The sequence below is a fragment of the Ciconia boyciana genome, chromosome 23, assembly GCF_034638445.1.
Source record: "Ciconia boyciana chromosome 23, ASM3463844v1, whole genome shotgun sequence".
Classification (NCBI taxonomy): domain Eukaryota; kingdom Metazoa; phylum Chordata; class Aves; order Ciconiiformes; family Ciconiidae; genus Ciconia; species Ciconia boyciana.
In genome coordinates, this window is record NC_132956.1 from 468624 (window position 1) to 750114 (window position 281491).

Here is a 281491-nt window from a genome sequence, read left to right on the forward strand (position 1 = left end):
GGCTCGCACAAGCCCTGTCTCCCTTCCACCCTCTCTGCCGGCCGGGAGTCCCGGGTCACTGCAGGGGGGTGGTGGGTCTTTAAACATATTTGCATTTTCAGTTGCGGAGCATACACAGGTTCCTCTGGAGCTCTTCTCCAATATTGGCTTCCAAGCTGATTGCATTATTGTGTGATTTCTTTCATCCATCAGCAATGCATGGTTTGGCAAAGAGAAGAATCTTGTCATAACAATTTATATTTATTCTCCAAAACTGTCCTTTAATTTCTAATTATGGAATGCTACTCGCAGGTAGGGAAATCACAAAAAAAAAAAAAAAAAAAAAAAGCCAGTGAGGAAGAAAACAACAGGGATTTTATAGGGTTTTAAGAAATAAGTAAACATGCTCTGTAATTATCTTAGGAAAAAAAACCCTAAGAAATAAATTTAAACTCAGTACTGATGTTGAATGGGCGTGCATGTCACAGCTGCCATATTAAGGTTGGCTACGTGTCCCCGGCCTTCTACAGCTGTGGAGCACTTATTCTGTAGGAAGTTTTTGTGCAAATTCGAACAAGACTCACAAACTCCACATGGATGCCAGGAGCCAGAGGGAGGGGCCGGCAGGCTGGGCTATGTGGGCTCTGGATCACAAATCACTTAACTCCGCGCAGCCTCACTGAAGCCATGAGGATGCCGGCGCCGGCAGACCGGGCAGGCGCAGGGGCACACGGGATATTCAGTATTCCTGGATCACTCGGCGGTCGCCTCCGACGGTGCCAGCAGCAGCCGCTCCAAGGGTGCCTCAGTGGCCACAGACACGGGTTCTGGGCACGTGGGCGACTGGAGCTGACCTGTGCCCGCCGTGGGCCCCGTGGAAACTCCCTAGCAGGAGCAGCTTTGTGTGCTTCGTTTTAAATTTTATTCTATTTCTTTCAAAACCTTTTATCTACATGTAACTCTTGAGTAGCCTAGAAGGAGTATGTAATCACATATACTCAATCCCATACACATGCCAATCCTGCTTCAGTCTTTAGTCCAAGTGTCTTCAGTCCAGATAGATACTTTTGTCTTCGCTTATGAGGTGATAAATTAGACAGCAAATTATAGCTCATTTGAGAAAAGTACAGCCCTGTTCCTTGAGATCCTTATCTCAGGTCTCTATTTGTTTTTCATTTTTTCTACTTTTGTTATTTGCCCTCTTAATCATCTCTCTAATCTAGCAGTCCTAGACTTCTCAGTCTCATTTTGCTAGAGGTTTCACAGAGTCACAGCTCCTAGATGCACAAACCCGATTGCTTTGCCCTCTTTGGTCTCTGCTTGCACAGCTGCAGCCGGGGCGTACGGGCTGGGGTGCACGGCCTGGGCAGCAGCCGTCCCACACCGGCTCCAGCGGGCACAGGTCCGGTGACCTCCAGCACACCGTGCCCAGGAAACCTGGGTTATGTCAGCTTCCGCGTGGCGGGGACCCCACGGAGGGCAGGCTGTCGGGCGATGTCTCTCCGCTTTGCAGGAGCAGCACCAGTCGCTGTCGAGCTGCCCGTTGCTCACCTGCCCTCCGGGAGGGCACGGTCCCGAGACACTTCGTCTTGGACCAAAGATCTCATGGTGAATGTGAATACGCTCAGCACTTAGGTACTACAAACAGACAGGGAAGAGGTGTTTTTTCCTGTCATGCTGGTGTTTTGGGTTTTTTTAAATGTCTCCACAGCAAAAAAAATCTACTCTTCGTTTTGCAAAAAAGGTAACACAGCCTGCTTTTTTTGTCAGGGTGAGCATCACCCCAAAATCAGGGTTGTCAAGAGGCCAGCGCTGCAGGTGAGCCTGGGAGAAGTGGAGTTCGCTCTTCTTTGCAGATGCATGGGCTTAGAAAATCTGGATCTTAGCCCAAGTGCCAGAGCATCCCGGTAGCTCTGCTTGGCTTACGAACCTTTGCAGTCAGCCTTCAGTGGCAGTGCTATTTGAATGTTCAAGAAATTTTTTTTTTTCCCCAGAACTTTTCTCAGAGATAATATGTAATTATATTTTACAGCTTTATATATATATATTTTTTAAGACAGTGCATCAGTCATGCAAATATAATCATGTATCTTATGTTTCCATGTCATTCATAATTAAAAACATGGAATTTAAAGCACATATATTTCAAAAATCCATTGTAGGCTTATCTTAAAAATGCGGTTCATTAAAGCTGATGAAGTACCGCAGAATGGGTCAAGGCAAATCCAGAGCATGTTCCATTGCCGTGGGAACAGCCGGCACCAAAGCCAAGTGCAGACACGGTAACCTGCAGCATCAGAAATAACAGGCAAAAGTATGGTTAGAAGAGAAAGCCCCCACAAACCCGGAGCAGCAGTTTCCCATCTCCTCCCCGTCTGCAGGTCCAGGCACACCGAGATCCCCGCCGTCCTTCCCGGGGCTGGAGGAGCTGTCGGACCCCAGCCCTGCCGTGGGCTCGGGGCAGGGTGGGGGTTTCGGTGCTGTGCCCCGGCAGAGGCGACCTGTGGGGACAGGGTGCGTGGCAGCCAGGAGGGCTGCGGGCGCGGGGCAGTGGCCGTTTGCTGGGGCAGCGGCGCCGGAGGCACTGCCGGACCCCGGGCAGGCGGAGAAACGTCCCATAGCAAAGTGGTGACCGGGAAGTGTGACCCAGCCATCAAATTCACATATGTACATACTTTCTGGATTGTTAATTGCTTCCAAAGTGGACGACTTTCTCCTAATCTGCCGTTAGCAACTGCACAGCCCTCTGCATTTCAAATTGCCTTAGAAGATGAGGGTTTCTTCGCTGCCATGAGGGACAGAGCAGAAGAGCAGTAATTTTTTAATTAAGTCTGTTTGCTGGTGTTACTCTTGGATAGCTTACATGGATGAAGGAGGATTTTGCTCGTTGCGCTGCTGATTTCCTCCTGATGCCCATGACCACCCTGCCTCCCCCCCCAAACTCTCCCCCTGCCAGCTCCGGCAGCCTTGCTCTCCGCGCCAGCCCGCTGGGGGCTTTGGTCCCACAGGACGGGTTCCGTGCCACAGGACCGCCGGCTGGCTCGGCACGGCACAGTGGTGCACGTTGAAACCGCCTTGAGCACGTCTGCTCCGAAGGCTGCTGTACCAGGCACAGCAATCCAGTGCTGGCTGTTGGGTACGGCCCCCGCCCGCTGGAGATGAATCAATGCAGTTTTTCTAGGACATCATAGTTACAGAAACCAGGAGGACCTTTCTGCCTGTTGCGTTAACCTCGGCTTTATCTAGTGAACCTCAAATTGCTGCATGCTGTGCGTGTTCTGCAGGGCTCCTGAGCCGCTCTGCCTGTCCCCCGCTGACGGAGCTGACCCCTCCGCAGGGATGTGCCACCCCGGCCCTTGTGCCGTGAGCCAAGAGGGAATTTTCCCCTCCTTCCCCGTGCCAGCACGGACCCGCACCAGGGCCGAGCGGGAGGGAGCACGCTGCAGCCCCGGGGCGGCGGAGGCAGAGGCCTCTCCTCCTCAGGCGCCCGTGGCGCGGGGCTGCAGGGCTGGGGCACCTGCGGTGCCTCGGGAGCAGCCGAGCGCCGAGCTGGGAGCGGGGACCCAGCTGCGTTAGGCTCCTGTGTGCAGACGCAGTTGCTTCCTAGCTCAACGCCAGCCGCCCAAAGCCTCAGCGTGCTTCACGAACCCCTCGGGGGATGAGCCAGCAGAAATGGCACGTCTCTGCAGACTCGTACGCGAAACGGGTTTGTGCATTCCCGCTGTGCCCTGCCTGGACCCAGCGGGAGGGCAGCACGTCTCCTTCCTGCAGTCTCAACAGGAAAAACCACCAAGCCCCATTGTGCAAAGGGGAGCTGAGGTTGGTTGTTTTCCAGATAAATGGGCTGGGGCTGCTGCGGGAGAGCGTCCTTCCAAGCTCATCCCTCCAAGGCGATGCCACCAGCAAGGGCCGTGCCGCCCCTGGGGTTCTTGGGCGCTGCTGCACTAAGGGAGCGTCTAACGTCATGCTGCCGAGCTGGGTATTCAAAAGTCTTCACAGCAACATCTCCTGCCCTGCAGTGCTCGCGGCAAGTCACGAAACACGAAACACCTCAGAGCCGTCCCACAGCGACCGCTGGCCACCGCCGCGGGACACCAGTTGTGCTGGATGGAGCAGCGGTTCCAGCAGTTTCTTTGGATTCCTTGCTCCACAACAAGGGATGGCTGAAAATGTTCATGATGCGGGACGAGCTATCTCTGGCTTGCTGTGGAGGGTGATGGTGTGAGGGCTGTGAGGAGGCCAGGCTGGCACCGCCGGCCCTGCACACCCCGACCCACCAAGGGGGCAAACTGCTCCTTGGCCGAGCCCCATGCCAGATTTCTTCCCATGAACAAGCAAAGATGTCAAAAATGCCAAAGGATGTCTTCATTATTTTCTGTCATAAATCCACAGTACTTAAAAATCAAGCTCCTTTCTGAAACCTGGAATTTGTCTGGTGTGTGCAAATGATCAGAAAAAAATAAGATGTTTTCCACAGCAAAGACAGTCCCAGCAGCAATAGGTATCTGTGCTGCCAGAAGCAGGATTGTCCGATATGTCAGCAACAAACATCCTTCAGGGCAAATCACGGTTGGCTAGAGATTGGATTTAATACGGATTTCTTTAGCCAGAGGAAGAATTAAAATGTGAGACTTAAAAATCTGGAACAGCCTCCTCCCCACCCTGAACAATGTCTCCTCTGCCCAGAGAAGGTGCAGGGACGAGTGCTCCGGGCAGAAAAGCCCAGGACAGCAGTGAGGACATCTTGGCTGCACCTCTGCCCCATGGCAAACGCAGGGGTGCTGGGGGTGGCTGCAGCGCCCGAGCCGGGCAGGGGCCACCACGCACCCCGGGAGGGCTTGCCTTTGGGTCCAGGTCCGATTCCAAAGGCCCCGGCAGATTTGATTTGTTTGGCCCAAAGCGAGAGTTCCCAGCGGCAGGAACGGAGTTGATGATGCAATGAAAATAATTATTTCCTAAAATTGCATGTTCCCCTAAGCCTATGAGAGTGGCTCTTGCAATGAAGGGAAAAAGGGAAGCGCCAGCAATGCAAATCAGTGGCACAGAACTGCCTGATTTGCCTGCATACAGCTGGACATCACAAGGGGACCCTGCACAGTCAATACACGGCATGGGGACACTGCACCCCAGCTGTGCAAAATTTCATCGGATTTATTGGTAGTGATGTCTCTTGATTAAATTATATTTCTTTCTTCATTTATTCTATAACAAGCTGAACATTTCAATTTCTGAGGCAATCTTGGATCAGGAATGGAAGGAAGCAGGAGATGGCAGATGACACTGACATCGGAGGTGGCTCAGTGGGGGAAAACTGCTTTTCATTTAAAACCCTGCTTTCCTGAAAAACTGCAGTCAAGGAAGAATTGACAATTTAGAACAAAGCTGTGAGGAGCAATCTTCTGCAGGAGCCAGTTACAAAGCACAGCTCTGGTCTGTGGCCTGCGTGTTTGGCTGTTAAGAGTCCCCCAGCTCGCAAGGCTTGAAGCAATCTTGGGTTAAAAGGGAATGAAAACTAAAAGACGAGAAGGACTGTAAAAGTCATGGGCTGGACCCTAACGCTTGGCAAGGAGCAGCTACCTGGAGGTCAGGGACTGCATTTCCATTGCAAATTAATTGACGGATTAACATTTATTTCTTTGGTCTCATTTTCCCCTTAGTAGCGTGTCTAATTACGTACTAAAAATCTTGCTTTCCCATTCGGAGTTCGCCTGTCTGCCCCACCGCTGCTGCCCCGTCCCCGCGGGACCCCCGCCCGGTCCACGGCTGGCTACTGGGCCCCTGCTGCCCGTCGCCGCCGCCTGTCCCGCTGCGGCCGAGGAGGTGCCCCTGCCCTGACGCTCCTCGGTGCCTCCCCGACCCCCGGGCGCGGGCTCTCCCCCGCAGCAGCTTCATCCCTGCTCGCTCATAGCCCTGGCCCTCCTCTGCCAGCCCGGGGCTGGCTAATCCGAAAAGCGCCGTTGCTCTACATCAACGCTAGAACGACTCTGCAGCCACGGCACGTTTATAGCTTGAATTAAGAGCTATGAAGCCTCTGAGTGCTGTTTCTGGGCAAGGGACAAAGAACAAAGCACGCTGCTTTGGGGGGCTGGCGGATCAGCGGGAAGAGCCAGTGCCCTCTGGGAGCAGAGACATGCTCCAGGCACGCGCGTGTCCGTGGGCTCTTGCAGGTGGGCCTGGGGAAGGACCCTGCCGCGGCACGGCACCGCCGGCACCAGCGGGAAGGGCTGCACCGCGCACCCACCCGCGCTGCTGCGGACGCCCTGGTGCAACACCTCAGCTCAAAATCAGCCCCTGTAGCACGATGGGCCGGCTGCCCCTCAGCTCGCTGCACCTCTACGCCAGACATCTGGTCTCCTCGGACAGACGCTCCTCCAGTGGCTTTGCCTCGTGGATTTAATCAGACTTTTCATTTTTCTTGCCTGAGCAATTCCACGGAAGTGCTCATCTTTGCATCATTTTCGTTTACAAGGTTAGCAGGTAATTTTGGAGAAATCTCTTTAACTGAGCAATTAGTGAGTCAATAATGCACTTCTGTATTTTATTAGAAACAGAACAATTGGTAATTTCTGTTTGTTTTGACCCTACCTCCGTAGTAATGGCAGCAATTTTCCATAATAATCACAGTTACCATGGTTATATCTCCTTCCACGTTGCCAGACACCTGCAGCAGAAAGGCACGGTCTCTGCATGAGCACGGCCAGGGGTGCTGCACTGTGGGGGCGGCTGCTCCGGCCCCCCACGGGGCCCTGTGTCCTCCTGCCGCCCCAGCGCCGGGGCAGCCGTGGGTGCTGGCTGTGCCGGGAGTGCCCGGGGCAGAGCAGGGCACCTGCCAACGCCTGCACCGCCCGTCCTGCCCCAGCCGGCCGACGGGAAGGCGAGGGGGGCTGGGGACCCCAAACTCGGTGTTTCACTGAGCCTCAGCCGGGGGTGAGGGGAGTTGGAGGCAAACAGACAAAACTTCATCTCAGCTGGCCCACGATCCCCAGGCTGCAGCCAGTGCTGGGGCACAGCACTGGGGAGGGAAACTCAAGCCCTCCATTGCACAGGGAGAATCACTGCATCCCTCAGCATTTTTGCCTCAGGAGGATGCACTGAGTAGAAAATTCGGATCTATTCCAGAAAGGCTCTGGGGAGCTGATTTTCAGAGAGGAAAGAAATTAAAGAGCTGCTTAGCTGAATAGCTGAGCTAGTATTTTTCTGTCCTCAGGAAACATCTTTCATAATAATAGCATTAGTAATAATAACACCCCAAAGAAAATCCTAGTGCAATCATGTAGGCTACTGGATGCGTGAAATCCCTGGGATGGCGTGAGCTGCCTGCGCGGGTCTTCCTCGTGTCAGTGACATCCTTGTTGGCTGGAGACAGATAAATTACAACAAATGGGAGCAATGCATGGAGAGTAATCCACCTTGATCAAAGTACTGAAATAACTGCAAATTCTGTTAGTAAATGAAACTGTCCAGAAAATAATGAAACTTCATGTGTGCCACAAACCACAGCTCCTCTGACAGGGTTGTGAGCTCCGAATTCAAAGACTTTATATTTAGTCTTCCTGTCAAGAGGAAAGGAAGGAGCGGACACCCCAGCACCGGGAAGGATGAAAGGGGCCTGGGGACCTCCAGCACCCAGGCTGGCTGGGCCAGGTGGGAAGCCAGCTCTGCAGGGACTCCGTAATTCTGCAGAATCCACCGTTTAAAAAGGAATTTCAGTTTCTGTCCCTTCCTTTGAGCTGCAGCACACCTCCACCAACACAGCACATGCGACGATGAGAGTGCAGAGGGGGTGCGAGTGTCGGGGTGGGTTTGAGGGGCTGGTGGTGGGAGGCACAAGGGACAAGGGGCAGCTCCGTGCCGCAGAGGGTACGGCAGGAGCCAGGTTTGGTGTTTGAGGAGGAAAAGCGGGGCTGGGGGAGGTAGGGGCAAGCTGAACACAGCCGAACACAGCTGTGGCCCCATGTGCTCACCCTCAAGTCTATCATCATCATCATCATCTCCCCCAGGCAGAAGTGGCCATGGACGAGAGGACCCCCAGGGACGCTCCCCCCGCCAGGCTGAGCACCCCTGGCTGGACCAGCCAGTGCAGGGCTTTGCAGCACAGCAGGCGAGGGTCATCCCTGCGGATGGACAAGCATCCCAGGAAAGCCTCCCCCTGCGCCTCGTGGTTCCTGTCCCTGCAGACCCCCCCACTGCGCCCACACTCCGGGGCCCTCCTGTCCCCAAAGCCATAGAACTGCCTCGTAGATCCCCGAGCTCACTGACAATGGGAAAATCAGAAATAGCACAGGGCTGTGATTAAGCACACATTTTGAAATCCCTGTTATTAATCGGAAGATTCCACTTTCAGAGGAAGGAGACGATCTCCGTTTCAGAAGGCAGCGGCCGGCTGACCCCAGTCTCAACGCATCTGGCCGGGTGCGGCAGTGCTCAGAAGAGGTGGATTTAGCTCCAGCCCAGCCCACGCTGACTTGAAGCCACAGGCCTGAGCTCTCCCTCTCCGCAACAAAGCTCAAGCAAACATTTCTGGTGAATTTGGTTTTGCTTATTCTCTATTTTCATTAGAAAGGGCAAAGGACCGTAAGCAAGCTGCTGCCATTGTGTGTCCCTCTTAGCACTTCTGAGATCACCCCAAGCTCCAGTGTCCTCCCACTTCTGCTGCAAAGTCCTGGATGGAGTGCTTTGTTGTGCATTTGTTGCCTCCCAATCCACATGTGATGAGTTAGACCCCAACCAGATGTTACGTGGGCAGAAATACTTATTTGAAGTTAAAAGCCTGTGATTATACTTGCCAACCAGCCATTAAGAAAGTATTAAATGGAGAAATTATCCCCCCCTTCTTGTTTCGATACACTAGCATCTTTATAATACACTTGTTTAAGTTGCCTACTTTTAATCTTAGTTCCTTTGTTTCTAATACTACATGCAGAACCATTTCACTTTATCAATAGCTCCTGTGAGCTGGAAAAGTCAGGGAGGAAAAAAAGCCAATATCCTTGAGAATTAGACAAAGGGGAAAAAATTAGCCCGAAGATCGTGCTTCATCTTTCCTACTGTTAGCGCACTTCTCAATTTACTTTATCAGACTGCCTTCCGAAGAGAAGTATTTTTCAAGAGGAGCAGAGATGAAAGGGGCTATTACTTACAGAGACTCTTCTTCAAAGAGGTACAATATTTGGCAGTGAAGTACACGGAGCTGCAGACGCTCAAGGAAAGCGGTGACTTCGCGGGAGCGGTCCCATCAGCCTACTTCCCACTAACGCCTCCTCTCGGAGAGCGGTGACGCCGCTGCCCGCCCGCAGCAGCCCCGGGCCGGGGCGCGGGGCCCCGACCCACCCCGTGCCGCGGCCCGCAGGCAGCCGCGCCCCGCGCCGGGCGGGGGGACCCGGGCAGGGCCGGCCCTGCCCCGGAGCCGCCTCCGGCGGGCGGCGGAGCGGGACCGCGCGCCCGGAGGCGGGGGTTTGCAGCGGCCTCCGGCGGGGGAGAGGGCCGGCTGTCCGGGCCGGCTGCGGGTCACCGCCCGCGGGCACGCCGGAGCACGGTGGAGCCTCTGCCACGGGTGACCCCGCAGTCAAGGCTGAATTCTCCCGACAACCCCTTGTTCGGAGGGAGCGGCTGGGAGGGCAGGGGCCCGGGCAGCGCCGGGGCTGGGGCGGCCCAGAGCCACCGGGAGCAGCCGCAGGAGCAGCAGAGCCCCTTTCCCCGGGGCAGCGGGGCCCGACGCAGCGCCGCCGGGGTCCCTGCCTGCGGCTGGGGGGGAGCCGGGCCCCTCCCGCGGGCAGGGCGGGGGTCCCGCCCCCAGCGGGTCCCTCCCGCGGGCAGGGCCAGGGTCCCGCTCCCACCGGGTCCCGCCCCCAGCGGGCCCCTCCCGCGGGCAGGGCCAGGGTCCCGCTCCCACCGGGTCCCGCTCCCAGCGGGCCCCTCCCGCGGCGGAGGCGCGGCTCTGGCGCAGGTGCAGCCCCGGGCGGGGCAGCGGGGGGGGGCAGCGCCCTTTAGGGCGCCCGCGGCCCTGACAACCCCACCCGCCGTGGCACAGCCTTTGCTTTCTCCTAATGGGGCTGATAAAGAAGAAGGGAAGAAACCAATAAACCCTGCAAGAGCAGGAGGTGACCTCTCGCGTTCGCAAGTAGCGAAGCCTGCGTGGTGCCTGGCGGCGGTGGCCGGGGGGATCGGGAGAGCCCGCAGCAGACGGGGGAGTGGGTGCGTGTTTCCATCCCACAGGAAAGACGCACACCTGTCCCTGAATTTCTGCTGCTTTTTTCTTTCGTGAAGAACCCTCTCTTCTGTGGGTTATTAGGCAGGAGAGCCGCTCAGATAGGCTTCCTCTGAGGTCTCTCGCTCCGCACAGCCGTCTCTTAAGCCGGATGATGGCAGAGGCTCATCTCCAGCGGGACGAGAAGGTGCCGAGCAGGGCCGACCTCATCCTGGGAGGTAGCGCGGGGACGAGCCGTGAGCACGACAAGCGTTCACGGTCCTGCTACCCGCACCCGGCCTGCGATCTCCTCCCCAGCGAGGGCGGCTGCCGTGCGGGCACCGGGGCCTGGCTGGGGATTGCTTGGCCCCACAGGCACCCGCCGGCCACGCGGGACCACGGCGAGGGAGCTGCCGCTCTTCGCCCAAGCTGCCTTCAGCCAGCTTGGAGTGGAACCACTTTTAATGATCGACCGTGTGATTTTTGTCTAAGTGTTTGTCAGCAAATGAAGATAATGCTGTTCTGCTTTATGGGAGTTATTCCAAGGATTAATTAGTTGATGTTTCTTGAAGTACTTTGAAGATGTGGAGTGCTAGATAAGTGCTGTGCTTTATAAGCCGATCAGGCACTGCAGTTATTTTTCCATTTTGCTTCTCATTCCCGAAGTGTTTGTACAAAACAAATTCCACATGAGCGTGTGGTTACTGTAGGCGCTTGTCACGTTGGGGCTTTGCGGGGCAGCAGCAGATGCCCCTGCCCGCCCTCATACCTGCGATTTCCCGCGCTAGTGAACGTGCCCCAAAGGAGAGAAGCTGGACGCTCCTGGCGCTCGCGGGGGGCCCCGCCGCGCCCCCGCTTCCCGCCCTGTGGCACCCCGGTCCACGGGACATGTCCCCGCCGGCACAGGCAGCAGCGGTCACCCAGAGCAGGCGGCAGCATTTGGGGGTGCAGCAAGAGACCCCCTCGTGGCTGCTGGCGGGGACGTGAGCCAGGGCCGACCCTGAGCCGGAGGGGGCTCTGCCTCTTGGGCAGCCGTGTAGAGAGGAATCTGTTTTCCTCCTGCTTCACGGGCAGTTTTGTGGCAGCGAGTAAAGCGCAGGGTCTCGGCTCTCGTAGAAGGGACGCGCGTGTCCTTGTGGACGGGCTGACCTTTGCGTCTGCTCCCGGCTGTTCCCAGTGGCTGGGGCTCCCGAGGGGACCCTGAGCAGCGCAGGCCAGCCGCCCAGCTGCGTGGGCTTCGTGCCCCTCCTGCCGCGGCAAGACAAAGCCTAATGAGCAAGGTTTTCTAAAGAGATTAAAATACTTGATGAACACGTGATGCTCAGCACAAGCAGGACTCTGGCGACTGCTGCCCACGGCTGTACCCCCGTCCCGCTCACGCCAAGGCGAGCGCTGGTGTCTCAGGGGAGCAAGTGTCAGATTTTGCAGGACTTGTTTCAGGTTAGAAGATGGTTTCTGGTGCAGAATCGTTACTGCCCCATCAATTTTAATTCAAGCTAGAGAAATCATTGGCATAATTATTTACAACTGTGCAATTTCTGAAAATTATATTTCTGTTACTGTAGTTATTGATCTTGAAAAGGGCTATAAATTAACTTGACAGTTCACATAGCCCTTCACACTTGGATAATTTCTCTGCTTGACTTGCGCTCTGTGTTGAACTTTCAGCACCATCCAATTACAGTCATTCAAAGTGTGTATTTAAACATTTTTCTTATGCAACCAAAAGGTATTTTAATTATAATACAGAAGAATTTGAAGCAAATATCAAGTCACCTCCACATTGCAAGGACAGCTTGCCTCGAGGTGGTGCGGGGGGATGCCGAAGGCCCGGCTGTATGGCAACGTGGGGGTGGCGTGGCTGCGCCGCGGCGCCTGGAGGGCGGGTGGCCCGGGAGACCCCAGGTGCTTGGCAGCGGTGCTACCCACCGGGCTGGCACCTCCCCGGGCGCCCGGGCAGCTCCGTGGCCTCTCGCCCCGGAGGGGGGCCCGGTGCCGGCACGGGCAGGATGCGACCCTCGCCTGGCCAGACTGGCTCACGGCTTCACATGTTCAGTGTTTGTCCCCAGAATTGATCTCTGATGGGAAAAAGGGGTGCTTAATGACACATAGGCATCTCGTAATTCATCCTCTGTGTTCTCAGGACACTGTGACAGGAACAAATCACAGCAAATCCAGGTTTCTGGGGGGCCTGTGGCATCTCTGGCCAGAAATGGGCCAAATCCCGCACCCTTCAGGGGTGCAATGCAAGCGGCAGCGTGTGGGGCAGTCGCCACTGGGTGACGCAGCGAGGACTGGAAGGATGTGGTGCGGTGGCCACGCGGGGCTGTGCCCGTGCCCAGGAGGTGCCTGCTGCGGCCCCAGCCCGGGCCTCAGGGACGGGGGTCTTGAGCCCTGGCTGTGCTGGAGCTGCCATCCCGAGGGGCTCCCTGCACCAGCCCTGTCCTGCCCCATCTCCTCGGGGGCACTGCCGCTGTGGGGCCGTGCGGGGACTTGGCGCCGGTGGGACAGGGACGGGAAGGGGCTCAGGAGACCCAGGGCCTTATCTAAGGTGTTTGTGGCAATCCTGTGGCTGCAAGGGGAAGATGACTGTGCTTCATTAGAAGTGAACTTGGAAAATCAGCAACATCTGGTGCCTGCTGGCTAGGACGCCTCCCCAGCATGCGAGGAAAATCTCCAGTTGTCCTCTCAGATTAAGGGATTTTGCTGTTTGCTCACAGTTTTGTACATGCAAAACGGGCTGGCCCTGGCCAGACTCAGAGGTCCCCTTGCTGTAGCAGAAGCCTGCCCAAAGCCCCAGCGTAAATCCCTGCCCGAAGCCCCTGCCCAAAGCTCCTGCCCAAAGCCCCAGCCTGGGGACCCGTCTGTGCTCGTTGCCCTGGCCAGCCCTGCACGGATACCCCACCCTTGGGAAGTGTCTTTTGGGGTGACTCTGGGGCAATGTGGAGCTCATGGCTCTGGCAGCCTGGCCCCAGCGCCCCACGCTCCCCCCAAGCAGGTCGCTGCAGCTCGCTGCATAGTATTTATTCATTATATCACTGAGAAGAAAATCTCATTAAATTAGTCCAGGTTTCTGCAGGGTGGTCCTGGGCAGGGACACCTGGTGCCAGTGGGTGGAGGGTGGCCGGGGGTCCAGCATTTCATCATTTCACAGTGATGGGAGACGGGGCAGAGATGCCGTCCCATGCCGGGGCTGGCTGTGCCCCATGGGGAGAGATGGGCAGAGCCACGCTTGCCCGGGCGGGGTGGCCGGATGTGCAGGGACGCCCTGCCGTGACCCCTCAGACCTCCAGCTTCTTCTTCATCTCCATGCGGTAGATGATCTGGTAGCCGTCGTCCCAGGCGTAGATCTGTCTCTCCCGGGGGCTGTACTTCATGCTCGAGTGGGAGCCGTAGCGCTTGGGGAAGTAGACGAGGGAGGCGTCCTCGGGGGCCAGCGTGCCGCTGACGTCGAAGACGCACTGCACGCGGGAGCGGCTGGGCAGGCGGGTGTTGTAGACCACGTGCAGTGCCCCGCACACCACGAAGGCAGCCTCGGCGTTCTCCCGTGGGCACGGTGTGTCCCACATCTGCTCGATGTCCAGCGAGGTGGGGTCCAGCTTGGCCAGGCATATGTTCTTCTCGTCCTCCTTGGTGGCGTAGATGGCCCAGAGCCCCTCCTCGTCTGCCGCCACCTCGATGTAGGTGAAAGGGGAGAGCCCAAAGACGGGGATCTGCTCCTCGGCTGGGAACACCGAGCTGTCCACCACCGTCTTGTTGGCCAGGTTGAACTTGATCACCTGGAAGGAGCCCTGCTGGCGGATGTAGTAGAGGTACCCATCGTAGACAAGGTGCCCAGTGCCCACCCAGGGGTAGGGCAGCTTGATGCGGGCAGCCTTGCGGGTGGCAGAGAAGAGGGTGAACTCCCGCATGCGGGGGAAGACGTACACCGTGTCGTTGGCAGTGCCATCGAAGACGTAGATCTTCTCGGAGTTCCCTGCAGCATCCTTGGTCCAGAGCCCCGAGGTGCTGCCAAAACGCTTCAGGATCTTCATGGCTCTGACGCTCGCGATGGTGTCGCTGCAGTCTGCAAGAGCGGGGCAGCTGTGAAAGCCTGGAAGCCACCCAGCCCTGCAGCAGGGACTGCTCCCACCCCGTGCCAGAGTCACACAGGTCCCGCTGCGTCCCACCCCAGCCCTCAGGCAGCTGCCTTGCAAACTCGCTGCAGAGGTTGCAGTGCTGTCCCTGGTGGCATCGAGAAGTCCCCTTGTGCACCCGTGCCGCGGGCAGCAGAGGCCACCCCCACCCCAGCCCTGCCCCAAGGGCTTTGGAGAAGCCCCAAGGCTCTGGCCTGGGGCTTGGATGCGGCTCCCAGGCAGCGGCAGGGTTGTGGGGTTTTGTGCCAGAGACACCTGAGAGATGCCCTGGTGGGACGTAATGCCACAGCACGCGGCCGGGGGAGACTTGGACCTGGGTGGGCTGGGGAGGCTCAGGGTAACCCCGCACCTGGGACCGTCTCCCCAGGGAGCCACGGCAGCCCCTCACCTGTCAGTTTGGTGTACTTCTCGTTCTTCCTCTGCTTGGCTGTGGCCACCTGCTTCTCCATCAGCGTCTCATCCACCTCCACACAGGGTGGCGCGGGGTTCTGCGTCTCCAGGTAGTCCACCTCACGCTCCAGGCGGTCCACGCGCACGGCTGCGCTCTCTGCCTCCGTCCGCATCGCCTCCCGCTCCTTCTCTGCTGTCTCAAGCATCCCCAGCACCTGGTTCTTGAAGTCCCGCAGCTCCGTGGAGTAGCGGCTGCTCTGGTCGTGCCACTGTGAGATCCTCTCCTGGGGCAGCCAAGAAGACACTGAGGTCTCTGCACTTCACAGCCCGTCCGCGGCAGCCATCCCACTGCTTGCGTGTGGCTGTGGGAGCCCCCGGGGCCATATGGCACTGCAACCCTGATGCTTGTGTCTCTGGGACCCATCCTGCCACGCTCCTGCACCTGCGATGCTCCCGGACCCGCGATGCTCCTGCTCCCGCGGTGCTCCCAGACCCCCAGTGCTCCCAGACCCGCGATGCCCCCGCTCCCGCGATCCGCCTGTCCCACGGTGCTCCCATTCCCATCACGCGCCCGTGCTCGCGATGCTCGTGCTGGGCTGCGCGGGGCCCTGGCGATGCGGGGGCCGGGGCACCCCGCGCCAACCCCGCTCTGCCGCCATCCCAGCTCCTCCTCGCCCCAGGCCTGCTCCCAGCCCTGCCGGCCGCCAGAGAGGAAGGGCCTGGGAGCCCCACGGCAGGACGAAGTGGGGCGAAGTGGGGTGTGGGGCTGGCGCGGGACCTTACCTCCAGGAGAGTGAGGCGCCGCTCCACGTACTCCATGAACTGCTGCTGCTGGGCGCGGAGGGCCGCGGCAAGGAGCGGCAGAAGGAGCAGGCAGCGCCAGGGCCCCATGGCTTCAGAGAGTGCAGCCTCCACCTCAGTGCTCAGGAATGCTCCGGCCTCTCACAGCCTTGATTGAATCCAGATGTGAAGAGGGGAGGAGAGGCTGCTCCTTCCTCGCAGACCAGCCCCGGGCGCCTTAACCCCTTCGCGCCCCGGTGGGCGCCCACGCCGGCCCCGCATGGTGCCGGCGAGCCGTGGGGCCGGGGCAGGAGCCTGGGGACGTGCTGCTGCTGGCGCGCGTGGGGCGCAGGGCGTGGGGAGCGGGGAGGCTGCAGCAGCCCCACGCCGCAAGGGAAGGGCGCGTCCTCTGGTGCTGGGGACGGCATGAGTCGCGGTGTGGGGACAGCCCGTGGGACAGTATGGGGCCAAGCTGGGCATGGTGCGAAGCCACGGGCACAGCCGCAGCCCTGGCTCCCAGCGCGCCGATCTGCAGAGATGGCTGAGGCAGATGGCCAACCTGAGCTTGCCTCGGCCACGTGCCGGGTCTGGTGGAGTCAAAGCTGGGCCAGCACCGCGGCCACCAGCCCCCCGAGCCTGTGGCAGCCCTTGTCCTGGCTGCTGAGCCGGGAGCTCCTGCCTGCCCCTGCCTCGCGCTGGGGTCCTGCGGGCTCCCCCCGAGCGGAGCCGTTCTGGCCCAGCAGCTCAGCCGACCCCCAGCAGTCAGCCAGGGGCTGCCCGGCCGGGCGCGCCCGCACGCCGCCATTTGGGGCTCTTTGCTCAGCGCCTGCTCCCGAGGCTGCCCGAGTGCTGGTGCGGAGCCGCACAGCAGCTCCTGCACCCCCGTACCGGCCGAGGGACGGGGCAGGGCCCAGGTGCAGCACGACGGACGGAGGCTGCGGCTCTGTGCCCAGGATGCAGCCAGGCCTGCGGCCGTGCCTGCGACCCACCCAGGCCTGGCGGCGCTGCCGGCACAGGCTGGGGCACCGGTGGGTTTCCCGGGCTCTGCCGCTGCAGATCCGCATGGTGCCGAGGGTTGGCCGCATCCATGCACAGGACTGCGGTGCTGCGCGCGGGGCGAGTCTGCCATCTAGTGCTCCCGCATCCCGCCAGACTGCGCAGCGCAGGCCGCGCAGCGCAGGCCGCGCAGGGCCCCAGACGAAGCTGCCGCGGTGGCAGGGTTCGGGCTCGGCCCCAGCACCTCTCTGCTGGGTTTCACACTAGGCCATCGCTCACAGGGGGACAACCGGGGTGCCGGCAAAACGCAGCTCACCTGCGGGCCGGGGCACTTCTCCGCCCGCCTGGGTTAGCGACGCTGAGCACAGCAGCGCTCGGCCCTTCGGTGCTCTTGGGGCGGTTGACTGAGCCCGTCCCGGGTGCCGAGTGTCACTGGAGAGCTCAGCCCACGCCGGCGCTGGAGCGGTTTCAGGCTGACACCGGTCTCTTGCGCCTCCTGCCCCGCTCCCGCCAGACTCGCCTTGCAGACTGTGTTGGATGCAGCCCAGACACCCCTCTGGGCAAATGCAGGGACCCTTGGTCCAGCGCGCGCAGGCTGCTGGGTCCAGGGAGGGCCTGGGGGGTGCAGGGTGCCCCCGGGACCCAGGCACTCGCACCAGGCAGGGGGCTTTGGCAGCCGTTTCCTACCACGACTGCCCCTGCGAGGACACGACATCTGAGAAGAGCCCTTCTTCACTGGCCGTCTTCCCCATCATCCCGCCCAGAGGCTTTCAAAGTGCTCCCTGGGGAAGCCCAAACAGCAAACGCAGCCTTCCTCTGCGCTCCCCGCCCCACCACTGCCCAGGCTCGGCCGGCGTGGCACCGGTGTTTCGGGAGGGCGAGGGACTCTGTCCTCGCCTCCCGCTGAGGTCTTCCTGGGCATCCAAGTGTCTAGGAAGATCAGAAGAGAGAGATTATTTTCGGCACCTCTGAGCAGCATCTAACCCAAGCGGGGTCCAGAGCAGAATGGGCGGCGGTACAGCAGTACAGCCACCTTCAGCGGCCCTCAGAGCACCTAAGCCAGATGTGCAAAGTCAAACACATTTATGAACGTGAACCAAGGTGATGGGAAAGCTTTTTTCACTTGAGAGACTCCTGATCCCGGTTTCCCCCCATGAGCACCGCTGGCAGCCGCAGAGCCCGGGGACCCCCGAGCCGTGGCACAGCAGCTGCCCAGCCGGCACAGCTCGCCGGCGGCCGGTCCTGCCTCGGCTGCTCGAGCCGGGGCCTGGCTCCGCTGCCCCGCACGGTGCGACACGCGCTGCCTTTGCTCCGAAACGAGCTTGCCGAGGATCTCGCATCGCACACTGCCCCTGAATGTACAGTTGCACCACGCTGTCAGCAGCAAACGATTAAGTTAGTGCTCATATTTCATCCCGAATATGCCAAAACCCCTTTTCCATCCCCTTTAATAGATCAAGTGACCAAATGAATAGAGTACAGAAAATTAACCCTTTTTATTGATGCATTGCAATTGTTCTACATTTTTACCATATTATGTAGAAAATACTTAAAATACAAGCTACTTTGTAAAACCAAAGACAAACATTGAATCCAAAGATAAACTATGTTTTCACAATGGACCCTTTTCCCATATAGTTAGTATTAAATTTTTAAATATCTATTTCTTTTGTTAAAATGATTTTTACATACCCCCTAAGTACATCAGCAATACAAACATAGATCAGTAATTGTCAGAAACTACCTGTATCTAGCGTCTTGTAAAAAGGAAGAGCACAACCATAAAAGAAAGTTAAATTTTACACAGTAACTAGCATATCAAATACATTTAATAAAGTAGGAATTCCATTGCAATATCAAGGATTCAAGCAGAAATACTAACATTACATATAATGTACTGCTACATGTAGTGAGATAGATATATTTCAAGCTGAATCTGAAATCACACATTATATAAAGTTTAGCAACAAACAACCATGTGGACATGCGGCACCATTCAGAAGTTTAAATAAAAAGAAAGCAGGGCTGTGCCAATCCTGTCATTTAGAAGCAATTTAGTTTCATATACTAAAAGAAATTGCTGAGTCAGAGGTAATTACTGCATCCCATCAACTAGGTGCTAAGCAGGAAAGCCTCAGAAGTTGCCTCTGCAGTGGCTATCACAGCTGCGAATACAGGTCAGGTAATAGGAACAACCGATTTAGCAGTTCAAGAATCACACAGACGAGTCTAGGTGGGACCACGGTTATCAAATATTCAAAAGGTGAATCCCAAACTAGTTTTAAAAAAATTAAAGAGGACTCCAATTTCTATCCAGAGATAGCACATTTCTTTCCAAAGTTTGTGTAGCGGCTCTGACAATGAGGAGAGTCAATTCTTTAACCTAATTTGAAGGCTGGGCGTGCATGGGAAGAAGGGATGTATCTCCTTAGAGCAGACTACGATACACTTAAATTGGGCAACACATACTGGGGCTGGACTGGGATCCGCCACGCTTGTGAGGCCAGCGCCAAGATGCCAATCTGGCCAGGCTCGGATGGGCTTTTTTGTTTGCTTGGTTTATGCTGCGTATCACAGAGCAATTCCACGGTAATCGACAACTTGTTGTAAATGGAAGCTTGTTTGTTGTAAGCCAGCTCACTGTTGTAAACAGCTGTTGTAAGCCAGCTCACTGTTGTAAACAGCTGTTGTAAGCCAGCTCACTGTTGTAAACGTTTCATTTTACCTATGTCATTTCCATCTTGTCCTCCTAGTTCCAATACTTTTGGAAGCTTGGACAGTGGAAGAGATGACACCGTGCTTTGTGAATACATTTGATTGGGTTTAATTACATGATAAGGACTCTAAAGATCATTTTAATCTGCTTTTTTGGGGGGGGAAGTGGGCAAGCTCTTCTCAAAATTATTAGCAGATCTTGCTAGAGGTCTTTTTTTCCTGTTAGGACTTCAGGGAAAACACTTTACTATTTGTGAAACAGGGAATAACATTTTCCTGAAACAGGAATTGGAGCTTGTTTTGCCTTTTGATGGAAAGGCACAACTCTGTACCCAAGAGGTATCTCAAGGCAAGTACTGAACACAAGCAATGCAATATGGAAAAAAGTAAGAAAGTGCCTACAGCAACAAACAGCATCGTTTACACCAATGATGTGGAATAGCAAGATCGGCTGGTTATCCGCACACTTACAGAAGTGCTCTGACTAAAACCACACTGAACAGCAACATCGCTAATGCTACCATCCAGTTCCAAGGTCTTTGACCCCTCTGTCGAAAGAGATGCCAAACCTTGAACAGTTCACCAATTTCAGGTCAGTCCAGACCTTCTTCTATCAATAACGTGGAATTTCAGAAATGACTTTTGCACTTCTTGTCACATACCGGTCAGAGAACTGGCCTCTTTTCCACTGGGACGGCACATAAACTGGGATTCAAGGTTACCAAAACCTCTTATTGCTGCAGTAATACGACCGCTCAAGCCAGTTTATCATCCATTTGGACAAGATACTTAATCTACGTACTGAAGATGAGAAATAATTCCTAGTACAAGGGACCCAGGAAAACAAAGTGTAGTTTAAAAACTGCACTGACTATCCAAAATGAGTATTTCCTCTGAACACTAACTAGGGCTACAGCTGACAAACCTTCCCAACAACTCCACATTAGCAGTAGCATTATAAAACTTTTTAATGGTATTATGTGCTTTACAGCAGGCTCTCTTTGGTATAAATATTCTATCACCAAGCTAGCAATATTTTACAAGAAATGTCTGCTATTAACGTGGGGGAAGGTAACGCCATACTAATCTAATAAAAAGTGATTGCACATATTTAATCACTTCTGCAATATTAGACTAAACATTCCAATGCATTCCCAGCACTACCTTATTCGAAATGCACTGACAGACATCTAACAGTACATGTGCCATTTGAAGGAAAAGCTTTAAGGAAACATCGCTTCACTCCGAACAAAAATGTAGCTTTTTATGATAGCATTAAAACTGAGAACAATGCACCTATGCAACATACTGCTGTTCTTGCTGTGATAAGCTTAGTGAATTGCTTCAATTCGACGGGGGCTTGCTGGTCCCTCATAAGGCAAGCTCACTGTAAACTCTAGTCACACTACATCATCATTTAAGGCACTACAATAAGGGGACACACCAAACAACTCTTCATCACACATACCTGTGCAAAACAAATCAGAAGGTATCCTTTCCTCTCACGAAGCTCTACTCCTCTCTCAGTGCTACAGTGATGAGCTCTAACCATTGCATTATATCACATACATTCCAACATGAATCAATTCATTTTGGTTTAAATACAAAGGATACATCAATTCCATCCCCAGGAACGTTTAAGAAGACAAACACTAAGTACAGAGTTCAAGTATAATCACTACACATTTTGATTACAAAGACAACATTTGGGGTTAGCAGGAAGTTTTGCTTGTTATATTTTTCTAATCAATATGTACATATTTCATTTTATGTAAAATATTAAAACACCACCAATACAAAACTTCTAAAATAGTTTTAAATTCAGTAATAAACTTTAAAATCTGGATTTTTTTTTCCTTTTTTTCTTTCTCTTTTTTTTGCGATTCCTACATGCATGTACTGTATACAAGTCTTATTAAGAGCGCTTTAAAGTAGCTGTTGACATATCCAGGAGGATACGCTCACAGGAGTATAAAAAGCTGTACACATCAATACAGTGATGTTTCATTGTATTTCAAATTTGACTCCCTCCTAAATGAATCATGTGAGGAAAAATATTAAGAAAAACAGAACAAAGAAAAGCCCTGTGCTTCTGTGAAGGAATCCAGCTCCGTTATAGGGCCAGCATCTAATAAGTTGCAGAAACCAAATTTTAGAGCAATGCTGCACTATTCATTCTCAACCGAAGACTACAGCATCCTGACAAAGCTGCTGAGTTCTGTTACACAGTGAGATCTTGAATACAGTTTGAAAAACTTAGAAGAATTCTGCAATGAATGCAATAAAAATTCAGCTGTGTTATGGAGACACAGAATTTCAAGAAATTTCAAGAATTTCAAGAAAAGAAAACAGATTTCAGGGTTTACATGGACTCCTGAATATATAATGTTGCTAGTACAAGGCAGCTGCCTCTACCAGTCCTTAAACAAAGCAGAGAAGTAAACAAAAAACTTTGACAGTAACATATACGGAGATGTAATGGCTTTTGCAGAACCAGCAATTTGTTAGAGACAAAGTGAATTAGAGAACAAATGGTAAAATATTAAACTTGATTTTAAAACTGCCCCAGCAACATAATGAGATAAACGTGCATTACATTTTTAGTGGCAACATGGATCTGTGCAAGCTGCTAAAATATAATCTGCTAGTCTTTTTGTTTAAGTTATACAAGTTAAAAAAGTCATCAGGATCTGTCTTCCAAGACACTGATTTTCTTTCCCCTTTTGATTAGCACAACAGAACAATTTTAAATAAATGTGACCATGAACTTTTTAAAAGCATCTATAAAAAGTAAGTAGAATTTTAAAAACTTAATTAGTGACCCTCGTACTGGTAACAAAGCATGCTGCTCAGTTAGTGACTGAACTCACTAGAGACATTTTTGAACAACATACAACCAGCTCAGGGAGAAACAAAAACCAGGCAGTCATTACCAGGTAAAGGTTCACCTGAAATCCTTCTCCAATCTCTCAGGCCTATTGCAGGACAGTGCTTTACTAGGAACTACAAGTATGAGTACTGGTTGATCTTTGTAGGGCTCAGCGGGTATCCAGTGTAAATAGCAGATCCTCTGGAAGCACCAATATAGGACTGGGGAGCAAACTGGTGTTGGTACTGGGCAGGTGGAACATTTGCAGAAGTCAGCAGACTTGGACCAACACTCACAGGGACCTGGTGGACAAGTGTGCTAGGGTGGGCAGCGTAGGTGTGCCGCGAAGAGCCCTGAGGGGAGAAGAGGTGGGCGATGGAGGTGGTGGAGCCCAGTGTTGCAGCAGTGGTTGGAGCGTAAGTGTACATATGTGGCTGGCTGGGCAGGTGTGCATTCGCCGTTGCTGCTGCCAGGTGGGGATGCACTGGGCTGCTGTGCTGAAACGTGTAGGGAGCCTGAGAAATAGTTGACGTGAGGGGTGCCACATAAGCTTGCTGCCTACGTGGGACAGCATTTCCACTTCTCTCCTGTGAGGCCAGCACTGTTGTTTGCTGGTTCTGCAAGGAGAAGAAGTAAATAAGGTTAGTGGCTACCCTCAGGGAAAAGTGCAGTGGACAGGAGGCAAGCAAGGAAGGGTCACAGCAAGAGCCTCCCCATCAACACCTCCGCTCTAGCTGCAGGGCTGACACTTCTGCAGATCCTCCCCTCCCAGCTCTGTGAAACCCTCACATAAATTTGAGAAGGGTTACTGCAGTTCCACTGAGACAAAGGTTACACTTTTCCTCTACAACGGGATCAAACTGCCACACCTGGGGTACCACAATACACAGCTGTACAAGTGCAGGCAGGTCCTAAGACTGGCCCAGCCCTTGAACTCCTCACACATCTCTTCTTCTGTACCTCAGTGAGAGTGGCAGCAGGGCTGCCCTGTTTTAGCACAACAAAGTCCGTCTTGTCCCCATGCCAGAAACAAACTGGAGGTGTAACACTTCCTCTCTTCTGAAAGGCTACTGCAGCTTGACTCAAACATCAAGAGTAGTGACACAAATTGAAGTGAAACCAATCTCTAAAAGTTTCAAGGGAAGTCAGGTGCTAATTGTTAGTTTGAGAGACAAGGTCCAGCCTTAATCTCCTGGTTGGGCCTTTGTGGGACCTAGAGAAGGAAGGTAAAGCACAAAAAAATCTCCTCACACTTCTGAGTGCCTTCAAGGCTACTCTAATTCAACAGCTGGATCCTGGTGTGGCTCTCCCACTCGAGTGGCAGGAATGACTCACTGCAAGGCAGGTGTGACTCAAGAGCACAAAGAAAGAATATGGACGTAACCATGCTTCCTTCTCCTGCCCTCTGGTACAGTAACAAATTCTTTGCCTTGAGAAGCTTCACCTATACTCCCTGCAGGGTTTACCCTACCCTGCATAGCCACAGGACAGAATCAGCTTCAAAGACTTAATAAGGTAGCAGCTATTGATCTTCTTGCAAGCAAGTCATTCTCCCTGCCATACAGCAGGTAGTGTTTCCAAAGCAATTCTAAAGCATCACATTCAAGGGTCAGCAAAAGTCCCTCAGTGCTTACCTGGCTGAGATTGAGAGGCTGCACACCATTTGTTACCACGCGATGTGAGCGGTACCCAGTAGGTGTTATACAGCATCCTGACGACTGCCCACTCACAGAGGCCACTGGCTTGGTCTTACTGGTGCTGCTCAGGATGCCTGAAAGATTTCAAAACTTTAGTCCATTCTTCCCTTTCACATGCCATGCACTGTGATAACCAGCTTAGGTAACCAAAGAATGCACGGGGACTATTTCCATATCCGAGCCTTTTCTGCAATTACGATTTAAAATCTGATCACACTAGAAATCACTGGGAATTTTTACAGATCTTTCTAAATGCAGCCAAACATATATGAAAGGTAAATCTACCAATGAAACTGAAAACAGACCAAGGCTTGCACTCTCAGAACAGCAGCTGTGAAACCTAAAGCTGCTGAAGACCCAATGCAGATAGTCCAAAACTGTGAGGACAAAGCTGTCAGGGATAAGACAGCATCTGAGCCTTGGCAAAAACTCCTGAGCACAGTAACCTAAGACAGCATGCCTACCTGAAGCTTGGGTAGCTACAATGCAGTCATTGAGCTGTGTTTTCAGTGGTGGCACGATGATAGTCCGAGAGCTGGAGCTGTCAGCTGCTCCTCTACTTGGCAGCTCCAGGGCACCACCTGCACTCCTGAGAGAGGAAAGTGGGTCTGTGGCGTAGGGGCTGTTCAGGGAGGAGTCGGAATCAGGGGAGTCATTAACAGTAACGTAGCTGATGACATTGGATCTCTGCTTCATACCCAAACTGCAGAGGGAAAACAAAAAAACCAACAAACAGGAAACATTCTAGTTTTTACCACAAGATACAGGAGATCTCCCTCTGGGATCTCATACCCTCCCTCCTTGTCAGATGAATTCTGATTAACTAGAGACACAAACAGCAGAGCAAACATGATGCAGAATTTTCTGTCTTATGCAGTGCTTCTTAGCCTAGCCAGGGCTTTGCACGTAGTGTTCTCTACTCTCCTTGATGTTTGGGCTGAGCTCAGGACAAATCAGTACTGGCTGCCTAAATGAACTTCCTACCTGGCAGGTTTGTATTTGCTGTCCTCTTCCTCATCAGTGTCGCTGCGAATGGTGATGACACTGACGGGTGGGCTTGGAGTGTCTGGGATCACAATGGGCTGGTGCTGCTCCTGCACTGGGACGAGCACGTTGGAAGAGGAGGAGGTGGAGCGCAGAGGACTGCTCCCAATGAGCGAGTAAACTTGGGAGGGCACAGTCTCTAGAGTTGAGCTGGGCCTGAAGGAAAACCAAATTAGTATTCAGCTATGTGTCAGCAGGCTGGGACAAACCAGCACCAGCATGAAGAACAGCCAGGCTCCAGCAGGCTGGAGCACACATACAACAAGAAATGTCTTGAAATACACAAAGAGAACATCAGTGCAGAAGTCATACAGGAGCGCGCCATAGAACACATCCCAGAAGGCACCAATGCACTCAGTGATGCTCTGAACAGGACCGATTAATCTGAACACTGCCAGAAATCTGCTACCCCTTGTTAGACAGATGTCAATTCTGTCACTTGTATTGCTATGGCACCAACACACCCTGAATGTGTAAAATCCCCCCCCCCTTTGACCAGTACAGTAAAACACTTGGTCAACCATGTTCCTTGCACTCTCACTGAAATTAATATAACTTATATCAGTGACTATGGTACAGAAACTTTTTCCAAGACATCTTTAAAAGCAACCGTAGCACGTTAAAAAGTTATGCAGACAATGCCTCTGTGATCAGAAGACCAGTTTTTCACACCATAAAGGCAACCTCCACAAACACACCCACAGTCTTTCTATGGCTGGGAAAGGAAGCCTTACTTGGCTGTGCTTGGTGCTGGCTGCTTGTTCTTCTTTGCTGGAACATTGCTGCTTTGCTGCTGCCGAACAACATGAGCAACTCCAACATTCAGAGGCTGCGCTGTAGCTAATGTCACGTGGTTGGTCAGTAGTGATGGCTGTTGCATGAGAGTGCTATACTGATTTCCATGGGAATGTGCATTCCTGGGGCAGGAAAAAAAAAAAAAGGAAAAGACCCAAATCCCATGACTACACTGCAGGCACCACAAGCTGCATCGAGCCTCTGTGTGATTTTGAAGGGAAGGGAGAAATTCTGTGCACTGCAGGCAGTACTGCGACAGCACGTATTTCCGTTCGGCATGGAGTTGGACCCTGTGCAATCCCTACCTCCAGTCAGCTAATTGCTGGCTGCCGCCGATCGTCTCCGGAATCACAGCCGCTGGCTGAACAGAGTTGTGCAAAGCAACCCCTGGGAGCTGCTGCCAGGTGGAAGGAAGCAGTATCTGCTGGGTTCCCCCAGGCCAGGCCTGCTGCAAAACAACAAACAGATACACAGGTTCACTAGATTTCAGTTCCTACCGGTGGAGAGAGATATTTGTCCAAGCAATAAATGCACTGGCGTAGATTGTTAGCTTGCAGAGATAACGGCACATCATTGTACTTTCTCAAAAGGTCTCAGTACATTAAAAGAACAAGAAAACCAGAGAAACAAGCTTCCCCTGACACTTTGCTAACCTTTTGTATCACAGGTGTCACCTGGGGAAAAGAGTGTTAATATTGTACTGCAGAATGCAGCCAGATATTGTACTGCCAGATGCAGCATGAGCGTTCAGGACTGTTTCTACATTTAAGTTTATGCACACTGCTCTGCTGAAGGATTCCAAAATATGAAGCCAATTTGGTCCTTTCTGTTTTTCAGCCTTACAGGGCTCACACTGAGAGAGCTGAGACAGTGTTATTGCTGTGGAAATTCACCCCACCATAAATACTTTTTTCATAAAAGTATTTATGAAAAGCCACACTGAGAGAACCATTTAGTTACAAGGGACATATGTGAAGATATTTTCAATTCATTAATATTATTAATGTTCCTGTCCAAATTGACAAAATGCATTTTTTTCGGGGAAAAAAACAAACAAAAACCAAAATAAATTTGGCAGTACAATATTTCTATGATTTTGAAAATATATGGCTCTCTTTATTGCAGTTTAAACTGCAAAACCATAAAAACCTGCTGTTTTAAATACAATATTTCTGCAAGTAACAGATCCACTTATTACAAATACCGGTTCCAAACAAGAAGCCTTCAAAGCAGAGAACTGCTAAAACCTCTGCCAACATAAGCGGAATAATAATAATATTAAAAAAAAAAAAAAGAGAAATATGTTAAAAGTCACACCATGCGTCTTTCCAAAAGCCAACACCTGCACAAGACAAAGCAGAGAGTTTAATACAGCAAGATATAAATTCCCAATGAGAGGCAGAAATCGGGCCTTCCAAGCGACGAACTGTTTTGACAGAGGAAGGACAAAAATATGCAAAGCTTAGCGAATGGCTAATGCAAACTCAGGGGAAGCAGCAAGGGAGAAGTGTCGGAAGCACTAAAGGTGAGCAAATTCACGCCAAAGGCTCCCAGAATCCAAACAGAAATAGTAAGTCCTCCAGAGAAACTCAGAATCCAGGCTCATAGTCTGGAGACAGCTGGCTCCGATCTCCACTGCTGTACAGGGGAGTTGAATGTCAAGTCCACTGCACACACATAGGAGAATAGAATTTGCCTGTTGAATCAAAAGCCCAAATACACTTTTGAAAACATCACTAACAACTCACTTGTGTCCCAAGCTCTGCTACAACCACCCCTTGCTGTTTTCAGAGCCTAGATTGCAGCCTTTCAACAATCAAAATTCAAGAGGAGGAAAGGAGCGACATCCCTGGGTCTGTTTAGCTCAGAGCTGTGACCCAGGAGAACCCCACTCTCCTGCCTTCCCGTCCTCAGAAATAGGGAACAGTTAACTTGGTTCAGAAGAACTCAAATAGAGCGGGTTTTAATTTCAGTACAGGTATGACTTGAGCAAATTCCACTTCAGCAGAGGTCTCCCTCTTGGAAGAAAATGACACTCAAACTACCACTTTAAAGCCACAAGAAACAACATGGTTCACATAATGGAATGTGCTTTGAAAGACATGTGAGAATACCAGCACTTAAGTGCACTGCAATGTTTTCATAAGCTTCACTGATCTGATTCTGGAGTTTTACAATGACTTTTGTGGCACTTGCAAAGTTGTTCTGATGCAGGTGCCAAATGAATACAGAAGAGGACAATTTTGAAAACATATGCTTCTTAAAGGCGTGTTTATTCCCTTCCCCCATCCTTTTTAAAAATTGTTCCAATAGCCTAAAATCTAGCTATTGCCATTTTGGATACTAGAGCTCACCTTTAATTTCAACCAAGAAATAAATATGAATTGAAAGTATCTGTGAAGAACGGTATCTTTATCTGGATGAAGCAAGCTACCTGCGATTGGCTATAAATAACAAAAGGCCAGAAAATTATTGTCAATGTTCGACAGAGGTTAAGAGGAATCGACTGCTAAAGCAATACATTAAATAATTTGCTATCATTAGAGATTTTAGCCTGTGCTTAATGACCTGAAACATTTCTACATGCAAAGCAGCTTTACGCGTGTGGAAAACAAAATATATAGCTATCTTGCCAAGTAGTTCAAATTCTGGCCATCCAGGTACCTGTAGCAGAGTCAAGCTAAAGACCGATTCCTTTGTATTCAACAATCAAAAGGCAAAGATAGGATAGCAAGCGAAGAACAAGAACAATTATAACTCTTCTATAGTATAGCTTAGAAGAGCTTTATAATACTAGGCTAGTAAAAAGTAATGGTCAATGGATCTGGATTCTTTACAGAGCCACACTAAACGTCAGAGTCAGACAGTGCTTTAGCAATGTTGGGGAGGAAAACAACAAGACATTAAGATGTAGCAAGAACACAGCCACAAGATGGCACATGCTTCCATGCCCTCTGCAAGTCTAAGTTAAAACAAAAACTCAGTTAGTGAACACAATCAAGGGAGGCAATTACCAGTACTGCAGCCGTCTGTTCTACTAGCGCTGGCCGGCCGGCTGCGCAGTTCAGAGTAAAGGGGACCGCATACTGCGGCGTGATGGTGGCTACTTGAGGATGAAGAGTTGCTACCATTAGTGGTGTACAGCTTCCCTGAAATGTAGATCAGGCAGTGAGTGAAACACACGTACTGAGGCAGGATAAGTGGGTTCAGCAATAGGGCCAGAAAAGGTTTCACCTCACTGGCATTCTATGGTGCTTGAGCAGACTCCAGAATTGTAATGGATGCAGTGAAACCAACACCCAGACCCTCTGGGCATGTTCCTCTAAGCAGTTCCCTGAGGGGAACACAAGGAACAGGGAACTAGGGAACAGGATCTCTCCGATGACACAGTTAAAAAGTAAAAATGAGATAGTGTTCAGCGACTGATACTTTACTGGGTCCCAGAGAGCAAGTTACACTACATACACCGCACTAAGCCATAACACAAACTGCACCCCTAGCAGGACACAGCATTTACTATCGTACCTCCAAATTAACATACAGTACTCTTGGAAAAAGATAAACTAAGGGATTTCATAGAAGGCACAGTAGGTCTTTTGTGTCATGAAAAAGCAAAGTTATCTGTGATGAAACTACCAAGACACATATTAGTCCATCAAATGTCTAATTAAAACTAGATTCTTAGTGTACAATTTTCACTCTCAGGAAAGCAGGGTTTGGATTCAGGTGGGCCTCCTTCAAGTGTATTCTGCTTTTTGGATACCGTTACCCGTATAATTCTGCTAAACAAACCAGAGATCACAGAATCCCACCAAAATTATTTGGACTGAACAATCTAAAAATTACTCCTCTACAAGTAGGTCAGTAAGTATCATATACTGCCTGGAGAGTAAAACTAATAAAGTATGTGTTAGTGTCAGCAGAAAATAAAACTATGCAAATAAATAAAAGTGCACTTAATTATAAAGGCAATTACAATTTTTCAGTGAATAAAACCTGTGAATCACTGGGCACTCGCTATATATTAAAGCATTACTTTTTGGAAATAAAAATTGTTTCAACTTATGACACATCACTAATGTTTAAAATATAATTTTTTAGAATTACTTGTGAATTTTGCTATATTCATATCGCATATTGTTTAAACTGCAAACAACAGAACTAGGTATGTCATCGCTACACATCAATTCACACTAACAACGTAACTAACTGAGAAGGATTCAGAAATAATTTTGTTGATTTCAAGATGAAATTTTAACATGAGTAATCTGTGTTGCCACTTCTGTTTACTGGGATCTCGCTTCTCACAGAAATTATTTCTTCTAAAATTTGCTGCCACGTTTTTAAAGTGTAGGCAAAAACGTACACCACTACCTATAAGGCAGTGTACACCCGTGAAAAAATACAGCCTGTTTTTAGCAGCTGAAAACTACATATTTATTCCCATTATTAAATCAAACTCCTAAAACCAGGGAGGCATATGACACAAAATAGTTTAGACTTAAAATATTCCAGAAAAACAAAACAAAACAAGAAAACACTGTCTTAGACGTGATCTGCATTTAACCTTTCAGAGTGTTCTCAGAACCCTCTGCATTCACCCCAGCACCAGAGGGGCAGTCAGGTTCTCCTGGGCAGTGGTAGGAATTGCAGTTAACTCTAGGAGGGGTTTTTTTTGTTTTTGTTTTTGGTTTTTTTGTTTGTTTGGGTGGTTTTTTTTGTTTTGGTTTTTTTTTTTGTTTTTTTGTTTGTTTGTTTGTTTGGTTTTTTTTGTTTACCTGTGTGAGAACTCCAGACTGGATCTGCAGTGGCTGTGCTGCAGGTGCTTGTGGTACAATTGGGACAGCATTCTCCATCCTTACTGGGAACCCAGAATGCTTTGTAGTTGCCTGAAGTCCGGCTGTGGAGGACAAAAATACATCACTGCTAAGCTGCTTTTATTCCTTCTTTTTTTTAGTTTCTTTCCAAAATCAAATTCCTACCAGGTAAGGGCAGAAGACAGGGTGAGATGAAGAGAAAGAAAAGCTGTTCTCTTTGACAAAAGCATACTAATAGAACAGCTGAAGTAAATACTTCTGCAGTCCTGGTATGCCGAAGGGCAACGATGGACAACCAGTCCTCAAAAGCTTGGCTCTGTGGAAGTCCAGCCTTATTTTCAGAAACACAGATAACACAGACATCTAATTCTATGTTGCTTGAGACGAAGTTCAAAGTTCAAACCTTACACTATCAGTTCCCATTTCATATATAACCCTCCATACTAACACAATCCAGATATAAGCATAAATAGAGAACTTTCAGGATTAATAGAGCTATGCTTGTGCCAAGCTCACTTATTTGCAATCTGTGACAATTTGTTGCTAGCAAACTACACAGCTGCATCAGTGCTTGTGAGCTGAGACTCAAAGACCAGATATTCACTCCTGACATACAGAACACAGCACAACGCTTTCTTATTTTCAGATAGGTCTGGCTCCTCTGTTCACTGCTTTCTGTGGAATGCTGTTGTGTTCAGTTTGGGGGTAAAAACTGGTTGAGCAACCAGATGAAGACTGCAACCTAGGCAGGCAAGATACTGTCACCTGTTCAAGCATGACCTGGAAGAGAACCAAGTTGTCTACACACGTCTGACCTGATTCTGCACTTACATCTGATGCAAGAGTACTGTGTGACATGCACAGAGTGGTCTTCTGTATTTTCTCAATTTAGTGCAAATTACAACTTCTCATTTGTACCTAACTGAAACCATGGTACCATACAAAAGGTTTTTCCGCTTACTCTGAAAAGCAGGGGGACAAACAATGAACGTTTGCTGGAATGGGTCAGTCTGCGTGCAGATCTGGGTGGTTCCAGGTTGCAAGGAAACACTCTGCTGTGCCACTCCTGCAACTGGTGCTGCAGATGATGGATACAGAGCAGACTGATAGTTTAGCAGTGAGACGTCCGAGTTTGCCAGGGAAAGAGTAGCAGCAGCAGTAGAATTGGAAGCCAATACACTGGCCTGGGGGGGTTGGGAAAAAAAAAAAATCAGATTTATCACTCATAGTTGTTATAAAACAAACAACAGGAACCATCAGTATTATACTATGAAGGAAGCACCAGGAAAAGGTTTTGGGTAAAGGGCATAAGACAACACAGGAGAAAAAACATTAATTGCACCGACCGTACTTACGTTGCTGAACTGACAGGCAAATATGATTACGTGAAGTAAACAGACTGCCTTGGCCTGAGTTTTGGAAAATTAAATTTCAAGACAAGACTACAAATTCTGGAGAGCAATTTAAATATAGTATTTTGCAGAACAGGATTTGGCCTGAAGGCACAAAGTTAGACTACTCCATTTCTTTGCTTAGTATAAAACAACTAAAAGATGCTATACCTGATTGTGTACTGTATTGAGCTGGTTGTTAAAGCTCATTGTCAGATTTGTGCTTGTATTAGGAGCAACATGAGTCGTGAATGGGCTCTTAATCTGATTCACTGTATCATACATATTAACTCTTCGCTTGCAGATCTCCATGTTCTGAAAGCAAGATTTCACACTGAAACAGAATGACAGAAGGAAAACGTCAGATATGTAAAAACAGTACAATAGAGACATGACAGATTCCCAACTTTATGCACGTGCTTTAGGTTTAGGTTCTTTTTTTTTTTAAACCAACAAAGAATGTCCTAAAACATGAAAAGGAAGCTTATGAACATTCCATTCCTTATACATGCCATTGTTATTTTCAGATCGGCCAGAAACTGCAGAAAACAGCATTAACAGAAAGCAGAAAAGTGCTATTCTGTGTTTCCAATAAGTCCTCCTGAAACAAAACAAGAAATCTAAGGAAGCCTACTGATTACTGTGTGGGAAATCCAGTAGATGTGTCATTGTCACAAATGGATGGTTCAAAGTCTTCAGTGGAGTAATTCTCTTATCTGCATCAATTGTCAACATTTTCTTCAACAAATCAATATATTCCCTTCGGTCAGCCTTCTCTGCCAACATGTCAGTCCCTTCTAAGTCTGTAGACATATTCACCTGCAAAATAAAATGAGAGTAGTTCATACAAACATCAAATTAATTGCTACCTAACAATTCAGGAATTTCACATCACGCAGAAATATTTATTAAGCATTTCTGTCTCTTAGCCAGCTTAATTCTAGGTACTACAGTGCTAACACACAACCTTTCCCTTGCTCATTCTACAAAAGGAAGTCAAACTTACACATGGAATTCTCATCTCAACATGAAGTTGGCCAGTTCAATAGGTATCAACCAGGCTTCATTCTCCACTGCCTGGCAATATGCCCTCATTTTTTGTGTGGGGCTATAAGGGGCTAGCAAATCAGAATGGCAAGATTCTACATTCTCTGCACAGATGTAAAGTGATGGTAACAGCTACAAAAGCAATAGAAAATTGAGACCAAAATATTTAAGGCCTCATAATATTAAAAACATTGAGATATTCCTTCATTTTACCTCTAAAAATAGAATGAAAAAATAGAATGATCTGTAGTTCCTGTCAACATTTCCAAAGTTCAATAAGAGGCCTAATCCTATAAACACATCTGGAGGTGCTTAGCTTTCCTGCTGCTTGACTACTTCTAGCGATAAACAGGCTAAGCACATTTGTTGCATCTACCAGATCAAGGCCTAAGAAAAAACAAGAAATTTCTAACAGCTTCATAATTAACATTTTAGTAATCTTTAATACAGTGATTTCTGATGCAAATTGGCACCATGGCAAACCTAAGTCAGGGTTCTCAACAGCATGTGGAAGAGGGCTGCTCCGGCACAGGAGCCTCATTTTTAGAGATGCCAATAATGTATGTAATTAATGTGATAGTTATCTGTGTGTTACAAGATCTCCACGCACCTGCGCCATATCATCCAAACAGTTGAATATATATTTCCGAGCTTCTTTTGATTTTATTCCTGTCTCCAACTCATGTTCTTCTGGAGCCTATAAAAGAAACCATTTGTTAATATAAACTGAGATATCGCATATCGATAAAGAAAAAGCAGCAAGAGAAGAGCTGAGCCAGGTGATCTTTTGCCTGCTTTAAGACAAATCACATGCCAGTAGGCCAGCCATGGGTTCTCATTTCCTCAACTGGAAAGATCATCCATTGCAAAGCTGAATTAACAACAGGATGACTTCATTTCAAGGCTTCATTAGGTAGTGCGCTAATGCCAGAAGAACTGAAGATTTCTGATTTAGGAAGAGAAGCAGCTATAAATATTTTAAATCCCTCTTTTGCAAAGAAGAAAGGCAAAATCCCCTTCCTTTTGCTGCTCAGCTTTAAAGGCAAATGAAGTGTACATCTGATGCTTTCCTGTCCTCTGCCAATACACAAATAGATTTCTGTTAAACTAACAAACACCATCATGAAATACTCCCTATTTTACTCTTTGTGTTGTCAGGAGATGACAACAAGATGACATACTTCACCAAGACTGAGCAGGCCATAATAAGTAACCATTATCTCAATTACTTTAACACCCACTCTTTGCTGGTACTATCATGCACAGCTGCTATTGTTAGATGAGTACCAGGACGTATGCACAGTTTCTGAAATGAAATACACAAATCAGCTATATTTGAATGGCATTTCAAATCCAGTCTTCACTCAGAATGTTTTCACAGCACACTAAAACTAAGAGTGAATTTATTTCAAGTCCTCAACAAACAAAACAGAATTGGGAACTAAAAAGACAGACAAACCTTTAGCCTCCACAGTGGGTATCCCAAATTTGGATCTCTGTTAAAAAACCTGCTTGTTTTCGTTCCTGCACTGAGAAGATACTCCGCTGGAAGGCCTTGAGTTTGTGAAATATAACGAATCTAGGAAAGAAAATTAAAAGAATGAGGACTCCCAGTATAAAGAACTCATAGCTAATAGCATAATTATCAGCCAGGTTTGTTCATAGCAAATACAAAATAACCTGTAAATAAAGAATGCCCAGATAACTGAAACTGCAAAATTAAAGGGACTATCTAAGTACTTATAAGGACACTTAACTTTTTCAATCATATTATCTGCAGAAATTTTAGGTTTTAAATACAACTTTCTTATTTTATGGAAATATTTTTTGCCCAAGTATATGTGAGCAGACTGTAAGCTTTTGAGACGTGGATGAAGTAACACCAATAGTCTTTAATATCAGCAATGCAAGAAGTACACATTTTGAGAGAAAAATACCACAGAAGTTACCATGTATGTATATATAATTAAAGGCATAAGTACGCAAGAAACATTGCTGTAACTGGTTACATATACTCTAGGCACACAATTTGAGAATAATGTCATGGCAAAGCCCTCACTGATCAAGAAAGCAAGACCAAACCTCTAGTACAATCAGATTCTTACATCCTCAAAAACATTTAATATACTTTACATGTAACAAAAAAAATAGCTCAGAATTTTGGAAAATGCACCTGAATAGTTGTGACGGTATCAGTAAGACACTGGTAAAGAACTAACAAATAAAAAGGTATGCTCAAAAGGAAAGAAAATAGCAAGTTATGAAAAACCACAATAATAAGCTTTTTAGAATATTCCAAACGTTGCCCAATTGCTAATGCTATTTGCTCTCAAGATGTACAGTGAGAAATGTGACATCGCGTTTGTCATGACTCTCCCTTCAAAGGAGTCTATTTAAAAGTTTAAGAGAAAAACCCTGACAAGTCTGATTTATAAAATGTGGACTGGAAACACAGTGTTAAGGTAACTAGGCTTTGTTCGAATTACCAGTTATAGGTCCTTTAGCATGTCTCACTTGTTATTTGCAAAACTGCTATTCCACTGTGCCAACAACAGCTGAACACTGCAGGGCACTTAACTCACTGTTATAGCTTGTGATCCATACAACTTTATTGACTCACTTTTCATTTATGCCAGTGTGGCTCTCAAGTGTCTGCAGGTGAGTATTTTTTGTATCTACACAATAGTTCAGCTCAGAGTTCTGCCATTTTCATGAGACATAACTCTTGCTTTACAGCCAAAGGCTGTTTAAAAAACAATTGTAAATCCCATCCCAACCCATGAACTCATTCCTGGAGAAGTCCTCTCACAAGTTCTGCCTGAGCTTTGACTTGCTGCTGCAGAATCTCAGAAAACATGAAAGCAAGTCATCCCTATTTTTCAAGGACAATTCAGATATCAAAATCACACCTCATGCTGCCCCACAAAGGACTGCAAAATCCTGTCTATTAAGCAATGGAAAAAGCACCTCCTCCCCACCCACTTACATGACTAGATAAGGTTCTCAGAATTGCACAAAACTCAGCGTGCAAGGAAACCACCATGCTGTAGCTCAGTTATTTTCTAACTCATTCTGCTCATTAAGGTACCACTGTGCTTCCTTTGGAAATTTACAGTGCTGGGAAGATAATACAAGTAAATTTTCAAACTTAGTAAGTTTTCATGTATGTTATCACATAAGGAAAACTATACCAAGCATTGTAACAAGACACCACCATAAAAACCACAGTGGAAAAGTTACCCTCAAAACCCCTCTCATATAGACTTTTTGTCCTTTTATAGGCAACTGACTAGCCCAGGTAATAATGCTAAGTATCCACGGAAAGAACTAATTAGTTCAAGGTGCCTTTTCAGACTCTTGCCCTTGTATTTCAGAGACAGCGTGGGGCCCACACTTTGCATTACAAATGAGGGCTGCTGTAGGTATTAACAGGACAGGAATGATAGGCTTGCTCTGTCTCCACATGGAAAAACTGCCCTCATGGTAAAATTACAGAGGGCGTTTCAAGTCAGGACACACACCTCACTTCTGTTTTGACAGGAAGGTATTTCAACAGCTTTTGGGTTTGGAAGCCAGGGGGTTAACTGTAAATTGACTCTATATATTGGATGACTACAGAGAAAATGAACTTAAGATGACAGACAACAGCAATTTATACCAGATGAAATTTGACGTAGGATACATTGGGTTCAGAGGGTCCGGACACAGATCACTGTGATTTCATTTGAACATCCCCACATCCGCCACGCGCTCTCACCTGATCATACTCAGATGCTCCTGGATACAGAGGCCAGCCTAGAAACAGCTCAGCTATCACACAGCCCAGTGACCACATGTCAATAGCTTCACAGAACGGTAAACCCAGTATGATTTCAGGAGCTCTGTTAAAAAAAAAAAAAAAAAGTAAAATCTTCGACTCTGAAAGCATGCAGTTCTTTCCTATAAATTGCTCTGGATAACGCCCCTCTTTCTCTCCTCCAAGCACAAGTAAATCTGTGTGAAACTAAGTGGTTCACTTTAAAGCAGATGATGTTTCCTCAAGTAGCCTAACAGATCCAAACCTTTTTATCACTTAGAGGCACGGCTGGATTCGTTTTATTGCCGTGGCACCCTCCAACTCCTTGGTGGCCTTTATGCAACTGCGATACGAAGTTACTCCTTCAGTAATCAGTTTAATTACACCTGACAGTATGTATGGTGTGAAGCATCCCTGAGACAGCGCACAACCTACCCTAACAGAATTGGGAAGAAAAGTTATGGCAAACGGTGCTCAGACTTTTCTCAGCAGAAGGACTCAGGATCTCAGGTAACCATCTGCAGAAGGCTGCCTGTTTTCATGTGGAAAAGAACAGCATCTGCAGGGCCAGAAAAAGGAGCTCTTCAGAGAGCTGCTCAGTTTCTATCAGTGGGTTTTCATACAGGGTTTATTTGGAGAGTTTCGAGTTTAAAATGGATGGAGACACACAGCTGGAGATCGTGACTGCTTTGCAAGGTTGTGTTACAGGTTTCTGTGTACTGAACCACACCTAATGCAAAATTTACCTGTCTGGCCTAGCCTTTACGAGAAGGTGATGAAAAAAACTCAAACTCCAAGCAGGGTTTGCTTCTGCAAGAGGTTGGAATTTCAGGGAGATTTCTGTCTGGAACTGACTCATAACACAAAAGGATGTTTTAGTACAACTCTTCACCTACACACAGTTCTGAAACAAACTGACGCCGTTCTGCCAGGCTAAATTCTGGTCACACATTTGCATACAGCATAAAACCCAAGTGCTGCAAAAACCATGTGAGTTGGTGTGGGAATTTACTCTGGAAAGTACAGGAAACACAAAAACCCTGATCTTCTTCACGCATAACTAACACAAGCGCAAAGGAAGACAGAAAAGTCTTAAACTCCAGGCTATCTATTTTCTGGTCGTGACTCGGGTAGCATGCCCCAGGGCTTGCATGACATTTCTTGTGTTATGGTGTGAATATTTCTGTTGTTAAAAAAGGCTCTGAAACCAGTTCTGATTTTCTACAGAATTCTAAAAAACAGGGCTTGCATAATGTACAGGTGTCAACAGATCTGACACTCGCCTTCCTCAACTGTTCAACCTGAATGTACCTCCCAACTCTTTGCACATGGCAAGAAGTGACTCTCCAATTAATCACCCTTTGTGTTGTGGTGACGCAGATATAGCTTTGTTTTAGGTGACTACACAATTACCATTAGCCAGTCTCCAAAACAAATGCCCTCATCCCAGTTGCCCAGGCACATTGCCCCTGAGAAAGCACAAGATCTATCAAAAAAGACAGCTGAACCAGCTGTTTGCTGCAGTGAGGTCATACCTATTCTCTATCATTCAGCTTTAAAGCAAGGAGGCTCTTCTATTGTGTCTGAGCCCCGCAAAACCAGAGCCACGACATACCTTTAGTAATGAGAATAATAGATTATTTAAGCTGAGACATTCTGACACTCACTCTACTTGATCTGTTTCTGATCTGTTTCTACCTTCTTGTTTGTCTATCCCTGGCAGTAGTCGACTTTGGAATGGTTTCACATATGTGAAAATATAAAATGATTATGCAAATATTATAAGTTTCTGATATTTGAATGCTGAATGTCCTGCTAAACATTTATATTTTAAAGAACCATGCTAGAATAGATCCATCTTGCTATAGGCTAACAGGTGCAAACAAGAGGAATCCATTTCTGTAGCACTTCGGTTTTCACAAGCAGAGTGAGCATGGTGCAGTCATTCACACGGGACTTTCAGAACCCCACGTGCCATTAGTCTACTAGTCATCATCGAGAAACCGTATTGATCCTCTTGGTTATTCTACTTACGCAGGAATTTCCAATTCAGACAGGACCCAAACCTGTCATATAAGGAGCACTGCGTGCATGCATAAGTTTCCTTGGTTTGGACTGGCAAACAAACTAAAGTATAAGTGGCTGGTGGAATAAGCAGAGTGTGCTAATCCTTCACAAGTGCACTAAAAAAATCCCACCGATTCCAATGGAAAGAGAGATTACTGGCAACAACGGCTGGATGTGATAGTTTGTTAGTCTTTAACTACACACTGGAATAGACTTCGGTATTCCGAAACCTCAATACCAAAATGACAGTAAGTTGAACTCTATGCATTTTATTCCCTGAAACTAAGTAAATGAACTTCTCACAAGCCACCTGATTTCATTTTGATTGCAGGACAGAGCTGGTAAATCAGAATCTTTCTCGTCTCCCTTTACACCGCTATAATTAGCGGCCTTACGAGATGTGAGTTGAAACAGGACAACAGGCAGAAGTCCCTTTCATAGCTGGTCTGTCAGAGATTAAAGTGATTTTACAATCTTAAGCTCTCTGAAATAGAAATCAACAACATTCGTTCTTTGTATACACGCTTGCCAAACCCTGACTTCCAAAGTTGGCAAATATACTCAGGCACTCTCAGAAGAGAGAGGATTCACAGCAGTAGCGGAAAAATCTGAGACTTACTTTTAGCATTTCAAAACACACCATGTTTACACATGGGTCTTCAGCCCTCCCCCTTGTGAAGAATGACAGTAATATGAAGCTTGTACAACTGCAACGAGCAATGCAGTGAATAGCACGATGACCACTCAGAGCTGGATTAGCAAGCAGAAAGTTAGATTTGGCAGCATGCGCTGCTGCTTCCCAGGCCAACATGACTGGGACAGAAGTAGGTCATGTAGCCCAAAGCAGAGGTAAGAAGCAGATACTACTGCACTCTGCAAGCTCCCTCAATGCTCAGTGTCACCTTCTCACGGCCCAAATTGTGCAGTCCTTCAGCTTCGTACCTGCAATTTGCTAGGCGCCTCTACACTGACCCACAGGAAACATCAGGAGGCAGGGATCTGAGTAAGACTCACACGATGGCTGTACTTACATGTAACATGGGACATGAGTAAACCTCACTCTCTGAAGAGCAGGGAGATCAGTCTTCCCAGGGATTTTTCACTTCTGCAAGCTGTCTGCTTCCTTCTATTGTTTATCCTCCCCAGGGAGAACAAAAGCATCCATACCTTTCCACACCTGATGTAACAAGCATATACTCTGGTTTTCAGGTCAGGAATTACTGCTTATAGATCTCAGGACTGCCACAGAAACTAGTCACCACACAGACGCATGACTGACAGAGTTGGTCTACTCCTAGTCCACGCCTGGCTTCAGAGCCAAAGAATTCCTCATGGGCACTTCTACTCACACTTTAAGTCAACCACGCCATGGCAGTAAAACTGCCCTTCTTGACTGGGGTTACACTGCAGAGGCAGCAGTAACACCTGTGGAGAGAGGGAACCTGCCTCAGCCTTAACACGCTTGCCCTGACAAACCCAATACTACATCCCACCTGGATGTACGCTCCAGCAGCGTCACTGAGACCGATGCAAGTTGTCCAACTGCCAGAAGTACAATCAGAACCTGGAGTGAGCAGGGCTGTTGGACAAGATGACCTCCAGCAGCACTGAGCATAATTAATAAAGGAAGGGTTTTTTCCTTCAGGGTATATGTATCAGAAAATTCACCTCACAGTACCCGAGTTTGGCTGGTTTAGATGTCTCTACAGGAGACAGAGGTTACATAAGTGCCAGTAACAGGTATTAAAAACAAAAAAGTGAACACAGAACGAGAAGTTTATTTTTAATAGCTGACAGAGAACCAAATGAAGAATTGGTCTATACTGTTTTACTAAACACGGTATTGAAAAAAATTCCAACTTGGAACTCATCTGAACACTAATTTAATGTGAATATGGTTAAAGTAATCCAGTTCTCCAACAATAAGCTGGTTTCTACACCATGTCCATAAGTTCCTAGATTATGGATTTTAGTAATCATCACCATTAAACTAATTACATATCATTAAATACTAATTTCCACATCACAGTGTTCTTAACTTCAGTCAAGCAGACAGTCTTAAACACCATCTAATCTCAGGTTATTTGCCTTTCTGGCAGTGTCAGTCACCCTGCGTCAGGGAGGCGGAAGTGGCTTGGAGTTCAGTGCCGCACACAAAGATGAAGCAGACAGCTTCCTCCCTGGTAGCCCCTTTAAGATACTGATCATCCCTTGCTGCTTCTGTCTCAGCCAAATCTGTTTTTTGCGATATCAGAAACTGGAAAGCACTATATGCCTCCCCAAACTGCTTTGCTCACATGTGTTGCAAGTCAGATAGAGCAGATCCTTGATCAGCGGTCACCTCTTTCAATGCGACAACAACAAAATTAATAATGCATTTTAGACAGCAAGCATTTTAACAGAGCTATGGTGCATACAAGACAACTGCATTACAAAAAATAATAATCAATAGTTTAGAATTGGAAAGATTGGTGCCAACAAGCTGAGTGAAGATCACGAGGAACGGATTAAGAAAAGTCTATATCGCATGAAAGAAACAGCACGAAAAGCTGGTACTCAGTGTTGGGGGGTGGGGAGGTGGGGGGGGGCGGGGAACAACCAAGGGGGCAAGGATACAGGGATTATGAGGAATGAACAGAACAAGCCTACAAGCCAGGGCTTTAAACTGAAGCTAGGACAGGAAAGACATCAAACAGGGCAGAGACGCAGGGTGGGGTGGAGTGTCTCGAATCCTCTGTCTTGTCCCAGCTGGAAGGACTAGATACTAGTTAAGTTTTGCGTCAAGTGAGCTCACATTCCACTGAAAGCAACCCTGACACACAGCACAGACTTTTTCATGTCCCTTTGATGCCAGAAGTTCTTTCTGCATCCATTTATTGAAGTCTACTGCTACTTATATTGAAATACACACTATTAACAGAACCAAGGTGGAAGAATAATTGAGAGAAAAAGCACAGCTTGCTTTACCTAGAAAGTTTCTGAGTTTTAACATTTCTGCACACAGTTTATTTTTAATTCTTCGACAGGAGTAGGGTAGAAGCCATTCCTACATTTTGCTAAGGGAAGGAGAGATCTAGCTCATCCCTGTTTTAACAGAGCTACAGGTCTCACAAAAGCTTGACTTACCAAGGGTTGATACAGGAAGTCATGTGCTCATGAAGTGGGTTCAGACAAAGATGGAAGCAGAAGAAACAGGATAAAAAGAAATTGGCATCCCTTTGACTTCTCTCCCTTCTAAATGACCGTGGTTAATGGACTAGCTTCAGATCATGGCAAATAATCCAGAATGCACTACTTATTAGTAGCATACCACTTCCCCGGTTTGCTACTTCACACATCGTCACAAACTAGCGACAGGGTGAAATCAACTTACTGCACTAATGTGGGGTAAAAGGAAGGTATTGGACTGCACATTATGTCACGCTTGCAAAGCAGAAGTTGTATTAATTTACATACAAATTTCAGAAGCAATCTCCAGGAAACATGCAGAACAGTGGATAGGCTGATCATTTCCTCCTCCCCCCTCAACCGCGATTAGAGATGATGGCAGAAGAGTTTGTAGAAGCAGACCCCTCGCACCCCACCAGGATCGGCTTTTCTTTGCTCGCGCAGCGTATGAAAGTGAGCATTGTGTCCGTACTTACCTGTAATAGCGCGACTGCAAATAAGTGGAGCACACTGCTTTAGACACATGGCTGGCTGAACCGAAGTCTATGACCTTCACTCTGTAGGGCTGGCGCGCAGGATCCACCAGCATGATGTTTTCTGGTTTCAAATCAGCATGTATCAGACCCAAGCTCTTTAACTTCATCAAAGCAGTAGCCACTTGCTGCAGAATTGGCCGGATGTATTTCAGGGGCAACGGACTGAACTTATTTTGCTTTAAGAAATCATATAAGTTCTGTTCTAGCATCTCAAATACAAGGCATGTATGATTCTTGTGTTGAAAGCACTCATAGGAGCGAACAAAGTTATATTCGTCAGCATTCTCACTGCTCAAGCGAGAGAGAATGCTCACCTCTATCTGGCCCTGCCTAGCATAAGAAGGATGGTTCTTCAGGATTTTGATGGCTACAATCTCCTTCGTGCTACGTTTCCAGCATTTTGCCACCTGCCCAAACGTCCCTCGGCCCAGGAATTCCAAGACCTCGTAGCTGTTTGTCATAGAGCACAGGATCTCATGCTGGACCAGCTGATAATCCCCTTCACCACTGGAACTGCTGCTTTTAGTGGTTACCGTGGTGGTTGTGGCCGCAGCACCCACCGCAGGTCTGTTTTGCAGCATGAGAGGTGGATGTTCCTCAATTATCTGCACACTACCGTTGCTGTCGACCTCTTCACTTTTCCTTTTTAATCCACATTTTTGGTATGGTTCCAGTAAAGAAACGTTGCTCCTATGCGTTAGGGTTTGGCTGTTCTGGAAGGACGCTGTTGCACTGCTGCCTGTGCTGTCGGCTGCTGTAACCACAATGTGCTCAACTGAAGGAGCAGGGAGAAGGAGGTTCTGATCGTAAGCAGGGATGCTGAAATTGGCTACCTGATGAGAGGAGCTTGCTTGCCCTTGAGCTGCTGGGAGGTTTTTGCTGTGGGTATAATACTTGTCACTACTGCTCTGTCCTGAAACATCCCAGACAGAGGGCTCCACTTTCAGTTTCTTGGCACTGCAGAAGGCACTCGAGGATACTGACGGAGGGGAGAACACCTGCAGCTGTGAGGCCATACCTGAAAAGGGAGAGGAGAACTCATTAGGACTGCTTAGTGGCAGCAGGTTGCAATGGAACAAGATCCTCCATCTGCCCAAGAAACAGAATGACGAGTGCTTTTCTAAGCACGATATGGTGCCTGCCACCTAGGAAGGCAACATTTGAACTGCTGATCCTAAGGGGACCCTCAGAGCGAGGCTCTCCAGTGCATTTACCTCACTACCTACAGCACAAGCAGCAACTACTGCATTTTACCTCACTGCCTACAGCACAAGCAGCAGAGAGCTCTTTATCCAGCTTTCTATAGGCTAAAGAAATCCCAGCTCAAGATAGGAAAACCGTGCTGAGGAACGGAAGGCAGCACGGAGGCAGGAAGAGGCTGAGAGAAGTAAGACCACTTTCCTCCCGCCCCCCGGCCTGCTCCCCCTTAACTGCAAAAGCAGAGTCAACGGCACATCTCCGCCAGACAAGTCAGGCTTCCAACCGGACGCCGCTTCGGCGGAGCACACCCCCGGGGCAGCGCCTGACGCACGCCCTGAAACGCCACGACCCGCGGAGACGGCCACGACCCGCGGAGACGGCCAGGAACGCGCCGCCCGCCCGGCCCGGCGCCGGGGCGAGGGCCAGGGCCAGGCCCCGCCGCGGGCGCACAGCCGCCGCCGGCCCGGGCCCTGCCCTCCCCGCCCCGCCGGCCCGGACCCCCCCGCGCCCCGGCGCGGAGGAAGCCCGCAGCGCCGCCCCGCCGCGTCCCGCTCGGAGCGGGGGGCGGGCCTCCGCCGCGCGGGCGCCGAGGCTTCCCGAGCCCGCCGGGCCGCGCCGGCCCTCCCCACGCCCCGCCGCCGCCGGCGGGGCCCGCCCGCCCGCACTCACCGCCGGTGGGGGGTTCTCAGCCGCGGGCCGGACCTGCCTGGGGGACACACGGGGGTGCGGAGCCCCGCAGCGGGCGCATCATAGCCCCGCCACGGCCGCCGGCCCGGCCCGCTCGGCCCGCGCACGCCGGGGGGAGCCCCCAGGCCGCTCCGCCGCCGCCAGGCTCCGCCGCGCCCTCACGGCCCGGCCGGGCTCCCCCCGCCCCGCGCCGCCGCCGCCCGGGCCCGAGCGCCCCCTCCGCGCTCCCGCCGCGCCGCTCCGGGCCCCTCGGCCGCTCGCGCCAGACTGAGCCAGCCGAGCCCCGAGCCGGCCAGGCGGGCCGAGCGCCGAGCCCGCCCACGTGACCGCGCGCGCCGCCGCCGCGACGCGTGCGTGGCGGAAGGGGGCGGGCGCCGTCGCCGCCGAGGCGGAAGCGCCGGGCCCGGGCCCGGGCGGCGGCGGGGGAAGCTCGGCCGGGCCGGGCCGGGCTCTGCCCGGGCGGCACGAAGCCCTGCGGGCTCGGGGCCGCTGTCCCGCCCCGGGGCCCGGCGCCTCCCTTGCCCCGGCACGGGCCCGGGCTGGGCAGGCCGGCCGTCGGAGCTGTGGTGAAGCGGCTACGCAAGGGCCAAGGGTCGTTTCCGTCCCGGTACCCGGAACGGCTGCGCCGCCGCCCAGCAGCTGCTCCAGCAACCCGCACCCCATCGGAGCGGCTGCGTGGGCTCCGGGCCCTCGCCCCCCCCCCGGGCAGCCTCGCGGCTTCCCAGCAGCCGGCGTCCGTTAAACGAGCACGGGGGAGGCCGCGGCTGCCGGAGCCCTCTTGTGTGCGTAAGGGAGAGGCTGGGAAAGAAGGCGGCCAGACCGCCTTCTCGGAGGTCGAACGCTTCTGGAGGGGACGAGGCGAGTCAGGTCAGCGTCGCCCACTCAGGAGCTCCATCTCTAAGGGGTCTCTAACTCGGCCTCCTCCAGAGTCAACACAATGCTAGAGGTGTCTCGCTTTTCTTTCAAAAGCTTACAGAACTTTAAAACGTTTACAAATACTCTCACCGATACCTCAGAAACTTTCACAGCTGCATATTTACTCTTACACGAACAGCAGCGCAGCAAGCATGAACTTGCGCCTTTCAACAAGCATAAAGAATCAAGGCGAGTGGTGTACATCCAGATGGAGATGAAGATTAGCAGAAAAAAAGAACATGCAATGAAAAAAATCAAAATACCTTGATCTCACAACCCACAGTTTGCTACAGGGAACCAAGTTAGATCGTTGTAGGCAAAGACAGCAATAAGGTGATGATATCCCTATAACCAATGATTCCAGGTGAAAGGTGGAGACTACACCAGCCCGGCAAAAGCCACCGCACGTCGTCATCTCAGGCTTCCCGAGGCTGTGGGAAACCCAGTCCTGTCACTCCGGAGCGTTCGTTAACAGGTCACAGCGATCCAAGGCTGGTGCAGCGGTGCTGAGTTGGGAAGAACATGCCTACGCATCCCTGAATGTCAGAGCACATTTAATCGCATAACTTCGCTGAGGCTGTGACGGGTCTTGGTCCCCAGACAGCAAGTGCCGAGTTCTAGCACTAAGCAAAGAGTGCATTGATCAGGGGTGGTCGTAGGTTCATCTTTAGAAAGTACCAAGTAATGTCTGCTACACATAAAAACATAAGGACAGAAGTACTGCTCTACTGATCCTTCCGAAATGCAGAAGGAAATTGGCCCCCTGAGACCGCTGAAAGCAACATAAGCCCCAGGAAAGAAAGCGCTCCCACGGACCCCCGCAGCATCCCCTCCACCCCTCTGCCGCGAGGGCCGGACTCTCCCTGCAGAGGCACGTCCGTCCTGACAGTCCTGGCTTCTCCAGCTGAGGCCTCCCCCAGCCAGCACAGTGCTCCACCTCAGATGGGTGGGAGAGTTCACGCAGACACACGCTAAAATTCAGATCCGGGAATGCAGACTGACAGCCTTCATCTCGGTGTGTACTATTACACAAGTGCCTTTCTAAACCATCTTCAGGGCTGCTGTCAGATCCCCCAGGGAGGGAGAAAGCTTGGGGTGCATCGAGGAGGTTTTCTGCTCTACAGAAACTTAGGTGCAACTTTTTTCTATGAGAGCGCACTGGGCAACTCTAACTGCAGCCATGATTTGGGGCACTAAATAACATTGCAATGGACAGTGAGACGACAAGCTGCCAGCAGAGAAGTGTGAATGGGACAGCATCGCTCTTTTGTGTAAAATCCTACAAGTAATGTGTGTGTGCTTAAGATTCAAGAAATCACATTTTCTGCTTTCTTCCTCTAGCAAAATACCATTCAGAAGCTCACCGCTCTGTACTGTCTGCTAAAGGAAGGTCTTGGTCCTGCATGGAGGACTTGGGGGCTGCATTTCTCTTGGCCTGATTTTTCTTCAGGTTTACACTGAACTCCAAAGCAAGAAAGTATGGAACACGCTTCAGCAAGGGCTTGGCCCAGAGCCCTTGAAACCCAAGGGAGCCTGACATGGTCTGTGCTCTGGGCTCACTGTGGAACTTCTCCTCTATGAGAAGGGAGGAACTCGCCTCCCCAGGCTCTCCCTCCTCCTCCATGCGATTCTGCAGCTCCTGCCTGTTGGGGTGAGGAGGATGGCTTCCCAGATGGCCCGAGTCCTACGCTCCACCATTTACTAGTAGCAATGCCTGGAATGCAAGCACAGGATCAGCCCCCTGTGGTGCTCCGTGCTGCACGTCTGTCATGAGTGGAGCACACACACAAAATTAAAATATTCTCATCTTCCTGGGCTTCTGCTCACAAAGTCCCAGACTCCCAGAGCCAGGGCCAAGAGGCTTGCTGTCAAGTAAGGTCCATCCCAAACAATTTACTGCGCTGTCACGGCCGCTTGTGCCGAGGCTGGCATTTGGCCAAGTACAATGTGACAGCAAAGAAAATTTAGGCCCTGTAGCAACCTTAGCAAAAGAGCCCAAATTTAGCAGAAGGAACGCAAATGCACACAGAATACCCATAGCCAGACAGCAGCTCATTTGAAGAAGGCACCTCACGTGATGATCAGGGTGACTCTACCTTTTCTACATGTTCTACTACTTTTTCAGAGGGGTCCATAAAAGAGCACAAAGCCAGAGATTTTAAGCTTGAGGTTAATCTGGAATAAGCCCAAAGCTACAGCACACCACACAGGAAATTAGGTAAACTCGCTGAATTAGTTTTCTTGGTGAAGAAGAAAAGATTTCCCTGTTACACATGTCTTCTTATCTAGAAAATAACAATAAGAAGAACCTGCACTGCAGAAATGGGACAGCAGCTCTGCAGCAGAGAAGAGAGAAGTTGTCGTAAGCGCTTTTAGCCTTGTAGTACAGGAAGCAGAGTTAGAAACGGTACTGAGCAGAGTGCTCTACGGTGTCCCCTACAGAGTTACATTATGCACTTGTTTGCTGTGGAGCACACCAGCACACATGCTAGTTAAGTTTTACCTCAGTCTCTTGGTAGCAACCTAAACTTAAAAAGTACATGTCCTTCTCTCCATAGCATAGGCAGGGTACCCCTTCATTATTTTCTACTCTGTTTTAGAGAAGCTAGAGCCAAATAAACTGTTTCATAGTATAGTGATTGGACTTTCACAGGCAACTGTGTGGAAGGAGCTCAGCAGGCAGCCCTGCTCCCAGAACCATAAGCCTGCCCTGCCCTCATAACACACCAGCATTTGATCACAGCCTGTTAAAACAGTGCTGAAAACTTGCCAAAGGAAACTCAGCCTGTTCCTAGCTCCTCTGTAGGCTCTGTAAGGCCTGGGGTGAGTTATTTCATCCCACGGGGGCTCGGTTCCCAACTGTGGAACAGAGATAAGCAGCTCAAGTGTGCTCTGCATGTATAGATTTGGGAGGGCTTTGGTCTGAGCACCACGGTTTTTTTTCCTGCCGGGATAACTGTAAGTTTCCAAGCATGTGGCCCTTAGAGACCCCCCAGTCAAGCTAATACTTGGCTACAGCTTCTCATTGTCACCATGGTGAGCAAATCACACCTGTGGTAGCAGTGTTGACAGAGCCCTGTGCAGCTGAGCTGGAAGCAGCATGTTCAGACCCTGGTGTACATGACGCTCCAGCTCTTGGCTGCACCAACACTCCCCTGTGAGCTAGGCTGGTGCTAGGAAAAGAGGGAAATTTTGGAGGCAAGCATGAGGGAGAACAAGGCCTGTAAGAGGCCAGCTATTCACTGCCAGGAGACTTCAAGGGAAGCTGAAGGATTCTCAGAAACCTCAGAGCTCAGCAATACTATACTGCCAGTTTTCCCCACAAGGCCATGTTTTGTTTTCCAGGATTTTAGGGTAACACACAAAAGTAGTATTTTAATGCCTAAGAGAGGGAGGAAACATGGCACTAAAATGCCTCATGCACCTGCTGTGCTGAGGCAAGGATCTCCAACATGCTGACTGTTGGTCAAGTCTCTCCTGCTTCTATTGCCTTTTAAAACCATGGAGATTTTAGGTTTCCTTGGCTCTATATAATTTGGATAATTTCTTCCTGAAGTGTCAGGTATTACCTTTTAAGGTCTAGTAACAGAAGCCAGCATTTCTTCTGCAGTTTTAACTAACTGTTCAGAAATGGGGTGCAGATCCCCAGCTTCTGAAGTCTCTGCAATTTTCACTTCTTTGTGTGATCAGAGTTGCCTCTGTAAAGAATTAACATTTACAACTCCATTTTGCCCAGAGGTTCACCAGGAGGTTCTCTACTTCATTTACTTGAATAAATGATTGATAAGAATGGTTGATAAGAATAAAGGAGGAAAGGCTGGATGCCACAAAACATCAGCAGTGAAATGCATCAGATCTCCAAGGTCATTTGCAACATACCTAAATGGAGCAGTGACTCACAAGGCAAGCATTCCTTCTGAGCAATGGAAAGGCTGCACGCGGGACGTGGAATCTGGGATTTCAGGCAGTGCTTCACTCACCTGCCTGTCAAATGAATCACTTAAATTTCAACAATATTAAAATAACAGCCTGCATCTCCAAGGCAGCCAGCAGCAGACAAAACACTACAAGCATAGCACAATTATTTCCCTGGCAGTCTCAGATGTCACAAAAGATGCAGGTGTCTCCACTCACACTGACCTGATGGGGCTCTGCAGCTGAGTTTTGACTGGCAAATAATCCATACAGAAACCTCCAGGAAACAGGACCATACAGACCACAGCAAGAAGCTTGAGCTGCCCTTGCTACCCCTTTTGAAATGTATTTCACAGAACACTGCCCCGTCACTTCCAACGTCCCCTTAGCAGCTGGCAGGCACAGTCAAGAGGCAGTCCCAGTGAGAAGCACTGCTTACGTTATAGTGATAAACGTTGCAGCGCCTGGGAATGCACAGGGTTGGGAGTTAGGACTCCTGTTTGCCAAACAGCTTTCCAAACATACCCACTCTGGCTGTCATCATGATTACTGTTCAGGACAGCCTTGTTTTTAAACAGGTGTGGCTGCTGCATCTACAGGCATCTTTGCTTTCCACAAGCCCTAGCTTTACTTAAGGAGCAAAGGTGTGCTTTTCTGGCTTGATTCAGGGAAATCAATCCATCTAGGTACAGGTTGTGGAGAGACCTTGCAGGACACTACATTCCGAAGAGACTCTGATCCTCATCAAGACCATGTGAAACACTTTGTGTTGGAAGTAACGAAAAAGAGGATAGAAAAAGCTGAATAACAAGCTGGTTTGTTGCTCCAGGAAAGTGCCTAGTGACCATTTCCACTCTAGCCTTGTCTTCCAAGTCTAGCCTTGACCCCACAGGGAGCCAATCTGTAATGTGGCTAGTGCAGTTTGGCATGGATAACTACAGTGTTTCCAGGCTCCACAGTGGGTACCCGCTGGCTAGTCACACCACTGACACTTCCTGACTGTGCCAGCCAGGCTGTGGCGCTCTGCAGATGATCTGGAGCAGGAAAGTGCCTGACCTTTAACTAACAGAGCCATTTTTGCTGTTCAGCCACAGCAATGTTCCTTCCAAACAATGCTGCTAAGACTGAGCACTTTACACTACTAAGCAGACAGTTCATTATCTTTCATCCCATTTGCCATTGCGCGATAAGAACAGACAGTGGATGGGAAGGCAGTGGGCCTAGCAGAACGCTGGCAGTTACCAGAAGTGCTTTGCAGTCAAGCAGAATTCAGACTGGAGTGCAGAGACTGCAGGGGATGTAGTAACCCATTCCGGAAAGTCCAGAACTCAAGGACCCAGACAATTCCTATTTTTTCCAGCCAGTAACCTGAAAAAGCATTGACAGTTAACATTAAGACGGTGCTTTCAGGAGAGCAGAACTGCATCCAGCTGCAGTTGGCTGGATACAAAAGTAGTGCTGTCTGGAGGTATTAGTAGATTAACAGATAGAAAATAGACTAATAGACGTAGAGGCACTTCATTTTCTAGATTTCTTTAAGCACCATTTTTAAAATGTACCTTAATACATAATATTTGTAATGCATCTTGGAATGAACCGCTCATTGTCAATGAGGCATTACAGACATACAGAAAGAGGAACCTTTGGGCCTCTCAGATTCCCCCTTCTTGCTTCTTTCATCACATCCATCCCCACTAATTACTTCAAGCTGCAGGCAGCTCATGCCCTCTGCAGCTCAACTTGAATCGACCTGGCAGTATCTTTTGTCACAAGAGACAGGTAAGTCACTGCAAAAAGTAGATACAAGGCACACACGCAGTGGGACCGCACTGCCCGAGTGTAGTGTGGAGACCCAACAGATGTAGACAGAGATATAAAAATAAATAAATTAAAAAATCTAACGCCTACAAACTGGTTCTAGTTTCCTCCTTGTCCTCTAATAAGAGGTAAAGAAAGTAGAGCCCCATAGCTGAGCTCTGTTCTGATGGGAAACTTGAGCAGAGAGAATGAGATGCAGTACTAAGACCTCTAGAATCACTGCTATCAACTGCATTGGCACTGGCAAGCGTCACACAATTTTTCAGGACACTTCTCCCCTCCTAAAGAAATCTTCTACCAGCTTGTCAAATTTCTGTGAGGAATTCTGCTTTAGGACATTTAAAGGAGTGAGTAAATACTGCTCTGCAAATCCACTTGGAAAGTGCTCATTGGAAACAGGTGCCTGGCTAACGGCACTAGCTGCTCTTGCTTCTCCTGGCTGTTCTCCCCTCAGCTCTTCCTTCCCTTTCTCCTTGCCTGTGTGACAATAAGTGCAATCTTCTTCCGAGCAGAAAGCTGACTCACAGTAGTTCTGCTGAAGAACCTTAACACCCGTGAACTCTTCAGATTTCTCAGTATGTTTCTCTGGGGACTCATAAACAACTCCTCGGGGCACAGAATGCCGGGCAGCTCTTTTGAAGAGACGCACGGGTTCCCGTCCCTTCCTTTTGCTTTGCTGCTGTACAGGCTCTTGCACAGGCTTTGGGATTTTGAGGTCAGGAAGTGCCTGGGGGGCAGAACTTAGGTATTTCTGAAAGTAAGCCTGGCACATGCTGCCCCTCACGATTGGAATGACCGAGCAAGGTTTCAGCCACTTCACAAACTCGCACAGCTCCGAAAAGGATGAGTGATCCGAGTACGGAATGGGGTGGATGTTGGGGTGGGTGACCTTCACGGGCCTGCCGGTAGGGAGGATGGCAATGGTGGGGCGCAGCATGTTCCAGCCGACAAGGGTATCCCAGCGGATCTCAGTGACATCCACAGCACGGATCCAGCCGGCCCCCTCCTCGGTGGTGAACACATCAGGCAGCTCCAGCAGCCGCATCTGCTCCAGGCGCCAGGGGCTCACCACAACCCAGGTGCTGAATTCCAGTGCCAGGTCCACCAGCAGCGTCTCCTTCCCCAGGCTGTACACACCTGCGGGGAGAGCCGTGAGCAGCGCACCAGGGACGGGGCAGGGGAGCACGAGACCCTGCCGAGGGGAGGGTGCCGAGGTGCCACGCCAACGGGAGGGGAAGGCGAGGGCACCGCAATGCGAGGCGGCACTCACCGATGACGACCTGGTGCTGCGGGTGCGTGCGGATGACGTGGGCGGCCTGGCGCGTGGCGCGTTGCCGCGAGGGCAGGGGCCGCTGCGGGTGGCAGTGGGTGTTGTCCAGGTAGAGGCGGTCGATGTGGCGGCCCCTCAGCGCCGGCTCACCCAGCATGCTGCTCGTGTAGCGGAAGTCCCCTGCAAGGACGGGGCCGTCAGGGCAGGGCGGGGACCGCGGCGGGGGCCGCGGGGACCTGCCCCGTACCTGTGTAGAGGATGGTGCCGAAGGCGCCCTCGAAGAGGAACATGACGGAGCCGGGGCAGTGGTTGGAGTCGAGCAGCGTCACCGTCACCTCCTCGCCCACCGCGTGGCTCTGCCCCACCTCCAGCGGCCGGATCCAGCGCGTCGGCACCTGCGGGGGCCGGGCGGTGAGGGCGGGCCGGGCGGGGCGGGGCGGCGGGGGCGGCCGGGCGCACCTACCTGGAGGCGGCGGTGCAGGAGGCGGGCGGTGAGCGGCGAGCAGTACAGCGGGCGGCTCCAGGTGCTGGAGAGCCCCACCGTGTGGTCCGAGTGCATGTGCGACAGGAAGAAGAGGCGGGCGCCGCCCGCCCTCCGCACGCTCCAGAAGTCCACGGCGATGGGCGTACCGGGGATCACCGTCCCGCTCATGGCGGCCGCCGCCGGGGGCAGCGGCGCTGACCCGACGCTTCCCGCCGAATTCGGCGGGCGGCGCCGCGCAGGCGCAGGCGCAGGCGGCGCGGAGCGGGGCGGGGCCGAGTCGCACCTCAGGGGAGGGGCGGGGCTGAGGCGCGTGCGCAGAGGGTGGTGTGGCGGCGGGGCCGGCGGCTGCGGGCGGAGCGGAGGGGGCCGGGCCGGGCCGGGCCGGGCCGAGCCGAGCCGAGCCGAGCCGAGCCGAGCCGAGGCCATGCCGTACCTGGGCGGCGAGGAGGCGCTGCGGGAGCTCCGCCGGGCCCTGGCCAACCCGCACGTGCAGGCGGATCGGCTGCGGTACCGCGCCGCCGTCCTGCGCGTCATCCGGTAGGACGGGCGGGCGGGGTGCGCGGGCCGGGGACCGGGCCGGGCCGGGGGCCGGGCCGGGCCGCGCTGAGCGGTGTCTCCGCCGCAGGCACATGGCGCAGGGCGCGGACGTGTCGGGGCTGTTCCCGGAGATGGTGAAGGCCAGCGCGGCGGCCGACGTGGTGCAGAAGAAGCTGGTGTCGCTGTACGTGCGGGCGCAGGCCCCGCGGCAGCCGCAGCTGGCGCTGCTGGCCGTCAACACGCTGCGCAAGGACTGCGCCCACCCCAGCCCCGCCGTGCGGGGGCTCGCCCTCCGCAGCATGTGCGGCCTCAGGTGGGCCGGGGCGGCGGGAGGGGGGCCGGGGCGGCGGGAGGGGGGCCGGGGCGGCGGGAGGGGGGCCGGGGCGGCGCGGCCCGGGCGGCGGGAGGGGGGCCGGGGCGGCGCGGCCGGGGCGGCGGGAGGGGGCCCGGGGCGGCGGCCCGCTGACGCCCGCCCGCCCGCAGGATGCCCGGCATCCAGGAGTACCTCCAGCAGCCCCTCCTCAGCGGCCTGCGGGACAAGGCCTCCTACGTGCGGAGAGCGGCCGTGCTGGGCTGCGCCAAGATGCTGAAGCTGCAGGGGGACTGCGAAGTGGGTGAGCACCGGCCTGGCGCGGGGCCCCCCGCCGCGGCGCAGCGGGTGGGGGGCACGGGCGGGGCGGCGGCTTGGCCCGGGCTCCCGCGCTGCCTCTGGCGCGGCTGCGAGACGGAAAGAGGGAGAGAGGGGAAGAGAGGCGGGCTCCCGCTGTGCATCGAATCGTTAACGAAACAGCAGGCGTGGCCGGGGTCCCCGTCGGAGTGCCCCTTCCGCAGCGGCACCTGCTTTGCAGGGCCTCCCGCAAGGCCTGGCCGTTTCCGCGGTCTCCGGTCGGCCGGTGCCGTTCTCGCGTCCGCAGCCCTTCAGGGAGAAGTTGTGCCGAGGGCGGGTGTCACTGTAGAGCTGGAAGTTTCGTTGGCTGCTTCTCCCCGTTCAAGCTCTATATTTCGTTCATGATAAGTGCTTACAGACAGCGATTAAAGAGACAGAATTTGATATAGAGACCTCTGCTTCTTTGCAGATGGCGCATTGGTGAATGAGCTATACAGTTTGCTTCGTGATCGGGATCCTATTGTAGTCGTGAATTGTCTGAGGGCCTTGGAAGAGATCTTGAAGAAGGAGGGAGGAGTTGTCATCAACAAACCCATTGCCCATCATCTCCTCAACAGGTTTGTTTCCTTCGATATTAAGGTGGTACTGGAAGCTTCATTCTTGTTCTTGCGTTTTGCATGCTAGCAAAGCAGGTATTTCTGGGCTTCTGTCAGTACTTGAAGGGAAGAGTCAGGCACCCAAAGATGGCAGTGCCCATCCTAAGAGAAACAAAATTACTTCTGTGCTAAGGTCTTAAGAGAAATCTGAGATGCCCTGCTTTTCCAGGGAGTCTTTGCTTCAGCTGGTGGTTTGTTTTGGAATTCTAAGTTAATGTGATTGGGTTAGGGTTTTTTTGGTGACATTATACATTTGTGGGACAGGTATGTTCTAGTATGTCTCTCCCAGTCCATGGAAAGATATATAACTTATGCATTGCTTGAAGAAATTAAGTTTTCTGCAGATAATTCTATATGATCTGGCAAAAGAGGGGTATTGCTCTGCCCAGGGTTCTTGTCTACGTTGCTGCCTGGCATAGAGCACCAGCAAAAGTGCCCATAACTGATACTGGGTTAAGCCCATGTGCATAAACTGGTCAAGTATTTTGAGGGGAATTGTGGTATCTACTTTTGAAGCATAGCATTTGGTTTGGAACAGAGGCAGTAAGAAACTCAGAGGCTAAGGCCTCTACCCTGTGCAGGGCAGATCTTCGTGCGCTTCTTGACTCCTGCAAACTCTGTTTATTCTCTTGGCAGGATGGCTGATCTGGATCAGTGGGGGAAAAGCGAGGTGCTTACCTTCCTCCTGCGTTACAGACCCCGCAGCGAGGAGGAGCTCTTCGACATACTCAATTTGCTAGATGGCTATCTCAAAAGCAGCAGCCCCAGCGTTGTGATGGCAGCCACCAAGCTTTTCCTGGTGCTGGCCAAGGAGTACCCACATGTGCAGGCAGATGTTTTGGTGAGAGTGAAGGGACCGCTGCTGTCTGCCTGCACTTCTGAGAGCAGGGAGCTCTGCTTCACTGCGCTGTGCCATGTGCGTCAGATCCTTGGTAGCCTTCCTGGCCATTTTAGCAGCCACTACAAAAAGTTCTTCTGTTCGTATTCAGAGCCCCACTACATCAAATGTCAGAAGATGGAGGTGTTGTGTGAGCTGGTGAACGATGAAAACGTACAGCAAGTGCTGGAGGAGCTGAAGGGCTATTGCACTGATGTATCGGTAGAGCTTGCCCAAGGGGCGATCTTTGCCATAGGTAAGAGCTGTGTCTTGCCTTGGGAGCAGCTGCAGCCCTAGACCTTTAAGGTGGGCCTTTCTCTGCTGAAGTATATCTGGGCAAATGCCAAATAACTGATCTGTGCTGAAGCAGTACAGCCCTCTGTAGACCAGCCTCCCCAGGAACATTTTGTGTGAGTGTGTTTCTAAACCACAATTGTGCCAGTTCTTTCAGAAGTCCTGATATGGAACTGCTTCAAGGCTGTGCATAATGTCCTTGGATCTCGTTCAGATGGCTGTGCTCTGATGAGATGCTCTAAAGAAATTGTGTCATTTCATCTTGTTAATGAGTCTTATAGTGTTGAATGAAACTGTGTAGTGGGTGGAGGAGCTGCTCTAATACCTGCCTTGTCTTTGAGTCGTGATGGGGGCAGTTAAGGTGATTGGGGGCGCTTTAGTTTTGTTTTTGTAAGCTTTAAAGTAGGTGAGTTTCTGTAGTATTCATAAGGAGAAAGCCAGGGATGCTAAAATGCCTTTCTTACATGTTACGCTTAAGAGAAGTTCAGACTTCTTCCTACGCCTGGCTTCAGAGAAAGGAACGTATCCCTTCTGTGGGGAACAAGCTCATTTGACTACACCTTCAGAAATTGTAGTCAAAAAGGAAAAGAGACTGTTCCTTTAAAGTGAGTTTGTGATTAATAGTTGGGCTCATGGTTCCTATTTCACTCTGCTAAAAGGTTGACTTTTGTGTCCTTTGGTGTCTCTGCAGGCAACATTGCTAGGACATACACAGAACAGTGTGTGGGGCTTCTGACGGAGCTCCTGGGGCTTCAGCAGGAACACATCACTTCAGGTAATCATTCGCAGGCTGTTTGCCCGGCTTGTGCTTTCAGGAAGTGGCCTTGCTGGGGCTTGTGATCCCAAACTCGAGGCTCTGAAAGGCACTTGGCTTTTCATTTAATGGGCATCTTCAGGTGGAAGTCTTCCTGGTGCAGTGGGGGTATATAGTGTGGCCAGGCATTGTAGTTTTTCCTTCCTTAGGAACTACTCTTTGTGGTGAAGGTGGAGATGGCCATAGCTGCATTCACGGTCCGATGCAGAGGCTCCTTTCTGGCTGCCACCTGCTGACTTAGGGAGTGAGGGACTCGGCAGAGACATTTTAGTGACTGTTTGAGGGCCAAGATGACTAACAGATCTTTTAAATCTGTGTGATTTCTGTTCCTCATATAGTAGTCTGATTCAGTTGTACCCAGGCGTCTGTCTCTCTTCTGCTGCCCTCAGGTCTAACTTCATAGCGTTGCTGTTTCTGCCCTCTCTTTTAAATGATCTTGCTTTCAGTTTTGAAAATCACACGCTTGCCCTCAGCTGTTGAATTAAGTCTTAGAAGCTGCTGGTGTTTCTGTAAGTGGGCAGCAGAGCCTTTAACATTTTGACCTAAAGTTCACGAGACTCGTTTTGAATTGGCGTTGGTTTTAATTCATCATTCTAACCTTGTGCGTCTGAAGCATCATGAGTCAGTGTCTTTTTAAAGCCTGGGGAATGTCCAGAAGAGAGATTACTTTCCAGCAGCCAGAGGAACAATCTGAAGTTTCAGTGCTTTATTTTAGACTTGGTGCAACTTTGCTCTGACAAACGCAGCGTCATGGCACTTTGAAGAAGGGTGCCTCAAATCGTAGTCACAAGCAAGGCACTGACCTCTCCAGTTAAGATTTGCAAGGTCTCTTGAGGGGGGTTTTTGGGATTCCCCCCCCAGTGGTTTTATAACTCTTGGGGAATGCTCAGCATTTTGTTTCATTGCAGCGGTAGTACAGGCTTTTCGGGACCTGGTTTGGCTATGTCCCCAGTGCACGGATGCAGTGTGTCGGGCACTGCCTGGCTGTGAGGACGCCATCCAGGACAGCGAGGTACGGTGGCTTTGTGCCTTGGGTTGGCGGCTGTTGAGGGTGGGTGGACAGTGACCATTTGGCTTTCCTTTGGCTCGCAATTGGCGGGCAAAGATCAGAAATCTTCAGAAGACTTGTTCTCTTCTGTCTGTTTATTTCACGTCAGCACTGTCTTTCTGGTAAACGGTGCCTATTTGCTATTTTTTCTGTGGTTCCTTCAGGGCAAGCAAGCGTTGATCTGGCTCCTGGGCGCACACGGTGAGAAAGTACCGAATGCTCCCTATGTTTTAGAGGACTTTGTGGAGAACGTGAAATCGGAGATGTTCCAAGCAGTGAAGATGGAGCTGCTGACAGCGTTGGTGCGACTTTTCCTGTCTCGTCCTGCCGAGTGTCAGGACATGCTAGGGAGGCTGCTCCATTACTGCATAGGTGGGTTCCCTTCATTCTGTTTCACTGAAGCTGTAGTACAGGCTTTTTGGGACCTGGTTTGGCTGTGTCCCCAGTGCATGGGTGCCGTGTGTGAGCATCCTAGCTGTGAGGAGACCATGCAGGATGGCAAGGTAAGGTGGCTTTATGCCTTAGGCTGCTACGTGGCCCCTAGCTGTCTGGTTGGTGAGTGTAACAGGCTTACACTGTATCCCTGGGAATCTGTTTTTAGTAATTAAAGGTTAGTACTTTGGGAAAATCTGGATGATAGAATTCTCCATAAATTATGTCCCTCTAATTCCCAGAGGAGGAGATGGATATGGCAGTACGAGACCGTGGATTGTTCTACTATCGCCTTTTGCAGTCTGGTGTAGAAGTAGTGAAACGGGTCCTGTGTAGCCCCAAGTCTGACCCCTCTCTGGGGCTCCTGGAAGACCAAACTGAGCGACCTGTGAATACATGGGCTTCAGAGTTTAACACTCTTGCACCGGTTTATGGCAGAGAACGCTGGGCACTCATCACTGCTCACCAGCCAGTAGAACCCTCTTACGCTTGTTCTCCTTGTACTGACTCCAGGAACAGAGACACAGGTAACTCGCCTCACCTTCATCTGGGATCCGTTTTCCCCTTGTCAGTAGATGTTCTCATGTGGGTTTCTTTGGAAGAAGATCGCAGTGCTTTGAGAATGCTGTCTTAGTGTTCTGACTGTCTTGTGCAATGCATGGCTGATCACTGCTGAGGGGACTGATTCCAGCTCTCTATCTGATGGCTTCATAAGATGTTCTTTGTGAAACTGGGAGCTGCACGTTATATGCTGCATCTCACGTGTTCATGGTTTCATTTCAGAGTCACTGATTTCTGAAGGGAATAAAGAAGTCCTCAAGGTTCATCCCGATACAGGCAGCCTGACCTTAATTCCTGATGTTTACCTGACTGCAGAACAGTTTGAGAAGACCTGGCTGAGCCTGGACATGAGCTGCCACCTCTCTCTGCCCTGGTGCGGGACTGTTCATCCGGATACCATACAGACAGCTCTTCACGTTGTCCACATCCAGACTATTGCTATGAGCAAAGCTGGCGTCCAGCCGTGGAAAGCTTATCTCAGTGCTCAGGATGACACAGGCTGCCTCTTCCTAACAGAGCTCTTGCTTGAGGCAGCAGATCCAGAGATGCAGGTTTCTGTGAAGCAGAGTGAGGCAAAGCCGGAGGCACTGCAAGCCTTTATTTCAGTGTTAAGGACGGTCATGGGGGCAGCTGCCGGACTGGGGTCCTGATTGTTCCCTGCTCCCAGTAGGATGCTTGCTCAGGGCACAGGAAAAGCTGCCTTCTCTGGCTTCATTTGCCATACCTGATGCTGGTTTTGTACTTTTAAAGTGTGGGAGTGTTAGCAGCCCTTTCCTGGAGCAGAGCTGGGCCTCGCCAGCACATGTGGTGTGGGGGTAGCTGCAGCTGGTGGGTACGGGATTGCTGCGGATGGGGCAGGGTGAACGGTCCGTCCTCCCTCTGGGCTGGGGAAAGGACAAGGTAATGCATTCGGGAGCCCGCTGCTTCTGGCGTGAGTCACAGAAGTGGTGGCATCTGTGGTGATTGTCACAAGACACTAACGTCACTGATGGAACCAGAAATGAGCAAAATTCAGGGATGTGTTTTGGAGAGGTTTTTTCATGAGAATTGTAAATAATTCAAAAAACAGTTCAGAGACTCCAGGACCCTGCTACTTATCTCATATTAAGAGGAACAGTGCGGTGGAGAGAGAAGTATTTGGTTCTTGGCTCCCTTTACATGTGATTTAGTTTTCTGTCTGATGGACGGATTTCGATAGTAGCCTCGCTTACAGGTGAACGGAGCTCTGCTGTGTCAGAGATGGGTGGACAGGGTACATCGTGCTCACTAGAAACGGTATGTTTCTTTTTCAAGAGAAAGAAGTGTATTTTCTAGTTGAAATGTGGTACCGTAATCATGAATTGCTCTCTCTGAAATTCTCCCGTCAGGGCTACTGTAAGAAAACGCAGGAGTGTGCAGGTTGTGTACGATGTGTGTGCCTGAGTTAACATGGTGTGAGTTTTGTAGCCTCCGTGACTTCGGCCATGTCAGTGAGCTGTCAGTCCTTGGTACTCACACCAATAATGGAAGAATTGCTGTTTAGGTAATTAACCTGTATGGAATATTAAATTTTTGCTGATACAAATTTTTACCATTTGTTACTTTGTAACTAGAATGGGTATTTAAAGGTTTGTTTTCTGTGTAGTACTTATTTCTGTGCAGTACTGTCATCCTGTCCTCGCAATACAGTACACAAGATGGTGCAGTGCTACGTGACTAGATTTTTACGGTTTTTAAAGTTATACTCTGGCCAGCCTCAGGACTTGTTTTTGAAGAGCACGTCGACAGCACTCCGTCTGCTCTATGAAAAGTTACGGAGAGTTGGACTCTGCACAGTGCCATGAAGTGTCCTTGTCACAGCCATGTTTTACACAGCGGCAAAACCCTGAAGAAGGCTCCTTGGCTTAAGGTTGAGGTACCTGGGTTACTGTAACAGGGCTTTATGGCGCTCTGTAAGGAGTGGCTTCGTTAACCCTATTCTGTAAGATTTCTTGTAATGACTGTATTGTACCTTTAAATTGTAATATGCCTTCCATGCGCTTCACTGAAATACTGCTGTCACTGTTAAACAACAGGTTTTAGATTTTACTGCTGGTTTTCCTAATAAAAATGTGGCTGTTTTCTGGAGTACTTGTTTGTTCAACTCTGAAGACTGCGGGATGGAGTCATCCGATCACTACCGCGGATCCAGAGAGAACTGCAGTCTAGCTCCTGCCTCTGCGTCAGACAAGGCTTTTCTCTCTCAACTTCCTTGAAGCAAGGCTTTAAGGAACAATTGTGCAACAATTTATTTCAGTCTCCTGTGCCAAATTACTGTAGCAAGTGAGCTACCTACGGGTGAATTCAAAGGTAGAGAAGTCAGCTGTAGTGGGGCTCCTATTAACAGTTTCCAGTGTCTTTATGCATATGTTGTATACCTGTCCTTATGGAGAGCTGCATTGGAGCATTGGCATTATGCAGTTTTCAGAAAAAAAATAGTTGATAGCTTGCTTGCAAGCTATCATTTACTGTGCTGTGGCTAGACCAAGTCTAGTCTTCATCTGGGATGGGACTTGGAGCTTCTAGCCTTTTATCCAGACACCTTTCTCGATGAATGAACAGGTCAACAGCCTTTGATAACCTGTAAATATTTATTTCAGTTGATCTTAACAGAAGTTACTTATGTTGAAACTAAGCCACACCCATAGCTTGAATTACAACAGTTAAGAGAGCAAATATTGGCTGTTGTGCTGTTCTGGGTTGCAGTCTGGGGTCATACTCTTCCCAGAAGGAAGAACCTGGGCACTTCTGGGAAAAGGAAGCCAAAATCCAGGGGCGAAGCTCACCTGCAAAGACGAGCAGCTGCAGTGGTGTCCCTGCCCGCTCTGCAGTGGGGACGCACGCTGAAATGGCAACCTTCGAGGAGCAGACGGAGTGCATTGTGGAAGCCTTGTTCTCTGACCTCCTAGGTGAAGATGGGAGCGACTGCCGGAGCCTGGAGACAGACTCGGGAGGTAGGGCCTGTGCGGGAGGAAAAAATGGTTTGTTTGCTGCAGGTGACGGAGGAGCGTTTTGACCGAACGCTTAAAGGAAGGAGGCTGTAGCCTGGGGTCGTTGGGTTTCCTAAAACGCAGGCTGGTGATGACTTCCAAGCTCTCTCTGTTTTGGGGGAAAAGTTAGAGCAAGGTGAAGTTGTTTGAATCCCGGGCAGCCCACAGCTGCAGTCTGCCTTGGCAGGTCGGGCGATGGGGGCTGTGAAGGACGGGCACCCCGCCTTCCCCTCCCCGGGGCTGCGGGTGCTGGTGGCGGGCGGTGCTGGCAGGGAGGGTGCTGCCGGCTGCTGTGCCCCGCGCGGGTCTGCAAGTCCCGAGTAACTTGCTCCGAACCAACGGGCTGGGACAAGTTTTAACTGTTGTTATCAAAAAGAAAGTTCATACTGCTTTTTGGATGAAAACAGTTGCTTTTACATGTAAGACAGAATGCAGTTTTTGCTTCACAAAGCTCCTAGACATCATTTGGGCTACTTTGGTTTGCTGGGCAATGCTGCTAGAAACCCAGAATTTCACCTGTGTTCATACTGCTTTTCCCATTATTTTCTCGGCAACAAACCGGTTAAAATGACCCAAGAGACGCTGGGATCTTGCTGACACAGATAGCAGGCCAAGTCCATTTCTCAAAAGCTCCATGGCAGTTTGTCCTTTTGCCTAAAGAAAAAGTCTCCGTGAGCGTATTGCTTGTTTCCTCTCCTGGATTGTGCCTCTGCCTCCGCTGTCCTGCGCGCTGTGAAACTGCCCCAGACCCCCGGGAGCCGCAGGCTTCTGCCCAGGGCTGCAGGCGCCCAGAGCCGGCGCCAGCCGGAGGAGCTAAACCGCAATCAGCGGCTGGATGAGGGAGGGGGGTGGGCCAGGAGCGATGCCCCCGGATCGAGCTGGCCACCACTTTATGTTGAAAGATCCTGCTTTCCATTCTTTATGACTTTGCCAAACGTGGAAATGGTTTTGCTGAAACTTTCGGTGTCAGGTAGCTCCTCCTGGCTGAACCTTGTTTTGGTAATATTCAGAAAAAGTAAATAATAGTCTACTGTTGTTTTTTTCCCCCTCAGGATGCTTTAAGGGACAAACGCTTTAACTGAGGCGCTCCCCCCCCCCCCCCCCCTTTTAAGTAGTTTAGCTGAGAAGTTCTAATGGTTTTATATACTTGAAATTTGTGAAGTATGCCTTTTGCTCCTTTGCGAAAACCTTCCCAAATTTGGGTCACTGTGAGACTTCGAAACGTTGCAATTTGCACTTGCTCAGAAGAGACCTTGAGTATAATATCTAAATTCTCCAAAGACGGCACGCGATGATCTGCAGCCTCGGAGTGCTGGGGGAATGCAGGCAGGACTTTGCCGTCCGATCGATGCTGCTGTGTCATCGCAGTCAGAAGAGAGAGATGAGATGTTTTCTGAGTCCTCTGACCTTCCTTGCTTGCTTCTGGCAGCCTGGGAGGAAGGGGCTGCCGGCACCCGGAGCGGTAGAGAGAGGCCTCAGGGATGCCCTTGGAGGAACGGGAGTGGGGATGAACTGAGACTGGGGCATGAAGCAGCTGAGGTGGGAGGAAAGAGACCTGGACAAACCCATGGTACAGAGCCCCTCGGTCCCTGTAAATCAATGAATACTTGAATGGCTGTATGATATTTCTTTTAGGGACTTTGGTTTTACATTTCCCAGGATGTCTTGTCAGAGGTCTACCCTGCGTTATCCTCCTGAGCGCTTGAGGCAGTAACGCCCGCTGAAGGCAGCGTTTTGGACGCAGTAGGCAGCTAAAGAGGCTGGGCTGCCAGCTGTGTGCCCTTTCTCCACCTTTAACGCGCTATGCTGAAACCCCTCGCCCTGCTCTCTCCGCTCTAGAGTGTGTGCCGTCTGCCGGAGAGCCTCCAGCCGGGTTTGACCCAGTCGTGGTCGCCAGTCGCCTGCGGCGGATGGGGGACCAGTGCAACGTGGATTTTGAACGGGTTTCCTCAGAGGCGCTTGCTGAAGTGCTCAGGGGAAAGGTAAAGCTCACCTTGTCCTGCCTGGCCTGGCCGGCTCCTTGGCTGTAGGCCAGCCTCGCGTCGGAGAATAGCGGAAGCCTGGGGAGCAGCACAGCCTGCGCTGCGGGAGCCGGGGGGGTCTGAGGGGAAGGGGCGTGATACCCCGCAGCCTCCCGTCATTTCTGTGTCCCGGCAGCGTGCGAGCCGCCAGGACAGAAGCCGGACGAGGCACTGCGGGAGCTGCCTTTTCTCCTCCTCTCTTCCAAAGGAGCTGCTTTTTATCACCTGGGAAGCCCTGGAGCTGCCTGGGCCGGCCTGCCGTTGCAGGAGACGCTCCGCAGTCTGGAGCTGGTGGGGGCAGCTGCTGCGTGGAGGGGGAAAGGAGGAAGACGGTGGTGAGCGGGGCAGAGCGGTGCTCCAGCCCGCCCTGCAGCGAGAGCTCTCGTGCCAGCGCGCTGCTGGTGCGAGCGCTGCGGGCAGTTCTAGCTGCAGGTCCGTTGCAGCTCTGGGGAGACGGCCGGCTGCCTCCCCGGTCCTTCAGCCACGCTCCCCGCTGCTGCAGCTTGTACAAGCCGCAGTAAAGGAGAGCCCTGCCTTGAACGTGCTACGCTGTGCGGGTACCACCAGGAAGCTCTAGTCATGGGTAGAAGAAGCAAATGCAGGAATTTGACTGAATGTTGGATTTTGAGCCAAGACTTACACTGTCATTTAAAAAGAAGCTCAAACCGCCCTCTCGATGCTTGCAGATGGAGAAGTTTGGGGCTGCCGTGGAATCTCTCAGCAGGAGCTGGATTAACCAGAACCCCGAGCTGGTCTACGGGAGAGTTTTTCTCTCTGTTTCTGTGAAATTGCTAATGTATCTTGCTAAGAAAGTCTCAGATAAGGTGAATCACAAACAACTCAGTGAAGTGATTAATGGAAATTCTCAAGTGAGAAGCTACATTGAGGACTGCGGCGGATGGGTAAGGATGTAAAGGCGGCGGTGATGTTTGCCTGGACGTTTGTGGCCCTTCCCTTGTGTCTCTCGCCTCTCCCACCTGCCTCGCTTGGCTCGTCACTGATGCCCAGCGCGTCCCCCCAGACATGCACACCAGCTAACTCAGCGTATAGCCGTGGGAGCACGGCTTTTCTAAACACCTTGGTGAAGTCTTACTGAAGCCAGCATCAAACTTCCCATCTGCTTCTCTGTCTCGGGGTTTAATTCCTTATCTCAGTGTCTTGGGAGCGCAGCTTGCTCCCTTAGATGAGAATCAAAATAATGAAGGATGGGTCATACAAAAAGCACCGTCCTGCTCAGGCCGCTTTACAGACCCCGCTTGGTGCGTTTCACCAGGGGAAGGGATGAAATGGGTCCGGGAGCGGGTCACAGCGGGAGGCGGATGGCCCGTCCCTCCATCCCACGTCCTTCTCTTCCCGCTGGTTCCTTTAAACCTGCCTTGAATTCTTTCTCTAAAACACATACACATGGGGGTTTTTGTCTGTTTTCAGGGGAACGTGGACAATTGAGAGGAAGGCCTGTACTACTTTCCAGAAGGTGAAGCTGGACTTTTCATTGATTCAACTGGGAGAAATGCTGTTGTATTTCTTCAGCAGACTGCAAGCAGAACTCAACACATAAGCAACGTGTAAAAAACATTCTGTATCACTAAAAACAAAAGTTAATACGTGTTTGTTGTTATTAATTTGTTTTTCTCCTTGTGTTTCTCTTAAATTTAGCCATAAATTTAGCCATAAAAGCTTCACTCTTATTCAAGGTTTCTAGGTTAGTGATTAGTGCTGCACTGTTAATTTTCAGGCTCATCAAGTGAATATTTGTTTTAAAACATGTTTCCATTCATTATTCTAAAGATCTCTCTGTTCCTCTCAGGTGATTCAAAGGCTTATTTTTGCAAAATTAAAACTTGACATTATTTTAAACTAAGAGTGATGGCTCTTTCGGAGTGATCAGCAGTCCTTTGCCTTTTAGCAGCTGGATGCAGAAATCTTGTAGCTATTCTGTACCCCGTCTGCCAGAAAACACAGCAGGGGAATAGATTTAATGGCTACAGTGACAACTGGAAAGAGAAACAGACTTGGTACAGCCAGTCTGAAGTCTTTGTGCAAAATGTAAGATATTGGAAAGATCAAGGTTGTGACTCCCATACCTTTTTTGGTTTTTGGGGGGTGGTTGGTTTTGGTTTAGTTTCGTTTAGTTTAGTTTTCCCCACTTCTGCAAGTAGAGAAAATGGATGGCCTTCGAGAACTTGGCTCTCTGCATCTCCTTCCCACTTCAGAATGACCTCCACTTTGTCCTGTGGGTTTTCTAGAGTACCGGTGAGTGCTACTGCGAGTGAGTGAGGTGAATTAGGCTGACATAATTAATTGGATTTCTATAGTGTACTGGAGTCACATTTGACCCTCTCTTCTAGCCCAGGCTACCAGACGTGGGGAATTGTGGCTGGAAGAGTTGACCTGAAGCATGTTGATAGGTTTTCTCTGTTCAGAAGTGGTCGTGCAGTTCAGGGGAGTAACACGTGCAAGCCAGGTTCAGGTGCTCAGCATCTGCCTGAAATGTTCTTTCAAAATATTTTGTAGTTAATGCGGAAAACAGGGAAAGTTGTAAGTCTGAAGGGTAACCGTGGATTTTGCATGGTGTTTCAGGGCCTCTTCTAGCCACGGCATATTCGACTCTGAAGCCTTCCCCCCGGCCGCCCGGCAGCGAAGCGCAGCCGCCCGCGGGCACGCATGCTCAGCTGCCGCCCGCCGCGCTCGCCGCTCTGGAGCGTGGCCCGGCAGGGCCCTGCTGCTGGTGACGGCTGGACACGGTGCTTAAAGAAGTCAGATGTCGGGGTGCTTGGCTCTGGTCTCCAACATCTGACCATCTTCGTGGCACCGTGGACGCGGAAACGGCTGGGCACGCTGGAGCACGCCATGGCCGAGGGACCGGGAGCAGCTCTGCTCCTGCCCCGCTCAGCGCTGCCAACCCTCGTGCGGGGCGCGCGAAGTGCATGTGGTTTTAAAAGGAGGCGCTAGGGCCCGGGTTGTGTTTTGTTTTATTTGACCACGATATCTGTTACGTACTAATTTCCTTTAAGACTTGTGATGAAGTCAGTAAACCACAGCCTGCCGCGAGTGCTCTCCGGGCTGCTGTTTTCCACTGCGGCACGCACTTGACATGTCCGTTCCCAGGTTCAGCAGGCCAGTCGCGCTCCGTCTCCGGCAACATGGACCAAAGGGAGATTCTGCTGCAAAACCTGGAAAGGGCCCAAGGCAAGAAGCTCAATCGAGAAGAGTTTGTAGACGAGTTTTTGGTAAGTTTGCTTAAGGCACGCCTCTGTGTTTCAGTTGATTTTAAAGGAGAACCGCTCAGTCCCTTCTCTTCAAACGGGGATGTGAGTTGCATGTGACAATAAGATTTTCTATGATTTCACAGCAGAAAGAGACGCAGGAGTTAACTGGGGTAAAGGGAACGTAAAGACAGACAAGTAATTTAATAGTTTGCATTCAAAGTAAAACTGTTTGCTTTTTAAATAATTACCCGAGTGCTTCCTGTTTTCTACTTTGCGAATGCACTTGTCAAGACGCAGTTTCACTTCGCCTGGTAACACAACTGGGGGGATAGCGAGGAATATGGAGCCACTGCCCCTTCTCCCCCTCGCAGTCTGTTATATCTGTGATACACGTGTTCCTGCCGGGGATCGCCGGCTGCTACTCGACATAGCTTTTCCTTTTTTCATTTCAATAGACACCCCCCACCCTGCCCCTGTACCACCTGCAGAGCAGAGAGCGGGTGTTCAGATAAATGCCCTGTGGACCCGAGACTGTTCCACCTCTCATCGGCACTGGGCACCTTGGCCAGCGCGTGAGGAGACGGCGATCTGAGCAGCTGGCGGGGCCACTTCTCCAGCCCTGCGCTGGGTTACGTGGAAGGGCTCGTGCATCCGTTCGCAATGCGCGCGTGTGCTCTATCTCCAGCAAAGCAAATGCATTTGCTTTGTTCCCTAAAGGCAAAACTAGCAAAAAACGCTGATGGCTCTCGCCTTCCCCAGCATTCTGCAGTGTCTAGCCGGTTGAGGTCTGCGCAGTGCCCCGATCTGTGAGCTCTCCGACATCTTTTTATTTGTTTGGGTGGCAGGGGTGAGTCTTAGATGGCCATGTACTGTCTCAGAGTTAAAGCTGATGGCTGCTGGCGGCTGCCGATCTATCAGCCAGAGGAAGGCTGTTCTGGCAGGCTGTCTGGGCTGCTCTGAGAAGCAAAGGCATTGCCCAGCTTTAGCAGACATAGGGAAGGGTAAAACTGGGACATCTGTAAGATCTGAGATGTCTCAAACACCAGAATAACCACTGGCCCTGAGCTACCCCTCCGGATAGGGGTTGCATCAGGCAGTGGTCTCTGGGGAAGGTGCAGGGGTTACTTAGGAGTCCCCACAAGATCCAGCCCTGCTTTCTCATACCAGTGAAGGCTGGCACTTCAAACGCTTGGGAAGAGCTTAGTGCTTGGTTTCCAGGTGTCTGGGTTGGGGGGAAGTGATTAATCTGAGCCTGCAGTGACAGTCTGTTGTTCCATGGAACAAAGTGCTGTCGCAGGCTGCTCAATTTCCTCCTCTTGCTGCCCTGCTGGGGTTGTACGGAGCCGTGCGAGGCAGCGGGGCTGCAGAGCCTCGGTGCATGTGCTAGTTCTCGCAGCCAAACGTACAGTTAATTTTCTGGCCAAACAGCAGGTAGAAGTGGTCAGGGCTGTGTTTCCTCTTCTGTGCTGGGAAGAAATCTTCCCAGGATGGCCTGAGTTGTTGGCCACTTTTGCAAGTGCAGAAGCCTTAACAGGCAATTGTGATGGCTTGCATTTCCAAACTTGGTAGAAAAGTTTGATGCTATTTCTCCATCCTAATGTCTCTCTTTGTGTGAACAAGCATTTGTACATGCCGATTGTGGTGCTGTTACTGTAAATTACAGGGTTTTTTGTCTGAGTCCCCTTTTTCTGTTTGTGCAGTCTCACAGCAAGGGTTTGATCCTTACTGCTCTCGCTTGCTTTCTCATATGTAGCCGTTTCCCAAGCAGTTTTATGTCAGTTTACGCAGGGACAGAAAAGTAAGGTGATTCAGAGTCTCAGCTATGAGAAGACTGGCTTCAGTATTAAGTGAAGCCCCTTCCATGGAAGCTGACCCTGGAGGCTGGGGTTGCACTGGAAGGAGGCAGGGGGAGGATGCGACCAACACCAGAAGAGCTCAGGAGGTTACAGGGATGTGTAGTCTACAAAAACCATCCTGTTCCCACAATTTCTATCACACTGTGCCTGCCCCCATGTTCTTGATTAATAGAGACTGGACACGTGGGCTGTCCTGGGCCTCCTGTACCTTCTTCCTGACCCATCCAGGTCAGTGAGATGTGACTCCTGTGGCTGGAGAGCAGCAGAATTTAGGGTTTAAAAATTGCAGTTTAATGTTCAAAAACAGCAACTCTGACATGGATCTGAATCTGAATATCTGTGCACAGAAATACTGCGGAGATGAGATACACGTTGCTGTATATACCTTTTATCTGTGGAATTGCTAAGGGGCTGCTTGGCTTGGTCAAATATGTACGAGCTACAAAGCCCTCCAGCTCCTGATGTGGCCTTTTGGCAAGTATCATCGCTCTGCAGCTTAATGCAAGAGGCCCTGACGGGTGTCGTGTCCTAGCGGGTGCTCGTCTAGAGCAGGCTGGAGTCAAGGGGAGTTTTGCAGCTCTCCCGCAGCTGCTAATACGTCAGGTCTGCAGCGAGGAGGGACAGGGGACGGGGTTCTCAAAACTGGATGAGAGCTTGTGGGAGAGCTGAAAGGCAGACGCTTATGAGCTCCCGCGGGAAGGTCACTGGTGAGCTGACTCTCAAAGCGATTTATGGTGAGCACCCAAAAATCAGGGCCCTGAACCCCTCAGGACTCCCGCGGTTCCTGCTCATGTGCTGTTGTGCCCCGAGCCCTGGCGCACGCCGGGGGCTTTGCCGGTTCCAGCAGGAGGGTCTGCCGCCTCCTCAGCTCTAGCCCCTCTGACCACGGCGCTATTTTGGCTCGGTGACCCCGGCACCGGCGGGCTGTTTTTCCCCGCGCCGTGAGCGGCTGAGCCACCGTTCCCGCTTCCTCTTAGCAGCTCCGAGGGGTCACCGTGAGGCGTGCACGAGGCACGAGAAACCCTCTCACTTCGCAGCTCAGGGGTGCCCGTGGTGCCTTCCCTTTGCTTTTCGCCCCTGCACACCTTGCTTTCATAAAGCACACGATGCTGAGGGTTCTCCTGTGTCAGCCCGATTCTCTGGAGCCCAGCAGTGATGTCCAGGAGAAGGGCTGTGAAGGTATGGCTCCAGGGTGGTGGGAAAGGGAGCCTTGCCCTTCGGAATGTCAAACTGGAGAGACGCTGATTAGAGAAATGGCCTTTTGTTTTAAACCAAAAGCACCCCTTGGTGGCAAGAAAAGTGGTTAGGTAGACAAAACATTATGAAAGAAAAAATACAGCAGGAATGGTGCTTTCGAAGTTGATGGTAACGAACACTGTGTGTCACTTCACAGCTGATGTCAGTGAAATAAAATTCTGTGCTCTGGCAGGAAAAAGATGCTTGAACTCTCCAGGAGTGCTGCAGCTTAATCCTGGAAATGAAAGAGATGAGAGATTCATACCCCTAAGGGTCTATCCTAGGACTCCTTTCTCTTTCATCAGTGCATGTTGCTACTTTGCTCCAATTGCTGTGCTCCTTTAGTGGCCCGAGCATAGCTGTCTGCAGCCACAGATGGGAGCATCTTTACCAAAGTGAGACAAATCACCTGATTTATCTAGCTTTTCTGATATCATTTGTTAAAGGTGGTTTAACGTTGTTACTCCTCTTATCTGGGTGCCGTTTATACTGAGAATGATTCCCCTGCGTCTCACTTGGGCGATGCTTTATGTGCTGTATAAATGCATCATTTCACTTCAGAAGCCTATGTGCCCAAGCCTCGTGTGGGCACTGCCTCAGCACACACTTTCCGTTCTCCAGAAGCCTGTGCTGGGGCTCTCAGGTGGCTTCTGTCTCTATTCTTGCTCTGAGTACCTTGAGAAAAGCCACCCAGGAAAGAATTAATGGTGCAGACCTTGCTTTGTGGTAGTGAACCTGACCCCTAGAGACCTTCACATGCACTCTCTAGTAGTGTGTTGTATGTAGCACATCTGCTGTAATTTGTTCCATTCTTTTATCACAGAAGCTGAAAAGGCAGTCAACAAAGTACAGATCGGATAAAATCTACCCTACAGCAGCATCTGAGCAACCAGAGAACATCAAGAAGAACAGATACAAGGACATCTTACCCTGTAGGTTGGAAATGGCAAATGTTCCTATTCAGACTTTGTTTTGCTACTTCGTCTGTTCTCTTCCTCCGGTACTTACCTGCACAGTTGCTTGCATGTGAGCATGTCACTGGCTGTCAGTTGGCCTTGAATTCTGCTGCTCAGATTTAAGGCTTTATCTTCGGCTGTTGCAGTGCATGGTCTGGAAGACTTTGGCATGTATTTTCTACAGACAGAAACACAGCCTCTAATGATTGTCCTTGCAAGCTTTCTAGGTAGCATTGCAACCACTTGTTTTCCAAGGCCTTGCAGAGAACGGCTTTGGGCAAAGATGTCTCCATGACTACAGTTAAAAACTGCTGCGGCTTGTCCTGGCTTGGTGCAGTAGTCTCCAAAGAAGAGTCTGTCCTAGGACCAGAGCAGACTGTCCCTTTCATCCATTCTAGCTTGAAAAAAATAATCTAAACCCACAGACCTCATTTGAGCCTGTAAGATGGCATGCAGGGTGATTCTAGGCTTGGCTTTCTCCATGGTCAGGGCAGGAGATCGGCGTTGCACTGGGGTACTGGCAGCATCTGCAGCTCTCGCCTAAGCCCTCAGCACCGCTCTGAGAGAGAGCTTGCCTTCCTGCTGCCTGCGCAGGCAATGGCAGTTCTGGGCAGGGCTATCGGTAGGTGCAGGAGGAGGCATTAGGGGCTGGCACAGCCACTCACCCGCTCTGGGATGAGCTCTCTGATGTATGGGCTCCTCCAAAGCGCCGGTGCTGCAGTCTGAGGAGCTCAACCCCCGTGAAAGGCAAACAGTAACTGCTGCTCCTTCTGCTTTTGTGCCTGCAGTTGACCACAGCAGAGTGGAGTTGTCCCTGATCACATCAGACGCAGATTCTCATTACATCAATGCCAACTTCATCAAGGTATTGCTTGTTTTGCCCTGCAAAGGTGGTTGTAGCAGCTGTAGTGGTTGAGTTGTGCCAGGAGGAGCAGGTCCTGTAGCTGTGGTGAGTGAAAGGACTATGCATAGATGCTGGGCTGTGCTCAAGGATATTCGATGTAAAGAAGACGTGTACAATCAGTGATTCCTTCAAAAACGCCCCTTGCAGCACAGAGGCACCAGGCTACGGGGAAAGGGACACGTTCTCATGTCGGGGGGGGTGGTGGAACAATTTGTGGCTCACAGCCCCGACTTCCTCATCGGTGTTACTGCCTTTGGTGGGTGACAGTGGTGCAAAGTTGCCTGTGGCCAGAATCGCCTTGCCTGAAACCAGTGCAGAGGCAGGAAGCCTTGCACTGCAGCACAGATCAGACCCACTGCAGCGGTGAGCAACAGGGCAGGTCAAGGCGGGCTGGTTCTCCCTCAGGAGCTCCATGTGTTTCGGGACTCTCCTGTGCTCACGACCCTTCTCTGATAGATAGATAGATAGATAGAAGGTTTCCTTCATTCTCCACCACGGTGACTGAGGGCTCTGTGTAGCCCGTCTGCAGAAGAACAGACCTTCACAAGGGGATCACAGTTCGTTCTTTGGCAACAGCCGCAGATGTGCCAAGCTGCACGCTGGAGAGCTGGATCAGCTGTTGTAGCATCACTCCCAGGCTCCCAAATGCACTGCAAGAACTGGTGCTCTCTGGGAGCAGATCTCACCTCAAGCCCAGCTCCCTGGCTTGGGTCTTCCTTTGGGAGGTTTGCACACCTGGTTGCTTAATTTAATTTGGGCACCTAAATTTTAACTATATAAAAGCCCTTCTAAGTCCTTAATGGGCTCATTGGATAGAAGTAAGATTCAGAAAGAGGAATGACTTTGTTTCTGCTAGTGAACTATACAAATATGTCTCCATGTCTGACCTGAATGCCGTTTTAGGGTGTCTATGGGCCAAGAGCATACATTGCAACACAGGGTCCTCTCCCCACTACTGTCGTTGACTTTTGGAGGATGATTTGGGAGTATGAAGTCCTGGTAAGGTGTAGATTTATATGCCTTTCTTTTTTTTTTTTTTTAAAAAAAGAAAAGTTGTCCGTATGGCCAGCCAGAAGTCCTTTCTGACTAAGCAGACAGTGGGAGTGTCGGGGTTTTGCTCCAGATGTGGCGTGTGCCCCACATCCTTCCCGTGAGCCCCCTCCACACTCGCGCTGAGACAGGAGACTGCTCGTGGCTGTCTCTGCATTCGGGCTCGCAGTGGGAAAGGTCCTTGTGGCCGGGCTGTGGATGATGTCCCGACTTTGATTTGCCCAGCAGTCTGGGATGCTGGGGAAGGCAGCCCGCAGACCTTGCTCATTGCTGATAAGTACCCGCAAGCGATGAGTTTGATTTTGCGGCCTGGATAAGAAACTTGTGTTCAGACTTTTCTAATGAACCTTCTTTCTGCAGATCGTGGTCATGGCTTGTATGGAGTTTGAAATGGGAAAGGTGAGTAATGTGTCGGGGATGGCCTCTGCCGTGACAGTGCCAGGGCAGGGCGGAGGGATGCAGATTTTTATTAAATCTCATCAGTGACAGCGAGTTTCTGTTTGATACGAGCTGTTTCCTGAGTCTCCAGCTGCAGATTCTTAAACCGCCTCCAGTAGTGTAGCTAGCCTCTCTGAAGGGAAAAACCAGCAACGACGGCTCAGGGAAGGGGAGGCTGGAGCTGGCCAGTGGCAAGAGCCGGGCCTCCTCCCAGCACAAGTTTTGTCGGGCAGAGTGAGACAGGAGGAGGTGTGGGTGGGCCGGTGGCGAATAACCCAACGTGTCCTGCTTCTCACAACAGAAGAAATGCGAGCGGTACTGGGCAGAGGTGGGCGGCTCGCCCCTGCAGTGCGGTCCTTTCTCCATCGCCTGTGTGAGTACAGCTGCCGCGAGCACCGCGTCACATCACGTGCGCTGGAAACTCGCGTCATCCGCAGAAAATGTGACTCTAACTTCTTGTTCTGCAGGAAGCTGAAGAGAAGAAAAATGAGTATGTGATTAGGACTTTAAAGGTGACCCTGAATGAGGTAAGTAGGAAAGGTCAAGGCAGGAAATGCATCTTGGCGAGCTTTATTATATAAGTATTAAAATATGGCACACTTTGTGCAGAAAATTTTACACTGCTCAGCCTGCTATTTTAGATTTGACAGTACGAAGAAAGTGAAAAATTAATTTAACTCAAACCTCAATTTCTGAAGCTGTTTGTCAGTTGTGGCAAATCGGACCCTGGGTAAGTGAGGCCAACAGGTAACATCAAGAATGTCGTAGAACGGCAATGCTTCTTTTGTAGCAAGAACAGCTGCAAACTGCACCTCTAACCTTTGCCTGCCAATGCAGATGGGAACTGGAGATGTCTGCAGCGCACCGGCTTCCCCTTGCCGTGCCGACGTCCCCGTCTGTGCCCGCGAGAGCTGCGGCGGCATCCCCTCGGTGGCGCGGGCCGGCCCCGGACCCTGCCAGCGCTCTTCTCCTCTTGCAGGAAATCCGCACTGTCCACCAGTTCCACTATAAAAACTGGCCAGACCACGACGTCCCCTCATCCATCGACCCCATCCTGGAGCTCATTGGCGAGATTCGCCGCTACCAGCCGGACGACAGCGTCCCCATCTGCATCCACTGCAGGTGGGTGAGCCGGTCACCGGCGGGGAAGGGCTGCTGGCCCCCCGGCCCCCACGCTCTCGCTTCCCGAGCGGCCGCAGGGGCGGTGGCAGCCGGCGCAAGCCTGCAGCCAAGCTCCTCTCGTAGGAAGTCCTAAGGCAAAAGCGTCCCCTGAGGACAGCTATCATGGCCGGGTGGCAGAAAGGGGGACAGGCAGCAGCAGGCCAGCAATAGCACGTGTAGTTAAGAGACCACCAACACTGGGCCACGTCCACACGTGGGCTGGTCGCCACAGGAGGACTGAGAACTGCTCGCGGGAGCACGAGATGTGCCTTCAGCCTGCAGCAGAGCTGCGGGCAGGTGGAGCCCTGTGTGGGGTGGGTGAAGCTGCAGCAGGGCCGTCGTGTGGGTCTGCACCCTCCGCGGTGTGGGACGGGAGGGTCACAGGAGGCTGTGGATCTTTTTCAAATATCCTTGTCAGAAATTACAGCGTGCCCATCCTCTGACCTCTGCTAGCAACCCTGCTGTGACTGTCATTGCAGTGCTGGCTGTGGGAGGACAGGAGTCATCTGTGCCATCGACTACACCCAGAAGCTGCTGAAGGACGGAGTGAGTGTCAGCCCGGTCTGCATCTTGGCACGGCACCTGCGTGCAGCGCCGCTGCATCTCTGTCTCTCCCTCGCCTTCTCTCTCCCCTTACTCTCCCTTTCACCCCTCTCTAACTGCATGCAGACGCATTTCAGATGACAGCCATCAATGGGAATTCCCCGCAGCCTGACTGGAGAACAGCGGCGGCCAAACCGCTGATACCCCCTTCCCAGCTTGTGCTGCTCCTCTCTCTTTAGGCTCTGCATCATCCATGCGCTGTCCGTTGCCATTGCTGCCCTCCCCATCCCAATGCGAATTCCCCCAATGCTTGTACCGACCGGGCAGAATCCTCCCTCCCACTGCTCCCTCTGGCAGGACCGTCGGATCAGGGAGCTGGCTCTGCGCTGGCCTTCGATCTTCAGTATGACTTTACTGTCTATATTTGTCTCTCTGCACTTAAGCGTCAGAAATCCAGCGTTTCCAAACTAACACCTTGCTTTACTCGGACTCTTCAATAAAAATGTACGTGAAGTAATCCCTGGCCTTGTGGCAGGTTGCTGGGACTTGGAAGAGTGGCTGCTTTCTGTACCGCAGCAACCCTGGACTCATTGATCTGGGAAATCGCCGTCTTGTCCTTCATGCTATTCACAGCTGTTTACCAATGCTGTTATAAAAAGGGTATTTTCTGTGGAGTGCAAGACAGGAGGGAGGAGGCAAGCTGGTTCGTAATAAAAAATAGCACTTTAAGCAGGTCCTTTGTTAAAAATTCTTGCAATAGCAGGCCTGAATTTCGGACACTGCACTAAACTGTGTCACGACTTGGAAGCTGCTTGGAATTAGACCCGTCTGTAATTTTTCCTCTTTTCTCTTTCTTGCAAGATTGTTCCAGTGAACTTCAGTATTTTTAGTCTGATCCAGGAAATGCGCACGCAAAGGCCTTCCATAGTGCAGACCAAGGTATGTTCGGGAAATTGCGCCAACTGGTATACTCTCCATACTGGGACCTCAGCTTTTCCCCAGGAGGGTTCGGAGTAAACACAGAGCAGTTGTGCTGCTTGGAACTGCGGCCTGTAGATGCTCTGTAAGGCCCCTTTTCTGAACAGAATGATTTTGCAGAAATGAATTTGGCAGCTGACCATTTCCTTGTAGACAGCTGGAATAGCTTAGCGCTTGCAGTCGATGTATCGAGCGCTTACGCTGTGAAACAAGGGACTGTCCAGGAAATAAAGTGGGAACTCTTCTCAGCTGAGATAGACTGAAGAGGAAGCTCAATGCAGAACAGCGTTGTTCGTGCACCCAAAAAAACCCCAAACGCTTCAGTCTGAACCCTTTGAAAGTTGTGGCTTCTACTGAGAATTTACCCTGCCGACGGACCAGAAAGTGGCAGCTTCTCTCAGGGGCCGATGCTTGATTTGGGTAACAGGTGACCGTCTACAGGTACTGCAGGTGCTGGCTCTCACGTCTGTTCTATTTGTCTGGAACACAGGAGCAGTATGAGCTGGTTTACGATGCGGTGATTGAGCTCTTCAAAAGGCAGATTAAAGCGCTCGATGCCCAGGAAGATTCTGCTGCTTCACAGGTAAAAGTCCCAGGATAAACACACTGCCTCTTGCAGCCTCGGGCATGCCAGCTCCACCCTAGATTTCTACTGCAGGGGTCTCCTCTGCAGACCTGGAATGAATCGCAGTGTTTTCTGCTACCCTTTATGTCCAAACTGAGCCTCTTTTCAAGTTAACCCATGAGAATCCAGCTGTTTCCCTGAACGTGCAATGCTTATTGCAGGATTTGGCTCCAAGCGAGAGCTTAATTTTCTTCGGTCTCAAAACAATTTTCTATATACTTTTATAATTGTTTAATGTAATGAGCGAATAGAAAAGCACCAACTTTCTACAGTAGCGGCCGATTTCCATGTGGACATGCCAGTGAAACTTGTCTTCATGGAGTGCTTGCGAGCAACAGAGTGACTTTCAGTCTAGGTTGGGAAGCTTGGGTGCACAAGGCAGCATGGCTAAAAGTGTTAGTCTGCAAGATGGTGGTATTCTAGTGAGGTAATTAGCATTACAGTCTGTGGGAGAGAGTAGGCTAAAATATCTTGTGAAAAAACATGTCAGAGTCTTTCAAATCTGATACACCTCCGAGGAAAAACAATGTGGTCTTGGTACGAAGTTGCATATGAACAGGAACATCCAAAACATCCATGGTTAAGCTTTGCTTTGTTCTTGCTGTTCTTCTGTGACTGCTGGCGTGAACCTTACCTTGCCTGCGTACCTGTTTGCGATCTGGCGGAAGTAAATGCATTGCCATTCTTAGGCAAAGGCTGACAGGTTACAGGTAGCTTAGTTTGTCAGAAGCTTTTGTCTAAAGAATTGGGAACGGGACCCGGCAATGGGACTCGCACCTCAGTTTTGCCATAGGATTTGCAGGATGTTGCAAGCCAGAGCTGAGTGAGAGAAGAGCTGGAAAGACCCTCTTTCTATGTGTTGTGGACAGTCTGTAAGCAAAGGAGATGCAAGACTAGGTTGACACAAAATGCAGAAAACAGTTCAAGTCCGGATGTGGTTTTGTAGCTCCTGGCCAAACCTCTCGCCCGCCTGAACCTCGCTGCCCTCTGAAAGCGCTTTGCAGAGCATGGGGGATGGTCTGTGCTGGAGCGTCGCAAACGAAAGCAGGCTGAATGCCCGCGTGGGGTCCCGAAGGCAGAGCTGTCTGCACAGGCTGTTTCGCAGGTGTTCGGACAGCTGGATGGTGGTACGGCTCGTGTACTCTCATTTCAAACACGTGCCGACAGGAATTGCTGTTCAGCAGGCTCTGCCCTCAGTTTTCAGCTCCAACCTGGTATTTTCAAGTTGGTGTTTGTCACTTCCAAACTGCATCAATAATTAAAAGTAGTTGGCACAAATTCCAACTCCTGAAATTGCATGTTTGTGTTCTTTGCATTCTTCCTCCTCACTCTCTTGTTTTCTAATGTTTTCTTTCGCTAGGTAAAAGCAAGGCATCCTGTAGCCAAGCCACTTCTGACTCCAGTGGAAGATATTTATTCTCTGAGATTACTAACCTGGTAAGGCCATAGCACAAGTATCCTCTGGGTTAGTACTTTCAGCCACATTTCAGGAAGATGCATTTTTTGTGTGTGCTTTGTGACACAGTTCGGTTTGAACATTTCAGTTGTCAGCAGGATCTGCAGCCTCCCTTGAGTCCCACTTTGACTCTCACGTTTGTTCCTAACATAATTCCTGCTCTTCTCACTGATGTGTCTCTGAGACCGAGTCTCAGCCTCTTCCCTGTGTGCCATTATCTGTCCCCCTCTTCTGCCCTTGAGTCTGTTTTGTGTTGTGCTTCCATGGTGTTTCACATCCGCACTGAAAACACATCACGGGGCAGTACAAAAAAGGCTCGGGCACGTGGAGACACCCCAGCGCTGGTTCCTCTCCGCTCTGGGCCCGGAGCGGTGCACGCTGCGGGGTGCCCCACGACTGCTCCCATCTTTCCCTGCACGTGCCGCTCCAGTGCCTCTTGCTGCCTTGCGGCAAGCCTGAGGAGCCTAGCTTCCTGACACGGGCAGCTTCAGAGGGTGGCCGGATCCGTCTGTGGGCATGTTTTGGTTTGCGGTGTCTGCTTTCTGTAAATAACTTTGCTTTTTGGTATGGTCTGCACTGAGGGCGTAGTTTACCCGCGTAAAGGGCCCTCCTCTGTTCACCATTTCATGGTGTTCAAATGGGGCACCGGGGTGCACAGTCCTTCCCTGTGCTCCTTGCTTGAGGCTGAACCGGGCAACACGTTCCTGGGGGACAGATCTGCTCTTAGGAGCAGTGCTGTGGGGCCTCGTTAGCAGGCTAACAGGGATTTCCGAGTACTAGATGGCTTTGACTTCACATCACGGTGCTTTACTGCAGCTCAGAGCAAGAGGAACAGGATGTGCATCAATGTCTTCCTCCGGTGGCACAAAGCAAAGCATCCCTGACATCGCTGTCTGCCACGGAAGTACGCGACAGCTCTGGACGTGGGGTCCCTCCCATCAGACAGGCCATCTCCTCTGGCACTTTGAACTTCTTCAACTGCAGGAAGGCAGCTGCCGCTGAGAAGCGGGGCGATGGGGACGCTCTCCAGAAACACCGCAGCTTGGAGCTCAGCAGCATCTCTCCTGAGCAGCTGCTTCTGAACGTGGAACCGAAGGGAGCCGGCAGGAGCCAGCCTCGAGGCAGGGCACCTCTGACACGGGCTGCGTCGACCCCTTTTGTGCTGGCGCAGCGGGGAGAAGGCTGGGAATGGGATGGAGGGGGTGCAAAGCCTGTTTTGAGTTCACGGTTGCCAAACGCCTGTTACTCAAGCTTTCAGGTGAAGAAGCAGGACGGATTTTCCCCTGTGGAGCTGAACCACTCGAGCCGAGATGCGGGCGGCCCCACGAGCCACAGGAACCACGGGCACTGTCCCTACCCTTACTTCTGCTCAGCAGAAGACCCCTACTTCTCTTCACCCTCTCCAGATGACCCCGTGTCCCCGGCGTTTACGGAGTGCCTCGCGGAGGGGCAGGACGCGCTTCTCCCTTCTTGCGCTGCGAGTGCCCCGCTGCAGCCGGCCGTGGTCAGCTCCCCGCCGCCCAGGCTCGTGTCCCACCACGCTGCCCTGCTGAACGACGAGAGGATTTCCTCCCCGCGTAAGTGGTGCAGCGCTGCGACGAGCTGGGCTCGGTCACTCGGGACTGCGGTGGGCTGGAGGGAGTGGCGGGTGTTGTCTTTTGGTGTCCAGGCAGGGCTGTTAGCTGCTCCCTGGGACTGCACTCCCATGGAAGCTGAGGGAGCAACCGGTTTCATCCTCACACTAGCTTCATCCTGCCTGAAATTTTTCCCATAAAAATAAACAATACCTTTAGAAGAGCATGATTTTGGGTTTCGCATTACAGAGCTGCCCTGACTACTATGTCGCCTTGGTACGGCTCTCGCAGGAAGGCAGGGATTGGTGCTGACCAATTCTTAAAACAGGGTGCTCCAAGAAGCGTTCAGAAAGCTCCCAGAAATGGTTTTCTCTGAGGATCTAGTTTCCAGGTCAAAAACCACCCTTTTCTGCAGAGTGTCGTGCAGGGGAACACTGACATCCCACTGAGACTGAGAACCAGGACTTCAACATTAGTGTTTTGCCCAGATCTGTAGCCTTCAAACCATCACCTGCCATATGAAGAAGGCAGAATTATTTCTTGGCCTGGCCAGTCCTGGCCCAGCTGGACATTTCCCATTGTCTGCAGCTTTGGCACTTGCTCAGCTTTGTCCTGCTCAGGCCCTTCAGTATCCAGTGTCACAAAAGTGTGCTCGTTATCTAGATGCTAGAAACTCTTGGAAAGCTACGGGAGTTGCGGCACGAGCCAAGCAGCAACGGTACCGCCAGCTGTGAGCTTGTCTGTGTGCTGGGGAACGCTCATCATTTTCCCCTGTGCAATGGGAATTCTGCTGCTGACGCTGCTGGAAGCGTGCCCTCGGGGCCACACGGCTAGCAGCAGGTGAATTGGTGCTGGGGACTATTTGGATTTTTAACTACAGTTTAGAGGCGCTTAACCGTCATCTCTGGTGCACGGCTGGGCAAGAGCAGTCAGCTCCCAGAGTCTCTGCAAAGGTCTGCAGTTCTCCTGCTGTGTCGTGCCATGCAGGTAATCTGTCCGTGTCTCCCCGATTAGCCACCCTGCCGCAGCCAGATGACGACAATCCTCCGCCCCTGCCCGAGCGAACCCCCGAGTCCTTTATTGTGGCCAGTGAATCTGGTAAGTGCATTTAACAAAGCAGGGGCTGGGAAGTACTCTGGGGGCTCTTCCCATGCTTGTGTAGTACTGTAGCATCCAGCAGTGCCTTTGCTCTGGCTGTCTGGGATGAGAAATCACCTCTCTTGTGTTCAATTGTTTCTAGGACAATTTCCTCTGGCCACTTCTGATTTTCAGCTTCCAGCCAGAAATACAAATATCGGAACCTCTTTGGAGTGGAGTGGTGAGTCTCACTCAGAGGTAATTAATGACTCAGTGAGACTGAGACCATGTAAGGTAAGTAAGTGGCTTTTTATCTCTTCTCCAGCACCATCACTATGCCAATTTCCTTATCGTGTTTCCTTCTGTGATGAAAGACCCTAGTTTTGGCACCGTGTACTTTCCATAAATTATTTCTGGGCTCAGGACTAGGAGGAAGATGTGGTCTCAGTCAGGCTCCTCCATATCAACGCCTTCTTTACTCCAAACGTTATTTTTTGGGGTCCTAAATCCCATACAAGGTAGTAAAAGGCTGTCTCTATTTTAGAGAAGGATAATAAAGACAGGGAGTTAGTGGTCTGCTGAGGTTCACACCGCCCTGTGGAACAGGCAGGAGCTGAACAAAATTTGGGATGATCAAGAGATGCCTATAGTTGAATTATAGCTTTGTAAAGTGAAACAATAAGGCGTAAGTCTATATTCCATTACGTGAGCACGGAGGTGTGTGTGGGAGGGTGTTTGCACGTAACATCACTTCTTTGTCTTCTCTGGCTTGCTTGTGTGCAAGAGAATGACATTTGGTTGCGGGAATTTCAAATACCTTCCTTGTTTTTTTGTTTCCAGAGTGTGAAGCTTCGGAGCCCACAAACAGGTATAAGGTTAATGCTGGGATAAACTATCTTTGGAAATAAGGTCTGCTTTTTACTGAAGCTGCTTTACCATATTTAGTAAATGTCTTTAGGACCTGTGCTCAGTCCAACGGAAATTCTGTGTTGCTAAATAGTTCTGCAACTAAATAGTTCTAAAGAGAACTAGATAGTTCTCCAACCAAATGCACTGGTAGTTTTACATTTCCTAATCCCTCCTGCCCACTCTGTACATGACGATGTCCCTTGCAGCCTCCTCAGGCTGAGGGTTGTCACATCTTTTGCTGCATGTTGTGCGTTTCCTTTGAGACGACTGAGATGTGCCAATTAGAGTGCTGTGGAGCTCTCAGTGAACTTTTTAATATATATATACATGTATATATATACACATAAAAGCTAGGTAACCAACTCTTTTATCTTTGCTCTCTTAGAGACAACCCGGGATCGCTCTAACTCTCCTCCCCCACTTCCTGAAAGAACCCCGGAGTCATTTGTTCTTGCTGATGTAGCAAGTAAGTGATGAGTTCTTTTCTCAGCATGTAACTGAGATTTTATACTTACACCTAAACCTGTAGATAGCTGAGGAGATCGTGGCCCGCTTGTTCAAAGCATTGCCAACAGTAGTGCTTCAGGACTCAACTGCTGGAGAGTTCAGCAGATATAAAGAAAGTAGACGCAGCTAGGGGACCTGCTGGAAATTTCTAGAACTGCTGCATTAGAGGAAATGAAAAGCAACAACAAAGCACTTAGAAAAAGCAGGAGGATTCATGAATGACCACTGAAAGTGTTCTGATGTATGTTCCCAGGTCTGCAGCCCGCTGCAAGAAATTCTACGAGTCCTCCGGGCTTGGAGAACGATGCTTCTGAAACGTCATCAAAAGACCCTACAAAATACTTCAAGAGAAGCAAGGTAAAAGAAACAAGACAAAACAAAGGCTATGGAAAACGGAGGGGGTGAGAAGAAGAGATTGTTCTAGCTACAGCTATTGCTACTTTCTCACCTCTAACCTTGTGAAAATTGCCTGCTTTGAGACCACTCGTATTTAGCACAAGGAAACAAGACTAATAAAAATATTCTGTTGTAGAACTGCAAATAAAACCACTGTCTGCACCAGGAACAGAGTAACACAGCCACACCCATGTGATTTTATATGATTTATAAAAACAACGGGTTATGCCTTGGCACTCCGTCCACCTGAAGTTCCAGTTCCTCTTGGAAAAAGTTGCTCGAGTGGAGTTTGAATTCCCATGTAGGACAGACTCTGCTCATCACCAGTCTCCTCTTGTTGTGGCCCTAGTTAATTATCCTCATGAGCAATTGTCCTTCAGGATGTTAGGGTTGAGCAGAAAAGCATTTGAGGAAAATGGCAAGAATAATACAAACGGGAGGCATTTGGGCTGGCTACAAAAAAGCCAGAGACAAAGTGAAAGGCAGAAGTCTGCATTTCAGTCTCAGTTGCTATGCACGATCCTTTTTATAAGATGTGATACATGTGTATTTATCAGTGAATTCCCTTTATCATAGTAGCTGATCTACTGCTTGCTACATTTTTTTCCAACAAGCCTTCTTTTCCTTTTTTTTTTTTCTACAGAGCTTGAAAATACTGAAAAATGTGAGAAACAGTAAGTCTTTCAGGCTAACGTGCATCTTCCTGATGGCTTTACGCAAGTATATAAAGAAATACATGGGACTGAATTTCAAGAACCTGAACTTGTCAAATGTGAAACACCCTGCACGTCTGCCTACTTTGGAGCAGGACGTAGAGAGCTGCGCTGGCTGGCTGAGTACCATCTCACCTGGACAGCAATAGTTGTTTTAGGAGTATCGTAAGGATGCTGTGGTGCCCTTGTAATGCCCTTTGGCTACCCTGGAGACATTACCGAATTCTTCAGGTCATTCAAGCCAGTGTTGTGGGACAAACACTCTAAAAACAGGGGATAAGGGTGCTGTGGGGAATGTGAGCCCCATCCTGGATTCTGCCCAGCCTATTTGGAGCATAAATAAGGAGTTTGTCATTAAGTTCCCTTTGATCTAAAATTAAAATGCTTATCTTGAAAATAGGACTGCTAAAAACTGTTTAAAGCACTTCTGAGCAAACATTTCTGAGTGGATTGCGCTGCAGTAGTACACTCACTCCCCACTACGAGCAAATAATGTCGTTAAAACTGTGCGGCATTCAAGCTCTGCTAGTGTGGAAAGTACTTTGCCTTGTGCTGAAATGGCACCCGTGCCTAGCGTTACCGTGCATGTGGCAGTACGTGTTTTCCTGTAGGTGTGTCCCAGTCGAGCTCTTCAGGGAAGTACCACAGTGACTAACTGCTTCAGTCGAATTTTTTTATTTCTAGGCATCTGTAGGCCATCTTCACTGGCAAAACCATCAGGATCTGCCCCGTCAAACCATTCGAGGTCTCTCCTTAACTTTGGTATGTTTTTCTCTTTGTGTTTTGATGTAGGAAGTACCTTTTTTTGAAAGCCTCAATGCAGGTACCAGGCTGAATGCCAGCAAATTACAAACATTACAAATAACGCTTATTATTTTTTACACATTTACAACTTTATTCACGAGCTGTTTAAAGAACAGGTAAGGATGGAAAACACAAACCCTGAAACCTACTCCGACAAATGTTTCTCGGTGTGTGAAGAATCTGAAGCGTGTATTTGGCTTTCCTGTATCTGAAAGCCTTTGTGTGGCAACAGAGACAGCGGAAGACAAAGCTGTAGCATTGCCACTAGGCTGCTGCCGTATGTTGTGTAACAGGGCAGGGGACAAATGCCATGTTTTCCATTTTAAATTCTCCTACTAGGGAGTAGTCATTTATTAGATTAGGCATAAAATCTAGTTATCTTGATATTCATGCTATAATGACAGTATTTGTCTGATAGGCACATCGATAGACTGGTTTTGGACCAGTTGACTTACAACTACAGGATGTTGCTTTAAGTCTACCGTTATCTTAGTTTGGGGAAGAACTGAAATTACAAGTATTTTCAAATACCATATTATCCTAAGGAATTACATAGCCAACACCTGTAACATACAGAATTTGTTGCATTAAAAAAAAAATCTCTTCCTAGGCTTTGCAAATCGATTTTCAAAACCTAAAGGACCAAGAAATCCACCACCAGCATGGAATATTTAGGTATGTTTTATAGATTTGGCGTTACAGATTTGTGAAGTCCTTCTGATATGCCTTGAGTGCTCATCCCAGTAAGGTTTCCATCAAAATAAATACATCAAAAGCTCTTGCATGATTTTTGCAGCTCAGGCACTACTTGCACATTCTTCATCAAGTAAAGTTTTAAAGTAAAGAAGAATATAGAAGTACCAGCAGCTAAACACTGTCCGTTAATTTACACCAGGATGGAAACTAAGAACGGGAATAGATATTTCATCCTAAGGAGGGATACATTTTTGTTATGTTTTGGAATGTATTCACTTCAAAAGGATGGATCTGAGCTTTCTGAAACAAAGCAGTGTAAACTGGTGACAGGATCCGGCGAAGACTTATTGAATGGTACGGAAGGCCAGCGGAGCGGACCAAAGCAGAACGAGGCTCTGATCGTGCAGACACAGCACCTGTGTAACTTCACTCACCTGCGTAGGTGCACCGGAACCACAGACCCGCACTTCCTTCGATGTTTACAGGGCTTGGGCTACAAGAGAATTAGCATTTCAGAGTTTAGAAATAATTTTTCTTTAAGTTTTTTTTTCATCGGCGCGAATCAGATAATTTGTCTAGATTTTTGGTCAGTAAGACTAAGATGCTGATGTAGAAACTAGTCTAACAGAGTGCAGAAATAGCTGACCCAGCTGCCCTCGCTATCTGAAAAAAAACCTAAACCACCACTACCGCAAGTTAATATCATTGTATTTTTAAAGCAATGCTGTTTTTAAGGATTTGTGACTTTCTAGCACAAAATTTCAGATGGGTATCTCGGACGATGAGATTTATAGACAGATTCCTTACCAGATTCCACTGCTATTTATATTCTCAGTGGGGAGAGATAAAGATGTTGAAAACTGCTTTATACTATTGTTTTCCTGTAGAGAGAGAAAAACAAAGTGGGATTTGGGGAAATCTGGTTGAGAGAGGAATCTACTGACCACTACTGGAACAGAGAACTCAAGCTGCTTCAAAGCCACTTTTGCTGGAGCAAGGGCTAATACAGCCCCGAAGGAGCCTGCCTTATTTTTCACCGAAGTCACCCGTTTTCTCAACAGCGGAAACCAGCAAAAGACCTCACCTAATTTATAGTTGTTGCAAATATCTCCGTGTTGTGCCAGAGCCACCGCCATCAGTCAGCGACGCAGCCCGGGCCTAAGCGAGCCCGAGGCCGGAGCGCCTCGGCGTCGCCACACGGCCGGACCCCGCGCCAGGCCCGCCGCGCACCGGCCGGCTGGCTCTGGCGCTTCACGACGCTGTTGCGCGGGAAGCCGCGCCGAACCGCAGCGGCCGTGTGTTGAATCGACGAAGCATTTTCTGACGCGTGAGAAGTGCCGTAAAAATAAAGTTTTATTTCTCGGCCTGCGCGCCCGGTGGTACTGACCGGCCTGCTCGAGGACCGCCGCCGGAAGCCACGGCCCCGCCCGCCCCCGCCCCCGCGGCCGCCCCGCCCCAACCCGGAGCGGCTCCGCGCGCCCGCCGCTACCGCCTGGGCACGTGACCGGCTCCCCGCACCGCCCGCCTCGGCCGGCCGAGCCGCGGGCCGCGCATGCGCCCGCCGGCGGACTACACTTCCCGGCACGCCGCCGCGAACTACGGCTCCCAGGGGCCGCCGCGCCGCGCCTGCGCAGTACCGCCTGGCGCTCGGGCCATTTAAATGTGTGTGAGGGAGCCCGTGAAATGGCTGCGCAGGTCGCTGCGGTGCGCGCAGTGTCCCGGGCCCCGGAGGAGCCGCCCCCGCTCCCCTCGGGGGACCGGCCCGGCCGGCCTCGCGGCGGCGGGCGGCGGCGGCGGGCCCCCCCCGGCGAGGCGGCGGGCGGCAAGCGGGCCCGGCTGAGCCAGCAGCTGCTGGCGGGGCCCGGCCCGGCGGAGCCGCTGCCCCCGGCCGCCCTGCCCGGCCTGCCCGCCGCCGCCGGGCTCTTCACCTTCTCCCCGCTCAGCCTGCCGCCGCCCGCCGCGCTCGAGGAGCGCCGCCACCACCACCACCGGCATCGCCCCGCCGCCGGCCCCGAGCCCGGCCGCCTGGCCGCCGGGCAGCCGCAGAAGGCGAGGCGGGGCAGCCCCGCGGACGGGGCAGCCGGGCGGCCCAGCAAGCGAGGTGAGGAAGCGGGGGGTGTGGGGGGGGCAGGCAGCGGGGCTGACCGGCGGCCGCCCGCGCACCCGGCCCGGCGGGCGCCCGGTGGTCGCTCGCCCGGTGCGGATCGCCGCCGGCAGCCCGGCGGAGCCCGCCCGCCACGTCCCTCGGCGGCGGCCTCGCACGTCGCCCTCCTCGGCCGGCCGGGCTCGGCGGCGGAGCGGTGCGGAGCCCCTCGCTCGGGCTCGGCCTCGCCCGCCCGGGCGAGGGCGGGAGCGGCGAAAAACGCTGGCTGCCCTCGGAGCCCTGCGCGCGTCTGTGTGCTGGTGTGGAGGCATGCGGGCTGGCGCCAGCGGAGCGTGCGCTCAGCCGTCCCCGTCGCTGCTCCCTGTCGTGGCGGGGCGCGGCGCTTCTCCCGCCCGGGCTGAGCGCGGAGGATCCGCGCCGCGGGCTCGCCGTGCGCGGAGCGCAGCGCTGGGGGTGCCGCGTTCGGAATTGCCCTCCTCGCGGGCTGAAAATACAAGTGCTTTGATAGTAAAGCTTTCTTCCTGCTGCCCCTGCATTAATGTATACTAGAGCCGAGAAGCTGCTGTTTTGGTTCGGGTTTGGTTTTGTTTTTTTTTAAATAAATGCTCGGAGATTTCTCTAATAGGAAGGCCAAAATGCCCCTGGATTTTGGGGGGAGAGGTGGTATGTTTTTTTGTTTTTTTTTCTTAACTGTACAGAATGAGTGTTTTGGTTCTGTTCACAAACTTCTGATAGTAAAAAGCCTCCTGGTGAGAGCAACATAGATAAAGAGCAATTGCAAAAGCTGCTGTAATAAAGGTATTGTGTTGTGAATTATGCTCCAGGAGTATACGTGAAGGTATTGTGCCAAAGAAACCAAAGATGCACGTGCTTACAAAAGTTAGGGCTATAGTGTAAACTCTGGATAGTACTGTCTTAAGAATGGGCAAAACTATTACGAGGAGAGATTTTTTTGCTACTGTTTAATGCTTCTAAACCACTGTGTTTGAATAATGACTATTTATTCAATAGTAATTGCATTGTGAATTTCAAACTGTAGCTTGATAAATGTTGCTAAAACTACAGAAGTAGTATATCTCTGTAGACTAGGAGTGTCACTGTAGGTCAGTTCTAACCCAGTAATCAAATGAGGCCTTCTTTTAATGAAGGCTTAAACACTGTTAAAATTACCATCTGAATCCCAGATTTGCAAAGGAAAGCTGTTTGCTGACTGCAAGTCTGAAGCTTTTCGCTGCTTGTCCTCGACTGCATGTGTAGTGGGTTTTGGGATGGGGCTGGATTTCTTTTCCTGCCTTTCACTATCGGTTTTTATTTCTATGTATAATCTAATTAAACTGCCTGTTTCTTTGACTATACTATTCTTATCTTTGGCCATAGGTGACAATGAACATCTCCACTGGTTTTGCTGTTTAATAGTGATACTAGTGTGTTCAGTTATGTGACATCTAATAGTTTTAGACTAGCTGAGTTATTGGCACTGCTGTTATTCTGTCTCACTGTGGGAGCCCATAGTTTAATGACCTGGCTATAGCTTTCTTTGTGTTTGAGGTACTGGAGGCTTTCTGTTTATTTAAAGGAATAATTAAAACTGTGTTTCCTTCAGGATTGTCAGGCATTACCATAATGTCACTGTCTAGCTTCACTTAATACAGAGGTTTCTCTCACTGTAGTAGTGGGACTCTGCTGTGTTCAGTGGATACAGCAGCGGACAGGATAGCTTTTATCCTGAAAACAGACCAGCGTTCACTGGAAGTTCCAAAATGCAAAGAGTGCTAGGTGTATGTCTGCTATTAGGGGATATCTTCAAACAGGAAGATACTCTGAATTAAAACTAGTGCATGTCTGAGGCTTTTAAACTATATCTAAAATTAGAAATGCTTCAAATAAGACACCTTAACAACCAAAAATTAACTTAGAAACATCTACAGGGAAGTATTCCCAACAACTCAGCGGTGGCATGAAATTCTTGTTTAGTTTCAGCTTGGAATCTCTGGTCCCACCAGAACAAAGATCTTCTGTGTGACTAGTGTGGTCATTGCAGTTCGTAAAGCGGTATCATACTTGAGAGCTTAGTGATTGAGTAAGCTTATGCACGCTTAACTTCCGAGACTTCCAGAAAAGCTTATTCAAAGAACTGTTTCAGTTGACTTACTAAAACAAGTGGTACTACCTTTCTTCTCCTGGTTTCCCTAGCTGTAATATAAAAATAAGGGCATTCGCTGTTTGTAAAGGCTAACAGCAGTACTGTGAAAACTTGTATTTCAGGTCCTAAGACAATTGTATGAAGTTGGTATTAAGCAATCAAGTCTTTCTTTGCTTCATGAGTAATTCTGTTCGTTATACCAGGCTGTTATGAAGGTCAACCATCTTTACTAAAGAGCTCTGAGACCAGACTAGTATTGATATAGTTAAATACTGTGGTTAGACTAAATATCTTGAAGCTGCATGTATTTGTCACTACACCTTTTCTCATAGATCAGTGTAACATGTTTTTTTTTCTTTAAGCACTGCAAGAGAATAAAGAGAATACAAATTTGATAGCTTTGCAGGCAAAGAAAGGAAGTTTTATTAGCACAAAGCCCTGTGCTGTGGGAAACTGAAAAACTTCAGCAATTGCATCTTCTAGTCAGATGTTACCTTCAGCAGCAGATTGTTCTGATCCCCAAAGCTGTCCTGGTAATATGGCTCTTGGAGGTTTATGTGCATTGTTGGCGTGAAATAGTTCTTTGATTCAGGAAGATTAAAATCTTGTCTTGGCAATTGAGTTTTTTAACAGCTGGACCATCAAGATTTCTAACTATCATCGTCACTTGCTAAATATTACTTGAATTAGTTTTTATTCCTAAAAGACGAGCAATTAAACTATTACATTTTGCCTAACAGAACTACTTCTTTACATTTTATCTCTCAGCCTTTAGCCTTTTAGAGGTTTATTAACCTTAAAAAAAAAAAACCCACCAAACAAAACCTCTTCATTTCTAGCTTTGAATTAACTGAATAATTAACTGTAACACTAGCAAAAGGTAGCTGAAGATGTGGATCTGATGATTCAGATCCTTTAATACAAAAGATCGGCAGTCTAAGATATTTTTTTTGGCCAGAAAGCTAACTGCTTTAATTATTTTTACCTCTAAATGTCAATAATGTTTGTACCTCTTCAGTTGCACTCTGTTTTGTTTCTGTATTGCGTATCCAAAATCAGGGAAGTGTTCTGTAATGAAAGTCTTAATGTTTAAATGTTACGCATACTTGTTTGTCCTCTTCCCTGCATGCCACTGCCTTAAATGTCAGAAGTTATTAATGTACTTAATTATAGATGTTCTGAAATATGGACTCCTTGTAAAGGTATTCTAATAAATCTATTAAAAATTGAAATATTTCTAAAATACTAAGCTTGAGTTTTGGAAATTTTCCTTAATTCAGGGCTTTCTTTGCATAATAACTAGATGTACTGCATTTTTTTTGTTGTATAATTAAGTCTTGTGAGTCAAAAGTCAAGGTATTGCTATTGGTCAGTCTTCCTAGGAATAGATAGCTTTAGCAAATGAGAGGTCTTAATTCTTTTTGGGTGAATATGCTGCAACTGCAGAACTCTAATCTTCTCTTTATTGTTGCTGCCAGAAACTCCAGATGAAAATGGCAAAACCCAGCGAGCTGACGGTCTTATTGTGAAGAAGATAAAGAAAAAAAAGAAAAAGAAACACCGGGAAGATATGAGGGGAAAACGCCTGAAGATGTACAACAAAGAAGTGCAGACAGTGTGCGCTGGACTCACGCGCATCGACAAGGAGACTCTGTCTCAAGGACAGTGTGATAACTTAGAAATGAACAAGGAATCCTTCAGGTATCTGAAGGATGAGCAGCTCTGCAGACTGAATTTGGGTATGCAGGAATATCGAATACCCCAGGGAGTACAAACACCATTTGTGACACACCAGGAGCATTCTGTTCGCAGCAGCTTCTTGAAAACTGGCACTAAATTCAGTAACTTCATTCATGAAGAACATCAGTCCAATGGTGGTGCTCTGGTCCTTCATGCTTACATGGATGAACTCTCATTTTTGTCTCCAGTGGAGATGGAGAGATTTGCAGAAGAGTTTCTTGCGTTGTCATTCAGTGAAAATGATAAAAATGCAGCTTACTATGCTTTAGCCATAGTACATGGAGCAGCTGCTTATTTACCAGACTTCCTGGATTACTTTGCTTTTAACTTTCCTAACACTCCAGTGAAAATGGAAATTTTGGGCAAGAAGGACATTGAAACAACAACAATTTCAAATTTTCACTCTCAGGTAAGAACTGTTTAAAGGCATAAAAGTTGCACAGCACCTAGATTTGATTAATCTCATTAATCCAGAGCAGGGATGGCCTAAAATAGGTGAGGCACAAATCTTTTTCTAAGCAGATGAGAAAAGATGATGTTGGGACTACTGCTACTGTGCTGTTTATTCCTGTTTCTGCTTAAAGCTCTTTTGTGCCCATGGGTCGCTGGTGAATCGCATTTCAGACGCTGCTGACCGTGACCTGCAGAAAGATCTGCACTGATCTTCTTGCAGACTTTCAGTTGATCTTCTAAACTTGGGAGAACACTGACATTGTTCAAAACAATAGGCACGTCTGTATTAAGAGTTGTATAGATTGCAAATACTAATGCTGCTTTTTCTATTCAATAGGTCTGGGGTTTTTTGCAATGACGTTACTTTTCAGGTTTCGGTATATAATTCACAACAAAAGTTCTTTTTTACCATCTTAATTCTATCAGTAGCTGATGCTGGGTGTTTAAACTTTCCAGCTTCAGAGAAGTGGTTAGAATATCTTTTTAATTGCCTTTGAAAAAGGCTTTCATTTTATATACTACCTTAATTTCTACAGTAGGCTTAAACTATCTTACATTCTCAAACAGTATTTCCATGTAACTTAAGTGGATGCAACAGTTAATAACTAAGCTAATTTCAAGATTCCCATATGAAAAACCCTTGCATTTTGCTCTTGTGATCAAGCTTACCAAGTATCTGTGAACATACAGCAACATTAGAGTTTAGATAAATTTGTTTCAGATGGAATGAAACCTCCTCCTGCTTAGTCTTGTCTGAGAACAGATTCAAACTGCTGATTACTTTTAAAGTCTTTATTCAAGACCTTAATTACTTGTACTGGTTCACCTGTTGGAAGGAAAAACCTGGAACTCTGGAGTGGAGTGCACTTCAGTACCATTGGAACAGACCTTTAGCAACAGATTTCGAAATGGTAATGCTTGTGGATGGGCTAACTGGATCTCTCCAGAGTTTACCAAATGCTTATAAGAGTTGTGTTGGAAAAACAGTTACTGTTTTACAGAAAGTTACTGCATGGTCACTTGTGGAGTCTTTGAACACTTTCCAGCATTTATAATATATGCCATTCAATTAGTAATTCTGACACTTAGCTTATGAATTTGTTTGACAATGAAGAGCTGCTGCAGCACTTATTTTAAACCAGCTTCTGTTTCTTGGTTAAAGTAATTCTCTGGGCTGACAGAGCTGCATCAGAGTGCATGGTACTCCAAAATCAGTCTGACGAGCACACAAACTGCTGCCATCAGCCAAAACACTTTGCACAGTACACACCTGTGCTCTGCAGATGTGAAACTTGTCCACAGGTTAGGTTTTGAAGTCTGCTTAGTGATTTATCCATGTTCCTTGACATCATGATTACATTCTAAGTTACTTTGAGTACACATGATGACCCCCTAAAATGGCTAAACAGTGCCAAATGGATATTTGACAATTACACTTTTTCTTGGTGAATGTCTCTGTTGTGAACATGAATAGCTTATGCTATAAATACGTGAGGAATGTATGGTAATAAATAAGAGGCTTCACTGGGTTATAGTCTGTGCTGGTATTTCAATTAATTCTATTTTAAGTACTGCCTAAACTTGATTAAGATTGAGTCATGACATGAGGTTCGCTTGGTCTAAAACACCTCTCTAAACCCAGCTTCAGCATGACCTGGTTAAGCTTCCCTGTCTGAAGTATGTTAGTGTGGTTCACACACTGAGCAAACATAGAGAAGTATAGCTGTCACAACTCTCAAGACAGCTGAAATGGGGCTCTTCAGAGAATATAGATGATAGTAAAGTATCTAGTTTAAGGAGGCATTTAAGTTGATGGTGGATTCAACTGTGGTAGCTGCATGCTGCTAAAACTCAAGTTTTGCAAGCTAGCCTGTCTTTAAATAGAGAAGGCTAAAATGCCCTGCTTAAGGGAGCACAGGGAGGATAAGTCTGGCTATTCTCCTGCTGTTCCTTGGCAGCACTGTTGAGGAATGAACAGAGTGGCTAAGCTTAACTTTTGGACCTTCCTGTATGAGAAACTGTACACGACAAAAGCACTTTATAGTTATGCCTTTGCAGATTAAGCATGTTACAGTATTGTATGCTGTAATACTGATACTATCTTTAATTGAAGATACTCAGTTGAAAGTCACCTCCATTCTAGGTTGAACCTTTTGTACGCATGAACTTTTTTGCTATACTGAACCGTACTGTGGCAAGGGGATTTCAAGCATTAGGTAGTCTTGAGTCCTGGAGACTTGGTGTCAAGAAATCAAAATGTGATCTGTTAACTGAAAGCTAATGTGACCTTTGGCTTGTACAACATTCAGCTGTTTTGTGTACCTTTTCAGACAACCTGAATTTTAGTAGGAAGTATCTCCAATTCAAAATAAGGACTTTAATCTGGAAGACTTCATAAAAATCTAGTGATAATTAACTCCCTTGCAGGGTGAATTCCTTGGTTCTTGGGGCAGCGAGGGCAATGTAAACTGGATGTTTATAACAAAGCACTCCAATGTGTATTTGTAGTATAACTGTTTGGTTTCTGTATGTTAAAATAATTAAGCTTCAGTGTTCTCTGGGTTTTTTGCTTGCATTGGCTCTGGCTCATTTGTTCTAATGCTTTAGTGCTAAAGCTAAGCTTTAGTTTGGAGCTATTCACTTGGACTAAGAGCTTTCAAGACTCAAATCACTGCACAGTAATCTGTAAGCTTTCTTCACATAAGGGCATACTTCAATTTGAAAGTCCTTTCAGTGCAGCTAGAAGGAGCTCTTATTTTCCCTATGAGCTTCCCTATCAGTGTTTCGGTACAACTGCTTCTAGGTCTGCTCAGTGCATTGGAATATATCTAGACTTGAAAAACCACTTCCGCTTTTTTCCAAGGAGAAACTGATCAACTGCCTGCTCCGTTCTCGGTCTGGTCCAAAGAACAGTTAAACTGTCACAAAGGAGTGGGGGTTCTGGGAACAGCCCAGGGAAGAGTTAGGGGAAGTAGGTTTGGCATAAGCTGCTGTTGCTTCTGGGGAGGAGGTGGGAGAAGCAGCCAACAGGTGGTAATAGGATAAGTTTTCCTATTCCTGCAACATACTGTCAGAAGGGGTTACTCTATTCCTGACAGCTTTGATTAACGAACCGTATCACAGTTTGGTTGTCTGCCCCATCTTAACTTTTCTTACTCTTGGAAAAAGGTCTCTTGTTCTGGAAGGGCAATTCCTTTTTTTAGCAGAAGCTATCATGGTATGAAATGCAGTACAGACACACAATTTCTCCAAACTTAATTTGGTTTATCACTTAAGCCATATAAATAATGTCCGATGGCCTAACTGAAATATCTGACAGGTTTTAGTCAAGCACATAACCCTTGCTGTGATGGTGTGTCACGTTGTACTCCTTTCCTTCTTCTGTTGTAAACAGTAAGCTGTCTTGTGTTCTTGCTTTCTTCCTTGTAGCAAAGTGTTAGCATGGTTGGTTTTATAGCTGACTTGACATATTAAAATATTGTCACTGTCAACTGATTCGTGCTTCTCTTGAAACTAGAGAGAAACTTCTGAAACTTAACCTCATTTGTCTCAAGCTTATGCCTCATCTGTATGTCCTCTTCTTACCCTACAGAGGTATACTGCTTGCTTAACCCTTCATGAGGCAGGGGTCTGAATTATCTCAGTAACATGCAAATACCAAATCTGTAACTTCTACAGGGAACACCAATGCTGTCTACTTCTGTTCTCACTCAAGTGTGTGAAACACTGATAGGCACATCATTCAGCTGCTATAGAATGTCTCCATGAACACTGAAGAGCTAATTTTAAATACGCCTATAACTTCACTTTTAGTGCGATGCTGTATGGAGTAGGGGATACTTAGGGTAGTGATAGCTGTTTGGCATTCTGAAAGGGCACAGGACATTTGAGCGGTCTTACTAGCCTAATGGTCCTTTTACAACAGTAAAGATAGTGCGTGATCTGATCTGTAGATAGTGGCAGTTAGTATTCATATGATCCACTAATGTTTTTAAAGAAGCATGGTAAACAAATTATAGCAATGAAGATGCTGTGGTAATAAGTTATTGACTTCTGACAGCCATGTAAACTGGAATGACCTAGGCTAAGTTCCTGAACAAAAACTGAACTTTAAACAAAACCAAGAAACTTTGAGAAAGGTCCTAGTGGATATAACAAAGTGACTTCAGGTATTTTGTAGTCTCATCTTTCTTCCCTGAAAAGAGGGGTGCGTGAAGATGGCTGTGAAATTAATATAGCTGTTAAGAGTGCATCTAGAGCACTTGGCAAATGAATGGTCTAAGTAGTTCGCAAGAAAGTGCAGCAAGCAGGTTACTTGGTCTTCCTTTACAGTTGGGTGCGTTAGTGTCCCATGAGTAAGATGCCGGTTCTTTTAGATGGTCATGAACATGCTTGTTACTACACACAAGGTCTTGGCATACTCCATATTCTTGAGACTACTAACCTAACCAGTGGTATTAGTATTTGTGCTGCTCTGGAGGAATTAAGGATGAGAGAAACTGTGTGTGAAGGAATTGTCTACAGTGTATTAAACTAGTGGACTACTTCCCGTGTGATTGAGGTGCTTGAGATGAATACTGCAGCCTGCTGGGGATTGCCATGAGTTGGTACATATTTTCAGTGTAAACACATCCTGGTTTTAATTCTCAATTGTATATATTTCTTTAAGTTCTATTAAAAACTAGCCAAACATTGAAATCCAAGACTTCCGTAAAGTATTTCTAGTGTCTTCTTTATAGCTCTTGAATTCTTTTCTGTTTTTTCATTGCATTCCAGTGCATAAAAAAAAATAATGTTAAAGCTTCTTTTCATTCTCTTTGAAAACATTACAAGGAAAAGCTGCATGTGGTATTAACTCACTTTAGCTCATGACAAACACCTCTGAAATACTAGTAAATACTCAACAGGTGGTTTCAGTAGAACAAATCTCATCTGGAAGTAGTCTATCTCCACTTACTTCAATAGTACCAGGCAGTTAAACTTAACGTGCTTAAGGACCAGAATATTTCAGTCCGTAGTTCTCCCGTAGGTGCACAGAACTAGACTAATGCTATGGTTTTCCAGTACTCCTGCTCTGAATTGCATTCTAGCTAGCTGGTGAAGTCGTTCTGCTTCACCGATGTTAGATATGAACCCTTACCAGTAATGTTCTAATAGGATTTGGAGACTTAACTTTCTCTTAGGGCGACAGCCAAAAAGAATTAACAGCCTCTGAAGGTAGTGCCTGGTTCATAAAATCTGTATGGTCAAAGCCAGGAGGCTGGTGTCTGCTCATTCAGCTGCTGCTGCTGGTCTTGATGGACTGGAAGGTGGAGTGCTTGAGCTGCACAGTGAGGTTCTGGGAGTGACTTAGGATGTAGGCTTCTGCACACGCAGGTGGAGGTGATGCGGTGCAGCAGTTGGCTTAGGGCTGAGGAATACAGCTATAGGTGAAGTCCTCTTTGGCTCCTACTTAGCTTTTAATTAAAATGTAAGTGTGTGCAATCAATGTAGAACTGCCAAGTGCATATATACAAAGCTAAAGAAAGGAGGACTCTGGAAATAGGAGTGAGCTAAACTCCTGCAATTAAGAAGCTAAATATCTATGGTTGCTGGTAGAGGATGAAGTTGCAGCAGTAACTGTAACTCTTGCTTTATTAGTCTCTCCTAATTTACCTTTAACAACTTCACAGAGTAGTTTAACTACATCTGGTTTGTTGGCTAAACTGCAAAACTTAAAACAAAAAACCTTAAAGCTGAGCTGCTTCATACATATATCTATAAATGGATTTATAAAAGGTATCACACTTTCTGAACGTGACTATAAAATCACAAATTTACCAGTAAGCCTCTGTCCTTTGTACCTGTGCCACTGCTTAGCCGTGGAGATTGGCTGTAGTTTTTCACCACTAGACCCACTTGATGAATGTAGAGAGGCTGTTGAAGAGTGGTGGAAGGTTGGGGCTCAGACACAACTGAGTATCCAAAACACTAATTATGGCAGAAATTCTGGTCTTTTAAGATTGAATAGCTGCTGCATCTACATACGACCTACTCTGTGGCCATATGGCATGTTATAGCCGCAGTCCATGGGACGAGACTAGAGAACACTGGAGTCTTGCCAGTGGTTCTCCTTCAGGAACAGGAAATGGGCAAGAGAAGTTTCCAGATGACCTGGGAAAGTGGGACAGTCTGTGCTACAGAGGATGGCAAAAGCTGTAAGTGACACTAAAGTGTTTCTGGCCACAGTGGTGACAGCAGGTTATACTGCAAATGGTAATCCTAAAATTGTTGTACCTGAGGTACAACACTAGCAGAGCTAGAACACTGCTTTCTAGCTAGACCTCTCATTTCCTCATTTTTTGTCCACTTTTCTGTATACACTATAGCAATATTATCAGAACCACTGCGTGAAGGACACCTAGATTTTTCACTACAGTCATAGGGAAAAGACCTATAGGGCATGACTGAAATGAAGAATGGACATATTTCAATAGCATACAGTTTGACATGTAGAAGCAACAGTCAACTGCACAAATTCGTAGAGAATTTAAGTTTGCCGCTGAAAGACTGAGTCACAATGAAACTTTGCGTGGTGGATTTCTCAAGTCAGCCTGGAAGTGTTGAATTGGTCCTGAATTAGTCAAATACTAACTCGCTGTTATTTAAACTTTAGAAGTATTCCCTATCAGTAATAGAGAAGGGAGTTCTTTCCTTTTGGGATACCCTATGGGCATCTGTTCTAAACAGTCTTTGTGCATGTTCTCAAAGGTATCTCTAATGAAATAGGTGTAGATAAGTCCAAGATTCATCTCAGCTGTGGCCTAGTGTATTACATCAATCAATTTTAATCTCTTGTAACAGAACTAAAGCTGTGGTGGTATTGTCTTTTCCTTTCTGGCCACCCAGGTCAATCGAACGTACTGCTGTGGAACCTACAGAGCAGGACCAATGCGGCAGATCAGTCTTGTTGGAGCAGTGGATGAAGAAGTTGGGGACTACTTCCCAGAATTTCTAGATATGTTAGAAGAATCTCCATTTCTCAGAGTAAGCACTAACTTGTGGTGTTTTGTTTGGAGTGCTATAGATATTTAGACAGTTACTAAGTTTCATATATTTCCAAGTAATTAGAAACTGTAACATGTTTTCTCTATTGATGTGCTTATCGTTTGGGCTACTGAGGTACATTCTTTCCTGTGTCCAAATGAAAGGTGCTAAATTAGGTAGCTACAGTTGTGTGAATAATTAAAAAATTAAATATAGTTTATCATATATGCACTACATAACCAACTACTTCCCTAAAAACTAAGTTTGGTAAAGTTAGCTTGGAATATATTTTACCTTTCAAATTTATTTTAGTTTCTATGCAATTCTTTTGACAGCAAATTTGAACCAGTTTTACCAAAGGCATCATTTAATTTTTCTATCTCACCCAGTGTTTTGTGTTATGTGTGTTTTGTGGGTTGTTTTGTTTTTGTTTTCTTTTAGATGACTTTGCCCTGGGGTACTCTTTCTAGTCTCAGACTTCAGTGCAGGTCACAAAGTGATGATGGTCCCATAATGTGGGTGAGACCAGGAGAGCAGATGATCCCAACAGCTGATATGCCAAAATCGCCATTTAAACGGCGCCGGTAATGTTTTGTTTTCCTTTCTGTATTAAAGGTAAAACATTGCAGTTATGTCTGTTAGCTTTGAGAACAAAACCTGAATACTTTGTGTAACTAGTTCTTCAGAAGGCTAATTCACAGATTCTTAAAACTTATTTCATTTTCATTTCTGCTTCAAATAGGCTCAGTGGATAAGACAAATATATTATTTGTGATGGTTATTTTATTTCGCCATTTTTCATAGTAGTATGTCCTAGAACAATGCTTTCTTAAGAATTAAACCTCTTTTTATTATCCTTCAGGAGACTTGTTTTATTAATCTTATTTCTGTGGAAAGAACTAATTTGGGGGGGGGGGGAGCAGGTGAAATGCTCTAAAACAGCAGAGATCCTGGCACTGTTCATGTTGCATTTTAATGTTAGTGCTGAAGCACTTGTAATACTGTCTGCCTTCTCAGGAAATATTGTGGTATACATATGTACTTGCTATCTTTCTCAGAAAGAGTGTGCTGTAGAACAAATTTTAGGAGATAAAGAATTGGAAGCATATTTTAATTGTAATTTAAAGCAGAATTTTTGGACGTATTCCCAAATAACTAAACTTCAGTATCTGTTAAAATAGCTCTATTTTACATACCATTACATTCCTGGAAGAATTCTTTCAGCACAAGTTAACAAAAAAAATTTTTTTGGTGAGTGGATTTGCTTTATCAAGTTTGATCTCATAACCTGAATTGTACTTTGCTCTATTTGTTTCAATCTTTTGTCGAATAAACATCTGGGAGAAATCAGAGGGAAGTGCTTTGGTCTTTGATTTTTGAAGCCTGCAGCACACAATGCCTTAAGATTATTTTAATACAAGTATTTATTTTTGAGTAGTCTGAAACATTTTTTTAGTATGTCTCTCTATCATGTTGTAGGTCAATGAATGAAATAAAGAATCTCCAGTACCTACCTCGGACCAGTGAGCCCCGTGAGGTTCTGTTTGAAGACAGAACAAGAGCTCATGCTGATCACGTGGGGCAAGGGTTTGACTGGCAGAGTACGGCTGCTGTAGGTGTTCTGAAGGCTGTACAGTTCGGGGAATGGTAAGTGCTGCTGAAATGCAACTATTCTAGCAGGAGGGGGTAATTCTAAACATTTTCTCTCTTAAAAAAAGACAATTCCTTGAAAAACAAGCCTAGTCAAAGAAATGGTTTAAACCCTGTAATGAGATAAATGTTGTCTAGACCTTGAAAAACCCAAGCTATATACCTGGTATTTTTTCCCTCTTCTTGAGGCAGCAGAAAAGTTGTAACAGCAGTTTGCAGAAAACTTTAGTGACATACAAAATAAGCCTTAAGATACCATGCGCGGACCATCATCTGTGATTGTTCTTTTCCTGAATAGGTATATTAATGCTAACTTCTGTAAGAGTAATCTAAGAACTCAGTGTAGTTAATCTCACAGCTACAGTGCTTTCTCATTTCATGTACCCAGGATATTGCTGTTGACCTTGCACAGAAACTAGGCTTGCATCATTGTTATTTCTAGCAATTACAGTAGAAATTGGATAGCATCATTAGCAATATCATTAGATTTTCAGATGAATGAAAGGTGCCAGAACTTCCTTTATTCTGATTCACAGCCGTTGAATAAAACCCAGGTCCTCATTGCTTTGGCTTCAGAGTTACTTTGTTACTTTACGTTTTGCCCTTAATACAGAATTATTCTGTTTAATTATAGAATGGAAGAACTGAGGCAAATTGTGGTTCCTAGAACATACAGAGAACTTTGATAGTGGCCATTTGAACCTAGTTCTCGGACATTTCAGTATAGTATTTGTCCATGAAAACATCACTTCTTGTGGATGCATCAAGAAAGAAGTAAAATGAAAAAAAAATCTATGAATTATACTTCCTTTTCAAAATAATATGTGTCTTGAAGTGATGAGACTTTGTGCGCAGTGTAAAACTGAAGTAGGTCATTGGTTCAATGAAACTTTCTGCTGGAAAGAGCTATAATTCTCTATAACTCAAATTCTTTAAAAATCCCTGGAATTCTCACCTTTTTCTAGGAGTGACCAGCCTCGTATAACCAAAGATGTGGTTTGTTTTCATGCTGAAGATTTCACTGATGTTGTGCAGAGACTTCAGTTGGACCTGCATGAACCTCCAGTGTCACAGGTATTGAATCTTCCCTAGTGACAGCCCATTCTTAGCATTTTGGAAGTAGCTTCTGACTGTTTTCAGGTTCACTGTATAGCCAGCCCTTTTGTATCCTCAGTGGCCCTCAGTTCACAGCACTCTTGGGCAATTTTCCTTCTCATGTTTCAGAATAGAATAGTTCAGTTAGGAGGGACCTACAGCGATCATCTAGTTGAACTGCTTTTCCTTTCCACCAAGCTGGGATGTATGCTGTGAGTCAGGATATGTGCACAGAAACAATTAGAAGTTGATTAAGAAGTAATGCACGCCTGTTTCTGCTTTTTCTAATATACTGATGTTGTCTCGGGATGTGAAGGCATGTAAACTCAGTCCTGTCAGCCAAAACAGTGCAGCCTCATGTCGAACCTTCTGTTTTCAGCTATAGCTGTAGAATGCTCTTAACTGTTCATTGTCCTCTCCCAAGATGTGCACGTTAGATGATAAATTATATTTTAAAAGTTGAATTCTCATTTACCTTTGAAGTTTTACCTGTTAAACAGCAACATTCTGATTTAGACATGAAGTACGTTGAAAATAGGTGGATACTGAATTGTTTACTCTAAACGGACTTTACCACTAACTTTACCATCTTTCCTTCTCTCAGTGTGTTCAATGGGTGGATGAAGCCAAACTAAACCAAATGAGACGGGAAGGCATTCGCTATGCTAGAATTCAGTTGTGTGACAATGACATCTACTTCATCCCTAGAAATGTCATTCATCAGTTCAAAACAGTGTCAGCAGTCTGCAGCTTAGCCTGGCACATAAGACTTAAACAGTACCACCCTGTGGGGGAGACTTCTCAAAATGCAGAAAGCAATTCAAGCTTGAACAGTAGTGTTGCTGGAAAGACAGAGTCAGAAGGTGAACCCCAGTGTGTGAGTGTAAAAACAGAGTCTGAAGAACGAGGTATAGAAATGCAGCTTACAACAGGGGTGCTCTCCTCCTCTGTTTCTTCAATATCAGGACTTGTGCAACCAGATCAGGTGGCCCAGCCCCTTCCAGGTTTTAAAATAGAGTCTGATCAGCAACACAATCCACAGGATCATGCAGGCTCTTCTGTGTGATATGTATATAATCAAACATTTTTTTAACAACTTTTTAAAATTTTGATGTGAAGTTATAGTTTTATAACTGGCTTATGTTTTATTGGAGAAATCTTGCCTATAATTCTATAAAGAAAGGTGACATTCCAAAATGTCAAGCATATCTTTTTTACACAGATTATGCAAAATTCAAGTTGTATTTTAACCCCTTAGTACAACCTGTAACAGTGGTCTACCACTTCTTTCTGTTTAAGTAAAGAGATATTGAATATCTCCTCGAAGTCAGAATGAAATTCCTCCAGGAACATAAAATGATTGAACTATGTTGGTCAGTGTTATTTCCCTACTTTTACTTTATCTCTAATCTTCACCAGAAAGTGATGCTTTTGTAGAAGACTTGCAAAGTGACTTTCCCATCTCATTTTAATTGCTTAAAAAAAAAAAGAGAAAGCACAGCACTTTTGATGATTTGTGAAACTTTAGTATGTCTGTTCTTGACATGTTGGTTTATATACAAGTTGGGTTTATATACAAGCTATAGAAGTTGATCTCTCTCTTACAGTTCCTGCAAAGGTGATCTGTAAAATTAACTGAAGAAAGTGATCCTGTTGAAATGCAATGACTTACTGACCTAACACTTTTCATAGTACTGCTTATGTTGTTTGGTGTGAGGGTTTTGCTTCCAAAATACATCTTCCCTGAACATGATTAATACTAGCGTCAAAATTAGAGAACCTATTGGTAGTCTTGTGGAGGAAACTGCTATCTTTGAGCACTTTAAGGCTTTAAAATACTAACCAACTCGGCAGCTTGTTTTGATCAGGTCGTAACGTGTCCAATGGAACCACGCTTCCCCTTGTACTGATGCACTTAATATATTAGCATTGAGTTGATAACTGACTTTCACAGTAAGGCTGTCCTTATTCTAGGAAGTTCTGTATTACTATTTCACAATAAAAAGTATTATGGCATTGGACTGCTGTTTCCATGTGTAGCTTCTGGGTGCCCAGGTACTGTGGAAAAATCAGTGGCACGTGCTAAATATGTAGAGTGTCAGCTATCAACAGTTTTTAAACGATCTTTCGATATTTCTGGATGTTAACGTGTAATCTGTATTTGACTTTCACTCACCCCACTTACTACTGCCCTTTCTAGTCATCAAAAGGAAAAGTCCTGTCCCTTTCTCCCTCTCCCTTCCCCCTCCCCACATTTAGAGTACAAGTTGGGTTTTGGTGCAACTTAAGCTGTCTCCAGATAACTTTGTTCTAATCCTCACTGGGGTAGGAAAGATTTGAAACACTATGTTAGACTAGACAAAAGCAAAGATGCTGTGTTAGTTCTGGATGCATCTTTTTAATATCAATTATTACTCTTCTCTTTATAAGGGTCTCTAAAATATGTTACTCTATTATAAATCTTTGTGCAATATTGTTTGTGTAGGCTTTTATATGCATATTAGCACCTCAGTGTAGAGGTCACTATTTTAAACTGATAGAAAAATAATCATCAGAAGATACTGCAGTGATTAGTTAGAACCTGTATTACTCCTTATGTGTATGTATGTATTGTCTTCGGTACAAAAATGAGGACTAGGAAATATTTCAATTTAAAACTAATTTACAGATTGAAGTGGTAGTGACTTGTTTAGTAATCTGTGTAAATAAGGTGTTAGAATGGAAAGCTTTTATGATGAAAAGTAATGTGACTCATGCAGGGGTGTAATTTAATCTTAGCAGAAATTCTAGATGACCCAGACCAGCTCATAAATGAGCCGTCTGTTCTCTGGTGGGTTTTTTCCACTTTTTATGTTGAGAGGAATTTCATAGCTTTAAGGGTTGTGCAAAGTAAAATTCCTCGCAGGCAATAGTGGTTTCAGTTCATCCTTCTCATTCAAAGATCGTATTACCCAAGGGTGTTCTTTCCTTCTTACGAAGTCTGCTAGTCTTCCAAGTGCCCATTTCACTTCTCACATGTGCTATTCTTTGGTCGTGTCAGTAGAGGTACATCAGTAAGGTGGCCGTTCTTTGACAGCCAGCACTGCGTACAATCACTCAGGAATTGACAAATCTGCAGATACCACAGTGAGTCTGCAAACATAACTTTAAAGGCAGAATAAACAGATTCAGAGCCCCCGGACGCCGACTTGTCTGTTTTGTCGTGGAAGTTGAAATAGAATTAAGAGGGAATCAATTTGGAAGGCCTCTGTACATTCTAATAGCGCGTTTTCAGATGGATAAAGGAGGAAGACCAGAGTGGCTCATGTTGCTTTCAAAGCTGTAGTGTTAGTGAAATCTGTGACTACAGCCTGAAATACCAGGAAAATGCTCTGACTTACTCTTTGGATGGAGGGACATGACCGATAGTATCATGCTCTCTTTATGTTCCGCTCAATTACTAACTTAATACCTAATGTCAGATTTAAATACAGAAATGTGTCTTCAAATGACTTGAATGTTGCTGATGCTGTTCTAGCATGCTTGGAAGATTGAGGAACTGAGGAGCAAACTTTATAAAAATCTATTACCTAAATACATTATCAGCTTTGGTACGCTTTAACCAAAATGACGTACTATGTTCAAACTCCACCTCAATTCCGGTTGGAAAGTACGAGAGGGATTGCTTATGCAGCCGATCGCTATACGGCCCTTGGTCCAAGATCCCTTCACCTGCACTGAAAACAACAGAGCAGAATCAGAACAATGCCTTGATGTGAAAGGTGCAAATGTGTTTCAGAACAAGACACGAAGAGTGCTGTTTTTTATAAGCTATAGCTGTTTAGAAATGAAGTAACGAGTTCAAGCCACTTAGTGTTTGCTGAGCAAAACAAATCTCTGGGTGGGTCCAAGTAAGTATCTCTCATGTTAAATAGCTGGCTGTTTGAATTTCTCTAAGATTTCATAAAACAGCCTATGTAATGAGAGAATCAAACTTTGGCATGTTTCATGGGTTGTTCTAATAGTTCTCAGTAGTACCCAGATAGATACCGAACAGTTCATAAATACGAATGCGCTGGTCAGTTGCTGTAAGTCCTCAGTTCTCCGTTTATGAGGATCTGCCCTGTGGTATGTGTCAGCTGGTAGCGAGAAAGCACCCCAGCTTTACGCTGGAGACACCTGCCAACTGACCAAGCGCTCTGTCCCTAAAGAGTGATCAGCTGTGAGATACGGCACTCGGGCTTAGGCTTCTATTTTAAATAAAGTGCTGTTGATTAAAAATGTCACTTGGGATAAAGGTGGGTAGCTTGGTTGTGCTAGAAGTGGACTAGCAAAATGGAACTTGAGGATGAGATACCAGTTAGCTTCCGTTTCCTCTCTCCTTTAGACATGCTACAAGTCATTCTGTGCAGATGCTTGACACGTTCTCTTCCAGGAAGGTGGGACACTTGGCGAAGTGTTCTCAGGGGATTTATAATCAGCATTTTTCACAGATATAGATCTTGCCATACAGAAAAAGGGCTCTCTACTGTACTCTGTCAGTTTTCCTGCATGTTACAGTTTAGTTCCCCTGGACAAGGCTAATTGTCAGAGCTTTTCCCAGAGGCGTGAGCTCAAGTCCTTAATCTGGCGCGGCCTGCCCTTTCCAGGTCTGGATCAGCTGAGTAGTAAACTCCGAAATTGCGGTTTCCGAGGAGTGCTGAGTGTCGGCAGCTCTGTACGTGCTTAAGGGGTGCGAGAAGAGGGGAACGCTTGTTTTCACTCCCAGAAAAGCGGCCTCTCTCCCCGAGAGCTCGCCCTGAGCGTTCTGGTGCTGCCGGGCGAGAAACCCCAGGGGCGCGGGGCAGCCCGGGGCGATGGCGCGGGGGCCGAGGAGGTGTCTGCGGGCACTCCGCGTACTTAGAGACAGGCATGTGCTTCTGATTTCTTTGTACAACATGTAAAGAGACTTCTGTATTGCTGTTTTTGTGATTTAATTTGGTTTTGATTGGCAGCTACGATTTTTTTCTGTGGTTTTTAATTTATCTAAGGTCTCTGCCTACAGAGGACGTGTACAATTGCCTGGAAGACTGTTTGCTTTGTGCGGCCTTAGTATATTTATTGACATTAGCAAGTGTTTCGAAGAGGTTTTACCACGAGCCGCGCGGGACGAAGCGCTCGAGCCCGTGTGTGACTCCTCGCGCCGCGCGTTCTGTCGGTAGCTGGCTGTACACAGTGTCAAACTGTTAAGCTATTTCTTTGTAAAATAGTCCAGCGGAATGCATAGAATTTTTTCCTGTAAAGTATTTTTTTAATAAACAAAGTCTGATTTTGTCCTTTACTGCCTGGCTGCTTCTTTCTGCTCCAGGGCCGCCGCGGCGGCGGTGGGCGGCCGGGGCGGAGCCGGCCTCGGCGCTCTCCTGGTGCTGCCTGGGCGGGGCGGGGCGGGGGCAGGCGGAGGCAGTCGAGCGCCGGGCTTGCGGCGGTCTCCAGGGTAACAGCGGCCGGGGCCGCGGCCGGGGCCAGGGCCGGGCCGCCCCGCGCTCCCTGCGCCCCGCGGCGCCCCATGGCCTCTCGCGACAGGGATGCCATTTCCTGGTACCAGAAGAAGGTGAGTGCGGCGCGGCGCGGGCGGGCGCGGGCCCGGCCGTGTCCTCAGCCTCCTCTCCTTCCAGATCGGGGCCTACGACCAGCAGATATGGGAGAAGTCCATCGAGCAGACCGAGATGAAGGTAACGGCGGCGGCCGGGCGCTCCCGCCGCCCTCGCAGCCCGGGCTCGGCTCCCGCCGCAGCTAACAGGCCTTTGTTCTCGGCTCCGTAGGGCTTCAAAAACAAGCCGAAGAAGAAGGGCCACATTCAGCCGGATCTGATCGATGTGGATTTAATCAGAGGTGAGCGGTCCCCCAGCGAGGTGCCGGCGTCCCCGCGCGGCCGCTACCCGAGGGCGGGGGGAGCGGCCCTCTCCGCGCCCGTGTGGCTTCCCGAGCCGTGGGGCGGCCGCCCGGAGCCCGAGCCACCGGCTGAGCTTGCCGCCGGCGGAGGGTGCCGGTGCTCGCTCGCCTTGGTGCAGAAGGAGCGAGGAAAACCTGAAGGCAGCGGCGGGAGGGATTCGGGGTGGGGCAGCGAAAGCAGCGCGAAGCGGTTGGTGAGAGCGGACCTGGGTGGGTCGGGAAGGGTCAGCAGCCGCTGCGCCGAGAGAGGACGAGGGGCTACTTTTAGAGGCGCCTGTTCGAGCTGCGTAGACTGGGCGAGCGCCTGAAGTTGGGCTGCTGTCACCCTTCTGACCCGCAGCCTTCTGGCAGGGTTTGGTCTTGGCCCAAGAGGAAGTCATGAGTAAGGAAATTCTCGTAATTCACAGTTAATGACTTGTTTTTCTTTTAATTCCAAGGCTCGACGTTTGCCAAAGCCAAGCCTGAAATTCCCTGGACATCGCTAACTCGGAAGGGAATTGTGAGAGTCGTATTTTTTCCGTTATTCAGCCAGTGGTGGATACAGGTTACTTCCCAGCGTATTTTTATGTGGCTCCTGGTGCTCTACGTTATGCAAGGTACGGGGTGGTAGCAGTCTGTGCCACAATCCTTTTCCTGCAAGGAATGTGATGTCATTTTGTTGTCCATAATCTAAAGCATAAGGATCCTGTCTGGAACGTACTTAGTGTAGGTTTCAAGATGTGCGGCACTAGTATTTGCAGAAATGATAAAACAGAGTGAAAGTAAATAGTTAAGGCGAAGAACTGGGCCATGCTCCCAATTTTTGCATTTGATACAATTTTCTCCTTTTCAGTCATAGCAGTTGTGTTGTATTTCATGATGCCTGTCGTGAATGTAAGTGAAGTCATGGGACCAATGTGCCTTATGTTACTGATGGGAACCGTTCACTGTCAAATAGTGTCCACCCAGATCAACAAACCTTCAGGAAACAACGGGCTCGGCAGGCGGAGGAGGTGAGCGGGGTAACGGGTTCATTTCTTGGCATCAAAGCATATGATGGATTGCTCATGGTAGAAGTTAACGGGTAAATACCTTCTCTTCCATTTTAATGTAAATATGTTATTTAACCATAAGTGTGAAAATGAGTATTTTTTGTCTTGCTTGTAATCGTTTCATAACCAAGACAAATGCTGCAAATTACCCAGGTCTGGTTTAGTTGTCAGCTGGGCCCTTTTCTGACGGAGCTTTTCATACAGTTTCTTTCTGCGGCCAGAGGAGGGCATTCTGCGCAGAAAGGCATCGCCGAGGTTTTGCAAACCAGCCTGGTGTCCTGCTTTGGCGGTAACTGCAGGGCATTGCTGGTGTGTGCGGAGGACAGGCGAATGGTGGCAGAGGTGCCTGTGGTGGATTCGTTGCTGGCGGTGTGTTTGTGCGTGTGGGAGGTGTTACGGTTCATCTAGTCGGTATTTAACCGTTAGGTGTCTGACTCTGTTTAAGCACTGATGTAGTATGTTTGAACACAGGATGGTGGATGTGGATAGTTTTGCCTCCGTTATATTTCTACAGTAAAGATTTTGTCCAGATTTTGTCTGTTGCATCCTGTACTAGTGATACACTGATGTCCTGGGGGTATATGCATAACTTCTGTTAATTCAAACAAAAATTATTTTATTTGGAAATAAGCATCCTGTCTGCATGACTTAAGAAAAATAAATAGCATCTAAAAGGCTGTTCAGATCTGATTCAGATCTTTTAAGAAAGACCTGGAAGTAGCTCGCTATGCAAATTTAATTCTCCTCTTTTTAAAAATCAGGAAGTTACGCAAATCTGTGGGTGTCGATGGGAACAGTTGGTCTTCTCCTGACAAAAACAGTAAAGAAGAGCAGTCTGAATCTGCATCCATTCTTAACCATTTATTTAGTATGCTTTTCCGAAGGAGGTATGTGATCTTCCCTGGGTTTGGTGTGTTTGTAATGACACTGTGAACAATTTGGTATCTGGAAAATGAAGACAGAATGTGTACTGCCACTGACATCCCCAAAGTCTGCCAGCTAGTTTCTTTCGAACTAAAAGCACTCTTGGTATTATAGGAGGCTGATTCCTCATGAATTTTTAGGATGTCCTTATTAGGAGATCGTACCCTGTCTCACACTACAGCTAAAACCGAGCGTTAGGCGAGTTGAAGAAAGTGGTGGAGCTTATTTTTATTTATCAGATAAGTGACGTTTCTTGAATGTGTATGCTCAAATTATATTCCTGTTTTACCTGATTTCAGAAGCAACTGTACCTTGTAGTTTAAGTTGCTTGAATAGTCATCCCACTTTACCACCTTACTTTTTCTAAAAGCAACTCGAGGAAAAGGAGGATAGATTGTCTGGGATAATATTTGGTTGTCTTCTGCTGTTTTCTCAGGTGAGTTTCTTGATGAGTTTTCAACTGACAGGTCCTTTCTCTCGATGAGGACTTCTTGTCTTCTGCATTGCTCTTATTTTTTTCAAAATAGTAATAAGAAAAACATTCCCTCTTGGTTTAGAAGTTTTAAGAGACTATTAAAGTCACAAAAGAACTATCCAGTGGGAGTGAAGCAGATCTAAGTCTCTTCAACAGAATCAGGATGCAAAGAGACTGTCAGCAGAAGACAATTTTGTATTTCCTTAGCTGTATTGTTTAATGTTGTACCTGTGCGGCAAGTGAAAGAGACCATGATGTTTTCCTCGAAGAGTTTTCTCTGACATAAAAGCATTTAATTATATTTTCTCTCATAGGATTAGAAGAGTAAAGTTGGTAGCTGAGAAAGGGACTGAGACAGAAAACGGTGTGACTGCTGTGAATAATGGCATTAAGCACAGACATGCCAGATCTGAACACAGGCTGTTGCACTTCAGAGAGAAAAATAAACTTTCCGATGGGGAAAAGAGCCATCAGGTACTGGCAGGAAAGATCCATTTGAAGTCGGAAATTTCAGTGTATTCTGTATGTGCCCAAAAGTTTGTTGGTACTTAATGGTATGGTTTGATCTAATACAAGATACTCCCTTCTTCTAATCTTTGCTTGCATATAGGAAACCTGAAAACCCTTTCTACTTCTCGACTGAACAGCTGACGTGGTGCTAATACTTTACTGTCCGCATCTTTTCATCTGTTACAATAGTCAAGTATGTCAAACACAGACAATCTGGAAAATGTTTTACCAAGGTGCTTGTTTAGTTGTAGAGACTTCTGATCACAAGATGTTTAGTTAAGGAAGACTGCTGATAATGATTAAAAATAAATAAATTAGCAATTTTCGAAAGCAGTTTTGTAAAATAATTTGCCTTGCAAACAGTTCCCCACAATATCCTGTCAGGGCGAGGCAGGAAAATAAAGACTGAAACATCCCTTGGGGAGAGAGAAAGACAGAGTTAAAGCATTGTGACCTCTGTTGAAGTCTCTAAAACATAAAGTGGAGTTACTTTTTGTACTTTTTAAAGTGGAGTTACTTTTTGTACTTTTTAAAGTGGAGTTACTTTTTGTACTTTTTAAAGTGGAGTTACTTTTTGTACTTTTTAAAGTGGAGTTACTTTTTGTACTTTTTAAAGTGGAGTTACTTTTGTGGAGTTACTTTTGAGGCTCCTCTGGGTCAGTAAGGTGTTAACTCCCACATGAAGAACTTAGATTAGAATCTGTGCAGAACGCAGTGGTACTGTGCCATCCCAACTCCTCCATCTCTAGGCATTTGGAGAGGAGCAGAGCTAGGTGTAGGGGGACACATCTCATGAGTTCAGGTCTGCTAGCCGCTGGCTTGTAGATACATCTGTTCTCCTGGGCTTAAGGTTGCTGGTAAGACATAGCCAAGAGCTGCCGCTGCCTCTTCCCGCCCTTGCCCCAAATCCAGCTCCACCCCACCCAAGATTCCCTCTCATTCCCTCTGGGGCAAGGCAAGGGCAGGGGTGGGGGGTTAAAATTTGTGATATCTCTGTGATGCCAAGTTGGATTCTGTTTCTGCATGTTCTGTGGAGATCATCTTCTGCTGGCTTTTGCAGGTAATGAGAGATTACTGCGTATACCAGGGCAGCAGCAGCACTGGCTTTCAACCTTTGGTTTGATGCAATTCAGGTTGGTCCTTTTTTGGTGCCTTAGTCTTATTTTGACTGCTGTATTTCTAGGATGACTGTGCCAACAGAGGTGGTGTTTCCGATGAGCTTTCGAGTGAGGAGGATGCTGAAGCAATGGCACAAAGGATCTTGTTACGCCAGGATGTAGAAGGGGCTTCCAGTGACAATAGCTATGAAGAGAAGAAAAAGAGGCCTCTCGTTTCCTTGAGCCAGGCTGTCTCACAGGTACTCGTGTTCAATTTATGCCATTTTCCACATGATTTTTTGCTATGGATAATGAGCTGGTTTTCCTTTGGTTTTGGCAGGTCAAGCAAGCCCTTAAAGGTGCCAGAGACTCTGATAGTGTCGTGGAATCTGAACTGGAATCCACATTATATAGTCAGGTATGGTCATAAATTCAAGAGACAGAGCTTTACCAAGCCTGGCCAGTGCAGGGACATCCTCCCCGTTAGAACAGACCATTATTAACTGATAGTGCTTCAACATCTTCAGGTATAAGGCGTGGCCTTCCTCCCTGCTTGTTTGCAGCTTTGTAAACATTGTTCGCAATTGTGAGTATACTGCTTTGCTTAACAAGAACAAAACCAACCGACCAAAAAATCGCTCTATTGGCAGCATAGTATGGTCCAAGCTGCCCCTAATAGCTCCGATAGTGTTGAATCACTACAATTGCTCTTGTGGTTTGGGAGGCAGCACTGTAGCTTTTATGCTAATCAATTTTGATTTGAAAATGAAGACATAAATCTGTTCTGTGATATATACTCATTCACTTCACTACTTTGTTTATCTTCCCCTCTACCACTCCCCCACCTGAAAATAAAATAGAAATAGAAATAAAATATATGAATATCAAACTATAAATATAAACATCTAGAAATAAATATAAAATGTAAATGAAATCTTAAAAGAGATAATGCAAAAGCCAGAAAACTTTTGCATTAGAATGAGTAAGTCAATTTTTATTTTGGAAAGCTGGGAATAGAGGTGGGGAACTAATGCTGTCTGTGTGACTTCCTGCGTAGAAATGCTGGTTGCAAAAACCGTCACTGAGTAATAGTGCCCTTAGCAGCTTGCGTCAGGTGGGTGCGACTGGGGCTTCTCGACTGCCCCGGGAAGCTGGTTTAGCCGATTGCGGGGGAGGAGGAGGTGGTTCTGCAGACTGCTGTGGGGCTGTGCTGTGTACATTTTGCTCATCTTCAAAGGACTTGAGGTCCTGCATTAGTATGGGGTCCCGGAGCTGTAGTGTGACCCGGAGAGACTCGGAAAGTACTCGCCATGACTCCGAGACAGAAGATATGCTTTGGGATGATCTGCTTCACGGGCCAGAGTGTCGCTCGTCCTGCACCAGCGACAGTGAGGAAGTGACTGTGAGAGGTACCAGGCGGGATGTGAAGGAAGATGTTTTCCAGCAGGTTTGTTCATTTGTATCCGGTAGCTGAGAATACTATGAAAGATCCCCCACACACCCCCCTTCGTCCCCCTTTTCCCCCGTCTGCCCAAATAATATGAAAGACCCATCTGAGTGCTGTTGGTATAATGTGGGCAACCTAATGCTGGATGAGCCCGTTCTGTCAACTGTGCTAATCACACAGAAGTCTGGAATGGTCTAAATGTTATCAGTGATCAACTCCCTCCTCTCCCTGGTATTATCTGGACCACTGCTAATCCCAAAACAAAGTATTTCACCCAAAGACACATTTGGAATCCCCCTCCCAATCTAAATACTTTCTAGGAAAAGGCATTTTTTATTAGTGGGACAGAAATAGATTATATGCCTTTTGCATTCTTTTCTCTTTTATAGAACCATTTGTTTTGGCTGCAGAATACAAGTCCAGCATCTGCAAAAGTGAGCGCACTGATCTGGGAAGGGAATGACTGTAAGAAGGTGGACATGTCTGTGCTGGAGATCAGTGGGATTATCATGAGCAGGGTAAGAGGGCTGTTGGGCATTGCAACCTCTCTCCCTCATGCTTTAAAAAACAACCACCAGAAAACCTGCAAATAGCTATACATGCAGATATGAAGTGCAGCATAAGACTGGTCCCTCCTCAACTCCAAATACACTTGTCCCAAATGTTCTTACTTAAAAATTGCATAAACCAGAATTTAGGCGGTCCTGTTGAAGACTAATGAGTGCCGTTATTGCTGGCTGTGTCTCTGCAGTGTGCTGAAGGTGGTAGTTTTATTGACTGATTGTTGTTGGTTTTGGACTGAAATGGGTGGAATTCTTTTAGGCTATGTCCTTTGAAGGGAAGGGGAACCGAATGCTTGATTGAATTAATGCTGCCACAACAGCATGCCTTTTCCTTGATGTAAAAACCCAGATAATCATCCTGGTTTTGTTCCTGCTTGCCAGGTTAATGCCTACCAGCAAGGAGTGGGTTATCAAATGCTGGGAAACATCATCACCATTGGATTAGCATTCCTACCGTTCCTCTACAGACTCTTCCGCGCAGATAACCTGGAGCAGCTGTGCTCCGTTTCTTTGAAGGAGCTTTTGCACATCTTTTGTGGAGCACCTGCTAGCACCCCTGTCATTGTTCTGTCTGCGATCAACTTCCTTGAAAGGCTTTGCTTAACCTGGATGTTTTTCTTCATGATGTGTGTTGCTGAGAGAACGTACAAACAGGTAGGTTTGAATGTACCGTTGCCTGTCATGAACCCTGGGGCAGGTGTTCTGCAAAAACCACGCTGCCTATCGCTGAAGACACTGGCAAGACAAGCATGTCTCAGCAAGCTCAAGCATCAAAGCTGGTAAGATGTCCAAGAAGTTTAGGTAGGGGGGTCCGGTAAGACTCCTGTTGATCAGTCACAAACTGATCCCGCCTATACCCTTCCTGCCCCCTGCACACCCCCTCTTACCTGGCCCCCTGCCCCCAAGGGAAGAATAACCTTTTAACACCTTGAAATGGCACTCTGCATGGAAGCGAACGCTTCAACATGGAGCCGTTTGTTTGTGAAGAAGAAAAAGCCTACTTAGTTGGCCTGTTCTAAGATGGAGCATTAGACAGTTGGCTGCATCGCATGCAGCTCCCTCACGACCGTGGGCAGTGGCTTTGTCAAAGTGGCTGTAATGTTGCATGGTAGGCAGGCTGATGTTATTTACTGTTTTAGCGAGAGCTTTGTGGCCAATTGTGCATAGCAGCGGCAGTTCCACCTCTGCCATACACACAATGACTCCCGTTATTTGCCCGAGAGGTTGTGCACCAAGGTCCCCGTTAGGCTTCCCCAGTGTGCCGCAAGGCTAACCTTTTCTGCCAGGCACCACTAAGCGATCCCAAGCAATCTTTTTTGGTTTAGACTAATTTATGTTTGTGTGTGTATGTGTTTGTTTTTAATTTGCAGAGGTTTTTGTTTGCCAAGCTTTTTAGTCACATTACATCTGCTCGGAAAGCCAGGAAATATGAAATTCCTCACTTTAGACTCAAGAAGGTAGAAAACATTAAGATCTGGTTATCCCTTCGTTCCTATCTGAAGGTGAGTTCTGATCCAAGATGGGTGCATTTGATTGTTACACATCTCTAGGTACATGTACTTCACCTCGTTGCTGTCTGGCACGCTGGACAGCATTGCTTGAAGCATTAAACTATTATTACAGCTGTTGGTGGCGAGCCCCGACTTCACAGCTCTGCATCCAAACCTTAGACCTGACTCAGTGTCTTTGTTTCTGCAGAGGCGAGGCCCTCAGCGATCTGTGGATGTTGTCGTATCGTCAGTCTTTTTACTGGCTCTTTCAATTGCTTTTATATGCTGTGCCCAGGTGAGATTTTAACTTTTTTTTAAAAAAGAAGTAGGGGGGAAAAACCCCAAACTACTGGAGGCTTTTCTTTTGCCAGCCAACAAAGTGCTTGAACTGTAGGAGTTTGTCTCCAAAGTAATATGGAGGGTTTTGCTTTTTTTAAAAGCTTTGTAATGTTTCGTTGGTAATAGATGTTCATTCTCTATGTTTGCAGAGGAAGGTCTGGGTTTTTATAATCATTAGAAAAATTTCAGGACATAGGCTTTTGTGCACAGAGGAAAGGACTCTGCCCAAGTACCTCAAGTGTTCACAGGACATTTTATTTAAGAGGACTGACTGCAGCACCCTCTTTAACCACTGTTGTTGAAAAGCAGGTCAATAACTATTACTTACACCTTTTAAACCTTCTGTTTCGTAAGCAGTGTTAATGCTGGAGCTGTTGTCTTGGTTTGTTTTTGGCAAGAGATTCGTTACAGTGTTCAGGCAAGTTCTTGATACCATGAAGACGCAGTTGTGGTAGCAGTAAGGTCGATGATTACGACCGATGATACTGCCTCTCACTGCTGTGATGGCTTTCCTACGCCACAGGTTTCTGGAGGAAGTAATGAAATCCCAGTCCTGCTGTACTAGACCTGATGAGTGCATACTGGGAAATGGCTGTGGTGGTCTAAGGCTGCCAGTGGGACAAGAACACATGAAAGGACAGACATTTTATTACCAGTTAATTGGAAAGAGGGAGGAAAGAGAAAGAACAAGCATCCGCTTCTAAGCAGAAAGAAAAAAAATCAAATTCCAAGCTAAAGCCAGGTTAGAAACAAGACCTTTACTTTAACCTAGTTACATTACTGAATTACACTTCAAGGGAGAAATTGTCAGTAGCTAGAGAGCATGGATGTCTGTGCAGAAGAGGAGTAAGGGCAATGCTTTTGCACTTCTCCAAAGAACAGGCATGTTACTTGCTACTGACACTGGCATTTTTTCTCAATACAGGTTCTTAAGGGTCACAAAACATTTCTGAATGCAGCTTACAACTGGGAGTTCCTAATCTGGGAGGCAGCACTTCTTCTCTTTTTACTACGTCTGGCATCTTTGGGCTCTGAAACCAACAAGAAATATAGTAATATTTCAATCTTGCTCACGGAGCAGGTATCTCCATTGAGCTTATTCTCCCTTTGGCTTTGTGGCGTGTTTGGATGTAATTACTGCGTTTCAAACCAGCTTAAAAATACTGGAATCAAATTTTAAAATTTAGAAATCAACACTTGTGCTGGACAGCAGGCAATAAAACACTGTACAGCTGGGGAGGGACAAGCTGTTAAACATTTCAACAGACTCAAATTCTAGAATTCTAGATTATTTTTGTCTTTAGGTTAACGTGTGTTAACCATGTCAATCGGAAAAAGAATGATATTATCACTCCTGAATTCCTGTCTGTGGATGCACCACTTTTTTTTACAGTCCAGACAGTGGACTGCAAAAAAATGGCTCCAATTTCCCTCAGTTAGAAATTAGTTGGGGGCTAGCGCTGGCACGTTAACATCTGGTCTGTGATATCTCCCTGTCACAGATAAACTTATACCTAAAGATGGAGAAGAAGCCAAACAAGAAAGAACAGCTGTCTCTAGTAAACAATGTTTTGAAACTATCTACAAAGCTACTGAAGGTAAGCTACTCTCCCTAAAAACATACCCTTGCTACATTTTATGGAAGCCATGGCTAGTGACAGTGACTGTGTGTTTTTACTCTTCCCACTTCTCTTTCTCTTGATTGGGTAAGTTAGTTCTCACAACGGGAGTTTTTCTGTACTTTTATAGCCATGGCATAAGATGAAGCAATACAAGACCCATGGGTTTAATTAGCACTGCAAACCTTTGATTAGTAGTGGCTTACTATGATTTAGATAAGTGAGAGGAGAGGCTCGTATGAACACAGCGTGTCTCCTTACTGCTCGAACCTCATTTTCCTTCAGCAGCTTCGATGCTGAAGCTTGTTGATGGTAGCAGAGTAGATACTTGGAAAAGAGCGAGCATAGTCTAAGAGCCACAGAAATTAGTCTAGACAAATTCTACAGCCTGTTGTGTCAAGCTCTTGTTATGCAGCTGGTGTTGCTCCAAAGGAGACTTTCCAGATTCAGCATGGCTGTCAGAAAACATCTTTGAGCTGGGAGGCCTGAAATATGCAGTGGGAACTTCTGTATGTACATTTAAGTGAGGATACAGAGGCAGTGCATGATTAGCAAAGTCTGCCGGAGAGCCAGTATTAAGCTACAAGTCAGAAGATTAATTCCTTCTGGTATGGCCTAACGCTAATGGACTTCTTTTTCCTTTCACTGCAGGAACTAGATACTCCATTTAGGCTGTATGGACTGACCATGAATCCGTTAATCTACAATATAACACGTGTTGTAATTCTCTCTGCTGTCTCAGGTGTTATAAGCGATCTTCTAGGATTCAATATCAGAGTAAGTGTAACTCCCATACAGCTAACAGGAAACATCTTGCAGGGGTCGCTTCTGTACCACTGCCGACCTCCTCCACCCAAGCAGAAAGGTCGTGGGATTGAACCGGGCTCCCTCGACATGGTAATTCAGAGATCGGACCATGCTGAATGAATCTCTGTCTCTCGGGGGCGGGGGGAGGACAGGGCTGACAAATTTCCACCCCCCTTTAAGTAGGTCTTCAGTGCCTACTTAAAGCTGTTAGTCAGAATCCTGGGTCATTTCCCTTAGAATGAAGACAGAGTCCTCCTGTGGCTCACACTTTTAAACCAGAGCTCTCTGAGCAGAGTATTCAACACAGGATGGGCAAAGGAGACTGAGTTTTGCCTGTAGATGAAAAGCAATCAGACCTACGGCTTTCAGACCAATACTCACTCTCCGTATCTCTTTTCAGTTATGGAAAATTAAACCGTGAACTGACCGAACGTCGGCACTCAGCCCTCTCCACCAGACAGACAGACCAGGGAAGATAACCAATAGCTTGGGCAAAAAGCAGAGGTGCTCTCAAACGACAGAAATCTGTAATTACTATTTTTTAACAGATTCTCAGTATACGTATTAAAAGTTCTCCCTCTGCTTTACTGTTCTATAACATACAGAATAAACTGGTCTAATTAGCAAAGTCATCCCGTGGCATGGACACACAACAAAACAGAATTAATGGGGCCAAATACTAGTAGCTGGCATTGAAAATAGCAGGAACTGTGTGCACACTGAACACTAAAAGCCATGCAAGAGCTCCTACCAGAGGGACACCGACGACTGCTACGGGCGCCTTGTTTCTGTACCATCTGCACCCTGGGCATGTGACAAGTGAAGAGTCAGGCCTCCTGCTTCAGTTAGCAGCACCCCTCCCAGAGAGCTCTGGAGCTACACTGAGTCTTCAATTTGTGCGTCCTTCTTCAGAGCTCTGCTCAGACTGATACTTAGATGAATACTTAGATACCGAATACTTAGACACATTTATCTGAATGTGCTGAAGAGCATTTCTTCTCTTTCAAGCTCAGCGTGCTTGAGGCTTTGCCTCTTTATCCTGAACTGCTGCAGGAGGCAGTGAAATCCGGTCTGCACAGGATGAGTTCTGCCTCCCTACTGACAGTTAAGCAATATAACAGATTCACGCTGGTTGGCTTACGCTGGGTCTTCTGCAAATAAATGATCGTTTTTTGAAAACATTAGTTACGTGAGAACAACCTCACACCATGAACGGCAAGTAAAGCATGTATCGACTGTAGAACGTTTTGCTACGTTCCTTCCCACGCCACCTCAGCTACGCTTAGCCCGGGCTCTGTGCCGAGGGCATCCTGGCCTGTCTGTTTCTGACAACCAGCTTTGCTCCGTGTTCCGAGAAGCTGCTGCAGCTCCGCACTGCAACAGTGCCTTACACCGGAATAGCCGAGGAAGAAACCTGTTGTGAGAACCGGTTCAGTGAAGAGATGTGGCAAAGACTTCCTCACCCAAAAGCAGATTAACGTTTAGAAAGGGCATAGGAGAGAGACAAAATGTTTTAAAGACAGACATCCGTTAACCTTACATTTTCCTTCACTGACTCTACTATCTCCTATTATATTGGTAATGACAAAAGCAAAAACTGAGGAACTTTTCATAGCTTCATTCTTTCACGTAAGGGGTAAGATGGCGTAAGAATTTTTGGTAGTAAACTGTTTACAGCTATTTTCTGTACAAGGAAAAGTTGTAAGATGTAAAAGGAGATGACAGTTTTATATATCAAAATGTACAAATAAACCTACAGTACAAGTATTTCATCATTAACAACCGTTTCTACAGGACTTGATGATTTTTATAATACCTTTGTTGAACATTTGTTATTTGACCAGGGAGTCAAGGAAACTTCCAATAATAATAAATTGCATTTGTTTTCCAGAAGAGTATTACGTTTGTGGGCAAAACCTGGGTCATAGATTGAGCTGCTTAGAGTACCACACCACTGAAAGTCAACACAGAATCTATTTTATACAGTGCAGAACCAACAGGCCATGAACTGGAGTTTCTTTTTAATATCTATATAAAAAATAATGAGCGATTTACAGGTCTCTCTCTAGTCAGAACCTCAGAAGTATGTATAAAGGTGCTGTACAATATATAAACATTTACACCCAGTACATCCATACATTGCTTAGCATTCCAAGGCCACATTGCTAAGTCATCTGGTACAGTAGGGACAGATACAAGTTCTATGGAAGGAGAAATCACACAGGTAGGACACTAAATCAGGCCACATTAACATATAGAAAAAATACAGGGGTAGTTGATGACAGGGAAATAATTTCAGTGGTGCTAGTTCATCTTCGTATTAAATGTCTGAATTTGTTACTGTACTCAGTGGTTAGGGCAAGTGCATACAACTCAACATAAAACAGACTCTTGTTAAGAATACATGGTTAATATCTACATAGGCTACTTCAAAGTATTAAATATTTTCACAGTCATACTCCACAACATGGAGTATTTGTACATGTTATGCTACACAGCAAATCTCAATGGATCATCCAATGTCAAGCAGCAGAGCACAGTTCAGATCTGCTTTAAAGCCTATTTGATTTTCAAAGTCTTTGTTCAAAAAGCTGTTTGAGTAGTCACCTGTACTTCTAAAGAATTCAACTCAGAACTGATCCACTGTGCTTCATCAAGCTTTAAAAACATTAAATGTGTCAACGCCAAAACGAGAGATTCACTCATTCGCTTTCAAACAGGAAGTCGTGGGAGTCTGAATTTTAACAGAAGTAAAGCTTGACCTTTTACACTTCTTTCTCCTTCTGCAACTGGACCAATGGGCTCCTTTTACCACTTTTCTGCAGTCATTAAAAACCTAAGACGTCAGGAAGTCATCACTAAAACTATGGAGAAAGTAAAACCCTTCAACTTACGCAGTCTGCTGTTCTTACAGCTGTAGGACTGATGCGTCAGTAGACTCTGGTGGCAGCAGTCCTCTTTTTAAATAGGTACTACGGCCCAAACCATAGATAGTAACTCTCACACACCCTGTGCACCATCCTGTTTAGCACTCCGAGTGCAGATCACACATTCAAAGTAAGGTATGGGAGACTTCTAATATACACAGGCAAGAACTTCAGTTCAGAAGCTACTTGGCAGTTGGTTCTCTCCTAAAGCTCAGCTGTTATCTCTACAGAGGGAAAAAATCCAACTCCTAACTAGCATTAAATAATTAAAGATGGGAGTTCAGTCCACAGCACGACAATGAGGCTGAAGATAAATGCACACATTGCTTACGTTTACAAAGAACGCCGAGGATGACACAGTGCCACAGGGGAAACCAAAGGAATTATGTTATTTAACAGAACCCAGAATTTTCTCTTTTCAGACAGATGTTTGCAAACAGTTGTTATAAGCATCCTTATGAATCAAGAAAATAAAGCAATTTTGCTGTGTTCATAAAAAGCAAAATTACAAAACATTGATTATGTCAAATATAATTTTTATCTACATGATTTTGTATTAGGTATAAAAATTTAAGAAAAAACATCAATTGAACAGCATTAGTGGCTCATTTGCTGCCCTAGAATCGATAGAACCAACTCACCCATCTTCTCACTGAACCACTGAGCATGTGTATTTCCTTATGTAAACATGCAACATGCTCTCGAGAAAATACCCATCTCAAACAAAACCTCGCCTTTCCTGTGACTGGAACACGTATGAGAAGGATTAGATTGACTGGATACAGTAGATAACTTGGCACAAGAACAAGAAGTGAGTCATGATCACATTGGCAATATAGGCATTAAATAATTTTGTTCAGAAACTCACAATACTATCTGAGAAAGCCGTAGCAGTGCAACGTTGGGAGCAGCAGAACACCGCCTTCAAAAGGACAAGGGGACAGCAGCTTATGGAAGAGTTTCTTTTAAGCAATCCAAAAGGTCCTTCATGCAGCTTAGATAATTTAAGAACAAATCAAATACTTTCCACCCTCTAATCAGTTTCTGAAAAAAATGACAACTTCGTGAAAAGAAACAATGCTTTTAAATGACCATTATTATAAACTTGATTAAAACATGTTCTAAAAAGAAGTGTCAGTCAAACCCGTTTTTCAGCCACACCTGCTGTTTGGGTGACTTTACACGCGCTTGGTACCCTCCAAGGTCCAGGAGTTATTGGTGTTTTCTTGACTGGAGAACTATTCTCAGATTTGGAAATTCCATCATCTTTGGTTTCGCCGGGCAGCTCCATGTGTTTGTCTCTGTGTTGTCTGTTCAGCGTAACAGTCTCCTGTGTTTCTAGCCTTCTTTGTTTCTCCATGGAAAGCAGTGGAATATTGGAAAGACTGGAAGTTTTGAATCTGCTGGAACTTGGCTCTCCAGAGTTTGACTTCTTTATCTTTTCGTCTTCAGATGTGTTTCTCCTGCAGTCACTGAGGGGAAGATTATTCTCATCAAACACTGCACGTTGTCGCTCTGGAGACCACCCTTCCATCCTTCCAGAAGTTTTCTGCTTCGTGCCTTTCCTGGTGACTCCCGTTTTACCATTTCCACCTTTCAGTTGCTCAACAGTCATCTTATCACCACCAGCTGTTCTATCTTGATATTCTTGTAACCTGCCTACCATTTCTACGTTTCCTTGCTTACTGAGATGCTTTTGGGGACTGGCAGACCTTCCTTGATTTCCACTGGAATACTCTTTTTTGTTACTATTGTTCATCCCTTTTTCTGTGGGTTTACTCTCACTCTTTCTGGAACCATCAGATTTATGTGAGAGATTGCCATAGTTTTTTTCAGGACCCTCTTTTCTGGGGCTGTGGAATCCTGTGTGAGGGTGTCCCTCAGCAGCCCCCAACTTTTCTGGACTTGCAGATCTGTCTCTTCTGGTCCCTACTTCCAAACTACCTTTTGTGATTTCAAAGCCCGGGCTGGAGGGACATTCCCATCTGTTCTTTGTTCTCTGGGGAGAAGACTGAGGCTTCATCTCAAACTGGTTTTCAGTTAAAGTGCTTATCTTTTCAGGCACAGTGTTCTTTGCTTGTTCCAGTTTCTCAGACAGCTGAACTCTCGTTAAAGCTTCTCCTGGTACTGGTAAATAACACACTTCAGATGGGGAAGCAGAATGTGAAGATGAAGATAATGGTGACTGTTCTTCATATATTACATTTGACGAAGATGGATGATAACTATCCCAATCACCTGGAAGTGAACAGTGAGAGATTTGACTAAATGACTACCAAAAAAAAAAAATCACTAAATATTTTAGAAACTTGCATACTGCTCAGGTTCCAGGATGTTATATGAAATCTTCAATTTAAAGAAGATTATGTCGTGGCATACTCTCAAAGTCTTATTTAGTCAGTTTTCTATACTGCATTGTTCTACAACCTACAACAACCATAAGGATGCGATTTGGGAAACAACTTGTGCTTAGAATGCTGGCATGATCTCTGCAGGACTGACATGGTCTTGTATCAGCACAACTTTAGAGCCTACATAGCAAATTTGCAAAACAAAGTCCCTGACCTACATTGTTTAATAAGAAAACCAAATGAACTGTAACTATTATGCTAAAAGAAAACTGAAAACAGTGAAAAGTTGAGGTTATTCATAGCTTTGCACTTTAATAATAGGAAGAGATGAAACACAAGACATGCAGATTTACCAAGTCTTTAAGGAAAAACCAAGAAAAGCACTGAAAGCCCTTAATGTTGCTCAGGTTTCACGTAGGGACACAGACTGGAAGGAGCCAAACCTGAAGGAGGAAGAGAAAAAGCCCAGAACTACATACCAAAATCACAGAGTACAGCAGGCAAGATTTCAATCAGAAATGTATGATTAACAGCAAGACAAGAGGCAACAAAACAAAACCCTTCCCTTCTCCGCAGCTGCTGATCTAATCTAAGTTGCTTAACCCAATGTCGGGCCTCACTTTTGACAGAGGGCTGGACCAGATGGTCTCCAGAGGTTCCTTCAGACTTTTCTATCATTCTGTGTTTCTACCTCAGACTCAGGAGATTTCCGTGAACAAGAGGGCCAGGAGTGATTCCAGATAACTATCGCGCTGCCCTCGTGGTGCAGGACAAACACCATTTATCACTGCTGAAATGACAGCAAGCTTAAATAGCTGTTAGTAAGGAGAGAGCTGGAGGTGCCCTCACTGCCTCCCTCTCTCCTACCTCGTGAATGCTGATTTTAAAGAGGACCTCAACAGAAGCTTATCAGAACACAAGGAGGACTATATTTAACTTTCACCCTTAATGAGAAGGTAATTCAGCGTGAGAGAGGAACCCAGCCAGCCAGGAATCTAGCAAGATGGCACAGGACAGACCTCGCAGTTCACAGATGGGCTGTTTCCGTGCCATGCGCTAATTCACTGATTTTACTGTGCTGTGCAGGTTGGAACAGTAAGATGTTAAGAGCCATCTTCTAGCTCTCTGGAGGAAAGAAATGGAGAAAGTCCTGAGCAGATTTTATCCCGAGTGGATGCCAGTTGCTGCCTGTAAATGACTGAACACGACAAACTATTTGGTAGTTCGAACTGTGTGTTTTAAAATTTTCAAAGGATAAACTCATGGTTGGCCATTATTATTGAAAAGTTCTTCATCAGAAAAAGTGACCTTACAATTTATGAAGTTTACCATCAGAATCTTGGTCTCAGCATCAAGGGTTAAAAGATTAAAATGGGTACTCAGAGAGAAAGTGTTCTATGCTTTAAAATACTGCATAGCCACAAGTCTTTTTGATTTGTAGTTTTGGAGCATTTCCTAAGTCAGACTCAAAACCATCAGTTCTGGGCTCTGAACTCAGAGCTCCTGCAAGCATTTGCTTTTCTGTCCTTCCTTTTTTTTGCCTACAAAGTTGTGCTTTCCTGTTGTAGATGCAGAAGTCACAACTTTAAACAAACAGAATCTATTTTGAGAGCAAAGCTCTCCACCCCCCGCTTTCTGCAGTTTTGGCTTTGAAAAACAAAGCATTCCATAATTTAGAAGGCTAAAAACAGCAAAGTAAATCTGTACAGAAATAATCTTAACAATACAGGTGTTTTGAACTGAGTACTGTATCACAGAGAATTTTAATTTAAATTAAAAGGCAATCACTGTTAATGATCACATTTGTATAGGAAAACTTGATTAGCTTGGACAGAGCTGAGAAACATTACAAATATGCAATAATTTCATACTGTGTAATATTCCTAGGTACTTGTCCTGTGTTAATCTTACCAAAAATATTCCTTCTATTTTAAAACAAATATGAACACCTGCACAGCTATCAAAAAGGGAACCGCTAACTACTTCAGTGCACAAGCACCAAAGTCTCCTTATCAGACCGTACTCCATTGCCTTGGACCCTCAAAACGAAACCGCACTTGAGATGACGTACTGTGATCTGGTATCGAGCCAGTCCCTGGTCTCAGCAGCAGCAGAACTTTATTCCCTCCAGCCTGAATCAGTTCAATAGCTCGCGTGTGAGTGATTCCTTGGGTGGGTTCTCCATTAATTTCAACAATTTGGTCCCCAACCTGATGAGAAAATAGCAACCAGGTTAGTCTGTATGAATCTCTGACACCGTAAACTGATTTTTAATTTAGAAAGAAAAAAATAGAGGCAGATGCTTCTATTTTTCCTCTCATGCTAAAATCCACTCAGCAATAGCAACACCATTCTATGGCTGCTGATTAACACGACGCAATGCAACGCTCTGGCGGTTCAGACCTCTTCAAGCAGGTCTTCTGCTCAGCCAGCTCAATAAAAGATCTCAGGTTCCTTGAACACATCTTCCATTTATTTACAAGTGATGAGACAGATACAGCCATGTGCTTGAGTGTATTTTCATTCTGGATCATCGTATGGAGGGAGCTTATGGATGAACCACATCAAACCTGGCACCATGCGCCTCTTTAAAGTCATGCTAACTAGGTAAGTAACACAGCAACTTCTCTCCACTTAATGCAGAGCTAACATGAGAGAACAGGTTTTATGTAAGGAAAGGATTTTTTATTCCAGATAGGAGAGATCACCACTATGCAGGTATCAGTACTAAGGTCTCTGAGGCCAATTAGCAACGTGCAGAGGTACTGGGCAGGTAATTACAGTTCATGCTACCTTTGCAGGCTGCTGGAAAGGGGTTGGAATAGCACCCCCACAAAAAGGGTTATGAAACCTATTTCGCAACACATGGATCAGCCAATGGATGTCACTAGCACATAAAATTAGCAGTTTAAAGAGACTGTCTGGTCTTTGTTAAGTAAACTGTCTCTGCCAAAGGAGGTCACTGGCTGGTTACTCATCGGACAGGACAGGACGCTCCACACCGCACTACGTGCCTCCCAACATGCTCAGTTGCCATTAACTGGGGGAGAAATTCCCCTTCGCTCTTTTAAAGTACAGCCAGAAAACGACACCGTTTTCCAGCTGAGGAGGGAGAAACCGAATGACGTGAAAATCGTGAATAACCTCACGCTGGGCGAGCGCAGCCCCTCTGTGCTCCGAGCTGCTGGGGATGCACGGCACAGTGCTCGTGGCCCTGCTCCTCCACAGCCAGCAGCACCAGCCACAGGCTGCGGCAGGCTCACGTTCCCCACGGGATGTGACCACCCACCATCGCAGCAAACGCATCCCTACATACACACCTCCCCTGCATAGTAAGGCGCTCGGTGCCAAGTGGTGGGAGGCGGATTTGTGCAAGACTGCTGAGGACCCACAGTCCAGAGTGAAAGTTGACATGTGGGAGCTGGAGCACTTTCAGCAATAGCTTGCTACCGCGGTCCCCCCACCAACTCGTGCCTCGGCACAGGTCGCCTACGCAAAGCACCGTACGGTCAGCTGGGAACCTTTCGGTTGCTCTTGCCCAGAAAGCAAAGCCCTGGAGCTCAGTGTAACACCACTTGAAGGAGCAATGCCAGAGAAAATATTAGTACTAAAATACTACACCCATGTAGTCTCTCAAGCATGACGGGAAAAAAGCTAATTAGTGTAAAGAATTCGGATAACAGAAGTTAACAATACTTAGAATTTCACATCCAGTTAAGCCCCGCAGTAGCCCCAGCAAGCATCTGTGTCAGTGCCATTCTACAAACTATAGTACAAATGGAGGCAGAGCCTTGTGCCAGTGGCCAGACGTGCCTGAAGCACCAGGACTGCATGTGGGATGGCATCTCACGGGCACCCGGCTCAGCTTCATGCTCCAGCCTCTGAAAATTCAGCTCTGGGCAGCAGTCACAGATTCTCACGTACCATTGTTCTTTGCTATTTTACCCATATATTTTGCTTTTACTACAATATTTGAAAGTTAATTCCTTACACAAACATAACAATTAACATAATAATCTTTGAAAAAAGTTAGGGTTATATCTTAAAACTCGGCACAGAACAGCAATAGCACAACGTACACACAAACATTCCTTACAAATTCACTGACTCGGACAGTGATTCTCCTTTCAGCTTTCTGTTCCCTGGGCAATTTCTTGTCTGGGCTCCTCAAGTATCCCAAGTAGCTGCTGCTCATGCCCTGGGACATGTGCGTCGTTGTAACTCAAGCATGGACGGACAGTTCATTTTGGATGGCCAGAGCTGTTCATATAGTTCTCCTCTAAAAGCCTACCACCACAGCACTTGCTGGCACTGCACAGTAACAGCTGAAGAAGGGCAGCTGCCCCGATGCTGTTCTGCCTCCTGCGACCCTGCACTCATGAAAAAACAAAGCCTGTTGCTACTGTAGGTGAATTAATGTGTCAAAAGGGCAGCTTGATCAACAAATTGATTAGAGAAGGCAAACTCACATGTACTCTCCCATCTTTGACAGCTGGCCCATCTTCAGCAAGTCGAAGGATGAATAAGCCCATGTTGTATTCCTTTCCTCCTCGAAGACTGAATCCAAACCCTCGAGGGCCCCTTTCCAACTCTACTGGGAAACAGCCAGGATTCTGTGCAGAATTCAGACAAAAAAAAGGGATGAGGACCTGTAGGCAGATTTAAATATTTGTTTTTCTGGAAAAATGCTTCATGCATTTCTCCACTTTGAGAAATGTGCAATCCACAATTTAAACTGAATTCATCACAACTCATGTGTGATTAGGTGTAATGGTTTCATTCTCAGTCTAAACATACAGAACATTTTTCCTTCTAAGTTTTAGATACGCTTGAAATTTCTTTAAGAAACTTTGCCAAAGGGTCTGTAGTAGCCCCATTGCAAGCATTTTCTGCTTCTTTTATAATTATAATGAGTATTCAACTATACTAAGGACATAATAAAATTTAAAACATTAGTAAAAACATTCTGTGAAACACTTTAGTGCATTTTTATACAGAACTTTTCTACCCACATCTGACAGGGAATGTTTTATTGTTCTGCTTTTGAATACTCTGTGGCAATGCTACTGTAGCATCTTAACAAACGCGTTTTTTGCATGTCTCCACACCCTCTGGACGGTTACCTGTACCTGGGAATGACGGCTACCAATAACTGCAGCAACACCAGCATCGGATTGTGTCAAGTGCTTATGCTCGGGCCAGGAAAGCCTGTAACTATTTGAAACTTCTTTTCCAGCTTCACCTTCCGTAGCTCCCCTACACAGAGGTAAAAGGACGTGGATGTCACCTTTGCATTACCAATCCCTCTGGTCAAGCTTTTCTAGCCGTTCGCAGTTCCTTTTGCCAGAAGCAAAAGCTCTGTACCTGTCTGCGCCGGAAGGGTTGATCTGTGCTGATCCCAGCGGTCGGTGCTGCGGAGCTGGACTCTGCCTGGCAGAGTTTGTTCCTGACGGAGGACCACGGTGTTCTAATAAATTCAAACAAAACCGACAGTCAGAGAAAACTTCCCAAATATAAAGCTAGGCGCGCTCACCACGAGACCACAGTGACCATCAGCGCTGTGTCTGCTGTTCCTAAGGATGCTACTGCCACAGCATCTCAGGTTGAGCTGAGCTCACCGCAGTCACAAGGTGAAGAAGATCTTCCAAGGTCTAATGCCATAAGCCAGGAACCCAAGTGCAGTTCATTTGTTCCATGGAATAAATTCCTAGGAACTTTATTCTTACCTACGCTGCTTTTCCCCAGAAAAACAACACAATTTTAACCGAACCAGACATGAACAGAAGGGTTTCAGACTATCTGCAAGTTGATAAAGACCAGAAGGGATTAGGGCTAGTCAGATCCATGAAGTTGGTTTGGATGGTCAATAAAATAAAATCTTGTAAGAGATGAAGAATAATGCCCATTTGAGAACGCATCCCTTTTTAAAGGTAAGAGGAGAATGAGGATCTGCAGGGGCAACGAGGATTCACAGGTGAGGACTCTAACGATGGAGGGAAACTGCCAAGTTTGCTACCGGCCAGCCATAGGAAAAGTTACGAACTGGTCCCACAGCCACACTGGAGGGACTTGTTCACTGACAGGTTATCAGCAAGAATTTTAAAGTGTTTCGCCTTCTCCCAAAGGCTACGTAAAAATTAAAGTATAATGACATTTTAATAAAATCTTTTAGAATAGTTTAAGATTGTGCACTTTACAATAAATTCCGTGCATTTATGAAAAAAACATGTTTCAGGATACAAAATGTCTCTGAAACTTAAGAGTAACGAACCATAGCCTATGCAAAAAGCTGCCTCTTAGCTAGAACCTGAAATGGCAAGTTGTGGCCCAAGATGAACTTATGTACTGAGTTATACACTAATAAACTCCTTTTCCTTATAAGGGTTAAAAAAAAAAATCCCAAACACCCAAACTAGAGATGTTCCAGTCCTCTGTTAGATGCATCACATTACTGCATTTCTCAGTTAAGAACAAACAAACCCCAGTAAAATATACAAAGCGCTCAAGTACCTTAAGGGAAGGAAAATGTAATGCATATTAGTAGAGTGAATTTCTCAGGTATGCAAGACCTCCCAAGTCCTTCACAGGACTGCTTGGTGCTATTACAATGACATGCCTTAAAGAGGTTTTTCTCTAGAGACAAAATGTCAACTTTTACTCCTGGTTTATACTCAGAGTTTTAATTTAGAAGCACAGGCAAGAAAAATGCCATCTGTTTGTACAAATTCTCCAGTCCTCTTTTCAGCCTGCTCTCTTGTGTTTCCAGCTAATATATGACAAAAGCTGACAAGCTCTCGCTTTTGTGAAAAATGTTAAAGAATGTCCTCTGGCGCATGAAGTGGAATTCGTTTATTCGTATGAAAAGCGAAGATCACACATCTGTGAAAGCTGCGAGGGAGAGGGAAGGGGTACGAGGCAGTATTTCCTTTGGCAGTCTCAGAGGACAGCACTGAAGATGATGCACTGGGGAGCAGCAAACTCTATTAGGGTTTATCCTTTGTGATGCCGAACAGCTTCTGGCAAAATGGGCATTCTTCTCTTTGGAGCTGCATCCTGCATCTTCCTCGGTGTTAACCACTGTCTTATGAACCGCCTCTGTGAAGCTCAGCTCTCTCCCCGCAGCTCAGCGGGGACAGCGCCTGAAGCCCTGACTAATTCACATCCACTCTGGCTTTCTACGGGAGTCTGCTGTACGGAGGGTTATGCTGTGAGCTAAACTGTATTTCTCCAGCTAAATCAAGGAGAATTTTAAGTGGTGATATATTCCCATATCTGTGGAACAGGGTCTGCTTCTCTCTCCTTCATTGTCACAAATTCTTTACATCTGAAACATGCCAACTCCAGCTCCTCTAAGTCACACATTTTTTCTGACCGGTCTCTTCAGTCGAGTTTTATCACCCGCTACTGACTTTTTTTCCCTTCTCTTTGTTGATTCTCCTCAGATTCTTGCTTTATCTCTACATTTATCTCTCCAAATCTGTAATTGAGGAAGTGGGAAAAGCTAAGTTCTTACACAGAGTCCAGGTAAGGTCATGCATAAATAAGGGACAATAACGTTATATTCAGAAAGCTTATTTTGAAAACAAAGCTGATCAAGAGCCCTGAAGAAACAGATCTGACATAACCAACTCAAACTTCAGTTGCATTATAAACATTGCCCTGAGCAACTGCTTTAGGTGTGTCCCTTCAAACTGGAATGAATTAGAGTTGATAAAAATGAAAATCTTAATGGAAAAATAATGATTTATGGAAGTCTCTCTGCTTCAAAAATTAACAAAAAGGAAAATGAAGTCTTTGAAATTCTGTATTAGAGGCTGAGATAGCATGTTAAATATTTGCAATGAATGTGAAATTAGAGAATCATCTGTTGGCTTTATTCACATTCTGGCTTTAGGTATTTATTATTTAGAAGGTGAAGAAAGCCAACTTTCTGGCAAAATAATGATAGCGAGTTTAATTAAACCCACAAGCAGCAATCCAGAAAAATGCAGTGGTAAGCAGGGCTGGAAAACAGCTTTTCTCTTCAAACGATTGGGTTTTACATATTTATAGTGAACTGTTTGTATAGGAACAATACCATATTGAATGCAGGGTCGCATGGGAGCTTTCATTAAAAATACGGTCTCTAAAGATGGGACTTTGCAGTCACAAATACTCACTTTGCTGCTCAGATGACACGGCAGTTGCGTGTGAAGAATTTGCTAGCAGCCTGGGAGGCTCTGCAGGAAAACCCCAAGTAAGGTTTTTATGGTGGGATGTGACCATTTTTGAAAGCGCAGCTTTGGCAGCCAGAACAACTGCAGGATGCTTCTGTTGTATCCCAGGGATGCACAGCATTAGGCAATTTGTATATTTTAACATGGCAGGAAGGAAAAACTCAGAGTGCCTAAAAGGAGAGGATCTGGAAAGCAGGTGTCCCTGCGGCCTGGAGCACCCTAGCTCTGCCCGGCAGAGCCGCTCCAGAGCATCCCAAGAGCACGGCCCTCGTCTGGAACAAAGCTCCTGGCAGCCACTGCAGCAGCAGGAGCCGGCACTGTCCAGGGGCGAGAAGATTTTCTCTCTGAGCATCCTCCCGTCAGTCTGCTGTAGCTCTCCCAGGAGAGGTCACTTCTCTTTGGTTGAAGAATACAAGGTCTGGACAAGACATGCTTCCATGTGAGCAGCAGTCTCCCTCTCTCACGTGAGAAACCATGAGAATTTCTCTTACCCTGCACTGTATTGTTAATACTTGTATCTTGTTTTTCAATATAACCACCTCTGCAGCTGTCTCTCTCTGCCCCACCTGCCTTCAGCTCTTCTTCCAGAGCAAACAGATGAGGTTCACTCTTTTCCTTAATTTCCAAACATCTCAAAATACTCCACTTTAAGTGAATTAACTTCAGCAGTTGCAAACATTGGACTTTGGCAGCGCGGCAGGCCCCATCCACCCGGCAGGGCCACGCGCTCTCCTTACCTTCCTCAGCCACGACAGTCAGAGTCACCACATTGCCCGCGTCCTTGATCAGCTGCACTATGCTGTCGTGCGAGAGCTCCACGATCGACTGACCGTTCACTGCCGAGATGCGGTCTCCCACCTTCAGCTTCCCGCACTGGTCAGCTGGGCTCCCATCTATAACTCGCCCGATCTTGTGAGGAATCACTAGGACATCAAGAACAGGCACAGCAACACAATTAATGTTCATGTCAGATAAGCATCACGCAGACCCAGAATTACCACAGTCATCCCAGAGACCGCTCCCGCTCTAAAGGGCGGCACTGCTAGCACAAGAAAAGCCTGCAAATAATGAAGAAAGCTTCGCTCAGTAGAGCGAATGGAAACACCAACCCCTGACAGCATGGCCTTGTCACGTGCAAGGTGTTGTGCCTAAAAGGAAAACGCGGGAAGGAAATGGGTCACATCTGCAAAGGGATGAGTAAGACCATGTGTCCCAGGAGCGCTCTGAAGCGGGTTGTTTTGCCATAGTGTATTGTTTTCTATTTCATGCACAGACCCTGGAGCACTGTGTGGACTCAGAGACAGTTACACACATGCACTTTAACACAGCCACTAGAAATCCAGATGCACGGGTTAACTCTTCCTCCTTGCTACCAAAAGTTAAGCCTTAAATACACTTCAAAAGGAAATCAAACTTCTCCTGCCAGAGACTAACTTAGTAACCTGGTGAACACCTCAGCAGCGACCCTCGGCACACCCAGGCAGCACAGCAAGGTGTGCTAGATCAGCTCCGCACAGACCCGTTCCCTGTTCCTGCTCTCCAAGATGAACTTGCACCTGTAATAATTGGCTTGAATTTTAGCTAGCTCTCCTGGCTTGGTTTCCTCAGTTCATCCCATAGTGACGCTCTGCTCTGTATACAGACTCCTCTAGAGGCCAAAGCGATGGGGCCGGAAAAGACAGAACAGGGAAAAGAGGGAATTTTACGAGAAGTAGAAGGAAAAAAGACTGCTCTTAGTTACTTTCCCAGAGGTGAACACAGATGCAGGAACGAGCAAAACTAAAAAGGCACAAGGAGGGAGGGATGCTCCACTCCAGCACGGTGCTTTCTCCGGCACCTGTCCCATGGGAGAGCACCGCTGGGGCCCCAGCAGCTCCCGTGCCCTCCACGCCAAGAGCCATGCTGGTGGCTCGGGGAGGGAACTTGTTTTACGGTTTGCTGACCCGAAGATGGCACTCGGCAGCCAGCGAGATGCCATTGTGACAGGAGGAGCCTACCAAAACCTGGGGCAAGAGAGCGGCTCGTTGAGCTGCCTGCGTGCTGATGTGGCCCCGACAGAGCAGATCCGCATTACATCAAAGCACATCAGTCAGCATGCTTTCCCATGCATCTAGAACAGCCCTTCATTCATATCTGGGTCCTGAAAGCATAGCGAATGGGCTCCTATCCTTCCCAAATCCCTCTTCAGGGCTCTTCTGTGCAGGAACCGCTGCACCACTCCTTTGTAACTCATTTCCGAACACCTCTCCAGACTGACCTCCGCATGTTTCATAAATGCTCTCTTCCTGGTACTTCATGTACCTGTTTGCCTGTTTACATCTCCAAAGCCTGAAGTGGGTTTGATGGATACCTGTTTTCTGTAGTCACTGCTCTCCCAAATATGCTTTTCTCCGAGGGATCAGAGAGGTGAGGAACATTATGCGCCTGTCAGGATTATCAGCTGGCTTTTCAAAACCATGACAGCAAATCTGAAACTTCCACAGCGTCATCAGCCACCCAAGATTAAAAAGCCATCAAGGATTGTTTTAATGAGCTAGCACAGGCAGAAGTTACTCCGAAGGAACAGACATTGATGCCTTCTAGCATTTACCATAAGTTTAAATTTTAATTACACTTCCCTTAGTAGACTGTTTTTTTAAGTATTATATAAACCTAAGAGCAACTGTGAAGAGTAAAGCACTGCAGGGCTGCAAACTCAATTGCTGATTACGTGTTTTAAAATATCCTGGATTTAGAAGAACACAGTAGCTTCATGTTAAACTGTGGCACAGAAAAGCTCTGCACAGCACAGCCTGTGGATGCACCAGCGTCTCTTTTTCCTGTGTGTTAGAAAGAGCCCGGACCACAGGGCTTATGTTTCCAGCACTGGAATGGTTTCAGTTGTCTTCTACTTTCAGTTCTAATATCAAATAAACAGGGATTTGCAGCAGATCCTCAGACAAAAATGCTGTCTGTAGTAAAGTTATATTACAAGAGAATACCAATATATTATAGAATAATTCTGTTTATAATATTTTTTTCTTAGTATCTGACTGACCAGACAACACACTGTCAACCCACGGCCACTCTGACACGGGACACAATCATCTGCACAGCATCACGGAGGGTGACAGCTCGCCCTGCCGTTGCCACGGGAACCCAACAGCAGTGGGCAGCTCTGCGCGTGGACCACTGCCGCTGCGCCAACCCACCGCTGCGCCGACCCACCGCGCCAGGCGCTTCCAGAATGGCTGGCTTTAACATTCTTGAAAAGGTACTGTCTGAGCCAAGACCGCATCACACTCGAAATATCTATCATATGACTTCAGCACAATGTTATTTAGAAACAGATTTTTTCTGTGCTCCTGCTGGTTTTTTATGGTGCAGTAGAATGAAGTGGAGAAACAGAAGAAAGTGTCTGAGGCTCAATAAGAGAGACACACTTTCAAGCCATCATGATGTCTGCCTGGAACCAGCTGAGGAAGTTTCAGAAGGATGATTTACACTAAGGAACTAAAGGAACCAAGTAAGGATTTCAGGAGTTATCTGTACCTTAATGTCAATGAATTGGGTTCGTTTATGGGTGAACACACTGAGCTGGCTTATATTTCAAGGGCTGACACAGATAAGCCAAACTTGATGGCCAAAAGGAACAAATCTCAAAGATGATCCTACTTGCCACCTCATGCAAAAAATATTCAATAGCCTCTACCTGTCACTGCTAGGTAAGTAGCAGCCATCAGCACGACGAATACAAAGGCACTTGATTACACTGAGCAGATCGGCTCCTGTGCAGGGGTCATGGATCTTTCCACTAATGGAGCTGGACTCCAGGGCTTCCTGCAAGCAGCTTCTCTCATTCACTTCCATGCACAATATTTCTTTTTATTTTTGCTTTTAACCTTGGTTATTTTGCTGTTTATCTTTACAACTATGCGTGAAGCCATGTCCGTATGTCAGAACTGTAATACCCGAGCGTGCTACTTTTTCGTTTTGATGATCTTTCTAGACAAACACCCTACCTGTCTGACAGTAACAACTTCTTTGCTTTCTTCCAAGTACTGCAGTCTCTGCTTTCTCAGATCCTCAAAATAAGAAATTCTTCCTGATTAGGTAATGTAAAGCCAAGGTTGAAACTGTACTTCCATTAAAATGCCTATGAATTAATGCAGTGTGAGAATCTACATCACCACCGCAGCCTGACAACCACCCACGTCCTGAAGACTGCCCTGTGACAAGTGCACACTCCTGTGTACGGGCTGGTTGCGTGTGATGTACTTCCCCCCTGCTCCCCACTTATGTCACAGTTGGGTGAAAAAGAGCATAAACATGAAGCAAGACAGACCAAGCTGCCTTGGGTTGGGCTGTGAAAGACGACTATCAACACAGAGTGCTGTGTAGGTAACACCGGCACATCAAAGAAAGAGAAATCCCTGATGAAGCTGCAGCCTGCTCACGCCTGCTAATGCCAGCAGCAGCTTTGGTACAAGCACCACGCAGTGAGGCCGGGCAGTGACAACGTTGCCAGAACACGGCACTTACCACCAGGAGGAGGTTTGTTCTTTGAGGTGAGGATGACGAAGCCAAATCCTTCGTTCTCCTTCCGCTGCAGACGGACATCATAGACCTCTGGGGACTGCTGGTTTGCAAACTCTACCCGATTCAGTCGGGGAGAGCTGTTTTGCGTCAAGACTGGCTGCAACTCCTCGTCCTCCGGTTGCTTTTCCCCTTGCAGGTAACAGACAAACAATGAATAAGGAAAAAACAATATACTGCTGTTTTACCAAGCAACTACAGCAAAACTGTACATCTCAGAATCAGTGCCAGCATGAGGAAACACTGTCTGCCTGGGAAAGTAAGGGGTGAGTTTATTAACAATACGATTTGGATCAAACAGAAATCAGATGCAGGATAAAGCATTCAAAGGCCCAGAGTCCTACCCAGGTGTGCACAGTTATACAAGGAAAGCCTGCTGCACACTGGTTGCACACAGCCGAACAGACTTGGCAGGGTGTACACAGACTTTGTCAGAGCGGTCCGATGCCTTTTTAAAGTAAAGAAAACCATCGTGGCTTTTCTGCATGCTACAAGTACAAGATCTACAGCAGAGATCCAGCTACAAACTACAACTATTGCTATCTTAAGCGAGGAACAACTGTTTCCTCGGAACAATGGAAACGTTTTTTAAAAGGCAGTTTGAAGACTGAAGCCAGGCTTTCTTTTAGGAAACCTACAAAATTTTGGTCCTGGTAGTCTACCTATTGGAAGACACCTTAAAGAAACTGAGAATTTATCTTAAAAATACTTTTTCCTTGTACATGTATATACTCAGAATTAATGGTTGAGTAATGCAATGGAAAAGCAATACTGGTTGCTAATCAGAACAGGGGACTGTTACCAATTCTCCTGAACCCCATCCCAGCTCCATCATTCACATGATGACCATCATCGAGTCAAGGACAATAATCTTCTGTACACTGCCAATCTGGACACTGGTCTAAGACTGCAGAATCACCAGGTGCTGCCCTGAATCATCTCTAGTTTGAATGCACTTATTCTTGCTACACAGAGATGCCAAAAGACTTGAGAATACAGCATGTGGTACAGAAAAGATTGTGTTACTACTCAATTTGCATAGCATTAGTGGCTGTTCTAACTAGTATCTGCAAAAATATCTGCTATCGGTTGAAGAAACCACCACTGCCATCATAATTTTCAGAGCCTTACCTGTGCGAGCAGTGCAAACTGGCAAGCACCAAAGCATCAGCTTATTAAATTCTGCTTTTCTCCACTTACTCAGAATTATAGCTGACCTCCTGAATCTCAGGCTGCTCGGCTCTAGTGCAATAACTGGGAAGTTTCAGAGCAGCTTTAGTCGATTTGATTACAAAAACGTAAGTGTTCCTTTAGCCAGATCTGTGTCCTGCAGTTCCCTCTCCGGACAGAGAGACACATACCACCAAAGAAGATCTTCCTCCGGACTGTGAGCAGCACCTGACCATTCCGTGCAGCACTGGTCATTAAGTCCAAAACTTGTTTGTGCGACTTCCCTTTAACAGGGACTCCATCGATACACATCAGCTCATCCGCAGCTCGAAGCCTGCCGTCTTTTTCTGCTGCTCCCAACGGGATTATGGCTCCAATATAAATCTGTCAGCAGAGCAGAGTTTGAACAGCTGAACATGAACTCATCAGAACACGTAATGGTTGGAATCCAGGTGAATCCAGACAGATGAGGGCTTTTGGGAAGATATTTTTAAAGATTATCTGATTGTCCAACTCTAGCAGAAACACAGCCAGCGAGTGCACTTTGCACAAGCTGACTCAGTAGATACAATTTGGGGGCTCAAAACATTCAGTAAATACACAAAGTTTGGGGGGATTTTTAATTCTTATTTCCATGAATTCTGGAAGCATCACTATCTCCTGAGCATATCTGTCAGTTTGTTAAAAAGCCCAACTTTTGACATAAGTATACACTGTGTACTTATTACATATATGTGATTTCTCAGACATTATTGAAATGAAAGCCTCTGTCATTTATTCCACTTTATTTTTTTTTACCAAGACTAGGCCAGAGTGACTGGGGAAGAAGTAAAAGCTTTCAAAAGAACTCAAATTTGCTGCTGAAAAGTAGACAGTTCCATGCTTGCAGGTTTTTCAGTGCACAGCTCTTGGTGATTAGATAATGAATTCAAACAGCTGCATACCCCTTATCAATTTTGTCTACCCTCACCTCATAAAGTGCTACTAAACATAACACAGATAAGAGCACCACACGCTATTTCATATGCTAGAATCACATTCAGGTTAAATGAAAGATAAAGAATAATTATGGCCAGTAGTTGTTGAAGGTTAAGCAGTGGGGGGCAGATCATCTGCATAAGGCATTCATGACATTAGCTTGACACTTACCAACAGCTATGGATGTTATGGAAACAAACCACCACAAATGCTCAAATGCTATAAAGTGCAACAGAAGTAAGATGGTTTTGTTTTGCTCTTCCTTTTCTTTAAATGCATGTTAGAAAAAAACAAAACCCAAAAACCAGCTAGCACTGGATCACAGCTGTGAACGGAAAAAAAAATGTATTCCTTAACTGTGATCAAAAAGCAATCTATGAGTACCTACTCCAAAAGCTTTTCCTCTTAACTTGGCAGCTGAAGGAACAGTCCCTGACATACAGCACAAGTCTTAGCACTCCTTCCCAGAGAAAAATTTTTGCCTTTTTGGAAATAGAGGGAAGTCTCCTAAAGCCTGCTGTCAGAGGATTCCACCCTGGCTCTTGCCCCTCTGCCTCCAACTCGCCACTCCTTGGCAATTACCTCTCAAGCAGAGAGTCATCGAAGTCCAACTGCAACAGCTCTGCAGGCTGAGGCCAGGAAACACGACTACATGGCCGACTTAAAATCATAACTGAACTCTAGTCCCTGACCAGGTTAAAGCAAACCAGGCTCTAACCTGTGCATTCCTCCTCCTGTGCAAACATCAGAGCTACACTTTGATGCCAGTTACAATGCAAAACACCACCAACATCCATTTGCAGAAGGAAGCCAGTCTTAATAGGTTCTGCCTCAAGGCTTTCACAAAAATCCTCAAGTACCACATTTTGTATTTTCTGAGATGAGAGGGAAAAACACAAGACAAATAAAAGCCTGAAAGAGTGCACTGGAAAGGCCGTGCTTGTCTCCTTGAGACAAATCCACCAGAAACCACACTGACTGACAGAACAAAATGCCTCTTTGAAAATTTGGTGGGAGCGGTGGGGGAAAAGGGGTGCCACACAATCCCAAATCTTGCCTCGTTTCACTAGGCTGCATTCAAAAGAATGGCCTGATGGAGTTTTTGCAGGGTGAGCAGCAGCTTCCTCCCGCTCATCTGCTCCCCGGGATGCGCTGACATGCACAGCAACACTGAGCATTACCAGGGCGCGTTTTGTGGCAAGACCACCACCAGGACCAGGTGGAAACGGGCAAAGGCTGAGCGCCAGCGTTGCCCTTTCGAGTGCTCCTGAGACACAGCAACAACTACAGAAACACCATTGGTATTTTATCGGCCTGACAGAGAAAACTGCTGCCAAAGACAGACTATAGATAGCAGAAAGGGCACGGGAGCCTTGCAGATTAAAGTCAGACGTGAAGACAGAAAAAAAAGAAAGGTAATTTGAATCAATTCTTGATCTTTAAAAGGCAGTTACTGAATTGATCGATTTTGCCGTCACTGAACTGTTCAGAATGAGAGGGAAATGAAGATGACAGAGGAGTCACTCTAACAGTAATACTGTAAGATAATACGTAGGCAACTGTAAATTGTTTCACTTACAGGCTGATCTGGTCCATCCCCTCCAAGCACCCGGAAACCAAAGCCTGACTCTTGTTTTCGCAGGAAAACATCCAAATCTCTTGTGTTTGGAGCTAAGACAAAGCAACATTTGAAAACATGTAAGGAGCTATCTGATTATTGAAAGATTATGCTTTTGTGGTGTGTTCTGATTCTTCTTATCGACAGAGCACAGTAACCAGAAATACAGTAAATAATTCAAACAGTCAAATCTTCAGTGACATTCTCTTTCCAAAATGGAAAAATAAATTTTCAAGAAAAGGCTGAAAAAGGAAAGGATAGACTGACGAACGCTAAAGGAGAGATCACAGCTGCATTTGTATGGTGGGCCGGGATAAAATCCGGTCTGTACTACGGCTCAGAGCTACCTTCTATAAACTCTGCAATGGTCAGGTCTACTTCAGTTTACTTTAGAACTAGATCATCCCTGAGACCATTTCTATGATTAACTGTTTTATCATAAATACAGTTGAAGCATATTGTGTCTTTTTTTTAAAAAAAGGAGTTCCACAGTTTTTGAATTTCTGTATGAATTATGCATTTCTTGAAATGTTTTATCTACAGGATGTTAACAAACTCAATACGAAAGTCACAGTAGTTTTACAACTCATATGACAAAGAAAAAATTCCTTCACAATTGAATATTTCCAAGTTGAAGTTGATATACTCACGTTTGTCCTCATATATAGTCTTAGATTTCAGGTAGACTTCCGAAGGGTCTAGTTTAGGAGAGCCTGGTTGTACAGCAGTGGGTGGAAATGGCATCGGCTGCGGGATGGGATCGCCAACAGCTTCCAAACTGCCTGAACTGTCCTGCTTGTCTTTCTGAAAGACCCCACCCCACAAAATCCATATTAAATCAAAAGCATAACTGAATTTGTGCACGTGTGTGCGCAAAGGCAATAAACGTCATGCAGAGGTGAAATGCAGGACAAAACACGGGAACAGGGGAATAATATTACAACTCAACATAGCTTTTCCAGTGTACGTGTCCGACTGGATTATTGAAGTCTTCCTCACAGGCCACGGATTTGTACTGAAGACTGGGCTTAGAAAGGGGGTTTGAAGTGACTCGTGCTCACAGATGAGTAAAGCTAGCCAGCTCCTGGTGGTTACCAACACCCAGGATGAAGCAGGGCGTACAGGACCGGTCATGTTCAGAGAAGAGCTCTCGACCAGGCTCTGGACCGCAGTCCACCACCACGGGCGGGAGCTGCTCCGTGGGCACTGCCTCCTGCCCGCTGCCAAACCGTGTCCAAACAAGAGCACTTGAGGTGTGCCCAACATCAGGTTGTTTGCTGCAGGTATCCCAACGGCATTATAAATACCGAACAGGAGGAATATGCTTGGGTAGTGTGAGGCATTAGTAACTCAGTATTTGCATTTTTCTTGTATGGTCTGATAGCTCTGCAACACTCCTATTAGTATTTCATGAGGAAAGGACACCAAGCATCCTTGTGGTCTCTCACTCTAATTTCCAATCGATTATGCACTGAAGTAACTCTAAATACTTATTCTGGGCTGAAACCCAACCTGGAAAACTGGAACATGGTAGTCTGCATGCGTCTGTGCAAGTTAAACAAAAGCACAAGCAGAACAGACTTAGATACCCCCTTTTACAAAGAGTGGAAGAAACCCCCCCAAGCGATTTTGCAGTTTGTCACTTCTTGCATGTTTATAAACACAAGAACTTGCCCTTTTTAACGGAATTATTTTGCCATGCTGCTTAATGCCACTGAACATCGAGCGCTCCATGTGAAGTTGCTACTGCACATGTGCTAGAACGCCAGTCCCCGAGTCCATAGTATTTTTAGCACGCCTGCACAGAGTGCACTGACATGGGAGCCACGCTGACAAAGCTTGCGTCCTCCAACTGCAGAGATTTGCACTGATTTATTTAGTGCAGGCAGCTGTATGATTGCAAGGAACTGAATCTGCAAATCTTATTGAGCGCAGTCTGTTTCAAGCACACTGAACTTGTGTGCTCACATTATCCCACTGCTGGGATACGACTTCAATACTCAAAGAGCAGGACAAAGACAGAAAAAGAAGCTACATCTACATCTTGGTAAGGGGGTTTTCCCAAAATGAAATAATTTGTTCTGTACAGGAAACATTTTTAAAGAACGTTGCTCTGTTCACCGACTAGCCTAATTCATAAAAGAAGTGCTCATGACAAAAATATGCATTATTATCAGCATTATCAAGTTGGAGGGTATTTTACTAAGCCCAAGGATTCTTTACTGAGCTAATATATATTAAAGATACCCCAACAGATCGAATCTCCAAGAATAAGGAGTATCAAACTAGAAATGTACTGCTACATAGAGACTTCCTGAAAATATGGATTCAAAGATCAGCAAGCATTTTAAGAAGGGAGTACTAACCAGTCCATTAATTCTATGCGAGGATTGAGAAATATCGAAGTATCATAAACTTCCTTTAGAAATCCCATTTCACTTTAATACAGGTAATTGGCAATAAAAAAAAAGATACTGTATTTTGTTTCCCTTTTAATGGGTATTCGGACAGCGGTTACTTAAGACAATAAATTTATGCCAGCCAAGTAGACATGGTTTTGCTAAATCATCTTGCAGATTATCACAGGAACTACAACCCAGAGGAGAGGAGATTACAAAAGCAGGTCAAAGTGTGCACACAGATAGCAATTTCAAGTATAGGTCAAAAAAAGGAAATAATAGAACTTATGTGGCAATGTCATATTTAACATCATGACAAATCAACAATACTACACCCATCATCATACAAGATCTTTGCTGCGTTCTTGATTCTTCGGTAGTAAGATGAGACACATCCATCACCTCCATTAAACAACTCAAAGGAATCTTTTGTGTTGAGTAGCCCATATTTTCAAGTCTGTTTTGCAACCAAAACCCCCTCGATATTCTCCATCAGAAACAAAATTTAAATACATCACTAATACTCACCCCTTTGGCAGTTTTAGTAGGTGAGGGTGGACCTGAAGAAAATACAATGTAGAAAGCAATTTCAATACTAGGTCACCAAAAATTTAAACAGCATTACAGCAATATAATCAGCTCCTCCTGGGTTGAAAATAATAACTGCTTGTTCACTCTTCTTTTAAATGGCAATGTGACTGTTCAGTTCACCAAAAACATCACTTCAGAGAAGTTTCAAATTAGAATTGCCAGCTGTACACCAATGAAAAACACCTATTTCTCTTTTTGCTATACACTGGTCAACCAAATCACACATCAGTTCATTGGACATGGAGACTTTGTGAATTTGTCTAGAGAAATTTCACTTGCTGCCAAAGAAATCTTATTATTTCCTCAGCTGCTTAAGGAATAGTAGCATTTATACAGAAAAAGACCTGGAGATTTTTGCAAATGTTGATGACTGAAGTGACACTCTCATGGCTACAATAAAAGCTTAACAGGACACTAAGCCACGCGTTGCTTCATAATTCATTCAGTTCCTTCTGGCAAACACACACTATCTACTAGTCCGCTTTTGGGGAGAAGACACGTTCTGGTCTGTGACTGACAGTCAATGAAGAGGTATAAATATGCAAATCTGAAAATTAGAATTTTTCTGGTATTTCCAGTGATCAGCTCCACCTCACTGCTGATGCTTCTTCCCGTCTCCTGCAATCACCTGTCCATTACAGCTACAGTTACTGGAATACTTTTGGAGAGCCTCAAAAAACTCTATCTGTCGTACACTTTGTGTTATGCTAGAGATCGCATTTTTGCTTTAGCACTTCCCAGACACTTGGAAGAGATAGTGCATAAACATATCATAATAAAATTTTTGAAAAAAAAAAAAACCCTAGCAACTTGCTCTCACCCTAAATACTCAGGGGTACAAATTAAACTTAGAAGATAATGGCTCAGAGACATAGTAAGCTGCTACTAAACCATCGAGACTGGACACGATTTAGACATCACACTACAAAGGGACTTTTAAAAAGCATATAACCATATATGACAACTGTAAATTTATGTATGTACCTCCTCTTAAGATAAGCAGCGGCACCTCTGCTCCTACTGGAAACTGCTTCAGTACCTCCACCACCTGCAGATGGGTCAAGCTCTGTACGTTCTGATGGCAAATCTCCTTGATTACGTCCCCTTTCTGAAGGCCTTGGCACCACTGGCTGTCCAAAATAATTTTCACCTTCTGTCCTGTAGGACTGTCTGCAATGGCAAACCCAAAGCCTTTAGGACCTTTGACTAGAGGAATGGTGACCAGCTCTGGCTGAGAGCCTCCTGAAGATGCAAGAGAGATCCTCTGCTCAGTTGTATCCATGGAAGGGCCATTCAGACGACCATTGACCAACATAGGGCCCATTTTTCCATTCTGGTCCAACACAACTGTTCCTGCTATTAAATCTTGGCTGGTCACACAAACATCTCCTTTGGTCACAGGCGGTCCATTGATAATAGGTGTAGCTGTCACTATATCTACCACAGGGTCTTCATTGTCATCAGGAAGAGGATAGCCACGACACAGAGTCATGTTCACATACTGATTGACAGGAACTAGCTGAAACATCTGGACAACATCTGCATGGGTATGGCCAAGGACACAGCTTCCATTTATGTCTACAATGACATCACCTGTTACAAAAGAAAGTTCAACAGCATCAAAACCAGAAACAAAACCACCCACACCTGTCCTGGGCTCTGAGGCTCAGAACAAAAGCCAAACTGGAGGAAATCACTGTGCAGTCTTCAAAACTAGTAACGAGTGGTGGCTGGGCTATTACCTCTTGGCTATCTGTTGCCAAAAAGCATAAAGGATTTCCTCTTTGCATTTATTCTATTTCATCTCAGAACACAGTGTGCTAAATATATAAAGTTTAATCTGCAGCAGATTTAAAAAATGATACTGTACAGCCAGGAGATGAAGCAGTGCACGCACACTACTGCAAGCAGATGTCTTCTACTTTAATTCATATTGTACAGCATCCTAAACTCAATCCAGAATAAATCGGATTTTTTGGGGGGGGTCCTATGTTTATTTTAGGACTAGCTGAACTTAAACTAGGATTGCGCCCACACACATTCCGTACTCTTACGCTGTTGCCACACATGGCTAAGCATGTATTTTCAAAATGAAGCTGAAGTAGGCTTCAGATCCTGAAACCTTGTTTCATAATTCGCACCATTTTGATCATGAAACTTTGCACGTGCAATACAATATTCCCAGCAAGCAAACTGTCTTATCCCTGAAATGCCTGGGCATCAGTTAAACAGTAACTCCCCTATTATATGAACTACAACAGGAATAGATACACATCTTTTCACTCAAATGTGCGTGCGCACCACAACACAATGCCGCAGGATCGTCCTCATTTTTACAGAGGAGGAAAATGAACCACATACAAAAAAGTTCAAACAATTGGTCAGCACCAAACAGGAAATTGTTTCATTTTGTAAGTAAACAGTATTAAATCATCAAAAGCATGAACTCTTCTTACTCTTCTTCTCTGAAGAGTAAGAGAGTTTATGTGATATGTAAAGAAGCATTTTGCCTTTTCTAGTATGTAAACTGCATGTTACAGTAAGCTTATAGGTAATTTAATTAAACATATAATAACAATGAAAAAGTGTGCAATTCTTCATGGATTGCAGGTGCTCTCATCCGTCTTGTTTCCTCACTTGCCCAGTTCATATAGCTTTGCTTTCTCATACCTGCTGCAGGTTTTTTTGCAATTTTAATATTTAGTGTTGTTTTTTGGCAGCAACAAGGCAAAACACAGGCCAGGATTCAAACACACTATTTTTACTTTACGTCTAGAAAGGGAACAAAAAAACATTCTGTAAACAAGCATGAAGCCAAAAGTCTTGGCTAAAGCAGAACTACTGAAATCTTCAGAACTGTCCTCAAAGTAGATTTGTATCTAGATGGTTGCTTCTTTTCCTTTTGAGCCACTGCTCTGCACTGGTCTTTCACAAATCTGAAAACTCTTTCGTTTAGTGAGGTGTTCGTATCCAGGGTCAGCGGATCAAGTCATCCAACCTCCTGTGCCTCAGAAGCTGCATTCTCTAAAAGCACCACAGGAAACGGAAGTTTAGAGAAGTAATACTTTACCTGGTGCAATTCTCCCATCTTGTGCAGCAGGTCCGTCTTTTAACACATTCTTCACCTGGAGAAACTCATCAGGTCTGTCCCCTCCAATGATTGTAAAGCCAAATCCCATCGTACTTTTTTTCAGCGATGTCCGTATAAGTGCTCCTGTAAGCTGGGATGGATCTCTAGTGAAGACAGACTTCTCTGGTCCTTTTGAATTATGGAAGAAAGAGACATGAAGGTAGGAAACCAGGGTTAGTTTTGACACAGTTTTTTTGTTTGGTTGCTTTTTTTTAAGGTGTCATAAAGGTTAATGATTTGTTTGGTTAACATTGGTTAACCTCTGCAGCACTGTCATGGAGTAAAGCAAACAAGACACTGTTATGCTCATTTCACAGCTCCGTTAAGTGAATGGGAAAGTTAAGCATTTTTCCAAGATAGTACAGATTACAAGAGAGCTGGAAGTAAAACTCCCACTTATAATTCCCAGTTTTGCACTCTAACCCTTGAATACCAAGCTTAAAGTAGATCAAAAGCATGAAAATTCAGGGTGTGGTTTTACCTGCATCTTCCAGTTGGCACTTCTAACCCTCCATATATTCAAAAGCTGCTTAGGACAACCAGCTCCAGAATGATCAAAATTATTTTAAAGCAGTCTTAGGGTCTCAGTTCACTTTTAACATTAAAAAAACATTCAAAAACCCCTACAGATTATGGAGGGCAACACCACAATGGCCAGCAAAAAGACAAGGCTAATGCCTCGGTGAATTTCAAAATTGGTTACTTATGATGCATACTTACAGGTAAAGATATTAGTGACAAAGAACACAATATTCAGTGATACCTGATTTTGAAGGGCCAACGTCAGTCTGTGCTAGCTGTTTTTTTCTTTTGGCTTCCAATACTGGGTTTTCAAACTGAGTTTTCTGGTTAATATGACTGTAGACATATAAAAGGTAGATCAGGATTTCAGCAGAAAGCATTCTGCCTATTTCACCGAAAAGACAACCACAAAAGATACAACTACAAATACTATTTTTTATTATCTCAGATTAATGCTCTGGAGGAATGAACGATAAACTATCATAATCAACACCGAAAGCATTTTTGTTCTTTCAACAACTTGATTTACTTTAAGAGCCAATACAATTTTACTTCCTGTAATTATTAGGTAGAGTATAACTTCATTCCACTCTGCAACTTTTCAAAAGGTTGTAATAGAGTAGAACTGAGAAAATCTGCTTTTTCTCTTGACATTATGTGTTCCTTCCATCTACCTATAATGTTTACAAACTCAGACATCACCTTTTTACTAGTAGATGCTAGAGTAGTACAGCAGAGTGGAAAAAAACAGTGAGTTTGAGCAGAATTTAAACACCTGTGTTGGCTTTGCAAAGTCAAAAAACATTAGCTTGTTCTCTGAAGCTAACATTTTCAACTCTACTCATTTTCTTCTCCATGGTTAAAGAGAGATTTCATTTACTCTGACCTGAAGGAGATTCAGAAGCGCTCTTGCAGCAATTTAGTAGTTATTTACTTGGCTCTCTGCAGACAGCAATGAGATTTAAGTTACTCTTGCTCTTTTACAGTTATCAGGTGCCACTCTTAAATCAAGTTACCCCATCCTTGTTAAAGCTAAGAAAAATGACATCAGCTCATTCCCATTAATAAATTACTTTGGTTGCTACTTGCTTTCCCACCCCAAAAGAAATACACTCCAGTAAGTCAGTAAGGTCACACCATGGATCTTCCCACCTGCCAGTGCTTCAGAAGTGTGCACCACGTGTTCATTGCCTCTAGAACTGTTTCTACTGGGTATGTTTAATACTTACATTGCATTACAACCTATACACACTGCATATCAAGAGCTTCATTATTTTCTGCTCAATTTATAACTCAAATTAATAATTAGCACTTACTCAACATAATATGTTCCATATTGAGGGTCTTCTATTTTTTCCCACCCATAAGGAAGTTCTGCAATCAGAAAGAACAAAATTCTCCATTACAGTGGAAAACTATCAGCAAATATCAGGGTTCTTATGAAGGAACCAGAGGACAGATTACAGACTCATGAAAAATACGAGGAAAATACACATCCTTTTTTCTTCCCTTCATTTGTTTGAGGCTGGTCCTTCTGATGAAAGGATATCAGCCTGTTCCAGGGAATCTGAAGCCCTGTAACTCTCACTCTTTGTTCCACTAGATGAGGAGACTTGTATTCAACAAAATCACACCACTTTAAACATAGAATAAACTTAAAGCCAAGATACAAACTAACCTATTTAGAAAGGAAGAACCTAAATAGGGGAAGAAAAATACATTCTTTAAAATTAATCTAATTATAAATTATGAATGTGATTTGATAGTTGTCGACTTTTTAAATGATACAGTATGAATATGGTCGCACTGCTTCTGCCCCCAAATACACCACAAGAGAGCTGTAAATGCCTCGCAGTATCACGTCCCAAGCTTGTAAAACCATGCATCTCCAATCCTCTTGTACTTTCCGTTTAAGACCACCTGGCAGAAGTAATGCCACCTTTATTTATTCTCTCAATAACACCAGGATATTTCACTATATTCTGACACCGTATCAGTTTTCAGTCAACCCAAGAAACCTTCCGTCAGAACTGTAACAGCCATAGGTGATGAGGGAGAAGAGAGCCCCCAGCCTGTGGTAGGCTATTTTGCCCTAATGTTTACATTATAGCGCGACACCCCAAAACTAGCTAGCATGTGTTTAGGTCTGGCCGCATCAAATTCAGCACAGATTGCCTGGCCTGCCAAGACAACGAAATGCAGTTCTGTGCTGCTGCAGCCTGACTGCTCTTGCAGCCACAGCAAGCTAGCCGACAGTGGCTCGGGCTTTGACTGCCTTGGGCATCCCGACATTAGGGGTCCAAAATAAAAAATTACCTCTTTGATACAGGTACTGAAAGTTACATGTGAAAAGCTCCTTTTTATGGCACATTCAGAATCTGGTAAGCTAGTGCCCAGCAGCAGATCATCACTGACTGAAGGTGAAAAGCAGTTAACACAGAGGTCCAACTACTCTAGCTTAACTATTCTAGTTACCTTGACCATGGACATTTAAATATTGGCATAATGGATACAGTCAGGTAGCTAGACATTTGAAGGATAAAACTGCTATGTAATCTTGTTTGAGGCTGCCCTAAGTTTGACGGTAACAGGAATTTTCCTAGCATATGACAGCATGTTACCAATTATTAATACCAGCATCACTCCACAGGGTTTGACAAAAGACCCAGTGGGTCTATTCATTTAAATGTTGTTCATTTGGATATCCTGCATGTCTCTGTTTAAAGTGCTCTTTTTATCCTGTGGCGAGCTGCACATATGTTTAATAAGCAGCAGTATGCGTCCACTGCTCCAGCTGGCTTCATTATGAATTCATGATTGTTAGGCTGTGCAATTTAGGAAGACGACAGGCTATTCTGAGTCTGCCTCAGCTTTTGTAACATGTCAGGCATTCGCCGAAGACAGAGCTATTTGGTACTCTTTCCTAGATGACTAAATGGCATGACTACGTAGGAAATGGTTGCAGGAATTGTGTGTAGGTCAATCATGAGCCTGACCTGTAAGTCTTGAAGCAACAGCATAAAGAGTTGAAGGGAGTCAGATTGTTCCCTCTACTTATGCATTCAAATATTATATCATGTCACATGCAATAGGTATGATTAGCAATAGGTGTTATGCCGTATCTTCTTCATTACTCCTATATTCTAACACTTATGGACCTTTTCCTCCTGCCATATTCCACCTGCACAACAATTTCCAGTGAGATTGTCACTAATATATGCAGCTTTCTCCCTAGCAATGATAGTTACTGGAACAAAATATCTCATTCTCGTCTCAGGAATGCAGACAAACCCACAATTCAGTCAGATTCTACTACTCCAGGGAAAATACACTATGGACTTTCTCAGTCTTATGTAAACTCCTGTTGCCACCAAACTAGGGACACTCAGCACTACGCTGCCTGCTCCAGTCACGTGTATCAGGAAGAAGCTTCTACCACAGCAGTAATGGATCATATCCAGCTGTGACAAACCCAGACATTTATCAGCCACAGGTGACAAATGAATTCTGGACATCTCACCTCCATCTTCACAATCTTCAGGAGCTTTGGCTTTCTTACAGAGCCGTGGATCAAGCCACGTGGTTGTCTTGGTGTTGTGACTGTGGAACAGAACACACCCCATTAGAAGAAGAGAGCTCCCTCAGACTGAAGAAACTTCGCTTTACTTCAACTTTTAAATATTTACTACCATGCGCAAACTGTAGCCTTTAGATAATGTAACCTTTATTTGTGCCTCAGTCACATCATAAAATGCTAAAGAAAGACAACGATGCTCAGAGGTACGAGCACACTGGGGACTCCAGGCAGATGTGAAATGTTAGAGGTACAAACACTCTCCCCTGCCCCCAAGAGCTCGTGGGGGAATATCAGCTGTTTCTACCTGAAAGGAAAACACAATTTTCGCCTCTTCTTATGCTTAACTCTCAGTAAGGTTTTTGTTTCCTTTAGAAATTAATAAGTGAGGCTGTTTCACATGTGCACGAGGCTGCTTTCCTATCCTGGGCTTTAACCTATGCTGTTTGTATTTTTAAGCACACGTTCCCAGACAAGGAACACAAGCAGTGAAGAAAGAATAAACAAGCTCTCGGATTTTAGAGAAATTTGACATAGTGAAGGTTTATATGATGTTATACCTCACATAGCAATACCCACCCAGCTTTGTATTTTGTGAGGTACAAAACTTGTATTACAAACAAACTGACTTTGCACATGGAACCATAAGGCTTTCCTGCACGATGCCAATTGTACCCAGTACGCAGCATAGATGACTATCAGTAAGGAACGAAACAGTAGAAATATATTAAATTTCATACAGAAATAGAAGCAGTAAGAGCAGAAGAAGAGAGGTGTAAAAGCAGCAGGCAGCTTCCTAGACTGCAGCTCATCAGCACTTTGCTCCTCCGAAGGGCACAGAAACCCCTCCGTGGTGTCGGCCTACTCACTCGATGAAGTAGATCATGCCAGCGTCGGTGTAGGCCATCTCCCAGTTCTTGGGCAGCGGTTCCAGGGTTTCATCCCTTGACAAGTAATTTCTGAAGTCCATGGAGCTGCTTGTCTGGTTGTAGCTAGGAACAGGTTTCATCCAGTCAGGAGAATCTGAATGTTTCTCTTTGTTTTCTGCAGTTGTTCAGGGAAAGTGTTACTATTTGTCAGATGTTTACGTTGTTTCTCACAAAGAACCACCCTCTTAATCTGGCTACGAGTGGATGTCAAACACATCCCTGTATGTGATGTGCATTTTTCCACTTTTTTTTTCAGCTGTGAACTTTGAAAAGCTGACATGAGAACACTGAACTCTGCTCTTCCCCTGCCAAACAGAATTAACCTTGTATTATGTGTCTGAGCCTACGCTGAAAAAATCAACGGTGGCAGAAATCCAAGTTGACTACACTTTGTTGCCATTCCTACATAGAGAACAGTGTTTGTAATGCCATCAACCCCCCCCCCCCAAATCCTACTAACATTCCTCAAAGTACCAGAACGAAACATAGAGAAGACCCAAACTGCCAATAAAACAAACACCACACTCCTGCAAGCCACAAGAAAAAGCTCCCAAAAATCCCTGCAGAAAACTTTAAATGCAAGCCTCCACCCCTCAGTCCCGAGGTTATGATCGGTATCCTTCATCACACGACGATGTCCGTGACCTTCACCTAACCACCAGCCCGGTCACGGGGACGCTCTCTGCCGTGGTGTGGCCAGCCCCAAAGCTTGCAAGATTAAGTCAGGCCTGGTCAATATAAGTCTGTCTTATGCACTCACACACAGGATCATCTGCAAATGCAACGTGACCATTTCTCTCCACCATCAGTTCTTCCCCCTTGAGATGAGTAACTACAACAGTGAAAAGAAAAGGGCATCCTGCTGATCTCTGAAACATCCGACTGGCCGCTGGTCCAGTCTCAACACACTCTGCTTTATTTCTCTCTGCAAACTCCCCTTCAGGCAGTTTCAGGTTGTGCGATAGCTCCCTTAACCAAAATAATCTGAAAATTTTACAGTATGAGCTATCGTTGTCTCTTAAACCAATCGTTTTGCTAAAATCTCCTGCATACAAATTCAGTAATCTCCTCAAAATTAAACAATAACATTTACAGGGTATGAATTATACTTTGCAAAGGATTCCATTATCTGAAGAGTGGATAAATTTTTCCTTCCTCCTCATGTAACTGGCCGATACCCAGCACTACATGTACTCTACTGAGCAGTGCATTTTATGATGCAATTGCACATCTGGCTGGGAGAACAGCTGTTTCTTTTTAAAAAATAATTTCAAAATTGAGTAAAAACACCAGTCTGAATAGAAAACCACCTTCAAACTTCACCAAAACTAAGGAAGCGGTTCAAGCAAGCACGAATGTTATTTGTATACTTCTTATCCATTCATACAATACTTCAGGGAATTTCTCCCCTTGTCAACCAACCTATCCCTCCGCCGCCATTAACTGCTTCCTTTTCCTCCTCTTCATCCTCTTCAGGCAGAGCGCTGTCCATCCTTTGCATTTTGCTGACGGATGTTGTTCTTTTCCTCTGTGATTCGGTATCAAAATCATTGTCAAAAAGAACTTGATCCACTGGATCGGGCTGGAAGGGGCTGGGCTCCGCTGGAGGCTTTGGAGTACCGTAAAAATTACCTGACAATGAGACAGAAACCAAAGTGACTAAAGCACTGATACCTGCTGAAGGTACTGGCAGGGAACGTTTTATTGCCCGTATAACGTATTGTTTGGTGAAAGACCTGAACCGTAACTTAACTCCTTAAAGAAGACATCAGCACTATCAAAAAACAATCAACAGACAAAACCTATTTATTCCTACCTTGTCTTTTTGCCAATGATGCTATTGGACATCAGAAAACAATAGGTTTAATTCCAAATTTCTACCCTGCCACATGTTTTCAAAGAAAAAGAGGATTTATTACTTTGCCTGGAATTCACTTGTGGTCCATAAAGAGACTTGGGGAACAGTCTGAGAGAAGCAAAACACTGAAAATCAATTGTTCTTACTCTATATACTGTTTAACTGATAACAGAGTAAGATGCAGCAACAGAAACACACTAAAGTAAAAAAGCAAATTAATTTTGTGCAGAAACATAAAGCATCTGTTTACATAAAAACATTTACAAATAATTGATTTTAAAACTACAGTCCTACAATTTTCTACTGACAATACATTTGCTAAACAAAGCTGTTAATATAGCTTCATCTAAAAATGATTTGTACTTCAGAAAAATGAACAGATTTTTACTTCAATATTTTAATCTAAACCACAAAGACTAGGAATCATCGGTTGTTTTCTGGAAAAGAATTTCGGCAATTGACCTCTCTCCTGACTGCTCATATGATTTTTATTAGGGAATTGAGCACACAGCAAGAGAACTTCCCAGAATTCCTGCTGGGGTAACATTTGGTGGCTGGATATGGTTTTGACCATGTAAAAAAAAAAATAAATAAGAAACCCTTCTGAAAATATCCGAGAGGGCGAGGCTCAGAGTGGTGACAGCCAGATAAAGGGGAGCTAAGGAAAAAAAAAGTGCCAGTTTAGTCTAAATTTGCTTAGGAGATTTCCACAGACAGGACAATGTTAACAGACAGCATGAGACATGTAAAACAAGGAGGTACAGAGCCTTTCACAGAATTTTCTACTTTTTCTTTTCTTTTTTCTTTGAGGGGGGAGGGAAACAATCAAATTCATTCCAGTGCCAGTGGAATCACCACCTACCAAAGAAGTCCTCCAGATGCATGCTCAAAGTCGCTTGAATCAAATATACTTTAAACATATGTAAAAATCAGGCAGTTTTATAATCTGGTAAATTCTGTTGAGCATCAATGAAAGCTGTACACACTCAGCATTTCTGAAAATTTGTCTGCAATTTAGTTGACTTCAAGTACAACTATATATTTGAAAAAAATCTAGCCAGATCATATTTCAGGTTTTATAAGTTTAGATACAAAAATCAACGTGAGATGTTTGTGATCTGTTCTGTTCACGGTGTCAAGAGGTAAGTCGTTCAACAGTAAAAAGCAGCAGAAACCAGGCAATCATTACTTGAACCCCACCTGCAACCAGGGCACGCTCCACAGGAGCACAAGACATCCCAGGGCTGAGCCAGTCAAACTGGTCTCTCCTCCCTCTCCCTTTAAACGGAGGTGGGCTCCAGCCTGTCCCCCCACCCCAGAGTACAGGGATGTGAGCAACCTTAAAGTCATCTCTGACTGCCATCAACTCCTTTAAAACAAACCAAACCAAAGCAAAGCAAAGCCCATCACGCGGTGGCAGCTCCATGACTCCTCCGGATAACCGGTTCCTGACAGTTCACTACCTTCACTACAATGTTTTTCCCCGTCACATTTAACAAAAACAACATTGCTACAGATTTGGGCAATCTGGTCTAGCGCTGTTCAATTTTTCATTGCAAAATACATTTTCTTCCCCTGCTGCATCAGAATTTCCCTTGTCTTCTGTCCTTTTGATGTGCACCTCTGAGAAGAACATGGCTCTGTTCTCAAAGGTTTAAACAAAATTGACTATGAATTCCATTAAAACAAAGTTCTGCCAAGCACAGACAAACATTTTCAGAAGCTTTCTCAAAAATGCAATAGGGAAAATAATCAGATTGCATTAAGACTGGTTGAAAGGACAACTTGTGATTTTCTAGAGAGCTTCAAAACAAGACCACTACTCCTCTTCACAGGTACTCCGAAAATAGATTTAATATTGCCGCTCTGTTAGTGTAATGACCATCAATGGGCAGGAAAAGTGGCACCTCCTGGGTACAAGGAGCTGCGCTTCGACCAAGATACTGGACATGAGTACTGGGTCCTTATTCCCATTCCATTAACTGGCATCAACATACCATCATATGTTCCACTTTCTAGCAAGGCTCCACTTTCTTCCAACGCTTTAAACTGCTCAACAGGAATGAAATTATAGTCTACCCCAGGGACCTCCCCATCTCTGGGAGCCCTTGTAGTGCCTGAAAAGACAGAGAAAACACTCTTGTAAGATACTTACGTGCTGCCTCTTTACCAAACGCTGCCTGCTGTACAACTCGGTAAAAACAATACATTTTTGAGTCTTTATACAACGACGATGTCATTCCAGTAAGGTAAGAGTTAGAACACTGGCGAGCAAGTGAACAATACTGTATAAAAACTAGGCCAACAAATTACTTATGAATGACAGTTCTGCTATTGAGGAAGGAGGAGGAAAAAAAGCTGGGTGAGGTGATAATTAGAGAGAACTCTTTCTTAAGCTCAGCGAACTGGAAACTTACTCTGTGGAAGCTGACGACGCCTGGGCCAGACAATAGCAGCCTGGGATTCTGGGGAGCTGTGTAAGAGCTGTGGTATTTTAACACGGCTGTAAGGGTGGTGCTTCTCTCCACTGTTTCCACTGGTACCAACTCAGTAATTTGTAACAAGGCCAGCGTGACTAAGCACATTTGATTTTTGGGCCACCAAATCCCTAACTGGGCACAAAAACTATTTTTTAACCTTACAATTCAGAGTGTAGTTCATCTATACTCCAAACGCTAGCTATAGGTAAGCTTTTTCAAAGTAATCAGTAAATTGCTGTGTTAATGCAGAAGTTCTCAAAGTGTTACGTCTATAAATACGGGCCTCCCATATTTATAACAGCTTAATTAAAACTCCCCTGGAAAGGACTCCACTGATTCATTACTGCATATAACCTAATAGCATTTTAAAGGCATACATCAAATTTTTCAGGCAGCAGCATGAACAAGAGCTGCTAGTAAACAAACTGCCTTTCACTATTACTATCTTTTAAGAAAGTCACAAGCTCTTGGGCACGCTCAATATGATAATGATGCTAAATTGAGAATGGAATTCCTGTAGTTACAGAAACATTACTTGATAAACTTTTAAGCTTTTAGTGCAGTGAATATTTAAAGACAATCAGCGATGAACCCTTTTAATCAGTGAACCTTTGAGACAAGGTAAAGGATGATCTTGTGATAATTAAGAAATGAAATGGCCCAGAGGGTGAGAAGCAACGACAGGATGCTTGGCAGCTGTCAGAGCGTCCTGTACCTTGAACGGTCCTTCTAGAAACCTCCACTCGTGGGAGCAGTAACCTTCAGGCACCTCGCTAAAGGCAAGTTAACGCCTGTGTTGGCTGGACCGAGAGGTGCTAGCAGAGCTCAGAGCAGAAGGGCTGGCATAACTGATGAGACAGGCCCATCCAGACTCTCTAATTAATTCTTGCTGTGACACTAAAGTTTGTCCATGCGCTGTTCCTTCCTCTTCTTGGGCCATGGATTCGCTCTCCCTCTTGCTGCCACCTCCTTGTACTGTCTCCTCAGGATGAGCAAAAACCAGTTCCCCTGTATCTTCTGTCATTGCAACCCTTTCTGCATATAATCCCACCTGCAACTCTCCTTCCAGCTGCGCTACTCTGCCTAATGCATGTGGCTCTCTTGAGGCCTAAGTTTCCTCTTTGTGCAAAAAACAATACATTGCCAAAAATCAGGACGTGTTTGCACTGCTTGGTCACGCTGAGGAAGGTTTATTTCCCATGGTTTCTGTGGTTATTCTAACAACAACTGACAAACCTCTGATGAGTGAAACACAAATATTCCTGAAACACTCTTAGCTTTGAATGCTGAAGTTTTCGCTGTTTTGTCCGTCCATATCGGCCGTACCTTTTCATTGCAACTTAAGATATGAACCTCCTCTAGTAAAGCCATTTACAGAAGTTCCTGCTGCAAGGTAAAACTATAAACCAGATTAGGAGAGAAGGCATTTAAAGGTCTTGAATTATGTGATGGTTAGCAGGAACAGATCAAATGAGGCTGATCTTTACATACTTACAAGGGATGGTTCTCAAGTAGAGATTGTCTCTGATCACTTGCTGGAGTTTATGGTCTATTGAGCCCTTCTGGAACTGAAGGCTCAAGTAGTGGCGCAAGTCTTTGTTGATGACTTTTCCTTAAAAAACAACAAACAAGAATAGCTTGTAAAAATTAAGCAGGATCTCCCAACAAGAACGGCATTTAACTGCTATAAATGTTTTAAAAAAAGAAAGCAGCAGAAAGAGTTGGGCTGCTTTAAATGCAACACCCTGAATTGAAAAGCCCTTCTATGCTACCAAAGCCTGACTCTCTGCTGGTGTAAATTGGCACGGTGACTTTAAGCATAACTGAGCAACAACCATCCAACCTCAGTAACTCCCAAGCAATACAGTGACAATATTCTGGAATTGTTCTGAAATCAAGAAGAAGTATTCTAATACAAAATCTATTACCAAAATCAAAAGTCTCTACAGACAGCAAACTGCTTCAAAATATAGCGATAGTATTTTCTATTCAATTTACACCTACTGGTTAGGCACCTGAACTTGGTATTTTGTCACATGGCAACCTGCATTCTTGCTACCATAAAAAGAAAGTATTTTCTTTTTAAAAACATTGCATGATAGAAGAGGGGTTTTTTTTACAATTATTCCTTTGCAATACTTCTGTCAGGTATCATTAGCGAATCTGTCATATTGCTAGATAACCACGGCCCCTTCAGCACACAAATAACTGAGCTCTTGTATTACTGCTTCATCCTTCTGACAGAAGGGCACAAAACAATCTTTTGTACCCTGTCATCTTCCCAGAAAGCACATTAAAAAGGGTTCTGTGACCTTGACAAATGTAAGTTACATACTACAGCAGAACACTCGGGGCTTTAGGGAAAAAGACTCTTAGTCTTTGTCTTCAAAACCCAACCTAGGAGATGGCCGGTAGCAGGCACACGCTGGTGCATCACAACAGCAGGAACAACAGCCAGAACACACAACTGCTCCTGTTAAGTTAGGTCAGCAACAGGTTACGAAATGCATAAGCCTGCCATAGGAGGGATTCTGACAGGAGCCTCTGAAGCCTGCTGAGACCTGCTGCTGAAGAGACCACCGCAGAAGGCCCAAGAATGAAATGGGGCACAGACCCACATCAGTCTTAATACAAAGCTCACCTAAAACCTTAAACCGAGATTACTGTACTTAGATGAAGTGTCAAATTTGGAAAAAACCCAATGAACCAAAACCACCAAAGCCCAAAAACCCCTCCACCACCACTCACCAAGTTTTCCCAACCACGTCACTGCTGCAAAGTCAGGTGCACATTTTGGTTTTGGCAAGTTTATACTTTGCCTTCCCTTTCTGCCAAGTTAAGGGCAGATACCCACCCTACACACGTCTTTCAAACATTGGCTACCACCATTCATTTATGGCAAACCGTACTTCAGTTTGCACCCTTTTCCCTCCAAGCTAAACAGCAGCATGCTGGAAAGTATTTAAAAGTGAAACCAAGATTACCTATCAGCCCTCTACTTCAGAGAGGTCTGTGCTATCCATAAATTAAGCAAAACACAAAGAAACCACCCTAAGCCCCCCAGCAAACAAAGAAAAAGCCCACCACGCACATGCCCCCAGGAACACAGGCAGCACAGCCAGGGCTTAACGCCAGCCCTGTGCTCCAAACGAAGCCCATTTCTCACCCCCCTTAACGCTGTCATTTATTTTAAAATTACGTCCAGAAACACAAAAGGCATTCTACAGCACTGAGAGGACACCGCACCACAGTCCTCACGGCTTTCCAGGGGTTATACAAGCAGTACAGTCATTCCCACTGACGTGGGTGGGGTGAGCAGCATCCCCCGTCCCCCCGACTCCTTCCCAAACACAAAACTTGCAGCAGTTCTGCGGCTCCCCCGGGTCCGACGCTCTCTGTTGTTATGACAGCGAGCCCCCAGCTCAATTCCCTATTTTGCCATTATGAGCTGTTCTTTGTAAAACTTTGGATTCGCTTCCTGCAGCATAATGAGCAAAACATGTCATGGAAAATGAAAACAAATGGTGTAATCTCCAGAAAGAAAAGTATTTTCCATTTGTTACTACAAATCACTTTATTGTTTGTAGACAAGATGGTTTCTCAACATTAAAAAATGTTTTACCACTCAAATGGTCCATCCATCTCCCTGTCAAAGCCAGATCTATAGCGCTGCACTGTAACAATACAAGCATATTTCACTTAAGCAGATCAATACACACGTATTTCTCTCGGGCAGATGAATCTGGCTCTTAGCTATGTTCAGAATGTTGCATGTCAGAAAAACTTGGCGAGAGGTGAAAATCTGTACTGGATGTAGAATTACAGAGACTTCATTTATTCACTGATCTTACCCTCTTCATGTTTTAAAATTTAAAAGCTCATAAACCCTCTTCAATAAATATCAACTCAGTCCAAAAAAAAGTAAAAGCAAAGCTGCTACTAAGGATGTGCCAACACTGAGGGGTTAATCTGAGCATTAAAACCTTGAAGACTGGACTATACTCTGAGACCAAGACGACTAACTTGAAGATTGAAAGGATTGCCTGGGGAAAACAGAAGAAAGTCAAACAAAACAGCAGGCAGAGAAAAAAATGACAGAAAGTCACATAGAGAATGGTGTGCATCAGAAAGCAGAAAAATAAAGTAATAGTAAGGATGCTTTAGGCAACCTCCAGAGCTTGTTCTTATGCAAAAGCCAGATATTTCCCCCTTCAGGAGCTGAACGCACTCCTTGACGTTGCTTCATGCAGGCTTTTAGAACCACCTCATCTATCAGACTCTCCGAAATGACCTAATAAATGTCGGGTTGGTGTTTGCTGTGCTGCTGAGCTGTCTCTGGAGGATGACACATGCAACACAGGGACCAGTCAAGAGGAATAATGTACTTTATACCATTCAGGTTCTGCAAGAGGAACAGGCACAAGCATCTTGTTCTCTGTTTTAATTTAAATTAACCACAAAGCAACTGTTTAAATGAGGATATGCACGCTGCAGTTCAGTAAGGAAAACTAAGTGACTGCAGAAGGAAAAAAGGCGTGAGTACCACTGCAGCAAAATAGAGTCCTGTGAAGGACAGAGGCAACTATGAGTGACAGAGACATTGCAAAAACCACGGGCAGTGGCTTGCATTTCTCTTGCCACCCCACAAACCGCAATGGTAAAGCTGCCTTTGCTGCTGTACCTAAGCAGGATGAAGGTAGCTATACATCCAACCTGTCATGGAAACACTAAAGTATACATCCCGCAATAAGTATTGCCATGGGGCTGCTAGAACTCAACGCAAAGTCGTCCATTTCTAAATCAGCAATGTTGATGAAAAAGCAAAGCTCAAATTCTAAATACGCAAATAAATTCTAAGCATTCAATCTGTGAAGATTTTCTGTTGCTACCCAAGAGTAAGTCACAGCAAAATAACGTCACAAGGACACCTGGCTAACGCTGCCGGTCCATGGAGTGTCTGCGACATCCCCCACAGATCGCTCTGAACACCACGTGGAAATCCTCCATGTCGTTTTGACACAAACTTTATGCAGACAGACATAGGTGACAACTTTCTCGAGGTGTGGCACATCATATTCGCTGCACTACGCGGGGAGCTATACTCTGAAGTTTCCATGCCAACACCTCCTACAGTGGCATCCATATGTTAATAAGGAGCTGCAATGCTGATGGACAAAGGAACGAGTTCATGGCGTTTTTCTCTCAAACTTCTGGAAAAATGCTTTACCGTTAATTATAAAAGCAATTTTGCAAAGTAGGAGTTTACTAAAAGCATGCTACTTTCCTATTAAACTATATAATTCATTACTAGGCTTACCCTTTCCCTGTAGCATTTAGCAAACAGGTATTTTAAGGGAAGAGATGTGAAAACGGAAGCGCATTTCCCCGTTCTCGGAGCACACTTCGAAAACGCCCGTCTGCAGCCCCGGAGGGTCCCACTGCCGAGCTGAAGGGCAAAGACCCCCACGAGCCCACGGCAGGCAGGGCGGCAGCCGAGCCTTTGCCCAGGGCAGGCAGGCGGGTGTCCCCGGCCGGGGCCGGGCTGGCGGGAACGGGCCCCGCCGGCCGCCCGCCCCGGAGCCCCGCGCCCCCGCAGGCCCCGCGCTCTGCTCCCCGGCCCGGCGCGGCGCGGGCCCGCGCTCGGGCGGCGGCGGGGCAGGGCCGCTCCCGCGGCAGTCTGCCGCCACCTCCCGGCTGCGGGCCCGGGCCGCCCGGCCCGCCGCGAGCGGAGCTGCCGGGAGGCGGCCTCGGGCAGGGCCCGCCCGCGGGACGGGACGGGACGGGACGGGACGGGACGGGACGGAGCGAGCCCCGCGGCCAGGGCCGGCCCGCGGCGGGCGCGCAGCGGCGCAGGCCTGCTCGGGGAGCGCGAAGGAACTCCCGCGTCCCCGCCGGCCGCCGCCCGGCCCCGGGGCCTGCCTCCGAGCCTGGCCGCAGGGCTTGAGGCGTGAAAGGGCGAGGAAGGCGCGACCGGTACCGCTCCACAATCCGGCTTCTCAGGGGAAAAGCAGAGGAGAAACGTAAACAGAATTTCGTAGGGTAAATTCAGAATTTCACAAACGCCAACAGAATTCCATACCGGCTAAGGTTACACGCGGCTGCGGGATGCGTTACGTAAGCCGTGACTGCAAAAGGCAACCCAGAATATGAAAGTTCCACGTGAAACACACATTAAGGGCTAATAAAACGGCTAAATGGCTTTGCTCAGAAGCAGCTAACTAAAATAGGAATTAAAAGTGGAAAACAGTTAATGTTTAATTAAAACTAGGCTACGGATACATAAAGTAAGATTAAGCAATCTTTGACATGACAAAGCAAAACCCATTTAAAGAAGCGTTCAGCTACACAAAACAGATACGTTGTATTGGGAAACCAGAGTTGTAATTAGTGTGCAACACATTAACTTTATGATATTCCTCAGCATCTACTCACATACGATAATTTAATACAAGTTACAGATGCGAACACATGCATTCACCGAACACAATAAATGATTTCTAAAAGCATGCAGGAGAATCACCGTGTCCACAGAACATGGAGAAGACGGAAAAGCCCAGCAGCAACACAGCCTTCAGCACTCGCTCTGCGATGCTGCCCACTAGCAAACACACACCTACGTCCTCAGGACGAGAAACGTGGGAGGTTCAAATTATTGCAGTTACATTAGAAAGAGACAGCAACATTTTGAGAATGGCTGACCCAGTCAGCAGGTGCTGTTTTGCTCAGCTTGAGGGGCAGAAACATCGACAGATTACTGTGCAAAAGTCTGCTTCTCCTTCACGGAAGAAGTGGGGCCGGCGGCCCTGAGACCGCCGAGGAGGAAGGCTGAGACTGACGGCACTGCTCGGCAGCTCATGCCCCAGCGCTACGACCCACCGAGGGCTCCGTGGGCACGCTCCCACTCAACACCTCCCTGTCCCTCTTCCAGGTCATGGGTGCAAGAACCTAAGTTGGGACTCTGCCCCTTACAGAGAGGAGCTCCCTCGGAAAATTCAGGCCAGTAAGGAGGTTGAGACGACGGCCACATCTGGGCCACCTATCTGGGAACAGAGATCCCGGTCCTGTTACGGGCTGAGCTCCACTCAAGGTGGTTTCTGCTTATGCACTAGGTAACTGCTGCTTCTTCAGAGATCAATCAAGCCCAGCGTCGGGTGAAGCATTACCTTCTAAGAGACAAGGAGTAAGAAAATCGCCGTGTTCAGTTCTCAGGACTCAGTAAGCACCTATGCGCCATCCGTGAGTACAAGCTGCTCTGGAGTTAAGTCACTGCAAAGATGTTCAAAGGACCAAAAGCAGATAGTCATCTCAGGAATGTGACATGTACACATCTGCTCATCTGCCTTTTAATGCGACTCGAACAGCAGTAGGTCCACACTGCTCTGCTCCCAAAGTCTAAATTAATCACGTCTTTTGATTGCCAAATCTGACATCAGAAAAGGCCAACCATTGACTAATTCAGCGGAGATTCTCCAAAGGGCCATAGTGGGCAGGTCTCTGGCTGGGATACCGTAAGGGCATCTTGATTTGCTCTATCACTGGTAGGTAGCGACATTTGTCTGAAAACAGGAATCTGTCACAAGACACAGATTTTCCCCTGACAATGAACAGAACAGAATGAAACTTGATTTCCCAGAACAAGTGTGGGAGAAGAGCCAAATACATTAGAAGCTTATTTTTGGACGTGAAATGCAAATGATGCATTTTACAAAGACAAAATTTAAAAACCCCTTAGATTATTAAAGGGCATGAAAAAGAGAGCAAAAACATATTTTAATTTGTTCTGGCCATACTGACAAGACTTCTCACCTTCTCCCTCAACCCAGGATCATTTGTAGAGCTTTGGGTTGAGAGCAGACCAACAGACATCAAGAACCAACCTCTTCTGAAATCACTGACGCCGTTATCAGCAGAGGCAGAACTGGGGAATGACTTGGGAAAGTTGTTTGGTGAGGGAAGGGAAAGTCCTGAGGATGAGAAGCTGATGAGCACAGCTAAAACTGAACTGGACTATGTGGGAATACGGATTGGTATCAAAGGAGGTATTATGATTCAGAATAATGCTGTAGGGAGAAAATATTTTTAAAATATATTTCAAATTCCTCAGTAAAAGGTCTCACAAAAGCTTTCAAATATTCACCAAGATTAACAGAATCTCACTAAAGCCTGCTGGGCTGTGTGAATCTCCCTCTACTAAATGTCTGCAGAGAATAATTTGACTGAAGACAGGGACAGCAAAGATATTTTTATTAAGCCATGCTGCACTCGGCAAACTACACAAGTGTCCCCCAGAAAAACGCAGACAACATGAAACTCTGCAGACTGGAGCCACTGGCACAGGGTTAGCATCAGCTGCGACACGACTGTGGAACAGTGGAGACAGCCCTGGTTTAGGTGATGAATGTACACGGATGAGTAAGAGGCTCGGGAGCAAGCAGGGCAAACGTGGCGAGGGGGAGAGATGCGGCCTCGCACGGCATCTGTGTGCGGAAAATCAAAATCGGTCTCATTACACAGTTCTGGAAGTTATTCCAGCATCTGGAGAAAACATGTTACAACAAAGACAAAAAAGAGTATGCGAGAAATTATCAAAACTTTCAGGCAAAGGACAATTCGAGAGAAGTCCTTTACACCGTTCTTCCTTTGAGATGAGCTTTTGTATGCAGCCCTGCCGAGCACATCCCAGCTTTCCAAAAGCTTGGAGGAGATTGCTATCTATTTGCTTTATTTCACCATGCTTTTTAATTGCATCACATAAAGGTATTTAGGAAACACTAGCCATATGAAAATCATTACCCTCCTGCATGCCGGTGTCCTACGGAGACAGATTCAGAAGAGATTCAGACTCGGGGTAGGTTTTTGCAGGCGAACCCGACCTGTTCTGCATTCTCTCAAGCTGTCCTGCCCACCGTTTTCCTGTGCAATACATCCAAGAACTGGACATCTAATAAATATTGAAGAACTATGCAAATAGCTACATTTATGAGACTGATTTTACAAATCCCTACCAAATACTGCAAGGCATAGACTAATGACACAAGACCAACCAGTACGGGTGGGAAGTCCCAGAGCACAGGTGGGAAGTCCCATCAGCACAGAATGAAGGAAGCGTGACTGGAGACCTCACCGACAAGCGGCAGGGCCTGCCCGAGCAGCAGAGGAAGGAATTTAATCCCTCCAAGTAACGCAACTAATCCGTAAACTTTTAACTACAATAGCAAATCTTGTTTCTTTGTACCGAAGAGAAATCACAGTGCAGAGCATTTGCTGATTGCCATGCTGTGAAATAAAGGTTGTTAAACAGCTAAATGTTAGTAGTGTCAATCATCTTTACAGAAAATTGAATTAAGGATCTTTCATGTAGCTGAACTATGGCTGTGTCATTAAAGAAATTCTCCAAATTCAGAAAAAGTAAAGGGTAAGTATGTCAGATTAATCTAATTAGATTAACATGATAGATGCAGAACAATTCATAGAAGAATTTACATAGGTTTCTATTGTACAGAAAAAAAATCTCATGGCACTTCATAGCCACAATTATCCACTAAACCAGACTCATTTACTAGCTGAAAGCTGAAAAATATTAGAAAGGTTTACTTTGAAAGGCTTGTTCCATTGTAGTTTGTTATATGTTGTCCAATAAATTCTTGGTAATATATTCATATTTACAGAAATTATAGTAGAGAGAAGCCTTACAGTATTAATCAATCATTTACCATAGCATTCAAAATACTAAAAGTGTGTTTTACAGTATTTCTGAAGTAAATGAAAAACTGTTTCTCCAGATTTGAGAAATAAGGTTTCCACAAACCTCCTTAGAGTATGTACATCCCACTTCACTTTGGCAATCTTATTTTTGTTAGTAATACAAAATTCACTCAGAAAACACCAGTAACTACGAGTTTTGACTTTTTAAGCCTACAGATTTAGGAGATTGCTCATCACTAAACTTGATCAAAGGGGGGACCAACACAAGCCTTTACAGGATGATGCCTTAAGATCTTCAGTCAAGGTGGTGACTGATTCAGGGAGACAAAGTTTCTCAATCCTCATTCTTGAACATCACAGCATACTGTGTTGTACTGTTCCCTTGAAATCTTATAGGGCTGGAAATGTTCTACCAACAAACCAGCCCGTTGTTGGTAAACCTATGCAAAAATAATTTGGCTTTGTGTTTGCTTATGAACTTGATCATTAAAGCATTTCAAGTTTTGAAGATAACTAAAATATGCTTTGGAAGGCATACCCCCAAACAATCTTTAAGAAATACAAAAAGCATTGGCAAGTAATGCATTGTTTATTCTGAAAAACACTGGGAGCTGAGAAGGACAAGAGATGACAAGTAAACAGTGGGAGCCTGTATGCAATCCTCCAGGTTTTTATTTTTGGCAGCATAGAAACAGCGAAGTCAACTGTAACAGAAGCCTCTAGATTGTGAGCATCCACGGCTGGGTTCCTCATCTACCATAAAAAAACCCAAACCAAAACAAAAAAAAAACCAACCAAAAAAACCCCACCACACTATTGGTTAGTGCAAAAGAAAGAAGAAAGAAAATACTGACAGAACATAGATGGCGTTTCAATGGAGTCTTTCAGTGCCATTTGGTTAGTATATGAAAATAACACTCGTTACCCAACCAACAATTGCCTCCGTTTGCAAATAGATGCATCATAGTTGGCTGAATCTTGGAAGTGAAGAATAAGGATCCAGCACTGTGCAATCAAGAGGTTTTTAACAGACAAGCACCACCTTCTACCACCTACCCCGAGCTCATCACCCCCTGCTCCAGAGCACGAAGCGTCTATGGGCAGGGTGGGGGGGACGCTCCCCTGCACCCAGGGAGGGCAGCTCCCATCTAACCACAAACCACAACAAACATGGCTTTTCTTTAAACCACCTAAAAGCAAAAGCATTTCGCTCACGTGCCAGAACACACTGAACAAGGACAGCATCAGTAAAGCTCAAGTGCCAAGCCCTGGGCTGCTGGGGCTCGAGAAGCACAAGCACAGAGCTCCGGGCAGACGGGCTGCCCCTTCCCTCCGATCCGCTCCTCGGACGCTGCCACGTCTCCGCAAGGGCACCTGCGGCCAGCCCGCGCACGGCAGGACGGCCACACGCACCACTTCGGAATCGCAGAAAAAGTTGTAAATTAAGACCAGCTGCATTTGGAAACCCGTATGTAGGACAACAGATAAAGGCTCTACTGGACTCAAAAACAAGTAGCATTTTGCAGCAATGCTATTTCAGTTACAAGACTCTCCTTCATTACAGCTTAGGACAATTTTGTGAAGAGGCATTTATCTCTTCAGGAAAATAAAATATATACATTTAGTGGGGTTAACAAAACGAAATATACATGTAAAAAACCGAAAATATTAGTACACTGAGAGATGATGAGAAATGTTGGCAGTTACTGGTGGACCACACAGTCAGTTCATTATTTTTCACTGAATGCTACTTTTTCTTTTCTGTATCTCCTTACATTTATAGACTCTCAGCCTATGCACGATTTCTGTGGAATGACAGCAGACGTCATTTTAAGTTGGTTTTGTGCGGTGCATTGGTAGCAAAAAAGCTTGCATAGCCCAATACATTTTCTGGCTACAACCTTAAGGATTTTTTAAATCAAAATCCTTCGAGTGAAGTTGAAACTTTCAGATGCCAGCTTCAAGTATACTAATATCTGATATGATTATAGTAATACATTGCACGCACACAAAAATCCATTAACCATGGAAGTACAGTCAGGAGAATTACTAATGGGTAGGGTTTTCTCCAACAATGCCAAGTATTTTAATGTACCATTATTAAATAGGAGAATGGCAGGGCACAAGAACTGTACAGCTGTTTCTGATATAAGATCAGACACTGAAGGAGATAGAACTCAAATGAGTTAAAATAATGAATGGGTTTCAAATAAAATGCAAACATAACCATTTCCTTCAACTTAATAGTGGGGAAGAAAAATGCAGAAGAATTTTCCACAAGACAATAGTTTGAGCTTTTATATTATATATGGAGACTTTCCTCTCCTCTCTTTGATTTGGTATTTCCTTGAGAAGTGAAGAAAGCACTGAACAGATCAACAATCTTTTGCCTATGTATAAAGATTTGCTTTATTTTCAAGAGATATTTTAATTCTCTACTTCTCTCAAGACCCTTCCTCGCACTTCACTGGGAGGCAGCATGTATCCTACTTAATTCACGGGAAAGGTGGAGTGTTTTATAACTTTCTGAAACAACTAAGGCGCACTGCAGAGAATTTGGTTTTAATTACCATGGGGTCGTACCTAAAAGCAAAGATATGCTCTGCTCTCAGCTCACAGACAGCATTTTGTACTTTGATACTATTATGATGGCTGGGGGAAGAGTCAGTGAAGAGCGCCTGTGCGGAAAGTCACCCTTGAGACATCACTGTTGATAGACCAGGTGAAACTGTCCTTGCAGGTCAGCGGGGAAAGGCATCCTTCCCTCTGGCTCCGGCTGTAGCTGCTCTTTCTCCTCACCTCCGCTGCCGCTCTGCTCATCCCTGTCCTCCTCACTTTGTAGCAGTCCCCACAATACTCCATCCGCTGAAGTGGCACATGATTTCCATCTCAAATAAGATGTGTTTGCACTGATGACAAAGAACAAGAATCCAGACAAACTGCACCCTGTAAGCCTCTGCCACTGCCAGGTTTAAGACGAAGACAAGGATTTACAGGGATATCTGGAAAGCTCACTGAACGCAGCCTGGGAGCTTGAAACGCCTCACAAAACAAGACTTAGATTTGCAAAATCTAACTATGCCTCTCAAAGTAAGACAGAAGCGTAAAGCATGAGAGGCAACAGGTTTTTGACATCACGACAGTAGATGAATACAAACACACTGAGCAGGACAGAACATGACCTAATCGAACCACCGTGCAGGTGACGGAGCCTGTACAGCGACACACAAATGGGCTCAAACACGTTAAAAGAGCATGTTACAACAGTCTAAAGGGTCAAAACAACAATTAGAATTTGTAATAAGCAAACATGTTCAAATAATTAAAAATACAGGGTTGTTTTAATAGCACTGACTACTTTATTAAGGCTTCCTAATTACGCACTCAATCCCTTGCTGAGTGCTAATCACTGCAACTCACGACACCTACAGAGGCTGTCTGGCACGAGTAGTATCTGTCACTGCAACACTCATGCTGTAAAGTCAAATACAGACACTGGAGCCATTAAATCAGAGCCCTCTGTAGCTGTCATAGGTTATAATAATACATAAATCATTTAGTCTGCTCTTAATTGAGCAGACACAGAACCAGAACACTCCAAAACAAAGATTAGTAACCCTAACAATAGAGGTGGTTTTCCTCGGGGTGACTATGGCTTGGTTTTCCTGATTTATAAACAATCTTCCATTCGTTCCCTTAAATTTACAACGTGAGGTTTTAGTTTATTCACACTAGAGAAAATGATTTACTGAGACAGCAAACAAACCAATTTGCTCCAGAAAGCACAATTAACATATACAACTGAACAAAATGTTACACGAGTCCCAAAACTGTTCTAATATTAATGCTTCCCTTTGATAATCTGGAGCTAATGTGCAAATTCAAAGTTACCGACATTTAATAAGTATTGTTTCAATAGGAATTGTTTCACAAGGGATTCCACACAAGGCACTTGCAGGTTAACCTATTGTAGTGTTTGGCAAAAATTGTTTGCTCTCATGTTTCTCCTAACATAGCATCACATTTCAGACACTGACGTACGTATAACATACCATATCTTATTGCTTAAGCAGCATGCAGTTCTATAGAATGACACATTTCAGTCACATCCCCAAAGAAAAACGTCCTTGCAGCTGCACCGTGTTACACAAGCGATTTAATCTGCTTGGGACTTGGCACTGTTTTCCCAGCATAAGGTTATATGTTCACATGCCAAGACCTTCCCCCCCAGTGTTCTGATTAGAATAGAACTTATGCAAATCATAGACAGATTTATTTTTAGACTGCTTTCCATAGGAAGCAAGACATGCAATTACACTCTGCATAATTTCTAGGCCCACTAACCTATTTCAGTCTGGAGTTTGGCAGAGCAGGAGCCTGACGGACACTATATTCACAAAGATGCTGTGTGCCTGTTCTCCTGGAACAGAACAGAGCTCTTGGGTGACCATCCAACACGGGCAACAGAAAATGTTCACAGCAAAGGCATCCTTCAGCTGTGTCCGCAAGTGGCAGCACAAGGTCCGTCGTAGCTGGACCATACACCAAGTTTACACAACAGCAAACTGGGCTCGCAAGTATGGTACCCATCCCAAACATCCCTGCTTCACATCGCTTTCAAGCACAGCAGTTCTCCTAACAGTGCGGTTCATTCCCACACGCTGGCCCATGCGGAAACGTCATCGATGGGCTCTCTGGGCACGCAGCTCTGTTGGGCTCCTCAAGCCCCACTTACTGGAGGACCCGGGAGCTCCAGCCAGGCCAGGGACCCCGCTGAGCACTGGGGAAACAGGCCAAGGAGCAATTCCTGCTCCGAGGAACAGAGTCATTATGCAGTTTTTACGAAGGAATCGGAGCTTCTCGCACCGGCTTTTCAAGGAGCTCGGGAAATCCCAACACTCCCAGAGGCAGGCTGTGGCGTTCCCGACGGATAGCTTGAGCTTCGCCAGAGAGAGGCAGTTCAGCAGTAAATTCCAGCTGCAGATCACACAGCTGTGCCTCACCACACTCCCAAGGACTCCCAGGAACTTAAAACCACCAACACCTAAGTGCTAGGTCAGCACTCCTCTGCATCAAATTAACAGATGTGCCATGTCACAGCAGTATTGATTAGAGACATCTCAAAGTTTACTTGGAAAACAACAACCCCCAGTTCTCTCTGCACAATATGGACAGTCAGCAAAATCCCTGTAACTCCAGATGTGCACTGGCCATGACTAATGTTAATGCCCGACTCATGCAGAGTTCACACGGCAATTCTGCATCAAGAGACGCTTTATTCAGCCTGCTACAACAGCTGAGGATCGGGGGCACGCCAGCATGCACCGCAGTCCTCCGGTAAGAAATGGAGGAGATGTCCCTGCAGACAGCCCAGGCAGTGCCCGTGGGAACCACGCACGGGCTGCAGCAGCACGGGGGCTGCAGAGCGTTTCTCACAGACACCCTCTTTGCACAAGCATGGCTGGAGGGAAACAGGTTTATGTTACTCAGACCTTTCAACACGTTTCTCAGCTAAAACAAGCTTGTTACAGAAAAATATCAATGCTGACGTTTTGAAGTGCTGGTATAAACGGCACTGCAACTTTTAGCTTGCCTAAGTCACACCATTTGCATAAAAATAAAATATGGAAAAGACTTTCTCTCAAAACACAACCTACAAAACAGCATTTAGTATTAATTGTGGTTAAGTTATACCCTTAAGGAATCTTACAAAATTTAAAACTTTCCCCAGAATGCCTCTGAGAACGTACTGAACATGCGCTATACACTTTTACAGTAAGTGTACCCCAATCACAGCGTTACTACACAGCAAGCTAAAAGTAAGAAAAAAATAATTCAAGACCTACCAACATTGTTCAAAATACTTCAAAAATCTTCCAATTCAGAAAATAAGGTAATTCTCACTTTCACCTGTATGAAGACGCCAGTCAAGCGACTTTTCCATCACTTTTGTACTTTTCGCATGCAGACGTAGTGCCAAAAGAGAGCCAAGAGGCGCGTCCCAGCCACCTACAGAACAGGGGTCAGCTACCAGCAAAGCGCATCAGGAGACACAAGCAAGCTCCTACCTTGTCCGCAGAGACCGAGCACACATTATCTGTCACACACCCACAAATCTCACTGGTCTCACTTGAACTACAATCTTGTTACAACTTAGTTTTGCAGGGAAGCTTGTGTTTATGATCTTGACGGCATGCTGCTGTTGAAGTAATCACATAAGGAAAGAACATTTCCCTATGTGTTAAGTTAATCATCATGTGATATTAAAAATGAAAGGAATTTATCTTTTCCCTTGCACAGCATATCCTATTATTTCATCACTATTCATTTAATAAGATTTATTTTCAGTTATGGCACCCAGGATTTTCAATTAAATATGAAATAGTGCTTTCTCTGAGAAGAGCAAGCGTGAAGAGCTAGATGCCAGCAAAGAGGAACTGCTCAGCCTTTGAGATTCAATTGCTTCCTAGCAAAGTACAAGCAAGACCTGAAATTGCCCAGGCAGCCCTAGCGCAGCCCATCGCAGCTCTTCACTGCAGAAACCCAGCTCCACGGCCGGGCGGATCAGAGCAGTTACCCTGGCGCAATCGCACGGAAGGTGCCGATTCACGAGCTCCAAAGCAAGTCGTGGGAGTGGTGTAAGTCATCACCACTGAAAGCTACTGAAGAGCTGTCAGAAGCAACAGTGCACTCACTTCCGCAGTCTGGCGTATTAATTTGAATTTCTAACAAACTCAGGCAGCTGAGGCTGACATATTCCTTCTTGTTACTTATGCTCCAGGAGAAGCAAGGTAAAACAGGTACTTGGGGTGCGAAACTGCAGCAAGCACTGCCTGCCCAAGCTCGCTCCCGAGCATCGGGGGGCCCAACAGCTTCCGCCTGGTGTTCAGCACTAGGTTCGAGCAAGCGTTTAACCTTCCAGCTAATTGTTGCCTGTGTCTGCCAACGTGGGTGCCAACTGACCAAACGCGCTTGACGCGCCCCAGAGTAGCGGGCAGGCGGGGACACAAAGAGTTCAGGCGCACCTCATCCAAACAGGGTTCCAACGCGGAGACGGGCTCCTCAACCTTCTTGCTCCTCGAGAACAGGTCTGCGTGGCGGATGTGCAGTGACCGAGGGCAGACCGGCTCTAATGAGGTATCATCGAGATAAAAGAGTGTGTTATCAACCTAACTTGAAACGCAATTATGAAACCACCCATTTGCAGCAGCGATTCAGCCAACGTAACATTTTAGCAGATGAGCCTGCTGTGAAGCATAAGCTTCATTAGGCTTTAACTGATTACATCTCCTGTCCTAACTGATTGTTCATAATTTATTTTTATGGTCATGCAGGCAGAGAATTTGCAACGTAAAGCAGGAACCACTATGCTGATGCAAAACAATGCAGTAGCTTTAAATTTACAGGAGGATATAGATATTGAAGACTTCCAATTTACTGAAAAAATTTGCTTCATTATTGTTCCCACTCTAAAATGTTCCATAAATGAAAGTGTTTGGACCCTGGAGGACTCGGGGAAAAAAAGTGTGTGAACTAAAAGTGATTTAGTAAATCAAATAGTTGAACAATTCCTATCCTACAGATTAAGCACACACAAAATCACAAAAATAGACACAACTCCATTCTAAGAAAAAAGCTCAACTATTAGATTCCAACAAAAACGGCGTGGGTTGTTTTTTTTTTTTTACCAAAAGTACGATTATTATAACCTAATTAGATATTATTTTCTCTCTAGGGCAACACTAGTAGCAGCAAAAAAATTAGAAAGATTCAGTTGCACTGTGTACATTTGAGTCCACATTGCAACACTTGCTTTTTTTCCATAAAAAGTATCTACTGAACCAAGAATTATTTGAAAACTTACTGTACTGATTTAGTTTAACAGCAAGCGATAAAGAAAGAGGAAAACAGACGCAAACACGCCGGTTAGTCAAGAGCCGCGCCGAGGCTCAGCCACCCCCAGACCCTCCTGGCCCCAGGGCTCCAGCCAGCGCCGTAAGCCGGCTCACTGCGAGAGGCAACGCCAGCTCCAGGGAGGAACTACATCCTGGTCAAAGGACTTTTCCTACCCACCGGCCCCACATCCCCAAACACCGAGCTGCTGCTGGACGAGCAGCACAGACACAGAAGGCAACACAAAAGGAAATGCAATATTGCGAACAGGTAAGGAAACGAAGCAGACTTTGCAATTTGAAGGGTATACGTAGAGCGAGACCTGTAACGGGTGGGAAGCGAAGCCCATGGTCTAACCATGTTGGTCATCGCAAAGCTGATAAACAAAAATAATGTTATCACGGGAACAGCTACCTTCCTACAGCTCTGTCTTTTACCTTGGCATTTCCTGGGAACAAGTGACTGTGAGCCTATCGGGAGATACAGCTCAGCTTTTTAGATGATAGCTACTTTGAAGAACCTTAGACAATTAGTATAATTACATTTTGTTGTTTTCCATATGCTCTATACCATGTACGTGTTTCTGACATCTGACAAGAAACAGCATTTCACAGGGAATGATTGGGTTTTTCATAATATAATTCATTTAAATTAGTTTACTTCCTTGGGCAGAAACTTACTGCATAAATGCCAGTGTTCTGGATCAAAGCTCACCAAGGAATTTACTGCCAGGATTATAGAAAAAATAATTTTTGCTTGAAACATAATATAAACTCAACTATTTGGCAACCTAGTATATTCTTGAACTACAAAAAACCAATCCAGAAGCACAGTATTTGTAAGCAGTAGTAAAAGTTAACAGGACTTAACTAACTAAGAGATTAACTAACAGATAGATATCAGTGGTTTTAAGTTTTATTATTTCCATATGCTCTCACATCGTGAAGTTACTTAAGAAAGTTTAAAGCCTACTTACATTTTAAAAGTCCTTAATGATACTGTAAATTATCTTAGGCAATGCGCCATGCGGACATATATACACGATACATTCAGAGCAGCACTACAGAAGAAAGCAGTTGTACTCAATACTTTCAGTCCTAATACTGAATGAAAAGCCCTGCTATGCCAGAGTATTTTAAGATAGCTGGTTGTCAAAGCCTCCAAACACATAATCACATCTCTGGGCTAAAACCCCAACCCAGCCATCCAGTAACAGATAAACAGCACGGGGAAAACGTAACTCCTCGATCTGACTGCAGAGCAGCACGGGCACCGTCAGTGCAGATGCTGGGAGGCACAAAGGCTGCTACACCCACAGGGAAAACGCATCTTGGTAGAGAGGTTTGTGCCTTACGCCCATTATATGCACACGACAAAAACAAAACTCTAAAAATTAAGAACCTTACACTATCAGGTGTTTCCAACGTCTTGCTGAAAATATCATGTTTTTATTCCTTACGTTAGTTCCTGCACTGTCCTAATGGTACCCAGCACGTGTAAACAAGGACTGAACCAGTTCAACCACGGAAGCAGCTTTTTTCCCGAAATAGCCAGCGAGCAAGACAAAAACAAACCCAACTAACCAACCCCCCGTCAACAACTCTTCCCTTTCAGGAACTCCTCACACCCTTATGCACCACATCTGACCTGATTTAAATCTGCACCCATGGGAACCTGCCGTGGGGCTTTGCACAGCGCTGCAGCCGTGTCCAGCGCACAAAGCCACCCTGTGAACACATGGATCAATTCCAGCATTTAACTTGAAAATCCATGCACCTTCCCATCATCTGTCTGCACGAACACACGTCTAAAACCAGCCGTATCGCCAGGGCCGCTACTGTGGAATCTAAATGTTAATTATGTATTTTGGAAATACATCTTTGATCTAATAAATCCCCTTATATCCATGTGCTAAAAAGTAGTGTTCACAACTTGCACACTTTCTCCAAATTTACTCTTCAAACTGTTATAACCTGTGATGAGTAACTCGTCAGAAAAACACAGCTGTGCTACCTTGTTGGACAGTGGGGGCAAGAAGGGCATTGAAGGGGGTAAAAAAGGGAAGGATGACGGCATTCGCAGCCTAGCACACACTCATTTATTTCTCTAATGAGGGGGAAAAAAAGGCATTGCAGAAGAGAGTTATTCCAGAGGGCACACTGTTGTAACTGCAGCCGCAGCTCTAAATTATATAGCCAGAAGGTCATAACGATCTTTATCTTCCTCCTTTGCACGCACTCACCCATAGATACAACAATGGCAACTCCACTCCAGTAACGGAGTTAACCTTAATCTTTAAAAGTTAACTTTAAATGGCTGTCTTTTTTTTGTCAGTTCCTCTGCTTTGCTGCTGCTGGCTAAACATCTTCACGTAACAGCAGGTAAAAACTCCACAACACTAACGATTATTTTCCTTTATGGACAGTTTATGTTCAGATATCCCTGCTGTGGCTCTCATGTCATTCAAAATTATGATGCGCCCCATGCTTAGAAAACAGAAATGTTATATTTTACCAACAAAGGGTTACGGACTTCTCAGTCAGTTCAACTGACCTTGGTATGACTTACCCACAACACAGTCAGCTCTTCAGCAACACAGATGGTTGAACTGACGTTGCCAATGTTTTAAGCTCAGAAAATGCTTCTTTTTTTAAAAAAAATTATTATTATTATTTCCCCATGCTGTGTTTACTGTTTTACATATGCCTCTGACTGCCAAGGAATTGTTAACTAATCACCATGAGATTCATTTTGTTAGTACACAGCTGGGTACTTCGTCATGCAACATCTGCTTCTCAGCATTTCTTCTTTTTCTTATCTATCAGTAGTTTGTAAGAAAACAGTCTCAGAGTCAGTCAGTCAGCATGTGGAAAAAGAAGCTAGTAAATGAATTTATTAACTAACAGCTATTAATACGTAAACCTTCAGATTACTAAGGAACCCATGTACCTTACAGCATGGAAAGCCCACCTAGAGCAGACGTGAAACAGGTAAGAAACATTCCGATTTCCTCATCGCAAGGCATTTATTAAAGACTGCTGCAACTCAGAAGGAGAACATAATGGGAATACGCACACTCCTGGAGTCACCCTCCTGGAGTTCTGCAAGACCCAGTCTCCCAACCAGTTTCACATTTCGGGGCAGCCTGCTCCGAAGCCCAGCTCGCTGCCTTTCCTGCGGAGATGAGCCCTGGCCACAGGGCAGCACCCGACTGCACCGGAACCGCGACGCAGAAGAGCAGCCTCACGCTGAATTCAGCAGCGGGAAGTTGCATTTTGTAGAGCATTCTGGCAGCCACTTCTCAAGCACCTCCTGATGACCGACCGCAGGGTCGGACAGTTGCCCATCTTATGACCAAAGCCACTTAGTTCCCTCGGCCACAGAAGCTGACACGCAGTGCTCTCAGCAATTTTGAAAAGATTTATTTGCTGTCTCTCCTCTGTGCTTTTATCTGCTAAAGATTATCAAGAGAAGCTAAAAAAAAAACCAGGTAAAATTTCCAAAGAAAGAGTTTTTACAAGGTAATCTTCTTTGAAGAAATGCTTCTGTAATGAAGTTTTCAGAAAAATCTGCATTTGAGAGACCGGCAGATTAAGAAAGGGCAAATAACCCATTAATTAAAATGATAAATCTAGTTTTCATAACCAGAACTTACTGAACATTAAACAAAACTCGCTCTTTCATTGCCACCTATGTAAACTTCTAAGCACAGACCACAGGTCAATTCTGCAGCAGACGAAGTTCTAGCTGGCACAGGCTAGGAGAGGTCATTCTGCATGGGGAACACGATAGCTGTATTTCCAATTATTTTTAGCTTCAGAACAAACTTCTTCCGCTACTTTAAAACGTGCTACAAACTAGAACTAGTTGAAGCAGAAACCAAAAGGACGGACAGCAACTTCACAGCAAGGTAAGTGCCATTTTCACTTTTACTTTGTGCTGTCCATCATAAAAATAAGTCTATGTAAGCCATGTACAACCATACTTAAAAACCTAAACAATCTGATTGTAGAAGGTCCTCATGGGCCATGGCTACAGTCAGATACAAATGGCACATATCACTTCACTCGTGGCCAGCTTCCAAGCCACCTACCCTCCCTTCCCGATGTACAATAAATAGCCACAAAATTGACGTCGGTAGTGAACAAGAATCAAAGTCTAAAAGACAGGGCAGAAATCAACTGCTCCCCGGCAAATGTCCACAACAACTGCGTGGATGATAATCTAGTAGATTCAGTGATGAACTTTCACCAGCTGCTTTCAGTTTAATTTTTGCGCCCGAAAGTTCGGCACAAGGTAGATGTCATAAGCAAAATAATAATGTTTGTATAGACTGAGACAGAAAGGGTCATCCAGTTACAATAATAGAAGTCTCACAGTCGGAGCACTTAGCTCTTGGATTGCGGTGCATTCAGCTCGGGAAGCCTGCCAGTCATCGTCTTTATGCAGCTGTCTCCAAAGGCTGGACTCATTTATATCTGCTTAAAGAGCTCACTACATTCAAGACTGACACAGAAATGGAATTCTCATAAGAAAGCACTTCAAATAAAAAGACAGCTTTGAAGGCAAAGCCAAATCTAATTTCTGTTCTCAATTCACAATCAATCAGAAGGCAGCTATGGATGTACACCCCAACAGGAAAACCCAAACTGACAGCATGGTAGTTTTTTCCTGTATTTATTGCATCGTTCCCTTTTCTGTCATCCTTGTCTGACCATATAGGTTCCGCAGTAATCTTTTTGAAATGCTTTACTATCGCACAGCATTTCACAGAGCAGATATTTCTGTTACCCACAGTAGATACTTCTTATTAAAATGCTTCCTTTCTCCTTGCTTCCAGGACACACAAGAACCTGAAGGTCCAGGTTTGAAAACGTTACCTTTTTTGTTTGAATACAAGTATATGATACATAATATCACATACACAGCCAGTCTCAGTCATTTGTTCAAACAGAACTTCCATGGAAGTTGATTTTATCTCTCTCTCTCGACTTACCACTATAATAAACCATACAGCTAGATGATGAACCACCACCCCGCACCTATGATCACAAGAATTACATCAAGCAACTCTGACAGCAGGTACCTGTCCTAACAGTCATCATCTCACAAAACTGTGACTGGAACGCAGTCAAGATCCTTCCTAATTTTACTCATTATATTGAGACAGAATCAGGTAGCAGTTACATAGTTAGCACTATTTACTAAGCAAAACCATTTAAATTCCAAAATTCACTGTTCAGTGCCCACTGGCAGCTATACAGAAACAGCGAAGAAAAGAAACCAGACATCTTGCTGCTCAAATAACGTGATGAAACAGAGATTAGCTTGTCTTTAGCTGCCAGTTTAAATTCTTATTAAGAGACTAACGGGGCTTTCCTGAAGGCACTGTCAGAGCAATCAGGTGAAACCAACGCTGTGCGTACTTGGTACGAGGCACATCGATATCTGCTCGGAAAGCTCAGCGCCCTGTGCACTGTGCGCAGCGGGAGGGTTACTGTGCTAAGAAGAGTATTACTGGAAAGGGGCGACTGCACAATCTGTTACTGTAAAAAAACAATGCATGTCCAACATGGGGGCTAAGAATAAATTTTGAAGAGCAAAATTTCAAATATCCTCTGCTTCTAAATTTATTTTGCAGTGTTTGCAGTAGCACTGAGGTCTTGCTAAGTCTCCAGGCATCACTTGAATTTCCTGCATTTGAATCAGATGCACATTGTTACTTGAAAAAGCAGATTTATTTTTATCTCCACATATTTGTTACATATAAGAAGCGCCTCACACTTTGCATTTAAAACTTGTACTTCCAGGTAACAATGAACACTAAATCTCTCCAGATCACTGCAAGCAGCCTGAAGAAAGGGCCCTGTTCTCATGTCCCAATTTCAAATTCTTTAGATAAGATAGAAAGTTCTGTCAAATAACTGGGGTTTTTTTGAAAACATGAGAGGTATTGTTTGTCTTTGCCATTTCCTTAATACCCAACATCTCTGCAACCATGACCACCAGGAAGAGCAACGGACCTCTGAATAACATAGTTCAGTTCGGGGAAAAAAAAACCCAAACCACAGGTGTATTTGCCAAGAGGCAATAAATAAGGATTTCAGAACAACAAATTTTATGCCCCCCAAAGGCGATTCAACAAAGCAGGAACTGATTTAAGTCCTTCTTCTCTTTGCTGCATTTCACCCGACATAAGAAAAACCAGTCCACAGAAAGAACTTTCTCAGGTAAAAACCCTTTTACTATTCCTGCAGCACGACACTTCACATTACGTATCAGAGTTTGATGCCTGAATGGAAGAATATCCTATTTTTAGTAGACTTTTAACTGACAGAAGAAGCAGAGAACAGTTGGTAGTTTCCGAATACTTTAAAACTTCCCTGAGGAAATACTACATGCACTTGTGTACAAATACAGGCCGATAAAAAAAGCTAACAAAGACCCCAGGATCCCGTCCTCGGGGCCACCAGTGCCCCCAGAAGGACGACCGCAGCCTGAGGGAAAGAATTCCATTTTAAGCAGTGTTCAGCACCACAACTTAAACAGTAGCCCATCCACAAAGCAATTTTCATGTTCATTCCATGTTCCCTCCCTCCACAAAAACCAGAGAAAGCCGATACCCTCCTGCTTCCTAACAGCCACCCCGCCTCAATTTTTTTTTGTTACAGAATTTGTGCTAAAAATCAGACTGTTGCATGGACAAAGTTTATTAAATTTATGCAAATCACAGCACAGTAACAGCATTCTCCAGTCTCCAGAGAGTTCCAGTTCTCAGTTTGGGATAAGGAACCGTTTGAACAGCGCAAATGCTTCCAATGCTTCTTTAAAAAGCGACTGACAGTTCTGATGGTGGAGAGCTAATTTCGGGAAAACAGCTTTAAACTAAGAACAGTGCAAATCACTCATCTATGCTTATATTTAAAAAATGTGCTAAGAACACTGTTTCAACAGTACAAATACTTGTGATTTACAAATATTTGTAAGTCCCGGTTCAAATCCCAAATTGAACATTCCACCGAACCCAGGGCAGACCATGACACCGACAAGGACTCACCAACACCTACCGACGGGGAGACACCGAACGCCATCCAAGCTGTGACGGTGGGGCATCTCACCCGCTCCCGATCAGCCTCAGAAATACCCCTAAACTTCACGCACCACCCGAGACAAGTCAGTCTGAGCAACACCTCAGACGGCGCCTGTGTTTGCACAGGAGCTTACAGGTGGGTGACGCTCTTCTTTACGCATCTGGATCACCTGCGCTCCCACGTGTGCCACAGAGGGCCCTGCAGCAGGGACGAGCAGTCACCGCACTCTCACTGCCTTCTGCAAGCTATTTACTAAGGCAGAAAGATTAATATGGAAGATTCATATTAATAAGGCTATTCAGCTAGCAAAACTAAGTGACAGTGAAGTATTTTCAGTGCAGTACCTTATGGCTGAGCAGACAAATGTACCTTTTTCCCCTTACGTTACTCAATTCCTCAGTGACAAAGCAGCAAGAGAGAGATTTACGCTCTAAACCTCATTTTGAATCCGTACGCTTTACTCAGGGGTTAGAAAAGATGTCCCTGGCTAAGGAAGGCCCTCATATTCTGAAATATTTTGCAGAACAGAGCAGAACAAAAAGACCTAATATGCAGTACAGCGTAAACAACACTCAATCCACTGCAATTATTTGCTATTTTGATGAACACTAAGCGCCCTGCCCTAATGAATTCATTTAAGTACTAGCAGCATCTCCTAATGGGCATTAATTAAACTTTTCCAGCATCTCTGCCTTCACCAGAGAAAAGTAATTACTCACTGCTGTCCTACAGAGAGGGAAATAAAATCCACAGGATTAGGTTTTTTTATATTGAGTAAGTAGGGCAGATAGGAAAGCCTGCAATTTAGAGGCAAGTTGCTGTAGTTCGTAATTCCACAACATGAGCAATACTTCAGGCCTTGCATTGAGTAAAACTGTTTCCCTGCTGCCTGCAAATAAGCGACAAAACAGGGTTTAATAATAGTACATAGGTTTGTCAAGGACGTAACTATTTGTCTTTTTCAAAATTCCTAAGGGGATACAGCATTAGCCAGTTAGCCGTTACCTCAGCTATGCTGTATAGTTTAACCACCAGCTGCATATACCCATCAGCATTTCAGACCTTATCTATCAGTGAATACATTTTAAAATATTTTTATTCATAAATATGGCATATTAATGCTTCTATAATAAGACACTTAAAAAGTATGTGCATGAGTGGCATCTGAAGATGTCAGAGATCTAGAATAATGGACAACAATTTTTATTTATCAATACAAAACTGTTTTGTACAACAGGGACCAACTCTCAACCTGAAATAAAACCACAGCAATTTTGTCTTCAAACTTCTGTAATTAGCATTTTTTGTCATATATCAAACACAATGCATTAAATTTCACATTACAAACACTTATCTTCCAAGGAAACACTGTCAACTTGAAGCAAAGCCAAGGCAATAAATATTTCAAGCTATTGCTCAGCAGTGCAATACCATATTTGATTACTTACTGGTACTTCCACTCGATGGTACCCACAGTACTAAGCAGTTTTCACAAACAAGTTCTCCCTGCACCAAAGCATTTACCATCTAATCTCACTGCAAAGAAGATTAGTGAAATTACTGAGCAATAATAGTTTCAGCAACAGAGGTGAAAATACTTCCCTGGCACTTTTGGTCAGCTGATTTCTGAGGAATTCTTCAGACCAATAAAGGACGAAACAAGCCATTAAACATCATCACCCGGGATTAATACAGGGCTCTGCCTCTCTCTTACGTAACAGGATTCTGAAATTCCCCCCAAGTACATGCATTAGGAGGAAATAATTTCTACAAACCTAAAACTTTAGGGCTTAGTTATTTCCTGATAGTTCTGTGGTTTTAGAGGAAATAAACTGGATGTTAATCCTCTTGCATTTAATGAGTAGTACCAGCAAGCTCTGCTTCTGTCTATTGCAAGAAGGTCACAGTAAACTTGGCGTATAACCAAAACAAAGTTGCACATACTGCCAATGAAATCTTAAAGAGAGGGGGAAGGCTTAAGCGGTTTGGGGGGTGGTGGTGGTGCCTATTTGAGCAAAAACGTGTCAAAATGATTTAAAAATCCACCGATGTCCTTAGCTTTTTTCATAGAAATCACTTAGCGCAGGAGGGAAATACTTAATCAGCATGTTGACTTACACTGAGTTCAAATCATCTGTCAATGGGTTTATGTTTTGTTTTTTAATAATGTCAGGAAAAGAAGAAATAACTTGCATACATGCATTCAGCTCGTATTCAGCTGCAGGATGAAGCTGGTAGGCCACCAGCTGTGCAAACACAAGAGACGTGCCAAACCGAATAAGCCAGCCCTCATTTCTAGTTCAGTTATACTTTTGTTGTGATCTTCCAAAAAGTCTTGCGGGGAAAAAGAAAACTTCTACCAAGGCAGGCACTTCTGCTTTTTGTTTCCATTTCTTTTTGAGCGACTGGTTTTCCTACCCAGACTCACGAAGTTTTAGGCTGGACACTGCTCCCTGCTATGCGCTGCTTTTTTCAGAATCCAAAATGCACGTCCGAGACACTACGCACATTACTTTTTCCTAAAGACTGGCTACAACCACAGCAACTATTTAAGAGATACAATACTTAAAGAGGGTTTCTTTACTAAATTAGACAGCAAACCACTTAGTCATCTAAAGTTTACATATAATTCATTTCATTATCTTTAAGTTAATATTGTTAGAAACATCACACAAAACAAAAGCACAAAGTTCCATATCAGTTGCTTGGTCTATTTCTTTATAATTTTTACTACCAGTCTTCACCACCACAGGAATTTTATTTTCACTGACTTAAAAGAATAATTTCTTTATGCTTAACACTGAATCAGATAATTTTTTTCTTGGGCACCAAGAATTAAAACTGGTTTAACTATTTGGATTCATCCAGCCACCTGATTTCACGACTTAAGAAAGAGATATTTGCAGATACTCCAAGACCTACTCAACTGCAGATCAAATGCCTTACACCGTATTTTAAATTTCCTTCTGGGAACCTTTCTGGTCAGTCACCAGAGAGGCCGCACCGCTCTGTCAGACACCCCGCAGCAGTGGGTCTCAGCCTGCGGCCGCTGAAGACTGAGATGCCCTGAATGACTCCCGCGATGTTCAGGAAACATTTAAGAGCACACACATTAAAAATGGGCTTAACTTTGCCACACAAGAATTGTTGACACTGGAAAATTCAGACAAACAAGTTGAAAGTTACTGCTCTAGAGCAAAAAACACTTTCTACCCTAACATGATTTCCACTAACAACTTCATTTGATAAACTACATCACTGTATCAAACAGTAATTAAGCAGCCACTTCAGATGGGATTTTTTCTCTCATCTATTCTTTCATCAACGTGAAAGGAGATTTTTTTTTAAACATGTTTCTTCTAGCTAAGCACAAAACTGGTGCATACGCCACTGCGCACCACTCCCACCTCGGTCGGGGGATCTGCTGAGATAGTCTCCACCGGCACTCCAGACCTGCCCGCACCCGACGTCGGCATAAGCGGGACGCTGGGGGCGCGGACAGCTGCTCCTCGCCCCGCCACCATCGCAGCCCAGCGTTTCCGCATCGAAGCTCAGCGCTTGCGTTCCTGCTCACCCAGCCGCAAGCTGCCAAAGAGCACGGTGACAGACCTGCGCCTTCTCCAAGCCGAGGGGAAGGAGGATCCAAGAAGATGGCCCGATGCCACGGCTGGAGAGGACTCCAGAAGGAACTGGCAATCGCAGGCTCCCAGAGGCAAAGCCCGAGGCTGGTCACGGCGTTTCCCCTTTCCCCCACACCAGCACACCCCATTTTGCCCACAGAGCACGCAAGAGCTGACGAACTCTTTCAAAGGGCAAACAGATGAGTCCTGGCAAAATGGTTTCCAAATCGCATGGTACGTCCTCGCCTGCATGCTAAAACAGTCCTTAATAGGAGAGACACAATTTGAATCCCAAAACATAATAGTGAACATTGAACCGCTCTCAAAATACAACTGCAAAACAATCCTAGTCCAAGGGAAATTAATTTCTCCCTAAATGTTTTATCAAAAAAACCTCTGGCAAAGGCAGCAGGGGCATTTCAGTAGAAACTCAGCGCTAAACGCGTTCCTTTATATTCTCTACATTCAAAGCTTGATATACAGGCTAAACCACCAAGTATCAGTGGCTGTTTTTCAGAGCAATTTATGGCAGACGACTGCACAGATCTCCCGACTTGTATTTTTAAAATTCAGAATGGCCTTCGGTGTTCTTCATAGCTCAGGGAAACCAGCCGATGATGTAAACCTCAAACTGCAGTTGATTACCAGGAGGTAAACAACACAGGAACATACCAACCAGTCATTTTTATTTCCAAGACATAAGATCTTTATTCGTATTTGCACTACAAAAGTGAAGAGTCTAATGACCAGGCCTAAAAATGCATGTGGGTTTTTAGTGGGGCGGGCAAAGAAAGGAGCTTGGTTTTTCTTTGAAATGAGTACGATGTTTAGTCTATGATGCCTCGAGTTGAAAACTTCTGAAAGTATTTTTATGTAAACCCACAGCAGTCTGCAGACAGCTACTGCATGTTGTAAATCTGCAAGTCAAGAACCCAAGATGGAGTAAACACCACCCTCATTCACACCTTCCAGGTGCCTGAATGACTGTTTTCAAGAAAAGCGGTTTCTTAAAAAAAAAATTCCAATTTCCAGTTATTTCCTATTGTTAATAAGTTTCATAAATCAACCCTGGAAACACCCAGGCTGTCTCTCACACCTGCAGTTACCTTCTCTGTCGCAGCATTTGCGGCAGCCCTCAGGCAGCCCTCCCGCGCCACGGCGGCAGCCCTGCAGCAGAGCGCACTGGACGCGGCGTGTGCGAGGGCGGTCGGATGCCCCTGCCCGGCGGGACAGCTGGCTGCCCCTGTGCCCAACGTCACGCCCAAAGAGCCGGGAGGCACGTTAGAGCCCAGAAACGACCAACACGCCCTGCAAAGCAAACACTTCAGCCTCCGCCGGGCCAGAGTTTGCCCAACAGGCCACCCGCCCGCAGGGCCCAGCCCTCGCAGGCTCAGCGCACCAGCCACGAGCGCCCAGCGGCTGCAGGGAGGCCCCGGGCCCGCCGCTGCAACGGGGCAGCTCTTTCAAAGGCGCCTGTGCCAAGCTTGTCCTCACACCCTGGCTCAGACTGCCACGCTCTTCAGCCCCGAACAGATATACAAAAATATATATATATTTATAGTCCGACAAAGGAAGGATGGGAGGATTGCCGTGTCCCCGCTTCCTGAGAAGCCCAGCTGACATCCAGCGGCCTATGAACATTCAGGGCTGCAGGGGTTTCTGGGCAACTTTGATAGAAATTTCTGCAGTCCCCCCATGACATTTACACAGACACTCTCCCATCTCAGCTGGGCGCACTTGGAGGGGACGAGCTTCACCCCAGCAGAGGCATCCACAGGTGTGGGGCCTCCACAGGCTCCTACAGCTCCACTTGGCCAACAAAAAGTTTAAATAGCATCCAGCACACAAGGGAAGCATTCCCGTGTCTTCAGTTTGAAGGTATACTGGGACCAAATTAGAAAAAATCTGAACATCTGTGCCTTCCCACACACAGTTATTAACTAGCATGTACAAGTCGCTAGAAGAGTAAGTGTTACAAGGCAAAGTTCAAGCAATTACTGAACCTGTTGAACCCGACTCCAGGGACTGCCCCTGGCACCTGACATGCCTGAAGACACGTTTCCTGCTATCAGGGATTATCTGCTGTGGGTTACGGCCTTGTACTTGTGCTGTGAGAGAAGGAGCCACAAACACCTAATCCTGCTCTTTCGTACCGTTATTGCATATTCCCATTCCTCGTACCTATTTCCTTTGTGTTGCAATTCCACCTTTCTCTGTCTCACTGCACAAGAGTTCTTCCAGGCTGGTGATCTCTTTCTTTGCATCTCTTCTACTTCTGTCTCTTTGAGATAAGGCGAGCAGTCATCCTCAAAGTACTCCCTAATATTATTTGCAGAAGTTGGTAACAGCAGCTCATGACCTGCAGCTCCCACGTTTCCTGCTGGATCTGACCTGCACGCCCATGTCGGCTCCGGCACCTGCGCCACGGCAGGGAGAAGGTGCTGCTGCCGGCTTCTTATAAACACCCAGTGCCAGAGATGGTCCTGGATGGTCCCAGCCTCACCAGACCAGCCCATTTTTGTACAAGTGCAATGCAACTATTGTTGTGGTCAGATTCTGGGTTAGGTTCTCATGTTAGGGCAACGCTGGTCTGGATTCGTAAGAGTGCATGCTCTCTATTTCCAAATGCAGTGGACTCAAGAAGATACAACTTCAGCAACAGATAATTCAGGCAATCACATTAACCTTGCTGATTGCCCTTACCACCTTCTTGAAAGAATACTTCATTATCATGCAGATGGAAATAATGCATTTCCAGACACCAAAAACCAGAATACTTGTGATGTTTATATAGCATCCACAATGCATATTCATAAGACACCAGCTGTTAGTCTGATTGTATTTATTACCAAAAGTCAGTAATGAAACGGCACTGAAGTAGAACACAATAAGAATCAATATTCAAGTGTACCATGATCTGATAGAGCTAGAATTCAAGTTTTAATTTTTTTTTATACAGGTAACTGAAGAGAGATGGCAATTCAAAGCTTAAAGGAATTAACTTTTTACTTGTATCTCAGGAAAATATTTTACAATGGATCAGATTACACAAACTAGACTACTATTCAGCAAGTGAAGAGTGACACAGGATGGACAGTAAACACCCTAGTGATTTTCAATTTGAAGAAGTTACATTCAACTGAGAGCAACCAACAAGTCACAAAAAATTACAGGCCTAAGAAACATACATATTGAAAAGTAGCTTTAAGCAAGCATTTTTAAAGGTAGCTATGAAAGCAGACTTTAAAAGCTCACTGTCAGAGAAAGCCCAGAGTTATGTCTAACAGCCTTGGTGTGCTTTGCAAATGAAATTACATTTCCACACAAGATCATCACTTTAACATGTTGCATTTGCATGTGACAAAAAAAGCACAACGACATAAGCTTGAACAAAAGATTGCTATGACTGTATTTCATATCGAAAGCTACACCTAAACTAGTCACAGAACATGGCTATGTGCAACCACCCATATCTGCATCTTAAACAGCAGCACGGAGGGACAGCTTGTACATAGGTTTTAACAGCCAGTATGGAAAAATTAACATGAATCCCAGCATCCCTTGACCTGCTGCATCCATAGTGGCAATCCCCTCTTCTCCATTAGTGCCTTTACAGTCTCTTTGACACCACACTGACAAACACCCTTCCCAGGTACTCCCCTTCTCACCAAAAGTATATGCTCTTGCTTTTAAAACTGATTAGCTTGGAAGCCAGCCCATCGTATTCAACTACTGCTGGTATGTCACCTGGGAGCAGCTCCCATTCCCACTGTGACCTGCTGAGGGCCCAAAAAAGATTAATTTAACACAGATTCAAATACCAATTAGCAACTGAGAAGATGAATTACTTAGGATTCTGGTTTCTATGATGGTGTAACGGATCAATACAAGCCTGCAATCTTCCTACTGCATTTTCCCCTCACCTTCTCTTCAGCAGAACTAAATAAGGAACTTACTCTCAAATACAAAGAGCTCATATTTTTCTTAATCCAAGTCTAGTACTCTCAGGAATACTATTGCTTTGAAGAAGAAAATTGTTCCCATTCAGGGAATAAGATGTGATTTAACCAACAGCCCATGAATGCGACGATATTTTTTAAAAGGAAGCATCGTGAATTAAAAACAAGAACCAGAAGAATGAATTCAAAGACCTTAAAACAGAGCAACAATCAAAACTAGAGTAATTTTTTTCAGCTGTCAATTTGAATGCACAATCCTTGTTATATTTTAAGATTTTTTTTAAGAATTATCAGCTGAAAAATATCTTGAAGCAGATGTTTCAATAATAAAGGCGCACGGTGCGTAGCAAGTTAGACAAGCACAGCTTGTTTACTTCATGAATTTTCTAAAAGACAGTTTAGTTTGAAAGTGTCTTTGTTTTATAAAAGCAAAATGAAAATTCTTTTTAAAAAATTAAGGAAATGGTATCTTCTGAGGGCAATAAAACCCATTTTCTACAACTGACTAGCATTTCATTAAAGCCAGCCAAGAATTCAAGAGCAACACCTAGACAAAAATTATGAAGATGAAATCTGTTGAAATGGCTTCTAATAAAGGTTCATGTTTATTTCATTCTTGGCTTCATTCACATAGAAGAGAAAGCCCCCTGCCATTGCAGAGTAGCAGCAAAATTACAGTTTCAAGGATTTTAAACAAGTTCTATGCTGGCATGTAAACATAAGCTTTTTTTTTTTTCCTTTTTTTAGTAGAAAACCAACATAAACACATGTGGAAGAATTCCTATCAAAACTGCCTACCAGAATGAGAAAACTTCCTTCCAGGAACAACTGGAATACAAGCGCTTGATCGTTCAGTCGTAGTGAAAAAAATCTTATTCCCCTAAAGCAGGGGATGCGGACACGGCGGAGGTGGGTTTGGAGAACACCGACTGCACCACCCGCTCTGCCACCAGCCCCAGGTAAAGGCTGGCCATACTCTGTGCTATTCTAGTGGGTCTCTCCTGAGAGACATCAACGAACGGCACAGGGAAGAGAATGGCTCTCCTAAGAGAACAAAAAAGTACAAATTAAAACCAAGGTGTTAAGCAGCACAGTAGCAAAAGCCACATGAGGCCTCGTTATCATTTGAAACTAACACGCCAAGAAAGAATAGAATAATTAGAGCGCATTTATGGTGAAATCATTAACACAGTACTCATTGCAGTAAAACTTAAACGAAGGAGTATGTGAAAGGGAAAGGCAGTATGTTCTATGACAAGAATAATATGTTTATATAAAGACGAATATGAGAAACAAGATTATAAATTACACGCACATACTAATACCCATCCCTTGGCAAGCACTTGATAGTCCTCTGCATCCACACACCTGAGATGCAAGCTAATAGCTTTTTGGGCAAGGTGGCTCTCAAACTGCTCTAGGACACACCATTGCTACTGCCAATGCTTTAGAGAAATGACAGCCTCCAGCAGAAAGCATTTCTTGTTCGGTTTTCTTTTTCAAGACTGCACATCCGTCTTCTGCCCAGTTTCATGAAACTGGGATACCCTATGCATTCATTATAGCAACCCTATACGTTTTGGGCTTTTCTTGGTGTTGCAAAATGAATCAACCTTTCCTTCTTTTGTATAAAAATGGATCAGTTCCCCGTGCACTCTCAAGCAGGGAGGGCAGCTTTCCACGCCAGCATCCAGCAGCCCCCACCTAAAGCACAACTGGAGGACCTGAGCTGGCTGCCTCAACTCCTCAGACTAGCAGAGTAACACATTAGTCTGTTTAATCACCGAGCTGGCCTACTGCCAGCTTCCAGAGAAACACGGAATTAGGGTAATGCCTTTCCTCCGAGAGGCAAAATTATCCTAGTGTGTACTCTGATCTCCATTTTAACACGGCACATTTAGAATTCATCTGATTTTGCAAAAACAGCCTTGGAGTGTGGCGTGCCCTCCTCCCTGCCTTAATTGCCAAACATGCAAATGTTTACCCCCACATGGAGGCTTTGTACCTACCTCAAGCACAAGAGAAAATGTAAATGAATCCTACATACTCAGCTTCGAGTATTATGTCTCAAGTGCTGAATCCTGATCTGAGTCACTGTATTTGTCACCACCGTTTTCATTCATTCTGCTTCAGAGAAGGGACCCCCATGCACAAGCTGACTTCTAAACATTTCCATTAACTCCTGCTGGTAGCGGAGGCATTCGGGATCGATCACCATGCAATTTTACAGTCACGTGAGAAAATGCATCCAGCAATAAGCTGTCTTCTTGTACGCTCATACTAGATTTTGATCAGGAGAGCATTTTGGTAAGATAAGGCCTTGCTAGCTTCAAGATCCTCAAGTCCCAAGAGCATTACATGATTTAGTGAAAGATATTGACAAGAAAAAAATGAGTTTGGTACTGAGAACTTCAGAGCACTACCTCCACCTGTCAATCACCTCTTTCTCTGTACTAATGCATCTTAATTCAAATAAAGCAATAGATCTGAAGTAGTTAGAGATGTCACGTCGAAAGGCTGCAGACTACGGTTGAGTGCACACAAAGCAGCAACATGCATCAGCTTTGGACTAGGGCACACTGCGTGTATTGTAAATGGCATGAAGGACTCAAAAAATAAAGACCCTGTGAGTTCTGTGAGTATGAGCTGGGAAGTCCTCCACATGCCGCAGCTGGGAAAAAAACCATCAAAGCACGAACTGACACCTTACTGCAGGCCAGGCCACCCAGACGGGAGATAAGGAACAAATGCCCCAGTCGGAGGAAGAGCTCCAGCCACGACTGTGAAAGTTGTGAAAGTCAGCTGTGAAACAGCTACATAGGAAATCAAGGTTTAACAGTTTCAGGAGCACTGAGACTATTAAAAAAAATTTAGTCTGAAGGGCACTTTTAATAATTTTAAATCTTGTGGCATTTTTTTATTAAAGATCAGTTTTGATGCAATGGAGCCAACATAACATTCTCTCAATAATCAAGGGACAAAACTATGTGCTCTGGAAGCGTTTCTCAAGTGGAAGAACTACAAGACTCTGGCATTTCTTCCCAGATGCTAGTTATAGTGGCCATGAAACCATAATAATTGCCACAGAGTAGCTGTATTCATCAAAGCTCCTTAGTTTGGAAGGAAAACACATTCCTTCCTACGTAGTAGCTGGCAACTCGGGCTGCAGAAAGCAGAACTTGCAGATAATCAGTAATTTTTGTTACTTTAAGTCCATAACCTAGTTTTGATGTATTTTGGCTATCATACTGCCATGAAGAAAGAAGGCATTCAAAGTTATATTGATAGGTATTTTAGCAAGCAGGCTCGCCTGCACATACAAACATCTTTCTGGCTAAATCTGAATGCCATATGGAACTAGTAGGTACCTTTAGAGGGTGAACTTAGCACTCACAAAGACAACAGATTTGACTAAAGCAAAATGCTTTAGTTATTCCTTAATGGAAATAAAAACCTGCAGCAGTGCCAGCTAGTTACAAGGCTAACGTACTAAAACGAGTAACACTGGACAGGGAAGGTCCTCGAGCCACATAGCAGCCGTCGTTTGGATGCATGTAAGCAGGCGATTAGCTTGAAACCAGCACTTACCACCAAGTGTGGCTAAAATACAAATGCACTCATTATGATGAGCAGGCCTACGTTAGCATGCGTGCACATACATACAAATACCACATTGCACAAAAAGCCTTATTTCTCTGTACTGCCATTTTGCTCATCTGATCAAGATGACGATTAATTATACAAAAATAAGAGGTATGGTTATAATCTCAAACATCAACTAGAATGAAGGGATATCTCACTTTTATTTAGACAACTCAGATCCCAGCATCAGTCCAGGTATACTGGCAGAGAGCTTGAGACCGGCCTTCTGCAGACTTTGCTACATCGGCCCCTACCGATACCGGAACCACAGATTTTCCAGCCGGCCCGCACACACCCGAGCCAGACCTCGTCTGGGGCACGGCTGTGGCACCGCCGACACTCGCGCCCAGCCATGTCACACCGGTCTCGTTCTCCCTCCTCAGCAAGTAAGGACAGAGCAAGAAAGGGAAGGACGAATCTCTCCATCAACAAAATGGTCCATCATTTGTGATGTGCAGTTAACAGATGGCGTTCAAATTAACATTCATATCTTTCAAGTGTCTTATCAAACAAGACTAAACAGCATCTTGAAATTTCCATTTTAAATTTTCTATGAGCTTGCTGTAAGTATCACAGACAGATTTTACTGCTGACAACTAAAGCTGTTGCTGCCTTTAATGAGGGACGACATCACTACTTGAAATAAAGCAGTCCAGTCCCCTGACATGCTGTTCAAGACCACTGGGACACCTACACAGGCTTCACCTGGAAGATGGAGCCAGCTCTTAAACACCAGAATTGCCCTTCCAAAATGTGAAGGCAAACCATAGGCATCAAGGCTTTATACATTCCCTAAAATTCAGAGACAAGGCCTTACACAGACCCTAGAATTCAGAGACAAGGCCTTACACAGTCCTTGCTGTTGTGGTAGTGATCCCCTGAAGTTGGATCCTCTCAGACTTCTGTCGCAGTAGCACTCAAATCTGAAGAGCCATCGGGCACACAAAGGCCGGCTGCCAGAGGCAATTCCATGCCTTTCAACACAACGGTTCATTTGAGAGAGCGAGCAGTTTTGACTGGAGAAAACCATGGAAAATGGGACCTTAAAACCAGTGATGCAATTAAGGGTCTCCGAGAATTCAGACCTATTACGAGCGCACCACAGACCACCGGCTCCCCAGCCCTCGCTCCCTTCAGCACCACCGCCCGTACAGCCCCACACATCTTCCCAGCTGCCTTCCGAAGGTCAGCAAGTCTGGACTGCTCGGGATCACAAGGGGTAGAAGGGAAGCCAAATCCAAAGTCACAGGTCTTCACAGAGAACGCCTTGTCAACAAGTTTTCTCATTACATATGCCCTAACTGGAATACTGCCACTGAGCGCTACTGTGACAATCTTGGAAAAAAAAAAAAAAAGAAAAAAACACCAACCACGAAAAACAGTATGCTTTAAAATACTGTATTTAAGGACACTAAGTCTTAACACAGAAAATTACTGCAAAAATCATCTGATGTGGTAAATAAGCTTGCGGTATGTTCCTGTATGGGAAAAAATGCTGGATCTGAAGCTTCAATTTGATTTGTTCCAAAAGTTACATAAAATCAGCATAAAAATGCTAGTCCTCTATTTACAACTCAGCCCAGCGTTCAGTTTACAAGCTCTGGATGACCATGCTACATAGCACAGGCCTTTGCAAGACTCCAGCAGTAGTCTCCTTCTGCGGAGAAAACCGTTCCTGTATTGTAACGAGTTACTAACCCACAGGAGAATTCTGCTCTCATCTCTTGGCAGCTACACTGCCACACAACGCTCACTCAGCGAGAATCTTATTCAAAGTCTATTGATACCTTGCTGAAAGTCTATTTGAAAAGCCACTACACCAAAATACCTGGATGTGATTAAACCAACCGTGAACTTTCAAAAACTAACAGCCTTTCTTCTAAGCAGCAACCCGCTCTCCTCATTACCTGGTCTTTATTCACATGCCCAATAGTTTCATTCTCAACTACAGCTTTAACCAACTTGCTGGAATCAGAAGTCGGTCCTGTCGATCTTCTGGACGCTCTTCCCAGTGGCGCCGTATTCCCCACCTCCTACCCCTTCCACGCCACCGATGATTTAAGGGGCAGGCAACAGTGTTCAGTACTTCGTATCTGGAACTCCTGATGAACATCAGCTGGCTCTGGCTATCTTCTACTATTCATCGTATCAATTCTTTCTAAAATCTTTTCTGCCAGTTTTAACTTGACAGCTGGAGACATCTCTCTGTTATGGAAAGTCCCAGTACAGGAATACCCCTATTTCCCTCCATAGTAAACACAAGAAATTCCTTTGATCTTCTAACTATAGTTCCATCTTCCACGAGCCTTCTCTTCCCAAAAAAGAGTTTTATTATTGTCTGCTATCTTAAACAATTTTTTCCTCAATTTTTTTTTTATCCTCTTATTTTACATTTAACTTGCAGCAGTTTGTTCTTTTCTATTTTCTTCATTCAGATGGGATTTCCAAGTTTGGAAATAAAGACATATTTCAAAGCCTGCCAAGCTTCTGTAAGTGCTTTCAAGGTGTGGGTTTGTTTTTGGGTTTTTTTGGTTTTTGTTTTTAATGTAACAGGCGATATGCATCAGGACCAACTGCACAGTCTCTATATAGAAGATGACATTTCATTAGCGGTCAAACAAGGAAAATCTGATTTAAAATATGTACTACCTAAAGTCAAATAGCAACCCAGCAGTTATGAAGAAGTACAAGGCAGGTGTTAAACAAAGAAGCTGTATAAGAAATATGACAGACTTCAGCCATGGAAATACTGATATCAGTTGGGATTCAGAGAAAAATGGTTTTACCAAAGACAGATTCTTTGTAAGGCATCAAGCTCACACCTGGACTGTCTGACCAGGAAAGCGGCAAATGTGGTGCTCGTCACAGCGTGAATCATGAGCTCATGGGACTGCAGGTGCCACTATTCAGCATTAACTTGACATTTGACAGGCATGTTGGTAAAGAAGATTTTACCACAATGATCTGATATCATTAGTTAATTAAAGCGTACTCAAAATTAATCCAGATCTACGGAAAAAGAACACCCGGAGTTTGCTCCCGGTGTTCGCCTTCGGCAAATTAGAAACTAACAGGATGCAGCGCTGGCGTTCTCGCAAGCCGTGCTCGCGTCCTCCCCAGCCCGGGCCGTCTCACACCTGCCCTCCGCCCGGCTCTAAGCAGCAGTTCACACAGACACCGTGGAAAACCACGAAATACCGTTTCTTCAAGCTGCGGGCCCCGAGCTCCCCCGGGCAGCCGCTGCCGCAGGCGGGCAGGCAGACGGCGGCGGCCGGGGACCCTCCGGGGAGCGACGGAGGCGCCCGAAACCTCCGCTCAGCCCCGTCAGGCGACCGCCGCCCGCTCCGCCGAGCCTGCTCGGGCGTCACACCCGCACAACACCCGAAATACAGCGGCGGGAAGCCAAGCAGCTCCCTCGCCCCCTCACGCCCGGGCTGCGGCCGGCTGCCGGAGCCGCCGGGCAGCGCTGCCGCGCGGCACGGCGGGGACAGAGGCAGAGCGGGCAGCAGCGCCGGGGACCGGGCCCTCGCCCCGCCGGGACAGCGGCGCCCTCGCCCGGGACGGGCCACCCGCCCCCGGGCTCGGGCCGCGGCACCGGCGGTGGGACCGAGCCGGCGGCGCGGGGAGGCCAGCCCGCTGCCGAGGTCAGCCCGCTGCCGAGGCCGGCGGTTCCCGACGGGCCGGAGGGGGGGGGGAAGCGAGCGCTGCCCGCCAGCGCCGCCGCGGGGCCGGGGCGGGACTCCGGGGCCCCGCGCCGCCCCACGCGGCAGCGGGGCCGCCCCCCGCGGCCGCCCCGTTCGGCGGAGGCGCCCTCCCGGAGCCGGGGAAACTTCCCCTGCCCGGCACCCGCCCCCGCGCCCCGGGCCCCGCCGCCGCCGGGCGGGCGGGCGCTCCCGCACCCCGCCGCGGCCCTCCCGCCGCCCCGCAGGGCGCCGGCGCGGCTGGGCCTACCCGCGGCCGGCTCGGCGGCGGCGCGGGCAGCGGCGGGGCGGGCCGCGGGTCCGGCGCGGCCTGCGGCGGCCGGCTCACCTGGGCGCACGGTCTTGAGGCGCACGGGCTCCCTGAAGTGCCGGACGACGGCCAGCGTGTCGCGGTGCGTGAGGCCGCTGACGGGGGTGCCGTTCACCTCCAGCAGCACGTCGCCCGGCGCCGGCGCCTTGCCCGAGAGCAGCGCGGGGCCCGGCGCGCCCTCGCCGCCCGGCGGCAGGCGGCCCGCCAGGTAGGGGAACTCGCCGCGCTCGGCGCCGCCGCGCAGGAGGTCGGGGTCGGGGCCCGCCGGGCCGCCCCAGGACACCACGCACTCCTGCACCTTGCTCAGCCAGTGCCGCTTCTTCCGCAGCGTCTTGGACATGCCGCACCACGGGGCGCCGCTGCCCGCCCCGCGCCGCCGCTCCCTCCCCGGCCGCGGCTGCCGCCCGACTGCCGCCCCGCCGCGGCGGCGCCCCGCCCCCCGGCCCCGCCGCGCCCCGCCCCACCGCGCGCGCCCCCAGCCCCGGCCCCGCCCCGCCGCGCGCCCCGGTCCCCCCACGCCCCCGCCACGCCCTGCCGGCCGCGCTGGCCACGCCCCCCCCGGCCGCCGCGCCGCCGGCCCCCCGGGGCGGGGTTTGCGCCGTCACGGGCAGCGCGGCCGCCGGCCGCGGGTTGCAGCGGTGCGGGCGGGCCGGGCCCCGTCCGCCCCCGGCCGTGCTGGGCGCCTCGGCCCCGGCCCCGCCAAGGGCCCCCCAGGGCCGCACCACGGGCTGGGTGTGGCCCCCTTGGCCAGGAGCAGCCCCTCAGCCAGCGCCCGCCCCAGCCAGGATCTCTCCCCAGTCAGGGTCTCGCCCCAGCCGGGATCTCGCCCCAGTCAGGGTCTCTCCCCAGCCAGGATCTCGCCCCAGTCAGGGTCTCTTCCCCAGTCAGGGTCTCGCCCCAGCCAGGATCTCTCCTCAGCCAAGATCTTGCCCCAGCCAGGATCTCTCCCCAGTCAGGGTCTCGCCCCAGCCGGGATCTCTCCTCAGCGCCCACCTCCGGCAGGGTCTCTCCCCAGTCAGGGTCTCTCCCCAGCCAGGATCTCGCCCCAGTCAGGGTCTCTCCTCAGGCAGGATCTCGCCTCAGGCAGGGTCTCCCCAGCCAGGATCTCGCCTCAGGCAGGGTCTCTCCTCAGGCAGGATCTCGCTCCAGTCAGGGTCTCGCCCCAGCCAGGGTCTCGCCCCAGCCAGGATCTCTCCTCAGCGCCCACCTCCAGCAGGATCTCGCCCCAGTCAGGGTCTCTCCCCAGTCAGGGTCTCTCCCCAGCCAGGATCTTGCCCCAGTCAGGGTCTCTCCTCAGGCAGGATCTCGCCCCAGTCAGGGTCTCTCCCCAGCCAGGATCTCGCCTCAGGCAGGGTCTCTCCTCAGGCAGGATCTCGCTCCAGTCAGGGTCTCTCCCCAGTCAGGGTCTCGCCCCAGCCAGGATCTCTCCTCAGCGCCCACCTCCAGCAGGATCTCGCCCCAGTCAGGGTCTCTCCCCAGTCAGGGTCTCTCCCCAGCCAGGATCTTGCCCCAGTCAGGGTCTCTCCTCAGGCAGGATCTCGCCCCAGTCAGGGTCTCTCCTCAGGCAGGATCTCGCTCCAGTCAGGGTCTCTCCCCAGTCAGGATCTCGCCCCAGACAGGATCTCTCCTCAGCGCCCACCTCCGGCAGGGTCTCTCCCCAGTCAGGGTCTCTCCCCAGTCAGGGTCTCTCCCCAGCCAGGATCTCGCCCCAGTCAGGGTCTCTCCTCAGGCAGGATCTCGCCTCAGGCAGGGTCTCCCCAGCCAGGATCTCGCCTCAGGCAGGGTCTCTCCTCAGGCAGGATCTCGCTCCAGTCAGGGTCTCGCCCCAGCCAGGGTCTCGCCCCAGCCAGGATCTCTCCTCAGCGCCCACCTCCAGCAGGATCTCGCTCCAGTCAGGGTCTCTCCCCAGTCAGGGTCTCGCCCCAGCCAGGATCTCTCCTCAGCGCCCACCTCCGGCAGGGTCTCGCCCCAGTCAGGGTCTCTCCCCAGCCAGGATCTTGCCCCAGTCAGGGTCTCTCCTCAGGCAGGATCTCGCCCCAGTCAGGGTCTCTCCCCAGCCAGGATCTCGCCTCAGGCAGGGTCTCTCCTCAGGCAGGATCTCGCTCCAGTCAGGGTCTCTCCCCAGTCAGGATCTCGCCCCAGACAGGATCTCTCCTCAGCGCCCACCTCCGGCAGGGTCTCTCCCCAGTCAGGGTCTCTCCCCAGTCAGGGTCTCTCCCCAGCCAGGATCTCGCCTCAGGCAGGGTCTCTCCTCAGGCAGGATCTCGCCTCAGGCAGGGCCCGCCCCGGCCTGGCCGGGCTGTGCTGTGTGGCGGCGGTTCGGTAACCCCGCTGCAGGGCCGGTCCCTCCCCCGTCAGCCCCGGCGCTCCGCACCGTCCTCGGCTCGGTGCTGAAGCGGGGTCTGCTGGCACCCCTCTCCCGGCTGCCTTTCGTTCTTGCATTTACTGTGCCCAGCGCAACTGGCGCAGAACGCCGCTCTCTGCGGGGCCGCCGTCGCTGGAGCCTGGCTCGAAGCTGGCTTGAGCACGTCGGGCCACAGCAGAGGTCAAAGCGATGGCTAGAATTTAGATATACCCGTGAAGACATTTTTTCAACTGGAAGACACAAACCCAGTGCATTTGCTCTCCACATGAGCTTTTTTATTTAGTTGTGTGTCAAAGATTTTAGTGCAGCAATTAGCCCGTGCCAGGTATGGATTACATGCTGGGTACGTGCTATGAAAATCACAGCGTTTGGGAGCATAGCACACCTGTTCAACAAATGAAGCGCTAAAAACTACTAACCACAGGAAAGTTCGTTCAAAATCAATGTCACCACTGTAAAAGCTGAAAATTAATCCTTTGAAAGCTTTACGGTTCAAATTGCAAATTTCTCTGCCCAGTCCTCTTAAATTGTTTTTCTCTTACTTGGAGGCTGAATTTCCACTGCAAATCTTTTTTGACTTCTGCAATGTTTTAGGAGTGTCTTGAAGGCTCCAGCTGTGCCCCGTGGGCTGAAGTCCCTGCTGAGCAGCAGGGCTGCATTAAAACCTGAGTCCTGAGAAGGCGTAGCATTGCCGTTGTTTGCAAATAAAGAGGTGTGACTTTGCATAACTCAAATACTTCTTTCCTTTCCATAGGAGGAAATGAAGAAGCCGGTATCTGCAGAGTCCAAAGAATGTTTGCTGAGTTGTAAAACAATGGATTTCTGTTTCCATCACTGTGTCCCTGCGTTCACCTCCGTTTGCACAACAGAGCGCGTTAGAAGTATCACATCCCAACACGGGGTGTTTTGCAATGGTAAACAGCGGCAAGTGGTTAATTTCTGTGTAGTGCAGAAACCACTAAGAAATCTGCTCACAACTAATACCAATAACTTTTGCTGCTAGATATTTTCCAGTTCTTACAGATTCCTCTACGTTTAAGGCCTGTTAGTCTATGACTTATATAGTAGCTATTGCCAAAAAAGCAAGAATGCTTCCAAATAAGTTAGAAGAACGCCAATCATATAATAAAGCCATGCTTGCTGGGGTAAAACAATGTAATCTAACCTTGTTTGGGGGCATTAACCAAATGCTCCCAATACATCTGAGGTGTAATGCCTCCGGCACTAATGGAGTTGCAACAAGCGCAGGTTGAGCTCATTGTGTTCAGTGCTATTTGAGGTACATTGGGCTGCCTGCCAGCAGGCATGGAAAAAACTGCCAGAGATAAATTTTCTTTCACGCTTGCAGAATGGAAGCAAGAAGGCTGAAAGCTTTGTGGTGTTCACGATCTGGACATTAGAAGGGACACTGTCATGTTATTTAAAACCAGCCTTCAATATTTTACACAGGAATTGTGACACCAGGCATGGTCCGTAATTTATGAGCCGCTGACAGTGGCCTGTGCCAGACCTTCCAGAGGATACACGCAATTGTATGTAGACAGCATGGATATCTCAAGGAGGAGATGAGTGTCCTTTTGGCTCCAGGGTTAGCAGTTCATCCATCCCCCTAAACAGAAGCTTTATCCACCCTTCGTCTCACAAAAATGCAACTCAGTCTTTTCGCTGGCTGAGCCTTTCAAACCTCGGAGTGAGATCCCCACTGTGTTTACATACCTGAAACGGGGGACAGCTTCAGAAATGCTGAGCTTGACGTGCTAGCTAATAACCCTGATAACAAAAGCAAGTCATGAAGCTGCTGTTCCTTCAGTGAAAGTCCTGTTGTCTTTAACAGCATGCTTCAATATAAATTTGAAAGCCAAAAAAAGCTGCCTAATCCTTTGTAAATTCTATGAAGCTCCTCACCTCCACAATGCCAGTAAGTCCTGCAGGTTGGTTCTACATTGTATGAACGATAATCCTCTTCTGGAGCTGCACGTTTACCTTTCAGTCTCATTGTAGTCTGAGAGAGTAAAGGCTGTTGTTGAATGTATTTATTTTCTCAGCATCATTCGCTAATCCCCCGTCTCCTCTTCACTGCCCGGGGTGTGGATGCACTGGCACCACGTGCAAATCCAGCAGATGTGCGAAGCCTCTCTCAGACGGTGACCGCAGCCCGCGGGGCTCTTTGGGGCCCTGCCCTGGGGTGCCCGGTGTCACCTCTGCTGGGGTCGCTGCACCCTTCAGGGGTGGACATTGGAGACTGGGGCAGCCCCCCAGGCCACCATGCTGTTTTGGGGTAGCCCACCCCACGCAGCACATCCCACCCCACGGGACCTGCTTTACTGTTCTGTCATGAACAAACTCTGAAACGTGAACAAACTGCTTGGGAACTGACGGACCATTTTAATTCTCATTTATGCCACATGACGACGAGTACATTTGTCCTGTTTTCCCTCCTCCCTTCTGATTACTCATTGCAGCTCAGAGACACGTGAAGTGTCTGCACCACCTCGCAGTGATCAGAAGGAACGTGCTCTGCACCACCACCAGCCCCAGCCTACCGAGGTGTGAGGAATTGTGTGTTTACTGAGCACCAGCGTTTGAAACCTCAGCGAGCTAAAAGGGGCCATCAAAGAGACATGATCAGTGCTCCAGCATCTCTGGTTCATCACCCGTCATGCCATGGCAGCTGCCAGCCCTCTCTGCTGTTGGCATCAGCACATGTACAGATGCCGTGAGAACAGGGTGCTGAGCTCTGCCACGTCAGAACTAAGGAAATGAACTGCTTCAAGGCAGCGCAGCTTCTTGGTAGGCAGGGAAGCAAAGTTTGTTTATCATGCTGCCAAAGTTCAAAGGCAATCAAAACAGCAAAAACATGTCAGACTGCTGTTTAATTAGAGCGTGAAGACACACTTTCTCGGAGAGGACAGAAAGGGAATTGCGGCGTTACATTTGGACTCCTCCAAAGTCCTGCTCCTCGTGCCCACCACCTGCAATGCAACTGTCTGTGCTACATGCAGTTAATCTGTCCTGTGCTTAAAGGGAAGAGATCCAGACAAAGGCAAAATACTAATGCAAGACATACACACACAAAATAAGAACAATTCCATCGTTGGCAAGGGTGAAATGAAAGCAAGTTGCACCAGTACAGAGCAATGTGCAGACACTTGTATGTGTAGAAGTGGGTTATTTTCTGCCCTGCCAGTGTCTGGGCACACAGGAGCTCCGCCTGGCTCACAACAGTGCTACCTGACCACAATGCTGTTAAAAGCTTTGGGGGAACCAGCGGTGATGGCTGACTGCACTGCATTAACTGAAAACAAAAACAGTTGCCGGGGAGGAGCAGTGGGCACAGCGTTTCTCCCTAACAGAAGCACTCATCTCAAACACGGGGTAACAAATTATTCAGTAAGCGACGTGCCTCTAAGGAAGCATAGACAAATGACGGTTGGGTAAGAGTGGTTCGAAGCCAGGCACTTGCTATTCTGTGGACAGACATATCCAGGGCTGTCTATTTGAAAATTGTGTGACCCTAAGATACAGTTATCCGAAGGCAAACTTTTAAACATGCCATAAATTAACTTGTACAGGAGCAAAAGCTGCCATGCAAGCAGCTCTTACCAGGGAATTTCATCAAGCTCCAAAAAAGCTTAGAGGATAAACCCAAGTCTTAATAGAGATCTGTGTCAACCTGGGCTGACTAAGCCCTGGTGTCTGGACTCCTCACCTGGGAGCAGAAAATGTATCGGCTCCAGCAGGCTGTAGATCAGTATCAATGAATGCTTCACCGATACAAAGCCGCTCCATAAATCTGCCTGTATTTAATACTGCATCGCCACAGCATGCAAACGAGAGGCAATACCGGCAAGAATAGCATTCATGCAGCATTACGTCCTTCTTTCCTCTCTCTGCCCCCTTCCACAAATAAAAAACCGCCCTCGAGCAATGCAGATATTAACTAGTGATCATTACATACGGTAGGCATTGAACGTCTCATACATAATCATGTAAAATTTTCAAACAACAGGAGCGTTGGTCTGGGAATTTACTATGTTTTGACCAAGACTTTACAGTAAATTAATTCAAGTCAGATCCTCTGTATGCCTTAAGTTCCCAGCTGCACATTCAACAATATCTCATACCTGAAACACCACAAATTCCTTTAAACTAATGCTCATAAAATGAAAGAAACCTCCATGGAAGGAGGCTGTGTATAGGCAGATCCCTGCAATGGAGAATATGAAAAAAAAAAGACACCACATGGTTTGCTTGCTTGACGCAAGCATCTGCCAACAGGTTAAAAGCTTGGACAACTGGTGAGTCTGCTCCTGACCTGTGTTGTACTTGCTTTGCACAATGACAGCAGTGTTTAGTTACCCTCAAGCCGGCAAAAAAAAAAAAAGGGGGGGGGGGACAGAACAACAAACAAGGCACTGCTGAAAGAGGGGAAATAATTTCCATCAGCAGTTGTAATGTAGATATGTATGGAGCACACAGTAACATACTCTCAAGCACTTTTCATCTACTCTGCTGTTTCCCGTGCAGCTCACCTTCAAGAGTCAAAACTTCCAGAATAAAAAAAAAAAGTAACAACAGAGATTGCCCCACGTAAGCCTGCTGCAAGTGCGGTTGTTGCTGTAGCTTTCTGTATAAGAGCTAACAAGATGAACTAAGAGGACTTGTCAAAGGGAATAAAGAAGCAGCCTATGCAAATACCCCTCAGCCGCTCGCTCTGGGACACACACGGAACGTCTGCAATGCAATGTGATCAAGCACTGCAGACGCCGATGAATGCAAAGTATGGATAAAGGCCCAAACAGTGAACTGAGAGAGTCACGCGGTCATACAGAATCACAGCTAAGCATGGGTTTGAACGCTACATATTGGATTTAGAGCCTAAAAGTAGTAATGGAGCGTTTAAGTCTAGATCTAGAGCTTAGTGCTTTGCAGAAGAATCAAGGCTGGAGAAAACCAGTGGGATGCTCTGACATGGCTCGGGGAGGCAAGCAGGACGGAGGGGTTCGGGCAGTAAGGACGCAAGTGCGGCAGGGCCAAGGGAGCGTTTGCAGGGGGCTGTAGTGACAGGCTGCTCAGGAAGGTCAGCTGGGTATTTGCAGCCAGGGCACATTCGGGCAATGAATGCACATCCCAGCTCTCAGCGAGAACTGACCTGATCTCCGCTGGTGCCATCATTTGGTGCTCTCCCTTGTGCGTCACTGAGGGGAGATGTCCCCACTTTGCTGTGCTGAGGCACTGGGACCATTTCACAAGTAGCCACAAGGCTTTTAGCATAGGCCCTTACTCTGCTACAGCAGAAGTCCTTTTCTCCTTCCCATGCATCAGTGCAGAGGATGGATCGCTGCTACTGAATTCGTTAACTGGCAGTCGCTGTGCTGACGATAGGATGCAGCCCTGGCTAGTGGGTGTCACAGGCCAACTCTCTTCTGCGTACGAGACTGACTGGCGAAGACCGGGCGGTTTGCAGCATGTGCCCTCAGATCTGAGCGCTTCCAAAGTCTGCTGCATGCTGAGTTTATTGAGGCGAATCTTTACTCCTTAGAGCACTTCCATAAACTGTATTGTTTAGGTTACTGCCAGCTCAGGACCTGAACCTTTTGACTTGAACCAGACAATTTAGGAATTGAGAAAAAGGATTGATTTCTTGCTCTTTCAAGCTAGGCTTGTTTGTTTGTCTACTTGGGTACGGGAGGGAGGACTTTTTGTCTGTGAATCCGTAGTCATTCATAGGAACAGAATTACCTGTTGCAAATATTTCCTCTTAAGAGCTTACCTAAAACAAATCAAGTTCAACTACAGTTTGAACTACTACTTCTGGTACATTGTTTAGACCGTCTGTCAGAAACATCAGAAGCTATTGGTTTGATTATGTTTTACCCTGTACATCAATCCAGCCATTTCTCTCCATTTGAGTGTGTTTCTGATCATCACCCACTAAAATCCCTTGCTTGAACCCTCTCCCTGGTGTCAGCCTACTTCGCCAGCAGCCGAGTTAGCATCTGTAAGCGGTTCAGCTCTGTCACTGGTTTTACATCTTTAATAGGATCTGAAATATCTGTAGCAGCCTTGTCAAGTTTTATAGACCTGTTCACAGGGATTTGGGATAGCTGACATGGTCCAAAAGCCTATCCCAGTCTCGGCCTGATAAATGTAATCCCCAGCTCCTCTCTGATTCCTGCTCCTTTTCACCCGTCACTTTCTCTCTCCTACCTGGGTATCAGCTGCGTGAGCAGCTGGGGAAACAAGGGGGAGCAGACCAAGCTCATGGAGCAGCACTACGAGCACTCTGTGTCCGAACAGTCAAGCTTCCCTGGAGAACGCAGAAGAAAAATCCAGTTTCCTGAGAGCAGATACCTGCTCCTGGAAGTCACTGCCTTCCGGGACCCCGAGAGTCCTGCAGTTATTTGCAGGCCGTGCTACAGTCTGCTCTTGTCTTGCAGAGACAGACTATTTCTATCAGAGCAGTGAAGGTGGATTTGAACCAGTGACAGAGGGGTGAGATGCTGTCCTGCCCTCTCCAGTTACACCGATCCTATTGAAAGAGGAGCCATCAGGGAGGAGAGGGCTTTGAGCTGCAACTAAACACTGACAATTTTCTTTATTTCTAGAAAATAGGACAAAGGAGGAGCAACAGAGTGTTGGGACCAGAAAAACACATCTCCTGCCCCTCCTGCGTTTGGAGGGAGAACTGGTAGCCTGCCTCTGCGAGCTGCAGCGTGCGCGTCACCCTTCTCTGGGGGTCGCTCCCCGGTGTCCGAGGTGCGATTTCAGGCTGACGCAACTGGCCTTTTGTTTTGCTGCTGTTGTACACGTAGCTGGCTTTGTCACGTCGAGGACCTCTTCCAGCTGCACTAACATTTCAGAACGCCTCATTTGAGCAAATAAACCTTGCTCTGCTGAAGAAGGATGGCTGCGTTCATTATTCCTAGCAACATGATAATTCGTATCTGGTTGCACTGCTCTCTACAAAGCTATATGATTAATACATTTCTTGTCTTTCCATGATTAGTATTTAAGGAGCAGCAATGGCATGCAAGGGTTTTTACAGACTTATTTAGAAAAGACTGTCCCCATTCTTCCTTTTTTAATGTTAATAATGTAGTTAGCGTCTCAGTAGACCTGTCATAAAAAATATTATCAAAGGAACCAAGATAAGTGCAGAATTATTTGCTGTTTGGAAAATCTAGACACATCACAGAAAGCAATAATAACACAAAATAACTCTGATAAAAGTTTTAAAGAAAGCTTTTTTTACAGCCCCAGCAGTAATTACAGCTCATATTGAAATAAGCTTCTTACAGTGAGTTTAAGTTAATTTACATTTTAGTACAAGGAAGCGAGTAACGCACTCTGACAGAACGGGCTTCACCTCAAGGGAGGGGTCATGCAGGTATTGCTACTAGAGATGAAGAACTTGGCAAAAAAGATACCTAGGGTTCAGAGGAGATCCGCAGAGAGACTTCTGGCCCCGCTGTTTTGCTCCTCAGCAAAGGGCAGGAGCATGAGGTGGTGGAAAAGGGACTCCAAGGGTTGCACCAGCAAAGCCCTTCCCAGGCTGCCACGCCGGACGGCCAGCACAGCTCGAGCACAAGAGTGCTCGCCCCCGCCAAACCCCCTGCGAGGGGACAGCGGCTCGCTGCCGCGCGTCGGGGCTCTCGAGGATCCAGCTCCCGAGCGGGTGCTGCCGGCAGCGCCCAGGGGACCCCGGCCCCGGCCGCCTCCCGCCCCTCAGAGCGGGGCTGTAAGCGACTGCTGCTGCAGCTTGCCCAGACCTCCCCATGCTCGAGAAATAAAGGTCTCCTCATTTTCCGTGCTACCATGGCAATCTTGCTGTGAGGTGCAATGGCTGAGCATCCACTAACTGGGAGATAAATTGTCATCTTTCCACTGCGCCGTGTTCAGTTCCTAGATTGGGTTTCTCCATTTCCCCATGGTTTTCAGCACGTTTAAGAGGCTCTCTCAGCATCAGAGGCCATTTACAAATGTCACTGTTCCTCAAAGAGCACTGGCAAGACACCTTTTGCTAAGTTACTTTTTTTTTCTCCCTTCCTCCCTATGCCCACTCATATCAGCCAGACAAAAATACCACCACTACATTATGACATCCATAATCCTGGAAGTCCTGTTCTATTTTAATTCAGTTTTAAAATTATTGCTCTAAACGCAGTGAGAGATTGTCTAGATTCTTTTTTTCCTGGCAGTGTTTATACAGCAATACATGTCACTGTAGACCAAAACCTGATTAGTACTTCTGCTTTTTGTTATCAAGTTATTAGCAAAGGACTCTTTTGGAGTAAATGGGAGATAATAGAAGCTTCATAGGTTTGCCATTATACTTTACCATTATCATTTAGAGCTAGTTTCTTTTGTAGTCATTAATGAATAATGACAATATAATAATCTTCAAAGCTCACCATTCCAGCACCAACCTTTCCTCTGACTTTTAATTAAGATGTCAAAATTAATTTCCCTCTCGGAAAGGAGGGACTCTTCCTTCTTTGCTGATGGATCTGTTTTACAGATATCAGTTCTCAGCTCCCACAGCTTGGCTCAACCTCACTGTGAAGGACAGTGTGGTGGAGTACACGGTTCTCCATTTTTCAGTGTCAGTCCTCAAAACCAGCTTCACTAAGCAAGAAAAGAAAAAGTAGAGTGATCTGTTGGTAGATGGCCCCTGCAGGCTTGGGCAATATCTGTTACCAGCATAAGGGTCGGGAATCGTAGGATCATAGAATCATTTAGGTTGGAAAAGACCTTTAAGGTCATCAAGTCCAACTGCCAGGGTCTTCGCTGGTCTCCAGGGCACGGTATGGTGCTTTTCATTTTTAGGTGAATGAAATAAGATGTAGCAAGGATGAGCAGAAGCACCTCAGAGACTCACCAACGGTGCAAAGACAAGGAGCACGCTGGCCAGGCGGTGCAGGTGCAGCAAGGCTTCAGAGCCATGCCTCGGAGATGCTGCGAGGGCTGCGCGCCAGAGAGGAGGAGCGCTCCCCGGGCGTCAGACGTGCTGAAACACCCGAAATGGGCGAAACGCCCATTAGGCAGCGTTTCGGCGCGTCTGACGCCCGGGGAGCGCTCCTCCTCTCCACTCGCGCTGGGCCAGCCTAAGTGGCAGAGATGTGGGTAGCCTAGAGGATGCCCTCATCCAATTAAACATTCATGTCCTCTTGCTTCTGCTCATGTATTTTTATTACTAACAGATTTCTCAGCTGATAACACACCAGCAAATACATTATTCAGTCTGGCTCGCCGACTGCCACTGCCGGCCGTCTCCATTACACCGACATCCCCCAACACTCACGAGCAGGGAACCCGGGATTCGCCAGGCCATGTCCGAGTGCCCGGGCAGAGCGTGGCGAAGGCTGCAGGGGCAGCGCGGGCTGCAGCAGCTCTGCCCCGGCCCCGCGGGGCTCGGCAGGGAGAGGCGGCGGGATGGGGCCGGAGCCAGGGATACCTGTCCCGGCTCGGCACAGCGTGGGAGCGGGCAAGCCCCGCTCCTCCAGCTCCCTGTCAGCCCCAGGAGACGTAGGTGAGGCAGGAGGGGTTTCTCGGGGCTGAAATGCCACTTGTGCTTCTGCTATTACATTACGGAGCCTCTACCGCCACAACAAATCCCTTTCTCTCTTTTCCCACATGCACCGTGAACATAGTAATTACCTTTGCATCTCACAGGGGGGCTGTGAAGCTTAATTAATTTGTGGGTTTCGGTGCTTTGTGCTCTCAAAATGCAGTGTGTTTAATTCCTTCATTACTTCACAGTTAATAGCATTATTTATTTGAGTTAGGGCGGTCCCCACACAGCCTGTGCGATGACGGTTCCCGATGCCCTACGCTGCACGGGCATCGGGAGGAGTGGCCCCGGCACAGGGGATCGGGGTGGGCTCGGGAGGTGCAGGTTGCCTGTCCTGGCACGGCTCCCCATGGACCCCGGGCACTCACCAGCACTGGCAGCACTCGGACTCACGCCTGTTCCGACCGTGAGCCAGCGTCTCTGCGGCCACAACAGGGACCAGCCTGGCCAGGCACAGGCTCCCCGTGCTCCCCATCACGCACCAGTGGACCCGGGGGACACCCTCCCCAGGTGGGTCTGTGTCCGTGCGTGCCTACAAGCCACAGGGTGGGGAGAGGCCACAGCAGTGCGGCCCCCGGTACCTGCACACGCTGTCATCCATGGGGAAGGGGACATCCGTGTGCGATGACCAGGGTGGTACGAGGGGGATGCGGCGCCTGGAGGTGAAGCTGAACCCCTGCTTATCGCAAGGCAGCCTTCATGCTCAGCTGCTTATAAAGACCTATCAAGACAAAAATTAAACAGGCCATTAAGCAGCACTGCAGTGGATTAACGTTAGTCTGTCTCCCTTACTCTGCAGGATTTCAAAATTCCTTTGAAGTTTGCGTATTAGAAAATCACTTTCCAAGCCACATAACTTTGAGCTTTAGATGTTTCCTAACAGTTCTGTGGTTGAGGAACAACTGACTAATCCTTCAGGATTTAATGAGGTTAACTAACATGCACAGCTTTGTAGGGGAGCTGTAGCTGGTATTTTGGTAGCAAACATGAAAAACAATGACAATAAGCTGTGTTCTGTAAAGAGCCGTTATGGGAGCGTGGCATCATTTCGGTAACTTTTGCTGAAGCTTCTCTTTCCTTCATGGAGCACAGGTAGGGGTTCTGGTCTTGTTCAATCATAACAATTAATCATGAATGGCACTATTTGCTTGTAAGTCCCACTGAAGTCAACAGGATTACGCATTTCTGTTCTCTGGGTTAATTTCTGGTTCTGTAGCTTGTTCTCCGGCTGTCCAGGGAACGCCTTCCACATGCCGGTAGAGCACCAGCAGCGCTTTGCTAGCAGCCGGTAGCTGTTAGCAGCCAGGGCAGGCGGCAGAGCGCGCCCAGCACAGGGCTCTGACTGGAGCCCGCGTCCCGCTGTTTGCCCAGCAGAGCCCAAATCTGTCCCTGGCGAGGTCTGGCACCGAGCCCTCCCCTCGGCTGAGCGCCTGGGACAAGGACGAGCCCACAGCGAGGAGCCTGAGCCGTCTCAGCGTGGCCGCCCGTAACGGGCAGTTTGTTGTGCTGTTTATACCTCCCGCACGTTGGCACCACGGCTCTGGGCTCGCCCGGCGAGGCGGCTGTGCCCGGCCCGGGGCCGGAGTGCTGCCGAGGAGCAGGGACAGCCGGCGACTGCTCTGCATCCTTCTCGACTTGGGAAGTCGCTGCAGAGCACCTGTGCTTTGGGAGCCTGGAGACCGAACGATGAATTTAATGTGGTATTTACAGAACACACCGAAGTTGCACGTAACAAGTTGACACGTAAATTCATTAGGATGCAATTACAGCGATCAGAACTTAGGCTACTCAATTATTTTTAGCAAGAACATGTAATTAACTGCAGGTTCATGTCAAATGCTGCCCGGTGCCATGAATCAGCTTCAGAGGGTTGGCTTGCAGAGGAAAACACAGCAGTGGGGTTTTTCCCAGAGCACAGCCTCCTGGCTGGGAGACGGCAGGCTAAGGGGAAACAGCAGCCAGCCAGGCAGCGGTGGCTTGTTTTGTGGGAGACGAGCCTGAGTGAGGCGAGATGAGCCGGGCATCTTGTCCGTCACCCGGCAGCACGGCTGACAGGGACGGAGCCTCTCCCTGAGAGAGGGCTTCAGACACCCCAAAACAGACAAGGCTCTTTACCGCTGAAGGCATGACTCTCGGAAGCCATGCACAGTAACGCGTGTGGAAAGCACATAAAGTGTGAGGCAGCGCTGCTGGCACTGACACGAGCTCCCGGGAATGACTTCGGGTAAGGGGCGGCAGAAGAAGAGGAACTTGCTGTTCAGCTAACTGCTCTTACAAACTGGCCCACGCCGTATTTATGGAGACCAGCAGAGGAAAGGGGTACAATGTGCACGCTGGTGACATCGTGAAAACCCTCAAAGTGCTTTCCTAACTGAATACTCGTTTGGTAACCAGAAAGGTCTGGTTCCCGAAACATCCTCGTCACTTCCAAACCACTGCTGCTCAATTGCCGTTTCAACAAAGACATTTCAGCCTCCGCTGACAGTGCAGATTCCAGGCTAATTTTCTTACACGGGAGGAGGACCCGTGTAGCCCTGTTGCTCTGCGTAACTGCTGCACAGTCAATGCTCCGTAGCAGCACGGGAGCTGCAGGGACCAGGGCTGTGGGAGCACCCGGGTGCAGACGTCAGATTCTGAGAAGCCCGTGCAAGGGATCCCCCCACCCCTGCATGCACCGGCACCTCTATCGCCCCTTACCCAGGAGTGCAGACACCCCGTCCGTGTGCAGGGCCTCCCTCGCCGCTGCAGGCAGTGTTTCGCCAGGACCAGAGGAGAAGCAAGATGAAAGCTGCAGCTCCTGTTGGGATGCAACAAAGCTGGCGCCTTGCTCTCATATCACCTCGGCTGGAGACTGGGAGTGAACAGCCCGGCCCATCAGCCGGGTCGCGGCAGTGCTCGGGGAGCCCTCCGCAAGGGTAGCTCCGCTCCCTGCCCTTCTTTGGGCAGCGACTTGGGGACCCGCCAGTGTCCCCCAGGACGTTCCTCCTGCCCAGCCCACGCTTGCTCTTGCTCTCACACGCGTGGTCTTACCCCAACCGCTCCCACACATGCTCGGCAGCTGTGGGAAGGACAAGGACAAGGAGCAGGAAAGCAGGAGGGTCCCTGTGCACGACACGTAACAGACCCGTCCTGGCTGCGCCAGGGACGCGAGCCCAGCGCATCGACACTGCGTCGGGTAGCGTTGCTTCTGCACCATTGCTGCCTCATGATTAAGCACCATAAATATTTATGAGTTATTATAGCTGCTTTGGAAAGATCTGCCTGTTACGGCTCATAGATCATAGTGGCGCAAGAAGAGAATAAAACTACATAAAACTGTTTGCCTGTTGCTCATTTGTCACTTTCCGTCAGCTCACAGGAGCCTGGAGAGAGTGGCCAGGGCTGTTCTGTAGAAGCATTTTCCTCACCATCTCTTCCACTCCTGAATTATTTCATGGGAAGATTTCTTCTAATAATGAGTGGAAAATTAAAAAATATACATCACACAAGTAAAAATCCCTTACGGAGCAGTAGCCAGGCAGATGGCTGTTTAGTGGCTGTACGTGAAAAGAGGGAAGAAAAAAAAGAACGCAAATCTTTCAGGATTTACCGGGTGCATAAAGCAGGAGAGTGGTGTGGGCGTGAGCAGTGTAACAGGACTTGGGAGATGTGGCACAGTCCTGTATGCTACTGAAGTTAATTTGGTTAATTGTCATCCCTCAGGCCCCGGGGCAGTGCCGTGGGGCGCGGAGTCCTCTCTCCCCGGTCCCGTCTCATCTGCTCAGGAGGAAGGCTTCTGCAAAGAGCCCGATCTTCCCACATCTCATTTGCAGCTGGACTTTTAACAGTCTCCCACTGTCTGCCAAATAATAAATAAGAAGCCTTTACACTGCAACATTCAGGTTACTGCGCAGAGCGTTAAACAAAGCCTAAATAGTAGCTGATTTAAGAAACAAGGTTGGGAAGGCAGCGCTGTGATAGCTGTCGCACGTGGGTGAGCGCCTGCAGGAACGCACCAGCGTGCAGCGCACAGGCAAGTCCTCAAACACAAAACCTATTTCCAGGCTTAAAGCCGTCACTGCAGAGCTTTCATGTGCGGTGAGCAAACGAAGGCATCTGAAGCATTACAGAAAATGCCTTATTACAGCAAAATTGTGCGACTCTGGATTTCATCTTTTACGTCTCGTTGGGGAAGACGCTGTGAGCAGGCGCAGCGAGGCCGGGTGGCACGGCAAGGGTAGGGCCAGTGCCCGGCAGCGCCTGCATTCCGTACCGCGCGGAGCCGCGGGGCAGCCGTGCCCTTCCCAGGGGAGAGCAGAGCCAGGCATGCCCACAGACCGCACAGGCCAGTGCCTGGGAACTGGAAGGCACCAAACCAGAGCAGGAGCCCGTGCGCCGACTTGCAGGCAGCCAGAGCGGGGCTGGCAGAGGCAGGAGCACCCCAGGGCTCATCGCAGCTCTGCTCGGCGTACCTGCGGGCGAGCCGGCGCTGGTGCCGCTGAATGATTTATACGCCGCTAACTCATGTACTTCCCTGCTGCATAATTCATACCTTTTTAGCAGAGGATAAAAACTTCACAACTGCTAATGTGCAAGTGTTTATTAACGTGGAGACAGCCAGACAGACCTTGGATTTGGAAGGAGCTCTTGAGAAAGAGCCAGAGCCTGTCCTCTGTAAGCAAATTTTTTTGAAAGCTACTGCCTGGTAGGTAACAGGCCCCGAGCAATTCGCTGGTGGCTGCTGAGCTGCTGCTTCATCTTGGGGCCCCTGAAGAACTTGCAGCATCGTAGAAGCAGAAATAAATAAATAGATCATTTCCTTTACGTGAGGCTGGGTGCTGGACGTGCCGTATTTTTCGTGTTCCTCTCCTGCACAGAGCAGTAAACCAAGCACAGAAAGGAGGAGATAAGAGCATTCATTCCCACGAGGAACACAGACAGGATGAAAAACAAGTTTTAAGTCATGTTCTGTCCAAGGTTGTTTATAATGCCTGTAACTATTTTTAAACCTGGGAAATGAAGGGCTGCTAGCTGCAGAGAGCCCTTGCGGGTAGGTGCATTTGGCTATATATCACTGTCAGGTGAACAGGAGCGGACACTTGGTACCCGGCAGCCGGCACGGGGATGTCACGACGCCGTCCCTCCCCTTCCCTGGCCGCAGGCACCTCCCAGGCAGGTGGCTCCACGCACCCGCTGTTGGGGTGACACCAACCTTCACAGGGACAACGTCACTGCAAAAAACCTTCCCAAAGACGCTGCTGGGGGGAAAAAGCAGTTTCTGGGTCTAGAGGAGGAGCGTGGCAAAGCCCGCCAGGCGATGCCGCCTGCTTTGCATGGCCTTGTCCAGGGGGACGGAGGCACGCTGGGGCAGGACGGCTCTGCAGGCATGAGGCTGGAGGCAGGGTGAGGGCAGCTGCCTGCCGGGCTGGCCCCGGGCGCTGGGGATGGAGCGCGGTGGGGGAAACGCTGCGAGACGCTCGGCTCCTTCAGGGGGGGAAGACGAGGGCAGGACGGGCAGCCAGCCCCTTCCCACCTCCCGCCCCATCGCCGGCGTGCCAGCACGCGTTAACTCTCGGGTGCTGACGGCAGCTATTTTGAACAGCCTCTGACACGGGTAGAGTGAGAAATCAACTCCCAGAGCCAGAATTTCTCTCTCGAGCGCTTTGGAGAGATTTGAGGCTACCCAAGCTCATGCTGTGGGATATCGCCTCAGTGCCTCGACCGAGCTGTGCCTCTGCAAAGAGCCTTCCCACGGCCCCTGCAAGGGCGGTCCCAGCCGCCACAAATGCAGCGCTTTGCCATGGCACGGCTCAGCTCCCCACAGCTCGGCCCTGGCTTCCCTGGGGATCAGGGACGGTCTGAAATCTGCTCTGTCACTTCCTGGAGGTTTGATGTGTGTTCATCAAATTGAAAGGGATTAAAAAAGAAATGAATATCATAAATACCCTAAATTAGTTGGGCCTATAATCGCTTCCCTGGCACCACTCGCATACTGTCAATATATATAACATTATTTAAATAATAAGTTAACAACTTTTGCCTGTAAATTAAAATATCTTATGGAAATTGAAATGCTGATTACAAGGCAAATGTCTTTGTTCTAATTATCTTAATTACGGGCTTTTAATGGCAAGAAGCTGTAGAAATAAAAACACACGTAAATAGCAGCTTATAATGGTGATAGCTGCACCTGCTAGCACTTCTACTGTGTTGTCAGGGTAATTAATGCATTGATTCCTGTTGAAGGCGAGGGGGGCGGTGGGCTTGCAGGGAGGCTGGCTGGCTGAGGAATGTGTACGCACGCGCCTGTCGCATGGAGCGATGGTGGCAGCTTGGACAAACTCAGTTCAGCATCCTCGTTTATACAGCACCCACCCCATGGGTGCAAAACGCGGGGGCTTTGCTGCGGTGAGCGGAGAGCAGCTGCTTTGGAGGGAGGGGGCCGGAGGCCGTGCCGGTGCGATCCGCCGGGCACCGCAGCACTGGGGTATCTTCATCAGCCGGCGCTCTCCCTGCTCCTCCCCGGCGCAGGCTGTGCCACCGGTATTTCTGCAGCCTGCCCGGCCCTCGCTGCCAGCCCCTTACAGCTCACCCAGGCAAACGCCCGTGGCAGAGCCGGCTCCCACCTACCCCGAGCCAGACAGGCTTCGCCCCGCGTGGCCAGGTCAGTGCCGCAGCAAAATTAATTAATTTCTCATCATTTTATCCTACCTGGCTGGAGCGCTGACACCAGCGCTGCATCCCTGGAGGAGGGTTTGCCATGGACCAGCGTGGAGGGAACCCCGTCTGCTGCGCCCGCTCTTCCCGTGGGTCCCACAGTGCCAGGGCAGAGGGCTTGCCGCAGCGACAGGATCCGACCTGCCGCCTCCCACGGCACGCGCCTCCTCGCAGGGACGCTGAGTTTGGTCCGTGGGCGCCTGGACGTTGGGCAGGGCCGTGTCCGAGCAGAGGACCGATGCAGGTCTCCGCTTCACAGCGGATGGGCAGCAGTTCCCTCTTCTGCAAAGACACGTGGAGAAGGAAAATTAATTTCCATCTGCTCTGGTTCAGTACTAGCGATTGCATTCAACCTTTTGGGCTCCTGACTCCGCTCCCATGGCCTGTGCCTGACAAACTAATAATTTCCATTGATTACTTGTCTGTGCTGCATCTGCTACCTTCATTTTATTCTTATTTTAGCTCCTTATTTTTCTTCACACTCTTTTAACTTCAGCCTGTGAATGGCTTCATCCTTTCTAAGTGAGGCTGCATGCCTCTCACCGGCTCTTTCTTATCTCTGAGAGCACAAAAAGTAATCACCCACTTGGTCCTATTGCTGGATGCCACACAGCCCTCTCAGGGAGACAGGATTGAACTCCCTGGAGAATAATACCTGGCTGATTGGTGGGTAAAAAAAAACCAGCAAAGGAAGCCCGAGCTGAGGGCCGATGCCTGCAGGCCTTCCTCGCTGCATCGCCATCCTCAGTGGTGCACCTGCTCCGTCCTCCGGGCTCCTGCGCCAAGACACGGTGGGTGGGAGACTCCCGACAGCCACTGCACGGGAAACCGCGCACGGGCAGCAAGCGAGCCACGCGCGGGCAGAGACACGGGCTTCGCTCTCGCGCTCGTGGGTAGCCACACGAATAAACGCAGCGGTGCTGGGGCAGGGGCTCAGCGGGAGCAGCAGGGGAGGAGCGGCCCCCTCTCTCCTGGGGCACCTCTCAGCAGGAGGGGTCTGCCGGCTCCTGCCGCGACCTGTGATGGTGCGGACACGGCTTCTGCAACGCATAAACCAAAAATAGATCAGAACCAGGTTTTATTTACTTTCAGATTGATGCAGGCATGACAGGTTTTGCTCTCCAGCTGTGCATTAACCTGCAGAGCCTGTGAACATGAAGTCGTGCCCAAATAGTTGAGATGGTACCATGTCAGATTGGATCCCTGGTCCCATAAGTGCAGATTATGTGACTCCACTTCTTTTCCAGCATTTGCTGGATAACCTGCTGTCCTGCCCCAGCTTAGGTTTATTCTTGAATTACCAAAGGTACTTAACATAATTCAGAAAATCTCAGCGCAACCTGTTTACACTCAGCTGAACAGCGACATTATTTTTCCTGGCAAGGTATTTGAGCGGCGCATGAAATCAAACATGCAAAAGGTTAAATCTATTATTCAAAAAAAACCCCAAACCCAAAACCCACCCTGTCGAAACAAATGCAGCAACAACACTCACGGCCTGGGGAGCCACGGATTTTGTCCTCAAGATGAAGATTACAAACGTTTTTAGAGGTTCCTGCAGGTCATTTATCAACATCACATCCTAGGAAAGAGCTTCCCCAGCGCTTTTCCTCAAGCGCTTTAGCTCACTGCTGGCAGCAGGAGCAGGGCAGCTGCCGGGGCTGCGGGACCGCCGCTGTCGGTATCAGCCATACACTGGGCAATCGTGCCCGGCTCAGGACGGACCAGCCCTGGCCACGTGCCGGCGACGGCGCGGAGGAGCTCTCTGGGCCGGGTCTTTGCAGAGGGAATCGCTGGCTGTGGCTCCCCTATTTCCCACGGGGCTGCCTGGGGAGGCTGAGGGCGAGCGAGCCCCGGCAGCGCTCCGGGAGGGGACGGCAGCCCCGCGGCCACGAGCCCTGCTTTGCCCTGGGGCCGTGCACGGCCGCCTCGGTGGCCGGCTCCGGCTGCAGGGCTCCTTTCCTGCTGTGCCGAGAAGGCGACTGACATCCCGAAGGATCCTGACACTTCCCGCTTGTGCCGGGCTTCGACTTCAGGACACGCGATTGCTGCACCTGGAGCCATGGCCCTCACATTCATTTCTTCTCAGACAATTTACTTGGCTGAATGCACTTGTGGTGACTAAACCTTAGCCTACAAAATACCGTAAGCTTGCAAAATATTCTTTATTTATTACACAAAACAGGGTTTCTGAAATATCACGGGGAATTTTCAAGTTCCTTTCACAAGTAAAGCCAGAAGTCAGTTTTTATGAGTTCAGTACCCCAGCACTGACTTCCCGGATATCCACGATATTTTGTGCTGTTGTGTTGTTCGTTTGGATGGCGGGTCTCCTGCCTGGTCCTCAGCACGGCGTGGTGCTCATTCGTTCTGCTTGCCTTCAGAAATGCCCCCTGAAAAGGGTCTCTGTCCTCTGCACACAGCCTTGCAATGTATTTTGAAGAAAATCTGGGTATCGTAAGAGCAGACCGGCAGGCAGATTTCAGGTTGTTTTTCTTTTGTATCTGGACATATGGATACAGGAAATCTTTGGAGACCTTGAAGAAGAAAAGTGCCTCCCTTTGAATTCCTAAACCGATGGCGCATCTAAGAATAGCCTCCAAAGGGAGATGCAAGATGAGTGACACGAGGACTTCAGCACCTTTTCTTACTGTGCAATATTCTTGAAATTTAAAAACTAAAATACCATGCAGAATGAAGGAGAAGGGGAATAGCCAGTCACGCTGAGGACATTTGGAGGAGTGTGCTATTATGTAAAGCGAGCCAGGGAAAGGTTAGCAAATACCACTCCTTCCCTGGGGAGCCCTTCTCTTGCAGGAGTCATTAGTGCACTGGCAGGATAACAGATCCTCTCCGCTAATTCTCTAGGTCATAAGCAAATTAAGACAGAAAAGCCAATCCGCTATCAATCTACATTAGGCACGGCCGGACAGCTCACCTGTCTGGTAGCTGCCGTTTTACAGAAAGGTTAGGACTGGAAGTATCGCAGTCTTGTCATTAAACCATTAACAATTTCTTCTTAGCTCAGCTAGGCTGGGCAAAGGGGCACCAGGAGATCACAGGGCTGCAGGACCAGGCTGCTCCTGGCGCACCCTCGGGCGGGAGCACCGCACGGGGCGCGCGACTCCTGGTGCGCCAGGGCTTCCACCGGTGCTGCTTCACCCCCTTGAGAAAGCCCCCGGCCGTGGGGTTGCAGCCGTGCTCCATGGCCGGGGGCTCTGGGGAGCACGGGCTCGGCCTGGCGGGCGCCCGGCAGGGAGGGCTGGGGTTCAGCCAGCTCCTGCTCACCTCAAAAGCCTGATGCCGGCTCACACTAGTGCAGCTCATGATTTGGAAAGGGACAGACCAGGAAACATTGCTCACAGGACATCAGAAACTCCATCTCCGGGCAAGAGCGGGAGAGGGAGGGCGGCAGGGAGGCAGAGGCTTCCCTGGGAGCAGCCCGGGTCTCTCCCGGCGTGGGTGCAAAGCGCTTTTAATAACCTACAATATAAACTGCTCGGTGAGATTAAAGCAACCCACTTGTGGGGAGGATTAAGCACAGGTCTGGAGCTTCTCCCTCGCATGGACGCACCAATCCTGCGGATGAGCATCCTGGGCACGGCGGCGTGCAGGGAGAGTGACCTCCTCCGCCGGAGCCGTCCCATGGGCGCAGCCCCCATGGGAATCGCCCCCAGCGTGAACGCCAGACGAGACCCTGGTCTCTGAGCAGATTCGGGCTCCTGTTGTGTGCTGATGGGCTTTTGCAGTGCCGGTTCAGCAGGAGGGCGGTTCGGTCTCTGCCTGCTCTGGTTGCCCTTGCTCCTTCCTGCGGAAGCGGGTCGCTCCAGGAGCCGTGCCCAGACTTTGGGCCAGCAGCCGTCTCTCGGCCTCTTGCCGTATCTCAGACGCTTGCCTCGTGTCGCAGGGCGAGCTGGCAGGGCGGAGAGCCAGCCGGGAGAGCCAGCCCCAGCCCCGAAAGCATCCCGCTCACACCTCCCGTCTGTCCTCGGACCACCGCCGACCCAACCACAGCACCAGGGGCGGCACCCACGGGGGCACGGAGAGCTGCGCCCCGAGAGCGCGAGAGGAGCCCCAGGCACCCCGTGCGCAGGAACCCCCCTGCAAACCCGGGGGCAGCAGGCGCCGGCAGCTCCCTCCCTCGCTGCCCCTCGCCGGCGCGGTGCCCTTTGGGGTCCCGGTGGGGAGGCGGCACTTGAGAAGCCTCGTGCAAGCGCTTTGCTGCATGGCTGCTTTCATGAGGAAACGCATTCTCTTCCTACCCTCGGCTCTGTGAGTCATCTCGTGTTCAAGCTGCAGCAGGACGCGGCACAGGCGCAGCAAACCTCGCGGAGCAGCAGAGCCGACTTCAAACAGAAACACTGCCTGTGAAACCTCCAGAGTCATATTTGCAGTGAACAAAAACACCCACCTGCACGCAACACGGCGTTTCAAATCCTGCCTTTAATCTCAGGTTCCAGTAACAACCTTCTCCCCATCCAATTACTTGTCTTACAATTGACATCGCAATATTAAATTCCTAAGAACTAAAGCGCTTTGAAAATATAACCTACTTTAAAGCAGACAAGATTTATAGTCGAAGTATTTACTTTCTAGTCCTTGACGCTATCAAAGTCACTGACGCCTGATCAGCAGCCCCTTAAACGAGGCCTCCAAACACGCGGTCTGGGTGGCATTTCCAGGCACCATTTGCAGGCTGAAGCCCTGCCGATGGCGGCCCAGCACACGCCAGAGCCAGGCACGCTCCAGGGGCTCTGGTCCCCTGAAGGCTTTGGCGTTGGGTTTGGCCAGCCTGCGATTTCAGCGCTCGCGAGCAGCACGGGAACTGCAGAAAACACCTTTGCCGTGGCAGGGAGAGGAGGTCGATGCCATCCTTTGGAAGGGAGTCACAGCAAGACCTGCAGCAGGGCGACAGCTGAGCGCCTGGGTCTGGGGCGCGGGTACAATTCATTCGGTTAAACTGCCTAAACGTAAAGAACAATTAGCCATGTGTTAGATAAATGCTGCCATAGCAGGAGACTTGGCAAGCACTTATCGCCGCAGTGACCTGTCCCAGAGGAGGACCCCGCTGTGCTGACCCCCGCCTCCCCCGCAGCGACGTCCAGCCCCTTCTGCTTCTCCGGTGGCTCCAAAGCAGGTCCCAGCTGAGCCCCTCTGGCCGTGCGGCAGGCGACGGCCCCGCCACCGTGTCCCGCAGGGCTGCCGTTTCTGTTTGACTCTGCAACCGTGCGCAGCTGCAGCGTGCCCTTGACGCCCCTCTCCCGCTGCCACCCGCAGCTGCCGGCATGCGAGCCGGCACGGCTGCCGGCACCCTCAGCCCGGCTGAGAGCCGGGGTCTGACCCGCGCTCCTCCAGCTGCTCCCCGCGGCGCAGAGGCTGCTGCATGCGGCTTTAGCGCTGCGGGCTCATTACTACCCAGCTGTAGCATCCAGGAGCAGCTCGAACATCTAATGGGAAAGCTTTCCACTGGTGCAAGCAGCAAGTCTCAAGCCAGGCAGGCAGGCAGCAGGACTCCTGGTACACGTTTCTGCCTAGCCTCATCCCTAATCATAAATTGCTGCGCTAACCTAAATGGAGAGGCATTAACTTTCACTCCTGAAACAAGGTGCAATTAGTTGGGCATAAAAGAACACTGAAGTGATGCTAATTACCCTCTAAAAGACGAATAGAATTGAGTCAGAGAAGCAGAAAATTACCTTTGCGGGAAATGGGCTTCAGAGTTTAAACCGAACCAGCGGCGGTGGCTGGATGGGCACCGCGAGGCTCAGCGCTGCTTCTCCCCCTCCCCATTTCCGGCCATGCACGAGCCCCCGCGCCGGCCAGGCAGGACCCCGGGCACCGCAGCGGGGTCTGCGTCCCACCCGCACAGCCCTTTAGGCACAGACTTGGCCACGACCACCCGCCCGCACTGCTCCGGGACAAGGAGGGCAGCCAGGCGGGAGGATGGCGTGCAGCTGCAGCGGCGTCATCTCAACCCCCAAAGTGAAGAACTTGTCTTTTAACAACAGTTCACGAGCACCTTGACTATCCCATTTTGTTTATTCCTGGAAACCCTCCAGATGTTTAATTAGCCCTTAACTATTCCCTACCGATTTAGCAGTATTCAGGGAATCTATCGTAGTATTTTCACACCCATCCCGCAGGCTCGTGGCCGCACCCAGCGCAGCCGGGGCTCCAGCGCTCAGGACAGACCTCCCCAGCGCGTCCCATTCGGGACTGGGCTTCCCCCAGAAAAAGCTGGGGGTCGTGGAGGGGTTTATCCAGTGCAAAACTACCTGCATCCGAGACCTCAAGGAGCTTCAACCCCTTCTGTTCCATGCAGGCAGGCAGCACGCGGTACCGTGTAGCTCCTGGGACTTTTAATAGTAATTAACAATCTGTTCTACTCAAATCTTGGTGGTAAGGGGCTAGGGGAAGCCGTCTGCCAGGGTCTGGAGCAAGGCACGTACCGGGACGGCTCTGACAGGGCGGCAAGTGCTCCTGAAAGGAGGGAAAGGCCTGGCTCTCCCGAGGGCTGATACCTCCGGAGCCTCCTGCTTTCCCTGCTGCTGAGTTCATACATATGAAACCTTTATGTTCCCATCAAAGCTACTCCCGGATTTATGCTTATGGGAAAAGCTCATGGAATACGTTGTGGGAACTAAAGATTTAAAAAGGCAATTTGAAAAGCAGTCCAGGAGGCAATCTGCTTCCAGGTACCGCCGGCGCTTGTTCTCCCTGCTGCACAGGACTTGCTGTACCTGCAGCACAGGCTGTTTGTTCCAGCCTGGCTTTGAACACTCTTTCCATTTATAAGATGCATTATTTACCAGTCTGACACGCAGCTAATTTAAAAACAAGATTTATCAGCAAAAAGTAGTGCTTGCTATGGTGCCTTCCAACAAGTGCAGCAGAGCGTTTCGCTGGGCTCGTGCTGAATCTGCAGATTCCTGCCCGATCCATCACCCGAGGGTGCTGGCAGCAGAGCCCTGGCCCCGCAGCCCCCGGGGCTCCGCACGCCTCGGCCCCTTCCCAGCCCCGGGGGACTCTGCTCGCCGTGCCACTGGGACACGGCCCACGGCGGACTCATGATCCCCACAGACAAGCCAAGCGCAAGGAGCCCCACGCTGAGGGAACAACCTTCACGGTGTCATGGCAAGTTCAGTGCCAGCGAAGAGCCTGGATCCCACAACCAAATCCTTTCTGGGCAGCCAGACGATGAGCCCGAGGGACCGTCAGCCCGCCCTGCTCCATGGCACCCACAAAGCAGGGGAGCAGCTTGCAACGCACGCGAGCAGCGGCATCGCTGCCCGTGAGCGGCAGGAGCGGGCCCCGGGGCTCCCACGGAGGGCCCGGGGTGCGGCACAGGGGCTGCGAGGTGTGCCGGCCCCGTGCCCGCCGCCGGCAGGAGGTCTCTGCACGGCTGCCTCGGAGAGAGGCCGAGGGAACGGATGAGCGTTTGCCACACCATTACCTGACAAGTGCTCGGGAAGATACAGGCGCTTCCTGCAAAGCCTGCATGCCGGCGGTACCCCGTCTCCCGCACCCCTCCTGCCCCGCGCCCGGACCCCCAGCTCTCTGAGCTGCCGCTTCCCACGCCCGGGAGCTGGGCCTGCCCTCTCCTCCGGCCAGCCAGCCCTGCGGCGGCACAGAAGCGCCCGGTCTTTTGTACCGCGCTTCACGGGTAGAAACAGCTCCTTCCAGCTGAACAAAGCCAGAGGAACCGCTCCGGTGCCAAGGAATTTTTAGCAAGCCGTGGGAAGCGTCAGTCGCTTTGCAACGGTGCGACTGTTCACAGAGAGAAGAGTAACTGGAGCTCATCAGCAGATCAAGAAACCTGGAAATGGGATATCGGCTCTCGGAGGACCAGTGTCCTCTCCCCGTGTGTTCTGTTCCCGGTGGGCATCCCCCACCCCACTCCTCCAGCTCCCGGGACCAGTTACCCCATCGGGCCGTTAACCAGCGTTAACCAGTGCTACCTTTGGGCGGGGGCAAACCTCAGCGTGGCCAGGGCCCTCTGAACTCAGCGGCAGAGCCACGGGCACGTGGGCGAAGGACATCCACGCCTGGCTCAAAAGTCACTGAGGGGCCCGTTGCCGCCTCCGTCACACCTGCACCTTCGCTCACGGACACGTGCGCACGCCCGCGCGCTGCTCCTGGCGTCGCTGCCCCTCCTCTGCAGCCGGGAGCCGGAACATGCTGCAAACACAGATAAATATTTAATGTTCAGAGAGAGAGTTTTTGCAATGACCCAGATTGCTTTCCCCCAGACACCCCGCTGGGCCCACGGGGATTGCGTGGGGCAGGAGCACAGCCGCTGGCGTGCACGACCCCCCCGCTGCTCATAGCAGCCCCCAGCCCAAATAAGCCAGGACAGCACATTTTCCCCGCCTGATGTCCGGTCCTCTCAGGGCTCCTGTTTGAGCCAAGGTGGACACGGGTCTGCGGGTGCCACGCTGCCGATCTCCGCTGGGAGCGAGCACAGAGGCGGGAGCTGCCTGTCCCGCTCCCCTCCGAGGCGCGGGAGGAGCAGCCGGGGTGCTCCGGGCAGGATCGGCCCCTTGCCGGTGGCAGGCAGCTCCCCAGGTGCCGACGGGGAGCGCCCCGGCCTCGGTGCCCGCCTTGCCCCAGAGTCCTTGGCTCTTCTCCCTGCCTGCCCAGCCCAGGGACAGGCTGGCCCCCCCGGGAGCACCCGCCGGCACCGCAGCACCGGCGGGGCCGAGGGTGCTGCTCTCCCGCTCCGGCCTGCAGCAGAGTCGCGTCCTCCAAAGGCAGCGCTGCCTTATCAATAATAGAAGGCAATTTCCCCAGACAGAGCCGGGAGATTACGCAGCCCTTTGCGCTCCTCATCTGCCACTGACAGGATGGGAAGAACTTTAATAAGATGCGATTTGACAGTAACACAAAACAACAACAGCATTAAGGGAAGAATAACGGCAAAGGCAGCTGTCAAAAACCTCATGTTCTCTAACCAGGAGAAAGAAATCAAAGCTGTCAGGCCCCAGCAGAGGAGCGAAGGGCAGCTGAAAGGGGGGGCAGGACCGCAGCGGGCAGCCAGGTCCCACTGCCCATGGGGGGACCCAGCCACCGCAGGAGCTCAGCGTTGGGCCGGGGGGACAGGGAGGACAAGCGGACCCGCCGTGGCACCAACCCGGCAGAGACGCCAGCGTCACCACAGCCAGCTCAGCAACGAGCTGGCTCCGTGGCTGCGGAGCCCAGGGGAGGGGAAGCACCATGGTGCACCAGGCACGGGGCAGGCAGGTAGCGCTGCACGTCCATCGCAGAAGCAGCAGGACGCGGTGCCGCAAGCCCGCCGGCCTGCACCGCACGCAGAGGAGCCGCGCACCACGGCCCCACGTGCCGCGGCTGCTGCAGAGGACGGACCTGTCGCCTGGGCTGGCTGCAGAGTGGGATGGAGATGGGCCAGGCGCTTTTGCGTCAGTCTCTATGAAAACGAGCCAGAGGACATCTGATGGCGTTGAAAGACAGAGAAAGGAAAGGTATCCAGAGGAGTGAGGCTCTGTGAGGCTGTGCCAGCTCCGTGACCCGAGGTCTGGGGCCCAGGAGCTCACAGCAAGGACTCGGGTGCAGGGCACTGGTCCCAGGGGCACCCGCAGCAGAGCGGGGACCGCCAGCCCCGTGGGGACGGCACTGCCGACACCGAGGGGAGAGGGGACGCGTCTCGGCAGGCAGCGCCAGTGGCGCCTGGACCTTGGCGCGGCCGTGAGCGCCGAGAGGGATGCAGCAGTGATTCCTGGCGGGCGGTTTCCAGAGCCCCCTCTCCCTCCGGACCCTGGCCGGGGCAGATGCAGCACTGCTAATAATGCCGCAGCGCAGCACCGCACAGCTCAAACCAATGAGCCCTGCCTACGTTAGGCTGACAGGGCGATCTTCTTAACGAGGTCACTGGATTTATGGATGCTCGTGTGTCCTGCACACTTAATTTGAGCCCATGCTCAGTAATTCAGTTTTGCTCACAAAAGTTCAAATCCTGTTAATGCTGCCAGCGGGGAGAAACCTGCCCAGCACGGCCAAAGCTCCCAGCTCCTCACCAGAGAGAAGCCGAGCAGCTCCGCTGCTGTCCGTGGGAATGCCAGAGCGCGGGCATCAACCGCACGGAGCATGGTGTGGCTCGGGCCAGATGGGATCTCATTAAGAGTCTATCATGCCTCGATACTTACAATTAAAAAGTGAGGGTGAGAAAGAGAGAGGCCCCAGTGCAGACCAGATCCCCTTTTGAATATGGGCTGTGTTTTATGAACCACATTAATACAAGAAATCCAGAAACATGACTCTGAGCCCCTGGAAAAGGGCCTGCCCCGAAGAGGCAGCACTGCTGGAGTGCTTCCATGCGCTGTTGGCCTCCACCGAGTGAAGGATTCCCAGCCACCGGCTTCTGCGGTAGGAAGGCCATCCATCTCCTCGCAAGGACCCTCTCCCAGACAGGGCATCCCTGAGCCTCGCTAAGGGCCCCAGGAGAGTCTGCGTTGGCCAGGCAGCCCCGCAGCGGCCAGGATGAGGGTCAGAGCGGCAGCGGGACGGGCTCCGCTGCCCCGCGGTGCGCAGGGGGCTGCAGGCTGACGGCTCTGGGGGGATGCTCTGTGAAGCCCGTACTACCCAACACCTCCTCACCAGGAAAGGCATCACGAAGCCACGCAGGAACAACACATCCCCCCGACCGTCTAAGGTCCCCCACCCATCCCTGCCTGCAAGATGGTGCGTGCACCGTGCAAACAACCATGCAAAAACCCGTCCCCTCCGGAGCCAGGCCCCTGCAGAGAGGACGGTGCTCTGCGGGACAGACGCAGGCTATTCTCTGGCAGGCTGGATGCTCCTGCTTCCCCCGGCTGCGGGCACTCGGTTTAGCACAAGTCACTGCGGGGCCGTGACACCCGTTACACAACCTGCTCGTTAGCATTGCAGCAGCAGGCGAGGTAAGGCCTTGGGCAGCCAGACTGGCCGGGCGGGTGCTGTGCCTGCGGAGCGGCAGAGGGAAAAACCTCTCTGTAAAATCACTGGCGCAGCCCCAGCCCAAGCACCGCAAGGGAACCGCAGACCTTTGCGGCCGATGCTGCTCCCCGTAGGTAACGACAACGTAGGGAGGAAAAACACCAGGTAGAAAAGCGCTGTCCCACTTAAAAGGACACCGAGAGCCCCTCACCATCAGAAGCACCTTCCCGAGGAAGCCGGGGCTCTGGCCAGCAGAGCTCATCGCATCGCACGGCAGCAGAGGATCTGCCGAACTTCTCCCGTGCCGGATCCGGCCGTGTCGGAACGTGCGAGGGCAGGGAGGGCCTGCGCCTGCCCGTGCTACCCGGACCCCTGGAGCTGCTGCCGGTCCAAAAGCCAGTCAATAAAAATCAGTGAAGGGTTTGATAATGCATATGCCTGGAAAGACAAACAAACAGGGCTTAATGAAACCTTTATTTTAAAAATATGCTTTTTAATTTAAATGCAAATTGGGTGCTGTGTTATCTGTAGGTCACTTGCACTGACACACTGCTTAATTAGCAGGGATGGGTCTCAGGAAGCAAAGGCAGCTAATGGCTGGCCCTTTCCTGTGCATTTGTTTTAAGTTAATTAAAATTTTTCAGAAAGGGATCCGTCCTGCTTTGCAGAACAGCTCCTCGCTCTGTTCAGCCAGTCCTTTCCTAAGCCAAGCACGCTGCCAGGGACGCTCTCAGCAGGCTATTAGCTATTAATCGAGTAGGGCACATTTATTTCTGCATCCTGAAATCCCCTTTGGCGAGTCACAAATCACAGCCCACCGTTCGATAGACGCGCCTGCAACATCCAGCGTCAGGCAAAATGGTATCAACAATAAATCTGAGCAAGGACGTGGGAGATTTTTCTAAATGCTGGGGTGAATTACATATATAAGTCTTCAGAAAAGACATTAAACCTAATGTGAAATTGAACCTTCAAAGCGATGAGGAGAGCAGTTATCCCGTGTTACACGCGAGTTATGCGCAAGAGGATCTCATTTAGAGAAAATCTGCCTTTGCCGAGAGAGACGAACTGGAAGCGAGAGCTGTGATTCTGTGCCCTCCAAGACGTGCGACAGCGCTGGGGATGGAGCTTTCACCCTTCCCTCGGCCCAGCTCTGCCTCGTGCCGCTGCCGCCCACCGCACGTGGACCCCCCAGCCCAGGCACGGAGCAGGGCCCCACCGGCCCCGAAAAGCTGCTGGTGGCTGAACCGCATCTCATCTCCACGAGTCGGCGGGCTGGAATTGGGCCCACACGGGGAGAACTCCGCAGAGCGGCCCCAGCAGCGAGGCCGGGTGGGGGGAGACGCGGGCGGTGGGAGCGGTGGGGGGACCGCGCCAGCTCGGCGGGCGCAGCACCGCTCACGTGCACTGAACAGGAGCGGCCCCTGGCCCGGCGCAGCGCCGGGACCCGCTCCAGGACTCGGCTCGGTCCCGAGGGGCTGGGAAGGCTCTCCCACCCCTGCTCTGCCGGGGCCAGGCTGCCGTGGGCTTCCTCTCTGCGGGATGAGGCAGCTGTCAGCTTGCAAGATAAACCCTGCTATGAACCATTACCAGCCGAAAGTGGAAGCAGAGCAGCAGTGACCCTGCGGCGGCAGCGGCTCTCCCCAGCACGCGGCCGAGCGCAGCAGCCATCAGGACCTGTCAATAAACGCTCACAGTTTAATCAGCGTATGTCCCTCCACAGAGCAAATCGATAGGATCTCATTGGGAGAAAATGGGATAAACAGTAGACTTAATAGCGCTCCATTTCCCTGCAAATAGGAACCCCAGTCCAGGCCTGCCTCCCGGGCACAGGAAGAAAAGGCCCTTGATTAAAGGACAGGCGCTGAGGTTGCCCGTTCTCTGCCATGCTGCATTTCATCCTGTTTCCCATCCCAACTGGCTCAGTGCAGCGAGAACGAGCAGACCCAGAAACAGCCGGGTCAGACACGGGAAGGGAAAACCCGCAGCAGTCCCGGCGGGTGGTGGGTCTGACTCCCACCTCAGTCCCGGCTCTGCCCGGCACGTGCTGGGTCTCCGGGGGGCTGTTCCCCTCCTCCCTCTACATCCGTAACCTGGAGGGTACGAGCTCGCCCGCCCGCCTAAAGCGTGTGGGAAACCTCATCCCTAACGCGCAGGCTGACGCACAACGGGAGCCAGCCACCACCGTCGCTCACCTGAGGATGGGATCCGCAGGCAAGCAGTCACCGCATGTTTGCATGCTCAGTGCCGCCCGTGCCGGCAGACACCCGTGCGGGGTCTGTGCCGTCAGGACCTGGCACTCCCACGCCACCGACGTCTGGCTGCAGGCAGGCACCTGCTTTCCAGGGCGAGGTAACCCAGTTCCCTGCTGCTGGTATTCCCAGTTAGCTACTTCAAGGCAAAAGCCATAAAAATTAGGGTTTAGAGTGTATTTGTTCCCTATACTCTTGTCTGCCTACGAATGCCTAGTTTCTTTCTGAAAAAGGATCCTGTGTCTCTTCCAGCTCCTACGCGTGGGGAACAGCAGCCCAGAGTGCGGGGCGGGCTCCCGGTGCAAGGCTCTGCCTTGGCACAAGAGCCTGCCCCGTCAAAGCTCCGCTGAGGCTGGGGCTCCCCCAGACTGAAGGATTGTCTTCGCTTTCCCTCTCAGTTATTTGCTTATTCCCTCATTAAGCACATACCCTGAAGGACTTGAAACGCTGGGCTCGATTTGGCAGAAGGCGAAGCCGTCGCCCCACGAGGAGAGGAGGCGACCTTTCCAAGCAGGAGCCTGGAAGGACTGGGGAACGGAGGGGGCTGCTCCCGGAGGGGGAGCACGTCCCCAGAGCTGCGGCAGCTGGGAGGGCTGTGGCAGCTCGGAGGGCTGTGCCTGGCCGCAGCCTTCTACCCGCCGCCCTGGGACATGCATCCCTTCTTCTGCCCACGCTGCGCCACTGCACGGCACACCACAGCCACGCTGGGTCACCGAAGCCGTCACCGACGTGCCCATCAGCTCCACTGCTCTGCCGTGCCCAGGCTCCCACGCTGCATGCGGGGACGTGCGTGGGGCAGGCGCCCACGGCACCGACCAGGACTGCGACTCCCGCGTCTGGAAACGCATCTGAAGGGGCCACAAACTCCTGCGGGAGGGGAGGAGGAGAGGAGAATCCGGCAGGCAAGAGGGAAGGTGGTTTAATGAAGTATCCAGTATTTTAAACCACTGAAGGATTAAAGCAAGGAAGGGATAGGATCTTCCACAAAAACTCAGTCATTAGCAAAGCCCGAGGGTAGATGCAATTGTTTTCTGTTTTTTCTTCTCTTTGATGACCCAGTTTTTTAATCTCATCAGCACCAGGCTTCACTGTTAATTTTTAAATATGCTTGGGTAACTGAGAACATTAACTATTCATGATCTTATCTTCAGTAGCTGTTGGTTCTCTGACACTGTGCCAGGGTTGAGAAGTACATAATGAACCAGGGAGAGCTGAACTTACCAGGGAAGGCAATAGCTGGTTTTTCCTGAGCATCTTGTTGAAATGATCAAAGGATGGGGTGGGGTTTCACAACACTTGTGCTCCTGGATAAATCAAGGCTTGTGGGGCAGGCTCGTATCATTGAGGCCATCCTCCTGCAATTGCGGTGGATTGAAAATACATAAGAGCATGCAAAAAGCTGGGATCTGGGGAATGCTGCGGCCACTCCGTGAATGCTTCTGCTCTGGTCCCTTAGGAAACCCCAACGCAGTTTATAAATACGAGGGGAGCCTCCTGAGCCGGCTGGAGGTGGCGGCAGCGCTGCTGTCCCTGCCCAACCAGGTCCAGCCCGAGGCCAGGTATCGGCACTGGAGGAATCCCTGGTTATCAGGCATGTGAGCTGATGAATACAGACGTCAAGAGCCTACCTGCAGAGAAAGGGCAGCCCTTTAACTCTTGCTACGAAGGGAGACGACAGAAGTAATGACATTTGCTTACAGCCTGTTTCAGCGTAGGTCCTACGGACACGACACGCTCCCCTGCATGTGAGAGCGGATGCAGGCCACGAAGAATCAGGCAGCGCTGCCAAGCGCATCGCACGTTGCCACAGAAAACCAGGCAGGGACCCAAGGCGAGGCTGCCAGCGGCTGCCCCGGCCTCTGCTGCAGAGCCTGCTCCTACAGCTGCCGGCGCGGCAGGAGCCTCTGCGCGGGCTGGCTGGCGCTCCCGGGAGCTGCATCGGGGGCTGCCCTCTGCCAGGCTGGCCCCCTGGGCAGCCCCTGGCTGCTACGGCCGGAGAGGAAAGCCCTGCACTGGAGGCTGCATGCGCTGCGCTTCAACAGCGGTGTGCCAAGCCGGGGGACTAACTCTCGCGTGTCAGGCTGCGCGTACACCCTGCTCTCCTGAACCACGCTTTCCTTGGGTGCAAACTTCACTTGTCAGCAAGAACAGAGCATGAGGCAGCTACAGGAGCTCGGGTTAACTTGGGAAAAGCTACATGGTGCCGAGAGCTGCGAACAGGTAAAACAGTGAAGCATACAAAACGGAGCGCAGGAGGGCAAAGGTGATTAATTATCAGAACATGAACCAGCACAAGAATACAGCGATAGAAATAAAGTTATTCAAAGGAATAAAAAAAACTTACGCTGGCTTTTAGGAGGGACAGTAGCTGGTAGGGTGGGAGGCATGCACCTCTCCCCTCCCACAGCAGGTATGCGGGGCCACATGCTCACCCACTCATTTATGCTGACAGTCTGTTGCCAGAAAGAAAACCTCTTTGGTCCTTCAAAGGATCCGAACAGCAGGAGGACAGCGTTGGGAGCATGGCGATCTGCGAGTCTCCCGGCCCAGGGTCAACAGCACTGCTGGAGAATTACCCGCACATTTGCAGAAAGGGTACAGGGTGTTTCCTACTGGAAAACTGAAATAAGAACCACAGAATCAGAGAACGGGTGAGGCTGGAAGGGACCTCTGGAGGTCGCCTTGTCCAACCCTCTGCTCAAGCAGGGGCACCTGGAGCCAGCTGCCCAGAAACACGTCCAGACAGCAAAGCTTACTGTATTTTTTCCCTATGAAAGATAAATATCATAGAAGAATAATGAGTTATTTAATCTGCAAACTAACGGTGTTACACTGGATGCTCAATGTATATAGCATTTTATTGAAGTTATATTACAATAGACAAACATATATTACACATGCTATACAAAATATACATTCTTATGTGAAAAAAATATAAATAGACACTAGGAAATAGCAACAGGGAACACAAGCAGCTTTGCTCAGGCTGTCTTATGAACCCCCCGTTCCTGTACTGTTAGTACTTTGGCATTGATGGAAGAAACTGTTCGTGTTTACCGAAACCAGAATGGCCATTCTGTCCTCTCTGCACCTCCTGGAGGAAAGGGGAAAGACGACAGACCTGATTTTTTCTCCAAGTCTGCCTAGGAAGTTTTTCCACAATGCTAAGCACAGCACGGTGTTCACCTACTTAGAAGCTTCAAATATTTACAACCAGCTTATGGACGTTAAAGAGATACCATTGCTCATGGAAGGATGCAAATGTCCTAATTCATAACGGCAGCTTTTATAGGCCAATATCTCACACAAATGAGTGCAGCTTTAGCTCCTAAATGGCTTCAAGAGCTAGCACTTCAGTTTGTTCTGGTGCAGACAACATTAATTTTAAAGCCTTGGTCTTGGCCAAGCACATCCCACCTACCTAAAGGGAATTCACTCACACAAAGGAGTTGCGCTCAAAGTACACCTAAGGTCTGGACATCAACAGCTGTACTGTGACAGAGCTGTATTAGCTCAACTCCACAGAAGAGAGGGGTGAAAGGAAAAGCAACAAGCATTTGCCAAATGGCGATGGGAGACAGAGCAGTAGTAGGGGTGCTATTTTCCCACTAGTGGGAAATTGTGGCTCTGCACATGCCAAGAAGCACTCTGCCACAGCAGCCTGCGTGGCTATCTGGAGAAAGCAGCAAGCAGCCCAAAAGCATGAGACTTTTCTGCTCCTGTAGTTTCATGGCCTGACCTTTCTCATCTGGATTTAAGCTGACAGTACTGGGTTCCTGCAACAGAGATAACTTTGGATTGAAAATAAGCACCATGTCTTAAATGCTGTCTGGAAAGGAAAAGACTGGAGGAACATAAAACAGAAAGGAATGAACTTACGATTCTTCTTTTAGCATGTTACTAAAACATTTCAGATGTCAGAGCCCAAAAAGAGTTTAACACACCTGTGTTTCTCTCTGCTTTATCCAAAGGTCAAGGACAATTGGATCCTCTTCCTACTAAAGCTGCTGGCTATCAAAGCAACCGTTGCTTTGAGAGCATGGTAAGAGCCCTTGATAATATTTGCTCATTTGCATAGATCTGACTATTATTCACGCCCAAAGAGCTGTGGGAAAGTAATCATTATTCCCAGCATTTCCTCACTCATTTACTCAAATAATCCACAGTCTCAAAAGTTTCAGCTGTGATTCTGCACGACTGCATCTGACACTTCAGTCACACACCCTTCTATCCAGGAATGGATCACCGGGAAGTCTTACATACCTCTCTCGGGCTGGTCCAAAAAGGTTTTTCTGTCTTTATAAAAATACACCATGCAGCTGTTTTCATTTGAGTAGATATCCTACAACTTGAAAAACTGCAACAATGAATAGGAAGAAAGCCCCCTGCTCTTCAGGCGTGAGTATACAGCATAATGTTGAAGCACTCCAGCGCTGAGCACAACGTACTTGCTGAAAACCCATCACTGATGAGTCTTTAACCCCTGCTACACAAAGGTGCATTTTCCCAGAAGGAAGAACTTTTCAGAAAGTCTTTATAATGTTCTTCCTCCTAATTTTGTCAGGCACATTCCACTGTAATTAATTAAGTTTGCGTTTCCTCTGTCTCAGCAAGTACTGGATTTTCAATATTGAGTGGTTCCCTGCATATCGTTTCATTTCTCACCTGTCAAATATTTAAACATTTTGGCCCCGCTGAGGTCTAGGGAACTATTTTAGAGAGTTCAACAGAGCAACAATTTTGCCTGATATTTTACAACAGAAAAGGACACAAGTGTTTTAAACTACATATGCCTCTTGGCTGTGCAGAGGACACAGAAAATCCACAGTATAGTTCACTGAGTATTTATCAAATGATCTCCCCATTTATCCGATGCTTTTCATCACAACATTCTTTTTAAAAGTTCACTTAACTGTCAGCTAGGAAAAATACATGGAGTCTCTGCAACATACACAATACAAAGGCTTTTTTTTAAGATAAAAGCTTAGATAAACTTCTGAAACAAACCACTCAAAATGCCCATCTTACAGCTATTTTACCCGATGACCAGAAGAAAACATTTTGTGTACTGTTCTTTGTTTGCTATTTACAAGAACTTCTGGGAAGCTGGACACTGCAGCCTGGAACACAGGTTAACGCTGCTTGTTAATGCAGGGTCTGTTGCGCTTTATGCTCTACTGGACAAGACGGGTGCCTGATGCGGAGCTAAGGACTCTCAACACTTAAGTGGGTCAAACCTGGAATTCTGCTAATGCCACGAAATGGATCAGCTTGCAGTCAGGTCAGCCAGGCTTAATGCATGCAGAGTTGTAGGTAACAATGAAATTCATCAATATCACAGTTTCACCACATACCTACAGTAAATTCATTTCTTTCCAAAATGAAGACAGCTCTATCCCCTCAGAAACAAGCTTTCAGTCTCACCAAAAAAACCCCCAAACCATATGGCTTGATATGCAGCTGTCAAGACTAACAGTATGATACATACTTTGGCATAATAAAAAATATATTTACATTACAGCCAACACATTTATATGCTTAGTGTATATAAAATATTTATAAATGCAAATTTATTTACAACTAGAGTCCATTATTCATAGGAGAAAACAAGCCCCAACATTAGACTGGTAACAGACGCCTGCCAACAGTCTAAGGAACAAAAAGCTGGCCAAGAGTTTTATGCTTACAATTACTGGAGAATTCCATGAGGAGGCCCTGAACATTTGTTTTCAAGCAGACAATGCAGTGTGAAATAGCTATGCATTCTTGAGAGATTTTCAAAGCATGCACCAACACAAAGGCTGCTTCCAACATCAGAAAATCCATGTTTTAATGCTATTCTTGTGGATATCGCTAATCATCCATGTGTTCTGTTGCACATCCCCATTTTCCAATATACAGAGATCCAAGGAAAAAGGGCATGTGCCACCTCCTCCTAGGGAGTCTGACTCTGTTTCGTCAGCCTGTAACTGTAGACACACGTACACAAGCATCTTTGGCCTTGGGGTTAATCCTGAGGTAGTAAATACAAAAAGTCAGTTGATATGGATTTGCTTTCAAGACTTCATTTTAGTGTCTTACGTGGTTTCGCTATAGTCATGAATGTTCCGTGTCCTAGTAAAATCAAAGTTATGTTCACGTAACCTGTGGCAAGGTCTGGGTGAAGCAGCTTGTTCCCGGTCACTGTCAATAATGCCCTCGCTTCGAAGAGGTCGTGGGGTCTCACGGGCTGACTGCTGACGCAGAAAGTGTGAGTGAGAGCGCGCTAGGTCTTTGTTTACTCCCCATAAAGGAATCTGAAAGGGTTCTGAGGAAGAAAAATCAGAAGATGAACAGGAGTGAGCTCATGATAAACACACTCAAATTTTAGACACATTTGAGTTGTGCCACTCAGCAATAACGGTCTTTCTGAGGTTATTTTCTCTATTTTTGAGAGCATATTTGACGGGATGCTCTCCCATTTCAGCAATCTGTTACAGTAACTAGAAACAACACACACAGTTTCAGTGTGAATTTTTAAAAAGGATACCTGAAAGAAAGTCAACATAAAACCAATCAGTTTAGAAAAAAAAAGTCTTTTGGAGTTCTTTGAAACTCAGACCAGCTCAAACAGAAGGGCTATTTGAATTTCCTATGTGAAGCTTTAACTCTTGGCTAATAGATGTCCTTGAAGTACATGCAGGGATCACATTCCACAAGCTTTAAGAGATGAACTGCAGATTAAGAAATACTCTCTTTTTAACATCACCCTCTTCAACTCTTGGGTACTGGATGCAAACTGAGGGCTAGTTCTGAGAACAGGTCATTAACAAACAGATGAGTTACTCCACAAACTACAGTCACTTGAAGAATTAGCTGTGGATCAATAGTGAAGGGCAGCACAAGGAAGGCCAGAGCTATCAGGGAATACAAAGCAACAAGAGGGAAAAGGGGACACTCACCATTAATCTGCTGGGAGGAGATTTTCTTTTCATTTATTTTGTCATGCTTGGTAAGAAAGACAGACATGTCTCTGTCTGCTAAGAGATTATCAAGAGTGCCAGTTTCATGCTGGGTGCGTGCTGTATACGTTTCCTTAGGCATCTGCACCATGAGATTAGGGACAGTTTGATCCAGGGGGTCCTCTTCTGTGATGTAGGCATAGGGACAGTACTCTCGTGTCCTGGAGTAGATGTTTGCGTTGTCGTAACAGTCTGAGCAGATCACCAATGGCGCTGCACCACCTGACAAACACAATGGAAAAACAAAACACTCTCAAAGAGGATAAGGATGCTTGATTTCCATAGACTCTTTCATGTCTTAGCATGATTGTGTATTACAGAGGCACGGTTTGAAGGGCCTTTATACAGTTAATATGGCAACAGAGTACTCAGCTTGACTGTTTACTGAAGTCACTTGAGAAATGCTCTAGATTCACCACCATCCAAATTCTCAATAGCACTGCCCTTCTGAGGTCGACCAGGAGAAAACCACGGACATGACCAACAGCGATCTCATGTTTGCTCTCCTGTTTCAAGGGCAAAAGGGTTCCATGCAGGTCCAACCAGCTTGGGCACCAGGCTGAAACAGCCCTGGAATCAAACCGGGATACCTACCCACATCGGCTTATGTTCTTGTGCCACACTTGTACCCTGCATGCCCACACGCCTCAGACCAGATGATCAAGTGGTCACTGAGATGAGCTGCTTCTCAACTCCTCCCTGATACAGACTCTAGCATAGTAGGACTACAGACTAGAGGGAATGGATCATGGGATGGATGTGAAAAAAACTTACACTGAAGGATCACTTTTGAAAGCCAGCCTATATAACGATTGGATGGCTCCTCAGCATCTGTATGGTAAAAATAGCATCTCTATAGACTCGGTGATGCAAATATCCTGAAAAGGGTCCAAGCAAGGTAGGGGAATAGCGCAGACCCTTTAGTTATGATTGTAGCAAGCAGACTATATGTCTGGCAGAGCCAGTAATTTTATGCCAAGGACAAAAGGTACAGCAACTCATCTTCCAAGCGAACTTTATTTCCACCTCTATTGCCTGGACTCGAGAGGCCAAAGGAAAAATCTACCTTGACATTTAACCCAGGAATTCTCTAATGGCATCCCTGCCTTGCTGAACAGATCACAAACCCTGAAGCAAAGAGCCTCTGGAGGGAACTGTACTACTCTGTCACTCGAAGGACAGCAGTCATGGCATCTACACGCAAAGGCACTCATAGCAGATGTGAGCCCAGACGTTGCTGGACCAAAGATTAAACGATGCGCACAGAATGCAGAAGCCTCAATAGCAGAATATAAACAAACATTAGAAGAAAAACAGGAGATGCCTCAAACTCAGAACAATCAATGGAAATTTTCGGATCAACCTGAATTCTTCTCTAGGAAAAGTCACCTTTGACGTTAACACGCAGTACTACCCTGCACGTGCAATACCGCTGCCAGCTACAAGGACTAGATGGTGCACTGGCATCCCGCTGAAACACAAGTAATACACGTGAGGGCGTTGCTTACCATCTGTGCCTTTATGCACGTAGCTACCGGCTGGAGGCATGAGCTGCTGATGGCTTCCTGCCTCTGAGTTACTGTAGCCTTCCTGAGGCTCTGACAGAGTTCCTTGGGAGGACAGATAGCTGGGAATGTCTGCAGGTAGGTTCATCTCCTCTGCAAGGCAGAATTAACATTGATGACGTTAACAGCTAAGTGTGAAGATTTCAAGGTAGTACCAACACTATTACCCACATTAACAAAAATGTCATCCCGAATTTCAACTCACATATAGTTTTCTTTTTTTGTATCTCAGTGATTAAAAAAAAAAAAAATCTATATAGCTAGTTCAAAACAGGGCCAGAACAGAAATTTACACACATTATTCCAGGTCCTGAAAACATTTGTTAAGTTTACTCAAATATTTATTTTCAAACTTTACTGTTTTCCCTCAACATAGAACAAATCTAGCATGTAAAGAATAAAATAAACACACTTTTGATATTTAAAAAAAACTCTAAAATGAAGGAATTTGAGCAAATCCCCAAAGAGATTTTAGAAGGAAATCTTCAGTTCTTCAATCTTATCATCTGTAATGAATCCAGAAAATTCACCACTCTTAACAAGTGTTTTGGATTAAAAACAGGGCTGAGGACTTGCTTTTGCACTTTACCTGTGTTAGTGATGCTGTAATCTTCACTCTTCCTTCTCATGTGGTAGATCACGATAACCCATACCAGGGAAGTTCCCACAACACAGCACACCACGACAATAATCACAATGCCTACTGTTGTCCAGCCATCCTCCTCATGGACAATGCCGCTCTGGGAAGAATCACAATTTGGGGAAGCCAGGACATTTAGGTAAATATGGCCACGCTCGGTGCCCAGCGTGTTGGACATAATGCACGTGTACTTCCCAGCATCCTCTAGTCCAGCATCCACAATGATAAGGAGTTGATTTGCCGCAGCAAAAAAATGCCGTTCTGTGACTGTCAAAGGGCCATCGTCTTTAGTCCAGTTGAGGCGAGGGGCAGGACTGCCACCAGCTATGCACTGCAAGACAGCAGTTTCACCTCGGGATACTGTTCTGTCTTCCAGAGGCCTAACGAATGAAGGAGTTTCTGTGACAGTGGAGGGAAAAAAAAAAGTAAGGTAACTTCATTGTGCAACACCAGTGCGTACTCCATGATATTTAAAAATCTGATCTTACAACCTGAGCCTAAACTTGAGCAATGAAACACAGGATTCAGGAAATCCTGTGAGTTCAACTCTTCTGTGGATCACTGCAGCAAATGCAGGTACAGCAAACATCCCCAAAATTATGCTAGCCACAGTCTGGTTTATGTATTCCAATTCTAAATTTGATTATGACCATAACATTAAAAGTCAGTGTCTTCAAAAATACTGCACTCTAGAAGGAGCTGTCCTTCCATTACTACTCAGCATAGTTCATGTTACCTGCTACTAAATTTGTTCCAAGACAACACAAATTATCTATCTAGTCTACACTGCTGGATTGAGATATGGCCCTCAGTTCTCTCCTGCAAAGATCATACTAACTTCACTGGTCAGCACTATAGCTTAGCTTCTAAAGCTTCCCTGTTCAAAAATCATGGCAAGTGCCGCATTCAAATGCCCCAAAACCATGCAGAGCAGTTAGAGATGCTGTTCCAGAGGCAGCATCCTTAAATTTAAAGGGGGGGGGGGGGGAGAGAGCAACCATGGGGAAAAAAAGTCTTCTTGTTCCTTATTGCAGAATTCCATCCACAGCTAGAGGAAGAGGAAACTAAGCTCTTTGCATTTTAACTTCATTCTTTAGGACTTAAGCTTGCTACTGACAGATAAGCTACACTACCACTGCAGAAGTGAAGTGATCCATATGCAAGCACAGATTAGCACACCACTTACCTAACACAGTCAGCGTGGCATTTGCTGACAAACCACCTGCAATGTTTTGTGCCATACAACTATAGATTCCCATGTCTTCTATTTTCACATTTGCAATAAAGAACACATCATCCTCAGGCATGACATGCATCCTCCTCTCTCTCGCAGCAGGGAAGTCTGTGCCACCATCTTTCTGCCAGGAGATCTGTGGAGTAGGGTGGCCCTCTGCAGCACACTCCAGCCGGGCCATCGCCCCAGTGCGGATAGTAAGATCCATGGGGGTTTTCAGGAAAGAAGGCAGCTCTGGATCAAAGGAGACACAGGTTCAGTATTTTCAGTACCAGGGAAAAAAGCAGCAAAAACTCCACAGCACAGAGAATATCTGAAAACAAACAAATCTGAAACACACCGGTAGTTCTCCCTAAGAGAGGGGGCAGATTCTTCTGAAGAACTGCACAAATTTTCAGTGCTCATTTCTAAGAGCCTATCCTCCAAATTTAAATACAGTATCTACAGTGTTCATTTAAGATGATCTGAAGAACAACATTTCTCATGGGGAAAAGACAGGGAAAGGTTTAGCTTTCTTCATAAGCCCTTTGTCACACTTTTTCTTCCCTGGTAATAGGGAAGGTGAACTTCCACCTCATCAGTCCAAGTCTGCATTACCTATTCTGGACAAGCAAACACAACACAGGCACCTCTGCTCTCAGATACAATGGGGATCGGTGGTCTACTGACCGATGTGAACATTGTCTTCTTACCTCCCTTCCCTCAAGCCAAAATAAATAGAATCATTATGCCTAAAAACAAAGGACTTCATAATTCATTTTTCAGAGTTTGTTTCTGGTCCCACAAGTTATTTTTACTTGAATCTTCCCTAGCTTTACAAACACATGGGGAAGGTGCTTAGTTCTGAAGGGACAGCAGAGGGAGCTTTTAGTTTAAGAGACTTCTACCTCCATTTAACTAGATGAACAACTAATTGTGTTATAATGAAAGCATGGGAGATACCTGCCCCTTTTGAAAAGTGAACAGAAGGCTTTTCACCCACAAAAAAAAGAATCACTTCTTTCCTGTTTTATAAGATGATGTTTGATACTTCTAAATATCAGTGAGAGAGTCTTGTAAGACTATTTTGGGCCAGCCCTAGTGAAAAATAGCTATTTAAATAAAGCTTTAGGTTAAAAGTGTTTCTCCTTTGTTACTATGATTGCTTACCATTGACAGTCAGCTTGGCTTTGTTGGAATAATTGGAGCCAAAGTGATTGGTGACGATACACTGATACTTTCCTTCATCAGTGAAATTCACATTGAAAAGGTGCAGGACAGTGGTATACTCGACCACCTCACCACTTCGCTGCTGATATCTGGCAAAATTCTCAACCTCTGCATCATACAATACTTCACTGTCTTTACGCCAGGCAGTGGACATGGGTGAATCACTGCTGCTCACAGCGGTGCAAGTCAGAGTCACATTCATGCCTCGCAGAGCAATTGTGGTCTCAGGATGCACTCTTATCTGCGGTTTAGGGAAATTATCTGAAAATAAAAGCACCAAGATTAGTTACGTTCCTCTTCAACTTGCAGTTACTACTGCAAGAAAACTCACTCAAGACAATGTGAGCAGAAAGAAAGCTTTGGGAACAGATGTCCTGCTTGATGTGCACACACTCAGCAGTTTTCAGCTGGAAATCAAGCTCTGAAAGAGGATTAGAACCACACGTAGGCATACAGAATAAGCATTGAGAACAATCGGCATAGAAGCATGGTCCTGAGCAGCGCCCTGCATTTTGTACAACTGTCTGGAACTTGCTATATTTAGATCACACACAAAAGCCGTGCTCGGCTGAAGAGCTAGGCTATTTTACAAAGGACTGAGACTTATTTTCAGATAGTTTAAGCATCCTGAAGAGCCTTTAAGTTCTACAAATACAAAGCACAGCAAGCCGGCAGTTCACTATCTCATCCCACTCGATCAGAGTTATTTCAATACCTATTATTTCAGCAAAGACATTCTCGTAGGCACACGCAGCGTTCAGTGTCAGGCACCACTGTGGTGATATTAGCATGGAGAAGTGGGTGCTTGCGCCTACATGATGATTACAGTAGCCTTTACCACCAAAAGAATGAAAGAATTGCGTACACGCAAGTAACACTTATCAGATTGCTCACCCAGAAAATGGAACACCAGACTATTTCCAGGCCTGCCACAGACTTCACACATGACTCTGGGCAAAGAGTCTCTCAGTTTTCCATCTCACAGTTCGGTTACAAAAATAAACAGGCTTATGTCTGAAACTGTGGTGGCAGAGACCAGATAAACATTACAGATACGGAGCATCAGAAAATGTGCCAGAGTATTAACTACCCCAGCCTTGCTGGTATGGACAAGAACCAACAAGGAAGTGTCAAACAGCCCTTCCAAAGCTAAAAGCATTCATAACCAGGGAGAATGGAAGCATAATCAGTTTTCAACAGTAACCTAAATGAAAAACAATGCAGTCTCACAGAATTACTCCCTCAGGTTAGCTTCAGTGCTCAAATACAAGAAAACAGAGCAAAGAGAAACAGACTTAAATCCCAAACTCCAAAGCAGACCCAGTGATGTACACAGGCCCACGTATGCATCATGGCCGAGACCCAGTACCTCCAGCGGTGCTACAGCCCGATTTCAGAAAGGTACCTGCACAGATTTGTGTTACCATGTTTTTATATCAAAAGTCATTCAAAATACAAACCACAGACAAAGTCATCAGGGTCCACACTGAGAAGGCTTTGTCCCGCTAACCATTCAGGATGAGCACAGCTAACGTTCACAGCCTGCTGTAAACGGCTGTCAGTGAGCCACTGCGGCAGCCATTTCAACTGGCAATCACAAAGCAAGCTGCTAGTGTTCAAAATTCTGCAGAAACAAGGCAAAATAAAAGTGTGATTAAAGTTTAGTATTTCACATTCCTACATGTGATTTCATGCAGCAAGACAACTTAAAGCGTATACATTCAGAAATTTCAAGATTTTCAGTAGTCTTTTATGCCTATGGGTATTTATTATAAAATGTTAGCTATATATGCTATATACAATCCAGAAAAACCTTCCCACTATGTCAGCATTAAAACCTCGTATTTCTTTTTAATTCTGAAGAAAATAACTTCGGATTTTCAACTTCTAAAAAAAATAAGCCTGTCTTTACAATTACTCCATCCCTCTTTAAAGCAATTAAAAGGAACATAACACTGCAGAGCAGCTCTATGTCTCAAACTAAACACACTTGCCATTATGAAATTAGTGTAAGCCTCAATATTCACTTTCATGCCAGCTAATAAATATTTAAGAATGGAAGTGATTAGTTTCATACAGGTATCTACTGCAGATGGTTTTATCTGCTCCACAGAAGAACTGCAAACAGGAAACAATGATGGGTCACTTTTTCCCCACCACCTGCTTTCAAAGTTTCCTAAATATTATGTACAAGTATGACTGACTGGAGAAAGTCCAGCTTTTTAACAACAAGTGATCTGCCACTAGATGAATCCAGTAGCGAGAGAGGACAGGCACACAAACAAGCCAGGATTCCATCCTGCTGTTTGCCCACACATACCAACGATTCCTCAATTTTAAGATACATTAGAGAAGGCAATGAAAGTCTTATCTTTAACACCTAAAACGTGTCTCCTCAAACTGGCAGATCTTGTGGACTAACAGTCCCTCTGCTCAAGATTAACTAATTGAATAACAGTTTTAAAACAGATTACATGATATTCAGAGACTTTATCTCATAGAGACGACTGCGATACAGTAGGATTAGTCTTGCGTGTGAAGGTCACTTCACATTATAATACTTTAAATGTCTGAAGATCACAAGAGGCTCTAGCAGCTCAAGCATCTGCTGAGCAAGTAAAAATTTTTGTCTAGCTGTGAATTTTAAAGCCTTTCCCTAGCCCCCAAAACAGGAAGACAAAATGTAGCATTTGCTAACCCCCCTGAAAGATTCCTGATGAATAATTTATTTTGTTGCCTGTCTACATGCTAGCGTGTGCTGAGTTTGCTGCAAAATCATAAGATATGAAAAACTTAATGGTTCAGCATTGCAAGAAAAAAATTATTTTCTATTAATTGCAACTAAGGAAATGGAGGTGCAGATTTTAATCAAACCTTAAATCTAAGTATACTGCTACTGAATTTGAGTTGATAATTTATCAGCATTGCTTTACATATTTCACGATGAAAGCAGACACAGTTCCAGTCAACTTCAGCCAATCTTACAATGGCTGAAGGATTCTTTACAAGGTAGGACTTCTAAAGAATCTGTAAATAATTGTCATGAACTTACAGCTCCTTCAGGTGAGCCTGGGAAAATGCATTTTCTTGGATGGACATTACTGCATTGTTGCTTAAATCTCTGTAAGTTAAGCAAAGAGAATAGTAACGGGTAAGTATGATTTCATATGCTACCTTCAGTTAAATTCTTGAAGATTTGACAGAGAATAGACAATTGAAGTTGACAAATAACTAGAAGTTCTACAAAGTACTTACAGATGTTCAAGTCCTTCAAGACCAGAAAATGCTTTTTTGGTAATTGACTTAATCTGGTTTCCTTGCAAGATTCTGAAAGACAAAGCCCCCCAAACCCAGAAACCAGTCTGAATGTCAGTATCAGTTCACAAATAAGAAGTTCCCTATGATGTTTAACTAAGTTTTTTCTAATTCTAGCTGAGCTAAAAGACCAAATGCTATTTTTTGAGCTTAAAGGCTCAACTAATTTTCCCAAGAACAAGGTTTCTTGTCCATTCTTAAGGTAGAGATTTGGGTTAGAGATGTGTCAGAAGATAATTTAAGTCAGCAGAATGAAACAATGATAAGTAGAACTTGGGAGTGGAGCAATAACTTCCTAATACCAATCTGCCACAATCACATTAGCTCCTGAGACTGCACCCTCATACCAAGCTATTTGTTACAAGCAATGTCTCTAGCTCCACAGGATGGAGCTTCCTACAAAGCACACGGCACTGGATGCAAAATGCATCATCTAAGTACTGAAAAGCTGTTGATTCAATAGTGTTTCATATTTGCTCAAAAATAATTTTTTTTTTAATAAGTGCTAATTTTTACCCAAACTAAAGAAGCATAAAAAGTTACAATCACCACACAGCAGGACTGGGCGATTCAGTAATAAATGCAGTCAAATACTCATGCTTAATTTCTTCAAATTGGTGCTGCAAGGTGATCCAGCGCTACACAGATCCAATGCTCCTGACCATGGAACCCAAGCCTATATCAAGAGATTGTAGCACAGAAGCGGAAACACACTGAATACAGCTGCCAACTAGCAAGGCTTCCTGCCTCGTGTCATTGATTTACAATTACTTAATATTTTGCACTCTCCCTCTACCCTGCGTGCCTGGGAAGTACTGTCATTTCAACGGTTTGTAATACATACAGTTTATCCAGCCTGCCGAGTCCCACAAATGCTTCATTTGCATCTTCTATGGCCCAGGAGATCTCATTGTTCCGCAAGTCCCTGCAGGAGAAGAGCCTTCTAATAAAGAAGCCTTGTAACATCATCACGACCACTGCCAGTGGCGAGCTAGGGAAGAGAACTTACTGCTGTACAGGCCTGCTATGGTGTTCTGGCACAGTCTCACCTGGAAGGTCTCAAATCTTTTATAAAACTAAGCTTGTCAGAAGATGAATATTGCATTTCAGAGATGCAAGAGAAAATAGAGTTGTTCAAGATCAGTGCCACAGACAGAACCACAAACAAATTCTGCAGTACAACTTCTTGATGTGGTATTTAAGGAAAGACCCAGTCTGACTAGCACTTGTCATGTGATGACTATTACCAGAAGCTGGGAGAGGCTCCTGAAGCAAGTTGGTTCATGTAAGTGAATTAACCAATACACTAGCAGCATTAATCTTCCCGAGTAACAGGCTTCTAATAACATTAGCATATTAAGAGATTACACACAGGTTATAGCGTAAGGCTGCCAGGCACAAAGTAGTAGATTTTCAGAAAGAAGTTGATATTCTGCTCACAAATCTCGTTACCAGCTAATGGGATTTCTGTTTGACCTCTGCACAGCACTTTGGCCCCTCATGTAGGAGAGCAGTCTAAACAGCAAAAGCCATATAACAATATGGTTCAGAGGGGATTAAATGCTTTTTAGAGAGAAGGCAAAATAAATTCAGTTGCATTTTTAGCCTGAATGGCCTGGACTGAGCCAAGAGTGTCCGTCAAAGCCACAGTTTTGGTCTGTTTTGGTACCACTGCGCACAGAAGTCCCAGCAGACAGGAGCGTGTTTAAAGGAAGAGATACACCAACGAAAAATAGTCTGTACTTCATTTTACCAGATATTATATGCATCGGCTTGATGGAGCTTCCAAACAAGTCAACTGACACAGAAAGCAAACTACATATACAGGCAATTGTATACATCATCTCATATAAACACTTCTTTCCTTGTGCTAATGGTGGAAAAATGAAGTATCTATTTTCGTTGTGTGAGACTGTAAATTGCGTAGAATACCATCCTGGAAGAGAGTGGGATCAACCTCCAGGACACTGTCAGTGGTAACATTATTTTCTTATTTTTCTTACTTTGAAATATGGAAGTCTTGTTATTAACACCATGCAGCAATCACTTCCATGATTAATATATATACACTTTAAAGTTTAGGGCAAAAAGAAAAGAATTCCATGATTCATGCATCACAAGGTCCTAACTAATATGGCCTTGATACTTGCTCACATTAAGTATTTTCCTCCTTGAAAATTATTCAAGCTAACGTACTGGACATGGACGTGATCTAATGAGAAGAATGAGTAGATGAATAATACACCAAATTTATTTCCAAGTTGCTAATTCTTGTGATTTGAAACTTGTTTCTAGAATTAGCTCCAGGTCTGCTTCAGAATTTTAGATTGTGAATGCTGGAGGGGTATCAATGCCAAGCTACTCACAGTATTATGAAGTAAATAATGCGATAAGATGTAAACCTTCAAAGCTTCAGTGCTATTCCTAGATACACCTTTAATCCTACCTTGCTCTTACTACCTTTTAGTTGATACACGGTTTTTACAGTTCATTCTCATTAATTAAAGCTACATCGCAGAATAGCAGCAGGAGCTGAACATACAGAGAAATATTTACGTCAGCCTTAGTGCTGAAACAACCAGTATACAAGCAACAGCGGAACTAATCCTACAGCAACACGGCATCTCCTGTTGTTTGAAGTATTTTTACACTCCACTACTCAGACCACTTAGCAAAATGAGTGAGCAACCCAAAAGAAAAGCCCCTCATTGTGTGAGCTGAGGAGCTGGCTCCTCATGCTTGGCTGGGCACGAATGCTCGAGCCTTGTTAATCACCACTGCCCTCCGTCCTGCACATTCCAACCCCCAAGCAAATGGCCAGCCTCTCAGCTGCTGATGCCCCTGAGGAGCCCAGGAAAACCTACTAATTAATCTGCTCTTGTTCTTTTTCATGCTACTCTAAATCTAAGAAATTAGTTTTAATTATTTCATTAAAAGGTTGCATTAAGGTTAACAGAATATGACTGCTTACATAAATCTCTCTGGTGAGTTTGCTTATTTAAGCATTTATTTAATGAACTGACAGAGGGGTTACAAACTTTCACTCCTTTCTCAACTACCATTGTTTGGGATGATTACAACTGTTCAGATCTACTTGGGCCACTTTTTTTTTTTTTATTAAGAGCCAGGATTGCGTCTTTTCTTGTCAGAAATATCAAACAGCTGCAGCTGCTACGAAAGGTCCTGGCAAGAGCAGAGCTGTGCCTCTGACAGCAAGAAGTAATCCTACACCTCTCCCAGACGCTATGCCTATGCCTTCAGCACACAAGCCGGGTGGGATAGACCCTACCTTCTGCAACCAGAAGGATTCACCGCTTGGTTTCTGAGGTTCCACCCCTAACAAAACCATCTGGAACAAAGAGAGGTCCAGGCTGACCATTCGCTCCCCAACTGGCATTTACACAAGCTGACTATCCACACCTTCTCAGAACCCGTATGACATGCAACTGGGCACTCAAGGTCACCAAGCCACTGTTCCTTACCACCACTAAAATTAAGTGGTTTGTTTTAGCTGGGCCAGAATTCTGTTATCTCAGCAGACCAAAAGATTATCAGCCCTGCCACACCTGCAGGCAGGACAGCACACAATGCCGAAACACTGATCTCAGGCTTGCGCAGTGCAATATTCATTGTCTTTACTTCCAAAAGCTTCACTGCATTAAACTGAGATTTTAACTAGAAGTTTTCTGTACTTACAAGGTTCGAAGATTTGTCAGACCTCTAAACACACCATCGGCAATGTGACTAATGCGATTGTCACCCAGGTTTAGTTTCTCCAATAGACCAAGTCCCACAAAGGCAGACTCCTTGAGGCGAGTTAGCTGGTTGTAGGACAAGTCTCTAGAAACATTGAACATGCACTTTAAAGGCAAGTAGGGGGGGATTAATTATGAAGATACTATCGAACTTGATTAACTATTGAGTTTTGATTAATTTCTCTAACAGAACACTTATAAAAATAAGTAAAATACACAGCATTACCATGGACCTAACAAGGAAATTGAGTACGTCCTTTGGTAATTCATTATTGCTACATACATGCTATCCAATCTGTTATTGCAACATTACAAAGTCCCCAATGAAAAGCAGCCCAGGACTTACAGCTCAGAAAGTCTTTGGCAGAACTCCCATGCATCTGGACTGATCCTGTTAATGGCATTCTGGCTAACATAGAGTTGTTGCAAAGTCCGCAGACCATACAGCCAGCCCTTGTTTACTTCTGTTAAGTTATTATGTTCCAGTTCTCTGAGGAATCAGAAGGAAAAACATTTGCCAAATAGATAATCAATGAAACAAACACTTACAAAATTTCACCTTGTGGAGCTCAAAATTATTTACTAACATTAAGCCTTAGGCAACCTGAAATGCGCGATTATATTCATTCCAGTGAAACCAAGAGAGCAAACAAAAGTATATGAAGAACTGAGTAACTCAACACAGCTGCAGTGATCCAGTGGCAGAAGCAAAACTGTAATCTCTGTTCTCAAAGATTATTTATTTTTTTGAAATCTTTTGCTAGCACTGCACGGCACACCCCTGCGCTATCTCTGTCAAACAGTCACACAACAAAGAACCACCCCATGTTATGGGGAGTGCAAATGAAACCCAGCAAAAAGCAACCTGCAGAGTCAAAGCATTCTTGATCACCAAGTGGGAAGAATTTGGGGAGAGAGACAATATCTTTCCACCTCTGAAGTAACCAGACATGATATCAAAATAATGGGAAAATACAGATCTGTAAACTCATTTCCTGTGATGGTCATCAATATCTCAGCACAGCCTTGATATAAGGGAAGCCGTACAGGACACAACCCTCCACAGCTAGAGTCCCTAAAAGAAATTCCACAACCAGGCATACTCACAATTCTTCTATATTACCCAGGCCAAAGAATGCGCCATCCATTAGTCTGCTAATCCCATTGCGCTGCATTTTCAAGGACTTTAAGGATTCCAGTCCTTGGAATGTAAGACTTTCCACTATTTTAATCCGGTTCCTTTTCAGTTCCCTTAGATAAAGATAACATTCAAATATTAAGACATCTTGCGATAAGCATGACTTCGTAAAAGTCAAGAACACATACTGAGATGAACAACACAGCCGTAAACAGTATGTTTTTAAGCTTTCAAGACTCCTACTTACAGAAACTGCACGTGAGGCAACTTGAAGATCTTTGGGGGAATCACACTAATCCTATTTCTGTTCAGCTTTACCACCATTAGTGAGCTAGATAAGTTATCAAGACAGCCTGCTTCTAGAGTAGTTATCCTGTTGTTACTCAGATTCCTAGGAAAGGAAGAGGAAAAGAAGCCTTTCAGAACATGGAGAATTTTATGAACACAACTGCACAAGCACTTCAGAGCGACCGCTTTTTATTAGAACTCAAGTTCTTTGTGAAGTCACATCAGAAATCTGAATTCTGGTATACCAAACTAAATTATTTTTCCCAAAGGAATCAGTACTAGGAGCTGATTTTTACTGCACACCCATGCTTCACTTAGACATGGTCAAGACAATGTCAACAGTGATTTACTCAAAATGAGCAGAAATCATTCCATGTCCCTGCTGGCTGAAGCACCTGCACTTTGACAACAGCAGTTACTGTTTTCCATACTCTTTGAGAAAATGCAACACAGATTGGTATGAGAAGTATTTTATTTCAAGCACGTTTGTAGCTACATTGAGCACTATTACCAGTTCAAAGCCATGCAAGGCTGCCTACTTTAAGACGGCAGAGTAGATGAGGTCTTCACCATTATTGTTGTAGAGCCAGGAATCCCAGACATAACAGATCTCTCATACTTACAGGTACTTCAGTTGCATCCGTGGAAAAGAAGAAGCTTTAATTTCTGAGATAAGGTTCGAACTAAGATCTAGATTTTCCAACGAAAGGTAAACTTGGAGTTGCTCAGCATTTATTTCCGGAATGGTATTGTGTACCCTGAAAAATACCGGCAATAACTATGATTATCAAAACACGCCATCCTTCAAGTTGCACAGCTGAAATAGCTATAGGATTCTGTATATCAGTATTATTAGCAAGCCTCTTAAATGGGACCTGTAGCACACACTTCAGTGTTAATTCCTAAAGCAATACTGAAAATCCAAGAGCTATTTGCCACCTTGACATATGAATAGATTCAAATTTGGGGCCAGTAGTTGGGCTGTTCCTTGTGGGAACTGTCATTCCTAGACTGAATCCCTCCCCTTCAAAGCTGCCTGCCTTGGTTGACTGCATTTTATTGGTAATTTAGGGTGACTTGATTGTCTAACTGATTTGTATTTCTTTAAAGAGTGCTTACATATTCCCTAAAGCACTTTAGAGGAGTACTATTTCAAGACAAAAGAAGCTATGTTTTCCTACAACTTGATAGCAGAACTCTAATACAATTCTCCCACTTGTTAAACAAGAAAAAGGCAGACAAGCTATTACTTACAATGAGAGAAGAGTTATATTAGAAGTTGTTTCTCCAAAATATGGAATTTCACTTAGCTCATTGTAATTCATTTTCCTTAAAACAAACAAACAAACAAACAAGATTACTGGCACTTCAAGGAGAAGAAAAACCCTTCTGTACGCAGCAGAATTAACTTGTATCACAGACCACATTTAACAATTTTGTTACATTAATAATAGTAGTTGACAAAAAACAATCCCTAAAAGCTTAAATACTGATAATTTGAACAATTTAATAGTGAAGGATGCTAGTTTTTACCATTCTCATGGATACTATTACTTCTCTCTAACTTAGAATCAGCTATAGTCAAAACAAATGTCTCATTTCTTTTTAAAAATATTGGTCTTTTAACCTTTTATGAAAAAGTTTTCTGCTCACAAAGCATCAGTTTTATACATAAAATGTGCTGCCAACACAGAGCATCCATTTTTAATTAACTGGCACTGAATATTTCTACAAGTCAGACCAGATACCTAGACATGCAATGAAATGTACTAATTAGAATTAGGTACAAAATCTTTAGAGTTTATCCTCATAAAAAACAACTTACACTTCTTGTAGTGTATGAACAGACAAATCAATGCTCCAGTTGGATGACAATAAATGATTATGACTTAAATCCCTAGAGAACAAAGAGAAAAGTTATTCTACGTCCTGGAATAAAAAGACCCACGCACATTTTATGCAATCTAAAAGTTTTAAACCATATTTTTGATACACACAATTCCTCCTTCACCAAAGGAAGAAGAGGTTCTAGCTTGTTCTAGTGGTCACTCACAACAAAAGTCTGGTCAGTTTTATTTCTCTGTTTGAATCTAATAACTTTTTGTTAAAAAGGCTTCTTGAAAGAAAGATCATATCTGATCAGAGCGTTTTTCCTTTAAATCATAGCTTTATCAAAAAAGAAAAACTTTCCAGGGACATGAAAATAACTTCTTACAAAATGCCTGCTGTTTTCTACTGTTTTCTGTAGCAACGATCCCCATTTTCCCTGCCTGCCCAGCTTTTCAAAGAAGCTGACTAGTCAAGGCAGGCTTATTTTAAAGGAACAACATACACACAATTACCAAACAAGCTGGAGGGGAGAGAAACATGAGGCTGGGAAGCTTACAGAAGGCATGCTTCAGTGCCAGTTGGTTTTGCTCATAGGAAACAAATGCAGGAGTTGGATTGTTTCAACGGGCAAGAGAATTGTTAAATGTGTTTTTAATGCCCGTGCTGGATGTTGATGGTATTCCCATTGCTCTGACTTTAAAGCAGGATTTTACTTTTGCCTTGGACTCAGTGCATAACATTTTATAAGAAAAGCAAAAACATGAAACATGTCCACTTCTGAGAGGTAACTCTTTGGGCATGGACTATCTCCATTTTGTGACATGAGTCAAACCATGACCCCCCAAAAAAAAAAAAAAAAAATTCAGGTTCAGGATGGAAACCTGGTTCTAGCCATACCAGGGAGGAGAGACAGACGTCACTCCAAACAGTGAAACCAACTCATCTTTTTGACACCTTCCTGGCACGAGTCCAGAACGGAGACGAATCCTCGAAGCTTGTGCCGACAGCCCGAGCCGTTGTGAGTTGGAACAGGCCCCGCACCGCCACCGGGCATTGAGACACGGCCGATACCCTCACCACCGTCAGAAAACTGTTGATAGGTGCATATATAGCTGAACACTGCCTATTAAATCAAAAAGTCTGCCTCTGCTAGCTAGTTGTGCCTGCCTGTCAGCAAGGCATCACGCTTCTCACTCCATTTCCAATTCCGACATCGAGCATAGAGCCGTAATGAGCCATTTTCAGCAAGAGCTGTTCACCTTCTGATGAGTTCCTCAGATGAGGTCCTGTATCACGGATTCTCTTTCATTATTACAGAAGTAACACAGTATGTATTTATTATGGCTAGTCTTAAGATCATCAGGCAGGCTGCAGCTATGCTGACACAGGAGACAAAATTATCCTTTAAGAACAAAACTACCAGCTATCTGTTAAAAATAATATTAAAATGTAATTGATCACAGTTAAAAATACGTCTGTTGACAACCAGGCTTGGGCAGTCATGGCACCCACACGCTCGTCTGCTCTTGCGATAGCTTTGGGCCTGTGGTCAACTTCAACTACACCGAGGGCTGAGCCTGTAGAGACATGAAGCTGCCCAAAAACCATGACTACGGGAAGAAAAGAAATTGTACTGGTGGCCCTGCTGAAGAAGGGGTTGCAGTACAAATTTAATCCTCGCTGAGTACCAGTAAGCATCCATCGGTGGGTGTTAATGCTGTCACAAGAACCCTCCACGCAGGGAAGACTTGCCGATAACCAGAAGACAACCTGAACAGGACCTGGTTTTATTCACCCCAGTGCTCACGGCACTACCGATACACTTTTGATCTGTAAGACCAGAATCTATTGGGAGAGAGCAAGGACTTGACAGACTGTCCTTAACTTCCACTCAGGCTCAGCAATAAAGATACCGCTCTAGCAATGAATTATTAAAATCCTGGGTGTCATGGCAAGTCAGACGGTTTTTAATGTATTTTTTCAATTACATTAAGATGTAAATTATACAGATACAGCAGCAAACAGGTTTGCAAACAATTACTCATTTCTACAATTTAAAAAAAAAAAAAAAGAATCAAGGGAACCCGAAAAGAACAATGCACATGCAGCCACTGAATGCTACTCTGCAGGCCTGCTCCCTCAATAAATACAATAATTAAGCCAATCCTAAATGCCAGTAACACACAAAACAACCGAGTATGAAGTGCTCCTAGAGCAGCCTCCCCACGTCAGGGGAGGCTGAGCACTCAGGACACCCTCCCGGGCTGTCTGATCCTCCCTGCCCACCGCTGCCGGAGCCCGGCTCGGCCCGGGGCTCTGGCCATGCTGAAGGAGCCCGGCACGGCTGTGGGAGCCATCAGCCACGCTCAGTGGAGGGGGTAGCAAGTGGCAGCGCTGGCCCCAGGTCCCAGAGGAAGAGTCTTTCCTGGATCTTTCAATCACGCAGGCACCCAGCCAGCACTGAGGAGACTAATCTTGGTAGCAGTGGGTTTAACCAGACCAGGGAGTACTAAGCCACAGCACTTCCAACGGACCCGAGCGCAACCCATGGAGGAAGGATGAGACAATGGACACAGAAGATAACACCACTCCTCAAGGTGTCCAGATACTACACTGATGAGCAAAACCATGCCATGGGTGCAGAGCCAGACCAACCTGTGTGTCAGGCATGGTTAGCGGGCACTGACAAAGATCTCGGGAGTCAGATTAATATGCAAAGAAAACAGAAACTTGATTTTTCTAATGCCTTCAGGAAGAACAGAATAGAATATTTCAGTTGGAAGGGACCTACAACGATCATCTAGTCCTGACCACTTCAGGGCTGACCAAAAGTTAAAGCAAATTATTAAGGGCATTGTCCAAATGCCTCTTAAACGCTGACAGGTATGGGGCCTGGGCGATGAGGATCTGCTAACATTCAGGTATCCCCTCAGAAGCCTACTCTCTTACTACTAAGTTAGAAATTAAGATTTTAATTTAGAAAGCCCAGGAAAATATTTTTCTATTGTTACTCAGATTTGGACTATAACAAGGTTTGCATTAACAGTCCTCTTTCAAGAAGCTGGGTATAGTTCATACTTAAAACAGTTCTGACATTATTTATATCTAGTTACTCTTACTGATGCTTTTATTTTTGAAGTAGAGTGACTGATCACTAAATCCAAAGTGAAATACATTGCCTGATTTTCTGTGTTTATAGATGATTCAATCACACAGCTAAGGCTTCTGCTGTCATGCAGAACCAGATATAATTCCCTTGCTCTGAAAAAGCCAAAACCAAAGAACTCAACTCACTTTTTTACTGTGAGGCCCATGTTATACAAGATACAGAGCAACCATGCAAAATTTGTCTTTTAGAGTTTCATCTGGTATTGCATACAAAAGCATCTAAACATTCACTTTGAGCTGAAGTGGCATTCTTCTCTTCAGTAACTAAGACTGAACGCACACACCAAATTGATTACTTTATACGTAGTCCTGGAGAATGATCTTAATTCAGCCCAAGTGAGCATACCTGCTTCCTCCCCACGGCACTGTGCTGGGACAGGTGCTGGTGCAGCAACACAGCCAGCCATTTGAGCTGAAAACACGTAAGCTCACCCAAAAAAATCCTGTTGTGAATGGAACTAGCCGAACTAATTAACTGATACCTAATCCACTTTTATTCATCATCTCCCTACTTACCCGCATGTATAAACACACTTTCAGGCACTAGTATACGACTGGAAGGCAGCGACCACCAGCATCGTGCTTCCCTTTCCCCCTACAGATGACTGCCCTACAAGCAGGGCTTGCATTCCTCATTCTAAAGAATGTAATGTTAAGATGCACACACATCAAAAAATATTTGCTAACTCTTTGACTTCCCTACCCTTTTCATCACCCGCCAGGTTATCCGCAAAACATATGTAATTTAGCAGGAAACATGAAGTTACAGTTGCCTGAATACTTCCGTCAAGAAAAAGAGTTCTGAAGGTGCTCTCCTGGCCTAACTAAAAACAAAAAACCAAAACAAAATCAAAAACCCCACACACTGGAAGCATCACCTGCAAGTAGTTTGAAGGAGTTAGCAAAACCAAGAATTTTTAGTCCTCAAAGTTAGGTGAAGTGATATCACAGAACTGAGAGGAAAAAGCACATCAGGAACTTTTTCATGCCAGAAAAATTAAGCTTTGATTAATTTTAAACAGCTTGTATGCCTTATAGCTTGTATAGATTCAGAACTGCTAGAGTAGTCCTAGTGAAGAAAAAATGTCACCCCCACACACACACTCTGTGTGCCAAAATCCTGGAAGCCACAACAGAGAACATACACTTAATTATTGTTTGCAGCACATGTCAGATTGCATAACGTAGCACAGCACCAGCACCGCTTCTTCCCACTGTGCTTTGTGCCAAGCAGTTTTAAACACACCCTCTGTCAGCTTGGAGAAAGATACAAGTATTTGTCGAAGCTTGAAAAAGTTGCTCTCCAAAGAGCAGGGGTATGGTTTCGCTTATTAGCCACCTGGTGAACTTCCAGCTCACTCTTCCAGGCACTGACACCCTCCCTGACAAGTGCTAACGTTAAGATATCCTCGTACCTTTCTAAACGCGAAAGGTTTCACAGACAACTTAATTGTATTTCTACGCTGAAATACACATTTTTCTCTTAAACGCTTCCAATTGCCTACCACGAAGGGAAAGAAGAGAACTACAGAACCACAAAGGGGTGAGAAGGTGACAAGCTTCCTTGGACATGCCCAGTTTTTAATACAGATCAGACTCGAATCCTGCTAGAGGAATTCCTGGAGTTAACTGGACGTTGGTTTGTATGTTTATGCTACCTCCCAAACAGGCTTTTTTTTTTCTTGGTCTGGAATACTGTTATTTCTATCAACCAGGAAACACTCCGGTTGTCAGGCCAAGAGGGCCGGCGAACTCCTCTGTGCACAAAGGTGGTTTTCGATATCAGCATCTCGTACTTCAGCATCCCTTCCACCCCAGGACTCTGCAGCCAAAGGTGGCAAATGCAACAGTGACCATGACAGTAACAGCCAAGGAAAGACAAAGGCGTGTGAACGCTTTTTAGCACGTTGTCTAATTGAACTCTTGGGAGCAGAGACTAAGGGTGGGCTGTCAATTGTCTTCTTGTTTTGCAGGGGTTTTTTTGAAAAAAAATGGCAGCAAATGTCAAGGGGAGTCCACAATGGTTTTCCTGAGGGAAAAGGAGGGAGTCACTGGGTTGCAAAGCAGCAAAGGGATGCAGAGGAAATCAGAAGCAGTAGGCACTGCCACAGCCCACAGCCGAAGTCGGGGGCTGGAAGGAATATTTCTAAGCACAATTGTAAGGGACTACGTCCTACAGCTTGACCTGAAAAAAACGTTAGGTCCTAGCTTGACCGGCGTTACCAAAACTTCTACTAGCCACAGCCTGCTCCTGCTTCACGCTCCTCTCAAATGCTACCGTCACACCGCAGGGTAAGAAAGGCGTGAAATCTGTGCCTCGGCGACCCCAGCGCACGGGGCCCTCCTTCGGGCGGCGGTCGGTGCAGCGCTGCCAGGCCCCCTTTCACGGAGGCCACGTCTCGGCTCCAGCGGCTTTGACTCGGCCGCTGCCCGCTGCCCCTGCCCCGGCCAGCCAGGCTCCAGAGCCGGCGGTCGTTTCCCTCCCACCGCCACAGGCCTGCCCGCAGCGCTCCCGGGCTGTACCGGGCCCCCGAGAACAGCTCACGGACACCGAGCACCGGCTGCCGCTTCTGCCGCGCCCAGCACCGCCGGCCCCGCCGCGAACCTCCCGGGCCCGTCCCAGAGCCACGCTGCGGCGCCCGGGCGGCCCGTTCGGGCCCCGGCCTCGTACGGCGCTCCGCCGCCGGGCCTCGCGCCCCGCGCCGGGACGCCGCTAGGCCCCGGCCCCGCACACCCCACTCCCCCCCCCCCCCCGCGCCCGTTAGGCCGCGGCCTGCGCACAGCCCGCCGCCCGTTAGGCCCCGCGGCCCGGCCGCGCCCCGCCGCCGCCGCCGCCACCCGCCCAGCCGCCACGCTCACTCACAGGCCCGTGGTGCCGGCGGGCAGCGGCGGGATCCTCCGCGGGCCCGGCCCGCCGGGCAGGCGGTGCCGGCTGCAGTCCAGCAGGCCGCGGCGGCAGGAGCAGGGCGCGGCGCAGGGCTCGGCGGCGGCCGCCCGCGCCCACAGCGCCGCCGCCGCCAGCAGCACCAGCAGGGCCCGCGGCAGCGCCCCGCGGGCGGCCCGCACGCCCGGCCCCGCTCCCCGCATCCCCCGGCCCCGCGCCGCCCGCCCGGCCCGGCCCGGCCGCCGCGCCCCGCCCGCCCCGCCCCGCCGCGCCACCTCAGCGCGCAGGCGGCGAGGGGCGGGGGCTGCGCGCGGGGCGGGGGCTGCGCGCGGGGCGGGGCGGGGCGGGGCGGGGCGGGGCCGCCTCAGGCCGGCGGCCCTGCCCGGCGGCGGCCGCCTCCTCGCCTCCCGCGGGCCGCCCCGGCCCCGCCGCGGGGCCTGCTCTGCGCTCGGGCGGCGCCGCCAGCGTCGCTCCGGGCAGGGCCGCCCCTGCGGCGCCCGGGGCTCACGGAGGGCGCCGCGAAGGCTTGTCGTGCCCCCGCGCGCCACGTGTTTTCACCGGGGTGTTCGCGCCTCGCCGCGTCTCACCGGCCGGGGCCGCGCGTGAACGGCAGGCCAGGCTGCTTGTGCTGAGCAGCGGCTCCGCGAGAGGGGAGCTCCCTCGCGGGAGGGGGCAGCTGGGCCATCGGGCGCCGGTGCGGGCACCGCCCGGGAGCCCCGTGGCCTGGCTCCGCGCTCCCGCCGGCGGCACGAGGGCGGCCGGGCCCGCAGGCCCTCGCCCTGGCAGCGGTGCCGGCGGTTGCTGGCAGAGCCGAGCAGCAGCAGCGCCCAGCCCTGCGTACCGACACCTGCTCGCGGCCTGCAGCAGCCAAACCGCCGCGTACCTGCGGCCTGTCGCTGCGCGCCCTCTGCGACCCGTCCGCGTCCCGCCGAGGGGCCTCGGGCTACCCCCGCGCCGCGCTGCCGGAGGCGGCGGTTCGCTGCCGTGGCCACAGCTCCGCGCTGAGCCCCGGAGGATGGCTCTGGGGAGCAGGACCGCAGGCAGCCAGCGGGTGCACCCCGAGGTTCAGTGGGAAGCGGTTTGGCTGCTCCCGGGAGGTCTGAGGGGTCTCTGCGCGGGGGCTGTGGCGGGAGCACCGGGCACCGTTGATGCTGTTCGCGCACTGCCACCTCGTGGTCCCGGCCCCGTGGTCCTGTGCCGGACGGCCCTGCTCCCCCAGGGTCTGCCCGCCCGCCGCATCGGGCCTCGGGCGGGCCGGGCACGGGCACCGCGCTCGCCGCCGCCGCCGCCCCGCCGCACACCCCTCCGTGCTGCGGCAGGGCTGGTAGCCGGTGGCAAACCCAGCCCGCCCAGGCGGCGTGGGGCTGCCGGAGGCTCCGTCCCAAGCAGGCTCAGGAGAAAACATCCCTGCTCCCCTCGGGTGGGGACCGGCGGCTCAGCAGTGCCCGCAAGCAGGGCAAGCCGGTGCTGGCGCTCGCAGCGCCTGCGGTCCTGGGCCAGCCCCAGCTTCCCCGGGCGGCCAGCGGCGAGGCCGGGCAGCAGCCAGGTCCCGCTGCAGGCGAGTCTGGCTGCACAGCGGAGGCGTGCTCTCCCCGGCTCCCCGGCTGAGGGAGCTGCACGCATCCCTGCTGCTCAGAGCAGCTCAGGGCACGGCTTCTGCTGCGGAAACTGGGATCAGATGCCGGTGGCAGGTGGAAGGAGATTCCCACGGAGGAGCGGGGCCGGGCCGCCCCGCCTGTTGCTGCTGGCAGGCACGTCAGTATCTGTGCAAACAGGCCTGAGCTCTGTGCAGGGGCAGGGGCACCACAGTGATGCTGCCCGCTGGGGAAACTGCTGCCCGTGTCACGGCGGCCGCTGGCAGGGCCGTCCCTGGCTGCCCAGGGCCGCAGGCCCCGGCGGAGCTCAGTTAGGAGCATCTGCTCAGACAAAGTCCAGGGCCCAGCACAGGCCTCTCCAACAATGGTTCCCACTGCAATTTGCATTTATAAGAGTATTGCCATGGCAGCAGAAATTTGCATATTAATAGAAGCCAGTCCTAATTGTTGAGCTGCTCCTAATGTCTCGCAGCAGAAAGGAGCCTGTTGTGTTTTACCAAGCTCCAACTGCCGCTGCTGGGGGCCCTGCCTTCCCGGCCAAGTTCCTCAAAGCTCTCCCTGCTACCCCCTGTGCCCGCGCCAGTCCCGCGCAGCTCCCACGGGATCTGCGCAGTGGCCCACAGTACCAGTTCAGGAGGGAAGGCCCGGGCTCCCGTCCTGCCTGCTGGGAGCCACTGCGCACGCAGGGCTGATGCTGTACGCGGGGCACCTCTGCGTGCCCGGGACTGCCCGCGCCTCCCTCCGGGTACCCCAAGCCCCAGCCCCGCTGACCGTGCTGAAGCGGGCACAAGCCCTGCGGAGCGGGTAGAAGCGGCACAGCCGGTACCAGCTGAGACGGCCCCGCTGGAGGCACTTCCAGCCCGGCCAGCAGTGCCGGGGCGCTTTAGCGGGGGGGAGGCACTCGGTCCCTGTCCTGTCCCCGGCTGGGACGAGTGGTGTGGAGGGGCCGGGGGCTCTCCAGAGAAGGACGTGCATGGCTCCCCGTCCCCGAGATGAGAAGGCTCCCTCCTCCTCAGCGCAGGTCGCTCCCAGAGCCCCATGGCAGGGGCAGGAGGCTCTGCTGCAGCCCAGCCCTGCTCGGCCCCCTCGGGCCGCTCTCCTCGCCCGGTGCTCGGGCCGCTGTCCTCCTTGGGCACCCGAGTGGAGGCCTGGGCTCCTGCCGCGGCGTCTGCCGGAGCCCCCGCGGCCCTGCCCGGCGCAGCCCGGGCCTGGGCATGCCTCCCTGGCCGGGCGGCGCTGGGGGCTCAGCGCGTCCCCTCGCCGTCTGCGGAGGGTCCTCCCCGGGGAGATGCTCCGCGGGCTCCAGCCCGGCCCGGCCCCAGCCCAGCCCGGCTCCCTCCAGCCCGGCCCCAGCCCAGCCCGGCTCCCTCCAGCGCGGCGCTGAGCCGCGGCGCGGGAAGGCTCGGCCTCCGCCGGGGCCGGGCCTTCGCCACTGGATGGCACACGAGCCCCGGCGGAGGAGCCGGGTGGTCCCGGGGTGCTGCGCAAACCCCCGGCTGCTCCGGGTCGGAGCGGGACTCCGGCCTCGGCCGGGCGCCTACGCCGCAGCTCCGGCTGCGCGCCCGGCCGCTCCTCGGGGCACGCGAGGCTCGGCGCCGTCAGCGCTCCCTGCAGCTCGGAGCCAGCTCACCTCCCTGTTGCTGGCAGGCTGGAAGATCGGGGAGGTCTTTAAACCTGCCGGCCTGGACAGGCACGGGCTGAAACGAGCTCTTTATTTAATATCCTCCTTCTTGCCAGCGACTCCGGTGGAAGGCGGAGGGTGTCAGCCTGGCCGGTAACTCACAAGAAAAGCCGCTCTCTCCCCCGGCCCCCTGAGCAGCCCCTTCTCCCACATCTGCCCCTGTCCCTCTCTCAGCCCCGTTCTCCTGGCCCCGGGGGCTCCTCGCCAGCACAGAGGTGCCTCCGCGTCCCTGCCCTCACTGGGACGGCTCCCACCGGCACCCGGGCGGTGCAGGGTGGCCCCATGCTGCGGGGTGCCCGATGCTGCGCTGCTGGGACGCTGCAGCCCCCCCGTGCAGTCAGGCTGCCCCGGCTTCGCCTCGGTGCCACCACCTCATCGGCTGTGCCATGGGTCCCGGGGGCCTGGGTGCCCTGACCGTGCCTGGGAAGGTGAGCGGGCGGCCAGCGGAAGGGGCAGGGTGTCGCTCTGCGCCCTTGGCCCCATTGTTCTCCCGCGGCCGCTGTGTCAACAAGAGCTGGGAGAGGAAACGGGGGCTAAGGAGATGCCAAGACCCCCGCTGCTAAAGGGAAGATAAGGAGGGAGGGGGCATTTACTGGCTTTCCAGGGGTGGCGGATGCAGCAGGGTCCCCTGCGGCGCAGGAGAGCGAGAGCGTTGTGTCCCCAGACAGACTGCCATGCTGCCGTGCAGACAGCAGGCAGCGACTGGGGATCCACGGGATGCTCAGGCGGTGGTTTATTTAGGCCAGACTTTGCAAAAGATGTGAAAGATGCAATTGATTTGCCTGAGAAGCCTTGGAGAGGCCTGGCACTGTGAGGGAGGACGCCCTCACCTGCAGACCCTCCCTCCTGGTGGCACAGGGCTGCTCAAGAAGTGAGGATGGTCCAGGGGCTGGGGCCAGGCTGGGCTCTGGAAGGGGGCTTGGTGGAGTGGCCCCCTCTCCTCCAGCCCGTTTCCCAGGGTGGCTGTACCATCCCAGCCCTGAGGATTCAGGTGGGCGACCCTGGCTCTGTGCGCCCGTGGACCCCGTGTCCAGGGCGCTGCGCTTGGCTGTCAGGAAGGGGCGAGCGGTGGGGGGGGCTGGTGGCACCGCTGCCTCTCCTGAGCACCACCGGGATGCAGCAGTCTGCTATGCACCCGCTCCGGGAGCCGAGAGCCGACCTGCCCACAGCCACCCTGCCTGCGAATGGCCCTTCAAAGGGGTGGCGGAGTCCAAAGAACAGCAGCCGTGGGCTTGGCCAGGGCTCGCAGGTCTTGCTCGGAGCACGCACAGAGACAGCCCACTGCCACGGTCTCCTCCCCGGCTCCGGATCCATTTGGTTTGGTGGCTACAGGAACACAACCCCGCAGCTGCTGACGTGCAGCAGCCGAGGAGCTGCCGTGCCTGCGTGAGCGCTCGTGTGCGTGCGCCTCCCAAGCGCGGCGCCTGCACGTCCTCTGAAACACCCGTTGTTCAGCCGGGAGCCGGAGCCAAGCCCCAGCGCTGCTGGCCATCAGTGGTCCCGCGGCGTGTCTGCTGGAGCTGGGCACTGGTGCCTCGCCCAGTGCTGCTGCAGTGCAGCCAGGAGACACAGCTGCGGTTTTGCAATCGTGTCTGCTCGTGGTGTCATTCACGGCATCGTCATAAAGTAACAGCAAAAGCACCAAACACCCCTGCGGCCTTCGGGCTGCCCCCGCCCTGAACCCACACCCTCCCAGTCACCAAGTGCTTCCCAGGAACAGTAAGGAGATCTCCAGGCCTGTTTTTCCTGGGAAATCACTGCAACACAATGGCATCTTCAGCTGGAGCCCAGCTTGGCTCTGCAGACATGTGGCCAACACCTACAGCCCTTCCTCTTCCTCCCCTCCCGGCAGTTTGTTTGTTTCCTTCAACATTTATGGGTCAGCTGGAGTCAAGAGAGCTAATGAGTGCGAGCATGGCCCCGGGCGCTTCCCAGGCCGTTGCTGGTGGAATGCTGCACAGGGGATGGGGACAGGGATGGGGACGGTTGGCGTGGGGAAGGCTCCTGCAGTACACAGCTGAGTCGGGCGACCCTGCATTTCAACCGTAGTGCAGACCCAGCTCAGAGACTACGAAATCGAGAGTTAACTGTCTCCCGAAAGCAGGTCTACGAGCAATGAATTAGGAACAGTTTAATATTTATCCTAGCGTGGAAACCAAATACTGTGATAAACTGAACAATAAAATAGAGCTTTTATTTTATAACCTTTAAGCTATATTTAAACGAAATGGAAATTAATCTTTTAAAAAATCTGACTTTATTCAGATTTACATTTTCATCGTCAGACCAGATCAAAGGATTTCCTGGGGAAGTTTATTTTAGGAACGTTTTTGGGACATACACCTGTGATGTTGCTCTATTTGGGGCACTCAGACTACGACAGGCCAGTCACAGCTCTTCCTCGTCGCCACCCAGCATTACTTCCAGCAATAGGACAGGAACCACCCTGCAGATCTGCTTTCTGCTGTGGAAAAGCACTGGATCCAGGCAAGGAGACAGTGACCTCCCCAGCATCTCCGGCAGACCACCGTACCCCACTCACCCTGGCCGGGGTGCCCGGTTCAGTGGGAGGTGTCACACTGAAGGCCCTGCAAAGCCACCTCCGCGTCCCTTGCTGCTGGCAAGTCCTGCTCAGAGGACGCAGGGACCGCTTAGGTTCAGAAACCACAGTCGTGCAGCCATGCGAGCACCGGGCCCCTGCCTGCCGCCCAGCCACCCCACAGCGGCAGCCGTGTCCTGCCCGGCACCTCCGGGCACCGCGGCCGCAGGAGCTTCCGCAGCCAGCACGGGATCCAAAGAGCGCACCGACGTCAGAGCCAGGGCAAAGTCTGGCAGGGCGCAGAGAGGTGTGAAAGGCAAAGCGCCGTCACGTGTGCCCCGTACACGTGGCTGCTGGCGGAGGACCAGCGCCTGCGCTGCCTGCCCAGTGCTCTGCTCTAGCCCGGCCGCATCCTGGCAACATGCGCAGGCAGTGGGAGGAGAGCGGGGCCGGGACAGGGATGTCTCCCACCATGCGTGTCTCCTGGAGCAGGCAGCAGGAGCAGGGAGAAGCATCCCTTCCCGTGGCTCTCGGGTACCTGGGACATACCGCGCCGCAGCTGTGCTGCTGGTGCCTTGCAGCTGCGCTGCATGGCGTGTCCTGAAACCATCCCGGTGTGTCCTGAAACCTGCCCTGGGATGACCGCGCCAGCCCGGGCCGGCGGTGGCCTTCTGCCGGCAGGGCACGGGGACGAGCGGGTGCGTGTGAGGGTGCCTGCGCGCCCCGGCCAGGGCATCGCCTTTCATGAGGCTTTGTCCGCACCATCATTAATAATATCAAGGTGTTCTGCCAAGTTCCTTCCAGCAAACCTATGACTTCATTCAAAGTGACAGGGGACCTGATTTATTATACTAACGAGCCAGCGATAAATAAACATGACCTGAGAGAATCCCAATCCCACAATTCCATTCTTGTTCGGCTCCTTGGGGGAGATGAAAGGTTTCCTGCCATTTCCCAGTACTACCCAGAATCTCCCCTACTTGATCTGCCAAAGCTTTCTCCTGCTGTCGAGCCTGGCATTTGATTGAATTGACAGAAGCGGCTTATTAATTGTACTAATGAGGGGCTCAGCAATATGGAGCGGTGGAGAGAGTCCAGTGTGGCTAATAAAACGCTCAAAGCTGAGCAGAGCATAAGGTCACCGTGTTGCCAGGCTACTGGCTAAGCTGCCTGGAAAACGAATATGTGAACCAGTAGGTGACTCTGGGAAAAATATTGCTCCGTAACTCACATAATTAATAGGACAGTGACGCTTTATTTTCTTAGGAAGAATATACAGTAGGGAGGGTGTGAGCGCACAGGCGTTGCAGCCGTCCCCGCTCTCGGGAGCAGGCAGGGGCCGAGCGGCTGGGGCGGCCGGGGGCTGCGGCCGGCGCTGGCACTCGCTGCGTGCGGGATCCGGCGGCTCCGCCGAGCAGGACGGGGCCGGGGCGGCCAGCGGGCGCGGGAGCTGCGCACGGCTGGGGTGACGGGGCCGAGCACCGCAGCCTGCGCCCAGCAGCCGGGGGCTGTGGCTCGCTGGCCCTTTCCGCCGGAGCGGAGCAGCCGCTTGCTCGCTGGGCCCAGAGGCGCAGCAGCCCAGGGCCAGGCTCCAGGAGAAGGCGCGAGGAAGGCGTCCACGCAGCGAGGGGCTCGGTGCGGCCTGAGGGGAGATTTCGGATCTCTGGTAACAATGAGGGAACTGTCCCTCATTGTGTTTGACCCGTGCTAGTTTCCCAAATACCACCGCGGGGAGAGATAAACAGGGCTGATTAGAGCTAACAGTAACTGTAAGTTTGGCAAGGGGATGTTCTCGGGATCTCTGATCTCTTGAGACAGTAATTCCCACTGGGAGTTTACCATACAGCCCCGAGGGCTCATAGCAATAAACAGGAATATTTTTGCTCCAGTAGGAAGGAAAAAGGAAAAAAAAGGACAAATACTGATCTTAATCTCTTTCTTTGCAACCAGTTTTGGAGCCCCCATTCAAGTTCTCCGAATTGCACCTCACCAGGGGAGCTCATTCTCATACCAGACCATTATCTGAAGGAAGCCCTGGAGCATGAGCCCTCTGGTTTGCAGTGGCAGCTCTGCCTAAAGCAAACACTGAAAAAAAGGTCATTAATCTTTCAGGCTCGTCTGGGACCTGGAGCCATGGCAATGGAGGTTCCGGCGTACCCCTCTGCCCAGCACACGTGCTGTGTGTGAGGCTGCCCAGCCCGCGAGCTGCCGGCTCTGTGCTGGGAGTGCTGGTGGGGTCCCTGAACAGGGAGTCATCTCCTGGGATCTGGACCGTCCCCCCCAGAAGAGAGCTGCAGGCCACTGCACCGTGCGCTGGGGTACTGATGTCTTTCCCGCTCCATCGGCAGAGCAACCTTGCGACCTGTGAGGCACGGTCGTCAGATGGATTTGGTTTGCCTTTCTGAGAGACGCATCGACACAGCTGCGGTGGCCAGCGAGCGGCAGCTGCTGAGCCACAGGAATAACACTCAGGCAACTCTGTGGAAAGGTCTCCTTACAAAATCCACCACGTTAATGTCGGGGGAATGAAGTAATGTGACAGAAATGGCTTTGCCTGCGGATGGGATCACGGAGGCTTCATCCGTCTAAACAGCGAGGCCAACGGGGCACCCGGGGATTGCCAGAGCCCCTTGCCTCTGACTGCTGTGAGCATCCCTGTCTGTGCGGGGCCGGATCCTGCCCCCGTTCCTGGCCTTGGGCTGGCTCCTGGTGAGGTGCTGGTCACGGCCGCCCCGTCCTGGGATGAGCCAGTTGCTGCTCCCACTGCAGCTGGGTGTCGGGGCGGGCGGGAGGGCAGGGCGCCCTGGCCCCACGTCCCTGGGGAGCTGGTGGCATGCGTCCTGGCAGCTGGGCATGGGCATCGCCTGCAAGGCGGTGGGGTGGGAGCCGGGGCGAAGGGCAGGCGGGAGGCAGGGAGGAAGGGCAGCCGGTCTCCACGCTGCGCCTCACCACCGGGGCTGCCGAACAATGGCAGGGAAGGCGGCGGGGAGCTGGGAAGTGCGGGGGGGACAACAGGACGCGCTCCAGTCGCCTGCGCCCTGCTCCTGCCAGAGCCCAGCAGGCTTCCTCCTGCTGGCACTTGCCTCCTGGCCGCGGTCCTGTCCCTGGTCCCTCGGCTCCCTGCCCCACAACTCCCTGCCATCCTCTCTTCTGGCCCCTCTCCTCCCCTGCCCTCCGAGGCAGCCGCCCGGCCCTTCCCTCCCAAAGCTTTTGTTTCCCTTCTCTGGAGGGAAATGGATCTGAGGGTCAGGTTTCCAAGGTGGAAAAGCAATTTCTTCCCCTGCAAATTGCCTCTGTTTTGTTTTGTTTCCTGATCTCTGCTGACTCCGCTCGCACAGGCCCGGAGGCTGGGGCAGCTGCCTGCGGGGCAGCTCGCAGGCACCGCGGTGGCTGCCCACCGGCTCTCAGGGCCACCCCGGCACCCGGCGAGCACGCGTCCCCCGTGAGCTCTGCCGATGCCCCTGTAGCTGCACGGCCGGGTGCGGGAGCCAGGTGCCTTTCCAGGGGAGCTGCCTGCACCCCGGGCCCCGCAAATGCCAACTGTCCGAGCACAAAGCTGGAGCTGCAGAGCAGTCCCGGTGCCAGAGGGCGGCCGGGCAGCGTGGGGCCAGGATGCGCCTTCATGGGCTCCAGCCTCCAGCTGAGGAGACCCAGCTGGGACACAGACCTCAGCCTCGGCACGGCCTCAGCCCTGGCTCGGGCAGGACCCCGGGATTTTTCAGACAGAAATGGGTGTTACAAATCCCCCGCTCATCCTGGGGCTCCGTGCCTGGAGTCACAAGCCTCTGACACCTCACCGAGACTCATGCAGCATTAGGGGTCTGCAGAGGTGCAGACCCTGCTCCAGACAGGCTGGTCCATGAACTCTGCCCCGTGCGTGGGAGTTTCGGCCGTATTCCCTCCGCAGCTGAGGTGAAATTCAAGGTTTCCTGGCGCGAGGGCTCTGCTGGCACCGCTGCAGCCCGCTGCCCTGCTGCCTGGGGTCTCCCGTTCAGGGCAGACCGTGCCGCAGGATCCTGCCCTCGCCCCTGCTCCCCTGGCGCTGAGGATGCCGAGGGCCCCCCGCCGAGTTCCCTCTGCCCGGCTCCTCTCGCCAGCTTGAAATTCACTTGGGAAAAAAATACTTAGACTAACAAATAACAAACCTGGCAGCCGGCCAGTGATTCAAAGGCTCCAAAAACGAAGCCGAAATTTGCAGCTGGCCACACTCCCTGCCTGGTTTGGCAGCAGCGCTGCTGTCTGAACACCTGCCAGGGCCAGGAGCAACCGCGGCGCCTGCAGCAGAGCGCGCTGAACCGGCCGCGGGGCATTGTGCGTGCCCTGGCACCACTGCCGGGGCTGGGGAGCGCGGGCGTACCCGTGCCCCAGGCTTTATTCTCACAGAGAGGGATACGCTGACTGCGGGGACCAGCTGCTGGGACAAGAAAAATGCCCTGGAAAACTGTTTGCAAACAACTGCGCTGCTGTGGGAGGCAGGGTGCGTGCCGGGGCCTTCCGCACAGCCGGGTTCAAGAGGGTGGTGTTGCTCACCTCTCCCGCATCCTGCAGACCTCCCGGCCAGCCGGGCCGGCTGCCTCCCCATGCCGGGCAGGCCGACACCGCCACCTGAGCCAGCTGAACACCAGCTCAGCCGGGTCCGGTGCCGCCAGGGCAGCGAGGGAGCGCGGGGCCGGCCAGGCAGGGAGGTCAGCGCGGTGCTGGGGAGCGTGCAGCTGGGTGAGAAAACACAACAGAGCCTGGCAGAGGGTCGGGGCTCCCGCAGGGTAAGGCAAACTGTGCTAATCTTAAATGACACCGAGGCAGAGAGGTGCAGGGGAGCGGAGGAGCTGAGCGGGCGGCTGCCGGAGGGGCAGGGCGCTGGGCTGCAGCCCCCTGGCCTCCCCGCGCCCAGGAAGGGGTGTCATGTGGAAGGGTAATTGGATCCCGGGATTTACTGAATGATACCGTGGATTATTTCACAGCCATCATGTCACAGGGTAATCTTGTTACGGCATTACACAGCCACGTGCGCAGGCAGCCCTGGCGCGCCCATGGCTGGCGACACATGAGGACCTGCGCGGGACGTCCCTTTGCCGAAGCTTGGTCTGAGACCAGAGGGCAGAGGGGGTTGGTTAGCCAAGGGTGGCTGGTGCCATTTGGGACCCGGGGCTGTCCGGGTACGCAAGAGGCTGGGACGTGGTCCCTGGGCTTTGCGGCAGGGTGCGGAGCCCCCGGGGCTGTGAGGGGGCTTGGCAGGCGACGGTGTGGCCATCCCTGCCCCTGGCAGCACCGGGGCTGGGGTCTCGCCCCAGGGATGGCCTCCCCGGGCAGAGGGGAGAGGCAACTGCGCAGCCCGGCACGCAGCATCGCCCGGCCGGCACGCCGCGCTTGGAAGCCGGCTGCCCACCGCGTGCCCCCGGTGTCGGGCTGCCCCTGTGCGGGCTGGTTTTGGCAGAGCCCAGACTCGGAGAGGGAGAGTGCCCATCCCGGGAGAGCTGAGCCCCAGATATCCCGGGGAGCGCAGCCAGGGCATCCCAGGGAGGCAGAGGGGCTGGTGGCTGCGTGGGGCCTGGAAGCAGGGTCCGCGACTGCTGCTCGGCCCCGTGACAAATGTCTCCTGTGAGCCCAGACCGTGCGCCTCCCCCTCCGCTCCCTCGGCTCCCTGCAACGCAGTCGGCTGCTTTTCTGAGGCGTAACGGAGGCGAATCCCGTCTCTGAGGCAGTGAAAACACGGCTCACCCCCCGAGGTGTGTAAGAATAGCAGATGAGCTAGGGCAGAAAAACAGCTGCGACCGCAGCTTCCTGCCATGGCCCCGCAGCCCCAAGGAGATGGAGACGACGGAGACGGCCCCTGCGCTGGGCGCCCGGAGCCCCCCGGGGCGCGCTGCCGGGAGGGGAGGGCGGCTGCCCAGCCGGCGTGGTGGCGCGAGACCCCGGCCCGCTGGGGGCCGGCACCTGGATCCCCCCAGCCTGGGGCTGCCGGAAGGCGGTAGGAAACCCTGGCGTCTTCCTCCTTCTCCCTCCTCCCTCCGGTTTGGGACGGGGAAGTGGAAACCGCAGGGCAGCGTCGTCCGGCCCCACGAGAGCTGCTGCCGGCTGAGCCATGGCACTGGGCACAAAGTCTGAGTTTTACTGGGGATTAATGATCTTTGGTGCTTGTGCCCCAATGAACTTCTACCCAGAAAATAAGTATTTGTACCCGGCAGCAACAGGTTTAATAAAAAACAAGCTTTTGTAGCATTTTTTTTGTTTGTTTGCACCCAGCCGAAACATTGAAATCTAAAACATTGCAGATGCAGCCAACTCTCCCACAGCAGCTTTCCAGCAGGTTAACTTTGAACTGGGATGATAACAAATTATCTGCTAAACACACATGTGAAGGGAGCTTAATGCCAGCATGTTTGACTTGTCTTTAGCTGCTCCTGCTCTAATTTTCTCTGATTTTTTGTATCACTCAATACATTTTGTTCTTTTAAGGCTGTAAAGCAGGGAAAGGGTAGCGTAGCAGTGCCTTTATCCTAAGATGGAGCATGACCTCCTGCTTAAAAACAAGGGCTGGCTTTATTTATCCTGAAGTTGGGCTTGGGGAATAGCAGAAATGTTTGTTGTCCCACAAAAGACTAGCTTATCAGCTATTATTAGAGCAGGGATGATAATTCAGAATGAGCAGCTTATTAGGCACATTTAACCCCACTCTCTGTTTATGGAAGACCTGGGATTTGTTTAGATGGTAACTGTGGTTGTTGCAAGGATTTTCTCCTGAGGCTCTTTGGAGACAGAGCGTGCACGCACCCTGCGCCTCTGCCGGCGTTCGTACCATGGGCTGTTGTGCCGCCGTGGTGCGTAGGTAGGTCAAAAGACATTTCATGGGGCACCTGCCCAGGTGAGGCAGCAGTTCTGGCTTGTACGTAAGACTCGTTAAATTGCTTTATGCAACTTCTCCTGCCTGTACAGCTCAGCCACCAGAGTTTGTGTAAACCAAACACAAAAAGCACATGAAGAAAGCAGAACTGAATTTGCCAGCGAGAGCTAGTTTTGACGGAGGCTTTGCAGTATTTGCCCAAACCTTATCCCTGGTGACGTGGGCTTGGAAGGCAGGGCTCGGGGTCTGTAGACGTGTTTTCTCCCCCACAACAGTTTTCTGGCTGCTCACCGCTACCGACAGCACTATCTCCCACAGACCAGCTGCGCCGCCGGCCACCCGGCAGCACAAACACCAAGGGCGTTTTGTGAGGGGGCTGTGGGTGAAGAGGAGAGAGGAGTGGGACCTGCAGAGCGGGAGAGGCCACGGGCAGAGAGGGCAGAGCGGGCAGGGCGGGCAGGGTGTCCCGGTGGGGCAGAGGCGGGAGGAGGGTGCAGCAGCAGGCAGGTCCCTGATGAAGCAGCAGCCGCTTCCCAGGGAAAGCCACCCGCATCCCGCTCCGACCCTCGCTGCCCGCAGGGCATCAAATCCCGGCCTCCGCGGCAGCAAAAGGCAAAGTCCCCAAAGCCTGTACCGGGGCCAGGATCGCCTCCAGCTTTCAGTGTACTTTGATGGTGCCGGACTTAGGCCTGTGTTTGTGCAGGGGAGGGACCTGACCCACTTCAGAAGGAACCGGCTCCCAGGCGAGCCTTTGGGACGGGCTCTGGCCGGCACCCCGGGCCCCACCACCTCCTCTCCCCGCTCTGCCGGCCACGGGCGCTGCTGCCTTCCCGGGGCCAGGAAGGATGCTGAGCTGGGCCCTGGGGTGGAGCAGAGCCCGCAGGCTCCCCTGCCTCTGCCCACAACCGGGGGCTGCTCCTTGTCAAGAGCAAGCCCGTGTCGGGGCACGCAGCGGCTGTGAGCTCCTCTCTGGGGATCTTTCCTCCAAACAAGCGCGGTCGAACAAAGCCGGGGGATGGAGGCTTTCCTGACATTGTCAGTGCTGGCTCTTTGGGAACAGAACAAGTGGGGTTTTGGAACAAGCAGCACAAACGTGTATTTACACTTGCACGTAATAGGTCGTGTGCTCACCAGCGCTGAATGGGAGCAAACTGCGGCCGTCCTGCTGCCAGGTCCTGCCAGCAAGGGGAAGACTGAGCCAGCAGCACCGATACACTCAGCCACGAAGACACTGCCAGCGTGCAGAGCACTGCATTCGCTTTCCTTTTACCATGCAGCCTGCGGGGCTGCGGGTGAACGGCAGGGTATTTAAAAACTGTACCTGCATTGGAGCAGCCTCACCGCTACTCCGAGCTGTGCTTTACTGTTCCCCATGCCCGGTAATCTCGGCGACACAGAGCACAGCAGCGCTCAGCGCCAGCGTGCCCTGGGGCACCTCTTGGTGCGGCGGTGCTTGGGACGCTGCCAGGGAAGCAGTGCCGGCAGAGAAGAGGGCAGGCGGACGCTCCGGCTGGGGCGTTGCTGGCACTGCCTGCCGCAGGTGCCGCCTTTCTCTCCCTTTTCATCACCCAGTGGGCTCTGGCGTGTTATTTTGGCGGAACTTTCAGGTATTGAGCCAGCCCTTCTCTCCGGCTGCTGCCAGCCTGGAGAGGCAGAGCAGGGCTGGATGGTCCCACACCGCTGCTGCCATCCCTGTGGGTGAGAGGCTCTGCAGGGTGCTGGGCAGGGGCACCTGGGCAGGGCTGCCAGGGGACAGACACACGGACTAATGTCTGCCGTGCCTCCCTGCGGCCCCACGAGTGGGGTCACGTTCACTGCACAGACATGAACGTGCACCAGAGTTGCTCCTGCTTGGACACCCAGTCTGAACCATCAGGAGCTCACCCGAGGGCTCCGCATCCCCATTTCTGGTGCAGGAGAAAATGAGCATGTCCCTGACCTCCTCCCTGCAGCTTCTGCCCTTCCTTCCTGATGGTTGCCCAGAAGGCTGGGCAGTGCCTGCGGCATGGGGCTCTGCACCGGTGCTGGCCTGGCAGAGGGAGAGGGCTTGGTGCCTCCTCTGAGGACAGACGGGTGCTCAGCCCCCGGGGTGGCACGCACGGAGCCCCGGGGTGGCACGCACGGCCCGCTCTGCTGGTGGCTTCCTTCCCAAGCGCCTGCCAGCTCCGTCATCCTGGCTCAGCCGTGCACTGCAGTCAGGGCTTCCCAGGTGGGGTGGCAGGAGCAGGCTCCTTGCCGGCCACGACCTGCGCGCTCAAGCCGGGAAATCCCAGCCCCCTGGTACTTGCCAGGCTCCAGGTTTAAAAATACTTAAGGAAAATAATCCTCCAGTCCCATCGAGGCCAAAGCAATTCTGGGCAGGTTTCAGAACAAATACTGGAGGTTGTGTTTTGTCTGTTCTCGGCAGGCGCTTGGCTCGGCGCTTGCTGCCTGCCCGGGGACTCACGCAGCCGTGACGTCTCGGCAGCAGTCCTCGGCCACGTCGCGGCTTGGGAGGGGAGCGGGCCAGGCAAGACATCCGCTGTGTGCCACGGGGCAGGAGTGCTCAGCCCCGCTTACCAGCCCGGAGTGGCCCGGCACTGGCTGAGGCCGTCTGCGGGGTTTGGGAGTGCAGCGTTTCACGCCCAGGTCCATGGTGCTCACCCTGGCCAGTGCTCGCTCTCTGCTCCAGCCTCCTCCTCGGTAAGCAGCGCTCGGCAGAGCCCCGGCGTCTGCTGGCCCTGCTGCCCTGCCCCACAGCTCCCGGGACTCCGCACACGCACGTGCCAAGGCAGCGAGTGCACTGGGCCTCCGCAGTGATCCCCCCCGGCCGGGGAGCGCTGAGGGCCGGCGGCTGCCGGAGGCAGCAGGAATAGCTGCCCCAGCGCTGCGGGCAACCCTGTGCCACTGGGCTTTTCCACGGGCGTCAGAGCCAGCTGGGCGAGCCCCGTGCCTGGAGGAGGGCAGGCTGCCTGCAATCCTCTGGGCTCTCAGGCTGCCTGCAGTCCTCTCCCTTCCTTTTCAGACCTCTGAGAGTGCCCCAAGCTCCCCCAAGATGACACAGGACCAAAAATTTCAAGTACCACAGAGAGGAGCCAGGCTTTGTGCAACATCCCAAGGAAACAGCTGCTACAGACGCTGCAGAGCAGGACCGGAGCTGGAGAGCAGCCTGGAGCGCCAGCCTATCCCCAGGGTGGTGCTGCCCCGAGATCACTGAACGTGCCAGCCTCCCAGAAGCAGCCCAGTCACCAAACCCACCAGCAGTGGAAGCCAGTCCTAAAGTTGCGTTGTGTGGAGAGGGAGAGGCGCTGCAGCCTGTTTGAAAATCCAGAGACTTGGCCAGGAATGCCACCAGCCTCTGGCAGCTGGGGATCACACAAGGAGGCTGTGGAACAAGGCAGAAACAGGCTCTCTGGGCAGGGATACAAGGGAGAGCAAAATGCAGGTGAGGCAGTGTTATCGACATATGAAGTTATTTGGTGCAGGATATGGTTAAATTATTTGCAGAGCCCCCACCTTTTCCTCCCCACCCCAAGAACAGGAATGGAGTCATTAAAACAGCATGTTCTGGGACAGCAGCAATCCCGCGGGAGAGCTGGACACGGTGAGAAGTACGTCCACCGCCGTGGCCTGAGCCGGTACCCCCGCCTCTTTCCTCAGGGGTCCCCAGGTCTGCCAGAAAGCTCTTTGAGGAAGATGATCCCAGCATCTGGTGTATGTAGCAGAACAGGATCTCGTGCTGGTCAGACTGGTTTGGGTGACCCCAGCTCGAAGAGGACAGCGGTGCGGCTGGGCCGCAGTTGGGTGTTCATCCACCAGCATCATCCTGAGGACGGGGCCTCTGTGTCACCTACAGCATACGGTGATGCCTCATCCCGGCGGTCTGCACCCTTGCAAAGGCACAGTCACTCCCTGGGGTGAGATTCGCCTCCCTGCAGAGGACTGAACCCCTCCTGCCAGGGGAAACGTCGGCCCCTTCCCCTGCCTGCTGCACTGGCAGCACCTGCTATAGACCCTATAGGATGGGCTGCTCACTTGAGCGGAGGACTGGCGCTGCCAAGATGTGCTTGTCAGGTGGCCAGCACTCGGGAAATGATGAAGGAGGGCGTGGAAGGAATGAGTCACTGCGCTGGGAACATATGGGATGGCAATCTGCAGGGAAGGACGGCAGCCCCCACACTCCCTGAAGAGCGAGCGGAGACCCTCCCGAGTCCTCACGGAGCAGCGAATTAGCATTGGAAAGTACATCCAACAGCATCACTTTCCTCTGGCTCCAAGGATGGCAAGGGAGGAGGAACAGAGATACTATTTCTTGTGCCAGATAAGCTCCTTGGCAAAAGGCGACACGTTGGTGTACGCTGCAGCACGAGGGGCCCACGGAAAGGAGCCAGAGAGCACTCGCCCCAGAAGATGAGGAAGAGGCACAGTGCAAGGGTTAAGGGAGGACCACGGCGTATGTGTGGTATCTCTTAACATTTACTATGTGGCCTCCGTGCGGTCAAGGACCCCTTATTTCCAGGCAAGCTCGCCAAGGAGAGCATCCTTCTCCTGGCAGCAACGATCAGGCGTGACAGCTGCCGGGATGCGGGCTGGAGCCAGGCGGGTGGCACGGTGCAGCCTTGTCTTTCCTAGGCAGGACGCAGAAAAGCTGGGCCGAGGCAAATGAAGCAGGCAAAGTTCTCCACAGAGCACAGTTACCCTCTTTCCGTCTAGCAACAGTGGGGCAAGCTTAGCTGCTGCCACGTGCCTCTGACTGCTGCCACCCCACGCCGTCCTCCTTGGCTCCCGCTTCCCCTGGGGCTCACGTGGAGGTGGCAGTCACCCTTCGGTCAGGGCTCCTGGGAGAGACGACGTGAGACCATCCTCTTTCTGCTGGCCACACATCGTCTCATGCCCCAGATCACTGTATTGGTCTCACTGGCCACACCGTGCCCTGTAACTGATTTTGATAAGGAATTAGCTCTGCTACCATTGGGTAACACGTACGGGATGCAATTAGTGTGCTGAATGAGTGTAAGAAAAACCTCAACTCCTGGTTACGCCAGCACGCTGGCAGACGCAAGTCTCTCTGACGCGGTCACTAGCATCTGCACCCAGGGGACTTGGGACCACTTTGTGGAGCCACGACCTTGCTAAGGGATGGTCTGCGTTCCCGGGGGGACGCGCATGTGAGCCTGACGGCAGGCGGAGGAGAGAGCAGCGAAAGGAGCCCAAATGGGCGAGAAGAAGTGTTGACCTGAATGAGCGCAAAGACGACCACAACTGCAAAGGTTCTCTATGGCGTATTAGTGGCCATTTTGAACATCTTATCAGCAAACGCTTTCTTCCTAACACAAATTATTCTCTGAACAATGACAGAGGCCGTTACACCAACACACCCCTGAACAATGTCGTGCCTTCATCATCTGACGGAGGCAGAACCTGCGTGTTCTCTGAGGACAGCGCTCTGATGCCTTCTCTTCCCCATCCATTGTCATGGGGTTGCTATGATGTGTAAACTCAAAGCCTGGAAGCTCAGTTAAAGTGAAATGTGAATCCAAAAGTTCAGAAAACCTTTTTCCAAAGCCTAGTCAGGAAACTAGGATGGATATCTCAAAAGAACAGACTTTCCCAAGAGATTTCCAGTAATTCCTGGATTTGGACTCATGTTGTTACCTCTCTTATCGAGCAGGACATGCGTATTCATGACAGATGAGAGGGCTAGACTTTCATACCTGCTAGAGACATTAATTCCAAGACAAACCAGAGCTAGTGATTATATTTTAAGATTACTACAGGTCGTTAGTGTTTACAACGGAACACAGAAAACCTGAACTTGAATTGCTGTGCCATGGCCTCTCGCACACTCTGGAAGACTTTAAACTCGATTAGCGTCCACAACAAATGCAGCCAGTAGCAAGACTGCAAGGCTGCTTAGAGTTGCTTTTCAAGGACAGCTTTGTTGCCCAATATCCTGAAACAATATCCTGTTTTCCTCACAAGGAAAAAATTCCTAATGGGATTAATATTAAATCCGTCTTTTAAAAGAGACAAAAATGCAGCAGCACAGAACAGGAAGGACTCCTTTCCACCTTCTGCAAGATGCAGAAACAGCAGCAGCAGCAGCAATGCTGTCCTACGGCTTCTCGCCTGCCATTCCAGTCCATCGCTGCTCCGGCAGCCCGCTGCTCACCTGAGCTCTGCCATCCCTGGCCTCTCGTTTTCTGCATTTCTCTGAAACACGGCCATGCTCGGGGTATCGTGCAGCAGTGCCAGAGAAAGGACACGCTCTCCGGCTGTTGTACGGCTTCATTCGTCCCAGCAGCGCTGGGTCTCCTCAAAGGAAACGGGAAGCCCGTGTCCAGGCTGGGATCCCCCCCGCAGCACTGCCCGCCTACAGCGGGCAGCACTCGGCCCAGGCAGCGCAGAGCACTTGATCCTGGTTAGGATGCTAAAGCACGGCAAAGCTAAGTGGCAGTTTTGAGTTTGGTCCAAAATTGCCCTTTTAAAGTATTATTCATCTTGTCGTCTAAGCAAAATAGAGTGCAGACCTCTCCCTGCTACGTCACACAGAAGTAGACATATCAAGAAAACCTCCCACCCACTCGCTCTTTGGTTTACAGTGTCTTGCCTCAGAAGTGGGTGACTGAGTTTGTTGTAGTCCCTGGTTGTCTTTCATCGAGTGCACCTGGCCCGTTAAGTGCCTCGACATGCACAGAGCACACCCATGAACACGCTCGCTGCGGCGGCGAGGAGCGGTGGTTTCCTTTGGTATGAAAGGGCTCGCACCTCCTCTGCAGCTGCTCGGGGCTCCGTCTGCAGTGTCACTGCTTTCTCCCTTCCTTCCCTCTCTTGGCTCTGAGTTCAACTACACCACACTTCTTTCGGCTCTAAAACAAATTAGAGCGTTTGACATGCAACCCAGAAGACAATTAGCGTCATTAGGCTCCCGGAGAGAGCAGCTCAAGAAAAGCCTTCACAGGTAAACGTCCTTTTGTGCAGTTTGGCACACGTGGGGAATGAAGGGTATGAGATGCATCGGTGCCACAGGCAGTTTTGCATCCAGAGGGTGAGGAGCTGTGCTTGGGATGCGGTGAGGAGCTGTGCTTGGGATGCAGACACGCGTTCAGCAAGGGCCTCTTCCGCACACCGAGGCGTTGGGCACGCCGAGCCCGGGCCCGTTTCCTCCTGCAAACCTAAATCACGAGGGGAATGCTGACGGCATCCAGCTCGTCCCCAGCCCTCGGTGCCCGGCTGCTCGGGGCACCGAGCAGTAGCCGTCTGTAGCAGGGGCTGCACGGGGCTGGCTCCCTCCGAAATCACCGCAGATGCACCCGGAGCAGCCCCCACCGGCAGCGCGCATCACTGCCTTCGTGGACAAGCGGACTGCCAGCCCAGGCAGCAACAGTCAGAGATTTTGTGGTGAGTACGTAAAGCCCCGTAGTCAGGCGACCGAAGAGCTGATGGTTTTTAATAAAGACCCTTGGCAGCGTCCTCCGCCCAGACCCGCGGCGGGGCGAGGACCCCGCCAGAGCAGGGACGCGGCAGGGCCCGCAGCGTGAGGAGGTGACCCCGGCCGAGCTGGAGGGCAGGGCGCAGGGGGGACACCCTCCTCCTCCGCCCCGGCCACCCGCGGGTGGAACACCCGCACAGAGTCGCTCTTGCGGGACGCGTTAAGGAAAGTCCCCAAGCCGATGCTGCGCCGGGCGAAGCCCCGGGTGCATCCGGCCCGGCCTCCCGCCCGCTGCCGGCGCAACCGGCCCGAAACCCCGCTCCCGCCGCCACCCAGGGCCCGCGGACACGCGCAGGACCCGCGGGGAGCGGGGCCCGCGGGGACCGGAGCGGCTGGGGCGGCGGCGGCCGCCGGGGCGGGCTGCGCTCCCGCCCGCCGCCGCGTTCTCCCCCCGCGGGCGCGGCGCGGCGCGGCGGGGCGGTGCGCGGCGGGGCGGTACGTGCCGGGGCGCACGGCTCAGCCGCGCTCGGCCGCCCACCGCGGGGGCCGGGGGGGGGGGGCCCGTGGCGGGGCCCGCGTGGGCTGCCGTGGCGGGGCGGGGCGGCGCGCACGTGGCGCGGCGGGGGGCGGCGCTCGGCGGCGGCCCGGCCCGCTCTCCGCCCCCCGCGGCGCGGCGCGGCCCCTCCGCCCTTATAGCGGCGGGGGCGGGGGCGGCGGCACTCGGCCGGCGGCGGCACGCGCAGGTAGGGCCCGGCGCCGCGGCGGCGGCGGCCCACGTGGCGGGCGGCGGGACGGGACGGGACGGGGCCGGCGCGGGGTCGGGTGCCCGGGCCGCGAGCCCGGCTCCCGGGGCTCCACGTGCTCCGGCGCCCCGCGGCTCCGCGCAGCCCGGGGCCGCCGCTCCCGGCCCGGCACTGGGGTCCCGGGCACGTGGGGCCGCGGCGGGGCCGCGCTGGCGGCGGGTCTCGGCTCCGCACCTGCGGCCGGTCGCGCGTGGGCGCAGCCGCCGGGCTCGGCGGGCCGCGGAGTTCCCCGCCGGCGAGGCGGGCGGCGGGTCTGGCCGGGCCGGGAGCGCCCAGCCCGGGGGTGCGCGGGGTCCCGCGGTCTGTTACCGCTCTGAGGCGGCCGCGTGGGTGAGGGTCCCACGCGCGCCCTGCCCGGGGCGGCCCCGTTTGCGTGCGGAGTCGCTGGGCGCTCAGCCCTCCCCCCGCCCGCCCGGGCCGCCGGCAGCAGCGCCCCGGGGCCGGGTCCCGCCGCGGGCAGCGCCGCCCGCCCCGCGCCCTTGTCCCGGTGACCTCCCGCGGCGGAGCCGGCGGGGCGCGGGCTCTGGGGGGCGCTCGGCTGGGGGCAGCGGGAGGGCGGGGGGCGGCTGCGGCCTCGGGGGTCCCGGCTGGCTTCAGGGCCGGGGCGGGGCGCGGGCTCCGTGGGCTGCGGGGTGCCGCGCCCCGCTGGGCGCCTCGTCCCCTCCGCCGTGGCCGCTGCCCGGCGGGGCTTGTCCCCGGCGCGGCCGCAGGGGACCCGCTGGGCCGGCGGGGACGGGACGCGGCTGGCCCGGCCGCTCCCGACCGCTCCGTCCGCCGGAGGCGCGGCGGGCTTGTTTTTAGGGGCTGCGCGGGGGGGGGGGGTCCATCCGCACCGCCTTGCGGGTGCCCGATAGCGGTGGGGTGCGGAGCGGAGGCGATTACAGCGAGGCTCTGGCACCCGATAAGAGAAGGGGAGCTCCGGGGAGGCTGCTCCGGCCGAGGTCCCCGGGAGCCGCGTGGGAAGCGCGTCCTGCGAGCGAGGGTGGGTCCGCGATACCGGGGGTGGGAGGGGGCTCTCCCGTTCCCCGCCGGGCAGGGCTCGTGTGCGGCGCTGCCGGAGCCCGCTGCGGCTGCCCGGGGACAGCACCGAGATGCCGCTCCCCGCTCGGATGCTCGCGCTGGCCCTCGGGCCTTTCCTCCTGCGGGCGCTCCGGAGCTGCCCGTCGGGCGCTTGAGGCCCCTTGGGCGGGCGAGCCGCCGAAGTCCTTCCAGCGTCGTGGTCTGCTGCTGGGGTCGGCGTTTGCAGCGAGGAGGCCGCGCTGGAGGAGCCTGTAGGACCGTACTCGAGGCCCAGGAGGGGCACCTTTTAACGCGTGTTTTTGCATTGCTCAGGGAGGAGGCTGCGCGCCCCGAGGACGCTGGTGCACGGTGCCGAGGTGTACAGCCGCCCTCGGGTGCGGAGGCAGGCTGTGGCACAGCCGGTGAGGTCTTGCGGCGATGGGCAGCGGGAAGCTGGAGTTGGAGCTTGCTGGCAGCCGGTGCGCTCTCACTCTCGGCAGCGAGGGACTGTTGAAGCGCTCCTGGAGCTGATGGCTCCTGCAAAGCGCTTCCCTGCGGCTGGGCGCAGCGGGAGCTCGCTGTGGCCTGGGGTCCCGGGGACCGCTCTGTGCAAAGCCCGGTGGCCTGTGGCAGGTCTTGGCTGGCACCAGGATGAGATGCTCGGGGAGCCAAGCGGGGCCGGGTGGCAGCTGGGCTCCTGTGGAGGGCGAGGGGACCCCAGCAGACGAGCTGCTGAGGTGCTTCACCCAGGGTGGGCATCCCGGCTCGGGCCGGGGTCCTGCGGGCGATAGATGTGCGGATGCATCACAAAGGGCGAGCAATGCTTGCAGGATTGGAAGTTGACCTGAGGAAGGGGCATGAGCGTGAACTGGAGGATCACGAGGAAATGGTGGATAACCTGTAGCTGCAGTGGGAGAGGTGGGATTTTTGTCCTTCCCTGTGACAGCAAGTCCTAGTGCGGCACAGCCCCTTCTGCGGGGCTCCCATCCCGCCCGGTGAGGTCAGGCATTTTGCACGAGGGTTACGGATGTTCTTGGGCTTTAAGTTTCTTCTGAGGAAAAAAGATGGGTTTTTTTTAGTTGCATCACAAGAAACCTGAAATCTAATGATGCTGGTTTTCTGTGAGCCTTAAGCCTTTTTGTGGTGCACAAGCATCCTATTTTCATGCTAAGTGAGGTAATTTAGTGCTGGCTGATTCTCCTGGGTGTCTTTGCTCTGAGGTTTTTTTGGCTGTGTCTAGAAGGAAAGGAGCAGGGCTGAGAAATGGGCCAGTGCACGGGCTAGCTGGGGTGTGCTGGGGGGGGGGGGGGGTGGACTCGGGCTCCAGGCGTAGAGAAACCCCCAGAGCTCCTGTTCGGTGGCTTTGTGAGAAGGGGCTTTCCCAATCTTGGATTCATCACAGGGTGATGGATCTCTTAATTACAAACGAGTGTTTTGCTACTGTACCACAAACCTCCCTGCCCCAAAGTCACAGGGGTGACTGTGCCCGGTCCTGGCCCTGCGGAAGGTGAGAAGCATCCTCCCCTTCCAGGAGGTGGTTCCTGAAAAAGGTGCGAATGGTTGCATGTGCTTTCTGTTGGCTCGTATCTCACGCAACTGGCCTGATTTATCTGGCAGCTAAGGTGGAAAATACCCAGTGACTTGCATGCTGTTATTTTATATATCCTTTACGAAGAGTTGAGAAGCTGCACGTAGGCTAAGGGAGCTGAGTTGCATGCCATTAAGCACTCTAGTGCTAATCTCATTGTTGCACTTTTATGGCTTTTCCTATTTCCTTCTGTGGAATCAGCCTATAACAGCGACTTTAAGAAAGTGGGAGCCTCTCACCAGTGGTGTCTGTATGACTCACTTTCAAATGTGCCCTTAAAACCGCCGCAGTGTAGTTGTACTGTAGCCAAAGAAAATTCATGTGAAAGAAAATTCAGAATTTCTGAAACAGCAGTCACCTGAGTGCTGCTGGGTTGTCGGGTGAGGGTCTCCCATCTCCATCCCTGTACTGCCTTGGCCCTGGTTTGAGGGCTTTAATGAAGTGGTAGTACAGTGGTGCAAAGCAAAGGCAGCTCAGACTCTTGCTCTTGGGGAAGAGAGCGGCAGTAATGTTTTGACTGGGATGGCTGTGACTTTCTGGGGTTTTGCAGCCTCCCGCTACTATGCTCTGCCGTGAAACTTGGACCTGGAGTGGCCGCGTCCCTGGCTGGCGGTGTGGGTGTGTGATGAAAGAATGCTGATGCTATTTGGTACCACATTTTTCTCATTCTGAGGATTTCCTGGCGGGCACGGGGTGTTCCGGGAGTGTTCCCGAGCACTGCTGGTACAGGAAGGATCGGCTCTGCTCCCTGGCAGAGCACAGCTTGTGCTTGGGGTGGGACTGTGAAACCCTGCACAGGGGCCGAGAGCCCCCTGTCCCCTCCTGAGACTGGGGGGCTCGGCTGGCTGGGGGGGGCTGACAGCCGGTGCTGCGGGAAGCCCTTCCCCTAGGGACAGGGGCGTGAGCGGAGTCTGGGGCTGCATCACCAGCAGTGCCTTTGCTCCGTCCCCAGTACCTCTGAGCTGGAGGGACAGTACCTTGTACTGTAAGGGCTGCACTTCTTAAGCTTGTGCCTTTTGGGTGAGTCCCTTCAAACCTGCCTGTGACACTCCCCAGCAAAGCTAAGCCTTTCCACAGCCCTGCAGCTCCCTGGGGTAAAGCACCGGCAGAGCTGAGTCGGCAGCGAGACAGGCCGCGAGCGCAGGGTGGGCAGCTGCGAGCGCAGGGTGGGCAGCTGCGAGCGCAGGGTGGGCAGCCGCCAGCCCCTGCTGCCCGGGGGTGAGCCATCCTCTCGTGGGGCTGGTTAGAGAGGAGGCTCTGGGCGCTGTGCCTGGGGTTGAAGCCAACGTGAGCCCAGAGGATGCCCAGAAGAGCTGTTTCACGTAATGTTCTTGTAACCTGACTGCAAACCCCTCTGGGTCCACTCTCAGGGTTTTGGGTCAGAGGGCTCTGGGAGAGCCTTGGCCACAGCGGGGCTCTGATATAGAAATAAGCCAGGCTTTCTGCCTTGGTCTTGTTGATAGCTTGCTTAAGCTTGACTTCACACTTTCTCATACCAGTAAGATGCTCGGTCCTTGCTCAGACAGGCTGAGCATCACTGGTGCTAATAACCGGGCACGGCAGCCCGGGATGGGAGCTCGTCTGGTATCTGTCTGGTAGGCAGAAATAGCTGCCCGTCTTTCTGTTTGGTTGGTTGTTCCTCCCTAAAGCTCCCGACAAACCATCCCCATGTCCCACTTCACAAGGCAGCTCGCAGCCTTTCACGGCCCGTGCACCGCGGCTGCTGTGCTGGGAGCTGTCCTTGGGTGGCTGGGGGGCTCTGTCTGCCGGAGGGACCCGTGGCGGGTGTCCAGGGAAGGCCTCTGGCCCTTCCCGGGGAGCGCCGGCCGCCGGCAGGGTGAGTGGGCTGCTCCGCGCCTCTGCAGGCTGGGGCTCGTGCCGGCGGCGGGGTGCAGCTGGGAGCTGGAGGAGGGCAGCTGCCGATGCCGCCTCTGCCAGCGCGGCCGCCGTGCCCCGTGGCGTCTGCCTGTCTGCGTGCCCGGGTTAGCTCACCGGGCTGGCAGACCGGGGCACGTCTGAGGGTGCGCTGGCCGTCCCCGGTGGGGAGAGGTGCTGAGCGGGCCGGGCCACTTCTGGCAAAAACCTTGAGCTCGCCCATGCGGGCTGCCGGCCTTGAGCAAACCCTGCCCGTGCTGCTGACCTCGCCTCACCCCGCGAGCAAACGCTGCGGCTGAGCAGGGCCTCAATTGAGTATTGTCTTGGTGCAGAGCCCTTGCTGGCGCTGGGGAGTCACGTAGGCTGGGTGCTGCCAGGTTAAACCCCGGCTGTGGGCGCTTGCTGGCATTACAGCTCCACACTTAATGCTATAAACCCGCTTAAAACTGGTGAAAGTGGTGTCTCATTAGCTCATAACAATCTATTGCCTCATCTCGCTTCTGGCTAGCAAAAGGCCAAATTTGAAGCTATAAAGCGTTATTGGTTGTAAACAGCGCGATTGCCAGCACCTCCATTTCCCCAGCAGTAAGTACGAGATCTCGGTTTAGTTTCGGGGACCAGAAGGGATGCCGGGGTCTGCTGGCTCCCCACGTGGACGAATGCCCCAGGGGGTCTTTATGGCCCTGTGCTATCCCACTGCGTGCTGAGCACTGAAAGAGCCCATCGTTGTGCGCTGAGTTTGGGGGGCTGAGGTGGGGAGGGGTAGATGTGTTTCAGGCTCTCGTTCGGATAATGCTTCGGGATGGGGCTGGTGGGAATGGGTGCTCGCCAGGCGCCTGGGAGCAGCATCCCCCTCTGTGTCCCTCCCCTCTGCCGGGGGCTCGAGGTGGGAGCCCCCTCGGGGAGCAGGGTCTGGTGCTGCCGGCAAGGGGCAGCTTTGTGCCCGTCCTGCCTGGCCTGGGCATTTCGGTGTCGGCGTTCGCTGGCCAAAGGCTGGGTCCAGCTGACAAAGGCATGAGGAGCCCAAACGGCTGTCGTACAGCAGGGACGTCCCTGGGGATCTTGTTGCCGCTGAGATCCCGCTCCAGGCATTGCCACGTCCCTCTCTGGAGCCAGGAGAGCACAGGAGGAGCAGATGGCCGGGAGCGGAGGCAGCCCGCCTGCAGCAGTGCTGGGACGAGCCACCATGGACTTCACGCCTGCCGAGGAGCGTGCCAAGGTGCCGGGTGAGCCTCTGCCTGCAGCAGCACAGGGCAGCCCTGCCGGCTTGCGCGGGCTCCGGGGCGGTGATGGGCTGTGGGAGCAGAAGCTGGGGCTCCGCCGCCCGCCCTGCAGCCGGGTGGGGAAGCCTGCCCTTCTCCAGCCTCAGCTCTGCCAGCCGCTCCCGGTGCCCTGCTCCGTGGGAAGGGTTTTGCAAGCTCACACAGCAGCAAATGCCAGGTGAGCGTACGCCCGGAGTAGGACAGCCTTGAGCTGGAGGGTTGTGCGAGGGGAGGCCGAGGTGCGTGGGTGGGGGATGTCCCTCTTCCTCTGACCCCGAAAAGGAGTGGTGCGAGGACACTTTCATAAAGGGTTTGCCCCAGAAATATTTTGTGGCATTGCAGTGCTTTATAAATGTGAGCCTCTGTCTCTCCGCTCTGGAGTCCTGCCAATCCGGGGCTTTTAAAAGCGCAGCAATTTGCCGCATTATGTAACTAAAAGTCTTGAAATCTTCCTGTTCCAGGCCCCTCCGGAGAAGGGATAACAGTGCTTGTGTGTAGGCCCTAGGAGATAGAAAGGGTTTTAGTCTCCTGCGGGATCTGTTTCGAGAAGATACAGTCTTCCTTGCCTCAGTAGCCTCAATTCATGCTCTCGCCATTGCTGTGCAGAGGAGAGTTGCTGTAGGCTACCCATTCCTGTGGATTAGTCAAGACCTTTACGGGGAGCAGATGTGATACTTGAAGTCATTACTTGGTCTCATCAGTCTTAATTACTGCAAATATGGTTATTTTATTTCCTAATAGGGCAAACTGT

The 281491-nt window shown here is 48.8% G+C and overlaps 10 protein-coding genes across 28 annotated transcripts in view; 5 read left to right on the forward strand and 5 right to left on the reverse strand.

The window, feature by feature from the left end:
* Positions 1–11865: 11865 nt before the first annotated feature.
* On the reverse strand, positions 11866–16891 carry OLFML3 (olfactomedin like 3). Its single transcript, XM_072844736.1, has 4 exons — positions 16784–16891; positions 15475–15640; positions 14690–14975; positions 11866–14231 (listed from the first exon to the last, which is right to left on the reverse strand). The coding sequence occupies exons 2-4, from the start codon at positions 15580–15582 to the stop codon at positions 13447–13449; spliced, it is 1179 nt and encodes a 392-aa protein (XP_072700837.1). The 5' UTR covers positions 15583–15640; positions 16784–16891; the 3' UTR covers positions 11866–13446.
* A 1048-nt stretch (positions 16892–17939) lies between these two features.
* On the reverse strand, positions 17940–44555 carry HIPK1 (homeodomain interacting protein kinase 1). 3 transcript variants are annotated; one of them, XM_072886273.1, is made up of 16 exons: positions 44279–44555; positions 42350–43427; positions 36600–36723; positions 34302–34421; positions 33453–33539; positions 32430–32614; positions 31967–32129; positions 31366–31588; positions 30366–30487; positions 28602–28736; positions 25893–26032; positions 25527–25709; positions 24733–24948; positions 24213–24451; positions 23686–23822; positions 17940–22668 (listed from the first exon to the last, which is right to left on the reverse strand). In XM_072886273.1, the coding sequence occupies exons 2-16, from the start codon at positions 43423–43425 to the stop codon at positions 22186–22188; spliced, it is 3633 nt and encodes a 1210-aa protein (XP_072742374.1). In that variant the 5' UTR covers positions 43426–43427; positions 44279–44555; the 3' UTR covers positions 17940–22185. The 3 variants fall into 3 exon arrangements, with proteins under 3 accessions (XP_072742374.1, XP_072742372.1, XP_072742373.1); XM_072886271.1 differs by having other exon boundaries at positions 25893–26035; XM_072886272.1 differs by lacking the exon at positions 44279–44555 and adding an exon at positions 43841–43857 and having other exon boundaries at positions 25893–26035.
* A 450-nt stretch (positions 44556–45005) lies between these two features.
* DCLRE1B (DNA cross-link repair 1B) lies at positions 45006–53028 on the reverse strand. Of its 2 annotated transcripts, none has more exons than XM_072886282.1 (3): positions 52678–53028; positions 52215–52394; positions 45006–52081 (listed from the first exon to the last, which is right to left on the reverse strand). In XM_072886282.1, the coding sequence occupies exons 2-3, from the start codon at positions 52369–52371 to the stop codon at positions 51207–51209; spliced, it is 1032 nt and encodes a 343-aa protein (XP_072742383.1). In that variant the 5' UTR covers positions 52372–52394; positions 52678–53028; the 3' UTR covers positions 45006–51206. The 2 variants fall into 2 exon arrangements, with proteins under 2 accessions (XP_072742383.1, XP_072742384.1); XM_072886283.1 differs by lacking the exon at positions 52678–53028 and adding an exon at positions 52462–52667 and having other exon boundaries at positions 45007–52081.
* Positions 53029–53050: 22 nt separating this feature from the next.
* On the forward strand, positions 53051–60646 carry AP4B1 (adaptor related protein complex 4 subunit beta 1). 2 transcript variants are annotated; one of them, XM_072886280.1, is made up of 10 exons: positions 53051–53235; positions 53324–53548; positions 53719–53849; positions 54312–54459; positions 55135–55631; positions 56361–56444; positions 57392–57495; positions 57696–57903; positions 58206–58490; positions 58747–60646. In XM_072886280.1, exons 1-10 carry the CDS (start codon positions 53123–53125, stop codon positions 59172–59174), a joined length of 2223 nt encoding a protein of 740 aa, XP_072742381.1. In that variant the 5' UTR covers positions 53051–53122; the 3' UTR covers positions 59175–60646. The 2 variants fall into 2 exon arrangements, with proteins under 2 accessions (XP_072742381.1, XP_072742382.1); XM_072886281.1 differs by lacking the exon at positions 53324–53548 and having other exon boundaries at positions 53052–53235.
* Positions 60647–61034: 388 nt separating this feature from the next.
* On the forward strand, positions 61035–65388 carry BCL2L15 (BCL2 like 15). 2 transcript variants are annotated; one of them, XM_072844774.1, is made up of 4 exons: positions 61035–61496; positions 63372–63514; positions 64240–64455; positions 64982–65388. In XM_072844774.1, the coding sequence occupies exons 1-4, from the start codon at positions 61391–61393 to the stop codon at positions 64997–64999; spliced, it is 483 nt and encodes a 160-aa protein (XP_072700875.1). In that variant the 5' UTR covers positions 61035–61390; the 3' UTR covers positions 65000–65388. The 2 variants fall into 2 exon arrangements, with proteins under 2 accessions (XP_072700875.1, XP_072700874.1); XM_072844773.1 differs by lacking the exon at positions 61035–61496 and adding an exon at positions 62757–63102.
* Positions 65389–66696: 1308 nt separating this feature from the next.
* On the forward strand, positions 66697–84620 carry PTPN22 (protein tyrosine phosphatase non-receptor type 22). The gene is made up of 21 exons (XM_072844643.1): positions 66697–66783; positions 70678–70786; positions 71599–71675; positions 72618–72713; positions 73125–73163; positions 73504–73575; positions 73670–73729; positions 74182–74324; positions 74843–74909; positions 75768–75845; positions 76375–76467; positions 77870–77946; positions 78782–79542; positions 80554–80637; positions 80780–80910; positions 81457–81484; positions 81911–81991; positions 82286–82389; positions 83072–83102; positions 83826–83903; positions 84556–84620. The coding sequence occupies exons 1-21, from the start codon at positions 66697–66699 to the stop codon at positions 84618–84620; spliced, it is 2361 nt and encodes a 786-aa protein (XP_072700744.1).
* Positions 84621–86292: 1672 nt separating this feature from the next.
* On the forward strand, positions 86293–118896 carry PHTF1 (putative homeodomain transcription factor 1). Of its 10 annotated transcripts, none has more exons than XM_072844788.1 (24): positions 86293–86742; positions 90367–91037; positions 97970–98107; positions 98549–98691; positions 99587–99754; positions 100723–100831; positions 106486–106542; positions 106633–106702; positions 107200–107358; positions 107700–107754; positions 107998–108162; positions 108555–108680; positions 109507–109666; positions 110886–111059; positions 111140–111217; positions 112037–112246; positions 112636–112764; positions 113191–113463; positions 114180–114311; positions 114508–114594; positions 115564–115719; positions 116141–116236; positions 116909–117034; positions 117465–118896. In XM_072844788.1, the coding sequence occupies exons 1-24, from the start codon at positions 86325–86327 to the stop codon at positions 117483–117485; spliced, it is 3921 nt and encodes a 1306-aa protein (XP_072700889.1). In that variant the 5' UTR covers positions 86293–86324; the 3' UTR covers positions 117486–118896. The 10 variants fall into 10 exon arrangements, with proteins under 10 accessions (XP_072700889.1, XP_072700887.1, XP_072700888.1 ...); XM_072844786.1 differs by having other exon boundaries at positions 107595–107754; positions 117465–118895; XM_072844787.1 differs by having other exon boundaries at positions 107595–107754; positions 107998–108135; positions 117465–118895.
* Positions 118897–118950: 54 nt separating this feature from the next.
* On the reverse strand, positions 118951–194710 carry MAGI3 (membrane associated guanylate kinase, WW and PDZ domain containing 3). Of its 5 annotated transcripts, none has more exons than XM_072844785.1 (22): positions 194322–194710; positions 155878–155994; positions 153900–154019; positions 151467–151676; positions 149985–150159; positions 149062–149141; positions 146858–146915; positions 145783–145877; positions 144960–145148; positions 142874–143482; positions 141827–141858; positions 139550–139703; positions 138861–138952; positions 136495–136687; positions 135080–135265; positions 131296–131481; positions 127707–127809; positions 127472–127598; positions 126812–126955; positions 124414–124552; positions 122696–122785; positions 122090–122229 (listed from the first exon to the last, which is right to left on the reverse strand). In XM_072844785.1, the coding sequence occupies exons 1-21, from the start codon at positions 194641–194643 to the stop codon at positions 122736–122738; spliced, it is 3381 nt and encodes a 1126-aa protein (XP_072700886.1). In that variant the 5' UTR covers positions 194644–194710; the 3' UTR covers positions 122090–122229; positions 122696–122735. The 5 variants fall into 5 exon arrangements, with proteins under 5 accessions (XP_072700882.1, XP_072700881.1, XP_072700883.1 ...); XM_072844783.1 differs by having other exon boundaries at positions 127466–127598; XM_072844781.1 differs by lacking the exon at positions 122696–122785 and having other exon boundaries at positions 118951–122229.
* A 34248-nt stretch (positions 194711–228958) lies between these two features.
* Positions 228959–254344, reverse strand: LRIG2 (leucine rich repeats and immunoglobulin like domains 2). Its single transcript, XM_072844590.1, has 18 exons — positions 254126–254344; positions 248090–248161; positions 247519–247593; positions 246888–247022; positions 246224–246367; positions 245946–246089; positions 245185–245328; positions 244780–244923; positions 241928–242008; positions 241024–241095; positions 240821–240889; positions 239229–239392; positions 237709–238029; positions 236512–236793; positions 235275–235724; positions 234629–234778; positions 233061–233342; positions 228959–232426 (listed from the first exon to the last, which is right to left on the reverse strand). The coding sequence occupies exons 3-18, from the start codon at positions 247587–247589 to the stop codon at positions 232197–232199; spliced, it is 2883 nt and encodes a 960-aa protein (XP_072700691.1). The 5' UTR covers positions 247590–247593; positions 248090–248161; positions 254126–254344; the 3' UTR covers positions 228959–232196.
* A 20476-nt stretch (positions 254345–274820) lies between these two features.
* The window catches only part of SLC16A1 (solute carrier family 16 member 1), a 16673-nt gene continuing 10002 nt past the window's right edge, over positions 274821–281491 (forward strand). The window contains exon 1 of the mRNA XM_072844742.1: positions 274821–274956. The gene's annotated coding sequence lies outside the window, so the exon portion shown is untranslated. The remainder of the gene's footprint in view (positions 274957–281491) is intronic.

Excerpts from the sequence above, each read along its gene's own strand:
- OLFML3 (XM_072844736.1), bottom strand. The coding sequence starts at position 15,582 with ATGGGGCCCTGGCGCTGCCTGCTCCTTCTGCCGCTCCTTGCCGCGGCC. Across the intron at positions 14,976-15,474 it reads GGCGCCTCACTCTCCTGGAG|GAGAGGATCTCACAGTGGCA; the intron begins GTAAGGTCCCGC and ends TGGCTGCCCCAG. Across the intron at positions 14,232-14,689 it reads GAAGTACACCAAACTGACAG|ACTGCAGCGACACCATCGCG; the intron begins GTGAGGGGCTGC and ends CCGCTCTTGCAG.
- HIPK1 (XM_072886271.1), bottom strand. The coding sequence starts at position 43,425 with ATGGCCTCACAGCTGCAGGTGTTCTCCCCTCCGTCAGTATCCTCGAGT. Across the intron at positions 28,737-30,365 it reads AGTCTGGAGTTCTCACACAG|GGAAGCTGTACACCACTAAT; the intron begins GTAAACAAAAAA and ends TCTACATTTCAG. Across the intron at positions 26,036-28,601 it reads AACAGACGGCTGCAGTACTG|CAGGCCTGGCCTGGGGGAAC; the intron begins GTAATTGCCTCC and ends GTTGTTTTGCAG.
- DCLRE1B (XM_072886283.1), bottom strand. The coding sequence starts at position 52,504 with ATGTTCCTCTTCGAGGGCGCCTTCGGCACCATCCTCTACACAG. Across the intron at positions 52,395-52,461 it reads CGGCACCATCCTCTACACAG|GGGACTTCCGCTACACGAGC; the intron begins GTACGGGGCAGG and ends CCGTCCTTGCAG. Across the intron at positions 52,082-52,214 it reads GCAGCACCAGGTCGTCATCG|GTGTGTACAGCCTGGGGAAG; the intron begins GTGAGTGCCGCC and ends CTCTCCCCGCAG.
- AP4B1 (XM_072886280.1), top strand. The coding sequence starts at position 53,123 with ATGCCGTACCTGGGCGGCGAGGAGGCGCTGCGGGAGCTCCGCCGGGCC. Across the intron at positions 56,445-57,391 it reads GCAGGAACACATCACTTCAG|CGGTAGTACAGGCTTTTCGG; the intron begins GTAATCATTCGC and ends GTTTCATTGCAG. Across the intron at positions 57,496-57,695 it reads ACGCCATCCAGGACAGCGAG|GGCAAGCAAGCGTTGATCTG; the intron begins GTACGGTGGCTT and ends TGGTTCCTTCAG.
- BCL2L15 (XM_072844773.1), top strand. The coding sequence starts at position 62,853 with ATGCAGGCAGGACTTTGCCGTCCGATCGATGCTGCTGTGTCATCGCAG. Across the intron at positions 63,103-63,371 it reads GAGACCTGGACAAACCCATG|AGTGTGTGCCGTCTGCCGGA; the intron begins GTACAGAGCCCC and ends TCTCCGCTCTAG. Across the intron at positions 63,515-64,239 it reads CTGAAGTGCTCAGGGGAAAG|ATGGAGAAGTTTGGGGCTGC; the intron begins GTAAAGCTCACC and ends CGATGCTTGCAG.
- PTPN22 (XM_072844643.1), top strand. The coding sequence starts at position 66,697 with ATGGACCAAAGGGAGATTCTGCTGCAAAACCTGGAAAGGGCCCAAGGC. Across the intron at positions 74,910-75,767 it reads AGAAGCTGCTGAAGGACGGA|ATTGTTCCAGTGAACTTCAG; the intron begins GTGAGTGTCAGC and ends CTTTCTTGCAAG. Across the intron at positions 80,911-81,456 it reads TGAGACTGAGACCATGTAAG|AGTGTGAAGCTTCGGAGCCC; the intron begins GTAAGTAAGTGG and ends TTTTGTTTCCAG.
- PHTF1 (XM_072844786.1), top strand. The coding sequence starts at position 86,325 with ATGGCTGCGCAGGTCGCTGCGGTGCGCGCAGTGTCCCGGGCCCCGGAG. Across the intron at positions 91,038-97,969 it reads TTTCAAATTTTCACTCTCAG|GTCAATCGAACGTACTGCTG; the intron begins GTAAGAACTGTT and ends CTGGCCACCCAG. Across the intron at positions 109,667-110,885 it reads ATGGGGAAAAGAGCCATCAG|GATGACTGTGCCAACAGAGG; the intron begins GTACTGGCAGGA and ends CTGTATTTCTAG.
- MAGI3 (XM_072844780.1), bottom strand. The coding sequence starts at position 194,643 with ATGTCCAAGACGCTGCGGAAGAAGCGGCACTGGCTGAGCAAGGTGCAG. Across the intron at positions 146,916-149,061 it reads TGAAGATTGTGAAGATGGAG|AACTTCCTTATGGGTGGGAA; the intron begins GTGAGATGTCCA and ends TTCTGATTGCAG. Across the intron at positions 131,482-135,079 it reads GAACAAACCTCCTCCTGGTG|TGATTCCTCACAAGATCGGG; the intron begins GTAAGTGCCGTG and ends TTGATGTCCTAG.
- LRIG2 (XM_072844590.1), bottom strand. The coding sequence starts at position 247,589 with ATGAATTACAATGAGCTAAGTGAAATTCCATATTTTGGAGAAACAACT. Across the intron at positions 247,023-247,518 it reads AATATAACTCTTCTCTCATT|GGTACACAATACCATTCCGG; the intron begins GTAAGTAATAGC and ends GGTATTTTTCAG. Across the intron at positions 246,368-246,887 it reads CGGATGCAACTGAAGTACCT|GAATCTGAGTAACAACAGGA; the intron begins GTAAGTATGAGA and ends TTCCTTTCCTAG.